Source organism: Hyla sarda, chromosome 1 (assembly GCF_029499605.1).
Source record: "Hyla sarda isolate aHylSar1 chromosome 1, aHylSar1.hap1, whole genome shotgun sequence".
NCBI lineage: Eukaryota > Metazoa > Chordata > Amphibia > Anura > Hylidae > Hyla > Hyla sarda.
The window spans coordinates 59,686,563-59,974,920 of record NC_079189.1 but is presented as its reverse complement, the minus strand read 5'-3'; the positions used below and the strand labels follow the sequence as shown (position 1 = coordinate 59,974,920).

At 44.0% G+C, this 288,358-nt stretch overlaps 3 protein-coding genes and 1 long non-coding RNA gene across 7 annotated transcripts; 2 read left to right on the top strand and 2 right to left on the bottom strand.

The window, feature by feature from the left end:
* Positions 1–91,529: 91,529 nt before the first annotated feature.
* Positions 91,530–113,303, bottom strand: LYAR (Ly1 antibody reactive). Of its 4 annotated transcripts, none has more exons than XM_056555137.1 (9): positions 113,168–113,303; positions 110,013–110,167; positions 107,078–107,192; positions 101,824–101,931; positions 99,148–99,231; positions 97,494–97,854; positions 95,224–95,295; positions 94,447–94,532; positions 91,530–92,252 (listed from the first exon to the last, which is right to left on the bottom strand). In XM_056555137.1, exons 2-9 carry the CDS (start codon positions 110,132–110,134, stop codon positions 92,118–92,120), a joined length of 1,083 nt encoding a protein of 360 aa, XP_056411112.1. In that variant the 5' UTR covers positions 110,135–110,167; positions 113,168–113,303; the 3' UTR covers positions 91,530–92,117. The 4 variants fall into 4 exon arrangements, with proteins under 4 accessions (XP_056411112.1, XP_056411113.1, XP_056411114.1 ...); XM_056555138.1 differs by lacking the exon at positions 113,168–113,303 and adding an exon at positions 113,133–113,153; XM_056555139.1 differs by lacking the exon at positions 113,168–113,303 and adding an exon at positions 113,066–113,087.
* Positions 113,257–141,802, top strand: ZBTB49 (zinc finger and BTB domain containing 49). The gene is made up of 8 exons (XM_056555136.1): positions 113,257–113,348; positions 118,254–118,427; positions 120,996–122,038; positions 128,820–128,866; positions 135,793–135,866; positions 138,119–138,201; positions 138,295–138,456; positions 140,815–141,802. Exons 2-8 carry the CDS (start codon positions 118,276–118,278, stop codon positions 141,462–141,464), a joined length of 2,211 nt encoding a protein of 736 aa, XP_056411111.1. The 5' UTR covers positions 113,257–113,348; positions 118,254–118,275; the 3' UTR covers positions 141,465–141,802.
* A 6,021-nt stretch (positions 141,803–147,823) lies between these two features.
* LOC130354439 (uncharacterized) lies at positions 147,824–242,579 on the bottom strand. The gene is made up of 3 exons (XR_008888445.1): positions 242,419–242,579; positions 241,339–241,440; positions 147,824–148,050 (listed from the first exon to the last, which is right to left on the bottom strand). It is a non-coding gene; the product is annotated as an uncharacterized LOC130354439 (long non-coding RNA).
* NSG1 (neuronal vesicle trafficking associated 1) lies at positions 197,011–283,808 on the top strand. The gene is made up of 5 exons (XM_056555135.1): positions 197,011–197,244; positions 197,613–197,763; positions 216,915–217,031; positions 248,255–248,365; positions 281,008–283,808. Exons 2-5 carry the CDS (start codon positions 197,635–197,637, stop codon positions 281,206–281,208), a joined length of 558 nt encoding a protein of 185 aa, XP_056411110.1. The 5' UTR covers positions 197,011–197,244; positions 197,613–197,634; the 3' UTR covers positions 281,209–283,808.
* Positions 283,809–288,358: the final 4,550 nt, after the last annotated feature.

The following is a 288,358-nucleotide window of genomic DNA, read 5'->3' as shown; positions in this document are numbered from 1 at the left end:
ATTTTTGGAGAATAATAACATCACCGGTTATGTATACTAGATTTATAGGGACAGAACGTTGATTCAGGGATTTGTTCTGACTGCCATATTTGGAGTCGGGAAGGAATTTTTACCTCTAGTATGAGGGTTTTTGCCTTCCTCTGGATCAACTCAGTAGGGACTCATTAGGGTTATAGGTGGAACTTGATGGACTCTGGTCTTTTTTCAACCTTATGAACTATGTTACTATGTTACATGTGCAGAATGGGGTAGTACAGATCACAAAATGGCTTTACACCCTGGACCACCCTCTTAGGGATCATCTCAAGCAGAGGAGCATGACAGGAAGCAGATAGACACTGACATAGACACCACAGTAGTCACTTCTCAGTGTACAGAGCTCTGTAAAGGACTTGCAGAAGCAAATTCCTGCTCAAAAATCTGCCTTGTCCGAGATAAGGCGATCAAGGTATATGCAATCTTAGATGACCAAAGCAACAGGTCTTTAGCTAAATCCACCTTCTTCGACACCTTCAACATCATAGGGCCCAGTTCTCCCTACTCCTTAAGAACATGTGTAGGTACCGTTGAGATGGCGGGAAGGAAGATAACTGGGTAAAAGGTAGAGTTCATAGATGGTCAGACCTGCTTGTTCCTGCCAACCATACTGGAGTGTAATCACATTCCTGACAACCGTCTGAGATACCTACACCAGAGGTAGCAGCACACCACATCCACCAAAGGCGTATAGCTCACCTGATACTGGAACTGGACCTGGCAGCCCCAATAGTCTTACTCCTTGTAAGATATATACAACGAGTTCACAAGGCTAGAAGACAGATTAACGACCCTGAAAACGCTCCATACGCCCAGGGACTTAACCTAGGATAGGTCATCATAGGAGACATCTGTCTAGGAGGAACATACAAGCCGACCTCAGTCAACATTATGCTCACCAACACACTTGAAAATGGACATCCTTCCCTATTCCAGCCATGTCAGAGTAGTTTCCTGATAAAAGAATTGCCACATAGTGCTGCCGTGCCTTGTCCTTACATGGATCCCTCCTGTGAAGAGCATGCCTGCGATTGGTGAGCAAGATCACTTAGGGTGCACAGTTTTCCACAGGACAAGAGAAGACAACAGGGTCGTAATGTCCATAGAAGACAGGCGGTTCTTGGATATCATGGATCAAGGAATAGTAAAAGTCAAGTCAAAAACCTGGGTCGCACCTTTACTGTTTAGACCCCAGAGACGATGCTTACCTAACAATAAGGAACTTGTGTACAATCGATTTATCTCCCTCAAACACAAAGTTCAGAGGAACCCAGAGACGAAAGAACATTTCTTTACCTTCATGGAAAGAATATTCCAGAACAACCATGCAGAGATGGCTCCCACGCTCCAAGATTCAGAAGAGTGTTGGTACTTACCCATATTTGGTGTGTATCAGCCTAAAAAACCAGGACAGATAAGAGTAGTATTCGCCAAGTGCAAAGGTGTCTTGCTAAATGATGTCTCACTGTCTGGCCCAGACCTCAACAACAGACTTCTGGAGGTACTTCTACACTTCCACAGAGATTCTGTAGCATTTATGGCTGACATACGACAGATGTTCCACTGCCTCCTTGTCAAGGAAGAACACAAAAACTACTTGAGCTTCTTCTGGTACCCCAACGACTCCAATGAAGACATTGTAGAATACCAAATGAGAGAACACATTTTCGGAAACAGTCCTGTCATGTTACACATGCATGGTTTTCCTTTTTATCTTGTGTGTCCCTTCTCTCTCCCCTTCATTCTGTTCTCAGTTTTGACTCCTCCCATCCCTTCACACTTGTCTTTATGCTTCATCCTTCATATCATCCTCATGTACCTGTTAGCTGCTAACAGCATGATCTTTTGACCTATCAATTTGTTCACCGGTGTATGATCTGCACAGTTTGGAATAAACTTCATCACAATCTACAAGTTGTCTTTTGGATCGAGTCACTGTCAGCCAATTCAACTAAGATTGGAGGTTACTGCTATCTCATCACAAACTGTAAATTGCAGAGATCAGACTTTCAATGCTTAGACTGGAGAGGCAGAACAAGTCCTTTCCCTGCAGTTAATATCTATAGTCTCAGACATTCAGCCCGAGAGGGTGAAGCAAAGTATGGGTCAGATATCAGATCCCTTGTGGAAAAAGACTTCTGTGTGGACGACTGTTTGAAATCTACACCCACGGATGAGACCGCAATCAGTCTCCTGAAAAAAAGCTCAAGAAATGCTCGCTCTATCTAATTTGAGGCTGCACAAAATCGCCTCCAACAGTCGTGAGTTAATGGAGGCCTTCTCACCCCAAGACCACTCAAATGGTCTAAAGGACTTGGATATTAGCACAGACTTCCTTCACATGCAGTGAAGCCTTGGTTTTCTCAGGGATTTAAAGGCAGACACATTCACCTTCCAAATCAGCATGGAAGGAAAACCCTTCACATGCAGAGGAGTCCTGTATAACGTAAACAGCTTATATGATCCTCTGGGATTCGTAGAGCCTGTTTCCATCCAAGGTAAAATGATGTTAAGAGACCGCAGAAACGGCTGCTTGCGATGATCTGCTTCCAATGGAGAAAAAAGACCTATGGACATGTTGGAGGAAGTCTCTCGAAGCTTTTCCAGCCTTAAGGTGGCACGTCCGTATGCTTCCGTGTCATCCACTGAAGTCAAGATGCTTCAGCCAAGGCAATTGCAGCCTTATCGTACCTAAAGACCATAGATGTCAAAGAACAATTCAGTCTTCTGTGATGCTTCAGTCAAGGCGATTGCAGCCTTAGCGTATCTAAAGACCATAGATGTCAAAGAACAATGCCATGGGGGTTTTGTTATGAGCCAGACCAAACTGGCGCCACTCCGCGAGCACACGATACCCAGACTTGATCTCTGCGCTGCTGTGCTTGCAGTGGAGTTGGCTGAATTTATAACTACAGGAATGAACCTGAACATCAAGGAAGTCGAGTTCTACACAGACAGCAAAGTAGTCCTAGGATATATTTACAATGAAACTAGATGCTTCTACGTCTATGTCAGCAATTGAGTGCTAAGGGTCAGGAGATCCACTTGTCCACACACCATAATCCTGCAGACCATGCGATTAGATCTGTCGTAGCAAGCCACCTTAAGGACACAACATGTTTATGGGTCCAACAACTATCGTAGTGAAGATACACCGGCACCAGTGTTAGGCTAGGGAATAGTGGAGCTGTATGAGTGGTGTTTGGTATTTGCCCTCTTGCACAAGTTATGGGTTTTATACAGTCTTTCAATACACAATAAAAGAGGAAGCAGAATAACGCAGCACTCACCACGTACTTATCATTCAACTGTCTTCTTTATTCGGTACTTTAAAATGCACAGGTAGGTACGACAGGAGAGCGGAGACCAAGTGTGCGGGGGGATGTGGGTGGCAACATACCATTGCGTGCTCTCAGCACTTCGTCAGGCCATATGTACCGTTCAACGTCTTGCAACATAAAATCTGACTCATTTGAATTGATAGACCTAGATGCCGATGAAGAAATCCGACCTGAAGTATCTGTTCTGCCTAGAAAATTTGAAAAGCATTTGCAATTTGCTTTCTGCCCGTCACTATATCTGAGAGTTCATTAGTGGGGTTATAGCACCATCTAGTGGTGTCAAGTTGTTTTACACCTTGTTTTTATTGTTATAAGAATTCGGCCTTGTGGGTGGTGCTATGCATTGTGGGTTGTTGCAAGGCATTCTGGGAAGAAAAAGGGGCAGTCCTTAGTCTCCTGGACACAATACCAGAGCTGCTCTACATGTCTCCCTTCTAAAACTCCACCATCTGTGTAACAGCATATCTGGTAAGTCACATACCTCTGTTACTAGGGCATTATGGATGTTAGAGCTGTTTAGATTTGTATTACTACTCAGGGAGTTAACTGTGTAGATGTTATACTGTTAGCTAGCCATGCAATCTTATGTATGGGCAGCAGTTTTGTCATGTGCTTCACTGTTATGTAATGTATGATACATGCAGTTGTTATACTTATACTTGTACTTATACATATTGAGGGAGATTTATCAAAACCTATGTATAAGAAGAGCAGTGCAGTTGCCCGTAACAACCAATCAGCTCACTTCTTTCATTTTTAAAGAGGCCTATGAAAAATGAAAGAAGTGATCTGATTGGTTGCTATGGGCAACTGCACTGCTCTTCCTCTATACAGGTTTTGATAAATCTCCCCCATTGTTTGCATTCTTATAGTTTTACCACTTATTACAACCTGTTGACCAATAAACCTGTTGAACTACAAAGATCAGTCCTCTTACTTGGAAGACAGGTATGGTTTATGCTGAATGTTAGACTGCCCACTGTGTGAACGTGTAAGAAGACAGAACAGGTATACATATATATATATATATATATATATATATATATATATATATATATATATATACCTGTTGTTTGTCTATTTCTTGTATGCAATTGATAAAGGAAGAAGCTGAAACACGTTTTGTGTTGTATAACCCATGTGAATGTAAATAAAATCCTGCCAGGACATCTTACTTTGTATCTATGTCCCTTATGACTTATGAATCTATAAGGCAGTCTCTTACAACTGGACAGAGATCACTGCCAACCATGAGTAAAGCACTCTACTGTGCACTTCTCCTGGTGATATCTAGAGATCAATCAGGGTCTAAACTATCAGAAATCCATGTACAGAAATGACAGCACTCACTGTCATGTTGGGCAGGGATAGAGTGCAGCCCTGAACTCGCCCCCTCCCTCTGTCCCTGCCTACTTGCATACCCGCCCTAGGAAGCAGGTCCCCCCCATATAAGTGATGGAAGTCAGTTGTCAAAACAATAAACTACAAAAAACTGACATAAGGTCGGAGAACAGCTAGAGGCGCACAAACTAAAAAAATTACCTAAACACGCACACACACAAATACGTAGTCAGAGGGCCGAGTCTAAGCCATGAGATAACGAAGTACAATAACAGAGTCTCAAAGAGTAGTCAGAAGCCGAGCCAAGAGTCACAGAACTAAAACAAACAATATAGTACAGAGAATGCTAGGTCAGTTACTAGAGCTATCACAAGCAGGGAATGAATGACAAAGGCCTCCTTAAATACACCTGAGTATCTAGCAGGAGGACTCTGATAGGCTGCAACTGAAACACACCCAGAAGCAAGTCCCAGCAACAAAGATAATCAAAAGCTCTCAGGGCAGATTAACCCTTCGGGTTCTTAAACTCACATCATGTGTCGAAAAATCGATCTCTCTTTATTGGAACCACATCGGCTACAGGTCATACACAGAGTTAGCGGACAAACTGGACAATGTCCGTTTTGCATGTCTGCAAAAAAATAAAAATCAACAAGCAGGACTGCACCATTTTTAGCATTATAAGGCTAGCATGGGCACACAGGACAGACTCCCTTCTGGCAGACATTTATAAAAAAAAAAGAAAAAAGCTCCAGCATCCAATCAGTGCTCTTTGTAATTTATTCTAGGAGCAAGTATGTGAAAAATAGCAGCAATGTTTCAACCCGTGAAGACAAGAGCTTGACAAAGACCCACACTTATCTTCACAGGTCGAAACATTGCTGCTATCTTTTATGTTCTTTTGGTTAAATAAATGCCTGTATGACATGTCGAAAGTTTCTAAAAGACAGCGACACTTAAAGGAAAACTGTCAGATATTTTCTCCCGCACTATCCACAGTACTGGTGGATAGTGCGGGAGACGCTGATTAAAACAAGCCCTTTGGCCGGGCGAATTCGGTTAAGGTAGGGCACGTTTTAATCAGCGTCTCCCGCACTATCCACCAGTACTATGGATAGTGCGGGAGAAAATATCTGACAGTTTTCCTTTAAAGCGTTACTGTCATTAGTAAGAAAATTTTAAAAAATGCTTGAAAAGTACCTGTCGCCAAATAAACTGTTCTCAACTACCTCAGGCTATGTTCCCTAACTACGCCTAACACCCTTACTGCCCCTAAAAACTATTTCAGAGCTTTAACACCTTAAGGATGGACACCTTCTAAAAAAAAAAAATTTGCACCTAAAAATCCATATGATGGCTTATTTTTTGCGCCACCAGTTTTACTTTGTAATGACATCAATAATTTTACCCCAAAATCTACGGCGAAACGGAAAAAAAAATCATTGTGCGATCTTTAACTTTTGGGGGCTTCCGTTTCTACGCAGTACATTTTTCGGTAAAATATATAGGTTTGATTTTGTATTACTTCTGAAAAAAATAATAACTACATGCAGGAAAATGTATACGTTTAAAATTGTCCTATTTTGACCCCTATAACTTTTTTATTTCTCCATGTACGGGGCGGTATGAGGGCTCATTTATTGCGCCATGATCTGACATATTTATCAGTACCATTTTTGTTTTGATTGGACTTTTTGATCGCTTTTTATTCATTTTTTTATGGTATAAAAAGTGACCAAAAATAAGCTATTTTGGATTTTGTATGCAATTTTTTCTGGGGATCGCCCTTAGCAACGGTTGACAAGTGCAGGACCTCCGCCCCAGCAAAGGTGCACAACTGCACTTGGGGTTGAGTTTTCCTGCTTTAACCATGTTCATGCAAATATAAGCCGTTATGTCTTTGCTTAGGGGTTATACAAATGCACCCTTTTATCTTGCTGGGTAGCATTAGGGTTTCACCTGTGAGGCCTGCTATAAATGAACCAACCAGGGTGGGGCTTGTAGCTTGTCTACTCCCTCCCATTGTATGTGTGCTTAGATTCACACTGGAGGTGACTGAGGAACAATCTGCAAGTTGGGCCTATGGCTGCCATAATTTGGTTCCTGGTTTTATTTATCTGGCCAGGTAGGTTAGTTGATAGGACCCGCACCATTTGAGAAACCTTGGTGTGGTGTGCGGGCTCAAATGTGTCCTTCATATAAGGATATACTGGCTAATGTCTCAATTTTACATCAGTTTTGAGGGTTAGCTAATGTCATTGTTCACCCTAACCACAGTTATGAAACCACATTGTGATCCATAGGTGCAGGAATTTTGGAATTTTTTTGCGCGTACTACATTGACCGTGCGGTTTAATTAACAATTTATTTTTATAGTTCCGGCATTTACGCACGCGATACCACATATGTTATTAGGGTAGGGGTTAAATCATTTTTATTAACTTTTTTTTTCACTTTTTTTGCAATGTTATAGTCCCATAGGGGACTATAACATGCAGTACATTGATTAAATACACTGATCACTGCCATTGCATTCAATGGCAGGGATCAGTGTTATCGGTGGTTGATTGCTCAAGCCTGGATTACAGGTAAAGCTCCCTTCTGCTGCGCCCTAGCTGATCGGGACATCACGATTTTACCGCGATGGTCCCGATCAGCCCGACTGAGCTGCCGGGAAGCTTTTAATTTCACTCAGCCCGATCGGCGATGTCCAGCATTAGCCACGGGTCCTGGTTGCTTATAGCAATCGGGACCCACCGGGTAGGATACGCGCTCACCAGCTCAGCGCGCGTCATACCTCAGGAGACGCTTATGGACGTTCATAAACGTCCATATGCGTTAAGGGGTTAACAAGCTGTGTTTCTTACCTTTCTTCTTGCTCGCATCCCAGCAGGAGAAAGTGGGCGTTTCCCAGCAGGCAAGACATCACTGAAGCCTCCTGAGGGACAACTTCCACCCTCACATTGTTGCAGCATTGTGATGAATAAAAGACCTCAAGCTATGTGCATGTTTCAGTCTGTGCAGATTTCAGTGAGGCTCTCCTTCAGCTGCAGCTTTCTGTGAGAATCTGTGGAACTTTCACTTTCTGTTCAGCTGACAACAATGCTCCGTGCAGAGAAACACTTCCTGAGTTCGGACTCCTGCCAGGCCGGGAGGAGACCAAGCTCACTGTATCAATTGTGGCAGGGAACAGAACAGAGCCACCTAGTGGCCATTTTTTTTATATTACATAAACATATTTATGTTGATAATTTTAAAAGCAAGTGAATGGGAAAGTGTCTGCTAATTACATAAGGAACACTATATTTAAAGTTTTATTTGGTGACAGGTACTCTTTAAATCAGTGTAGTAATGTGCCCTAAGACCTGTGTGCATAATAATATGCATGTGTTAATATGTAAAATACCTTTTGATCTATGTAAATCTGTAATCAGTCTTCTGAATTTCTCTCAGAGGCTGGGGGTGTTTCCCCTGGGGTACAAAGAAATGCTCTCCTCTCCCCTGTCATGAGGTCTGCACAAATATTTTTACGTGTGCAAAGCATATTGGCTGAATGCATACTCTATATAACTCTAATGCAGCCATGCATGCTCTATATAACTCTAATTCAGCCATGTGAAACTATATGGTGCAAGGACAGAAGAAAAACCTGCCAAAAACAAAGATTTTTACATTTTCACAGCTTTGTAACCAAAGTTCATGCTTTTTATAACCCTAAAGCAGCCATGGGGGACCTATATGGTGCACATACACAAGAAATAAGTTCATAAAATGACCAAAGAGAAACCATTTTGCATATGTGTAAGGCTAACTAGCCTATATTTGTAGGAGGGGCGTTAAGGCCTCAAATACCCAGGTGTGCTCTTCTACCGTAGGCATCCTGTCCCGTGGCACGTCTCTGGCTGCGTCTCCCCGTACTCTGCTCCTTTCCACCTGTGCGTCCTGAGGTCAGTGTGGGGTCTCGTTCGGCACTTCCTTCCTCTGCAAGCGCAGGGTCCAGGCGGCAGCGCAGACACGAGGCAAGCCTCCTCCTCATATTTTCAAGGTAAGCGATGGGTTGCGGGGGCTGGTACAGGGATAGTCTGCAGCATGTTTGTAGATGTGCTGTTATCTAGCGGCAAGTGGCCGGGAGCATTGTCATGTGCACAGCCACGTGCACAGCCATATGTGCCCAGCCCTGCGCTGTTTCACAGTCATGGGCAGCGGAATGTTTCAGTGCACACTATTCAAATTGATTCTACCCATACATGTATGTGACGTGGCTATTTACCTACACTCACTTTCGAAGTCTGTTTTTGCTGGCATACTAGCCCTGTTCCACATGTCATAAGAGCTAGCTGATTTTCAATGGTTATAAGTTGGGTTAATTAAAAAAAAAAAGCGGGGGGGGGGGGGGGCTATGGAAGGTGTAAAGATAATATATACCTACACATAGTAAGGGGTTTAGGTTTGCATTAGAGTGTCTGCTCCACATGTTCCCAGGGTGCTTTAAGGCACGCATCGGGTTGTAGGTAGCTGGCGATGTTTGATCTCGGCTAAGCTGCCTGTCTCACAGATTATCATGGAAGGTCAGTCTGTTTTTCTATACATTTTTCCACTTACTCATGAACCACTACTCAGTCAATCTTCAAAACAAGTTTATATCACCAGCTGTTACTTAATTCCATATTTTCTCTCTTCATACCAGTCATATGCTTATCTGGGTAATCATATCGCCCGGTTTGATAAGGTTTAAGTTTATCACTATCATTGCATATTCAGGGTTTGATTTCTCTACTTCTCGTCTCACTTAATTTTTTTTAAGTTTCAGTCTATCCTTACACTAAAGTAAGGCTTATCGGAAGAGGTATCACAACTGGTGTGGGTTCTTAGCATGACAGATTTATTACGCCAGTTTTCAGTTGTTACATCCAGTGCCACGCCTGGAACGGTAAGAGCATACACTGTTGCTTAGAATTTCTGTCACGTTTTACAGGTCAATTTCCGGTTATCACTATGCCTTTTTTATGGCAGGAATGTGGTCATAGCTACCGTATTTATCGGCGTATAGCACGCACTTTTTAGGCAAAAGTTTTTTAGCCTAAAGTCTACCTGCGTGTTATACGCCGATAAGCCGCTGCAGTTCAATGCTTTAAAGCGTTCGCTTTAAATCAATGAACTGCAGCGGCTTTGCAGGTGCAGAGACCTGCTGTCGCTGCTGGCTTCTCTGCCCCTGCCAGTCCTGAGGTCTAGAGCCCTGCTTCCGGCCCTTCTCTCCTCCTGGCTATCGGTGCCGCTGCCCACTCTCTCCCCCTGGCTATCGGTGCCGCTGCCCCATTGCCGGCGCCATTTCTCTCCCCCTGGCTATCGGCGCCGGCAATGGGGTGCCAGCACCGATAGTCAGGGGGAGAGAACGGGCAGCGGCGCAGATAGCCAGCTAGAGAGAAGCGGCGGCAGCAGGGCTCTAGACCCCAGGAAAGGCAGGGGGAGAGAAGCGGGCAGCGACGGCCTTTCTCCCCCTGCCTTTCCTGGGGGCTTCTGTGGGGTCAGAAGCAGTGTATCGGGGTATACGCATGCACACACACGCACCCTCATTTTACCAAGGATATTTGGGTAAAAAACTTTTTTTACCCAAATATCCTTGGTAAAATGAGGGTGTGTGTTATAGGCCGGTGCGTGGTATACCCCAATAAATACGGTATTTTGTTTATACATACATATTTCTCATATTTATTGTTTCTGTTCCTCAAAGGTTTCAAGTTTGTGAAATTGGTTCAGCTGGTTGTGGATCTATAGTCAGCATGAAATTGAATGTTTTCAGTGGTAACGTCTTGCAAGGTTAAGCAACAATGCTGTTAGCAATGGCACCTTTCATGCTTATTAGTATTAGCTACAACATCCCACCTTACCTTGTCTGTTAGATTCCGTGTAGTTCACTTAAGTTTTTTTCTATTTTCCTAGATTCATAACCGGTTGAATCAGTTGGTGGGTCTTTTTTCATCACCAGTGGTTATCACCTATAAAGTACCTGTCACGATATCAGGTCTTGTTATCATCTTACGTATTTTCATCAAAATTTCAAATAGCTGCATTAGCATTGTGGTTGTGGTGTTATAATATTCAGGTCTTCTATTTTTTGACTCTAGGTTATAAATAATTGAGGATTCAAGGCTCTCAAAGTCGTAGCCGATCAGTTGTTACTTTTAGTTGTCTTGCATTCAGCTTCCTACGCCACAAAGGGTAAGCTTTGGTGTTACGCAAAATTAGTACCTGACATGTCATCAGGTCTCGTGGATTTTTCTTTACGATACGTTGCTAATCTTTTTAGGTTTCCACAGTGGTCTTTCTACTTAATTTTTTCTGAAATACAACGGTTGTTCCCACGTTTTCTTTAAAAATCTCAAACAAGAATGTTGTCACATCGGCATGTAAGCAGAAGCGTTTTAGTGTTTGATCGCAGTTGTTTTGGTGGCGGCACGGTCATTCCTTATAGGTCTTCAGCTAAACAGATCTCACGGAGGCTTTTTTCATTATCTACACAGTTTCGGTTATCCATAGACTTCTTTGCCTACCCCTGCTCACCTTGTGGTTTCTTTATTGATGCGAGTAGGGTCTTCCATTGATTATTACTTTTGGTGTTGCAGGGAAATAGTACAGTTTTCTCACATGTTTCTTCGAAAGCTGATCACTTACTTCACTTTATCTCTCATGTTGGATCTCGTTCACTGTTTTAATTTTCATTTCAATTACAGTCTCATTTTGGACTATTGGTTAATTTATGTTGTCAGCATCTGGTCAGGCTGGAAAGATCCTTCTGCTCCTATATTTCTGTCGTCATCTACTCATCGGTGAGCTTTTCACTTGATTATAGGTTTTGCATTTTGTCTTTGCTCACAGGTCACTTCTTAACCCCTTAAGGACCAAGCCCATTTTGGCCTTAAGGACCAGAGCGTTTTTTGCAAATCTGACCACTGTCACTTTAAACATTAATAACTCTGGAATGCTTTTACTGATCATTCTGATTCCGAGATTGTTTTTTCGTGACATATTCTACTTTAACATAGTGGTAAAATTTTATGGTAACTTGCATCCTTTCTTGGTGAAAAATCGCAAAATTTGACGAAAAAATTGAAAATTTTGCATTTTTCTAACTTTGAAGCTCTCTGCTTGTAAGGAAAATGGATATTCAAAATAATTTTTTTTTTTTTTATTCACATATACAATATGTCTACTTTATGATTGCATCATAAAATTGACGAGTTTTTACTTTTGGAAGACACCAGAGGGCTTCAAAGTTCAGCAGCAATTTTCCTAATTTTCACAAAATTTTCAAACTCAATATTTTTCAGGGACCAGTTCAGGTTTGAAGTGGATTTGAAGGGTCTTCATATTAGAAATACCCCATAAATGACCCCATTATAAAAACTACACCCCCCAAAGTACTCAAAATGACATTCAGTAAGTGTGTTAACCCTTTAGGTGTTTCACAGGAATAGCAGCAAAGTGAAGGAGAAAATTCAAAATCTTCATTTTTTACACTCGCATGTTCTTGTAGACCCAATTTTTTAATGTTTGCAAGCGGTAAAAGGAGAACATTTTTACTTTTGTTTGTAGCCCAATTTCTCTCGAGTAAGCACATACCTCATATGTCTATGTTAATTGTTCGGCGGGCACAGTAGAGGGCTCAGAAGCGAAGGAGCGACAAGGGGATTTTGGAGAGTATGTTTTTCTGAAATGGTTTTTGGGGGGCATGTTGCATTTAGGAAGCCCCTATGGTGCCAGAACAGCTAAAACCGCCCACATGCCATACCATTTTGGAAACTAGACCCCTTGAGGAACGTAACAAGGAATTAAGTGAGCCTTAATACCCCACAGGGGTTTCACAACTTTTGCAAATGTAAAAAAAAATATATATATATATCTAAAATGCTTGGTTTCCCAAAAAATTGACATTTTTACAAAGGGTTAAATCAGAAAATACCCCCCAAAATTTGAAGCCCAATTTCTCCCGATTCAGAAAACACCCCATATGGGGGTGAAAAGTGCTCTGCTGGCGCACTACAGGTCCCAGAAGAGAAGGAGTCACATTTGGCTTTTTTGAAGCAAATTTTGCTCTGGGGGCATGCCTCATTTAGGAAGCCCCTATGGTGCCAGGACAGCAAAAAAAAAACACATGGCATACCATTTTGGAAACTAGACCCCTTGGGGAACGTAACAAGGGGTAAAGTGAACCTTAATACCCCACAGGGGTTTCACGACTTTTGCATATGTAAAAAAATATATATATTTTTTACCTAAAATGCTTGGTTTCTCAAAAATTTTACATTTTTGCAAAGGGTTAAAGCAGAAAATGCCCCCCAAAATTTGAAGCCCACTTTCTCCCGATTCAGAAAACACCCCATATGGGGGTGAAAAGTGCTCTGCTGGCGCACTACAGGTCTCAAAAGAGAAGGAGTCACATTTGGCTTTTTGGAAGCAAATTTTGCTCTGGGGGCATGCCACATTTAGGAAGCTCCTATGGTGCCAGGACAGCAAAAAAAAAATCACATGACATACCATTTTGGAAACTAGACCCCTTGGGGAACGTAACAAGGGGTAAAGTGAACCTTAATACCCCACAGGGGTTTCACGACTTTTGCATATGTAAAAAAAAATATATATTTTTTACCTAAAATGCTTGGTTTCTCAAAAATTTTTCATTTTTACAAAGGGTTAAAGCAGAAAATACCCCCCAAAATTTGAAGCCCAATTTCTCCCGATTCAGAAAACACCCCATATGGGGGTGAAAAGTGCTCTGCTGGCGCACTACAGGTCTCAGAAGAGAAGGAGTCACATTTGGCTTTTTGGAAGCAAATTTTGCTCTGGGGGCATGCCGCATTTAGGAAGCCCCTATAGTGCCAGGACAGCAAAAAAAAAAAAACACATGGCATACCATTTTGGAAACTAGAACCCTTGGGGAATGTAACAAGGGGTAAAGTGAACCTTAATACCCCACAGGGGTTTCACGACTTTGTCATATGTAAAAAAACTATATATATAATTTTACCTAAAAAAGCCCAATTTCTCCTGATTCAGAAAACACCCCATATGGGGGTGAAAAGTGCTCTGCTGGCGCACTACAGGTCTCAGAAGAGAAGGAGTCACATTTTGGCTTTTTGGAAGTGCTCTGGGGGCATGCCGCATTTAGGAAGACCCTATGGTGCCAGGACAGCAAAAAAAAAAAACACATGGCATACCATTTTGGAAACTAGACCCCTTGGGGAACGTAACAAGGGGTAAAGTGAACCTTAATACCCCACAGGTGTTTCACGACTTTTGCATATGTAAAAAATAAAATAAAAAAATCACTAAAATGCTTGTTTTTCCCCAAATTTTTCATTTTTACAAGGGGTTATAGCTGAAAAATTACCCCAAAATTTGTAGCCCCATTTCCCTTGAGCAAGGAAATAACCCATAAAAGCACGTAAAATGCTTTGCTGGTGAACTACAGGTCTCAGAAGGGAAGGAGCAAAATTTGGAGAGAGAATTTTTTGGGAGCATGTCGGATTTAGGAAGCCCCTATGGAGCCAGAACCCCGGGAACCTGCTGAGGTATTCATCTAGGGGTATAATGGAAATTTTTTAAATTTTGTTAAGGGGTTTAGCAAGATAGTGAAAATAAAACTATACCTGCCAAGGTATTCATCTAGGGGTATAATGGGAATTTTTAGTTTTATTAGGAGTTTGCCAATTAGATTTTTTTAAATAGTGTAGTGGAGAAAAAGGGGAAAATAAATGAATTGCTCACATGTCATTCCAAGGGTGCATTGGGTAGAGTTATCCAAAGTCATTCTAAAAATAATTAAAGGGGACAAAAATAGATATCATATGTTGTGTGATAGATTTTAAAACAGTCTTCAATGCACAGACCGGGTTTGTGGGGACATGTCTCACAGTGGTATATAGTGCATTTTCTAATGCCACGCTTGGAGCACACCCGACACCGCTTCTGTTGCCTACTCCCCGATTCTCTACGGGGAACTACCGCAGGAAAATGTTGCCCTGGAACTATTCTGTTCTCCGATCCTGTGGCTCTGCTTTCCTCCCCTTCCGGATCCCCAAACAGAAAGTCCTTAATAACATTTTCCTGGAATTGCAGGTATGTGCATGTATTTCCTGCACGTTTGTACACCACAAATTAATTTTACATGGTAATTTGGAAGAGGTGCAGTGCCAATTTTTTATACCAGGTCTTAGTTTTGCGTAGGGCAGTGTACGGCTGCAAGGCCTGATCTGACAGATCCACCCCTCCCATGAACTTATTATAGTCCTGGATACACACAGGTTTAGGGGCACTCTCTGTGGTACCACGGACTTGGACAGGGGTGGATCTGTCTGGGTGTAAGGTGGTTAGTACAAGAACATCACGCTTGTCCTGGTACTTCACAAGCATCATGTTGTCCTTGCACACAGCCTTGCTTTCCCCCTTCTTCAACTTTTGCCGTACAAAAATTTTAGGCAGATCCCTTTGATTTTGCCTGATGGTACCACAGGCCACAGTCCCCTTGGCAAACAGGCATTGTAGTAATGGGACGCTAGTGTAAAAATTATCAAGGTAGATGTTATACCCTTGATCTAGCAGGGGGTGAACTAGATCCCATACTATTTTTCCCATTGTTTTTAGTACGGGGGGACACTCTGGGGGCACTATTTTAGAGTCTTTCTCCTCATAGACTCTGAATTTGTGCGTATAGCCGGTTGCGCTCTCGCACAACTTATAAAGTTTTACCCCATACCTGGCCCGTTTGTTAGGCAGGTATTGCCTAAAGTGCAACCTTCCTTTGAAGTGCACAAGAGATTCGTCCACAGCAATCTCTTTTTCTGGGGTGTAAACTTCAGAAAATTTTTGATTTAAATAATTAACAAGGGGACGAATTTTACATATGCGATCAAAATTTGGATCACTGGGAGGTGGACAATTTTCATTATTAGCATAATGTAGAAATTTGAGGAGGGCTTCAAACCGAGCCCTTGACATGACCGACCGGTACAGTGGAGTATGGTAAAGCATATCATTACTCCAATAGGAGCGAATTGTGGGATTTTTAACTATGCCCATGTTAAACAAAAGGGCAAAAAAAATTTTGAGCTCTAGTGCATTGGTTGGCGTCCATTGATAAGGCCTAGCATGATATGCCTGTGGATTGGCCGCAATGAATTGCTCAGCATACCGGTTGGTTTCCTACACTATCAAATTAATCAGCTCTTCTGAAAAGAGCTGAAAAAAATCAGCTTCTTTCAACCCCGCGGTGTCAACACGAATGCCTGCAGTGGCCATAAACTCAGGCAAATTGGGTATAAAGTATGAAGCTGGAGCCCACTCAGAGATGGCACTAGGACCTGGCTCAATATTGGTACTAGGACTGGTACTAGGACCTGGCCTAGGGCGGTGGCGGGGAGGTTCCTTGTCAGAATCAGTGGAAGAGGAAGAAGAAGAGGGCAAATATAACAACTCTTCACCACTATCTGAACCAGAGGAAGATGCCAAGAAGGCATATGCCTCCTCAGTGCTGTACATGCGACGCCTTGACATATTGGATGACACTATAAGTGACTAAGTGTCTTTGATGTACAACACTAGAACAATATTTTTTTTGTATTTTTATATATTTTTTTACTTTTTTTATGACAACGGAAAAACTGAAACAAAAAGCGCCACTAGAAGTAAAAAAACAGCGGCGAACTGTCACTGCTGTCACTAATCAGTGACGCACCAGGAAAAAACGTAACAGGGTAGTATGGAGGTGTGCGAGGTGGTGATGGGATGAAAGGGTGACAGTCACTTCAGGGGCACTGACAGTATTTTATATTATTCTTCACTGTCACTGTTATGGTCAGTGACAGACTTCAATTTCGTCACAGATTACAGCTGATGAATGAATGAACGAATGAATGAACGAATGAATGAATGAATGAACGAATTAATGAATCAGCAGCAAGATAAGGGGCACTGATGGGCACTGAAACTTTATTACTGTACTGTACTGTATAATGTAACTATATTCAGTTACAGTTACAAGTTACAATCTTCACTGCAGCCTGTCAGATCACACAGGCTGCAGACTTCAGACAGGGAGGACAGCAATTGGAAGGGGCACTGCTGGGCACTACTGGAGACTGATGGGCACTGCTGGGCACTGATGGGCACTACTGGGGCACAGATTTATACAAGACTGTCACTGTTATATTCAGTGACAGTCACTAGGATCTTCACTGCAGCCTGTCAGATCGCACAGGCTGCAGATTTCAGACGGCGGCAGCAGCAGCAGGGTAAGGGGCACTACAGGGGGGGGGGGGGTTTCTTTTACTTTCACTTAAATTTTTAGCTTTTAGAAAAGCTTTTTAACACTCTTCTGTCTTCTGTCCTAACACTAACACCGGCTCCAATCGCTGTTCAGAACGAACTGAAAGCTTCGGAGCCGGTGTTAGTGTAACAAAGACGCTGATACACTGTGATTGGTCCACAGGGACCAATCACAGGGCTCTAATCCCAGGACCAATTACAGATGGTCCTGGGATGTCAAGCAGAACTTGTCTCCCGCCGTTGGGCACGGGATTTCTGCCTGTTAACCCGTGCGCTGCTGTGCAGCGCCGGGTTAACTGCATGTCATTTATAAACGCCGGGATGCGCGAACGCACTGCACAACCCGGCGTTTATATATGCCATTCTGTGGGAAGGGGTAAAAGGGGTATTCCAGGCAAAAACTTTTTTTTATATATCAACTGGCTCCGGAAAGTTAAACAGATTTGTAAACTACTTCTATTAAAAAATCTTAATCCTTCCAATAGTTATTAGCTTCTGAAGTTTTCTGTCTAACTGCTCAATGATGATGTCACGTCCCGGGAGCTGTGCATGATGGGAGAATATCCCTTGCATGATGGGAAAATATCCCCATAGGAACTGCACAACTCCCGGGACGTGAGTCATCAGAGAGCAGTTAGACAGAAAACAACAACTCAACTTCAGAAGCTAATAACTATTGGAAGGTTTAAGATTTTTTAATAGAAGTAATTTACAAATCTGTTTAACTTTCCGGAGCCAGTTGATATATAAAAAAAAAGTTTTTGCCTGGAATACCCTTTTAACTAGTGACTGAATGATAATTGCAGCTTAGGGGTCTTGCTAAAATTAGTAATCGATAGTTGCTCATTTAACCCCTTAAGGACCAGGCCCATTTTGGCCTTAAGGACCAGACCAATTTTATTTTTGCATTTTCGTTTTTTCCTCCTCACCTTCTAAAAATCATAACTCTTTTATATTTCCATCCACAGACCCATATGAGGACTTGTTTTTTTGCGTCACCAATTGTACTTTGTAATTACATCACTTATTTTACCATAAAATGTACGGCGCAACCAAACAAATATTATTTATGTGGGAAAATTGAAATGAAAACCGCAATTTAGCAAATTTTGGAAGGTTTTGTCTTCACTCTGTACACTTTCCAGTAAAAATGACATGTTTTCTTTATTCTGTGGGTCAATACGATTAAAATGATACCCATGTTATATGCTTTTCTATAATTCTACCGCTTAAAAAAATCTCAAAACATTTAAACCCTTAACGACGCAGGACGTATATTTGTGTCCTGCGCCGGCTCCCGCGATATGAAGCGGGATCGCGCCGTGATCCCGCATCATATTGCGTCGGTCCCAGCGCTCATCAACGGCCGGGACCCGCGGCTAATACCACACATCGCCGATCGCGGCGATGTGCGGTATTAACCCTTTAGAAGCTGCGGTCAAAGCTGACCACCGCTTCTAAAGTGAAAGTGACCCGGCTGCTCAGTCGGGCTGTTCGGGACCGCCGCGGTGAAATCGCGGCGTCCCGAACAGCTTACAGGACACCGGGAGGGCCCTTACCTGCCTCCTCGGTGTCCGATCGGTGAATGACTGCTCCGTGCCTGAGATCCAGGCAGGAGCAGTCAAGCGCTGATAACACTGATCACAGGCGTGTTAATACACGCCTGTGATCTGTGTAAGGGTGGGTTCACACTACGTTTTGTCCCATACGGGAGCGCATACGGCAGGAGGGAGCTAAAAGCTCGCGCTCCCGTATGTAACCGTATGCGCTCCCGTATGCCATTCACTTCAATGAGCCGACCGGAGTGAAACGTTCGGTCCGGTCGGCTCATTTTTGCGCCGTATGCGCTTTTACAACCGGACCTAAAACCGTGGTCAATACGTTTTTGCCATACTGTTTTCAATCCGTTTTTCTAAAGAAAACCGTATGGCAAAAAACGGATGGAACAGTATGGGAAAAAGTAAACCGTATGCGTTTTTAAACAGTATACTGTTTTTAAAAGTGCATACAGTTCTGTCAGTTTTTATTTTAAAAAAAAACCCATAAGTTTTAGAAAATTTTGTCCATTTTTAATGGGAGGGGTCTTGGGTGGGGACTTTAGGATTCAAATGCGCATGTGCAAAGTAAAAACGTATACGTTTTTCCCGTATGGAACCGTATACATGTGAATTTCCCATTGACGTCCATGTAAAAAAAAACGTATGCGGTTGCAGTACGGTTTTTAAACCGGAGACAAAATCGTGGTCAACCACGGTTTTGACTCCAGTTTAAAAACCGTACTGCAACCGCATAGGTTTTTTTTTTAACATGGACGTCAATGAGAAACGCACATGTATACGGTTCCATACGGGAAAAACGTATACGTTTTTACTTTGCACATGCGCATTTGAATCCTAAAGTCCCCACCCAAGATCCCTCCCATTAAAAATGGACAAAATTTTCTAAAACGTATGGGTTTTTTTTCAATAAAAACTGACTGAACTGTATGCACTTTTAAAAACAGTATACTGTTTAAAAACGCATATGGTTTGCTTTTTTCCATACTGTTCCATCCGTTTTTTTGCCATACGGTTTTCTTTAGAAAAACGGATTGAAAACAGTATGGCAAAAACGTAGTGTGAACCCAGCCTAAGGCTGGGTTCACACTACGTTTTGTCCCATACGGGAGCGCATACGGCAGGGGGGAGCTAAAACCTCGCGCTCCCGTATGTGACCGTATGCGCTCCCGTATGTCATTCATTTCAATGAGCCGACCGGAGTGAAACGTTCGGTCCGGTCGGCTCATTTTTGCGCCGTATGCGCTTTTACAACCGGACCTAAAACCGTGGTTGACCACAGTTTTAGGTCCGGTTGTAAAAGCGCATACGGCGCAAAAATGAGCCGACCGGACCGAACGTTTCACTCCGGTCGGCTCATACGGGATACGGGAGCGCATACGGTCACATACGGGAGCGCGAGGTTTTAGCTCCCCCCTGCCGTATGCGCTCCCGTATGGGACAAAACGTAGTGTGAACCCAGCCTAACACAGGTCTATAACACTGCAAAAAAAAAAAAAAGTAAAAAAAAAAGTGTTAACAAAGGTCATTTAACCCCTTCTCTAATAAAAGTTTGAATCACCCCCCCTTTCCCATAAAAAAAATAAAACAGTGTAAAAAAAAATAAAAATAAACATATGTTGTATCGCCGCGTGCGTAAATGTCCGAACTATAAAAATATATCATTAATTAAACCGCACGGTCAATGGCGTATGCGCAAAAAAATTCCAAATTCAAAAAAAGCGCATTTTTGGTCACTTTTTATACCATTAAAAAACTTATAAAAAGTGATCAAAAATTCTGATCAAAACAAAAATCATACCGATAAAAACTTCAGATCATGGCACAAAAAATGAGTCCTCATACCGCCCTGTACGTGGAAAAGTAAAAAAGTTATAGGGGTCAGAAGATGACATTTTTAAAGATATACATTTTCCTGCATGTAGATATGATTTTTTCCAGAAATGCGACAAAATCAAACCTATATAAGTAGGGTATCATTTTAACCGTATGGACCTACAGAATAATCATAAGGTGTAATTTTTACCGAAATATGCACTGCATAGAAATGGTAGCCCCCAAAAGTTACAAAATGGCGTTTTTTCTTCGATTTTGTCGCACAATGATTTTTTTTTCCATTTCGCCGTGCATTTTTGGATAAAATGACTAATGTCACTGCAAAGTAGAATTGGTGACGCAAAAAATAAGCCATAATATGGATTTTTAGGTGGAAAATTGAAAGGGTTATGATTTTTAAAAGGTAAGGAGGAAAAAACGAAAGTGCAAAAACTGAAAAACCCTGAGTCCTTAAGGGGTTAAACAAAATTAGTATGTTTGAAATTGGCCTATTTTGATCACCTATAACTTTCTAATTTTTCCGTATATGGGGTGGTATGAGGGCTCATTTTTTGCACCATGATCTGTAGTTTTTATCAGTACCACTTTTGCTTAGGTTTTACTTTTTATAAATTTTTTATTTTTTGGAATAAAATGTGACAAAAAAGCAGCAATTTTAGACTTTTTACATTTTTTTTACGTTTACGCCATTCACCATATGGGATAGTTAACAATATATTTTAATAGTTCAGACTTTTATGCACGCGGCGATACCAAATATGTGTATTTTTTTTTAACGCTTTTTTGCGGGTAAAATGGGAAAAACTGATGTTTTACTTTTTTTTTTTATGGGGGAGGGGATCTTTTAATTTTTTTTCCTTTTTTATTTTACATTTTTTTACTTTTTTTTACACTTTAATAGTCCCCATAAGGGACTATTTATAGCAATCATTTGATTGCTAATACCGTTCAGTGCTATGTATGGGACATGGCACTGATCAGTATTATCGGTGATCTTCTGCTCTGGTCTGCTCGATCTCAGACCTGAGCAGAAGACCCCGGGAGATAGCCAGAGCCAGGTGAGGGGACCTCCGGCTGCCATACTGGATGATCGGATCCCCGCGGCAGTGCTTCGGGATATCCGATCATCCATTCAAAGTACCGCACTGCCGCAGATGCAGTGATCTGTATTGATCGAGGCATCTGAGGGGTTAATGGCAGACATCCGCGTGATCGCATAGAGGATAACACCTCCATACTAGAGAATACGACTAGGATGTCAGAGAGTTGTAGTATACCTTCACTACATTCTTGGACTATTCCCAAATTTACCTTAGAATTATTGAAGAATGGTATCCCATTTCCGGGTACAGCCCGAAAAGCGGAATTATATAGACTATTAGTTTCTGAAACACCAGACCCTAGCCACGAGGATCTACCCAGCCAGACCATTCAGACTTCTCTTACCCAGTTACATTCTATGTTGAATAATATCACGAGTTCTATCACAGATATGCAGTCTAGGCTAGAATCGGGGGAAGCTAAAAACCGTGCTCCATCACCCGCGGTAGTTCCTGATACTCTGGTGGCTATTCTTTCAGGTACCTCCGTTGTTACCCCAACTGTCAACCCGGCACACTTTATTCCTCCTAATATGAAGAAAGATATTCTTGAAGGTAGGTATATCAACATTGCATCTCTGCTTATAGCTACGCAAGATCTAATGGAAAACAAAGTTATAGCATGTGGCGAAGTTTTGGTGGTGCTAAAAAACAGATGCAAGGCTGAACAAAAAACTTTCCATTACAGAGTTTGTCCTTGCTTTCAGCCTTTTCAGAGATATTATTTGCACTGCTCGTCCTGAAAGAAGGGAAGAGTTTGATCTATATTTGTATCATGTTACTGATTTAGCCCATAAATATCCGGGTACCGCTTTTTATGATTATCACAGGTCTTTTACGGCCAAAGCGGCCGCCGCTTTGGCCCAGTTTCAATATACTACAAATTAGTTGAATATTGACACCATATTGTTTTGTAGACACTTTGCTGGTCTTAAAGCTCAATTTGCCAATCCATATAGGTTAGTGTTAACAATCCCCCAGCGCGTCAGGCCCAAGGCTGACATCACAATGGCACATGCGCAGATGACCCTCACGATCAAGGACGAACTGCGCATGCGCCAATCACCGGAGCCGCACCCCGATTATAATCAGTCCCCGGAGCATGTTCGCTCCGGGTCTGATTACTGTCGATCACGGGGCCAGAGCGTTGTGACGTCACGGCTCTGCCCCGTTTGACGTCAGGCTCCGCCCCCCTCAATGCAAGCCTATGGGAGGGGGCACCCCTGAAATTTTTCAAGAAAATTAAGTATTTCTTACAGAAAAGGATTGCAGTAACACATGTTTTGCTATACACATGTTTATTCCCTTTGTGTGTATTGGAACTAAGCCAAAAAAGGGAGAAGAAAAAGCAAATTGGACATAATGTCAAACCAAACTCCAAAAATGGGCTGGACAAAATTATTTGCACCCTTAACTTAATATTTGGTTTCACACCCATTACACCCTTTTCTGGGTGCTTTTTCATGTATGTTTGGGGTCATTGTCCTGATAAGTGCTTTTTGATATGTTTTGGGGTCATTGTCCTGCTGGAAGACCCATTGGTAATCCTCAGATTTCATGATGCCTTGCACACATTCAAGGCACCCAGTGCCAGAGGCAGCAAAACAACCCCAAAACATCATTGAACCTCCACCATATTTCACTGTAGGGACTGTGTTCTTTTCATTGTAGGCCTCATTTCGTTTTCGGTAAACAGTAGAATCATGTGCTTTACCAAAAAGCTCTATCTTGATCTCATCTGTCCACAAGATGTTTTTCCAGAAGGATTTTGGCTTACTCAAGTTCATTTTGGCAAAATGTAGTCTTGCTTTTTTATGTCTCTGTGTCAGCAGTGGGGTCCTCCTGAGTCTCCTGCCATAGTGTTTCATTTCATTTAAATGGATAGTTCGCACTGACACTGATGCTTCCTGAGCCTGCAGGACAACCTGAATATCTTTGTAACTTGTTTGGGGCTGCTTATCCACCATCCGGACTATCCTGCGTTGACACCTTTTGAGCAGTTTTTCTCTTCTGTCCCCCCCCCCCCCCAGGGAGATTAGCTACAGTGCCATGGGTTGCAAACATCTTGATAGTGTTGTGAACTGTGGACAAAGGCAAATCTAGATCTCTGGAGATGGACTTGTAACCTTGAGAATATTGATATTTTTCCACAGTTTTGGTTTTCAAGTCATCAGACAATTCTCTTCTCCTCTTTCTGTTGTCCATGTCTAGTGTGGCACACACAGACACTCAATGCAAAGACTAAGTGAACTTCTCTCCTTTTTATCTGCTTTCATGTGGAATTTATATATTGCCCACACCTGTTACTTGCCCCAGGTGAGTTTAAAGGAGCATCACATGCTTGAAACAATCTTATTTTTCCACAATTTTTCAAGGGTGCCAATAATTTTGTCCAGCCCATTTTTGGAGTTTGGTGTGACATTATGTCCAATTTGCTTTTTTTCCTAACTTTTTTGGTTTAGTTCCAATACACACAAAGGGAATAAACATGTGTATAGCAAAACATGTGTTTCTGCAATCCTTTTCTGTGAGAAATACTTTATTTTCTTGAAAAGTTTCAGGGGTACCAACATTTACGGTCATGACTGTATATGGAGCTATATAAAAGCAATTGTATATCACAACACTTTTATTTATACACACGGTAATTTAACACTTTTATTTATCCTCATAGATAGCAATATATACCATGTGATATTCCTCCAAAGAATGAACGAATTGAATAAACAAGAGGATGAATTGCAGCGTCAGAGAGTTCAGCAGCTAAAATTCCACTGTGTGCACTGAGCTGCGGAATCCCATTAACAGTAGAATGCTGCAGCAGAATTTCAAAATGCAATTCCTTCCGGAAATTCTACAGTATATTGTAAACCCAGCCCCACGTTTTTGAAATACAGTTCCCGTACACGTTTTCAATTTGAAAACCGTATGGAAACGTATTGAAAACTTTATGCCAGACGATGCATCCGTTGTGTCCGTTTTGCATCTTGTACGGTTTTGTCTGTTTTTTCCCGTACCCAAAATCTTAGCCTAACACGGTTTTTGGTCCTGTTATTGAAACCGTATACGTTTTTTTAAAACATGGGAGTCAATGGGAACCGTACAGAACCGTATGTGCGTACGATTTCATCCGGTTTGCACCATACGGTTTTTGCACAGTTTTTTCTTAGAATTTCAATCAAAGAAGTGGTAACTTTATTCATAATAGAGTGAAAAGTTAAAAACGTATACGTTTTTTTTTCCTTAAAAAATGGATGCAACCGGACATCATTTTTCAAACCGTATACGGGTTAAAATTTGTACACATGTTTTGATACAGTTTAGTCCAGTTTTGAGGAATCCATTTTTCATCCAAAAACCTGATACGGGAACTGCATTGCAAAAACGTGGTGTGAACCCACCCTAAAAGAAAACAAGGAGAAGCACCATTTTTGCTTTTATTTGGTGCAGCACTTTCTCTCTCACTGTTGTATGTACACTTTGGGCAGCCATAAAAAGGGGTATTCTAGTCACTGGAAAAGATGCATGAATAGACCAGTCCTGACTGATGCTTGTCTGAGATCCTATTAGTTTTGTGTGTCTGCTCCGCTGCACTGTGAGAACTGCTTCATCTCTTTTCTCTGATGACACATCACTGATCACTGTTAATGTGCTATATACTGTATTTTTCTCCGTATAAGACGCACTTTTTCTTCCCCAAAACTGGGGGGGAAAAGTTGGTGCGTCTTATACGGCAAATACACATTAAAACCCTGTCCTATCGCGGCGGTCCCTGCGCCCATCAACGGCCGGGACCCGCGGGTAATACAGGACATCACCGATCGCGGTGATGCCCTGTATTAACCCTTCAGACACGGCGATCAAAGCTGACCGCCGCGTCTGAAACGAAAGTGACACTAACCTGGCTGCTCAGTCGGGCTCTTCGGGACCGCCGCGGTGAAACCGCGCCGTCACGAACAGCTTACAGGACACCAGGAGGGACCTTACCTGCCTCCTCGGTGTCTGCTCCGTTCCGGGATCCCCTGCATGGCCTGCGCTCTCCTTCGTCGCCATCCCGTCATCCAATAGGAGCGGCGTGCGTAGCGACGTGATGGCGGCAACAGAGAGCGAGGATACCGGCCAGCAGAGATGTTCTGGAGTGACGGGGACACCACGGGGACGCGGCGACAGCGATGGAGGGCGACATCCAAGGCAGCGGTGACGAGCGGTGATGGGTCCGGAGCGGCGGGGACACATGAGTACTACCTCCTATACCAGTGGTCTTCAACCTGCGGACCTCCAGTAGTTTTTGCCACATCTGAAGGTCCGCAGGTTGAAGATCACTGCCCTATACTTTACATTGTATTTGGTTCAGAATCTTTATTTTCTGGATTTTTATCCTTTAAAAATTGAGTGCGTCTTATATGACGAAAAATACGGTAAGCCTTGGCTTACAGCCTGCATATAGAGAGGAAGATGAACCAAACCCAATACAGCTCCTGAACAGCGACATGTCCTCACAGAGGGGACAGGGAGCAGTGTCTCAGAGACTGGTGAAGCCAAGAGGCTAACATTAGGAACTATACAGCATCCTTGTTATTGTGAGTGTAATAGGATCTCAGACAAACACTGGCTTTAGGGAACAGCATTCAGCAAGTAAGTACTTTTCTTTTTCAAGCTACATCTATTGATTCATGTTTCTAATTGGCCCAAATAGCCCCTTTAACCAGTTAAACTGGTATCTGGAGCCTTGTAAACCTCAAGCTTTAGTGAAAAATATGTTTTCTAATATGACATTTTCAATTGTTTATTGTCTATTGTGTTGTAAGACTGTTGTTAGTAAAAAGGAAACAATGTTTTATGTATAAAAGAGTTATATGACGTTGGAAATATGGTCTGTTATTTTCCCACAAACACCACTGCTCTTCCAGAAGAAAAAAAAATGTTTTCAAATTAACTGGTACCAGTAAAAATCTTTTAAAAGTTCTTTAAATTGTTTTTAAACTTTAAAACAATTCAAGCCTTACAGTACTTATCAGCTGCTGTATGTCCTGAAATAATTTACATAGCCTTTCCATTCAGACTCAGTGCTCTCTGCTGCCACCTCTGTCTGTGTCAGGAACTGTCCAGAGTAGGAGAGGAAAAACAAACCCTCAGAGCAAACCCCTCAGGCTCTGGTAAGTTATCAACATGGACAGAGGCCAGTCCAGCACTCGGACATCATCGGCGCTCCCATAGAAATTAATGGAGCGTGTGCCGTCTAGCAGTAGACGACACACGCTCCTCAATGAGTAAGACGGGGTCGGAGGTCCTGTTCCGGAGATCGTGGGGGGTCCCTGCAGTTGGACCCTTCGTGATCAGATACTTATCTACTATCCTGTGGATAGGGGATAAGTTCATTTTGGCTGTAGTATCCCTTTAATGACCAAGGCAAATTTTTAAAATCTGACATGTGTCCCCTTATTTGGTAATAACTTTGAAACGCTATTACTTATGAAAGCGATTCTAAGATTTTTTTTTTTTAATGACATATTGTACTTTATATTAGTGGCGAATATTGATTGATAAATTGATTGATAAAAATGAAAAATTAGCATTTTTCTAGATTTAAAATTTTCTGTTTGTACGACAAATAGTCATGCTACAACAAATACCGTATTTATCGGTGTATACCACGCACCGGCCTATAACACGCACCCTCATTTTACCAAGGATATTTGGGTAAAAAAAGTTTATGGGGCAGCAGCGCCGATAGCCAGGGGGAGAGAAGGGGCAGCGGCGCCGCTGCCCTGTTGCCTCCGTCATCCCCGGTTGTATAATTACCTGTTGCCGGGGTCAGGTCCGCGCTGCTTCAGGCCTCCGGTGTGCGTTCCATGCGTTGTTGCTATGCACTGCACGGCGCGGCGCAATGACGTCAATGATGTCATTGCGTCTCGCAGCGCATAGCAACGACGCAGGGGACGCACTCCGGAGGCCTGAAGCAGCACGGATTTGACCCCGGCAACAGGTAATTATACAACCAGGGATGGGGGAGGCAACGGGGCAGCGGCGCCGGCAATGGGTGCCGCTGCCCCTTCTCTCCCCCGTCTGTCGGCGCCGCTGCCCCATTGCCGGCGCCACTTCTCTCCCCCTGGCTGTCGGTGCCGGCAATGGGGCAGCGGCACCGATAGCCAAGGGGAGAGAACGGGCAGCGGCACTGATAGCCAGGGGGAGGGAAGGGCCGGCAGCAGGGCTCTAGACCCCAGGACAGGCAGGGGCAGAGAAGCCGGCAACGACGGCAGGTCTCAGCACCTGCAAAGCCACTGCAGTTCATTGATTTAAAGCGCCGGCTTTAAATCATTGAACTGCAGCGGCTTATCGGCATATAACACGCAGGTAGACTTTAGGCTAAAAATTTTTGCCTAAAAAGTGCATGTTATACGCCGATAAATACGGTAATTATTAATTCCCATCTACAATATGTCTACTTTATGTTAATATGTTCCTATTATTTGTTAAACATTCTTTAACTTTTTTAGAATGTCAGAAGGTTCATAAGTTTAGCAGCAATTTTCAATTGAAATTTCCAGATTTTCAAGAAAATTTTAAAATCTGATTTTTCAGGGAACAATTTAGTTCTGAAGTGGATTTGAGGGGCCTGTATGTAAGATACACCTATAAATCAACCCATTTTAAAAACTGAACCCCTAAAGTAGTCAGAATGACATTAAAAAAGTTTATTATCCCTTAAGATGTTTCACAGAAATGAAAGCAAAATAGAGGCGGAAATATAAAAAATTTCCTTTCTGTAACACAGTAGGTGTTAACAGAGAAATGCAACTAAATATTTATTATATTTATTCCCCTAATTCTGACGTATTTAGAAATATCCCATATGTGGCTTTTGTGCGCTATGTGGGTCACACACGTAGACATGCAGGAACACTGTATGGATTTTGGGGCCTCCTTTTAGTTAAGGATATTTTATTGCCTTCATATAAAGTTGCAGAGGCCTTGGGGTGCAAAAATATTTTTGAACGACTTGTTGACGCTTTCATTGGTACCTTTCTTGGGTACATGTGACACATTTTTTCTTTTATTTTTTTAAAGGTGGTATGAATAAAAAAAAATCTATTTGTTTTTTTATTAATTTATTTTAGGCCGTTCTCCATGCGGTATAAGTGACATGTTAACTTTACTCTGCAGGTTGGTACAATTACAGCAATACCAAATGTATATATATTTTTTATATTTGTATTACATTTATGCCATAAAACCTATTTTTGTTCTGAGAGCGGTAACTTTTTTATTTTTTGCGGGACATGTTTTTATAAATTCTTTTTATTAAACATTTTGCATATAAGGCACATATAATATAAGCACAGAAAAATGCATGGCACTACGCAGAGCACCGCATAAAACAAGTATCAGAAACAATCGTAACAATAACCAGAACCCGCCAAGATGAGCTGCCATGAGTTCCAAGTGGGTAAGAGTCCGGTCCATGTGCGACAGGGATAAATTTAACAGTATCCCACCATCCCCTTCCCCTAGAGAGCCCCATAAGAAGTCCGTTCCCATAATAGTGTGACCAGTCAGGTTCAAGTCCCCAGCCGGAACACGTATCCCATAGCAATTAAAAGCACAATGCAAGAAGGAGACGCTTCAGGAGGGAAACAGTAGGAACACAATAATCCGGGTTAACATGCTAAGTGGGAAGACGCAGGGCACCCAGGGTGCCTCCCAGGTTTTCTAGACTATACCACTCCGTCCAACGGAACGGGCGAACGAGTTCCTGTATTTCAGTTACGGAATAGTGTGTAACTATAAATGATTTCCACTTATCAAAAAACCTTTTTGTGCCTGTGTTTTTATGTCGTTCTGTAACTATCCTGTCTATTCCACAGTATAATTTTAATTGAGAGACCAAAAATGGTATGTCGGGAGGTGCAGGGGAAATCCATGAATGAAAAAGACATCTAAGCGCTACATGGAGTACTATGTGTACAATGACAGGCACCCTGGGTGACTCCACGCCCCCCCCCCCTCAGAATCAGGCGGCCTAGGCTGGTGGAAGAGGACAGCCTGAGGTGTCATAGGGATAGTAATACCCCAATGTGCGGTTATGTGTGCCAGGACCGAAGCCCAGTAGGTTTTAGTTGCCTCACATGTCCATACGCCATGCCAGAGGTTGGTTAGTGGATGTGAGCACTTTGGACAGGCTGTAATTCTATTCGGGAACGTGGGTGAGGGTAAAATATTGAACCCATATAAAGCTCTGTGGGCTAGCTTAAAATAGGTCTCCCGCCATCTTTCATTAATGATACATTTACGAACAGTTCGCCAGCCCTGGAGGATACATCCCGTGATATCCTCATCCGGTACCCAATTTCGCCAGGCATCAAACACAGTATCGGGGTGTACCTTGAGAAACCTGTCACGCAAGGCATGATACAGGAGAGTTATAGATGTCCTGTGTGTGTCTGGACCTATGATGCCGTCCAGGGCATGGGGATGGATTTCCTTACTGAGGTCACGTAATCGTGAGCGACAGAAGGAAATGACCTGATGGACAGCCAACGTGTGAGAGGGTAGTAAATCAAAGCGGTCCAAAATGGTTTGCGCCGAAGCCCATCCAGTACTCGCCGCGTCCATGAGATCCCCCACTCTAAGGAGGCCCCTATCACGCCACAGTAACAATTGGGAAACATACTATCCTTGGGAAATTCAGGATGATTAGACAGTGGCATGTGTTTAGAGAGAAGGAAGGGTAACAGAAGTCTTCACATGGGTGGGTAGAGATGAATAGGACGTATGAAGGAGAGCTACCAGATTCCAGGGAGAAGCCTGAGCCTGCTCTAACGGGATATTAGTGTAACATGATGTACCATGTAACCAGTCAATAACATATCTAAATAGACATACTAAATTATAGCCTCTGACGTTAGGGAATCCTAAACCCCCAACCAGCTTTCCCAACATCAATTTCTGAACAGCTATGCGAGGGCGGCGCCCCTGCCATATAAATGAGGTAAAGGCGGACTGCAAAGAGGTAACATCTGCGTGTTTTAATAACAGAGGGAGTGTTTGTAGGGGATACAATAGGCGTGCAAAACTGACCATTTTAATAAGGTGACAGCGACCCATAAAGGAGATAGGTAAGGCCCTCCACTTATGAAGTTCTGTACGAATTTTAGACAGAAGAGGGGGATAATTTAGAGAGTAAAGAGAATCTGGTGTTTTCCCTATCTTTATGCCCAGATACGTAATGGCTTGGTTGGAAACTGTGAGACCTAAGTGACTAATCTCAGGAAGCCAACGTGGAGGAGACCGTCCCAACGGAAGCAATTCAGTCTTCGCCACGTTGATTTTATATCCAGAAAAGGTCCCATAAGTGTGCAATGCTTGCAACACTCCTGGGAGGCCATCAACTGGATTACTGAGAAACAAGAGAACATCGTCAGCAAACATCGCCAGCTTAACCGACTCCGTTCCTACTGATATGCCTTCAAAAACAGAGGAGTGTAAAAGGTGTTGGGCTAACGGCTCAATGGCCAAATCAAATAAAAGTGGGGATAGCGGGCATCCCTGTCGAGTCCCCCTATACAGAGAGAAGGGGGCCGACAGAATACCAGGAGTATGAATACGTGCTTTCAGAGAGGAATACAGACTGGACAAAAAAGTTCGGAAGGCCCCCGTGATGCCGAATCTGTCCTGTACCATGTTCAGCCATGCCCAGTTAACTTTTTCTGCATCTAAAGCCAAAAGAGCCGGTCGGGCAGTTGAGGCCGACTGACCCTGAACAGAGTCTAACACCGAGAGAACCTTGCGAATGTTGGTTGTGGCAGAGCGGTTGCGGACAAAGCCCACCTGGTGAGGTCCCACAAGTCCCGGAAGAAATTGCGCCAGGCGATTGGCTAATATTTTAGTGAATAGCTTGATATCTTGGTCTATTAAAGAAATAGGTCTATAGGAGCTAGGATTTAGTGGATCTTTGCCTGGTTTCGGCAGCACCTTAACATATGCCATAGATGCTGTGTGTGGGAGAATACCCGTCTGTAGGAAGCCATTGAAGACGTCCACTAGACAGGGGGATGTTTGATCAACCAGGGACCTGTAGAACTCCCCAGGGTAACCGTCCGGTCCCAGAGCCTTACCATTATGGAGAGCCTTGATGGTATTACGCACCTCCATCTCGGTCACAGGGGCATTTAAGTCAGATCTCTGGTCATCAGACAGAGACGGAAGGGACAAGTTGTTTAAGAAGGCATTCGCAGCTGGGAAGTCAGTGGGTACGTCAGCATACAGTGTCTCATAAAAGCTAGACTGTATTGATGTTATACGATGAGGGTCCGTCTGTATCGCACCCGAACCGTCACGTAAGGCAGGAATAGTGTATGGCAAAGTACGTCCCCTCGCTAGGCGAGCTAGTAGTTTCCCTGTCTTATTCCCATGTCTAAATAGGTCAGTATCAAATTGCGAGCGATGTAGTCTCTCCTTTCTGTCCAGCCATAGCTCGAACGAGGTCCTCGCCTCATTCCATGTCAATCTATTAGAGTCCGTTGGTGAATCTAAGTAGCGGGTATAAGCAGTACGTAAGGTGTCGCTGGCCTGAGTATAGTTGTCGTGCTGTGCGACGTAGTGCGGCTACATGGGCTATCAGTTTGCCTCGTAAAACGGCTTTAGCTGTGTCCCAGTATAATTGCGGATTTGATCTATGTGAATGATTATCAGCGTCAAACTCCAGCCACCATGCCCTCATCTGGTCTAAGAAGGACTCATCCCTGGTCAGGAAGGAAGGGAAACGCCAGATGTAGTCCTGTCCCCTAGGGCATGAAGGCTGGAGCTCGAGTAACATGGGTGCATGGTCCGAAATCACCAGTTCTGTAATATCCACCCGGCAAACCCTGCGAGTGAGGGAGGAACTAAGGAGAAAATAATCAATTCTAGACCATGCCTGATGGACACTGGAGAAGTGCGTGAACTCTCTAGAATCAGGGTTCCTCATGCGCCATACATCCTGCAAGCCTGTTTCCTCCGTGAAAGTGGGCAAAACTTTGTCATGAGAACGAGGTAAATGAGTGCGTGGGGCAGAACTCTTCCTATCAACTAAGGGATCAAAGACAGAGTTAAGGTCACCACCCAGAACCCGACAGCTCTCCCGAACTCCCCTAAGCGTTTGAGATAAAGATTGGAAAAAAACAGAATTAGGGCCATTTGGGGCATAAACATTAGATATATGAAGGCGTTCTCCCAAGTGATCCACTAAAAGGTGTCATATCCTACCCTCTGCGTCAGCGGTGTGGGAGAGAAATTTAAAAGAAAAATGACTTGTGGATCAGTGTGAGAACACCCGCCCGTCCCTCCAAGGCTGGCGAACCATATATTGTGCCCACCCACTGTTGTTGCATCCTAAAGAAATCATCAAGTGCCAGATGTGTTTCTTGCAAGAGTACAATGTCAGGTTTAAGGCGTTTTAGGTGTCGTAGGATGAGGCGTCTTTTATGGGGGGGATTTAAGGCCTTTCACATTCCACGATATTATCGTGATCATTGGTCACGAGAGTGGGTGGTATAGCATGCCCGGAAGAGGAGGAAAAATGTGGTGCAACTAGTATCCAGGAAACGATATTCAGGAATAGCATGTGCTGGGACTGTATCTGTGTATGGACTATGGTCACAAAATGGAATAACAGGTTGATAGGGGCGGGAATGTGGTGCTACCAGAGGAGACATGAAGGCAGTATTGCAATGGTAAAGTAACCCATACATAACATTAATCAGTAGAACAAAACACATAAAAGGCAACCAAAAATAATCCCGTTCGGGTTCTACGTAGAGGCGGACCTCTCCCGAGACATGGGAAAGAGACTTCCTTTTTTCACCCATACAAATCAAGTAACCAGACCTAATCCTCCCTCCCCCCCCCCCCCCACCTCCGGCTAACTACTAGCTAGCAGGCCGTGGGAACATGTGAGGTGGCCCATCCCCAGACATTAGATGGTGTACCCTCTGCCTTCTAGGTGATTACAATACAGAAAATAATCCGAGGCCATAAACCTGAGCAAAAGAGTAAACACATTAATAACAGTGCATACGACCGTTCAAAGAGGAGAGGGGTCAGTCTGGAGATGGTGTACGATCATGGCTTTGTCGTCCTCCAGGAGATCTTTGCCTCTTTCTGCGGTCTCTGTGGGAAGAATTCCGATGATCTTGAGAGGAATTCGGTGAGCGTCGATCCAATATCGGGGAGCGGGAACGCATAGCTGTGTTGGAACGCCGTCTTGGAGTGCGCTGAGAAGAGGCTGGAGAAGAATCCAAAGCCGTTGCAGCAGCTGCTGGAGTGCTGAAGGTAGAAATAGTGCCGTCGTCTTCATATACTTTTAAAATCGCTGGATACTGTAGTTGAAATCTGCGATTTGCTTGATATAGGGATGTACATATAGAGCTGAAAGCTCGACGTCTCTTGGCCACTTCGACTGAAAAATCCTCGAACAGCAGAATCCTCATGCCCTGGATTGTCAGGGGTTGCGATCGCTTTCTGTAAGCCCTAAGCAAGTCCACTTTATCATTGAAGTCCAGCAATTTGAAGATTACTTGGCGTGGACGTTCTGCTTGAGCAGGAGGGACACCTTTCTGCCTTTCAGGAGCTGGGCCTATGCGATGAGCACGCTCCACACGTGGGACATGTTTTGAAGGGGATTATTTTATTATTATTTTATATATTTTTAAAAAATCAAAAAAAAATCACATTTTTGTACACATCACTTTTATTTTTACTGATAATACATATAATACAGTGCAGTACACATTTGTACTCCACTGTATTATGCCTATGCCTGTCAGTGTTACACTTTCAGGCATTGTATAGCAGATCAGACTCTACCTCAAGGTAGAGGCTGATCAGCTACCATTAGCATGACAACAGAGGTCACTGTCAGGCCTCTGGTTGCCATGGCAACCATCAGCACTCCGTTCTCACTTTGCAGGGCACCAATTAGGAACAAAGGGAGCTTCTTTGCTTCCTCCCTCTTTCACCTTGATCCTGCAGTCACACTGACCACATCTTTAGAGTTAACTGTCTGGATCGGAGTGCAGCACTGGGCTCCGCCGATGCGTCCCTCTTCAATCACTTCACTCAGTGAAGCGATCGGAGGTGGAGGGGAGGAGGAGACAGTGCTCTGGCTCCCATTCTCCAGGCGGCGCTGTGACAGTTAAAAAAAATCACTTGCAAGTACGTGACGATGCGCAAGTCAGTCAAATCCATCACGGACATGCAAGCGATCTTGCGGGAAGGGGTTAATATTGGCCCCAAAGGAGAGACAAAATAAATGCACTAATATATGAAGAACAGTGATCCCTTAAGATAGAATGGCCTCAGGTTACACTATTTTCCACCTATAGTGGTGTTTTCGTCTTCACACAGAGCTTCTGGCGGCCAGGTAGCCCTGTGTGCCAATCAAAATGCAGTGGCCCAACTTGGCCCCACTTTTGTAACCCTGAAAACCTGATCCCCAATAGATTTTTTCTACAGTTTAAGGCCACTAACTACATAATGAAGGTATGTGAGGCATGGGGACAATAAGGACTATGGGGGAGAATTATAAAGGTTGTCTTTGGCAAGTTATTTTATAGTATTTTTTTTTTGCTTTATTTTTTCCTTACGTGCACCAAATATAAAAAAAAATTTTTTTAAAGTTGCACGTTCCTTTATGAATTTGGCGTAAGCAAAAAAGCAATACATCACTTCAAAACACCATTTTGTATGATTCATCCTCCTCTCTGCGACTTTTCTACATAAAAATCTTTTTGTGCAACTTTTTAAAAGTGCTCTACAAAGGCAGTTTTGTAAGTCAGGCCTGACCTTGTTTAGGTTTGTGACTTTTTAGAGGGGTTTGTGACATTTTGTGTGACATTCGCAGTTTAGAAATATTTTACCACTAAAAGTTAAAAAAATTAAATTGCCTTAAGAAAGTGCACAATTTGCTTTACACTTGTAAACAACATAAAAGTGTTTAGGAGAAAAGTGCTTAGGCACACGTGACATTTTATGCTTCAAATGTAAGACAAAACATTTTTTTAAATAGCTTTATAAAAGTTTATGGGGAGACTTTGTGTTACGCTGAGCGCTCTGGGTCCCTGCTCCTCCCCGGAGCGCTCGCGGCGTTCGTCTCCTTGCAGCTCCCCGGTCAGACCTGCTGACCGGGAGCACTGCACTAGTGTCACCGGTGGGGATGCGATCCGCGTAGCGGGACGCGCCCACCCGCGGGTCGCATCCCAATCTCCTCACCTGCCCCGTCCTCTGTCTGCTCAGTCCCGGCACGCACGGCCACGCTCTCTAGGGCGCGTGCGCGCCGGCTCTCTGAGATTTAAAAGGCCAGTGCGCCATTGATTGGCGCCTGGCCCAATCAGTACCTGCACCTGTACCTTGCCTATTTAAACCCACTTCCCCTTCCTGTCCTGGCCGGATCTTGTTGCCTTGTGCCTAGTGAAAGCGTTCTTGTGTGTGTCCATTACCAGTGTTTCCTGACCTTCTGCCGTTGCCCTTGACTACGAACCTTTGCTGCCTGCCCTTACCTTCTGCTACGTCTGACCTCGCCTCTGTCTAGTCCTCCTGTACCACGCCAGTCTCAGCAGTCAGTGAGGTTGAGCCGCTATCGGTGGACACGACCTGGTTGCTACCGCCGCAACAAGGCCATCCCGCATTGCGGCGGGCTCTGGTGAAAACCAGTAGCAACTTAGAACCGGTCTTCCGGTACGGTCCACGCCAATCCCTCACTGACACAGAGGATCCACCACCAGCCTCCTGAATCCTGACACTTTGTCTAGGTTGATTTAATTGTGATAGCTGTATTGTAACATATTAATTAACTAAAGAAAAAGTTGGAGAAACATTCATGGCAGCAGAGGTTTCTTTTCATTGGTGTTGTATGTATTTGTCAGAAAAAAAAGTGGCAACCTTCATTGCATGACATTTTACAGGGGTATTCCCTCCTAAAGTCAAACCATGAAGCGTTTATTGAAATAAAAAAGATGGCCAGTACAAGTCAAAAAAAGGCAAAAACAGAAAGAGAAATAACAAAATACTGATACCATTACAGGTAGATAGAGACATAGAAATACAAAATATAGATAAAATACAGAATGAAGTATAAATACACTTGGTCTCTTCCCCCCTCCCATATATCAACAAAAAAAAAGGTATTGCATTGCTTCTAATAGTACTATACTGAGAATACAGTTCAGTATTGCAGCACACGTAGGTCCATTAAAGTGCAACTGTCACCTCCGTATGAGGCACAAAGGTATAGACACTAGCAGTTATGGCATAATAAGATGTATACTCATCTCCTGAATGTTTGTTAATTTTGACGATTTTGGAGAGGCCAGCCAAGTCGCAGTGACACACATCCTCTCTATCCTGAACTGCTCCTAGCCTGGAGCTCTGTACGTCCATCCTGCGGATGAGGGCGGGGGGAGGTGTGGCGCTGCAACGTTGATGCCAAAATTACTAAACAGCCTGGATATAAGTATTCAAACCTTGGGCAAAGTAGGTAAAAACATGGGGGGAGATTTATCAAACCTGTCCAGAGGAAAAGTTGCTGAGTTGCCCATAGCAACCAATCAGATCGCTTTTTTCATTTTTTTCTGAAAAATGAAAGAAGCAATCTGATTGGTTGCTATGGGCAACTCAGCAACCTCTCCTCTGGACAGGTTTTGATAAATCTCCCCCATGGTGTGTAAAATCTCATTATGCCCTACCTATTGGTGTGTGCACCTCCATACCTCATACGGAGGTGATAGTTGGTCCTGACCCAAGCAGCAATGTCATGTGCAAGGATCCTTAAGGTGCCCATACACCTTATACTACATTTGCCGACAGAAGAAGATATCTTAAAATAAACTGTATGTTATCCTAAATATGTATTTATTATTGTAATGTAATTAGTATATGAATCTTCCCACCTCTCACATTTACTATGTAAACCCCCCTGTTATCTAAGAGCACTTTTGATTGCCCATCTGGTTTTACAACTCTAAGCCAAAGCTATGGAATCACATTACTAGGATGTTCACAAAGCTGTTTTAGTGTGTAACAATGTTATTTTATTCATATATATAGCGCTAATGTACAGAGCAGTCCCGTCCTCATTGAGATTCAAAGTCTATCCTCCATTTTTAGTAGAGTGTGTGAGGAAATCCATCCACATATGGAGGGAACATACAAATGTTATGCAAATGTTGCCCTAGTTGGATTTGAACCATTTGATCATGAGCCATATCTCAAACCAATGAAAGTAAAGCTGTTCTTATGGACCTAACAAAGCTATGGATAATTGAAAGAAAAGATGGTCCCAGTAAGAGAAAACAATGGAAAAGATTATAAAACATCGTCAAGATTAAAATCCGCTTGGATTGTGCCAAAAGGTTTTAGTAGACTAAGGAAGACAGCAAAGTGTCAGGATAGAACACTCAAGAAATGTGAAGACACAAAACCGAACAAACCGAACACTGCCTAGTCTTATTACCAGGAGTAACCAATAGTGGAAAAAGAAGGTCTAAAAAGACACTTGCTCACCTGATGGTGTTGAACATAGAGCCCAACACCTTTTTTGCACTATGGATATAATACGTGGCTGCCTCTGACCCGTCCAGCAGAGGGATCAGCAATGCAGGAGTTTCTGATCACAGGACATCCAGGAGCGGAGAAGAGGAGAAACAGGGGTCTTTTTGAGGCACACAAATGATAGAGACTTGATGAAGAGAGCACTAGCTCTTGAAACGCGTTGTCATTTGTACCATTTTATTTAATAATACGTCTTTTATTTAATCGGTGTCTGAGGTTGCTTCGGGTCATCTGTATGTTTGTGCGCCTCAAAAAGATCCCTGTTTCTCCTCTTATCCGCTCCTGGATGTCCTGTGATCGGAAATGCCAGGATAGAATACTCAACACGCAATATAGTGTAACTTGCAGGTAGAAAATACTGAAGTAAACATTTGTCTGGTGCTGTTTTAATAATACAAATAAAGATGATGCCTCAAGGGATTAATCACATTTCCCCACTCAGTTATGATATATGGTTGCATGTTATGTAAGAGCAATAGACAATAAACAATAGGTTTAATGTCACATATTGCCACAGAGAGAGAAAAGAGTGTAACTTATTTTTTTTTTTTTTTAGGAAAGGAATATCAATTCAATGACATGACAAGAAAGCAGTCCTTAGCAGATCTTAAAGGGGTACTCCGGTGGAATTTATTTATTTTTTTTAAATCAACTGGTGCCAGAAAGTTAAAAAGATTTGTAAATTACTTCTATTAAGAAATCTTTACTTTTCCAGTACTTTTTAGCAGCTGTATGCTACAGAGGAAATAGTTTTCTTTTTTAATTTCTTTTTTGTCTCGTCCACAGTGCTCTCTGCTGACACCTGATGCCTATATCAGGAACTGTCCAGAGCAGGAGAAAATCCCCATAGCAAACCTATGCTGCTCTGGACAGTTCCTGATATGGGCATCAGGTGTCAGCAGAGAGCACTGTGGACAAGACAAAAAGAAATTCAAAAAGAAAACAATTTCCTCTGTAGCATACAGCTGCTAAAAAGTACTGGAAGGGTAAAGATTTTTTTTTATAGAAGTAATTTACACATCTGTTTAACTTTCTGGCAACAGTTGATTTAAAAAAAAAAATGTCTTCCCCCTTTAATCTAATAGAAAATTTATGGTGGAAATTAAAATATATTGGTACGTGACAAGGCTCAATGCAACAAAGCTGACCTGTCACCACTTTCAAGACAGTGGGATGCAGCTTGAATGCTGTTTATCATTTTTGAGGTCCATATCTTAAAGAATTCAGGTATCATATATGCCAGAGGAGGAGCAAAAAAGTACCAACTGTTACAACGCTAAGTGGTTGCTAAACTACAGAACCAGGCTTAACCTTGAGCAGTTGCCTTTCCTTAGTACTTAGATTCCCCCAGGACTTATGGTAATGCAAAATGGTGGGATGAATCAGCAGACGCACAGAAAATTAGACAAGCTTATATTAAATGTATTATATTATTATTATATTAAATAATACCAACATGAGACCGACTGAACAAGACATAGACAGCACATCTGGCATATTTGTGGCTATCCCATTTACCTCTGACTGCAATATATATCTGTATACATCAGTATATCCATCCAGTGTGGGAATTTCTGCTAAGCCCAGCTCACTCAGTGAGTGCAGCATTAGATTGTAAAATAAAATTGGCGAAATAAAAGATTTCTACGTCCCATATAGTCTTTATCTATACTTTATACGCTTTCTGTTTCAGAACAATCCACTACCTTATTTGAAAATTATTCTTGTTCCTCAAAGTCACTTAAGGCCAAATAAAAAGAAAAAAATATTAAAAAGTCGGAGAACAAAAAGATACAGAGCAATGTACGGCATGTAAAACGAGTCTAATTAGATATTCTACCGACTCCATTTAATAATAATATGCGGGCAATGTTAAACAGCGTGTAGTAAAACAGTTTATCAATAACCAAAGAATGTGATGGAGGTAACCCACTCCCCGAACACTTCTCAAGTCAGTGGTCTCAGGTGCATATCAAATCACAGAGCAACCTGACTTTGAACCTTTAGAAAGGAAAGAATAATTTTCAAGACGACTATTTGATACGGAGTGGGTTTCAGAGGGGCTAAGGATTCTGAAATGAATGTGAATGTAGCCCACTGTTCACAAGGCTCTGTGCAATTAACCCATTGACTGTCCCTTCTATTGCACATTGCCTTCTTGCTGTATGGTTACAAGCACATAGTCTGTGACTGTAAAACACTTTCTTTAAAGGATGTAAATACTTACAATAATATGGTGCCAATAGCAAGAAATTATTATAAAATATCAACTTTACTAAAATATTACATAAAACATAACAATCATTAAAAATGAGTCATACAAGCATGAAATGGTCAAATCATGTGCATATGTCTTAGACCCTATTCACACTGCAGTCATAAGCTCTGTTTGAAGCCTGCATTGTCTGGCACTTTTGAGAGCAAAAAGAGCATGGCACTATTCTTGCTAAAAAAAAAAAGTTAGACAACATGAGGGAACACCATCCAACCCCATTATAAGTCAATGGATTCTATTCTATTGGGCAAGGTTGGTATCAGTCATGAGACAGATAAAGCATCATGGTTTCTGTTATAAACATGAACAAAGCCTTATACCAGCTCATCCGCTTTTTCTGATACTTGTAGAAAAATTGTTTCATGGAGGATTTGCAAATATGGTACTTGGACCAATTTTTCAGTATGTTCATACTGATAAACTGACATAAAGATTTGTATATTTCTGCCACTTGAAGCATATCTATCTATGGAAAAAAACCTGAGTATTGATACCCTGAGTGATAATTACCATGAGCAGAGAGTGCAGCGAGCTTCTTTCTCTACTCAGTGTTTATCAGACCCGGATAGCCCTGTAGACTTACATCATGAGGCCATCCAGGTTAGGTGACATAGAGCCAGAAGATCGCACTAAGGACACACTTCTCTTGGATTGTTGTGGTGAATGGTTGGGGTCTCAACACTCAGACCACAACTACATTTCATGACAGTGCCAATTTAATGGGAACCTTTCATCACTTTCAGGCTGCCCAAAGCTTAAGTCAATGGGGTAGTCCCTGGTAGCTTTTGCCTGCCCCGCCAGCTTTGATTAATGGACCTCTCCTTATAAACAAACAGGGACAGATCTATCAATTAAGGCCGTGGATGACAACAATGACTGGTTCAGGCAGCATTAAAGTGATGACAAATTTATTTTAAGCCAAAATTTTAGTTTTGATAGAAAAGAAGCTGTACCGGGTGTATCTGCATTTGGTTCTGGCAAAATGATTAATTCCTCCTGTGTCCATCTGCTGCATCCTTTGTTGCTGTGACAATTCCCAGACCAATTGCGGGTATGGAAGACAACCCACTTACATCTGGCCTCGACGTTCTCAGATGGGCTATATAACCTTACCAAGTCTGTGACTCATTGCCTGTTTTAGACATGTTTATGTACACTAGCTCCAGTCCCGTGCTTTTCTATAAAGGAAATAAAAGAAAAAAAGTATTTGATCCCCTGATGATTTTGTACATGTGCCCACTGACAAATAAATGACCAGTCTATAATTAGAATGGTAGGGTTATTTAAACAATAAGAGACAGAGCAAGAAAAAATCCAGGAAAACGCATTTCAGATAAGTTATGAATTGATTTTCATTTAAGATTACTGAGATTTAGAGCACTCCCTTATTGGGAGCTTACACAGTTTGCATGGAGGAAAGCACACAAATGGTAGGTTGTAGTGGAAAATCACACAGGCTATGTACAAGTATAAAAAATATAGCTCACACAGCAAACTGTTGAGGCCATAGAAGAGAAACTAAATACATTTTTAATAAAGACCTATGGAGAATGTGTTTTGCCTTATTATAAGTAAAGAGCAAGAATAAAAAAATTGGGGTTTTCCATAGCCATTAAGGAGACATGCATTTAGAGATATCAAATTGACTTTTGCAAAATTGCACAGATGCATAGATCTTCTGTAGAAAAAGGTAACTCAACACTGCAACCTGCTATAACGGAAGGTTCGTATCATCACCAGCAAAGCTGTAGCAGCAAAAGCAGTAACTAGACATATACGTGTAAAACTAAAAAGAATATTCCCATCTGGACATGTATAGCATATGAACAGAATTGCGGTGCAACATTATATTCAACAGAAATATCTCCACCTCTTTGGGGGATTTAAATCAGACTCCAAATCAGGCCCCTATGAGAAAGTTGGTGCACAGAGAAGCCCTAAGAGAATTGTAAGGAGTATTGGAAACAACATCAACCTCAGGGACTTAACTAGAGTCTTGTGTGCCCCAGTGCAAATTCTCGGCCTTATCCCCCCTCCGATAATTACAGATGCCATTTTCTTTTATTGGAGTTGTTTATTTTCCATTTCTTCTTTATCTGGGCCATCATAAAGACTTCTCCAGGCTGCAACATTTCCAGGACAGACATTTTATGCTCCTTACGCCAGCACCATCCATACCTCTATACAAACTCCCCATGTGCATTGCCCCACAAAATAATAGTGCCCACTATGTGTCCCCATATAGAATGAGGCCCCTATATAATAGTAGGCTTAACATACTGCCCCCATATTGTTTAAGGCCCCATACGGCCTCATGAAAATAGAAAAAATCACTCACCTCTCCATTATTGCCCCACAACTCCTGACAATCTGCTCCCCATGGTTCCTCATCTCAGGGCTTCCAGCACATTGGAGTGTCATACAGAAATGCTATCCATGCCGACAGCTCCAGCTTAAGAGACAGGACTGTCGCCTGCGCAGTGAATCTTCAACTGTTTGTGCGTCTTAAAAGCTGTGCTCATCTGGGCCCCCTTAACCTGCAGGCCCACAACCGCGACCGATACTTTTCTGATCAACCCTTAGCATACATACTAGTTCAGTTGTAATACAATATTTGCTCATGAGAGTTGTTATATAGCTATATATACACTGCTCAAAAAAATAAAGGGAACACTAAGATAACACATCCTAGATCTAAATGAATGAACTAATCGTATGAAATACTTTCGTCTTTACATAGTTGAATGTGCGACAACAAAATCACAGAAATTATCAATGGGAATCAAATTTATCAACCCATGGAGGTCTGGATATGGAGTCACACTCAAAATTAAAGTGGAAAACCACATTACAGGCTGATCCAGCTTTGATGACATGTCCTTATAACAAGTCAAAATGAGGAACAGTAGTGTGTGTGGCCTCCACGTGCCCATATGACCTCCCTACAACACCTGGGCATGCTCCTGATGAGGTGGCGAGATGGTCTCCTGAGGGATGTCCTCCCGGACCTGGACTAAAGCATCCGCCAACTCCTGGACAGTTGGTGGATGGAGCGAGACATGATGTCCCAGATGTGCTCAATCTGATTCAGGTCTGGGGAACGGGCGGGCCAGTCCATAGCATCAATGCCTTCCTCTTACAGGAACTGCTGACACACTCCAGCCACATGAGGTCTAGCCACTCCAGCACATGGTCTCACAAGGGGTCTGAGGATCTCATCTCGGTACCTAATGGCAGTCAGGCTACCTCTGGCAAGCACATGCAGGGCTGTGCGGCCCCCCAAAGAAATGTCACCCCACACCATTACTGACCCACCGCCAAATCGGTTATGCTGGAGGATGTTGCAGGCAGCAGAACATTCTCCACAGCATCTCCAGACTCTGTCACATCTGTCACATGCTCAGTGTGAACCTGCTTTTATCTGTGAAGAGCACAGGATGCTAGTGGTGAATTTGCCAATCTTGGTGTTCTCTGGCAAAGGCCAAACGTCCTGCACGGTGTTGGGCTGTAAGCACAACCCCCACCTGTGGATGTCGGGACCTCATGCCACCCTCATGGAGTCTGTTTCTGACCGTCTGAGTGGACGCATGCACATTTGTGGCCTGCTGGAGGTCATTTTGCAGGGCTCCTCCTGCTCCTCCTTGCACAAAGTCTGAGGTAGCGGTCCTGCTGCTGGGTTGTTGCCCTCCTATGGCCTCCTCCACGTCTCCTGATGTACTGGCCTGTCTCCTGGTAGCGCCTCCATGCTCTGGACACTACGTTGGCAGACACAGCAAACCTTCTTGCCACAGCTCACATTGATGTGCCATCCTGGATGACCTGCACTACCTGAGCCACTTTTATGGGTTGTAGACTTCATCTCATGCTACCACTAGAGTGAAAGCACCGCCAGCATTAAAAAGTGACCAAAACATCAGCCAGGAAGCATAGTAACTGAGAAGTGGTCTGTGGTCACCACCTGCAGAACCACACCTTTATTGGGGGTGTCTTGCTAATTGCCTATAATTTCCACCTGTTGTCTGTTCCATTTGCACAACAGCATGTGAAATTGATTGTCAATCAGTGTTGCTTCCTGAGTGGACAGTGGGATTTCACAGAAGTGTCATTGACTTGGAGTTACATTGTGTTGTTTAAGTGTTCCCTTTATTTTTTTGAGCAATGTATGTATATGTCTATATATATATATATATTTTTTTTTTTTTTTTTTTTTTTTTGTCACATAGTAGCCCATATGGGGGAGATTTATCAAAACCTGTCCAGAGGAAAAGTTGCCCAGTTGCCCATAGCAACCAATCAGCTCGCTGGGCAACTTTTCCGTTGCACAGGTTTTGATAAATCTCCCCCTATGTGCCTTTTCTTTTGTAGGCACTGTCTGCTATAATATTATGGTTACTTTCATTATGTGGCAGGTGGCTCTGTGTAGGAAATGTAGAAAACAAGAATCCCAGCAGTTAAAACATCACAGTATGGAGACAAGGGACCCAACAAATCAGAAGATAATCCAGACTGTCTACACATACAACTCACACATACAACCCATGCAAACGAGAACATCCGCCATTCTCGTGTCCCCAGAGATGGGAATACCCCAATTTTGTCCAATGTACTTTAAAGGGTAACTATCTTTTTAAAATGATTTGTGGGGGGTCTGAGTGCTGAGAACTCACTGATCTCTAAAACAAATAGGGGACAGTGCTAGGCTAAGCATTGCCCCTGTTTGTTACTTATCACAGGGATTGACGGAAAACCAATAGAAGTTTTTGAAAGAGGCATGCACCTCTAAGAAAAGGGAAATTATGTTTTTTACAAACAATTATTAGAATAAGAAACTAGCTCTATCCCTCTTTCCTATAGGCTGTGTGAACCTGCACAGGGCTCCCCAATTGGCAGTCACCACAAAGTCAACAAATGGGAAGAGGAAACAGCCAGTGTCACGATGCCGGCTGGCAGGTAGTGGATCCTCTGTGCCAGAGAGGGATTGGCGTGGACCGTGCTAGTGGACCGGTTCTAAGCCACTACTGGTTTTCACCAGAGCCCGCCGCAAAGCGGGATGGTCTTGCTGCGGCGGTAGTGACCAGGTCGTATCCACTAGCAACGGCTCACCTCTCTGGCTGCTGAAGATAGGCGCGGTACAAGGGAGTAGACAGAAGCAAGGTCGGACGTAGCAGAAGGTCGGGGCAGGCAGCAAGGATCGTAGTCAGGGGCAACGGCAGAAGGTCTGGAAACACAGGCAAGGAACACACAAGGAACGCTTTCACTGGCACTAAGGCAACAAGATCCGGCAAGGGAGTGCAGGGGAAGTGAGGAGATATAGGGAAGTGCACAGGTGAACACACTAATTGGAACCACTGCGCCAATCAGCGGCGCAGTGGCCCTTTAAATCGCAGAGACCCGGCGCGCGCGCGCCCTAGGGAGCGGGGCCGCGCGCGCCGGGACAGAACAGACGGAGAGCGAGTCAGGTAGGGGAGCCGGGGTGCGCATCGCGAGCGGGCGCTACCCGCATCGCGAATCGCATCCCGGCTGGCAGCGGAATCGCAGCGCCCCGGGTCAGAGGACGTGACCGGAGCGCTGCCGCGGGGAGAGTGAAGCGAGCGCTCCGGGGAGGAGCGGGGACCCGGAGCGCTCGGCGTAACAGTACCCCCCCCCTTGGGTCTCCCCCTCTTCTTAGAGCCTGAGAACCTGAGGAGCAGACTTTTGTCTAGGATGTTGTCCTCAGGTTCCCAGGATCTCTCTTCAGGACCACAACCCTCCCAGTCCACTAAAAAAAAAATTTTCCCTCTGACCTTTTTGGCAGCTAAAATTTCTTTGACCGAGAAGATGTCCGAGGAGCCGGAAACAGGAGTGGGAGGAACAGATTTGGGAGAAAAACGGTTGAGGATGAGTGGTTTGAGAAGAGAGACGTGAAAGGCATTAGGGATACGAAGAGAGGGAGGAAGAAGAAGTTTATAAGAGACAGGATTAATTTGACACAAAATTTTGAAAGGACCAAGATAGCGTGGTCCCAACTTGTAGCTAGGGACACGGAAGCGGACATATTTAGCGGAGAGCCATACCTTGTCTCCAGGGGAAAAAACAGGGGGAGCTCTTCTTTTCTTATCCGCGAACTTCTTCATGCGTGATGAAGCCTGTAAGAGAGAATTTTGGGTCTCTCTCCATATGATGGAAAGGTCACGAGAAATTTCATCCACAGCGGGCAGACCAGAGGGCAAGGGAGTAGGAAGGGGGGGAAGAGGGTGACGGCCGTACACCACGAAAAATGGGGATTTGGAGGAAGACTCAGAGACCCTGAAGTTATACGAGAATTCGGCCCATGGGAGGAGATCTGCCCAGTCATCCTGGCGGGAGGAAACAAAATGTCGCAAATAATCACCCAAGATCTGGTTAATCCTTTCTACTTGTCCATTGGACTGGGGATGATATGCAGAAGAAAAATTTAATTTAATCTTGAGTTGTTTACAGAGAGCCCTCCAGAATTTAGACACGAATTGGACGCCTCTATCCGAGACAATCTGCGTAGGCAACCCGTGAAGACGAAAAATGTGTACAAAAAATTGTTTAGCCAACTGAGGCGCAGAAGGAAGACCAGGAAGAGGGATGAAATGTGCCATTTTGGAGAATCGATCAACGACCACCCAAATAACAGTGTTGCCACGGGAAGGGGGTAAATCAGTAATAAAATCCATACCAATCAGAGACCAAGGCTGTTCGGGGACAGGCAGAGGATGAAGAAAACCAGCGGGCTTCTGGCGAGGAGTCTTATCCCGGGCACAGATAGTGCAGGCTCGCACAAAGTCCACAACATCCGTCTCCAGAGTCGGCCACCAATAGAAGCGGGAGATGAGTTGCACAGATTTCTTGATACCCGCATGACCTGCGAGATGGGAGGAGTGACCCCATTTGAGGATTCCGAGGCGTTGGCGAGGAGAAACAAAGGTCTTTCCTGGAGGAGTCTGCCTGATGGAGGCAGGAGAAGTGGAGATCAGGCAGTCAGGTGGAATGATGTGTTGCGGAGAGAGTTCAACTTCTGAGGCATCCGAGGAACGAGAGAGAGCATCGGCCCTAATGTTCTTATCGGCAGGACGAAAGTGAATCTCAAAATTAAATCGGGCAAAGAACAGAGACCACCGGGCCTGGCGAGGATTCAGCCGTTGGGCAGACTGGAGGTAGGAGAGGTTCTTGTGGTCGGTGTAGATAATAACAGGAGAACTTGATCCCTCCAGCAGATGCCTCCATTCCTCAAGTGCTAATTTAATGGCTAGAAGCTCTCGATCCCCGATGGAGTAGTTCCTCTCCGCTGGAGAGAAGGTCCTAGAGAAAAAACCACAAGTGACAGCATGCCCGGAAGAATTTTTTTGTAGAAGAACAGCTCCAGCTCCCACTGAGGAGGCATCAACCTCCAATAGGAAGGGTTTGGAAGGGTCAGGTCTGGAGAGGACGGGAGCCGAAGAAAAGGCAGACTTGAGTCGTTTAAAGGCGTCTTCTGCTTGAGGAGGCCAGGACTTGGGATCAGCATTTTTTTTGGTTAAAGCCACGATAGGAGCCACAATGGTAGAAAAATGTGGAATAAATTGCCTGTAATAATTGGCGAACCCCAAAAAGCGTTGGATAGCACGGAGTCCGGAGGGGCGTGGCCAATCTAAGACGGCAGAGAGTTTGTCTGGATCCATCTGTAGTCCCTGGCCAGAGACCAAATATCCTAGAAAAGGAAGAGATTGGCATTCAAACAGACATTTCTCAATTTTGGCATAGAGTTGGTTGTCACGAAGTCTCTGAAGAACCATACGGACATGCTGGCGGTGTTCTTCTAGATTGGCAGAAAAAATTAGGATATCGTCCAGATATACAACAACACAGGAGTATAACAGATCACGAAAAATTTCATTGACAAAGTCTTGGAAGACGGCAGGGGCGTTGCACAGTCCAAAGGGCATGACCAGATACTCAAAGTGTCCATCTCTGGTGTTAAATGCCGTTTTCCACTCGTCCCCCTCTCTGATGCGGATGAGGTTATAGGCGCCTCTTAAGTCCAATTTAGTGAAGATGTGGGCACCTTGGAGGCGATCAAAGAGTTCAGAGATGAGGGGTAAGGGGTAGGGGTTCTTAACCGTGATTTTATTAAGACCGCGGTAGTCAATGCACGGACGTAGGGAGCCATCTTTTTTGGACACAAAGAAAAATCCGGCTCCGGCAGGAGAGGAGGATTTACGGATAAAGCCCTTTTTTAGATTCTCCTGGACGTATTCGGACATGGCAAGAGTCTCTGGGGCAGAGAGAGGATAAATTCTGCCCCGGGGTGGAGTAGTGCCCGGGAGGAGGTCGATAGGGCAATCATAAGGCCTGTGAGGAGGTAGAGTCTCAGCTTGTTTTTTGCAGAAAACATCCGCGAAGTCCATATAGGCCTTAGGGAGACCGGTTACTGGAGGAACCACAGAGTTACGGCAAGGGTTACTGGGAACCGGTTTTAGACAGTTCTTGGAACAAGAGGAACCCCAACACTTGATCTCCCCAGTGGACCAATCCAGGGTAGGGGAATGAAGTTGAAGCCAGGGAAGTCCAAGGAGAATTTCCGAGGTGCAATTGGGGAGGACCAAAAGTTCAATCCTCTCATGATGAGATCCGATGCTCATAAGAAGGGGCTCCGTGCGGAAACGTATGGTACAGTCCAATCTTTCATTATTTACACAATTGATGTAGAGGGGTCTGGCGAGACTGGTCACCGGGATGTTGAATTTGTTGACGAGAGAGGCCAAAATAAAATTTCCTGCAGATCCAGAGTCCAAGAAGGCCACTGTAGAGAAGGAGAAGGCAGAGGCAGACATCCGCACAGGCACAGTAAGACGTGGAGAAGCAGAGTAGACATCAAGGACTGTCTCACCTTTGTGCGGAGTCAGCGTACGTCTTTCCAGGCGGGGAGGACGGATAGGACAATCTCTCAGGAAGTGTTCGGTACTGGCACAGTACAGGCAGAGGTTCTCCATACGGCGTCGTGTCCTCTCTTGAGGTGTCAGGCGAGACCGGTCGACCTGCATAGCCTCCACGGCGGGAGGCACAGGAACAGATTGCAGGGGACCAGAGGAGAGAGGAGCCGAGGAGAAGAAACGCCTCGTGCGAACAGAGTCCATATCTTGGCGGAGTTCCTGACGCCTTTCGGAAAAACGCATGTCAATGCGAGTGGCTAGGTGAATAAGTTCATGTAGATTAGCAGGAATTTCTCGTGCGGCCAGAACATCTTTAATGTTGCTGGATAGGCCTTTTTTGAAGGTCGCGCAGAGGGCCTCATTATTCCAGGACAATTCTGAAGCAAGAGTACGGAATTGTACGGCATACTCGCCAACGGAAGAATTACCCTGGACCAGGTTCAACAGGGCAGTCTCAGCAGAAGAGGCTCGGGCAGGTTCCTCAAAGACACTTCGGATTTCCGAGAAGAAGGAGTGTACAGAGGCAGTGACGGGGTCATTGCGGTCCCAGAGCGGTGTGGCCCATGACAGGGCTTTTCCGGACAGAAGGCTGACTACGAAAGCCACCTTAGACCTTTCAGTGGGAAACAGGTCCGACATCATCTCCAGATGCAGGGAACATTGGGAAAGAAAGCCACGGCAAAACTTAGAGTCCCCATCAAATTTATCCGGCAAGGATAAGCGTATCCCAGGAGCGGCCACTCGCTGCGGAGGAGGTGCAGGAGCTGGCGGAGGAGATGACTGCTGAAGCTGTGGTAGTAACTGTTGTAGCATAACGGTCAGTTGAGACAGCTGTTGGCCTTGTTGCGCTATCTGTTGTGACTGCTGGGCGACCACCGTGGTGAGGTCAGCGACAACTGGCAGAGGAACTTCAGCGGGATCCATGGCCGGATCTACTGTCACGATGCCGGCTGGCAGGTAGTGGATCCTCTGTGCCAGAGAGGGATTGGCGTGGACCGTGCTAGTGGACCGGTTCTAAGCCACTACTGGTTTTCACCAGAGCCCGCCGCAAAGCGGGATGGTCTTGCTGCGGCGGTAGTGACCAGGTCGTATCCACTAGCAACGGCTCACCTCTCTGGCTGCTGAAGATAGGCGCGGTACAAGGGAGTAGACAGAAGCAAGGTCGGACGTAGCAGAAGGTCGGGGCAGGCAGCAAGGATCGTAGTCAGGGGCAACGGCAGAAGGTCTGGAAACACAGGCAAGGAACACACAAGGAACGCTTTCACTGGCACTAAGGCAACAAGATCCGGCAAGGGAGTGCAGGGGAAGTGAGGAGATATAGGGAAGTGCACAGGTGAACACACTAATTGGAACCACTGCGCCAATCAGCGGCGCAGTGGCCCTTTAAATCGCAGAGACCCGGCGCGCGCGCGCCCTAGGGAGCGGGGCCGCGCGCGCCGGGACAGAACAGACGGAGAGCGAGTCAGGTAGGGGAGCCGGGGTGCGCATCGCGAGCGGGCGCTACCCGCATCGCGAATCGCATCCCGGCTGGCAGCGGAATCGCAGCGCCCCGGGTCAGAGGACGTGACCGGAGCGCTGCCGTGGGGAGAGTGAAGCGAGCGCTCCGGGGAGGAGCGGGGACCCGGAGCGCTCGGCGTAACAGCCAGCTTATCATGTTATCTAGGGAAATGAATAACAAGTAATGGGCCCTACTGCCATTGGATAATTGGGTAACATGACTTATTGTGCCCACAACAGGGGCCCATATTTTGATTTTTTTCAAGGGGTCACCTTCTTCTTTATGCAAGCCTAAGGTCATAGTCATAGTAAAAATCTAGGCTAGCTTTTTAAAGAGAAACAGTTTCTTAGAGTCTGATCACATCTGATGAAGAAAACCAATGTTTTGCAAAATCTCACATATTCAACCCATGTAATTAACCAGTAAAGGGTATAATTTTAGGTACAATCTTCTATTTCCACTGAAGCCCTACACAGGACAACAGATAAATTAAGATGACTGTTGTAGAGTTATTAAAGCTTCACTCACAGAAAACAATAGTGCCACAGTGCTAGGACAAATGGCTTGTTGTTTCCGGTTGTCCCAGTTGCCATTTATGCACACTGCAACCTGTCATCTAGTTCAAATCGCTGTAGTTTTTAAGGGATTAGAAAAATTAGGACAATATGAAGTAAAAGAAAGTAATGGATGAGACAATGTGGATCGTATTTACTAGTGTTGTTTAAACCCAAAGTCTCTGTAATGTCAGTGGGAGCAGTACTGTGCTTCTGAAAGGGATACTTTAGGTTCCTGTTGGGTGTGTCTTACTCCCGTTCTCTCTTCTTCACAATCAGGACTGTTAGTGGGCTGTGTGCACTTGATGTGCTGGTCACTTAAAGCCCCTGCATGCATTCTAAAATCCATCTCCAGCCATTCATCTTCCAGAGTCAGCCATTTAGCACTGTCACTTGTTCCTCTCCCTTGCCTGAGCAGCATTAGGATTTACTCCATAGTGAGGGTTCCTGTATAGGGATTTTATTATCCTGTATATCTGACCTGTCCCTTCCTTCTTGACTCTACCTCTGGCTGACCCCTCTGTACCGTATTGACTCTCCTGTGCTTGACCTGGACAGTTGATCCTGAACTTGTGCCACCTGCCACAACCCATCAGTCTGTTCTTACAGGAGTAGTCCAGTGGTGAACAACTTATCCCCTATCCTAAGGATAGGGGATAAGTTGCAGATTGCGGGGGGTCCAACCGCTGGGGCCCTCCACGATCTCCTGTACGGGGCCCCGAAAGCCCGCAGGAAGGGGGCGTGTTGACCTCCGCACGAAGCGGTGGTCGACACGTCCACTCAATACAACCCTATGGCAGAGCCGGAGCGCTGCCTTCGGCAATCTCCGGCTCTGCCACAGCGATGTAATGAGGGGGCGTGTCGGCCGCCACTTCGTGCGGTGGTCGACACCCGCTATCTGGCCGGAGAGCCTGGCCCCCGTACAGAGAGATCGGAGGGAGCCCCAGCAGTCGGACCCCCCACGATCTCAAACTTATCCCCTAGCCTTCACCATTGGACTACCCCTTTAACTACTGCAGTCTTGACAACTGCCCACAACCTACACTTGCACCCTGACTGGCCTTTGCCTAAACTCTTGGTCCCATGTTGTGGCATTATTTGCGGGGAGAAAAATATCTTTTTGTCATAATCCTGGAAAACTTCTTTAAAACTATGGAACTCACTGATTTTATGTTGCTCCGTAGATGAGAGGTATAGGGTTATTCTCATTCAATAACTTTTGTCCTTCATTGGTCCTACTATGTTCTGACCCTATAATGGTACAGTAACTTGATGCTCATAGTTATGATTCTATCTCAAATTAAATTACATTCTTCTAAACTAATCACATTGTACTATGTATATGTCGTGCTCTGAAAAGCATTCAATTTTACATAACCTTCAATCCCATTATCTGTAAATCACATTTCCTTCATCAAGCTATGATTAATTTAACAGAACCATAAAAATGCATCAGAACGCAAAGCAGCTTACGAAAGATAATCTTCAGTCATCAGTGAAGATATCCTTCCATGTATTTAATAAAAATAAGATAATTTACTAATAACCCATCCTTCATGCTTTAGGACAAATGACAAGGGTCAGAAAGCCATAAGCAAATGCAATTAGTTAACGGGGAACAAATTGATTAACTTCTCATCAAGGATTAAATAATTGTAATAACATTTCATATAATTTCTTTTTGGATTGTGTACGTAGGAAAGAATGACAACATTGGGGACATCCCATCCTAAAAAGTAAAATATATTACTGGTGCCAGAAAGTTATACAGATTTGTAAATTACTTTTATGTTAAAATCTTAATCTTCTAGTACTGATCAGCTGCTGTATGCTCCAGAAGAAGTTGTGTAGTTCTTTCCACAGTGCTCTCTGCTGCCATCTCTGTCCATGTCAGGAACTGTCCAGAGCAGGAAGGGTTTTCTAAGGGCATTTTCTCATGCCCTGGACAGTTCCTGAAACAGACAGAGGCGCAGGCAAAGAGCACTGTGGTCAGACTGGAAAGAACTACACAACTTCCTGTGGAGCATACAGCAGCTGATAAGTACTCAAAAGGTCGAAAACTTTTTTTTTTATCAACTGGTGCCAGAAAGTTTAAACAGATTTGTAAATGACTTCTATTAAAAAAAAAAATCTTAATCCTTTCAGTTTTTAGCGGCTGTTGACTTTAGAGGAAATTCTTTTCTTTTGGATTTCTTTTCTGTAACAACCACAGTGCTCTCTGCTGACATCTCTGTCCATGTCAGGAACTGTCAAAAGTGGGAGGAAAATCCCCATGGCAAACATATGCTGCTCTGGACAGTTCCTAAAATGGACAGCAGAGAGCACTGTGGTCGTGACAGAAAAGAAATCCAAAAAGAAAAAAAATTCCTCTGTAATATACAGTCTTTACTAAGTACTGCAAAGATTAAGAATTTTTAATGGAAGTAATTTACAAATCTGTTTAACTTTCTGGCACCAGTTGATTTAAAAAAAATAATTTCCACCAGAGTACCCCTTTAAATACAAGTAACTTACAAATCTGTATAACTTTTCTGTTTTGTTATGGTTCAAAAATTTCAAAAAATTCCAATGGACAGAAACAAACGTAAAAAATAAAATTAATTTTAGTCCACATACACTGTCCCCATAGCACAGCATTCAGATCAGTGTAATCAGCGTTTTGCTTTTTTAGCCTACCTAACAAGTAGTGTTGAGCGGCATAGGCCATATTCGAATTCGCGAATATTCGCGAATATATGGACGAATATTCGTCATATATTCGCGAATATTCGCATATCCGTTATATCCTCGTTTTATTTTCGCATACGCGAAAGTTTGCATACGCGAAAATTAACTTGTGTGAAAATTTGCACATACAAAATTAGCATCCGCGGAAATTCGCATATGCGAAAAATAGTATATGCGAAAATTAGCATATGTTAATTTTCGCATATGCGAACTTTCGCACGACAGTGTCACACAGTAGTATTACAGCCTTCTTTACACCACACAAGCTGGAAGCAGAGAGGGATGATCACTGTGATGTGTACTGTGAAGAAAAAAAAAAAAAAAAAAAAAACGAATATTCGTAATTACGAATATATAGCGCTATATTCGCGAAATTCGCGAATTCGCGAATATGCGATATTCGCGAATAATATTCGAATTGCGAATATTCGCGAGCAACACTACTAACAAGGATAGAGAAACAGAGCACCATCAGAATGACACGTAGGCATGTATGGACCCTCTGGCTGTCATGCAGGCTGATTGGGACCCTGTTTCCCTGCAGAGGTCTTGTTCAGCAACCGATTTAGATGCCGCAATCAACTTACGGCATCTGAAGGGTTAAAGGGGTTATCCAGCAGGAGGGGGGATGCTTTTCAATATGCCCATTGTGTAAAAATAAAGTTTTATCAAAACCTATCCAGAGGGAAAAGTTTCTGAGTTGCCCATAGCAACCTATCAGATCGCAAAAAAGGGCAACTTTTCCTCTTGACAGATTTTGATAAATCTCCTTTAAAATGTTTTAAAAGTAGTAAAATAAAACCATTATAAATTGGGTATTGTTTTAATTGTATTGACCTACAGAATAAAGAGGATATGTAATTTTAACCATTACATGCACTGTGTAAACACAAAACACCCCAAAAGTTGCAGAATAGCTTTTTTTATTTCAATTTTGACCCACAAATAGATTTTTTTTTTTTTGTTAGCATTTCTACAGATTTTGTGGTCAAATGAGTGACAAATTGCTGTATAAAGCAAGCCCTCATATGTCCCTCTAGGTGGAAAACTAAAAGAATTATGGATTTTAAAAGGCAAGGAGGAAAAAAAACTAAATGCAAAAATGAAAATTGGCCAGCATCATTAAAGGGGTACTCCACAGTTGAACAGATTTGTAAATTACTTCTATTAAAAAATCTTAATCCTTACAATACTTATCAGCTGCTGTATGCTCCACAGGAAGTTCTTTTCATTTTGACTTTCCTTTCTGTCTGACCACAGTTCTCTCTGCTGACACCTCTGCCATGTCAGGAACTGTCCAGAGCAGGATAGGTTTTCTATGGGGATTTGCTCCTACTCTGGACAGTTCCTAAAAGGGACAAAGGTGTCAGCAGAAAGTACTGTGGTCAGACCGAAAGGAAATTCAAAAAGAAAATAACTTTTTCTGTAGAATACCGCAGCTGATAAGTACTGGAAGGATTAAGATTTTGAAATAGAAGTAATTTACAAATTTGTTTAACTTTCTGACACCAGTTGATTTAAAAAAAATAAATGATGTTTTTCAGAGGTGTACCCCTTTAACCCCTTAAGGACCAAGCCCATTTTGGCCTTAAGGACCAGAGCGTTTTTTGCACATCTGACCACTGTCACTTTAAACATTAATAACTCTGGAATGCTTTTAGTTATCATTCTGATTCCGAGATTGTTTTTTCGTGACATATTCTGCTTTAACATAGTAGTACATTTTTGTGGTAACTTGCATCCTTTCTTGGTGAAAAATCCCAAAATTTAATGAAAAATTAGAAAATTTTGCATTTTTTTTTAACTTTGAAGCTCTCTGCTTGTAAGGAAAATGTATATTACAGAAAAAAAATTTTTTGATTCACATATACAATATGTCTACTTTATGTTTGGAGAAAGAAGAAACGATGTCCAGTGCAGCCAAATGCTCGAATACTTGGTGCTTTATTTCAGACAAAACGACATACAGGAAGATAGCAGTGACGCGTTTCGATCGGCTAAGCGATCTTAATCAACCGCGGCCGGCAGACACAGGGGGGGGGGGTGAGCTGGATTTACACTTTGTACTTTATGTTTGCATCATAAAATTGATGAGTTTTTAATTTTGGAAAACATCAGAGGGCTTCAAAGTTCAGCAACAATTTTCCAATTTTTCACAAAATTTTCAAACTCGATATTTTTCAGGGACCAGTTCAGTTTTGAAGTGGATTTGAAGGGTCTTCATATTAGAAATACCCCATAAATGACCCCATTATAAAAACTTCACCCCCAAAGTATTCAAAATGACATTCAGTCAGTGTTTTAACCCTTTAGGTGTTTCACAGGAATAGCAGCAAAGTGAAGGAGAAAATTCAAAATCTTCATTTTTTACACTCACATGTTCTTGTAGACCCAATTTTTGAATTTTTGCAAGTGGTAAAAGGAGAAACTTGTGTTTGTAGACCAATTTCTCTTGAGTAAGGACATACCTCATATGTCTATGTAAAGTGTTCGGCGGGCGCAGTAGAGGGCTCAGAAGGGAAGGAGCGACAAGGGGATTTTGGAGAGAACAGTTTTCTGAAATGGTTTTTGGGGGGCATGTCACCTTTAGGAAGCCCCTAGGGTATCAAAACAGCAAAAAAAAAAAAACAAACACATGGCATACAATTTTGGAAACTAGACCCCTCGGGGAATGTAACATGGATAAAGTGAGCCTTAATACCCCACAGGTGTTTCATGACTTTTGCAAATGTAAAAAAATAAATAAATTGAAGCCCAATTTCTCCCGATTCAGAAAACACCCCACATGGGGGTGAAAAGTGCTCTGCTGGCGCACTACAGGTCTCAGAAGAGAAGGAGTCACATTTGGCTTTTTGGAAGCAAATTCTGCTCTGGGGGCATGCTGCATTTAGGAAGCCCCTATGGTGCCAGGACAGCAAAAAAAAAACACATGGCATACTATTTTGGAAACTAGACCCATCGGGGAACGTAACAAGGGGTTAAGTGAACCATTTATACCCCACAGGTGTTTCACGACTTTTGCATAAAATGCTTGTTTTCCCAAAAATTTTATATTTTTAAAAAGGGTAAAAGCAGAAAATACCCCCCAAAATTTGTAACACAATTTCTCCCGAGTACGGCGATACCCCATATGTGACCCTAAACTGTTGCCTTGAAATACAACAGGGCTCCAAAGTGAGAGCGCCATGCGCATTTGAGGCCTAAATTAGGGACTTGCATAGGGGTGGACATAGGGGTATTCTTCGCCAGTGATTCCCAAACAGGGTGCCTACAGCTGTTGTAAAACTCCCAGCATGCCTGGACAGTCAGTGGCTGTCTGGTAATACTGGGAGTAGTTGTTTTGCAACAGCTGGAGGCTCCGTTTTGGAAACAGTGGCGTACCAGACGTTTTTCATTTTTATTGGGGAGAGGAGCTGTGTAGGGGTATGTGTATATGTAGTGTTTTTTACTTTTTATTTTGTGTTAGTGTAGTGTTTTTAGGGTACAGTCGCACGGGTGGGGGTTCACAGTAGTTTCTCGCTGGCAGTTTGAGCTGTGGAAGAAAATTTGCCGCAGCTCAAACTTGCAGCCGGATACTTACTGTAAACCTCCGCCCATGTGAGTGTACCCTGTACATTCACATTAGGGGGGAACATCCAGCTGTTGCAAAACTACAACTCCCAGCATGCGCTGACAGACTGTACATGCTGAGAGTTTTAATTTTGCAACAGCTGTAGGCACACTGGTTATCACTGAGTTTGTGACCTAACTCAGTGTTTCACAACCAGTGTGCCTTCAGCTGTTTCAAAACTACAACTCTCAGCAGTCACCGACAGCCAACGGGCATGCTAGGAGTTGTAGTTATGCAACCAGCAGATGCACCACTACAACTCCCAGCATGCACTTTAGCTGTTTGTGCAAGCTAGGGGTTGTAGTTATACAACAGCTGAAGGTACACTTTTCCATAAAAAAATGTGCCTCCAGCTGTTGCAAAACTATAAGTCCCAGCATGCCCATAAGGGAATGCTGGGAGTTGTGGTGGTCTACCTCCTGCTGTTGCATAACTACAGCTCCCAGCATGCCCTTTTTGCATGCTGGGAGCTGTTGCTAAGCAACAGCAGGAGGCTGTCACTCAGCTCCAACTGCTGATCCACGCCGCAGCTGCAGGTCAGTCCCTCGCCGCCGCCACTCCTGGGGCCCCGATCCCAACAGGGACGCCGGGGATCGGGTCCCCAGCTGCCGGGGTCCTCTTCCCGCACGCGATCACGTCCTCCAGAAGAGGGGCGGAGCGGGAGTGACACCCGCAGCAGGTGCCCTGATTGGTTGGCCGGTAAACCGGCCGACGAATCAGGGCGATCGTGAGGTGGCACCAGTGCCACCTCACCCCTGCTGACTATGGCTGTTCGGGGCCATCAGAGACGGCCCCGATCAGCCAGTAATTCCGGGCCACTGGAGACCCAACTGACCCGGAATCCACGGCAGAACGCTGGGCTGAATTGTCCAGCGATCTGCGGCCATCACCGACATGGGGGGTCATCATGACCCCCCTGGGCGATATGCCGCGATGCCTGCTGAACGATTTCGGCAGGCATCCGACTCCGGTCCCCAACCGGCTAGCAGTGGGGACCGGATTTCCCACGGGCGTATGGATACGCCCTCTGTCCTTAAGGACTCGAAATGCAGGGTGTATCCATACGCCCTGTGTCCTGAAGAGGTTAAAGGGTTTAAAGTTACATTGTTGAAGACAACAGATAATTGCAATAGGCTTGTCAGTGAAAGAAAAAAAAAGAAGAGACTACTGTGGTACTGTGCAGAAGTAGCCAAAATAATAAAAAGAAACAAAAAGCTAGCATTTAGTAATTATAAAAAATCCCAGAGCAATGAAGATAATTTATAAGATTAGGCAGAAAGAGGCCAAGCAAGTTCTAAAAGCTTCTAAAATACAGGCAGAAGAGAAAGTAGCTCAGTCAGTAAAAAATGGGTATACGACATTTTTAAGATATATATATATGAAAAAAGTTAATTAAAACAAGGAATAACTAAATTAAACACAAAGGATGGTATGAAGAAGAGGCTAAAGGGCTAGCGGACTCACTGACCTCAATGAATACTTCTGCTCAGTTTCAACAGAAGAAAATGAAGGAACGGGCCTCATTTAGGGAGGAAGACTAATACAGTGGGGTAAAAAAAAAAGTATTTAGTCAGTCACCAATTGTACAAGTTATCACACTTAAAAAGATGAGAGGCCTGTAATTTTCATCATAGGTATACCTCAACTATGAGTGACAGAATGAGAAAAGAATCCCTAAAATCACATTGTCAGATTTTTAAAGAATGTATTTGCAAATTATGGTGGAAAATAAGTATTTGGTCAATAACAAAAGTTAATCTCAATACTTTGTTATATACCCTTTGTTGGCAATGATTGACAGAGGTCAAACATTTTCTGTAAGTCTTCACAAGGTTTTCACACACTGTTGCTGGTATTTTGGCCCATTCCTCAATGCAGATCTCCTCTAGAGCAGTGATGTTTTGGGGCTGTCGCTTGGCAACATGGACTTTCAACTCCCTCCAAAGGTTTTCTATGGGGTTGAGATCTGGAGACTGGCTAGGCCGTTCCAGAACCTTGAAATGCTTCTTAGGAAGCCACTCCTTCATTGCCCGGGCACATTGTGTTTGGGATTATTGTGATGCTGAAAAACCCAGCCACGTTTCATCTTCAATACCCTTGCTGATGGAAGGAGGTTTTCATTCAAAATCTGACAATACATGGCCCCATTCATTCTTTCCTTTACATGTATCAGTCGTCCTGGACCCTTTGCATAAAAACAGCCCCAAAGCATCATGTGTCCATCCACCATGCTTCACAGTAGATGTGGTGTTCTTTGGATGCACTCAACTCAGCATTCTTTCTCCTCCAAACACGACGAGTTGAGTTTTCACCAAAAAGTTCTACTTTGGTTTCATCTGACCATATGACATTCTCCCAATCCTCTTCTGGATCATCCAAATGCTCTCTAGCAAACTTCAGATGGGCCCGGACATGTACTGGCTTGAGCAGGGGGACACATCTGGCACTGCATGATTTGAGTCCCTGGCGGCGTAGTGTGCTACTGACAGTAGCCTTTGTTACTTTGGTCCCAGCTCTCTGCAAGTCATTCACTAGGTCCCACCATGTGGTTCTGGGATTTTTTCTCACTGTTATTGTGATCCTTTTGACACCACGGGGTGAGATCTTGAGTGAAGCCCCAGATTGAGAGAGATTATCAGTGGTCTGGTATGTCTTCCATTTTCTAATAATTGCTCCCACAGTTGATTTCTTCACACAAAGCTACTTGCCTATTGCAGATTCAGTCTTCCCAGCCTGGTGAAGGTCTACAAGTTTGTTTATGGTGTCCTTCGCTTTGGTCTTGGCCATTGTAGAGTTTGTAGAGTTTGGATCGTGACTTTTTGAGGTTGTGGACAGGTGTCTCTTATACTAAAAACAAGTTCTAAACAAGGTGCCATTAATAAGGGTAACGAGTGAAGGACAGAGGAGACTCTTAAAGAAGAAGTTACAGGTCTGTGAGAGCCAGAAATCTTGCTTGTTTGTAGGTGACCAAATACTTATTTTACCAAGGAATTTACCAATTAATTTATTAGAAATCCTACAATGTGAGTTCCTGTATTCTTTCCCCCCATTCTGTCTCTCATGGTTGAGGTATACCTATGATGAAAATTACAGGCTTCTCTCATCTTTTTAAGTGGGGGAACTAGCTGACTAAATACTTTTTTTCCCAGCTGTAAATCATTTCATGTATGCGTCTTTACTAGAGATGAGCAGATTTTTAAAAAGTACGCCTCGCCTGGCTCACCAAACTTTTGTTAAATGTTGGTTCTGGCCATACTAGTTTGTCGCGAACCAGCAATGAAATAAGTCCCTAAAGACATTTAACACTACCTAAGAGCTCCAAAGCCCTGTATAACATTGCTAGGGATGTATTCAACTAATTTTAAAGTGGTTTTGCAGTTATGGTGACATGAGGTAACCCATGGTAACTAACAGCTTGTTTATTGCACCCACAGATTATTTAAGCTTATTAACACTAAAATAAATATGCATAAAGTATCCCTGGTTGATAGTAGATGCCTGCCAGAGTTTAAAAGCACACGGAACTATCGGAAGATGGCATGGATTTTTCCAACCGTTCCAAAAATTATCCCTTTTTGGGAGTAGCAATAGGTTTTGAATCTGGCAAGTCGAGAAGATTGCATGGATTTTTCCAAGCGTTAAAATTATCCCTTTTTTGGAGTTGAAACAGGATTGGTGTCCCAAAATAGTAAAGAAAAATTAGCTTTTGTATAAAAAGCTGAAAAAAAATCATCCCTTTTTTGGGAGGATTTTCAAAATGTTTACAGGCCTGGATGGAAGCAGCAAAGCTAATGGCAGCCTAGAGGGACTGGTAGTACAAAAGAGTACCAGGAGATTGTACCTAGTAGTTGCCAATGTTCAGCAGGAGGTGGTGGTCTAGTGGTAGCCATAGGACAGCATGAGGTTTAAAATTTTAGGTCTTTTACATTTTCAAGGCCTGGTGAAGGTAGCAGCAGCAAGGGTTAGGCTGGACTAGTAAGCAAAGTAAAGCAGGAGGAAGTAGACATTTCCACTGCGCCATGAAACTGTAGACGAGGAGGACACCATTGACAGCTGGCTCACCTTCATATCGCCAGACTCTTTTTCCTCCTCCTGAGAAGATCTTGAATGAGTCAACCAGTTTACAAGGGCCATAATATCATGTAAAACCACACAAGCTCTGACAGACTGTAAAAACTTGGGATGGCTGACGTGTTATTACTACTACCACTCGCTGCTGTTGTTGCTACCTGTATTGGTCCTGGCACTACTACCAACATTCTTACTGGCAGAGGACATGGCAGGGATCTTCCGTCCTCTATCCTCTCCGACAATTTCTTTACAAGACATATTTAGATTGATCTTTTTGGGGTGGTTTTTCACTCACTTAATAGTCAACTTTAACTTTCAATGCTTTGAACTACGTTGTTAACTTACAAGCAGGTAAATACAATGTGTGTTTGATGAAACCAAAGATATTGAAGTACTTGTGCTTTACAGGGCTAATGTGCATTATTTGGAGGCACTTTTATAGCATGGTTAGCTTAAAAGCAGGTAAATAAAACACGGGTTTCATTAAATCAAGGATACCGAAGTATTGGTGCTTTACAGGGCTAATATGCGTTATATTAAGGCACTTTTATAGCAAAGTTAGCTTACAACCGGTTAATATACTGTATGTGTGCTTAAACCCCATTTTAAGGTGCTTTAAATGGCTACACTGCGATCACAGTGGTTTAAATACACATTGTTATCACAGCTTTGTTCAATTGTACAGACATTTGTATGTGCCTGAAATAAGGCTTGCTTGGGTTTATAGTCCTTGATGAGGCTTCTGAATGAAGGGACAAAAAAGAATGTTTCTGGGATTTTTGGAATGGACAGGAGGTCCCTGAGATCAGCCCACAGATGAAGGTTGTGCTATGGAATTGTATAGCCTAGGGATTGTGCTCACTGCTCAGCCAGCTGTGGAGGTTATTGTTTTATGATTGATAAGGTTTTCAGGATTGATTATGCAGTATCTCTGGCTCCTGTTGCTCAAACACATTTGTGTCTGCGTACTAGCAAAACCATTCACAGATTTTTTAAACCAATCACTGGTAACAGGAGTCGTCCCAGAGGTTTGGAAATTAGCAAATGTCATGCCCATTCATAAAAAAGGTAGTAGGGAGGAATCGGGCAACTATAGGCCAGTAAGTCTGACATCAATAGTGGGGAAATTAATAGAAACTCTACTAAAGGATAGGATTCTGGAACATCTGAAATCCCATGGATTTCAAGATGAGAAACAACATGGGTTTAAATCAGGGAGATCATGTCAAACTAATCTTTGATTTTTTTGATTGAGTGACCAAAATATAGAAGAAGGTGCAGTAGACATCGCTTATCTAGATTTTAGTAAGGCCTTTTACACTGTCCCACATAGAAAACTTATCAATAAACTGCAGTCTTTGAGCTTGGACTTGTGGAATGATTTAAGCAGTGACTAAGGGACAGACAACAGAGGGTTATAGTCACTAGAGTATGTTCAGAGCAAGGTCTTGTTACCAGCGGGTTACCTCAGGGGGTCTGTACTGGGACCCATTCTGTTAAATGTCTTTATTAGTGATATTGCACAAGGTCTTGATGGTAAAGTATTGGTGATGATTCAAAGATTGGTAGCAAGGTTGATGTTCCTGTAGGGATACACAAAATGGCAAATGATTTAGGTAAACTAGAAGAATGGTCAGATCTTTTGAAACTGAGATTTAATGTGGATAAGTGCAAGATAATGCACCTGGGGCGTAAAAACCGAAGGGCAGAGTATAACATTTGTGATACAGTTCTAACCTCATCTGAGTAAAGTTTGTAAATTTATGTCCACTAGGGGTCCCCTTACCATGCAAATCACAGTTGTCCCTACCGACTGTGGCAATTCTCTAGAAAGTGGAGGCGGGCTTAGCACTGTGCTATTTGCTTGTGGCCTGTCAATCACTGTGCAGAACGAGGCACAATGTGAGAGCTGTGGGCTCTGCTTTTACTGACAGAGTGGGGAAAGCAGACTGAGAGGCAGAGAGGCTGCCATCTCCTACACAGACAATCCTGCAGCCTCTCTTCTTAACTGGTAAAAGCATGTGGAGGTGAGGGGGGGAGAATCATTGGAGAAATGTACTGTAGCTGTCTTTGTGCAGCAGTGCTGAGTGTGTGTATGGCTGAACTGTGTGTGCAGTAGAGCTTAGTGTGTGTAGTTGAGCTTTGTGTGCAGTAGAGCTAAGTGTGCGTAGTTGAGCCGTGTGTGTTGTAGAGCTATGAGTGTGTATGGCTGAGCTGTATGTGTAGTGAGCTTCTGTACCCCCTTCTCTGTGTAGCTACTCAGGTACACAGAGAGGATAGTTGTAGGGAGGAGACTGCAGCTGATTGGCTACTGTTGTCAATCTAGCAACTGAGGGACAGAAAGTTTATAGCAGTGAGGGCAATAGTCACCACTTCCTGGGAATGCCGATAGAGTTTATGAGAACAGAGGATGCCTGTGCAGGAGAATGAGTGCTTACAGCAAAAAAAAAAAAAAGAAAAAGGAAAACCCTGAACATGATCAGATACCATTACCAAGTATGGCTGCAGTGTTTTTTTTTTTTTTTTTGGCTTAGTGATGACAGGTAGGCAGACAATGTCTTAAAGCTGCAGGAAATGCTAGCAGAATGCTTGGTGTATAGGGACAGGTATTATCAATAGAAAAGGGGAAGTGCTTATGGGTGTATAGGGAGAGGTATTAGCAGTGTAAAAGAAAGTTCTCATCAGTGTATAGGGAGAGGTATTAGCAGTGGAGACGGAAGTGCTCATGTGTGTATAGGGAGAGGTATTAGCAGTAGAGAGGGAAGTGATCATGGGTGTATAGGTAGTGGTATTAGCAGTGGAGAGGGAAGTGCTCATGGGTGTATAGGAAGAGGTATTAGCAGTAGAGAGGGAAGTGTTCATGGGTGTATAGGGAGATGTATTTGCAGTAGAGGGAAGTACTAATGCCGCTGTACAGAGCAATGGTGAGACCTCACTTGAAGTATTGTGCACAGTATTGGAGGCCGTATCTCCAGAAGGATATAGATACTTTGGAGAGAGTTCAGAGAAGAGCTACTAAACTAGTACGTGGATTGCAGGATAAAACCAGGTATGGTTAAAGAACCTTAAAGGACAAATCTCATGCTCGGATAGGGGATAAGTTTTAGATTGCGGGAGGTCCGAGTGTGGGGGGCCCCCTGAGATCTCCTGTTTTGAGCCCCGATGCGCTAGCACAGGAGTGCGTCATGACCCCCGCCCAAAGCGGAGGTCTCCACGCCCCCTCTATATAGTTCTATGGGAGAGCCGAACATTGCTCTCACATAGAACTATATGGAGGGGGCATGGTGACCTCTGCTTCAAGCGGGGGTCGTAACGGGGGCTCCAAACAGGAGATGACGGGGGGCCCCAGCGCTTAGACCCACCGTGATCTAAAACTTATGCCTATCCTTCCAATTTCGTTTTTGAGCATGAGACTTGTCCTTTAACATGTAAAACGAGACAGAGGGGATATGATAGAAACTTTTATATACATAAAGGAAAATAACACAGTAAATAAGAAGAGGAGATTTAAAAGAAAAAAAACTACCCCAAGAGAACATATTAAAGGGGAAAAGCTTTATGTGCTGGCTTACTTACGAGTATGCCCAAACTGGATAGCCTGCCCAACAGGACCATCCTGTGAAGCACGATGGAGATCCCTGACATGTCAAACATTTTTTTAAATGACAGGTACACTTAGGGTACGTTCACACATACAGGATCCTGCACAGATTTGAAACTAGGTTAGAAGCTGTGCTCAGTCATTTGTTTACATTGAAATCTGCAGCAGAAAATCCTGTGCATCAAATCCTACGCATCAAATTTGCGTACGTGTGAATGTATCCTTGGGGTGAGTTCACACGGGGGTATTTGTCAGCGGATCCGCAGCTGCAGATCCGCTGACAAAGGCCCCTAAAGTGCTGCCCTGTTTGTGCCTGCTAATAGCGGAAATCCGCCACTACCAGCAGACACACTGTGATGTGCGAGTCGCAGTGTATCCGCACATCCCGCACATCGCGGCGGCTCCCTGAGCTACACAGAGAGCGGCCGCGATGTGTGTGAGTACACTGCAGGGTAACTCGCACATCGCAGTGTGTCTGCTGGTAGCGGCGGATTGCCGCTATTAGCAGGCACAAAGAGGGCAGCACTTTAGGGGCCTTTGTCAGCGGATCCGCAGCTGCGGATCCGCTGACAAATACAGCTGTGTGAACACACCCTTAAACAGTAAGCTGGGGATCTATACACCATGCCTTGTTTCCTGTCCCTGCTCTACTTTTCACGGTGTCCAACGCTAATAGCGTAGGGTACCATGTAAACTACGCAAGGGAGTATGGACATCTGTCAAAGACATGTCCCTACTCCTTGCAAAGTTTTCTACTCTAATACTTATACAGGTTCTGAAGACAGCTTAAATGATTTCTATGGCTATATCATTATTAAACCATAGGGCACCAAAATAATGTGATCCATATAGAGCTGTTTTCTTTCTAGCTACTTATGTGTATCACTTTCCCACATGATTATATATGATGCATGTGTGCTGTCTGTGCTGAGAGAAGACACGTGGCCACCTTGTCTTCTTGTAGTCACATGATGTGCTCCCAGTTCTCAATGCATTCACAGTGAAAGCCAGGAGCGCACACTATACAGTGCATAGGACGGATGAACTTCCAGTATTTCATCCAAAACAGATCGTTGCTAAGGATGGCTTGGGCCCAGCAACCAGAAGTAGAGAACATTTGACTGGTATGGTGCCCCCTGGTGGCCAGACTAATATGGTTTATTTACCCATATAATGAAACATAGGGGGGATTTATCATTGTATGCAGACTATATTTTTGCTCTAAATTTATCTCTTAATGTTGTCGCTTTTTTTGCGACTTTTCAAGTAGACAATTTTCTCTTGCTTGTGTAGGTATGTCAAAATCAAGTTGTTTTTCTGCAGTGGATGAATTTTTCATGTGCGACTTTTAAATTTGGTGCGTTTTGTTGCAAAGTCCTCAATGTGTTGCAATTCTACACTAGCCTAGACCTGGCTAACAAAACTGGCTGTGGGTAGCCATTTCAGCACAATGAGTTAAAAAGTCACAAAATTTGTTGCAGCAGAGGGACCATACAGATTTTTTTTCTGCTTATATAGGGCAGCATAGGCTATTATCATAGAATATTGTAGAGGTTCTTGTGTATGCCTTGTGCATGCCTGTTTGAGCTGATATGGCAGGCAAGGGTTATGCTCCATTTTATGCTATGGATGTGCTGACAGCAGTATCTCTAAAAACAGAGACGCACGCTTTAAGCCTTTTTATAACTGAGCAGTTATGTATGCTATTATACTTATATTATATAATATTCTGTATATAAAATTGATGTAAATTAAAATATAGTTTCTTTTGCAATGATGTGTCTGTTACTACTTTGTATCCAAATGTATATCAATATTATTATTATGATCTTAGAGAAAATGTGTTAAATATCTTAATGAATCTAAATCTAGCAAATCCTTAAAAACAACATAATGATGAAACTAAGTAAAGCTCTGTGTTTTACATGATCATACAGGGGTTCACTTAGACCAATTAGATCACAGCTCACAGGGATTAAGCAGTTGTATACATTCTATTATTCTGTTTATAAAAATTTTAACAATTTAAAATATAGTTGCTATTGCAATGATGTGTCTATTACTATGCTCGATTCCAACTGTCATTAAAACTAATTTTTGCTATTGCACTCCTTATGGTAAATAAAATATCTTTCTAATGTACTTTGTTTAAAAAATGTTTTATTTGTGTTTTAAAAAAAAAAAAAAAAAAAAGCTGCCACTAGGTGTCTCCCTACTTGTCCAGAGCACATTTCCCCCATCTCTTGCACAGACTTTGGACTCTTACTGGCCTGGCAGACGTCCAAAATTGGGAAACGCAGTCTGGAGTGCTGAGGGGTGTGTGTGTGTGTGTGTAGCCTTAGCCAATCAAAGCTCATTTCACACTGAACTTCTCTGGGCTGTGTGTAGCAGAGTGAGGGAGGAAGTTCTTCCCTGTATGGCTTCAGTTGATGTCACAGCCTGCTGGAGAACGCCCCTTCCCCGTCTGTGAATCTGACTGAGACTGAGCAGAAAGCAATATCAAGGTAGAAAACTAAAAAAAAAAAAATTTAAAAAAATAAAGGCAGGGGGTGGTTTATCATGATGGGGGCAGTGAACTGGGAGGATTATAAATTTAAGAAGATCATGATAGGTACTATTTCAAATGTATGTCTTAAAATATTATTATAATGTTTATCATCTTTATTTAAAAGAAAAACAATGCTTCCTTTTGTTTAATAAACATCTTAAAGTATCTAAACCTAGTAAATCCTTATAAAACAACAAAATGATGAAACTACATAAAAGCTGTGTGTTTTGCTTGACATGATCATACATGTGTTCGCTTGTAATAAGACCACAGCTCACAGGGATTTTAAAGAAGGGCTAAAAGATATAGATAAGATTTTGTAACAACTTAACCAGCTCAGAGGAAATGTTCTCTGCTACAATGTCACGGAACCCACAGAAGTTTAGAATGTCGTATAAGGTGAACTTCCATGTAAGCACTAATGGGAAACACAATACTCTCTTCTTGACTGGCAGAGCAGAAAAAAGAACTTAAGGGGACTTATTCTTGTAATTTCTTGAATGCTTAATTGGATGAAGCAAGGGAGAAATGTTGAATATATTGATTGTGAGATCTGGTAACCTGTGGGTAGCGCTCAATGTATGGAACAATATGCCTTCTTTGCTTATCTTGCACCAAGTTTAATATTTGATCTCTAATTTCCTTTGTAGGGGAAGAGTGTTTCAGCTCAACAAGAGTCTGAATGAAATGATGCATTGCCTCTCTCCATTCACTGGTCATGGGATCCTGTCCCCCAGACATGTTGGGGTTTATACTCATTGTCCTGATGCTATGGGACTACAACTCCAGGTTACAGGATCATTTTCCTCGCAAGACAAAGAGTTAGAGTGTGACATCGTTTTCACAGAGTTCTCAGAAGTAAAATAAATTCAGGAACAAGAAATTGTTGTATGGGAGTGAGGTGGAGGGGGGAGAGTGCGGCAAGGAGGGGGCGGAAGAAAACTGGGCAGAAGGGACAGAGCTACAGAAGGAGGGCGGCAGAAGAAATGTAAGGATATAACAGAAAACTTTCATCCAACCAATTAACCCTTGTCATACTGCTATCCTCGCATTGTCAAAGTGTGTGTGTGTGGGGGGGGGGGGGGGTACCCCAATCATCAGTCAGGTCCCCCTCTGGTATGCCCCAACAGATCTTTGCATGCATAGGTTATAATATAACACAGTTAGTTATGGCATTTTAATAAAAACTAAAATAATAGAGGGAGAAAAAAAATCGTTATAAAATAATAGTAATAAAAAAGATATTCTATAAAAATAATAAAAACACACACATATATATATATATATATATATATATATATATATATATATATATATATAATACGATTAGAAAACATGAAAATAATATCTAAGCCCACTAGAGGGAGAAAAAAATATTGATAAGTAATAATACATTTTTTTAATTAAATAAAATCATATCATAAATTTTTTACAAGCAGACCTCACACAGTAAGGTCAACAGAAAAGTTAAGAGGGTTATGGTCCATAGAATCCACTCTATATGTTTTATGTCAACAGATCCTAATTGTTTCCTTTCCGATCGTATGGAGAAATCTCTTTTTCTTCCTTGGGTCATTCTATTGTGTTTGTGAAGGACATCACCGGTAGAAGGACATCATTTTCTCATAGTGATCATGGGAATAGGTGGAGGTCATTTCCTCATAAACAGTGGTCAATGGTGAAATCCAATGCCCCATCCCACCTTATTGTCCAGAGATTTGAAAAAAAAGATGGAGGCTGAGACACAGGTGCACCTATACACTATGGGTGGAATTTATCAATGCTTACGCCAGAAAACTGGTGTAAAAAAAGTCACACATTTTTCCACAACACTCTTAATTTTTCACAGCTAAGCAATTGCTCAACATTTGCAAAGATTTTTCACAAAAACCTATACAAAAACCATTGATACATTCCCTATATTTATTCTCTATCCCTAACAGTTAGCTACCTATACCCTCAATATATTGGTCATAGTCAGAGTTGTAGCTAGCTCCTTTTGTGCCCAAGGCAAGAACAGAAGATTTTATTTTTGTGGTGCAGCCCTATCAAATAATTTTTTTATATGTTGGCTATGTAAATTACAATACTGCTATATGTAGCAACTCACAAATGACATCTTTTCTGATTGGAGTCGTTCTTTTCTTCCCCATCTGGCCCAAGACATCATGATGATCACTTCCAAATAAAACTCTTCAGCACAGAACCTGCGACACAAACACATTAGGCTCTGCACTTTTCAAGCATTATCCTCCCCTTTTCTTCACAAATGCATCCAGTCCCTCCTAAACAAATGCCACCAGCCTCCTTTCAACACACAATGTTTCCAGCCTCACTCAAATGCCTCCAGCCCCCCACACACACTGCCTCCAGCCCCACCTCACAAAAACACACAATGCCTCCTGCCTTCCCCACATACAATGCCTGCAGCCTCCCACACACACACACACACACAAAATGCCTCCAGTCTCACCCAGACAAAAAGCCTCCAGACTGTCTTTTAAAGGTGTAGAGGAGTACAGGGGGTGTATAGGAGTGACAGAGGGGTGTACATGAGTGACGGGTGTAGAGAGGTGACAGAGGGGTGTACATGGGAGACATGGGTGTAGAGGGTTATACAGGGGTGATATAGGGGTGTACTTGGGTGACAGAGGAGTCTACAGGGGTGAAAAAGGGGTTATTAGGGGTGACAGAAGGGTGTAGAGGGGTGATAGTGGGGTAACAAGGGATGTAGAGGGGTGACAGAAGGGTGGGGGTGCAGTACCTGAAGCCAGTGGTGGATCCAGAGTATAGTCAGAGTATCTTGCAGAAAATAAGGCGTTGCTTAAAGAACCCAGAGGATACTGAGTATAAGCAGTGGTGATACTAGGGCTATCGTCACCTGGTGTGGTAGAGAATGTTGTCACCCCATACCCCCCCCCCCCCCCCAAAGTAATTTTTTAGCTTGTTGTGACAGGCGACAGTAGTGTAACGCATTGTGGAAAATTATTTACAGTATAATAATCAAATATACCAATTGCCACAGAATGGGACAGTGCTTAAGAAGTTTTTACCATGTAAAACTACAGCTCCCAGTATGACCTAAGTAGTGGTGTAAGGGGATGCTGGGAGTTGTAGTTTCATCCATCATAACTGTAGAACATACCAGTGACTATAGCATTGATGGGAGATAGTGAGGAAAATACACAATGATATCAGTGATTGCAGGCGACATCTTCTCTATAGTATTCCCTTATCTAATTCAGATGGTACATATTGTCGGGACTTATTCCAACAAAATCTTTTCTCTGCAGAACATAACGCCCAGATGACATTGGCTCCTCACTTTGTCAATTCTGATCATCTGTATGAAAACAATAATTATTAAAACCGTGCCAGACACTGTACCCTCTGAATATAATACTACCACACACTGTGCTTTCTGAATATAATACTACCACACACTGTGCTTTCTGAATATAATGTTACCATACACTGTGCCCTCTGAATATAATACTACCACACACTGCGTTCTCTAAATATAATACCACCACATCTCCTTCTCTGAATATAACACTATCACACACTGCACTCTCTGAATATAAACTTGCCGTAAAGTGCATTCTCTGACATTAATACCGTAACATATTGTGGCCCATAAAAGCCTTACCACCCCGGAAATTCCTTATAATATACACTATACCTCTGAAATGAAAAACACTCTGTGCCCCTCTTATATAGTAATGCCCTATCCTGTGCCCCACATATCAAATATAATAATGCCCCCTCCCCACATAACCCTGTGCCTCTCACATATAATGCCCCATCCCGTGCTTCTCACATATAATGCCACCTGTCCTGTGCCCCTCACAAAAAATGCTCCCTGTCCTATGCCCCTCACATCATATGCCCCCTGTGCTGTGCCTCTCACCTATAATGCCCCCTATCCTGTGCCCCCCCCCCCAAGTTTTAATAATGCCCCCTGTACCATAGTGCCCAAAAAACTATTCTACACCTTGTTGCAAATTATAATGCAAATTATATTTTTCTCATTTATCTAAATCATTTATGTAAATAACAGTCAGTATAATTCTCATGTTATCAACTATTAAGAGTACAATTTAAATTTTACTGAACAAACCTCCTAACGATAACAGTATATATATTTTTTTAAAACATAAGACTTACAATGCAGTGTTCCAAATTATTACACACAGTACGTTTCATAACACTTTATAGGTTGTAAAGAAGTGAAAATTGTCATTTGTTGTGTTTGCAGCATATTTACTGAAATAAAAAGATATTTCAATCAAACTTTTAACATTTTTACTTCTTGAACATTTTAACATAGGACCCCTTATTTGATAGCAGATTCACAAGTTTTGCATCCATAGAACTTGTGAGTTTTTTGGACAGTTTTTGCTTGAATTTGTTTGCAAGATGTCAGAGTAGCCTCCCAGAGCTGCTGTTTGGATGTAAACTGCCTCCCACCATCATAGATCTTTTGCTTGAGGATGCTCCAAAGGTTCTCAATAGGATTGAGGTCAGGGGAGGATGGAGGCCACACCATGACTTTCTCTCCTTTTAACCTCATAGCAGCCATTGATGCAGAGATTTCTTTGTATGCAATGCCATACATGAAGATGATTTTATTATGGAAAGCATAGTTCTATACCAGGAAGAAAGTGGCCAGTCAGAAACTCCACGTACTTTGCAGATGTCATCTTTCACCTTTGGGGACCCTAAAGGGGACGACCAGCTCTCTTCCCATGATTCCAGCCCAAAACATTACTCCACCACCACCTTGCTGACATCACAGCCTTGTTGGAACAGGGTGGCTGTCCACCAACCATCCACTACTCCATCCATCTGGACCATCCAGGGTTGCACGGCACTCATCAGTGAACAGGACTGTTTGAAAATTAGTCTTCATGTATGTTTCTGCCCACTGCAGCCGTTTCTGCTTGTGAGCATTGGTTAGAGGTGGCCGAATAGAAGGTTTATGCACAGTTGCAAGACTCTGGAAGACTCTACACCTTGATGTCCGTGGGACTCCAGAGGCACCAGCAGCTTCAAATATCTGTTTGCTGCTATGTAATGGTATTTTAGCAGCTTCTCTATTGATCCGATGCATGGATCTGGCAGAAACCTTCCCTTTTCCACTTATCTATATTAGGTACGTAGGCTTCTTTCCTCCACCCCCCTATCCCCATTCCACATTAGCTAGGTAGATCTTTAACCCCCCTCCTTTATTATTAGGTAGGTAGACAGCCCCCCCCCCTTTCCACCCTCCATATTAGGTAGGTAGCCTCCCACCCCTTAGATTATACAGGCAGGTATACATTTACACCACCACCCCCAATTTGCTGCACTGTTTGTAAAAAACAAAACAAAACAAAAAATGACCTTCAGCTGTTCTGTCCGGCGCAGTAGCGTCTGCATCATAGCCTAGGCAGTGTGATGACGTCACATCATTGCACTGCCCGTTCAATGGCCCATACGTTAGTCGGTGACTGAAGTGAGTGTCAGGGCCGGGAGCTTATAGCTCTCAGCTCCGCCACTCTGCAACTGTTACATCCAAAGTCCTGATAGTAGTGTGAGGTCCTTGTATGCTAGTGTAAGGCCAGTTCCTGTAGGCCAGTCCGGCCCTGTCCACTGTTGTCTATAGGACTGTCTCAGTCATAAGCAGTGTTGCTCGCTAATATTCGCAATTCGAATATTATTCGCGAATATCGCATATTCGCGAATATCGCGAATATAGCGCTATACATTCGTAATTACGAATATTCGTTTTTTTTTTTTTTTCTTCACAGTACACATCACAGTGATCACCCCTCTCTGCTTCCAGCTTGTGTGGTGTAAAGAAGGCTGTAATACTACTGTGTGAGACTGGCGTGCGAAAATTCGCATATACGAAAATTAACATATGCTACTTTTCGCATATGCGAATTTTCACATATGTTAATTTTCGCATACGCGTATTTTCGCATATGCGAAAATAAAACGAGAATATAACGAATATGCGAATATTCGCGAATATATGACGAATATTCGTCCATATATTCGCGAATATTCGCGAATTCGAATATGGCCTATGCCGCTCAACACTAGTCATAAGCACAGGGAGCAACAAGCGAAGTGCTCGGCCATGTGCTTCTCTCCCTGCTTGTTCTAGCAATCACAACACTTCAAATACCGGCAATCAAACACTTTGGACAGGTGATAAGTAGAGTTGAGTGAATCTACAGTAGAAACACAACGATTCAACTGTCGGGCTGGCAATATGGTCAGATTCAGACTGAAGACTATGGAGGCCTCTTGTGCCTATTTTATTTGAAAGGGGAAAAATAATACTAATATAATATTTCTCAAATAATGAGGAAATGCATACTATAACACTTCCATATAGTGTGAACATAATAATGTTATAATAGCATTGGTATGTACAGCACAAATAATGATAATAGAAGTTACTAAATAATACAAGAGCTGGTCCATCTTACAAGTTTTGGCCATAGTGGGGATTTATATCCAGACAGCAGAAGAAAGTATAGTAGGAAAGGAGTTAAATATGTAGCCAGTGGCGGCGGAGAGGGGAAGGGCGTTCGCTTTGGGTACAGATAATCCTACGTACAGTCATTGTTGGCAAATATCAAACACAGCATAAAAATAATAGATTCGCTTAGATGGATTATATACTCCTTACTAACCTATTTGTATTGTGTACTTCCTTATGAACCACATTGACAGTGACAGCTGCACCTAAAAGATGCACAATGTGTCTCCAGGAACTAAGAGGGTTAGTGTGTAATCCACCTGTCACTTGTTGGCCGAAAACTATTGACACAACAGTAATGTAATGTCACAAATGCTCAATAATCATGATTTATAGGTGAATATATGCTGTATATATGAGGTTATAACAAAACCCACAGTAAACTAGCAACATTAATGTGCTTATACTGGAGCGCTGGTAATACTCTGCTGATAAACATGCATCCCACTAACGGTTAAATATCATACTGACATAACAGATTTAATTGTGATACAGAATCTGGCATCACATATAAAATCTAATTGGATCGTTTATTTATTTATTCTAACTATACTCACTGGCCACTTTATAAGGTCCGCATGTTTAATTAGTTGATTGCACAAATAGCTAGTCAGCCAATCACATGGCACTAACTTAATGCATTTAGACATGGTCAAGACAACTTACTGAAGTTTAAACCAAGCATCAGAACGTGGACGACAGGGCAATTAAGTGACTTTGAACGTGGCATGGTTGTTGGTGCCAGATGGGCTGGTCTGAGTATTTCAGAAAGTGCTCATCTACTGGGATTGTTATGCACAACTATCTCTAGGGTTTACAGAGGATGGTCCGAAAAAGCAAAAATGTCAATGAAGCTGCTGTTGTGTGGATGAAAATGCCTTGCTGAAGTCAGAAGAGAATGGGCAAACTGGTTCAAGATGGCAGAAAAGCAACAGCATCTGGCATAACCACTCATTATAACGAAGGTATGTAAAATTCCATCTCTGAACGCACATCACATCACACCTTGGAGCAGACAGTATACAGCAGCAGAAGACCCACTGGGTGGCACTCCTGTCAGCTAAAAAAAACTAAACAAAAAAAACCTAAATTGGACAATGGAAGAATGTTGCCTGGTCTGATGAGTCTCAATTCCAGAGGTGACATTCAGACAACAGGGTTACAATTTGGAGTAGACAATATAAAAAAGCATAGAACTAATTTATGCAGGATAAAGTCAGCAACTGCCGAGCCGAGAAGTTTGTGACGAATTGAATCACTGTAACTTCGCTCATCTCTACTGCCTTGTATGAACAGTTCAGACTACACTGGTGGCGTAATGTTGTTAGGGACATTTTCTTGGCTCACTTTGGGCCCCTTGGTACCAATTGAGCGTTGTTTAAATGTGACAGCCTATCTGTGTATTGTTACTGACTGTGTATTCCTTTATGACCAGAGTGGACGCATCTTCTGATGGCTGCTTCCAACAGGATAATGCACCATGTCACAAAGCTCACATCATCTCATACATGACAATGAGGTCACCATACGCCATTGGCCTCCACAGGGTCACCAGATCTTAATCCAATAGATCACCTTTTGGATGTGGTGGAACAGGAGATTCTCATAATGGATGAGCAGCTGACAAATCTGCAGCAACGGTGGGAAGCCATCATGTCCATATGGAACAAAATCTCTGAGGACCAGCACCTTGTAGACAGCAAGCCACTGGCACTAGCTAGGTGTATCTAATAAAGTGGCCAGTGAGTGTACATACTGTATGTAGCAAAGCTGGACTCATGACTATGCCCTGTGATAACTTATAGCGAGTAACAGTGGTGTTACCAATACTAGCTACCTATACCCAACCAACAATGCTAACTTCCTGGCTACTTATACCTAGCCAACAATACTAGCTACTTGGCAACCTATAGCCAAACACCAAAACTACCTACCTGGCAACCTATGCCTAACCAACAATACTACCTACCTAACCAACAATTCTAGCTACCTGGCCACCTTTACCTAAACAATAATACTATCTACCTGATTACGTATACTTAACCAACATACTACCTACCTACATATCTGTACCTAACCAACAATACTAGCTACCTGGCCACCTTTAGCTAAACAATGATACACTGCTCAAAAAAAATAAAGGGAACACTAAGATAACACATCCTAGATCTGAATGAATGAACTAATTGTATGAAATACTTTCGTCTTTACATAGTTGAATGTATCAATGGAAATCAAATTTATCAACCCATGGAGGTCTGGATATGGAGTCACACTAAATATCAAAGTGAAAAACCACACTACAGGCTGATCCAACTTTTATATAAAGTGTGTGTGGCCTCCACGTGCCCGTATGACCTCCCTACAATGCCTGGGCATGCTCCTGATGAGGTGGCGGATGGTCTCCTGAGGGATGTCCTCCCAGACCTGGTCTAAAGCATTCGCCAACTCCTGGTCAGTCTGTGGTGCCACGTGGTGTTGGTGGATGGAGCGAGACATGATGTCCCAGATGTGCTCTATCGGATTCAGGTCTGGGGAACGGGCAGGCCAGTCCATAGCATCAATGCCTTCCTCTTGCAGGAACTGCTGACACACTCCAGCCACATGAGGTCTAGCATTGTCTTGCATTAGGAGGAACCCAGGGTCAACCGCACCAGCACATGGTCTCACAAGGGGTCTGAGGATCTCATCTCGGTACCTAATGGCAGTCAGGCTACCTCTGGCAGCCCCCCAAAGAAATGCCACCCCACACCATTACTGACCCACCGCCAAACAGGTCATGCTGGAGGATGTTGCAGGCAGTAGAACATTCTCCACAGCGTTTCCAGACTCTGTCACATGTGCTCAGTGTGAACCTGCTTTCATCTGTGAAGAGCACCAGTGGTGAATTTGCCAATCTTGGTGTTCTCTAGCAAATGCCAAACGTCCTGAACGGTGTTGGGCTGTAAGCACAACCCCACCTGTGGACGTTGGGCCCTCATGCCACCCTCATGGAGCCTGTTTCTGACCGTTTGAGTGGACACATGCACATTTGTGGCCTGCTGGAGGTCACTTTGCAGGGCTCTGGCAGTGCTCCTAGCACAAAGGCAGATGTAGCGGTCCTGCTGCTGGATGGTTGCCCTCCTCCACATCTCCTGATGTACTGGCCTGTCTCTTGGTAGCGCCTTTATGCTCTGGACACTACGCTGACACACAGCAAACCTTGCCACAGCTCGCATTGATGTGCCATCCTGGATGAGCTGCACTACCTGAGCCACTTGTGTGGGTTGAAGACTCCATCTCATGCTACCACTAGAGTGAAAGCACTGCCAGCATTCAAAAGTGACCAAATCATCAGCCAGGAAGCATAGGAACTGAGAAGTGGTCTGTGGTCACGACCTGCAGAACCACTCCTTTATTGGGGGTGTCTTGCTAATTGCCTATAATTTTCAGTTGTTGTCTGTCCCATTTGCACAACAGCATGTGAAATTGATTGTCAATCAGTGTTGCTTCCTGAGTGGACAGTGTGATTTCACAGAAGTGTGACTGACTTGGAGTTACATTGTGTTGTTTAAGTGTTCTTTATTTTTTTAGCAGTGTACCATCTACCTGGTTACCTATACCTAACCAACAATACTACCTACCTACCTATTATTAAACAACATACTACCTACCTATATACCTAACCAACAATACTACCTACCTATATACCTAATCAACAATACTAGCTACCTGGCCTCCTATACCTAAACAACAATACTAGATACCTGACTACCTATATCTAACCAACATTGCTATTTACCTGGCTAACTAACCAACATAGCTACCTACCCATCTACATAGCAACTTGCCTCGCTGCCTGGCTACCTAACTTCTCACCTATTTACCTACATACCTAGCTACCTATCTACATAGCTACGTACCTACCTATCTACATAGAACAGTGATTCCCAACCAGGGTTTTATTTTTTTTTATTTCCCTCCCAGGCGCCGCAGGGGGAAAGAAGTTTGTGTGCACTGTGCGTGTGTCCGTCCGTGCGTCCCACTCCCCCTTGCGGGCCAGTGAGTGCCCTGCCAGAGAAGGGAAGTATGCGGAAGCTGTGCCGGGCCTGTGTAGTGACCCGTGCCCCAGCGTCCCCCTCCCCCCAATGAATGAGTGCCCTGCCGGAGCCCTGAGTCGGGGCCCTGCCAGAGAGTGGAAGGACAGGGAAGAAAAATGGCTTGCTTAAAAGGTACTGTACCATGTTCACCCCCCCCCCAGTCTACCCCCTGTCACCCATGTTCACCCCCCCCCAGTCTACCCCCTGTCACCCATGTTCACCCCCCCCCCAGTCTACCCCCTGTCACCCATGTTCACCCCCCCCCCAGTCTACCCCCTGTCACCCATGTTCACCCCCCCCCCCAGTCTACCCCCTGTCACCCATGTTCACCCCCCCCCAGTCTACCCCCTGTCACCCATGTTCACCCCCCCCCCCCAGTCTACCCCGTCACCCATGTCCACCCCCCCCCCAGTCTACCCCGTCACCCATGTTCACCCCCCCCAGTCTACCCCCTGTCACCCATGTTCACCCCCCCCAGTCTACCCCCTGTCACCCATGTTCACCCCCCCCCCAGTCTACCCCCTGTCACCCATGTTCACCCCCCCCCCCAGTCTACCCCCTGTCACCCATGTTCACCCCCCCCCCCAGTCTACCCCCTGTCACCCATGTTCACCCCCCCCGTCTACCCCGTCACCCATGTTCACCCCCCCCCCAGTCTACCCCCTGTCACCCATGTTCACCCCCCCCCCCAGTCTACCCCCTGTCACCCATGTTCACCCCCCCCCCCAGTCTACCCCCTGTCACCCATGTTCACCCCCCCCCCAGTCTACCCCCTGTCACCCATGTTCACCCCCCCCCCAGTCTACCCCCTGTCACCCATGTTCACCCCCCCCCAGTCTACCCCCTGTCACCCATGTTCACCCCCCCCCCCAGTCTACCCCCTGTCACCCATGTTCACCCCCCCCCCCAGTCTACCCCCTGTCACCCATGTTCACCCCCCCCTGTCCACACCCCAGTCTACCTCCCCCATTCTACTCCGTCACCCATGTCCACTCCCCCCCCCCTATTCACCCCTCGGTCCCTTTGTCAATCCTCTTTTATCCCCCTTGTCCACCCTCCTGTCATCCCTATTTACCCCCATATCTCCTGTGTCCACCCTCCTGTCATCCATGTCTACCCCTCTGTCACCCCTGTCCATCCCCCTGTCACCCATGTTCACCCCCCCCCCCTGTCCACACCTCTGTCCACCCCCCCTATTCATCCCTGTCCACCCTTCCTTGTCACTCCTGTCCACACCTCTTAACCGCTTGTCATCCCTGTCCATCCCCGTGTCACCCATGTTCACTCCCCATTGTCCACCCCTCTGACCACATCCTTGTCACCAATGTTCACCCCTCTGTCCCTTTGTTACCCCTGTCAACACTGCTCTACACCCCCCATGTGCACTCCTCTGCCACCATGTACTCTTCTTCATCCCTCTGCCACCATGTACACTCTTCTACACCCATCTGTCACTGCATTTGGCACATCCCAGTATCACACGGTGTGGAGTGACCCTCTCTTCTATTAGCCATACTGAACTAGGACCACAAAAAAGCATTTCTCACTCTAAAGGATTTGATGTGTCAGTGTCGTACTCTGACAACCCATTGATTTCAATGTGCATTGTGCAATACTTAATTTTACCTGTTTTGGCGCTGCAAGGAAATAAAGGGGTATTCCTGCTTTATACATCTTATCCCCTATTCAAAGGATAGGGGATAAGATGTATGAACGTAGGGGTCTGGTCGCTGGGGACCCCGCAATCTCGGTGCAGCCCCCGGCATTCTGCGCCAGGCGCTGCCTCTGAGACGGGGACATTACGGCCACACACCCTCCATTCATGTCTAGGGGAGGGGTGTGGCCGCGACATCACGTCCCTGTCTCTGAGGCAGCGCCCGACCCAGAATGTCAGAGGCTGCACCGAGATCGCGGGGGTTCCCAGCGATTATACATCTAATCCCCTATCCTTTGGATAGGGGATAAAATATATAAAGCTGGAATACCTCTTTAAACACTTATTTTTACCTCTCCATCTCTAACAATTTGCAATGGTTTTATGAAACAATTACCTTTGTCTATTTTTTTTTTACTGTAGACAGATTCTTTTCAGCGATTATTTCTGGATTATTGTGACTTCATCATCACTAATCCTTTCTTAAGTGAAATAGACTGTTTATGACATTAAATAGTGCAGAGATTATAAGCAACGTACAATGTTCCTGTATCAAATTTAATTTAAAAGATTACAATATCTTAATAATAAATAAATAAATCCTCCAAACAATGGCCCTCCTCAGGAGACCTGGCTGAAGTCACGTTCACTACCAGGGTTGTATGGTAGAGCTGGTATATTGACATTGTACAAGCCAAATATTAAGTGTATGGTTGGGGGTTGGGGTTCTTTAGCTATTGCCAAACTAAAACTCCCATCATGCCCTGATAGCACAAGGCTCTCTTGGCATTATGGGATTTGTACTCAGAGCTTCACACTCGTGCTTGTGGCTGCAAACATTGCATGCCTACCCCTTTGAATGCAATAACCTTATCAAAAGCGGTCAGAGGTGTGCCATAAACTGCGTCCGAGGGCACGCCTTTAGAGGGCAAAACTCAACATAGTAGGATGAATAACCATTATAATAATTATCATAATTAATACCTCACACACTAGCCACCTCAATCCTTACATACCCTATGTTGGACAATATCTCGCAAAATAGAATTGCAACTATCAATTTAGTAACCACATGAGCGGATACCTAGTACTGAGTAGCTGTGTTAATCATGACCACTATGAAATAAATGGACAGTCACTGAAACCAGACCCGACTGACATACCAGCTTTTGTGCATTTTAACCAACTTACCTTTGTTAACACGGCAAAGGGAAACCATCAGATGCTTGACAGCCATATAACATAGTGCTATCCCAAGTCCCTGCCATTAAGAGGCAAAAAATAACTAAGATGATAAACCTGACAAATGACAGACCTTTGAAGATGACCTTGCAGTGCAAGTTCACCTGTAGATTAACCAAGACTCTTGTAACAGCTTAAATGCAGATGTGACCTGACTAAACACACTCAGTCATACCCTTAGCTGTGAGACCTGGAGACGTGTCAGTAATCATAACTAGAGATGAGCGAACTTACAGTAAATTCGATTCGTCACAAACTTCTCGGCTCGGCAGTTGATGACTTTTCCTGCATAAATTAGTTCAGCTTCCAGGTGCTCCGGTGGGCTGGAAAAGGTGGATACAGTCCTAGGAGACTCTTTCCTAGGAATGTATCCACCTTTTCCAGCCCACCGGAGCACCTGAAGGCTGAACTAATTTACGCAGGATAAGTCATCAACTGCCGAGCCGAGAAGTTTGTGACGAATCGAATTTACTGTAAGTTCGCTCATCTCTAATCATAACCTAGAAAGTGAATCCCCCCCCCTACAGATGTTGCAGGTACTACGAATATATAAGCTCCTATTGTCGAGTTATGCTTGAAACAACGTGTCAAGTAACGATAACCTGTGAGGTACATCCCCCTGCAAACGTGGCAGGCATAACGGTTAAACAACCACCTATAAGTCGGGAATGTTATTGCTCTGAAGACGTGTCAGTAACAACCTGTGTGGTGCCTCCACCTGCAGACGTGGCAGGCAAAATGGGTAAACAAGCACCTATGTGTCGTAGTGTTAATGCTCTGAAAACATGCCCGTAACAATAACGTGCATGGTGCCTCCCCCCAGCAGACGTGGCAGGTAGAACAGGTAAACAACCACCTATGTGTCATGATGTTATTGCTCTGAAGGTGTGTCAGTGAGAATAACCTGCGTGGTGTATCCTCCAGCAAACATGGCCGGCATAACGGGTAAACAACCACCTATGTGTCGTAGTGTTGCTGCTTGGAAAACGTGTCAGCAACAATAACCAATGTGGCGCCTCCCCCTGCATATGTGCCAGGCATAACGGGTAATACAGTGTTTCCCCGCAAATAGTACCTACACCGAAAATAGGCCCTAGCTGGATTATTGGGGTGGGCTGCAATATAAGCCCTACCCCAAAAATAAGACCTAGACCAGTGGTCTCCAACCTGCGGACCTCCAGATGTTGCAAATGTTTGCAACATCTGGAGGTCCGCAGGTTGAAGACCCCTGATCTAGACAATGCCCGATCTGCAAATATTAAAAAACTAACTTACCTTCGTCCTCCGTTCTCCCGTTGCTAAGGAACCGGCCTCCCTGTCCTCCGCTGTTCTCGCTGCGGTCCCGGGGATGGGAACGTCATAGATCCTTGAGTCTATCACCGGCCGCAGCGATGTCCTGCCTCGGCCGATGATAGGCTGAGCCCACTGTGATTTAAGGAGCCGGCCGGCTTCTTACATGACAATCGGCTCAGCCTATCATCGGCAGAGGCGGGACATCGCTGCGGCCGGTGATAGGCTGAAGGCTCTGTGACGTCCCAACACCAGGAAGCAGCAAGAACAGCGGAGGGACCATGAGGCCGGTGCCTTAGCAATGGGGGAACAGAGGACGAAGGTAAGTTAAAGTTTGCTTTTTAATATTTGCAGCCTGGGCACAGGAATAGATAAAGCGCAGCGGCTGACAATTATTTGGCAGGGGGGGAGAGAAGCTGCGCTCGCGGGTGACAAATGATTAGTCCCCCGATGTGGGGTGCAGCGCCGGGCTGATAAACCAGCGTGGGGGGGGGGGGGGGAGGGATGTTGGGGGGCAGAGCTGCGCCCATTACATGTTGATAATTGGGGGGGGGGGGGGTGTAAATACCGTGGAACCGCCATGTTGTTCAATGTGCATACCGTACTGTAAATAAATATGAGATCCGGTCCTATTTTCGTAGAAACACGGTACAACCACCTGTGTCGGGATGTCATTAATGTGAAACATGTCAGTAACCATAACCTACGTGGTGCCTCCCCCAGCAGACGTGTCAAGCACAACAGGTGAACCACCTATGTGTTGTGATGTCATTGCTCTATGTCATTCACAATAATATGTGCGGTGCATCTCCTGCCGATGTGGCAGACATGACGGGTACCCAACCATCTGTGTGTCACAGCCCAATAGCTGTGAACATGTGTCAATGAAAATAACTATGCAGCACACACAACCCCCCCCCCCCAGCCGTGTCAGCAACAATTACTAATTAGCACCTCCCCTGCAGACATGCTTTGTGCTCTGTGATGCCTAAAAGCATGGTAAGAAATGCTATGAACACCTGCCCCATATTTGATGCTGTAATGTACGTGGGGTAGACTAGGAAATACGCCCCAGATAAATAAAAACCTAAATAATTACTATAAACAAAGCATGAACATACAAGCTATGAACATATGCCCAGATACCTCCTACAAGCATAAGCACGAACAAGCTACAACCGTATGTGCAGAAATTATAACATAAACCCAGCACACCAACCTTATGGTCAGACCAAAAGCACAACTACTACTACAAAACAGTACGCAACAAAAAAGTGTTACCACTATTCCTTTGGATAGGGGATAAGATGTCTAAGCACCGGAGTACCCCTTTAAGGATTTAATTTTTACGTTTTCGTTTTTTCCTCCTCGCCTTCAAAAAATCATAACTCTTATATTTTCATCCACAGACTAGTATGAGGTATCATCACTCACTTTACCATAAAATGTATGGCACAACCAAAAAAAATACTATTTGTGTGGGGAAATTAAAAAGAAAAACGCAATTTAGCAAATTTTAGAAGGTTTCGTTTTCACGCCGTACAATGTACAGTAAAAATGACGTGTTTTTTTATTCTCTGGGTCAATAAGATTAAAATGATACCCATGATCATATACTTTTCTATTACTGTTGCGCTTAAAAAAAGAAAAATCGCAAACTGTTTAACCAAATTAGTACGTTTAAAATCCCTCTATTTTGAAGACCTATAACTTTTTCATTTTTCCGTATAAGCGGCGGTGTGAGGGCTCATTTTTTGTGCTGTACTTTTTATTGATACCATATTTGCTTATATAAACCTTTTAATACATTTTTATTAATTTATTTTGGAATAAAATGTTATAAAAAAGCAGCTATTTTGGACTTTTTTTTTACGTTCACTGTATGGTATCATTAACATTTTATTTGAATAGTTCGGATATTTATGCAAGCAGCGATACCAAATATGTATATAACTTTTTTTTTTTTTTTTTTTTTTTACACTTTTTGGGGGTGAAATAGGGAAAATGGGACAATTTTAAATTTTATTGGGGGAGGGAGTTTTTCATTATTTTTTTTCTTTTACACTTTAATTCCTTGGGGACGAAGGGCGTATGCATACGCCCTCGCGTCCCGTCACTTAAGGACGGAGGGCGTATCCATACGCCCTTGGCATTTCCGATCACTGACGCTCGCCGGGCGGTGATCGGACCGGGATGCCTGCTGATATCTATCAGCAGGCATCCCTTGGCAATGCCTAGGAGGGGTCCTGAGACCCCCCCATATCGGCGATCGCAGCAAATCGCAAGTCAATTCAGACCTGCGATTTGCCGCGATCTGGGCAAATCGGGTCACTGGTGACCCGATCTCCCGGAAAATAAGACTGATCGGAGCTGTCAGAGACAGCTCCGACCAGCCTAAAGGATAGGAGCGAGGTGGCAGTGTTGCCACCCCCTCCTATTCCGTGCCATTGGTCGGTCAGGCTGACCACCAATGGCAGGAGGGGGGTTAGAGTTAATTTCCCCCCGCTCTGCGCACCGATCGAAGTCGGTACAGAGTGGGGGGAACACGGGCGACGAGGGGGGGGGGGGGGGACATGGCCCGGCTTACCCGAACCTGCGGCGGCGGCATCCCGGAGCAGCTGGAGGAAAGTGCGGCTGAGAAGGATGCAGTGAAGATCGCGATAAGTGATCTTCACTGTGGCCTTCTAAAAGGCCAAAGGCTGTCTGGGCATGCTGGTAGTTGTAGTTTTGCAACATCTGGAGGGTCACAGTTTGGAGACCACTGTGTAGTGGTCTCTAAACTGTGGTCCTCCAGATGTTGCAAAACTACAACTCCCAGCATGCACTGACTGTCTGGGCATGCTGAGAGTTGTAGTTTTGCAACATCTGAAGTGGCACAGTTTGGAGACCACTATATGGTGGTCTCCAAACTGTAGCCCTCCAGATGTTGCAAAACTACAACTCTGCACTGACAGACCGTACACGCTGGGAGTTGTAGTCTTGCAACAACTGGAGGCACATGGGTTGGAATCACTGAGCTAGAGTCTGTTTTCTAACTCAGTGGTTCCCCACCAGTGTGCCTACAGCTGCTTTAAAACTACAACTCCCAGCATGTACGGTCTGTCAGTGCATTCTGGGAGTTGTCATTTTTCCACAGCTGAAGGTTTGAGGTGCCCCCCCCCCCCCCCCCCATGTGAATGTACAGGGTACATTCACACGGGCGGGTTTACAGTGGGTTTCCTTCAAGGAAACTTACTGTGAACCCCTGCCTGTGTAAATGTACCCTAAAAACACTACACTAACAAATAATAAAAAGTAAAACATTACACATACACCCCCTTACACGTCGCCCCCCCTCCCCCAATAAAAATGAAAAACGTCTCATACGGCAGTGTTTCCTAAACGGCGCCTGCAGCTGTGGCAAAACCACAACTCCCAGTGTTGCCGGACAGCCATAGACTGTCCTGGCAGGCTGGGAGTCTTGCAACAGCTGGAGGCACCCTGTGGGAGACACTGCTGTAGGGTTTTGGTGGAGACAAGCCCCATCCTTGTAACCGGGTCCACCCCTACTGCAAATTCCTTATTCAGAGCCCTGTCGTATTTCAAGGCAACAGTTTAGGGCCACATATGGGGTTATCTCCGTACTTGGGAGAAATTGCGTTACAAATTTTGGGGGGATTTTTCTCCCATTACCCTTTGTAGAAATGGTAAATTTGGGGAAAAAACCTGCACTTAAGTGAAATTTTTTTTTTTTTTCATTTACACATCCGAATTTAACGAAAAGTCGTCAAACACCTGTGGGGTGTTAAGGCTCACCAGATCCCTTGTTACGTGCCTTGAGGGGTGTAGTTTCCAAAATAGTATGCCATGTGTTTTTTTTGCTGTTCTGGCACCATAGGGGCTTCCTAAATGTGACATGCCCCCTAAAAACCATTTCAGCAAAACTCACTCTCCAAAATCCCATTGTCGCTCCTTCCCTTCTGAACCCTCTACTGCGCCCGCCGAACACTTGACATACACATGAGGTATTTCCATACTCGAGGGAAATTGGGTTACAAATTTTGGGGAGCTTTTTCTCCTTTTACCCCTTGTAAAATTTCAAAAACTGGGTCTACAAGAACATGCGAGTGTAAAAATAAGATTTTGAATTTTCTCCTTCACTTTGCCGCTATTCCTGTGAAATACCTAAAGGGTTAACACACTTACTGAATGTCATTTTGAATACTCTGAGGGGTGCAGTTTTTATAATGGGTCATTTATGGGGTATTTCTAATATGAAGGCCCTTCAAATCCACTTCAAAACTGAACTGGCCCCTAAAAAATTCAGATTTTGAAAATTTTGTGAAAAATTGGAAACTTGCTTCTGAACTTTGAAGCCCTCTGATGTCTTCCAAAAGTAAAAACATGTCAACTTTATGATGCAAACATAAAGAAGACATATTGTATTTGTGAATCAAAATATTATTTATTTAGAATGTTTGTTTTCCTTACAAGCAGAGAGCTTCAAAGTTAGAAAAATGCAAAATTTACAATTTTTTAATCAAATTTTGGAATTTTTCACCAAGAAATGATGCACGTATCGACAAAAATTTACCACTAACAAAGTAGAATATGTCACGAAAAAACAATCTCAGAATCAGAATGAAAAGTAAAAGTATCCCAGAGTTATTAATGCTTAAAGTGACAGTGGTCAGAATTGCAAAAAATGCTCCCGTCCTTAGGGTTATAATGGGCTCCGTCCCCAAGGAGTTAATAGTCCCCATAGGGGACTATTTATAGCAATCATTCGATTGCTAATACTGTTCAGTGCTATGCATATGATATCGCACTGATCAGTATTATTGGTCATCTTCTGCTCTGGTCTGCTCGATCTCAGACCAGAAGACCCGTGGAAGGCAGTGGAGACAGGTGAGGGGACCTCCGTCTGCCATTCTGGATGATCGGATTGCTGCGGCAGCACTGCGGGCGATCTGATCATCCATTTTAGTGACCACATTCCCGCAGGTGCCGTGATCTATATTGATCACGGCATCTGAGGGGTTAATGGGGGACATCCGTGCGATCGCGGATGTCCGCCATTACCGGCTGGTCCCTGGCTGCTATCAGCAGCCGGGACCTACGGCACATGACAAGAGCATCGCTCTGATGCTCGCGGTTATGTATAGGACGTCCTGGTGCATTGAGTACCAGCTCACCAGGACGTACCTTTACGTCCAGCGTCGTCCAGCCTGTAGGTGGAGGTAGCTGATCCTTATTAAAGGGGTTATCCACCATAAGGTGATTTTAGTACGTACCTGGCAGACAGTAAAGGTCATGCTTAGGAAGGATCTGTGCTTGTCTTGGGGCTAAATGGCTATGTCATGAGATTACCATAAAACTGTGGCTAGCTTTTTGTGAACTTGTATTTCCTGTTTGACTTATGTTTTTTGGCTACAAATCCCACAATGCCATTTTCCTCCCTCCCACACATCAGCCCCACCCATTGAAACAAAAGACCTGTGGTTTTCAATCAGGGTGCCTACAGCTGTTGCATTAGTTGCAGTTTGATCCCTCTCCCACCAAGCGATCCCTCCACCCATTGAAGCAGACAGGCTCCCTGTCATCAGATGACTAGTGAGTCAGGTCTCGGCCGCATTGCAAGCTGGGGAAAAATCTGAGACAACAGTCATTTTGTATGCTGGGAAAAATAAATAGTGGGGTGAAAAATCACAGAACAATTGTGAGAAAACCGTCACACACAGGTACAGACACTATATTATGAACTATACTAACTTTACAGCCCCTGTAGCATAGTCAAATAAAAAAAAAAAAATCCTGGAATACCCCTTTAATATTAAGGACACCCAAGAAATAAGCGAACTGTGACCTCTATTGGCTTCTAACGCAGTGTAGAAAAGTGCCAGATGAGTATACATAGTAGTTCAAAGCATAAGGACAACTCTGTATTGAAAAAGGGGAAAAAAAACAACAATAGAAACAAGGATTTTTTTTTATTAAAAACTGTTTGGTACATATGTACAACCAAGTACCACATTAAATGAGCTTCACCAGTTATTGCCTATAGGCAAGATCTGATCTGTGGGGGGGGGGGTTATCTCTCGGGGCTCCCATGATGAGCTGTTAAAGGGGTATTCCAGGCCAAAAATTTTTTTTATATATCAACTGGCTCCGGAAAGTTTTGTAAATTACTTCTATTAAAAAATCTTAATCCTTCCAATAGTTATTAGCTTCTGAAGTTGAGTTGTTGTTTTCTGTCTAACTGCTCTCTGATGACTCCCGGGAGCTGTGCAGTTCCTATGGGGAAATTCTCCCATCATGCACAGCTCCCGGGACGTGACATCATCATTGAGCAGTTAAGACAGAAAACTTCAGAAGCTAATAACTATTGGAAGGATTACGAATTATAAATCTGTTTAACTTTCTGGAGCCAGTTGATCTATATAAAAAAAGGTTTTGCCTGGAATACCCCTTTAAAATGCTACATACCCTTCATTGTTTATATAAGGTCTGTATTTCTAGTAGAGGATGGGCATGGTATTACAATCTTAAAGAACTAACATTTTAACTGTGCAAACAGCTTTGCAAAGAATATAAACCTTCATAAAATACTTTACATATTAAAGTACCGGTAGCCCAACAAGCTGAAACTGTAAACTCAACTAGTGATTATCAACACAGGTACATGATCAGGACTGTATCCAGAAAGTCAAATACAATTCGTTTTTTTATTCAGAAAAATCACTTACTAACCTGCCATACAAAATCTGCCATATAACTCTAGTAGTACTTAAAAGGGGTACTCCGCTGCTCAGCGTTTCAAACTGTTCCGAACGCTAGAGCTGTGACGTAATAACCCTGCCCCCTCATGACATAAAGCCCCACCCCCTTAATGCAAGTCTATGGGAGGGGGTGTGACAGCCGTAGATTTGCATTGAGGGGGTGAGGCGTGATGTCATGAGGGGGCTGGGCTATGGCGTCACGAGCTCCCGGCTCCGGCGTTCAGAACAGTTTGTTCGAAACGCTGAGCAGTGGAGTACCTCTTTAACACATAAAACTCCTACAAAGAACAACAGTAGATATAAATATTTTAAAAGGTGACAATGTCTATTATTAATTACTTCAATACACTAATTAAAAATACACAGAATGAGGAAATCGACCAAAGGAAATGGCAGTGTGAACAGGTGCAAAGAAACAGTGTTTAATGCATCAAAGGTTCAATCTGGCAAGTAGTTCTGTCTAAGTGCATTTAGGCACCACAGATTAAAGGGGTACTCCGACGCTTAGACATCTTATCCCCTATCCAAAGGAAAAGGGATAAGATGCCTGATCGCGAGGGTCCCGCCGCTGGGGACCCCCGTGATCTTGCACACAGCACCCCAGTTAAAATGAGTCCCCGCAGCATGCCGACTGCCCTGTGGTCGCCGGTAATCAGACCCGGAACAAAAATGCTCCGGGGACTGATTTTAACTGGGGTGCTGTGTGCAGATCACGGGGGACCCCAGTGGCGGGACCCCCGCGATCAGGCATCTTATCCCCTATCCTTTGGATAGGGGATAAGATGTCTAAGCGCCGGAGTACCCCTTTATTGTGTCACACTAAGCACCAACTATAGCAGTGTTTCCCAACCAGGGTGCCTGGAGCTGTTCCAAAACTACAACTTCCAGCAAGCTGTTGGGGGCATGCTGGGAGTTGTAGTTTTGCATCAGTTATAGGCACCCTGGTTGGAACACGCTGCACTATAGCAATATCACATGCAGAAAAAAACTAAAATATGTAGTTGTAAACAGTTTCTACACTTATGTATTGACCTTCAACCACATGGAAACCTAGAAATGCCGTACATGCCCAATGCCAGATATAGTGAATCCCCAACACATGCTTCAGGGTGGTTTCATTTGATCTACAGGTAAATGGTGCTGTGATCAGTGGGTTATCCTTTGGGGATTCGGTATATGCGACATTGGGCATAAACAGTTTTTCTATGGCAATACATACACAATTTTTTTTCTGCATATGAGATTGCTATAGTGAATACTAAGCCTGACACCTGCGTATTCCCTATATACACTTAGATATAACTGCTTGACAGATTAAATCCTTGATGCATTAAAGGGATACTCCGCTGCTCAGCGTTTGGAACAAACTGTTCCGAAAGCTGGAGCCTGTGTAGCCCCACCCCCTCAATGCAAGTCTATGGGAGGGGGTGTGGCGGCTGCCACACCCCCTCCCATGGACTTGCATTGAGGGGACGGGGCGTCATATCATGAGGGGGCGGGGCTATGACTTCACGAGCTCCCGGCGCCGGCTACAGCATTCGGAACAGTTTGTTCCAAATGCTAAGTAGTGGAGTACCCCTTTAAGTAAACACTGTGCTTCTTTGTAACTGTTCACTCTGCCATTTCCTTTGTATGGTCAATTCTCCTCATTCTGTTAATTTTTAACATTTTATTTAGTTTATCTAGTAAATTTGAGTATAGTCATTTGAGTATTTTGTTTATTGAATTTATAAAGACATTGTCACACTAATAAATGTTCTGTTCTTTGCAGAAGATATATAATGCATAGATAGACCAGTAAATACTATGTATATATTTTTTTAAATACAAAAACAGAGTAAAACCTTCTCATTAGAGATGAGCGTACTTACAGTAAATTTGATTCGTCACGAACTTCTCGGCTCGGCAGTTGATTCCTTTTCCTGCGTAAATTAGTTCAGCTTTCCGGTGCTCCAGTGGGCTGGAAAAGGTGGATACAGTCCTAGGAAAGAGTCTCCTAGGAATGTATCCACCTTTCCCAGCCCAACGGAGCACCGGAAAGCTGAACTAATTTATGCAGGAAAAGGCATCAACTGCCGAGCCGAGAAGTTCGTGACGAATCAAATTTACTGCAAGTTCGCTCATCTCTACTTCTCATACTCCTTCGGCCTCTTTCACATCAGCATCACGGAGCTCCATTATTGCTGTTGATAACTGGGCTGGGACAGAGTGGGTCACAATTGACATCAATGAATCCCGCAGGTCCTGTTCACTTTGAATGGGGTTCCCTTAGATGTCCTTTATTTTGCAAGACTTTAGCGGAGAAAAAAAAAACCAGACCTGCAGGATTCTTTTCTCCAATAAAGTTCAGTCATTTTAGCAAATTCAGCAAACGGAGCTCCGAACGCTCCTGTGAACATAGCCTTAGATGACTGGCGCAGGACTGGACAGAGAAAAAGGGTTTTTTCCCCGTAACTTATGCATCAACAATATCTTTGTAAGAAAAACTATTTAAATGGAAACCTTTTAAATTAAGGGGGGTGGGGACAATGTCAAAAAGTGTTAGGTAAGTATTGTATTTTTTTTGTTGGACTCACTTAAAACAGTATACAAAAGAGATTATGGTAGAACTATTTTTTAGTGAACAATAAATACATTTGCACTTATTTTACTAGCTTTACTCTTTCTTTTAATACTCGGAATGTTGGATTTTTATGTATTTTCTTGTTAAAGGTGGCAAGAAGCTCCTCCTCAGATTTGTGCTGCTCAGAGGAGATCACGTAATACTGTGCAATGACCTAAAAGACAATAACAAACAAAAATAGTTATGGTGGACCTGACTAATACAGTCTAAAAATGAACCTTCAATATATATGGCAGATGCACAGCTGCAATCAGTATTTTATATGGTAAATACTAGACTTTTTTTTTTTAACCTCTTAAGGACGTAGGGCGTACCTGTACGCCCTACACCCGGTCCCGAGTCTGTCCCGGCTGCTATTCAGAGCCGGGACCCTGGGCTAACAGCACGCGGCATAGATCGTTGTGCCGCGCGCTGTTAACCCTTCAGACGCGACGATCAAAGTTGACCGCCGCATCTGAAAGTGAAAGTTAATGCTTCCCGGCAGCTCAGTCAGGCTGATCGGGACATCGCGATAAAATCGCGATCAGCTAGGACGCAAGCGGAGGTCTCCTTACCTGTCTCCGCAGTGTCCGATTGGGGTTTGATTGCTCCAAGCCTGAGCAACAGGCTTGAGCAATCGAGCCCCTATCTCGCTGATCCATGCAAAGCTATGGCTTTGCAGGGATCAGCATAAGAGATCAGTGTGTGCAGTGCCATAGGTCCCTTTGGGAGCTATAGCACTGCAAAAAAAAAAAAAAAAAGTTAACAAAGGTCAATTAACCCCTTCCCTAATAAAAGTTTGAATCACCCCCCTTTTCCCATAAAAAAAACCCCAAAAAAACGTGTAAATAAAAATAAACATATGTGGTATCGCCGTGTGCGGAAATGTCCGAACTATAAAAATATATCATTAATTAAACCGCACGGTCAATGGCGTACGCGCAAAAAAATTCCAAAATCCAAAATAGCTTCTTTTTGGTCACTTTTTATATCATGAAAAAAAAAATGAATAAAAAGCGATCAAAAAGTCCGATCAATACAAAAATGGTACCGATAAAAACTTCAGAACACGGCGCAAAAAATGAGTCCTCATACCGCCCTGTACGCGGAAAAATTTAAAAAAGTTATAGGGGTTAGAAGATGAGAATTTTTAACACAAATTTTCCTGCATGTAGTTATGATTTTTTTCCGAAGTACGACAATATCCAACCTATATAAGTAGGGTATCATTTTAACCGTATGGACCTACAGAATAATGATAAGGTGTTATTTTTACCGAAAAATGTACTGCATAGAAACGGAAGCCCCCAAAAGTTACAAAATGAAATTTTTTCTTCAATTTTGTAGCACAATTAATTTTTTTTTTACATTTCACCGTGGATTTTTTGGTAAAATGACTAATGTCACTGCAAAGTAGAATAGGTGGCGCAAAAAATAAGCCATCATATGGAATTTTATGAGCAAAATTGAAAGCGTTATGATTTTTAGAAGTGATGAGGAAAAAACGAAAATGCAAAAACAGAAAAACCCTGCGTCCTTAAGGGGTTAATGTACATGCCCACCATAAGCTAAAGCTTTCCCAAAACTGATACCCCATCAAATAACGGTGAATACTTGTGTCATCATACATCTGAAAAACAGCAAAGTCGCCAGATTGGAAGCTGTGGGGGACCAGAGTAATTGAGCCATTTATTTCTCATCTTTACCAGCCCCCCCCCCCCCCCCAAGAAGCATATAAAAAGGTCTGAATCCTTTAAAAAAAAACTCTTTAATGACTGCAGTAAAAAGACAGTAAAGCTTTAATAGTAATTTATATTAACTTTTGAGATGTTGCCCAGGCTTGTCATATGTTGAAGAAGTTATCCAGGAATATAAAAACAGCTAATTTCTTTTAAAAACAGCACCATACTTGTTCTTAGGTTGTGTGTGGTATTTCATCTAGGCTTCCTTCACTTCAATTAAACTGGGCTGCAATACCACAATCTGAGAACAAGAGCAGTTTTTAAATAAGCTCTGTTGACCTAATCTTGGATAACCCCTTTAAGATCAGTCTGGGTCTCGGTGCTGGGACCCCATCCAATCATTAGGTTTTGATTAGAGCGCATTCTGAATGATTACAGGAGAAGTGCCCCAGAGACAAAAATGGACTATCAGCACTGAGACCATGACAGATGTCAAAAGTAAATTTAAATATTTAAATGACAGTAATGCTTAAAAGGCATTAATTAAGTAAGGACCCATACATGATCAGCAACTGTACATTCCAATATGCAGTTGTGTCTCTCTCTGTTCCCGCTGGCAGATTGGGAAGGGGGGGGGGGGGGGGGGGGGGACACATTAGGTGGTCAATATATAAGAGCATAGGTTACCTTCTTCCTCAGTTTCTTGATTGGCAGCTCATTGTCAGGAGCTTGTCTCAGCAATGCCTTGATTGTTCCCTTCCAGTTAAATTTACCTACAAATGTAAGGAGAGTTGTCAATTTTTTTTCTTTAACACAAAAATCAACAGGATAACAGTCCTAAATGTGTCCTCTCCCTTCAGACATCAGCTGGAAAAGTTGGGTCATGACCAAGGTAGTAGCATTTACAGCTCCCACTGAGGTTGCACACCAACTTTGTCCCAGTATTGGACATCACACCTACTTATTTATGTGCTGAAGCAGCACTGGGAGGATACGTTATTTCAGAGCTAGCCATACTGTGACAGTCAGGAAAATGTGGTGGCAGCCATATTGGTTGTCAGACAGACTTTCTAAGAAATAATAGCCTAATGGCAGCTCTTCTCCATTCAGAATAATACTGTCTGATAGCCCTACACCTTAGATTGCTATTGGCCTTAAACTTGTTGGACAGAGCTATTCTTGCTGACCTCCGAAATACACTCAATGCAGCCGAACATGCATGTGTTTTCAACAGAAAGATGGATGTAAGCCACTGACCGCAGATTATCTACTGTGTAAAGAAAATAAAAGATCAGGCAGGCTGAATTCCAATTGTCTGATCCTTCTTTTCTTCAGTCCTCTACTGTCGGGTAAGAATTGGTACACCACCATGCACAGATGACTGGCAGGTTTGGCCAACTTTCCCCTAAAGTGGGAGGCCACCCTTGGACTAGAATTGGTGGTTTGGATTTCAAGTTGCCTTACCTTTTTTACCGCTTTCCTCATCGACATTTTCATCTGCACCATTTTCGTCTGCCTGCTCTTCCTGTTCTTCCCCTTGAAATCAAATCAATATGGATTTCAGTAACAGATTAAAAGCAGACTTAACATTCTTGGTAACAAAGAAACACTTTCCCACAGGTAAACACATGGACCTCTGTATTGGGTAAAAAGTAGAGAAACAGGAACTGGAAACACGTTTGTGTATCTTAAAATACATGCTGAGAGTATAAGATAGACAACATTATGTTCCCAACTGCTGAGAGCTCACGCCGAATAAAGCCATGAGCTCTTAATGTAATGGATGTAAGTACAGTCCCCATGAATCCACAGGGGCCATTTAAATGTCCCTTTAGACGCCTCTGTCAGCTTAGACAGCGGCAATTTAAAGGGTTAATAGCCATCCGCATGCAGGCTATTTGTGGAAGCCTCAGCTACAGCAATCAGCTAAGGGCCGCCCTGGTATGGCACGGGCTCAAGTCTGGAGCCAGCACCATACACCCTTAAGGGCACAGTGACATGTGCACACATCACGGGTCGTTAAGGGGTTAATATAACTGTTGGCAACACGTTATCTAGCGTAAAATAAAGTTTCTTACCAGGTCCCGATGTCCTGCACCATATGGTAATGAGCAGCTAGTGGTCCTTGGGCCAACCGCCATCTTCATGTAGTCACAGAGGTCCAGGCTGTAATAACTCCCCTCTCGGCATGATTGACAACCTGGGCACCGCAGACATCACCCTCTGCACACAAATCTAATGCAGGCCTAGAAGGTGTGCTATCCCTGGGCATGAAGCAGCTTCTGGGATAGCCAGACTTCAGTGAGCAGAGCAATGATGTTGGTGGTGCCCGGGCTGTCAATCATGCCAAAGTGAGAGTTATTACAGCCCGGAGATCTGAGACTACATGAAGATGCTGCACGCTCCGAGGACTACTCGGGGCTAATTACCATACGGCGATGGACATTTTCAAACTTCATTGTTGGCATTTTAGAGGACACTCAGGAGGACAACAGGATCTGGTAAGAAACCTTATTTTACCCTATATAACGTGTTGCCAACAGTTAGATATATAGAGTAGAATAGAGAGTAAAATCTGGTGACAAGCTTCCTTTAATGATTAAAATACAGAGTCTCCTGTATATTATAATTTTAAATGTTACAGCTTAGAGCCAGGAAGAAGGTGGTGCACCTGCAGACAGACTGACGTTGTGTAATACAGCGGTAGACCGTATTGTCAGTCATAGATAATTTGTGGATCCAGTGAGGCAGGAACCCGTGAACTCAGTCATGAGCCATAATTATAAGGATTATTGTAGCCAGCAAGAATTGTAAAAGCTGGCCGTATTCAAGAAGAGAAGGCTGGATTTCAACATGGAAGATAAAGTGGTATATCAAGTTTAAAGGGGTACTCCGATTATGAAAAATGTATTCATGGAATAGGGGGTAAGTGTCTGATCCCAGGGGGCTCTGACCACTGGTAAACCCCCCGCAATCGCCTAAACAGGGTCTGGCATAACTCACCAGTCCGCTGCTTTTCCCCTGAGCAGGCTGTCACTGCTGCGCCTCCAAGAGTGGGGGGGCCAGTGTTCAGAGAAGAAGCAGTGGACAGTTAAGCAGTGCTCCATTAAAGGGGTACTCCGCTGCTCAACGTTTGGAACAAACTGTCCCGAATGCTGGAGTCGGCAGCTCGTGATGTCATAGCCCCGCCCCTCATGTCACACCCTGCGCCCTCAATGCAAGTCTATGGGAGTGAGTGTGACAGCCGTCACGCCCCCCTCCCATAGACTTGCATTGAGGGGGCGTGGTGTGACATCACGAGCTGCCGGCTCCAGCATTCGGGACAGTTTTTTCCAAACGCTGAGCAGCAGAGTATCCCTTTAATGAGATAGCGGAGGGTGTTGTTATTCCAGCAGTCACAAGCCCACGACTAAGACTGTGTGTCAGCTTTCACATGAATATCAACCAGTTAAAAATTGTTCCTGAACTGCTTGTATATACCGTAACTAGTTTGGAATGAACTAAAAAATAAAATATGAAAGCCTCCCTATTTAAAAGGGATTTTGCCAGGAGTCAAGCACCGAATACATATTTAAAGGGGTTTTCTGGCCTAAAATGACTAATGGCTTATCCACAGGATAGGCCATCAATAGTTGATCAGTGGGGTGATGGGGTGAATAAGCCATAAATAGTTTAGTTCGAAAAACATCTTTAAGACACACCCAGAAAAGTCCATCAAACCCCAATGCCTGTACCTTCAGAATCATTCTGCTTCTTTTTTACCCCTGAAGCTTCTTCCTCCTCCTCCTCCTCCTCGAAGGCCTCATCACCCTTATGTTTTTGATGTTTCTTTTTCTTCTTTCTTGTGGCCTCCTCATCACCTGTCTCGGGAATCTCATCCTCTTCCATTTTCCGCTTCTTTGCCTTCTTTTTTGTGCCGTTCTGCTCCTCTGAACTCAGATCTTTTTTCTCTTTCTTATTTTTTTTCTTCCTTTCCTCCTTCCGCTCCCGCTTGCTTTTTTTCTTCTCGCTTTCCTCTGTTGCTGAAGAAGACTCAGCTTTGCTCTCAGGTTCAGTTGTGTTAGAGGGTGCATTGTTATTAGTGTTGTCTTTTTCCTGCAAAATAAAGTTTAAAAAAAAAAAAAAAAAAGTTATAAAGTGGCCCAGGATAATGAGAACATGTTCACACACAATTTTCATGTTGCTTCTGTGCCTGAAGTCACATGAAATTTGCCTCATTAGTTTTAGTGGGAATTCTGCACTGTACTGTCAGGTACAGATTATATTCCTACTGCGTATCTGAAAACTAGGTATGAAGGAAAAAAGGAGGAGAAAAAAAACAACGGGTGCTCCCTGGGTAGTATTTCTTGGAAAATGGTTGATGCAAATGCCCGCCACCAACACCCAAGGTGACGTACTGACCTTGAATCAATGTGCACAGAGGTGGGTGGGGCCCCTGTAGTATGGTAGGGGGTATAAAAAAAGAGAGATTGCAACAGTCTGCTGCTCTCACCCCTTATTTTTCCGTATTCCCGAGGGAGACGGACAACAAAGGCAGTGTAGTGAGTACAAAAAGATGGGGTTTTTGAGAGCGCTACTGTGTTTCGACGGAAGTCAAATGAAACAGATAAGAGCCAGCACTAACTTTTATTGGAAAAAGAAGTCAAAGATAAAACAGGACCACGCGTTTTGGCGCACACTCGCGCCTTCCTCAGGTCCACAATCACAATTTTGAGTAGTCCTGGCCGGGATTCCGCAGGAATCCCGGCCAGGACTACATAAAATTGTGACTGTCGACCTGAGGAAGGCGCAAGTGTGCGCCGAAACGCGTGGTCCTGTTTTACCTTTGACTTCTTCCAATAAAAGTTAGTCCTGCGTAAGTGCTGGCTCTTATTTGTTTAATTTGACTCCTGTCGAAACACAGTAGCGCTCTCAAAAACCCCATCTTTTTGTACTCTCTACACTGTATCTGAAAACTGTCACATCTTGATGAATATTTCGGCCCCCGCAGAAAGAATTGACCTGTCAATTCTTTCTGTGAAATTCGCTCAGAAATGCATTGCAGTCTATATAGATGGGGCAGTTCAGAGCGGTCTTAGTGCCGGCATGTCCTGCCAGCACCCACTGTATGCCATGTGGACACAGATTTTTTTGAAAGAAATTTCACTAAATTACTTGCAGTGGTGGCTCCTATTACAGGACCAAGCTGGAATCCAATTAGCACTTTAGAATGACCCACTCTTTTTTGAAATGTTGGTAAAGTTAGACTGCATCAGCAGGGGCTGGATTTACAAATGTAGCAATGGGATAAAGATCTGGAGCCCAATACTTTTATCTGCACAGTGTAGGTCTGCTGTTCTAGTGCAACGAGCTTTGATAATTTGGTAATTGCAAAATGATTACACTTACATTACTAGAAGAGTCTTCAAAAATGTCCCACACTTCATCCTGCAGTGCTGGATCATTGACTTTTATACTGTTTCTTATCCAGTTCTACAAAAAAAAATGCAAGAAAGTAATGGCTAAGCAAGTAACTGCAGGGTGTGTCGATATTTAAGCTATCCAAATCTAGTCAAACTGTTTCTTAGTAATCTCTGTATCTGAAAAAGCTGGGTAGCCACTACTGATTGTACTGTATAAAATTCAACTGGACACAGGAGTGCCCCCTTTAAGTTGTCCTTTTCTTTCAAGTCATTACGTTGGTTCCTCAAATTACAATACAGTAAATAGAGCAGGGCTGTGACCAAGTAACCTCCTTTTTATTACTGTCACAATAGACAGGCTACAGGGTTGTCACCACTTTAGTGAACCCCAATAGTCTATAGGCAATTACCCATATGAAGTGAGATCTCTTATCTAGTCATTGTCTAGTTTTTAAAGAAGAATTCTATTTGTTTGTATATCTATGCAAGGGAAAACTGGACAACCAACATGGCTACCTATACAGCTGTTACAGACATTGTTATTTAGGTACCTAAAAGTAAAGCAGGCCAAACGGTGTACCTTTCGACAACAGCTAAAGCTAAGTTAACATTGCGTAAAGTTTCCCATTTTTGAATGCAACAAAAAGGCTGTCTTTTTTTGCAGACTACAGAAGAAAATGAGCATGAAAAATAAAATATGATGGTAAATTTTATGCAGGATATTGTAATTTAAGGAACCAATGTAAGCTTACAAGACAATGACGACTTAAAGGGGTATTCCAGTGTCCCCCAAAAATTCATATATCACTAGGGCTGTAGAGAAGGGGGGGGGGAACAAAAAATATATATAAAAAAATGTAAAAAAAACACACTTCCTGCTCTTGGTCCCCCTACAGCTTCAGTCCGATATCTTCTGGTCTCCCAATACTCAGCTTGTCGGTCTGCTTGTGAGATAAGTGGCCGATCCTGCCCTTACCTTCTGTCTCAGAAGCAAGCAGAAGAGACAGCACTGGGGGACTGGAAAGACTCGAACTACAAATTCAGCAGAATCTGGGTTTGCAATTATAGCTTCTTTTATGCTGCCCGAACTGCAGGCAGCATACAACTGGTACAGTATCACGATCCCAGGACATCACAAATGGCTAGGCGAGGCTCAGGCATTTCAGAGTAATCATAGTTTAAAATAGCTGCTTCCCGTCTAGCAGGCTTAAAGGGGTTATCCAACATAGGTTGCCTTTAGTAATGGACATGCTTACCAAGGATCTGTGCTTGTGTTGGTGGTAAATGGCCATGTCCTGTTTCCCCTCACACATTGCTGGATTGTTTTGGGGAACTGGCTACTTCCTGTTTCTGTGGCCTCCCTCCAGACCACAATCCCCAGGATCCCTTGTTTCAACGTGGGAGGTGACTTATTTCCCCTCCTCACATTCCGCCCCACCCATTGCAGCACAGCACAACCTGACACACAAGCTGTGGGTCTGTGTGATGACGAATACACACACGTGCCCCGGTAACATCACCAGGGGGCTGGCTTCACACACACAACAGACAAAGCAGCTAAGTACCCTTTCAGCACCTGACTTGTGATGTATTGTGTCGGGCCACACACCATGCTGGGAAAGGTCTAAGACAACACTCCTTATGTAATGAACTTATGGGAAAAAGAAACAAGAAGAAATTCCATACCAACCACAGGTAAATGAAGTTTATTAGTAACTAGACTTTCAAAAAAACAAAAATCGTGGAATACCCCTTTAAGTGTTGTGTCTCTCCCTACCTGTGTAAAGGGAGGTACACATTAGGGATCAATCGATTATTGGTTTGGCCGATATTATCGTCCGATGTTCACGATTTTGGACATTATCGGTATCAGCAATTATAATGCCCCGCCTCCCCAGCCAGAGACCACCACCGCTTCCCCATTTCCTCCCCCATCCCCAGTGTCCAGTGTTATAATTACCTGTTCCCGGGGTCCGCGCTACTTTTGGCTCCTGCGACGTCCTGCGGTGTCCTGCGCGCTGCGCAATGACGACCTAAAAGTGACGTCACCGTCAGTGCGCACAGTGACAGCTCAGGACGCTGCCGGAGCCAGGAGTAGCGCGGACCCCGGTAATTATAAAACCGGGGATGGGGGAGGAAATGGGGCAGCGGCGGTGGTGGTTGGACTAGGGAGTACCCAAGGACAGTCAGGGGGAGAGAAGCGGGTGGCGGTGGTCTCTGGCCCTGCAAAAGCTGCTGCTGTTCATTGATTTAAAGCGTCCGCTTTAAATCACTGATCTGCAGCGGCTTCTGCAGGGCCGGGGGGGGGGGGGGGGGGGGGGGGGGGGGGGGGGTGGTGGGTGGGTGTGGAATAGCCGATAACTTATAGCATTTTTCCTCTCATACTAACATATCTCCTATGGCAAACACCCTTCAAAGCAGAAGCAGCATTGAGGATATGATAGAGCAGTTCAAAACAGTGTTGTGAATAGAGCCCTGGGGTAAGAACTTTTAGCAGAGCCATCACCAGCTTCTCTGTCACTCTGCAGCTGCCCCCTTCTCCCCCTACAACATTCAAGGACCTTTTTTTTTTTGAGCAACATGTAACCTAATCCCTCAGTAAACTGATACAATGTTAAATGGTAAATCCATTACACCTTAGTATAACAGAAAGACAACTTACCTGGAATTTAGCCTTCTTCCTGGGAATGTTATCATATGTACTAATTTGATTTAAAATATTCCTTATACCGTTGCTGAGGTTTGGCTTTTTCATTGCTTCTTTAATCCTCTGGGAAAGAACAAGCATTAGTAATGTAGCCAGAAGACCAGAATAAAACATTGTGGAGGAGATATTCATGCCCATAATAACCAAATCACAGCTTAGATATAAATTTACCATAGCTCATATAGATATTAAAGCTGAGCTGTGATTGGTTGTTATTGGCAAAAAAAACTAAGATTTACAGTTTTTGATAAATAGATCAGTGTTTTCCAACCAGTGTGCCTCCAATTCTTGCAAAACTACAACTCCCAGCATGCTAGGAGTTGTAGTTCTGCAATAGCACACTGGTTGGAAAACACTGCTGTAGACTCATCAAGGACAGGGACACTGCCAGAGACAATTGGGGCTTTAACAAAACTAGTGTCAATAGAAAGAGTAGCTGTTACCCCTGGCAATTTTCAAGTGGTTTCAAATGGAAGAAGCAAGTCTGCAATACTATAGGACCCTGCTGTTCGAATTAATGGCCAACCATATAAAATGGTTGCACATGATAACCTAATGGCACCCCATAATCACATTGTAAGGGTGAAAACAATCAGGTGAAAGAGCGTGCCAATTGGCTCCAATGCTGCATATGCTATTGACCCTGGCATGTAGGCAGTTTAGCGGCCTTAAGATGTTCGAGTTATTTACCGCTATAATGTAAAGATAGACTGTGGAGCTTCAAGGGGTTAAAGGGGTACTCCCCAGGAAAACTTTTTTTAAATCAACTGGTGCCAGAAAGTTATACAGATTTGTAACTTACTTCTACTTAAAAATCTTAACCCTTCCAGTACTTAGCTGCTTTATGCTCCAAGGGAAGTTATTTTCTTTTTGAATTTCCTTTCTGTCTGACCAAAGTGCTCTCTACTGACACCTTTGTCCATGTCAGGAATTGTCCAGAACAGGAGAAAAAAAATAAAAGTTTTTCACCGGAGTACCCCTTTAAGATCTCTCCACAGGTGATCAATGGGATTTGGATCTGGACTCATTGCTGGCCACTTCAGAACTCCAGCGCTTTGTTGCCATCCATTTCTGGGTGCTTTTTGACAAATGTTTAGGGTCATTGTCCTGCTGGAAGACCCATGATCTTGGACACAAACCCAGTTTTCTGACACTGGGCTGTACATTGCGACCCAAAATCCATTGGTAATCCTCAGATTTCATGATTCCTTGCACACATTCAAGACACCCAGTGCCAGAGGCAGCAAAACAACCCAAAGCATCATTGAACCTCCACCATATTTCACTGTAGGTTCTGTGTTCTTTTCTTTGTTGGCCTCATTCCGTTTTTGGTAAACAGTAGAATCATGTGCTTTACCAAAATGCTCTATCTTGGTCTCATCTGTCCACATGACGCTTTCCCAGAAGGATTTTGGCTTACTCAAGTTCATTTTGGCAAAATTAAATCTTGCTTTTTTATGTCTCTGTGTCAGCGGTGTGGTCCTCCTGGGTCTCCTGCCATAGCGTTTCATTTCATTTAAATGTCGATAGTTTGCGCTGACACTGATGCTCCCTGAGCCTGCAGGACAGCTTGAATATCTTTGTAACTTGTTTGTGGCTGCTTATCCACCATCCGGACTATCCTGCATTGACACCTTTCATCAATTTTTCTCTTCCGTCCATGCCCAGGGAGATTAGCTACAGTGCCATGGGTTGCAAACTTCTTGATCTAGATCTCTGGAGATGGACTTGTAACCTTGAGATTGTTGATATTTTTCCACGATTTTGGTTCTCAAGTCCTCAGACAGTTCTCTTCTCCTCTTTCTGTTGTCCATGCTTAGTATGGCACACACAGACACACAATGCAAAGACTAAGTGAACTTCTCTCCTTTTTATCTGCTTTCAGGTATGATTTTTATATTGCTCACACCTGTTACGTGCCCCATGTGAGTTTAAGGGTGCGTTCCCACCTGGCATATATGCAGCGTATTTCACGATGCGCAAAATTTACGGCAGCAGCGGGAAATATGCTGCATATTGCTTGCTCACTATACACACAGGGCTTTCTGGCGGCAGCCCTATGTGGGCAGTGAGTTTTGGAGGCAGTAAATTTTGCACAGCGTGAAATACGCTGCATATACACTAGGTGGGAAAGCACCATAAAGGAGCATCATGCTTGAAACAATCTTATTTTTCCACAATTTTGAAAGGGTGCCAATAATTTTGTCCAGACCATTTTTGGAGTTTGGTGACATTATGTCCAATTTGCTTTTTTTTCCTCCCTTTTTTGGTTTAGATCCAATACACACAAAGGGAATAAACATGTGTATAGCAAAACATGTGTTACTGCAATCCTTTTATGTGAGAAATACTTAATTTTCTAGAAAAATTTCAGGGGTGCCAACATTTAAGGCCATGACTGTAAATGTACGTCCTGGTACCCTGGTACTTAACGCACCATAACGTACATTTACATCCTATACTTGACCCGAGCTCTGGAGCGGTGCTCGTGTCATGCGCAGCCAGTCCCGGTTGTCAGTAGGCAGGGACCAGCCGGTAATGGCGCACATCAGCGATCGCGCTGATGTGTGCCATTAACGCCTCTGATACCATGATCAATACAGATCACAGCATCTGCGGCAGTGCAGCACTTAATGTGGATGATCGGATTGCCCGCATCGCTGCCGCGGGGAACCGATCATCTGTAATGGAAGACGGAGGTCTGAGATCGAGCAGAAAATCGCCGATAATACTGATCAGTGCTATGCCCTGTGCATAGCACTGAACAGTATTAGCTATCAAATGATTGCTATTAACCCCTTCTCAACCCAGGACATAACGGTTGAGCCCGGCACCTAGCAACAGCCGGGACCCATGGCTAATAGTGCTCGGCACTGATCGCTGTGCCTCGCACTATTAACCCTTTAGACGCGATGTTCAAAGTTGATCGCCACGTCTAAAGTGAAAGCTAATCGGTGCCGGTTAGCTCAGTGGGCTATTCGGGACCGCCGCAGTGAAATCGCGGAGTCTTGAACAGCTGGAGGACACGAGGAGGGTCCTTACCTTCCTCCTCCGTGTCCAATCGCCAAATGACTGCTCAGTGCCTGAGATCCAGGCATGAGCAGTCGAGTGGCAGAATCATTGATCTATGTTATCCTATGAGATAACAATGATCAATGTAAAAGATGTGTGCAGTGTTATAGCCCCTTATGGGAGCTATAACATTGCAAAAAAAAAAATGAAAAAAAAAAAGTTAATAAAGATCATTTAACCCCTTCCGTAATAAAAGTTTTAATCACCCCCCTTTTCCCATTTAAAAAAAAAAACAAAAAAATAAACTGTGTAAATAAAAATAAACAAAAAAAGAAACAGAGGCCCCGAAAATGGGTTTCTTCTTCAATAGATTTTTGGGTAAAATGACTGATGTCATTACAAAGTAGAATTGGTGGTGCAAAAAATTAGCCATCATATGGATTTTTAGGTGCAAAATTGAAAGAGTTATGATTTTTTAAAGGTAAGGAGGAAAAAACGAAAGTGGAAAAACCCCGGGTCATGAAGGGGTTAATAGTCCCATATTGGGACAATTTAAGTGTATAAGCAAAACAAAAAATATGTTTAAAAATATGTACAAAAAGTAAAAAAATAAAAAAAGTTAGAAAAATCCCCTCCCCAATAAAAAAGTTAATTGTCAGTTTTTCCCATTTTACCCCCCAAAAAAGGGTTAAAAAAAATAAACATATTTGGTATCTCCGTAAATGTGCAAGTGTCTGAACTATCAAAATATGATATTTATCCTGTACGGTGAATGCCTTAATCCTAAAAAAAAATAAAAAAATAAAAAAGTCCAAAATTGCAGCTTTTTTTGTCACAAAAAAAAAAATAATAATAATTAAAAGGTTAATATATGCAAATAGGGTATCAAATAAAAAGTACAGATCACAGCGCAAAAAATGAGCCCTCATACCGCCGCTTATACGAAAAAATGAAAAAATTATAGGTGATCAAAATAGAGGGAATTTAAATGCACTTATTTTGTTAAATTTTTTTTTTTTGTAATCATGTAATCATGGGTATCATTTTATTCCTATTAACCCACGGAATAAATAAAATATGCAATTTTTACCGTGAATTGTACATCGTGGAAACGAAACCATCAAAAATTTGCAAAATTGTGGTTTTCTTTTAAATTTTCCCACATAAATACCTTATATTCCGGCATATAAGATGACTTTTCAACCCTGGAAAATGTTCCCAAAAGTCAGGGGTTGTCTTATACGCTGGGTGCTGCAGTCGGCTGATACTGCCAAATGCAGCACTCCCCCCCCCCCCCCCCCCCCCGTCACATTTGGGACATCCCTGTGTCCCGAAAGATCTTTTCGGGACACAAGGATGTCCCATTTAATGTCCCGATGTGGCCCCGTGTTAACTTTAAAAACGCAGGGGCCGCCGGGAGGTAACGCACGCAGGGAAATCACTGACGTCTCGTGCGTACGCCCATAGAAACAGCAGAATGGAGCAGCGAGGACGTGCGGGTACGGTAAGTTACCAGCATGTCATCTTCGGTGCTCTGACCTCCGGTCCCGGGACCTACTGCTATGGCCTAATGCTGACAACCTAATGTGGGGCAACTATGCTGACAACCTAATGGGGTAGTACCTAGAGGGGTAGTCTTATACGGCGAGTATATCCCAAACTCTATATTTTAACTGTAAAAGTTGGGGGTCGTCTTATATGCCGGAAGATGCGGTAGTATTTTTTTCATTTCGCCATACATTTTATGGTAAAGTGAGTGATGTCTTCAAAGGACAACTGGTCGTGCAAAAAACAAGCCCTCATACTAGTCTGCGGATGAAAATATAAGAGTTATGATTTTTAGAAGGCGAGGAGGAAAAAAGGAAAAAATTAAATTGGCTGCGTCCTTAAGGCCAAAATGGGCTGTGTCCTTAAGTGGTTAAGGAAAGTGTCCAGACCCCTGCTGATCACCATGAAGAGCAGCGAAAGACACATGCTGCCCTGCACTTCTCTCCTCGCTCCATGTCTGTGTGACCGAGAAGGCGCCATCGTCTTGGTTGCAAGACACAGGGTCAGGAGAGAACGCACTACAAAGTCAGTCCCCAACTGATGAAAACTTTTGATTCGTCTCTATGACAGATCAAAAGTTATTAAAATGACAGCGCCCATTTAATGCACACGTCCATTTCTACCATGAGGTCATAAGACTGACACTCACCTGGAGCCACTGCTGCTGCTTCGCATCCCCTTTAAAGCCTTTTGCTTCAAAGCCTTTGCCTCCATATTTCTCATCCTCTGTTATGCACTTCAGGTGGGTTTTATAGTCGTCCCCCCTGCATTACAGACAGAAACAGAAGGAACAACCATAAATGTTAGCATTTCTATTCTTAGGAAGCTACCTGACAAGTAAATAAAGGCAAATCATTTATTTATTTATTTATTATTTACGCGCAACTTAACTTTCACACAACTTTAGACAGGTCAGAGCCATAGAAATCTTATTACAGGGCTCATCAAGAGAAAATAAATGGTAATGTGTAATAAAATCTGTCACTAACCAAAATAGGTAAACAGAGAATGCAAAGGTATAGGAAAACATACTTTATTAAAGGAAATCTGTAGTGGAAATTTTTCATAATCTCCTGTGCCTGGGCTGCAAAAAAGTAACAAAAACTTTAACTCACCCTCCGACTTTCCCCCATTGTGCCAATACCTGTGTCCCAGTCCTCTGGTGCCGGTCTTCTTCCTGCTTCCTGGGGACAGTGACGTCACAGAGCCGTCAGCGTATCACAAGCCGCAGCGATGTCCCGCCTTGGCCGGTGATAGGCTGAGCACCCTCATGAAACGAGCCCGGGCAGCAGGGAGGCGGGAAACATATCAGATTGAGAGACCATAAAGAGACATTCACAAAGACCAATGCAATGTTGTTTGCACAGTACAATAAAGCCAAGTATACTCCGTAAGGCAGTGTAGTATATACCAAATAATCAATAATTACATAAGACCAAATGAAAATAAGTAACAAGGAAAGTGCTATTACCACGGAGAAATGCATAAACAGCCATTAAACAAGGTACAAGACACACCACACATTCCAAAATATGTTTCACCGCTGCTTTGTTCTGCTAATGGTATTTGTGCAGTGTGATGTGTCTTGTACATTCTTTAATGGCATTTTATGCATTTACCTATGGAAGTAGAGCTTTTCCTTTTGTCTTATTCCTTGATACAGTACTTATTTTCATTTGGTCTTATGTAATTATTAATTATTTAGGGTATATGCTACACTGCCTAAACATTTTTAGTGAATACTCATGGCTTTATTGTACTGTACTGTTGTGAATATGTCATTATTCCCCGTACAGGATAGGGGAGGAGTTATAGGTCCGACCACTGGGACCCCCCACGATCTATAGCTTATCCCCTATCCTTTAAGTATACAGTAAAGGGGAATTCCAGTATTTAACTTATCCCCCTATCCTCCAAAAGGAGGTCCAAGGCCATTTAGTGTGTGTGTGTATCCCAGGCAGGTTTACAGTCACTATGGATTTACCAACCACATCTGTCGGAAGATTGTTCCAGTTTCTACTACTCTTTCAATAAAACATATTCTAACATTGGACACTAGTAGACAGAACAAAACAACCTGTGACAATCACCAGTTTAATATGCCTTACATCATTATTTCATAGAAGAATTGAGCGCTACAATGGTATCGGTGATTGGTAGCGCCCAATGCTTCTATATAAAATAAAGACTTCTTTATGAGGTAATGTGGAACTCATCAGGTTAAAGAGGTAGTCCAGGAAATCTATTTTTTTTTTTTTTTTTTTTTTAAAGTATCCTACCCATGGAACCCCCAGTGATCTCACCTTCTTAGAAAAATGCACTTGATGGCCCGCACGGCCAATCACCTGAGGTGGGGCATCTCTGCAGCTGGTGACTGCCTGAGCGAGCCATCACTTGTGTTCGTCCAGGCAGGTGGGGTCTGCTTGGCTTAAGGAGGCGGAAGAAGCCGGGCCCCACACTGCAGACTGCGCGTGGGGGGGCAGTTCGACGTAGGTCCCATGGTTCAGACACTTGAAGTTCAGTTTCCTGGACTACCCCTTTACCTGGCGAGTGCTGCAAGCTGTTCTCTTCTGTCTGCTAGAGTACATTGAGGACTCCTTTCTCTGTTTGCCGGGAAGCACCACAAGAGTCTATGAGGGAGAGCTACCTGTAATTTCAAGCTGTGCCCAGAGCTGTCTTGCTTATATTCACAATGTTGATATATTCTAACATTGTTTCTGATCTTCTTTCATAACTAACCTAAGATTGTGCCCACTCATTGTAACAAGCACTGCATAGTCCAGAGAGCTCCTTTTAGCTCAGCCTGTGCCCAGAGGAAAAAAAAAGGGATCGGATCAAGAAATATCTGGACTTCGGGATGCCCTGTACCCACATGTCTAACAATATAAAGCATCTTGTAATCCGCAATCCAGCTGCTCTCATGATCTAGTTAATAATCATTTACAAAACATGAGAACTACTCTGCACTAGGGCCGCGACTAACAATTATTTTCATAATAGATTAGTTTGTTATTGTTCAGACTAATCGGATAAAAATAATCATAGCGACCAAGAAGATAATTTGTTTGATTAGAGAGGTAGTTAAGGGGGAGGGGATCGGACTGAAGGTCTCCTGTGTGTTTTAGATAAGAGATGCATTGTGTGTTAAGAGTTTGTGGTGTAGGCTAGATGCTGAGCTTTGCGCAGGCTGAGGGGAATAGCTATTTATTATATTTAAATATATATATATATGTTTCCTTGTAAGGGCTATACCCATCTCCCTGTTTCTTACCTGTGGCTAGATAGGAGGAGTAGCATACTCCCTGGATGTCCATCCTACGTGCCTCCAGCAGCCTATTTAGTGAAGAAGGGGCAGCACACACAATCTTCCACTTCCTACATCTTCACTCTGTGACTATTGAGAGTCTGGCCTTCAGCACAGAGCCTAACAACAGGGGATGATAGCTGCAGTAAGCAGAAGATCTTCCCTAAACAGGCTGCTGAGGACCACAGTTGCATATATACATAGAGATAAAAAGTGTATGTGAACTACTCGAACAACCGATTAATCGATTCGTTTTTTCAGCCCTGCTCTGCACACTTACAAGAAATCTTTACCACAATCGATACAGGACAGGCACTGACAGTTCCGGCAGAAGGAGATATGCTTCTCTACTTGTGCTTTCTTCAGGGACTCGCCACAGGCATTGCAGGTGAAAAATACCATGGTGGCCCTCAGACGTGTAGTGCAGCCTCTTATCTATAGAAGAGATTAGTTATTGAGAAATCATGTATCTACAGCAGATACAACTGACCTATCAGCGTCTTCCACTCTCATGCTACCTCCTCACCTCGCCCTCTCTCTATTGGAGACCCCCAAGGCTCTGTCCTGGGGCGCCTACTCTTCTCTATGTACACCCTAGGCCTGGAACAGATTATAGAATCCCATAGCTTTAAATGCCACATCTACACTGACAAGTCTGCTGCCTTGGGGTCACTTTCGACTTGGCACTGTCTTTTTAAACCAGACATCCAGACCCTTACCACTGACTGTCACCTTCACCTCAAAAAAATAAAAATAAAAACTCTCGAATCCACTCATTCCTCAACTAAACTTCTGGTACATGCCTTAACCATTTCCTGTTTGGACTACTGCAACAGCCTCATCTGCGGCCTTCATTTAAAAACATTTGCTCCCCTCCAATCCATCCTCAACTCTGCTGCTCAACTAATCCACCTTTTGCCTCGCTTCTCCCCTGTACCAATCCCCTCACTGGCTACCCGTTGCCCATCAAATTCAATTTAACCATGACATATAAGGCCATCTACAACCTGTCCCCTCCATAAATCTCTGACCTGATCTCTCGATACCGGCCCCAGAGGTAATCTCGGGTCATCTCAAGACCTCTGCCTGAGCTTCCCCCTGGTCCGCACTTCACATGACCATCTCCAAGACTTCTCCTGGGCTTCTCCATACACTGAAACTCACTACCCCGGGACATCCGGCTCTCATCCACCATCAAGACCTTCAAAAGCAACCTGAAGACCCTTCTATTCAAGCCAGCCTACAAGCTTCAATAATCCTGCTGCCAGTGCCCCATTAAAGGAGAACTCCAGACCATAAAAATTGTCCCCCATAGTTCCGGCAGTAAAAAAAATAAAGATGTACATACCTTCCTCCGCTCCCCCGGGGCCTTCGGTAACCGGCTCCGGTCTCCGCCGCAATCCACTTCTTTGTTGCCGGTGGTCGGATGAATCAGCCAATCACCAGCCGCAGCGCAGTCTGACTCGGCCAGCGATAGGCTGAGCGGCAGTGTGAAAACGCTTCAGGACAAAATTCTTCACTACACCGGCACCTGCGGCCGGGGCCGAAAACCTCACACTGCCGCTCAGCCTATCGCCGACCGAGTCGGACTGCGCTGCGGCTGGTGATTGGCCGATTCATCCAACCACCGGCAACCAGGAAGTGGATTGCGGCGGAGACCGGAGCCGGTTACCGGAGGCCCCTGGGGAGTGGAGGAAGGTATGTACATCTTCATTTTTTTACTGCCGGCACTATGGGGGACAATTTTTATGGTCTGGAGTTCTCCTTTAATGACTACTTTACCACCTCCCCTCCCTCCTCACCTAATGTTTCCTTCCCCTCTCCTTGTAGATTGTAAGCCTTTGTGGGTAGGGTAGGGTCTCTTCCAGCCCCCCTCCCCTCTAGACAGAGAATACCCGGGATAAATTGCAGAAGTGGTGGCCATACATTTCCAATGCAGCTGAGATTAAGAGTTACATTCAACGTTCCTAATGTAAAGCTAGCCACGCACAGAGGAATAAAGTGGTTATCCAGGAATAGAAAAAACAAACATAATTTCTTCCAAAATCATCATCATCACAAAAGTCCTCAAGTTGAGTGAGGTATAAAAACTTGGTTCAATTCACTTCAATAACATTGGGCTGCAGTACCACACCCAACCTAAGGACAGGGGGGTGCTGTTAATGAAGAAATCAGCTCTTTATTTTTAGTTCTGGCTAACCCCTTTATAGGGGAGGATTAAGAGAGGGGTCTAGTGAATGAGCATTTTAGTATATGTCAGTTTGAAGGGACTTTCCTAACAAAAATATTTATCAAAACCTGTGCAGAGGAACAGTGGTACAGTTGTCCATAGAAACCAATCAGATTGCTTTATTCATATTTAAAAAAAAAAATGAAAATTGAAGCAATCTGATTGGTTGCTATAGGCAACTGCACTACTTTGATAACACTCCCCTAATATCTACATCAGACCCATAGGGTTGAATGGAACAGCATCATGTGCTGAAACAGAGGACCCCTGGATCTCTATTGTCATGACAGATGGGTTACCCAGCGACCCGAAACTTTTACACTTTAAACACCAATTGAGCTTTGCCTATATGAATAAGTGCTGTACTCTGGTATCTCCGGCGCTCCCAAAGACAAGGAAGGGGGCGTATGCAGCGGAAAGAACCCGGACCTCATTGTAGAGATCGCAGGGGTGGAGGTCGCACCCCTATGATCAGACACATAGAAGCTATGGGGGGGAGGGGGGTCAAAACCTGCCCAGAGGAAAAGTTGCTGAGTTGCCCATAGCAACCAACCAGATCGCTTCTTTCATTCTTCATAGGCCTTTTCAAAGCGATCTGATTGGTTGCTATGGGCAATTCAGCAACTTTTCCTCTGGACGTGTTTTAATAAATCTCCCTAATGGGTTTTGGAGAGTGGTCTTCTAATTGTGGGCCTCCAGATGTTGCAAAACTACAAGTCCCAGCATGCACGAACAGCCAATTTGTACTTTTGCCATAGCTGGAGAGGTACAAGGTGAGAAGTATTGAGTTACATCAGTGGTTTCTAAAACGTGTGCCTCCAGCTGTTGCAAAACTACAACTCTCAGCATGCCCGGACAGCCGTTGGCTGTCCGGGCATGCTGAGAGTTGTAGTTTTGCAACAGCTGGAGGCACACGTTTTAGAAACCACTGACGTATCTCAATACTTCTCACCTTGTACCTCTCCAGCTATCGTTAGAGTATGGTTTCCCAACCAGGGTGCTTCCAACTGTTGCAAAACTACAACTCCCAGCATGCCCGGACACCCTAAAGACTTCATTCATGTGTGTATTCCACATAGGCTGCAGCATGAAATGTCCCTGACCCCCGTCACTGTATGCAATGGAGATAAAACCAGGAAGCATGCAGCGCACTGCCAGCCCTGTACCCACACACTGCACGGGCAGCACCAGCTCCCCACACTCACCTCCTGCCAACCACGTGCTCCCCCTCTGCAGCGGCCGCTGTTTACTGGATGACGTCACTTCCTGTACGCCTCAACCGAATCGAAACCGGCTTCGCTCTGGGGGCGGAAGTGACGTTCCTGTCGCGCTGAATTGACGTCATCCTAGGCAGAATTTGGTGACAGAAGACACAGAGTATATCAGGTAAGCCGGGGGAGGTGACCTGGTTAGTGTTGCTGTGTATTGTAAGGTCACCAGCCTTCCTATAGTAAACTATACTGTACAGCTAGCTATAGTCTAATGCTATATTATCAGGAGGGTAGGAAGTCTCTCTTTAACTACTCCTCCCAGCATGCTGTGCCAGGCTTTGTTCTGGGCTGGTTACATACTTAAAATACTAATAATATTAAAATGATAGAACTAAACCCACATCCAGCACCAGAACCATTATGGACACAGTCACATGACATTGCTGTACAATGTGGGGCACCACATTAGACAAAAGGGTTATCCATGATTAGAAAAACATGGCTGCTTTCTTATAAAATAAAAACAGCGCCACACTTATCTTCAGGTTGTCTGTAGTATTACGATTGTGCTCCATTCATCTCAATGGAACTGAACTGCAATACTGCACGCGACCTGAAGAAGATGGTGGCGCTGTTTCTGGGGAGAAAAAAACAGCTATATTGTTTTTCTTCTCTTAGATAACGCGCCTGATTGTAAACTAGAATATACACCAAAAATATATATGCACATATATTTATTCAATTTTATTAGTACATACAAAATGTATATAAAAAGGTCAATACATCGGCATAAAATGTGCCATGGCGTAGTCTCTAAAGTGTAAGGTCATGTTTACATGGCAGAATTTCTGCACAGAATTCTACGTGAAAATTCTGCAGTAAATTCTGCCCATTCACTTCAATGGAAATTATGCAGCAGAAATTCTGCTGTGTGGATGGGACAGTGGAATCCCATTGAAGTGTATTGGCTATAAATTCATGCAGAAAATTCTGGCGTGTGAACATAGCCTAAAAATTTTATATATTTTTTTTTTTTTTTTTATGAACTGGTGCCAGGAAGTTAAACAGATTTGTAAATTACTTCTGTTAAAAAAATCTTAATCCTTCCAGTATTTATTAGCAGCTGTATACTACAGAGGAAATTATTTTCTTTTTGGATTTCTTTTCTGTCTTTCCACAGTGCTCTCTGCTGACACCTCTGTCCGTGTCAGGAACTGTCCAGAGCAGGATAGGTTTGCTATGGGGATTTTCCCTGCTCTGGACAATTTCTGACATGGACAGAGGTGTCAGCAGAGAGCACTGTGGACAGACAGAAAAGAAATCCAAAAAGATAAGAATTTACTCTGTAACATACAGCTGCTAATAAGTACTGAAAGGATTAAACATTTTTAATAGAAGTAATTTACAAATCTGTTTAACTTTCTGGAGCCAGTTGACTTAAAAAGACCAAAAAAAAAAATGTTTTCCACCGGCGTACCTCTTTTAATTTACACATGTCTGTAAGTATGGAGTTCTCTATTTGGTGCAGCTTTTGAGTGCTTCTTTACGCTTTTAGTAGTTTATTTTCACTTGTAATACGTATTTGACCAACCTACAGCATTGTGTTTGATCTACCTGGAACAGTGTTTCCCAACCAGGGGGTCTCCAGCTGTTGCAAAACTACAACTCTCAGCATACCCGGACAGCCAAAGGCAACAGCTGGAGGCACCCTGGTTCGAAAATACTGATTTGGCGTCTCCTTTCTCACAGTATATGACTAGGATTTTTGCACTTTAGAGACTACACCATAGCATGTTCTCTGCTTGCCTTTATATGCCTATGTATTATCCTTTTAGGTCACACAGTGTATTTTCAGGAATATTTCATTTGTAAAAATGTGAGCACAAAATCGTGGACATATTGCGTTGGTTGTCTATTCACATTCGCACATTCACAAGTGTCTGATTGTGGTGGGTCCAACCACTACGCCCCACCTGCAAATGTCGGCCTACTCGGTCAATCACCTGTTGCAGCCATGTCCCGCCTTCATGAGTGGGCTATCACTTGTCTCCATCTGGGAAGGTGGGGGCCAGAGTGCACCAAGGATGTGTAAGTAGGCAGAGCCCCGTAAAGGAAATTGCGGGGGTCCCATCGGTCGGACCCCCCCGTGATCAGACATCTATCATCTATCCTGTGATAAGGCAAAGGTGTCTGATAAGTTCAATTCCCTGGACTATCCTTTTAAAGGAGTAGTCCAGTCCTGAAAAACTTATCCCCTACCCTTAGGTACCACCTGCGATCTCTTGTATGGGGCCCCGGCTCTCTGGCCAGATAGCGTGTGTCGGCTACCACACGAAGTGGCAGCCAACACGCCCCCTCAATACAGCGCTATGGCAGAGAGAGTGCCATAGCGCTGTGAGAGTGCCGAAGGCAGCACTCCGGCTCTGCCATAGAGTTGTATTGAGGGGGCGTGTCAGCCACCGCTTCGTGCGGTGATCGACACTCCACCTTCCTGTGCGCTGTCGGGTCCCTGTACGGGAGATCGTGGGGGGTCCCAACAGTCGACCCCCCCTGTGATCTGAAACTTATTCCCTATTCTTAGGATAGTGGATACGTTTTTTCATGACTGGAATACTCTTTTAGGGTGCATTCCCACATGGCATATTTGCTGCTGCGTATTTTATTTTCCTGTTGGAGTCAATGGGTAGGAAAATACGCAGCAGCAAATACGCAGCAAAATACGCCAAGTGGGAATGCACCCTTAATGTAAAGGGTTGGCAAAAACCTAGGCGCCAGGACACAATTCTCAGTCACCATGGCGACCTGGCATCTAGGGTATGTCGAGCCCTAAACTAGGCAAAAGTAATATTGATATTGATTCTTTGTAACTCGATGTATTTGTCAATAAAAGTTTAAAAACTTATAAAAATCCTTATTATTGTACTTCAGTAACTATAGAAACATCTGACTAAAACAGTGGTCTCATACTGTGGACCTCCAGATGTTGCAAAACTTCCCCTCACAGCATGCCCGGACAGCCGTTGGCTGTCCGGGCATGCTGTGAGGGCAAGTTTTGCAACATCTGTAGGGCCATAGTTTGAGACCACTGGACTAAAAGATCTAGAACACGGAAGCAGTAAGCTTTGTGGATAACTAGTGGTCAGGACTGTGTAGTCCATGTCTTGTGATGACTTTGCTCTGTTATTTCCTATGTGGAGATCAGCTGATTCTCTGTAGCTTTTCATTACAGAGGAGATTATGGTTATTCCTGTGTATGTAATTGTAGCAGACGTTCCCATTTCCCCCGGCACAGTCTCCTCTAATTCTCTACGTCACAATGTACGCAGCCGCTCTCTGTACTCGGGGACTGAATGAAATCTGTATAGTAGATGTCTGTGTTCAAATATACGGAAATATCTGCTCTGTGTTATTATGTGATAGTGGTTATTGTACAATAATAAGGTGGGGGGCTGGACCTGATCAGAAGCCAGGGAGGGGGGGAGTGCATAGAGGAAGCAGCATACTTTTCTGTTTAGGGTAAGGCTGCGTTCACACGGCCGTCTAGACCTGTACCGTTCTTCTCCCGTCAAAAAAAAAAAAAAAAAAAAGGACAATAACGGATGCAAATGGATGTTATCCATTTGTATCCGTTATTGTTCAGTTAATAAACAAAAAAAAATTTTTTTGATTCTGAGCATGCTCAGAAGTAAAAACGGATCAAAAAACGGATAGACAAAAGGGATGCAAACAGATGACATTAAAGGCTCGTCCGTTTTCCATAGACTTCAATGTTAAATTTACTGTAGCCGTTTTTTCTTCGTTTTTTTTGACGGAAGAAAAAAATACTGCATGTGCTGTTTTTTTCTGCTGTCAAAAAAACCGAAATGAGTGCAGACGGTTACAAACGGATGTGTTCTCTGATGACACTTGTCTCGGGAACTGTTGAGAGTAGAAGCAAATCCCCATAGCAAATCTCTACTCTGTGCAGTTCCCAAGAGAAGCAGAGATGTCAGCAGAGAGCACTGTTGCCAGACAGAAAAGAGCAACTCAACTTCAGCAGCTGATAATTAATGGAAGGATTAAGATTTTTTAATAGAAGTGATTTACAAATCTGTTTAACTTTCTGGAGCCAGTTGATATGAAAAAAATAGTTTTCCATCGGATTACCCCTTTAAGTTGAGTGGACTGAGGTTGTCAACTAGTGACTAAGTTCTGTTTCTGAGCATATACTGTTAGGGCCCATAAGAACAGTATAAAAATGAGAAATACATGGAACGCAATCATGTGTAGTAGACCATGTTCAGTCTATTGAACGCAATGGTTACTTTTTGGTATACGTCGACTTAACCTTTCTACTTCCTTACCAATGTATATCCGGGATGTAGTGCACTTTTTATATGTGAACATACCCTAGCAATAAAGAGGCATAGTTACATCATAGGCAGGAATACTTTAACACAAAATTACCTATATTTACTTTATGCAGTGTTAACTGTCTATGAAGCTCACGTCATAGATGGTGAGTGATGGCTGCTATCAGGAGCTGATACTCACAGTCAATGGCGGACATCAGTAATCACGTTGATGGTCACCATTGACTTTTTAGATGCCCTGATCAATGCCGAGTACGGCATCTAAAGGATGAAATTACAGTTGCATTGTGGCCGGGGTTTGGGAGCTAAAATGGCATCCGGATCATTGCTTTGTAAGTACAGGGTACTACAGGCAGCTAATCCCCGATAGCACTGATCAATGCTATGCTATCAAACAATTGCTTGTAATATTCCTCTTTGGGGACTTAAAAAAGTATGAATAGGTAATATAAAAATGTTTATTAAAATAAAAACCTACCTATCTTCTATCTTCCATAATAAAAGTTTAATCCCTAAAGGAAATAGGGTGTAAGTGTACGCCCTGCGCCTGCTCTCACTCTATAAATCATGTTTAGAAGCTGAGCTCACTTCATAGCCAGTTTGCTCTCCGGGCATGCTGGGTGCTGTAGTTTTGCAACAGCTGGAGGTCCACAGTTTGGATAACACTGACCTAAGGTACAAAATACAAACCTGGAAATACTTACATGACTTTTTCTTCTCATTTCTAGAGTATTGAAATGGTTATACAGAATGGAGCCAGCTGCGAGTCACAGTTGTCACCTTCTCCAGCAGCTTCATGAGCAGCGTATCCAAGGACTGCTGTGTGACTGCATGCTGGTGGTGAAAGGCGTCTGCTTCAAGGCTCACAAGAATGTGCTTGCTGCTTTCAGCCAGTATTTTCGGTAAGATATAATTCTGCGGCCAAAATGGTAAATAGTATCCAGTTTGTAGAAAAATGTCTGCATATATTATTATTTTTTTTTCTTCTTTAGCGCAAAGAGGGGCACGGAGATACCACAGCTCCTACATCTGACCTAAATTGGGTTTACACAGTTTTTTCCCCTACATTTAAAAGGTTATCCAGAAATAGATAATTCTTCTAAAAAAAACAGCACCACACCCATCCTCAAGTTGTGTGGTGTATTACAAAGTGGCTCCATTCACTTTATTGAAACTGAACTGCAATACCACACACAACCTGAGGACAGGTGCGGTGCTGTGTTTAAAAAAAAGAAGTTAGCTCTGTTTTTCTTCAAAGTGGTTTCAAAGGTCAGACAGAGGGGACAAAAGAATGCCCTGGCTGGTAAATGTAACGACAACCATTTTCTTATATCGGTCCAGTGTTTAAAGCTGGACCAACTGCAAAGACCCCTGCAATCTTCAGAATGAGGTCCTGGCTCTCCCTGTATATGAAGGGGTGGGGTCGTCACGCACCACCAAGGGATACACAAGTGCTGTACTCTTGTATCTCTGGCGCATAGGTAATCTGGCTTTGCACAAACATTTGCAACTTTTTTACACCTGAAAGCAGGCATAAAAGTATGATACATTTCCCAGATAGTGTATTGTCTTATTTCCTTAAGGGGTTATCCAGCTATCGAAAAAACAGAGCTAATTTCTTCCAAAAACAGCACCACACCTGTCCTCAACTTGGTGTGTGAAAACTTGGCTTCAATGAAACTGAGCTGCAATACCACGCACAACCTGAGGACAGGAGCGGTGCTGTTTCTGAAATAAATTAGTTGGATTTGTTTTTTAACCCCTTAAGGACTCAGCCCATTTGGACCTTAAGGACTCAGACAATTTAATTTTTACGCTTTCCTTTTTTCCTCCTCCCCTTCAAAAAATCATAGCTCTTTTATATTTTCATCCACAGACTAGTATGAGGGCTTGTTTTTTGCGCGACCAGTTGTCCATTGTAATGCCATCGCACACTTTATCATAAAATGTATGGCGCAACCAAAAAAAATACTATTTGTGTGGGGAAATTAAAAAGATAACCGCAATTTTGCAAAATTTGAAAGGTTTTGTTTTCACGCCGTACAATTTATGGTAAAAATGACATGTGTTCTTTATTCTGTGGGTCAATACGATTAAAATGATACCCATGATTATAACTTTTCTATTACTGTTGCGCTTAAAAAAAATCGCAAACTTTTTAACCAAATTAGTACGTTTAAAATCCCCCTATTTTGAAGACCTATAACTTTTTCATTTTTTCCGTTTAAGCGGTGGTATGAGGGCTCATTTTTTGCGTTGTGATCTGTGCTTTTTATTAATACCATATTTGCTTATACAAAACTTCTATTACATTTTTTTTTTTTTTGGAATAAAATGTTATAAAAAAGCAGCTATTTTGGACTTTTTCTTTTTTTTTTACGTTCACGCCATTCACCGTACGGGATCATTTACATTTTATTTTAATAGTTCGGATATTTACACACGCGGCGATACCAAATATCTGTATAAAATAATTTTTGTACACTTTTTGGGGGTGAAATAGGGAAAATGGGACAATTTATGTTTTTATTGGGGGAGGGGGTTTTTCACATTTTTTTTACTTTATTTTTTTACTTTTTTTACTTTTATTTTTACACTCTCATAGTCCCCATAGGGGACTATTTATAGCAACCATTCGATTGCTAATCCTGTTCAGTGCTATGTATAGGACATAGCACTGATCAGGGTTATCGGTCATCTTCTGCTCTGGTCTGCGGGAAGGCAGATCAGAGCAGAAGACTCCCGGAAGGCAGCGGAGGCAGGTGAGGGGACCTCCGTCTGCCATGCAGGATGATTGGATCGCCGCGGCAGCGCTGCGGGCGATCCGATTATCCTGTTAAGTGACCGCGATGTTGCAGATGCCGTGATCTGTATTGATAACAGCATCTGAGGGGTTAATGGCGGACATCTGCGGGATCGTGGGTGTCCGCCATTACCGGCAGGTCCCTGGCTGCGATCCACAGCCGGGACCTGCCGTGCATGATGCCGGCATCGCTCCGATGCCCACGGTTATGCTCAGGACGTAAATGTACGTCCTGGTGCGTTAAGTACCATATCACCAGGACGTACATTTACGTCCTGCATCGTTAAGGGGTTAAAGCCTCGATAACTACCTTAATATACATATATACACATATATATATATATATATATATATATATATATATATATGTGTGTGTATATATATATATATATATATGTGTGTGTGTGTGTATATATATATATATATATATGTGTGTGTGTGTGTGTGTGTATATATATATATATATATATGTGTGTGTGTGTATATGTATATGTGTGTGTATATATATATATATATATATAATGTGTATAGTATATATTGGCGTATTGGGCTGGGACCTGGCAATCCTGTGAGGTTTATTAACAACCTTCTTATTGTTCCATGTTATCTAGAGATCTTACGTCAGACATTGCCTTCACATTCTCTTTCTGTTCTCTTTCTCTGACAGATCTCTCTTTCAGAACTCTTCAAACCAGAAAAATGACGTCTTTCATTTAAACATTAAGAACATTGGCGGTATAGGTCAGATTTTGGACTTCATGTATACCTCTCACCTGGACCTAAACAATGATAACATTCAAGTTATGTTGGACATTGCACAATGTCTTCAGGTCCAAAACGTCTTAAACCTGTGTTACAGCTTCTTAAAGCTGACCACAAATGTCGATCCTGTCCCTTCCATGCCATGTAACAGTTCTCTACCTCTCCAGGGCACTTATACCACATTTAATAATCCGATTTCCAATGATCATCTTAACACATCGCTCCTGGAGGAGCCCATAACAGATGAGAGACCACCACAGGCCGATAAAGGGAACACTTCTTCTAGTGACGTATCCAAGAACGTGCCGGCTTCCTTCAACCCCAGTAACAAGGAGAGTCATTTAAAGCAGTTCGGGCAACCTTATAAGTTACGGGATTTTTACAGTAAACTATTTTACAAGGAGACGGCAGACAAAGCGGCAGAACAGCTGACAGCATCGAGTGTCTGTACAGAGCCCAGCATTGAACCTCAGCCTTGGACCTTAAATAACTCTGAGTCTATCCTGGCCCCATCTGACTCCTTACCCCTTGAACCCTTACCCGCCTTCTCACAAACATTTGTTACTTCCCAGGATCCAGAGACGTCCTCATTACAGTTCCCTCAAGAGATGCGTCTGAAGAAAGCTATTCACTTAAAGAAGTTAAACTTTCTCAGGTCTCAGAAGGCGGCAGAGGAATCTTCTGAACCGATAGGGGTCCTACACAAAGCTGTAGAGGAGACCACCTTCCCAAATGTGGAGCTGGAGAGTACGGAGAAGAACTTTTTAGAAAAAGAAGCAGACGAGGAAATGCTGGACACCGTGGAACAAAATATTGAGGCAGAAAGAGAGGAAAGTCCTAACCTGGAAGATCAGAGTGCTCCTGCCCCCAAGCATTGCTCCTGTAATGTGTGCGGGAAGAGGTTCAAGCACCCCAGTAATCTCGAGCTGCACAAACGTTCTCATACAGGTATAGTGAGGTAATGGTTGCTCAGATCACCTTACTGAGTGTGTCTCATGAAGTGCCCTGGATATTTCATATATGAAGTTGAACATATCCACAATGTATTAAAGGGTACCTCTCATCAAAAAAAACTTTTGATATATTATAGATTAACCCCTTCAGGACGGAGCCCATTTTGGCCTTAAGGACCGGAGCGTTTTTTGCACATCTGACCACTGTCACTTTAAACATTAATAACTCTGGAATGCTTTTAGTTATCATTCTGATTCCGAGATTGTTTTTTCGGGACATATTCTACTTTAACATAGTGGTAAATTTTTGTCGATACTTGCATCATTTCTTGGTGAAAAATCCGTAAATTTGATGAAAAATTTGAAAATTTTGCATTTTTCTAACTTTGAAGCTCTCTGCTTGTAAGGAAAATGGATATTACGAATACATTTTTTTTTGGTTCACATATACAATATGTCTACTTTATGTTTGCATCATAAAATTGATGTGTTTTTACTTTTGGAAGGCACCAGAGGGCTTCAACGGTCAGCAGCAATTTTCCGATTTTTCACAAAATTTTCAAACTCAGTATTTTTCAGGGACCAGTTCAGGTTTGAAGTGGGTTTGAAGGGTCTTCATATTGGAAATACCCCATAAATGACCCCATTATAAAAACTACACCCCCAAACGTATTCAAAATGACATTCAGTCAGCGTTTTAACCCTTTAGGTGTTTCACAGGAATAGAAGCAAAGTGAAGGAGAAAATTCACAATCTTCATTTTTTACACTCACATGTTCTTGCAGACCCAATTTTTGAATTTTTACAAGGGGTAAAAGGACAAAATTTTTACTTGTATTTGTAGCCCAATTTCTCTCGAGTAAGCACATACCTCATATGTCTATGTAAAGTGTTCGGCGGGCGCAGTAGAGGGCTCAGAAGGGAAGGAGCGACAAGGGGATTTTGGAGAGTACGTTTTTCTGAAATGGTTTTTGGGGGGCATGTTACCTTTAGGAAGCCCTTATGGTGCCAGAACAGCAAAAAAAAAAACCACATGGCATACCATTTTGGAAACTAGACCCCTCGGGGAATGTAACATGGGATAAAGTGAACCTTAATACCCCACAGGTGTTTCACGACTTTTGCAAATGTAAAAAAAAAAAATAATTTTTTACCTAAAATGCTTGTTTTCCCAAAAATTTTTTATTTTTAAAAAGGGTAATAGCAGAAAATACCCCTAAAAATTTGAAGCCCAATTTCTCCCGATTCAGAGAACACCCCATATGGGGGTGAAAAGTGCTCTGCTGGCGCACTACAGGTCTCGGAAGAGAAGGAGTCACATTTGGCTTTTTGAACGCAAATTTTTCTCTGGGGGCATGCCGCATTTAGGAAGCCCCTATGGTGCCAGGACAGCAAAAAAAAACCCACATGGCATACCATTTTGGAAACTAGACCCCTCGGGGAACGTAACAAGGGGTTAAGTGAACCTTTATACCCCACAGGTGTTTCACGACTTTTGCATATGTAAAAAAAAAAAAATTTTTTTTACCTAAAATGCTTGTTTTCCCAAAAATTTTACATTTTTAAAAAGGGTAAAAGCAGAAAATACCCCCCAAAATTTGTAACACAATTTCTCCCGAGTACGGCGATACCCCATATGTGACCCTAAACTGTTGCCTTGAAATACGACAGGGCTCCAAAGTGAGAGCGCCATGCGCATTTGAGGCCTAAATTAGGGACTTGCATAGGGGTGGACATAGGGGTATTCTACGCCAGTGATTCCCAAACAGGGTACCTCCAGCTGTTGCAAAACTCCCAGCATGCCTGGACAGTCAACGGCTGTCCGACAATACTGGGAGTTGTTTTGCAACAGCTGGAGGCTCCGTTCTGGAAACAGTGGCGTACCAGACGTTTTTCATTTTTATTGGGGAGGGGAGGGGGGCTGTGTAGGGGTATGTGTATATGTAGTGTTTTTTACTTTTTATTTTATTTTTTGTGTTAGTGTAATGTAGTGTTTTTAGGGTACAGTCGCACGGGCGGGGGGTTCACAGTAGTTTCTCGCTGGCAATTTGAGCTGCAGCAGAAAGTTTGCGGCAGCTCAAATTTGCAGCCAGATACTTACTGTAATCCTCCGCCCATGTGAGTGTACCCTGTACGTTCACATTGGGGGGAACATCCAGCTGTTGCATAACTACAACTCCCAGCATGCCCGTTGGCTGTCGGTGACTGCTGAGAGTTGCAGTTTTGCAACAGCTGTAGGCACACTGGTTATGTATCACTGAGTTTGTGACCTAACTCAGTGTTTCACAACCAGTGTGCCTCCAGCTGTTGCAAAACTACAACTCCCAGCATGTACGGTGCATGGTGTACGGTGACTGCTGAGAGTTGTAGTTTGCAACAGCTGGAGGCACACCGGTCGTGAAACACTGAGTTAGGTAAAAAAAAACTCTGAGTTTCACAACCAGTGTGCCTTCAGCTGTTGCAAAACTACAACTCTCAGCAGTCACCGACAGCCAACGGGCATGCTGGGAGTTGTAGTTATGCAACCAGCAGATGCACCACTACAACTCCCAGCATGCACTTTAGCTGTTTGTGCAAGCTGGGAGTTGTAGTTACACAACAGCTGAAGGTACACTTTTCCATAGAAAGAATGTGCCTCCAGCTGTTGCAAAACCATAAGTCCCAGCATGCCCATAAGGGAATGCTGGGAGTTGTGGTGGTCTGCCTCCTGCTGTTGCATAACTACAGCTCCCAGCATGCCCTTTTTGCATGCTGGGATCTGTTGCTAAGCAACAGCAGGAGGCTGTCACTCACCTCCAACGATCCTCGCCGCACAGGTCAGTCCCTCGTCGTCTCCGCCGCCGCCGCCGCTCCTGGGGCCCCGATCCCAACAGGGGCGCCGGGGATCGGGGTCCCCAGCACCCGGGGTGCACGTCCCGCACCCGCTCACGTCCTCCGGAAGAGGGGCGGAGCGGGTGCGGGAGTGACACCCGCAGCAGGCGCCCTGATTGGTCGGCCGGTAATCCGGCCGACGAATCAGGGCGATCGTGAGGTGGCACCAGTGCCACCTCACCCCTGCAGGCTCTGGCTGTTCTGAGCCGTCAGAGACGGCCCCGAACAGCCAGTAATTCCGGGTCACCGGGTCACTGGAGACCCGATTGACCCGGAATCGCCGCAGATCGCTGGACTGAATTGTCCAGCGATCTGCGGCGATCGCCGACATGGGGGGACATAATGACCCCCCTGGGCGATATGCCGGGATGCCTGCTGAACGATTTCAGCAGGCATCCGGCTCCGGTCCCCAACCGGCTAGCGGTGGGGGCCGGAATTCCCACGGGCGTATGGATACGCCCTCGGTCCTTAAGGACTCGGCATGCAGGGCGTATCCATACGCCCTATGTCCTGAAGAGGTTAATGTATGCAGAATAACTTTACAATTGCATGTTATTAAAAAATATGCTTCTTTCTATTTAATTTTCCACTTTGAAGAAATGACCACTAGGAGTCTCCCTACCAGTCCTGGCAGCAAGCATTTCAGACTCATGCTGGAGTCCTAAACACTACGAGCTGCCAGTCTGCTTTGTTCACAAGGGAGAACACTCAGAGCTGCCAGCCTGCTTTGTTCACAGCTTGTTATATATATATATCCCTCATCATAGGTATAGGGTGCCGAGGGTCTCACTGTAATAATTTAGTTTCACTCTATGCAAAACATAGTACACAAATAAAGAAGTTGAGCAATTGCTACTGATCAAACAATAATTTTTATTAACAAATTATTTTAAAACACACATAAATATATTTTGTGAACTAATTAGTGGGTAAATAGATAAGAATATCCAAGAAGAAGATGGGACAGGCCAATATTACCACATGATATAGCAAAACAATGTATAGAGAACCGGGTTAGCAGCAATAGAACATATGGGTCATGGTTAGTATTTTATTCCTATAGGGTGAATATGGCTCGTTCTATTTGCACAACTCTCTATCTAAAGTGCATAAAGTATGCCATGCACTGCAAATAACTCGCCCATCTTTGGATCCTGCCACCACCGCCCCAACGTACGTTTCGTCTGCTTGATAGGTCTGCTATCCCTCGGGTAGAATATAGAATATTTGACACAGTCCTGACCTCAGTATCTGAGGAAAGGGATTTAGGAGTAATTATTTCAGAAGGTAGGCAGACAATGGCAGGCAAAAAGGTAGGCAGACAGTGTAATAGAGCAGCAGGAAATGCTAGCAGAATGCTTGGATGTATAGGGAGAGGTATAAGCAGTAGAAAGAGAGAAGTGCTCATGCCGCTGTACAGAACACTGGTGAGGCCTCACTTGGAGTATTGTTGGCAGTACTGGAGGCCGTATCTCCAGAAGGATATAGATACTCTAGAGAGAGTTCAGAGATACTAAACTAGTACATGGATTGCAGGATAAAACTTACCAACAACGTAAATGTACGTCCTGGTGAGCTGGTACTTAATGCACCAGGACATACATTTACGCCCTATACATTATCGTGAGCATCGGAGCGATGCTCGGGTCATGCGGCAGTTCCCGGCTGCTGATAGAGGCCAGGGACCTGCCGGTAATGGCCAACATCCGCGATCACACGGATGTCTGCCATTAACCCCTCAGATGCCGTAATCAATACAGATCACGGCATCTGCAGCACTGCGGTCACTAAAATGGATGATTGGATCACCCGCAGCGCTACCGCAGAGATCCGATCATCCAGAACGGCAGACGGAGGTTCCCTCACCTGCCTCTGCTGCCTTCCACGGGTCTTCTGCTCTGGTCTGAGATCGAGCAGACCAGAGCAGAAGATGACCGATAACACTGATCAGTGCTATGCCCTATACATAGCACTGAACAGTGTTAGCAATCGAATGATTGCTATAAATAGTCCCCTATGGAGACTATTAAAGTGTAAAAAGGAAAGTAAGAAAAAATTGAAAATCCCCTCCCCCAATAAAAATTTTAATTGTCCCATTTTCACCATTTCATCCCCCAAAAATGTAAAAAAAAAAATAAATTATAATTTATTAAACATATTTGGTATTGCCGCGTGTGTAAATATTCGAACTATAAAAATATCATGTTAATGATACCATACAGTGAATGGCCTTAACGTAAAATAAAAAAGTCCAAAATTGCTGCTTTCTTTTACATTTTATTCCAAAAAAAATATTAAAAGTTTAATGGTATCAATAAAAAGTACAGATCACAGCGCAAAAAAATGAGCCCTCATACTGCCGCTTATACGGAAAATTGAAAAAGTTATAGGCCTTCAAAATAGGGGGATTTTAAACGTACTAATTTGGTTAAAAAGTTTGCGATTTTTTTTTTTTTAAGCGCAACAGTAATAGAAAAGTATATTATCATGGGTATCATTTTAATCGTATTCACCAAAAGAATGAAGAACACATGTCATTTTTACCGTAAATTGTACGGCGTGAAAACTAAACCTTCTACGGCCCTTTTCCCCCTATAGGCATAAAATACTAACCATGACCCATATGTTCTATTGCTGCTAACCCGGTTCTCTTTGCTATATCATGTGGTAATATTGGCCTGTCCCATCTTCTTCTCAGATATTCTTATCTATTTACCCACTTATTAGTTCACAAAATATATGTATGTGTGTTTTTAAATGATTTGTTAATAAAAATTCTTGTTTGATCAGTAGCAATTGGTCAATTTCTTTATTTGTGTACATATCCACAATGTTAGGGTTTTCCCGATACAATTTACAGACCCATAAAGCAATTCCTTTTTGGGTTGTTTTTTCATGGACGTCTATGAAAAAGTCATATTGGGTCCTGAAATGTTCGAACTAGCTCCTAAAGTCTACTGCACATCTCTACTGTATGGTGAGCTTATATATAGGGTTGTCTCCTGAAAGTCAACCCCTGTCAATACTTCCTTGGACATAAAAAAAAAAGGAGTCTTACACTTGGGAGTTCCCTTTAAAAGCCACTGTATAGGAGTGCCCCTAATTTTGGTGGGTTTGACTTGTCCTTGTATTATATGACTGCTGCAAGGAAAAGGTCCAGCTGGCTGTACATTGGCTGGCAAAGACAGCTGTTTTCCATGGGTGCCAAGAGTGACACCCACAGTGATCAGTTGTTTGCTATGGCACCTACATTTTGAAGGGCATCAGTCACATACATTGACATAAAGCTGCCCACATAGCCTAGCAGGGGTTAGTGTCCCCATACCAAACACACCTTTTTATGCAAGTGTCTGAGGTGTGGCCAGTGGTCTTCTGTGCGGCCACATTTTGGAAGGATGAGACAACGCTTTTAAAGGGGTACTCCACTGGACAGCATTTTCCAAACGCTGTTTTCACATTGTAGGTGTTGGCCACGTCCCTTGTGACATCTAGGCCATGCCCCCTCATTGCAAGTCAATGGGAGGGAGCGTGACGGCCGTCACGCCCCCTCCCATAGACTTGCATTGAGGGGGCGTGGCTGTGATGTCACGAGGGGCATGGCCGACCCCCGTAGCGCGAAAACAGTGCTTGGAACACTTACTTGCTTGCCAGTGGAGTACCCCGTTAAGTTCTCATTGTGCTTAATATTTTCACATTTTGGTTTTTACTTCTTGGTTATCAATTATAAATAATATGTTTATTTTGAACATCGATCTGCATGAGAAGATCAGTGTATGGCTGCAGTTCTTTATTTAGTTTATGGTCCTGGTTTCTCTTCATCCGAAGACACAGTACATTATTTCTCCTCACTGATCATGAGAAGACAGCTGTACCGGATAACTAATAATTGATCTGTTTTCTTATAGGTGAGAAGCCCTTTGAATGTAGTGTCTGTGGAAAGCACTTCTCGCAGGTGAGACATTCACTTGTTTTCATCCAGAAATTTAGAATAACAGTAGGATGGCACACAGAGCAAATACAACGTATTTTATTCAACAGGAAATATGCTGTGTTTGTGCTATGAGCAGACACACAGGGAGAGATGTATCAAAACCTGTCCAGAGGAAAAGTTGCTGAGTTGCCCATAGCAACCAATCAGATAGCTTCTTTCATTTTTCACAGGCAAAAATGAAAGAAGCGATCTGATTGGTTGCAATGGGCAACTCAGCAACCTTTCCTCTCAACAGGTTTTGATACATCTCCCCCACAGGCCCTTTCCAGGCAGTGTGCACATACTCTCTTATTGGTGTAAAGGAGGTGATAAGTAGAAGAAAAGTTTCTGTATCCCACCACTGGGATCACTGGAGGCTACACAGCTTGAGAGATGATAGTAAGGGTATGTTTAAAGGGGTACTCTGGTGCTAAAAATCTTATCCCCTATCAAAAGGATAGGGGATCAGATGTTAGATCGCGGGGATCCCGCCGATGTGGATCCCTGCGATCTCTTCTGCAGCACCCCCATTTTTCAGCTGCACAGAGCGAGGATTGCTCTGTGGCTGATGACAGGCGGTGCAGGGGACAAAGTATTGTGACGTCACGGCTCCGCCCCTCGTGATGTCACTCCCCGCCCCCTCAATGCAAGTCTATAGACTTGCATTGAGGGGGCGGGGCGTAACGAGTGAGGGGAGCCGTGACGTCACGATACTCCGTCCCCTGCACCGCCTGTCATCAGCCACAGAGCGATCCTCACTCTGTGCAGCTGAAAACTGGGGTGCTGCAGGAGAGATGGCGGAGTTCTCCGCGATCTAACATTTTATCCTCTATCCTTTTGATAGGGGATAAGATGTTTAGCGCCGGAGTACCCCTCTAAACTTAGGAATTTCCTCAGCTGATCCGTGCCAAACAGAATTGGCATTTATTTTGCGTGGAATTTGCTGCTAAAATAACCCCTGAAATTCAAAATACCATAGACTAATGGGTTTTTCAAGGCAAATTTCACGGAAACAATGAAACATAGAATGTGTCGGCAGATAAGAACCATTTCACCCAGCTAATCTTCCCAATATTCTGAATACTATGAATAGTCCCTGGCCCCATCTTGTATGAAGGATAGCCTTACGCCTATTCCATACATGCCTAAATTCTTCTACTGTATCTGCAGCTACCACTTCTACAGTAAGGCTATTCCATGGATCCACTACTCTCTCAGTAAAGTAATACTTCTTTCAGAGGAATCAAGTTTCATGTCAGAAGTTCCGCTACAGCATTTCAGATGTGTGCACTGAGCAGCAGTCTCCCATCAACGTCAGGCTGCTGCAAGGGGAGAGCGCTCAAAATTTCCTTTTTGAGTAGGGTTACACATGCCGTATTTTTCTGAATATTTTCTGCTGCTGATTTTGCTATCCATTGATTTAGTGCAGGGGTCTCAAACTGTGGCCCTCCAGATGTTGCAAAACTTCAACTCCCAGCAATGCACCGCCATTCCAAAACTCATCTGGCAATAAAATCAGCGCAGTGTTTGCGGTAGGGAGTTTCATGGCATGGGTTTCTGTAGCCCAACAGCTTCTTGCCAGCCTTACATCACCAAGCACAATGCCAAGTGTCAGATGGAGAGGTGAAAATACGCAACCACTGGGCTCTGGAGCAGGGGAAACGTGTTATGTGGAGTAATGAATCTCGCTTTTCTATCTGGCGTCTGATAGACAAGTCTCGGTTTGGTGAATGCCAAGAGAACAATACCTACCAGACTGCATTGTGCCAGCTGTAACATTTTGTAAAGGAGGGGTAATGATATTGTGGAAGCTGTATGCTTCCAACTTTTTGGGAACAGTTTGAGTTCGGTTCTGTGCCCAGTGCACAAAGCAAGGTCCATAAAGGCATGAAAGGTGTGAAAGAACCTGACCTCAACCCTATAAAACACCTTTGGGGGTGAACCAGACTGTAAATTGTGATCCAGGCCTCTGGTCTTTAACCTCACAAATGCTCTTCTGGATGAATAGACAAACAATTTCTCAGACACTCCAAAATCTTTTAGAAAGTCTTCCAAGAGTAGTGGAAGCTGCTATACCTGCAAAGGGGAGACAACTCCATCCTTAAAGCTCCTGTACTCTCATTAACAAATCATTTGCCTTTACATTCATTTCACACACTGCTGACATGGAAGGTTGGATTTCATATCTTCAGCTGGAACATAATGGAGAGGCTCTGAGTCTCTATAATATCTATGCACCTAATGGGGAAAACACGTCGTTTTTTAGGGATCTCACGGCTAGAATACAGTCTGACTTCACCGTGGGTAAGCTGATAGGGGGTGATTTTAATTCTGTACTAGACCCCTTAGTAGACAGGTAAAGTCCTCTTTCTAAAGTCACTCCTATTAGAGCACGTGATTGTAAACTCCCCCCTTCCTAGAACAATTGGGCCTACAGGACGCATGGCGGTCCTCTAACCCGGATGATCGGCATTTCACCCATTTCTGTAATGCCCATGGATTGTGGTTTAGAATTGACAATTTTTTTGTCAGTTTGAAAATCACTAATCGAGTGCGCTCCGTGGACATTGGAGATCTGGCGCTCTCGGATCATGCCCTTTTGACCCTTCAGTTTTAACCCTCCTACCCTAGTGACCAGGACATACTCTGACATTTTCCTTCTTTCTTGGTGAAAGAAGACGACTTTGTGGACTTACTCAGGGCCTGGTGGTTGGAATTTGTTGCCCATAACGAGCCTCATCAATCTAATCCTATTCTATGCTGGGAAGGCGGTCCTCATGGGCCGTCTGATGGCCCGTGCCGCTGCTCTCAAACGTACATCTCTGGCTAAAAATAAGGCTGCCAGTACCCGTTTACGTGATGCATATGCCCTTTTCCTCGCCATAAGGAGGAGTGGAAAACCTTTAGGGCTCAGTTTGAGCTCTGGTTTGATCGCAGGGAGCCCTTGGGCCGCTCTCAGTTTGAGGTTGACCTTTTCTGTCATGGTTACTCATGGCACGCTTGGCAAAAGGAAAATGCCCACATAGCAGCGTTGAAGGATCCCTCTGATGCAGTCCAGACTGATCCCCACCTCATAAACAAGCTCTTAGCGAATTTTTACACTAACCTATATAACTGTTCTCCCTCTGACCTATCTGCCGGTGAGGCCTTCCTTCGGGGACTGGATCTCCCTTCACTGACAGATGCTCAGAGGGATGAACTTAATGCCCCAGTGATGGAGGAGGAAATTCAAGGCATAATTAAAAATCTTCACAATGGCAAAGTTCCTGGTCCTGATGGCTATTCGGGTGAATTCTTTAAATCTCTCCTGCCACAACATGTCCACATTGCTAGTAGATGTATTTCGCGAGTTCATGGTATCTGGCTCGGTCATAAAAGAGGCCTCTCTTGCCTATATTAAAGTATTACCTAAACTGGGCAAAGACTCTAAAGAACCAAGTTCATACCATCCTATTTCTTTAATTAATCAGGATGTTAAGATACTGTCTAAAATCCTAGCTGACCAAAGTCATTTGCAAATCTGTTTAACTTTCTGGCACCAGTTGAATGAAAACATTTGTTTTTCACCGGAGTACCCCTGTAAATTGTGATGCATCATTTGATGCAATTCAGATTGATAATTTCAATGTATTTGTTTAAATATGTACATTAAATTCTCTTTATGATAGTTCACAGCTGGTGGATCTTTGTCACTGCATTGTATCTGATTTAAATTGGCACTGTCAGATTCAAAAACTTTTTATATGTTAGCAAAACATTAACCTTTCCAATATAATTCAAAATATGTTATTTCCACTCCTCTGAGCTCTCTCCTGTCTGATAGCACTCCTCTGTGCTTCTCTCCTGTCTGATAGTACTCCTCTGTGCTCTCTCCTGTCTGATAGTACTCCTCTGTGCTCTCTCCTGTCTGATAGTACTCCTCTGTGCTTCTCTCCTGTCTGATAGTACTCCTCTGTGCTCTCTCCTGTCTGATAGGACTCCTCTGTGCTCTCATTTGTCTGATAGGACTCCTCTGTGCTCTTTCCTGTATGATAGCACTCCTCTTTGCTCTCTCCTGTCTGATAGTACTCCTCTGTGCTCTCTCCTGTCTTATAGCACTCCTGTTCTCTCTCCTGTCTGATAGTACTCCTCTGTGCTCTCTCCTGTCTGATAGCACTCCTCTGTGCTCTCTCCTGTCTGATAGCACTCCTCTGTGCTTTCTCCTGTCTGATAGGACTCCTCTGTGCTCTCTCCTGTCTGATAGCACTCCTCTGTGCTCTCTCCTGTCTGATAGCACTCCTCTGTGCTCTCTCCTGTCTGATAGTACTCCTCTGTGCTCTCTTCTGTCTGATAGCACTCCTCTGTGCTCACTCATGTCTGATAGGACTCCTCTGTGCTCTCTTCTGTCTGATAGCACTCCTCTGTGCTCACTCCTGTCTGATAGTACTCCTCTGTGCTCTCTCCTGTCTGATAGCACTCCTCTGTGCTCACTCCTGTGTGATAGTACTCCTCTGTGCTCTTTCCTGTCAGATAGGACTCCTCTGTGCTCTCTCCTGTCTGATAGTACTCCTCTGGGCTCTCTCCTGTCTGATAGCACTCCTCTGTGCTCTCTCCTGTCTGATAGGACTCATCTGCGCTCTCTCTCCTGTCTAATAGGACTCCTCTGTGCTCTCTCCTGTCTGATACTACTCCTCTGGGCTCTCTCCTGTCTGATAGTACTCCTCTGGGCTCACTTCTGTCTGATAATACTCCTCTGTGCTCTCTCCTGTACGATAGCACTCCTCTGTGCTCTCTCCTGTCTGATAGGACTCCTCTGTGCTCTCATTTGTATGATAGGACTCTTCTTAGCTCTCTCCTGTCTGATAGGACTCTTCTTAGCTCTCTCCTGTCTGATAGGACTCCTCTGTGCTCTCTCCTGTCTGATAGTACTTCTCTGTGCTCTCTCCTGTCTGATAGGACTCCTCTGTGCTCTTTCCTGTCTTATAGGACTCCTCTGTGCTCTCTCCTGTCTGATAGGACTCCTCTGTGCTCTCTCCTGTCTGATCGGACTCCTCTGTGCTCTCTTCTTTCTTATAGGACTCCTCTGTGCTCTCTCCTGTCTGATAGGACTCCTCTGTGCTCTCTCCTGTCTTATAGGACTCCTCTGTGCTCTCCTGTCTTATAGTACTCCCCTGTGCTCCCTCCTGTATGATAGAACTCCTCTGTGCTCTCTCCTGTACGATAGCACTGCTCTGTGCTCTCTCCTGTACGATAGCACTCCTCTGTGCTCTCTCCTGTCTGATAGGACTCCTCTGTGCTCTCTCCTGTACGATAGCACTCCTCTGTGCTCTCTTCTGTGCTCTCTCCTGTCTGATAGTACTTCTCTGTGCTCTCTCCTGTCTGATAGGACTCCTCTGTGCTCTCTCCTGTCTGATCGGACTCCTCTGTGCTCTCTCCTTTCTTATAGGACTCCTCTGTGCTCTCTCCTGTCTGATAGGACTCCTCTGTGCTCTCTCCTTTCTGATAGTACCCCTCTGTGCTCTCTCCTGTCTGATAGTACTCCTCTGTGCTCTCTCCTGTCTGATAATACTCCTCTGTGCTCTCTCCTGTACGATAGGACTCCTCTGTGCTCTCTTCTGTCTGATAGGACTCCTCTGTGCTCTTTCCTGTCTTATAGGACTCCTCTGTGCTCTCTCCTGTACGATAGCACTCCTCTGTGCTCTCTCCTGTCTGATAGTACTTCTCTGTGCTCTCTCCTGTCTGATAGGACTCCTCTGTGCTCTCTCCTGTCTGATCGGACTCCTCTGTGCTTTCTCCTTTCTTATAGGACTCCTCTGTGCTCTCTCCTGTCTGATAGGACTCCTCTGTGCTCTCTCCTTTCTGATAGTACCCCTCTGTGCTCTCTCCTGTCTGATAATACTCCTCTTTGCTCTCTCCTATCTGATAGCACTCCTCTGTGCTCTCTCCTGTCTGATAGTACTCCTCTGTGCTCTCTCCTTTCTGATAGTACCCCTCTGTGCTCTCTCCTGTCTGATAGTACTCCTCTGTGCTCTCTCCTGTCTGATAATACTCCTCTGTGCTCTCTCCTGTACGATAGGACTCCTCTGTGCTCTCTCCTGTCTGATAGAACTCCTCTGTGCTCTTTCCTGTCTTATAGGACTCCTATGTGCTCTTTCCTGTCTTATAGGACTCCTCTGTGCTCTCTCCTGTCTGATAGTACTCCTCTGTGCTCTCTCCTGTCTGATAGTACTCCTCTGTGCTCTCTCCTGTCTGATAGTACTCCTCTTTTCTCTCTCCTTTCTGATAGGACTCCTCTGTGCTCTCTCTTGTCTGTTAGGACTCCTCTGTGCTCTCTCTTGTCTGTTAGGACTCCTCTGTGCTCTCTCCTGTCTGATAGTAGTCCTCTGTGCTCTCTCCTGTCTGATAGTACTCCTCTGTGCTCTCTCCTGTCTGATAGTACTCCTCTGTGCTCTCTCCTGTCTGATAGTACTCCTCTGTGCTATCTCCTGTCTGATAGGACTCCTCTGTGCTCTCTCCTGTCTGATAGTACTCCTCAATGCTCTCTCCTGTCTGATAGGACTCCTGTGCTTTCTCCTCTCTGATTGTACTCCTCTGTGCTCTCTCCTGTCCTATTAGACAGGAGAGAGTACAGAGAAGTGCTAGTCCACCCTCATTTACTGGACATTGTCCATGCCTGTGTTTCAGTTTGGACAAAGCCATGATTTTATAAGCCATGATTTCTATAAAAATGTTTATTTCCTTATGAAGTATTTTAGAAAGGTAAACGTTTTGCCAAGATATACCACATAAAAAATAGTTTTTGTATCTGACTGTACCCATCTAATGTAGAAGTATTGTGCTAATAACTTTCTTTCCACCAGGGGGAGTGTGTCAATCACTTTAAAGTAACTTCTCAGGAATATGGCTTTTTACATTGTCTTCTGTTTCAGGCTGGCAACCTGCAGACCCACTTACGACGGCACTCAGGTGAAAAGCCTTATATATGTGAGATTTGTGGTAAGAGGTATGTTATCATCATGTGTTTTTTCCCGTTCTGATTTTTTTAAATTAACAGTTATGAAATTAAACATTCAAGTATACATCTGTAAACCTTCTGTAAGAAATATTGGCAAAAACATTAGAAATAGTCTGAAATGTCATGACTTAACAGGCCTGTGGCCCCTTTCTTTTAATTTTTTTGTTTAAGTAAATATTGCCTGTAAAAATCACAATTATGAAGCATAATTTCTTAGGTCCTGTTCACACTACAGAATTTTCGCTTAATTCTGCTTGAGCAAAGAATTGATGGAATTGATATTTTTTAATGAGCAACTGGTAACACCAATCTATCAATTTAGTCATACATTTAAAGGAGGAATAACAGAGGAATTGTACAGCATAGAGAAAAAAGATGCTTCAGAATTTTAATTTCAAGAATTTACTAAAACGGACATGTCAGGAGAGTCCAGAGGTCCTCTTTAAAAGGGTACTTGGGTGTAGGACAAGTGTCTGATCGCGGGAAGGGGGGTCCAACTGGTGGTGCCCCCCCGCAATCTCCTGCATGGCACCTCGCTCCATGCACGGATTACTGTCGGCCACCGCATGAAGTACCATGTATCTCTATGGGAGAGGTGGAGATACAGCGTTTGTGTATGTCTGCCTTTTTCATAGCAATACATGGAGGGGCATGTCAGCCACCATTTTGTGTAGTGATCAACAGTAATCCGTACATGGAGCGGAGGTCGCTCAGTGCATGGAGAGAGCTGGGGTGCCGCTCAGAAGATTTAGGGGGGTTCCTGTGGCCCGTGCAATCAGACACTTATTCCCTATCCTGTGGATAATGTACAAGATGCCCTGCACCTGATTACCCCTTTTAAAGGGCACTGCCACATAAAAAAACTACTTTTTTTTTCCTGTCTGGGTCTGAGTGTTCAGTCCCCAACCAATCACTAGAACAAGCAGGGATAAGTCTGCATTCTCTCCCATCTCATTCCAACAGAATGAGACAAACTTATAATGTAAGTCTATGAGGTTGTCTCGGTTGCCAGCACACTAATGTTAAGAAGAAATCTGTGAAATGTCTTTAGTCTAGCAACCAGGAATCTGTTAAGGCTTCACACCACAGAATGATGACTGATTCAGACAGCACTAGGTCCACTCGAATATCCCCTATCACCATCAACAGCAATGCATTTCTAAAGATCAGCAGAAAGAATGAACAGGTTCATTCTGCCGGCAGAGAATAAAATTCCACAGTGTGCATGGTGCAGCAGAAATCAATAAGAAGCTGCTGCACCTGAATTTCCGAGGGGAATTCTGCTTGAAAATTCCATAGTGTGAACCTAAAGGTCTGAAATGTTCCAAATGGAACCATATGTTATTTAATAGTAGAAAATGGGGGTTGGCAAATTGACAGAATTTATCTTGGGTTTATGCATAGCATTCAGCCTGCAGCTCTGTCCCTATCCACTTTTAGGGCATGTGCACATGGGCCTAATCCATGCCAGTGCCCCCTGCTGTGCAGAAAAGAGGTGACATGTTATTTCTTTTCTGTGCAGTTCCCTGTTAAAGTCAATATGTTTGGGGTTTTTAAAAGCGACACAGCGTGGTATACAACACGAAAAACAGTGAGGATCAGTGCCAAAAACATCCATTTATTAATGGGGTACTCCCATGGAAAACGTTTTATTTATTTTTTATCAACTGGTGTCAGAAAGTTAAACAGATTTGTAAATGACTTATATTAAAAAAGCTCAATTTTTCCAGTACTTTTTAGGGGTTATATACTACAGAAGAAATGCTTTTCTTTTTGGATTTCTCTGATGTCACGACCACAGTGCTCTCTGCTGACCTCTGCTGTCCATTTTTGGAACTGTCCAGAGCAGGAGAAAATCCCCATAGCAAACATATGCTGCTCTGGACAGTTCCTTAAATGGACAGCAGAGGTCAGCAGAGAGCACTGTGGTCATGACATCAGACAAATCCAAAAAGAAAAGAATTTCCTCTGTAGTATACAGCCCCTAAAATGTATTGGAAGGATTAAGATTTTTTTTAATAGAAGTAATTTACAAATCTGTTTAACTTTCTGGCATCAGTTGATTTACAAAAACAAGTTTTCCACGGGAGTACCCCTTTAATTGGTGCAGTTATAGGTAATGGATTGTCACACAACAATCATTGATTTTCGTGTCATCATCTTAGCTGATAACTTTGCACTGTACTTTATTTATATTTACAAACTGTTGATATATACTCCATTTTTGTGTATTGTTCCAGATTTGCCGTTTCTGGCGACGTCCAGCGGCATATTGTCATTCACACAGGAGAGAAGCCTCACTTATGTGACATCTGTGGACGAGGTAAATATTGATAAATAAATGTTTTATGAGGAAAAAAAAAAATTCGATACCATTTTACAAACAAGTTCTGAGACTGCAGTACATCCCTACCAGGTTTTAGTAACATCAGCAACTTAAAGGAACACGAGAAGACACATGCAGCTGATAAATTCTACACCTGCGATGACTGCGGCAAATCATTCAACATGCCCCGGAAGCTAATAAAGCACAGGATTCGGCACACCGGAGAGAGACCATACAGCTGCCTGACGTGTGGTAAGGAACAGGGTTTTAAAGGGGTACTCCGCTGCTCAGCGTTTGGAACAAACTGTTCCAAACGCTGGAGCCGGCATCGGGATCGGGATGACGTCATAGACCCGCCCCCCTCATGACATCACACCCCACCCCCTCAATGCAAGTCTATGGGAGGGGGCGTGACGGCTGTCACGCCCCCTCCCATAGACTTGCATTGAGGGGGCGGGGTGTGACGTCATGAGGGGCATGGCTATGACACCACGAGCTCCCGACTCCAGCGTTCGGAACAGTTTGTTCCAAACGCTGAGCAGCAGAGTACCCCTTTAATGCTGAAAACTACCACTAGTAGCCAGAATAGAGGGAGAGTGCTGAAAAAAATGGCCTAGGACTTGCCAATGGGGTAGGACAATGTAAATGTTGATAAGTAGGGGCCTGATAAACACAGGGCTAAGGGCAAGGATAAGACTGGTGACCAGTATGTGGGCGGTAATAAATTCACTGGTCTCCTCCGTTTCTGGCAGTTTAGCCCGTTACATTCCGTGGTCAGGTCATGATCGTGGCATGTAACAGAACCGCGGGGCTCTGTTATTTCTTCGGCAGCCTAGCGATACTCGCCGGGTGCTGATGGGTTTCCATTGCAGCTGGAGGTTTTATGAAAGCTCAGCACAGCTGGATACATTGCTTGTCAGCATAATACAGTAGAAGTGCAGTGTATTATAGACGATCTGAAGATCACATGTAAAAGTTTACTAGTGGGTCTAGTTAAAAAAATTAAATGTTTAATAATATAATAAAACCCCAACATCCTAAAAAAATGCATAAATTCCCCATGAAAAATACATTTTTGTATAAAACATAAAAAAAAACAACTAAAAAAAGATACATATTTGGTATCGCCACATCCGTAATGACTTTAACTATAAAAATATATACGTATTTATCCCTCATGGTGAATGATATAACAAAAAAAGCAAAAATGACAGTAATTGTGCCTCCAAAAAATGAAGACGATGGAAAAAGCTAAAACCCCACATTTGAAAAAAAAAATCCAACACACCGTGTTAAAATGCCAGGTTCTTGCGATGTTAAAGAATGAGACATAGATAAATCATGTTAAAACTTTGTCCACCTTTTAAAAACAAACTGAAATCTTTGAGGGGAAAAAAGTAAAACAACAAAACACTATATCCTAGTTGCATAAGTGTGCACACCCTTTAAGGGGGTACTCCGGTGATCTGGTGCTTGGAGCTGGAGGCAGTGATCGTGATGTCACACCACACCCCCTCCATTCATGTTCATGGGAGGTGGTGAGACATGAATGGAAGGGGCGTAGTCGTGACGTTACGACCACTACTGCAGGAAGCCAGCATTTGTTTAGAATGTCGGGTACTGCAGGAGATCGCAGGGGTCCCTTTGAATAGGGGATAAGATGTCTAGCAGCAGAGTACCCCTTTAAAAGGGTACTCCACTGGCCAGCGTGGAACTAAATGTTCCGAACGCTGTTTTTCGCACTGCGGAGGTCGGACACTCCCCCTTGTGAAATCACTGTCACTCCCCCCTCAATGCAAGTCTATGGGAGGGGGCGTGACAGCTGTCAAACTCCCTCCCATAGACTTGCATTGAGGGGGCGTGGTCGTGACATGAGGGGGGCATGGCCGAACTCTGCAGTGCAAAAACATTGTTTGGAACATTATATTCCACGCTGGCCAGTGGAGTACCCTTTGAACTAATACTTTGTTGAAGAACATTTTGATTTTATTACAGCGATCAAGCAATCAGTCTTTTTTGGTAGGAGTCTATTAGCATGGTTCATCTTGAGGTGACAATATTTGCCCACTCTTCCTTGAAAGAGCGCTCCAAACCTGTCAGATTTTGAGGACAACTCCTGTGCACAGCCCTCTTCAGATGACCACACATATGTTCTATTGGATAAAGGTCTGGGCCCTGGCTAGACCATGCCGACACGCCCCTTCCCATAGACATAAATGGAGGGGGTGTGGGGTGATGTCATGAGGGAGCATGGCCGCGATGTCACAATCTTTGCCGCAGGACCCCGATGTTTATTTAGAATGCCGGGGGCTGCAGGAGATCGTGGAGGTCCCCAGCAGCGGCCCCTCGCGATCAGACATCTTACCCCCTATCCTTTGGATAGAGGATAAGATGTCTAGCAGCAGAGTACCCTTTAAAGGCCCAAATTGGTTTGGTCACTAAGTAGTTAAAGGGTCTGTCCATTATTACACAAACAATCCCTCACCTCTCCACTGGATGTGTTCAGTATTGCACCGTATAAATGTTGGAAATGTATTGTATGTATTCTACCCTTCTGCCATCTTTTCACAGCAGAAATAACATTCACTCTCTGTATTTATTCTTTAATAGGGAAAAAGTTTGCAGGGTCAGGAGATCTGCGCAGGCATGTGAGATCCCATACGGGGGAGAAGCCATACACCTGTGATGTGTGTAACAAAAGTTTCTCTCGCTCTGCTGTCCTTAGACGCCATAAAAATATGCATTGTAAGCCTACAGAAGACGGGCAGATCACTCCTGAAGAGTTCCCAAATACTGCAGAATCTTCAGAGAAATCCCAGAATTCTGCTCCATTGACTCCTAACATTCCAGATGCTTTCATGCAAGAGCAAGGGCCTTCAGTGGAAAATGCCCAAAGTGACTACAGGGGAAACAGTGACAACTATTGCAGATTGCAGACCGTGATTCAGCAAGATGAACTTACAGCACAGGAGAAGAGAAACGCTGAGTGCACAAAGGTGCCGAAGCCTCACTCAGCAGAAACAGCGAACACCTATACATTTACAGAGGTGGAGGTGACGGTCACAGAAGAGAGTTTACACTCGGATATATCAATGATACGCTCCTCTTTAGTCACTTTGGAGAATAACTGTAATGAACCTGTGAATAACCGAGCATCTTCTAATGGATACAGAGGCTCCGACGGCCCCTTCTTTTCTAGTATGAGCCTTTGGGGACTCGCTATGAAGACCCTGCAAAACGAGAATGACCTGGATCAGTGATTCCTACCCCTTATTCGATTGCTATGGACTACTCCACTCCATACACATGTCTAAGTTATTAAATAATAATACAGATGTTAGAGGGGTAGTCCAGGAAACTGAACTTATGAGACACCTCTCCAGCTGTCACCTGCGCTCGTTCAGGAAGATGGGGGCCGGAGCCCACCAAGAACACATAAGTAGAAGGGGCCCTATACCGGACATGGCGGGGGTTCCCAGCGGATAGACCCCGCGAGCTGTGATTAGGGAATAAGTGTCTAATAACTTCAGTTCCTAGGGGTACTCCAGTGAAAAACATTATTTTTAAACCATCTGGCTCCAGAAAGTTATACAGATTTGTAAATTACTTCTATTAAAAAATCTTAATCCTTCCAGTACTTATGAGCTGCTGTATACTACACAGGAAGCTCTTTTCCTTTAGAATTTATTTTCTGTCTGACCACAGTGCTCTCTGCTGACACCTTATACCGTGTCAGGAACTGTCCAGAGCAGGATAGGTTTGCTATGGGGATTTGCTACTCCTCTGCACAGTTCCTGACATGGACAGAGGTATCAGCAGAGAGCACTGTGGTCAGACTGGAAAGAAATTAAAAAAGAAAAGAACTTCCGGTAGAGCACACAGCTGTTGATAAGTAGTAGAAGGATTAATATTTTTCAATAGAAGTAATTTACAAATCTGTTTAACTTTCTGGCACCAGTTGATAGAAATTTTTTTTTCCACTGGAGTACCCCTTTAAGGAGTGAGATGGACACATTCACACTGTCCTGTCATTTCTCATTGTTTCACTTTAGCTAGGCAATGGTCATTGCCCGTGCCACCTTCTCAAGCATAATCTTAAATTGGTTGTGTGGAACCATAGAGTATAACATCAATGTGTGATCGATGTAGGTCTCTTTACTCATTGTGGTCGGATGTGCACCCTTCAGATGTTGATGTTAGAGGTATATTTCCTGTCTTCGATCCTACACGATCCTATTTACGAGGTGCACCTCTTAAAAGTGCCCATACTCCTTTAGTAGTTGTTGGCGAAACGTCTGACAGCTGTCTCCTCTGATCTTTCCATGACCAAATGTTCATGTGTTCTCAATGGAGAGAGGAGGGGTAAACTGCTGCCAGACAGCTCTGACAGCAGCTTATCTCTCTGAAAATATAGGGGTGGGGCAGTTCAAATCCAAAATGTCTGACTTTTCTTCCCCCAAGATTCATCTATTGGGGCGACCCCCATACTCTTCAAATAGACAGCTAGTTCCACTGAAGTCGATGGGTTCAGCTGATTTTATACTAATGTGTATCTGGACCTTAAGACTGTTAAAGTTACTATTAGATGTGGTAACTAGTACATAATTGGTAATGCCCTTTTATTTCTGGTCAGAGTTTTTGTAACCCCCAAAAAATAACACTTAAAGGGGTATTCCAGGAAAAAACTTATATATATATATCAACTGGCTCCAGAAAGTTAAACAAGTTTGTAAATTACTTCTATTAAAAAATCTTAATCCTTTCAGTACTTATGAGCTTCTGAAGTTAAGGTTGTTCTTTTCTGTCTCAGTGCTCTCTGATGACACCTGTCTCGGAAAACGCCCAGTTTAGAAGATGTTTGCTATGGGGATTTGCTTCTAAACTGGGCGTTTCCCGAGACACGTGTCATCAGAGAGGACTTAGACAGAAAAGAACAACCTTAACTTCAGAAGCTCATAAGTTCTGAAAGGATTAAGATTTTTTAATAGAAGTAATTTACAAATCTGTTTAACTTTCTGGAGCCAGTTTATATATAAAAAATACGTTTTTCCCTGGATAACCCCTTTAAAGCTGAATCTTTCTAAGATCCAACAGTTTTATAAAAGCAATATTTTTCTACTTTTAATAAATGTTCAATATGTATTTTGGTTGTTTTATTCTGTGGCAATATGCTCACCTATTTTATTATAATATGTACTAGGAGATTGGTAGGATGAGTTTGTTTTCTATTTTATTTTACAATATTTTGAACTGGTTTAAAAAGATTTTATTTTGTAATATATATTTTTTTATACTAGATCATACATCAAAGGTAATCCTGCACTCACCGCCCAGGTACTGTGTGTTCAGTTCATCTCAGGAGTTTGACATCCGACTGGCAGGTGTGCTTGGCGTGGGGCGCTCTGGAGGCGACTGCCGGCGGTTTCACGCAAGAAGCGCATTATTGCGTGAAACCGCCAGAAGAAGCGCATTATTGCGTGAAACCGCCGGCAGTGGCCTCCAGAGCGCCCCACGCCAAGCACACCTGCCAGTCGGATGTCAAACTCCTGAGATGAACTGAACACACAGTGCCTGTGTACTGGCTCCAGAAAGTTAAACAGATTTGTAAATTACTTCTATTAAAAAATATTAATCCTTTCAGTACTTATGAGCTTCTGAAGTTAAGGTTGTTGTTTTTCTGTCTAAGTCCTCTCTGATGACACCTGTCTCAGGAAACGCCCAGTTTAGAAGCAAATCCCCATAGCAAACCTCTTCTAAACTGGGCATTTCCCGAGACAGGTGTCATCAGAGAGGATTTAGACAGAAAAGAACAACCTTAACTTCAGAAGCTCATAAGTACTGAAAGGATTAAGACTTTTTTTTTAATAGAAGTAATTTACAAATCTGTTTAACTTTCTGGAGCCAGTTGATATATATAAACAATTTCTGGAATACCCCTTTAATTAGGGATTTATGTCCAGGAAAACTAGTGGTGCCACTCTGACTTCTTCTTATACAGCGTATTTTTTTTATGAGTTAAAGCAATATGCTTGCACTATGACTATCACTATGTAAGAATTGTGACAGTAGCGTGATCCAGGACCAACATTTTTAACAAAACACAAACAAGATTGCCAGTGAATCCTTTTAAAGTGGTTGTCAAGTGGAATAAATCATTTTTTACAGGGGTCTTCTCCCTGAGGGTCTTCATTCACTCATGAAATCCCATCAGCAACTTGTACTGCGGAGGCACCACTGTGGGAACCAGAGGAAGCTCTCTTCCTCCGACTTAAAGGGGTACTCCACTGGAAACCTTTATTTTTTAATCAGCTGGTGCCAGAAAGGTAAACAGATTTGTTAATTACTTCTATTAAAAAAACCTTAATCCTTCCAGTACTTATCAGCTGCTGTATGATCCACAGGAAGTTTTTTTTCTTTTTTGAATTTCCTTTCTGTCTGACCACAGTGCTCTCTGCTGACACCTCTCTCCATTTTAGGAACTATTCAGAATAGGAGCAAATCCCCATAGAAAACCTATCCTACTCTGGACAGTTCCTAAAATGGACAGAGGTGTCAGACAGAAAGGAAATTCAAAAAGAAAAGAACTTCCTGTGGATCATACAGCAGCTGATAAGTACTGGAAGGATTAAGATTTTTTTTTTTTTAATATAAGTAATTTACAAACCTGTTTAACTTTTTGTCACCAGTTGATTTGAAAAAAATGTTTTCCAGCAGAGTACCCCTTTAAAGGGGTGTTACGGCTTTATACATCTTATCCCCTATTCAAAGGAAAGGGGATAAGATGTATGATCACAGGGGTCCCGCCACTGGGAACCCCCCCCCCCCCCCCCCCGATCTCAGTGCAGCCCTCGGCATTCTGTGCCACTATATAAGATGGGATAAGATGTATAAAGCCGGAATGTCCCTTTAACCCCTCAGATGCCATGTTAATTGTGACCATGGCATCCGAGCAATTAAGTGGCTGGAATTGAAGTTTTTTCCAATCCCTATTACAGTAAAGTGTCAGCGTTAATATACAGCTGACACCTGCTGCTGTTAGAGCAGAAGCAGCTCCCTACTACGCCATTGACTTTCATTTACACTGGGTTGTGCGATTTGTATTGCTGCAGTGTCATAAATGTACTTTTAATGGTGCCAAGGTTGGGTTGTATGAGATAAAACAAAGCTGCTTTCTTCTACAAAAATAAATCGCACTTATGTACAGTATAGGCAATGAGTGGTATTGCAAACCCAGCCCCATTTGTAGATGAGCTTTAATACTGAACACAACCCATAGACAAGTATGGCGCCAACGCCACATTTGTCTCATCTCATCCGTCCCCTTTAAATGATTTCAGATGTGTAGGATGAGTGCAGGTAATAAACAATTGCTAAGCATCCTACACCACAGAGGGACTCGGTATAAGTATAAAAGCCTCTATTGCAATTACCGCAGACGTTTTCGATAACGTATTCGTTAATGAATGCAGCCAGGTGTTCTCCATAAAATAAGCCACCCATCGCTTCACATAGCGCAGTTCTCCTTAAACCGTCTGACTTGGACATTCATTAAACATTCCCATCAGGCACAGCCTGGAATTAAGCATATATCATTGCCTCATTTACAAGCAATTTACATACTGAGAGTTTTGTGCTTTATTTTTTGCGTGTACCTGAAGGAAGAAAAATGATTGATGGCTTTAGTGCCGAAAATTGTCTGGCTGCACTCTCCTGTATGGAGAACAGCTTTCTGGCTCATCATATGAAGCCTCCCATCCAGGAATGTCACCATTTATAATTTCACGTTTTTAGGTTTTGGCATTTTTTTTCTTCTATCTTTCCTTTGTTGCTCCAAAATGCTCAACCTATATGTCATGTATCAGAACCGGTTTCACTGGGAGAGTTTATGGTGTTTTTGATGTTTTTGTTTTTGTTTGTTTTCTTCCTTTCTTTTGTAATATATGTAACATACTACACCGTTTTGGTCAGATTTACTAATCCTGTCTAAGGGTAAAGTATTGTTACATAGGTATTGATGATCTAAAGGTTGGCCATAGTTTATGGCCAACCTCTAGATCATCGATACCTATGTATCCTGTCTATGGGTAAGTTCACACGAGCGGATCACCAGCGCGTATTATGCTGCAGATCCGCCGCTGAAGGACCGCTGTATGCTGCCTTTACAGGTGCCTGCTCGGAGCGGCAGTACGCCGCTACTAGCAGACTCACTGAAAGAGCACCTATTATCAACTAAACTTTCCCTAATCCCCCTCCCCATCTGTCCCTGTCTCTATCTACCCTAGCGTTCATTTTACTTAAAATACCTTTTTATGTTCATCTTTGGTAGCTTAGAGAGGACTGTCTGAGAAGGGAGGAAGTGGGCGGGGCTCGGCAGGCGTGACATCATCTGAAGCCTTGCCGGGCCGCTTCTGCCCTTCTTCCTGTATGCTGCGCTCCCTCTCGGGAGCGCGCATACAGGCGGAGTGCAGGGACAGTGTGAGGTGGATTTTTCAAACCCATGCAAAAGTCGGACCGCGGTCCGACTTTTGCATGGGTTTGAAAAATCCACCTTGCACCGGGTCTCCTTGTCAGCGGGAGGAGCCTGAGACGCCGCTGGCCAGCAGAGTCAGGAGCACGCCTGGCAGGGATGCGCGCACAGCGTTCGCTCCCGCCTGTCTGCTTCACAGACGGGCGCTGCACTGAGTATCAGATTTCAGACTCAGCCACCAGGCCGGCGTGAGTCCGAAATCACCAAAAAAGGGACTCCTAGGGAGACCCCTAGTGGCCAAAAGTTTAAACACAAAAAACATAGAAGAATACATTTTTTTTTTTTATAGAACCCTATTAGTAAATTGTTTTATATATAATAAACTATAAAATATAAAAAAAAACATTTTGATAAGAGGTACTCTTTAAGCGATGTGCGAGTCGCTTCGCATGCGCGGTGTACTCGCACACATCACGGCCACTCCCCCTGCTCTATGAGCTAGGCCGAGAGCTGCTGCTGCGATGTGTGAGCAAATCACACATCGCAGTGTGTCTCCTCGTAGCGGCGTATTGCCACTCTGAGCAGGCAGCATACAGCGGTCCTTCAGCGGCGGATCCGCAGCATAGTATGCACTGGGGATCCGCTCGTGTGAACGTACCCTAACATTTAGACTTACACCAGATAATCTGAAGAAGGACTCTGTATGATAAATTTGGTAGAGACCAATCAGGTTACTGCTTTAATTTTTAAGAGGCCTTTTCAAAAATTAAAGAAACGATCTGGTTGCTATGGGTAACTTAGCAACTTTTCATCTTGACAGTTTTTGATAAATCTCCCCCTTTTGAACCCATTGTACAAGCCTACTTGCCACTTTACAGCCACCTGATTAAAGTGTGTCCCTAACTTGAAATGACGTGGTATGTGGTGGCGACCACCATCGCCACAACCCCATAGGAGGAATGACCCGGTGGTCTGGCAGCCCCGCTACCTCCCAGCTCTGTGCCATGCCACCCCAGAGACACAATGGCCACCACATAAACCCAAACCACGAGCTTCTGTGCTGGATGTCCATGAGGTCAGACAGGTGAGTAAATGTTTTTTTCTTCTATTATGGCATCTGGACCACTTAATAATTTTTGCAAAGGGTGGATAACCAATTTAATGGCTGATGCTGAAGATAGGCCATCAATATCAGATTGGTGGGGGCCTGATTCCCGACACCCCCTCTGGACTGCAGAGCTGTGGAGCTTGTGCCGGTGCTGCAGCCTTCTACCAGACATGGCTCTGTACATTGTGGCTGTACCTTGTATTGCAGCCTTTCCCTTTTCACTTGAATGAATATTTTTGGGGGTATTTATGTCTATCCAATGAATATGTATCTGAAAAACAAAACCAACTGGTATCAAAATATATAAAGAAATGAGTCAGTTTAGAATTTTGGACCTAAAACATAATAAAAGGTGAAGTCATTTTAACACTTATCTTTTTAGCTAGGGCCACAATAGAGCTGTGCTTAACCCTGGTGGATCCAGAAGAAGTAAAAAAAAGAAAACCATTATGACATTATACCTAAAGAGGGCCCTTCTGTTAGTTTTCTCCTGCCTATACTTTACCTTACTTCCACCCATCCAGCATCTCCCTACTTGCCATTTTAGTTTTTTGCTAGATATTCATGGATAAACAGTGATAGATTCATCCAAACCACACTGATTTCTTCAATTAATTTGAATTACTATTATTAAAGGAGTACTCCGGCAAAAAAAAAAAAACCTTATCCCCTTTCCACAGGATAGGGGATAAGTAGCTTATCTTTGTCAGGAGCACGTATCGTCTACCAATAGACTGCACACGCTCCATTCATTCCTATAGGAGCACGTGCCTGCTGAATGGAGCACGTGCCTGCTGTAGCACATGCTCCTCACTGAATTCTGGGGTCCCATCCCGGTGATCGCGCGGGGGGGGGGGGGGGCCCAGCGGTCAGATGCCCACAATCAGCTTAACAGGGGATAAGTTTTAGATCGCGGGGGGTCTGAGTCCTGGGGCCCCCCATAATCTCCTGTTTAGAGACCCGACTCTCTTATATAGTGGTGCGTCACAACCCCCGCCCGAAGCAGGGGCCTCCACGCCCCCTCTTTATAGTTCTATGGGAGAGCCGAAGATTTCATTAGAGGTACAGGTACGCCCTGCGTTCTTAAGAGGTTAAAGGGGTACTCGACTGGAAAACGTTTTATTTATTTATTTATTTTTTCAATCAACTGATGCCAGAAAGTTAAACAGATTTGTAAATTACTTCTATTTAAAAATCTTAATCCTTCCAGTACTTATCAACTGCTGTATACTACAGAGGAAGTTCTTTTCTTTTTGAATTTCTTTTCTGTCTGACCACAGTGCTCTCTGCTGACACCTCTGTCCGTGTCAGGAACTGTGCAGAGTAAGATAGGTTTGCTATGCGGATTTGTTCCTACTCTGGACAGTTCCTAACATGGACAGAGGTGTCCGCAGAGAGCACTGTGGTCAGACAGAAAGGAAATTCAAAAAGAAAAGAACTTCCTTTGGAGCATACAGCAGTGGATTAATACTGGAGGGATTAAGATTTTTAAATAGAAGTAATTTACAAATCTGTTTAACTTTCTGGCATCAATTGATTTGAAAAATAAAAATGTTTTCCAGCAGAGTACCCCTTTAAATTCATATTTTTTGCTCTTTCTGTGGGAAAGTAGGGTGTAATTTGCTGTATGTTCTTGAGCGGCGCAGAGGGTGCACATACTTCTCCGGGGAGCAGACCTATTAGTGCGGTGAAGAAGCCATCTCTAAGGAAGGCTGATGACTGAGGCGCTGGGAGCTGAGGTGGATGCACAATACAAGCAGAAGCAATTAGCAGGAAATCACATGCCAGCCATGCCACCAGCTGGCACTGAGGCTTTGTTTTCACACTCTGCTGTCTATGATTGGTGTGGTGTGCCCACTTGTAATTCACTCCTGTGTCTGGTAGCTCAGCACTGTCTATGTGCAGATCCATCACACTGTCCAGAAATACAATACTGTGAGATGAATCGGTAATTTGTCTGTTATCATTGCACAATTACATTTATTAATACAGCTCTCCTCTACGTATCTAGAGTAATGTACAAGTATGGGGGCATGTACACCCTGGTTGTGGCTCTACAGCTCCCCATAATACAGCACTATAATCTATCAAAGTACAGGTGAAAGGTATGTATGTCACAGAGGGAGACTGTCACCGAAACATGTCAAAATAGGACAATAGCAGGGGGCATGTAAAACTGAAGGTCACCTGTACATTATCCCTTCTCTATTGCTCTACCTTTTGCATTGTTCATGTCCTTTGTCATTACTGTATTACCCCTGTACTGTGACATCACTGTGTATATTACCCCTGTACTGTGACATCACTGTGTATATTATCCCTGTCCTGTGACATCACTGTTTATTATCCCTGTACTGTGACATCACTGTGTATATTATCCCTGTACTATGACATCACTGCATTATCCCTGTACTGTGACATCACTGTGTATATTATCCCTGTACTGTGAGATCACTGTGTATATTATCCCTGTACTGTGACATCACTGTGTATTATCCCTGTACTGTGGCATCACTGTGTGTATTATCCCTGCACTGTGACATCACTGTGTATTATCCCTGCACTGTGACATCACTGTGTATATTATCCCTGTACTGTGACATCACTGTGTATTATCCCTGTACTGTGACATCACTGTGTGTATTATCCATGTACTGTGACATCACTGTGTATTTTCCCTGTACTGTGACATCACTGTGTGTATTATCCCTGTACTGTGACATCACTGTGTGTATTATCCCTGTACTGTGACAACACTGTGTATTATCCCTGTACTGTGACATCACTGTGTATATTATCGCTGTACTGTGACATCACTGTGTGTATTATCCCTGTACTGTGACATCACTGTGTATATTATCCATGTACTGTGACATCACTGTGTATATTATCCCTGTACTGTGACATCACTGTGTATTATCCCTGTACTGTGACATCACTGTGTATTATCCCTGTACTGTGGCATCACTTTGTGTATTATCCCTGCACTGTGACATCACTGTGTATATTATCCCTGTACTGTGACATCACTGTGTATGTTATCCCTGTACTGTGACATCACTGTGTGTATTATCCCTGCACTGTGACATCACTGTGTATATTATCGCTGTACTGTGACATCACTGTGTATTATCCCTGTACTATGACATCACTGTGTATTATCCCTGTATTGTGACAACACTGTGTATATTATCCCTGTAGAGTGACATCACTGTGTGTATTATCCGTGTAGTGTGACATCACTGTGTATTATCCCTGTACTGTGACATCACTGTGTATTATCCCTGTACTGTGACATCACTGTGTGCATTATCCCTGTACTGTGACATCACTGTGTATATTATCCCTGTACTGTGACATGACTGTGTGCATTATCCCTGCACTGTGACATCACTGTGTATATTATCGCTGTACTGTGACATCACTGTGTATTATCCCTGTACTATGACATCACTGTGTATTATCCCTGTATTGTGACAACACTGTGTATATTATCCCTGTAGAGTGACATCACTGTGTGTATTATCCGTGTAGTGTGACATCACTGTGTATTATCCCTGTACTGTGACATCACTGTGTATTATCCCTGTACTGTGACATCACTGTGTGCATTATCCCTGTACTGTGACATCACTGTGTATATTATCCCTGTACTGTGACATGACTGTGTGCATTATCCCTGTACTGTGACTTAACTATGTGCATTATCCCAGCATTGTGACATCGTTGTTAATTATCCCTATAATGTAACATCACTATATAAATAATCCTTATACTGTAACATCACTGTGTATATTATTAGTGTTGAGCGGCATAGGCCATATTCGAATTGGCAATATTTTGCGAATATATGGACGAATATTCGTCATATATTCGCTAAATTTGCATATTCGCGTTTTATTTTCGCATATGTGAAAATTTGCATATGTGAAAATTTGCATATGCACAGATTAGCATATACTAAAATTTGCATATGCGCAAATTAGCACGCCAGTCTCACACAGTAGTATTAGAGCCTTCTTTACACCACACAAGCTGGAAGCAGAGAGGGATGATCACTGTGATGTGTACTTCACTGTGTATATCATGCCCATACTGTGACATCACTGTGTGTATTATCCCTGTACTGTGACATCACTGTGTGTATTATTCTTGTACTGTGACATCACTGTGTGTATTATCCTTGTACTGTGACATCACTGTGTGTATTATCCTTGTACTGTGACATCACTGTGTACATTATCCCTGTACTGTGATGTGTATATCATGCCCATACTGTGACATCAATATATCCAGTACTTTTTATCTTAGTACTGTGACATAACTGTGAGCATTTTCATGGACCATGAATAACATTGACATTCCTCTGTAGATTCTCATACACCTTGTGTTGTGCCCTCTTTACTACTTCTTTGCTTATAAAGACAGTGACTCTTCAATGCTACAATCCAGGGCACTAAGTCTAAGGAACCCTTTTATTCTTCCTGAAGCGATCCTCTATCTTATATCGCTAGAATATGCCATTGTGGTGGCCCAGTACAGAAGTGGCTCTTCTGTACAATCTATGGTACTTTTCAGGTGAACTCAGTCCTAGTCCCCTGGCCCCACACTCCTCAGGACTCTAGTTATCTTATTGTTCATACAAATGGTTAATGTATTTGCTTTAGATGTATAAGCCTTTAAGGCCTGCGCTCCCAGCGTCTGGAACATTGAGTTCCGTGTTCACGCCCACCCCCTCGTGATGTCATGGACTTCCCCCTCAATCAAAGTCTATGGGAAGGGGGCGTGTCAGCCATCACTCCCCCTCCCATAGACTTGCATTGAGGGGGCGGGATGTGATGTCACATGAGTGGGCGTGACTTCACGAGGGGGTGGGCGTGAACACGGAAGCCCGCACACTGCGTTCGGAACTCAATGTTCCGGATGGTGGGTAGCGGCGTAACCCTTTAAGACATGTAACCAGGGAAGGTGTCAGGTGACTTGTGTGGTGACACATAGCAGTACAGATAAGTTCTGAGAGTGTCTGGTGTCCTGAAGAGACCCAAGGCCTACCCACGCAGCCACGCTTCCACCAACCAAGTGCCCCTTCAGGTGAACGTCAAAGCCTGGTAAAGTACAGGGGTAAAGTCTAGTCAAGTCAGTCCAATCTGCTAAAGTCATCGTGGGTCTGCAGTAATCACCACAAGTCCCAGCAAGCCTGCAAGTCTCCTAAGTTACTGGTCATCTCTTCCATCTGTCTGCCTCAGTAAAGCTGCCATTGTTCCATAACTTTGCATCTGAGTGATTATTTTCCCTGCGCCTAGCCCAGGAACCAGCGGCCATACCTCAGGTGGTGTAGAGGATAACCATGCCCAGGCGTCACGAACACAAGGGGTTAATGCCATCTGCCCCTAGGGTAATAACATCTGCCCTTCCAACGCACCCTCACCACAACTTTTGGCATCCTATGAACAGGATACGGGTGTGCACCTTATGCAAGAAGTACCCCTCCCAGTCTGACCTGTGTCCCGTATTGCAGAGAAAAACACACGAGTGTGTGACAGAAATTGCGCCAGAAAATGTACGGGACTTTATCAGTGAAACTTGTATGTTGCAAGGCGCTTGTTACGCCGAGCGCTCCGGGTTCCCGCTCCTCCCCGGAGCGCTCGCTTCACCTCCTCCGCTGCAGCGCTCCGGTCACGTCCTCTGACCCGGGGCGCTGCGATCCTGCTGCTAGCCGGGATGCGATTCGCGATGCGGGTAGCGCCCGCTCGCGATGCGCACCCCGGCTCTCCTACCTGACTCGCTCCCCGTCTGTTCTGTCCCGGCGCGCGCGGCCCCGCTCCCTAGGGCGCGCGCGCGCCGGGTCTCTGCGATATAAAGGGCCACTGCGCCGCTGATTGGCGCAGTGGTTCCAATTAGAGTTATCACCTGTGCACTCCCTATATTACCTCACTTCCCTTGCACTCCCTTGCCGGATCTTGTTGCCTTAGTGCCAGTGAAAGCGTTCCTTGTGTGTTCCTTGCCAGTGTTTCCAGACCTTCTGCCGTTGCCCTTGACTACGATCCTTGCTGCCTGCCCCGACCTTCTGCTACGTCCGACCTTGCTTCTGCCTACTCCCTTGTACCGCGCCTATCTTCAGCAGCCAGAGAGGTGAGCCGTTGCTAGTGGATACGACCTGGTCACTACCGCCGCAGCAAGACCATCCCGCTTTGCGGCGGGCTCTGGTGAAAACCAGTAGTGGCTTAGAACCGGTCCACTAGCACGGTCCACGCCAATCCCTCTCTGGCACAGAGGGTCCACTACCTGCCAGCCGGCATCGTGACAGTAGATCCGGCCATGGATCCCGCTGAAGTTCCTCTGCCAGTTGTCGCTGACCTCACCACGGTGGTCGCCCAGCAGTCACAACAGATTGCGCAACAAGGCCAACAGCTGTCTCAACTGACCGTTTTGCTACAACAGTTGCTACCACAGCTTCAGCAGTCATCTCCTCCGCCAGCTCCTGCACCTCCTCCGCAGCGAGTGGCCGCTCCTGGGATACGCTTATCCTTGCCGGATAAGTTTGATGGGGACTCTAAGTTTTGCCGTGGCTTCCTTTCCCAATGTTCCCTGCATCTGGAGATGATGTCGGACCTGTTTCCCACTGAAAGGTCTAAGGTGGCTTTCGTAGTCAGTCTTCTGTCCGGAAAAGCCCTGTCATGGGCCACACCGCTCTGGGACCGCAATGACCCCGTCACTGCCTCTGTACACTCCTTCTTCTCGGAAATCCGAAGTGTCTTTGAGGAACCTGCCCGAGCCTCTTCTGCTGAGACTGCCCTGTTGAACCTGGTCCAGGGTAATTCTTCCGTTGGCGAGTATGCCGTACAATTCCGTACACTTGCTTCAGAATTGTCCTGGAATAATGAGGCCCTCTGCGCGACCTTCAAAAAAGGCCTATCCAGCAACATTAAAGATGTTCTGGCCGCACGAGAAATTCCTGCTAATCTACATGAACTTATTCACCTAGCCACTCGCATTGACATGCGTTTTTCTGAAAGGCGTCAGGAACTCCGCCAAGATATGGACTCTGTTCGCACGAGGCGTTTCGTCTCCTCGGCTCCTCTCTCCTCTGGTCCCCTGCAATCTGTTCCTGTGCCTCCCGCCGTGGAGGCTATGCAGGTCGACCGGTCTCGCCTGACACCTCAAGAGAGGACACGACGCCGTATGGAGAACCTCTGCCTGTACTGTGCTAGTACCGAACACTTCCTGAGGGATTGTCCTATCCGTCCTCCCCGCCTGGAAAGACGTACGCTGACTCCGCACAAAGGTGAGACAGTCCTTGATGTCTACTCTGCTTCTCCACGTCTTACTGTGCCTGTGCGGATGTCTGCTTCTGCCTTCTCCTTCTCTACAGTGGCCTTCTTGGACTCTGGTTCTGCAGGAAATTTTATTTTGGCCTCTCTCGTCAACAGGTTCAACATCCCAGTGACCAGTCTCGCCAGACCCCTCTACATCAATTGTGTAAATAATGAAAGATTGGACTGTACCATACGTTTCCGCACGGAGCCCCTTCTTATGAGCATCGGATCTCATCATGAGAGGATTGAACTTTTGGTCCTCCCCAATTGCACCTCGGAGATTCTCCTTGGACTTCCCTGGCTTCAACTTCATTCCCCAACCCTGGATTGGTCCACTGGGGAGATCAAGAGTTGGGGGTCCTCTTGTTCCAAGAACTGTCTAAAACCGGTTCCCAGTAACCCTTGCCGTAACTCTGTGGTTCCTCCAGTAACCGGTCTCCCTAAGGCCTATATGGACTTCGCGGATGTTTTCTGCAAAAAACAAGCTGAGACTCTACCTCCTCACAGGCCTTATGATTGCCCTATCGACCTCCTCCCGGGTACTACTCCACCCCGGGGCAGAATTTATCCTCTCTCTGCCCCAGAGACTCTTGCCATGTCCGAATACGTCCAGGAGAATCTAAAAAGGGGCTTTATCCGTAAATCCTCCTCTCCTGCCGGAGCCGGATTTTTCTTTGTCTCCAAAAAAGATGGCTCCCTACGTCCTTGCATTGACTACCGCGGTCTTAATAAAATCACGGTTAAGAACCGCTACCCCTTACCCCTCATCTCTGAACTCTTTGATCGCCTCCAAGGTGCCCACATCTTCACTAAATTGGACTTAAGAGGCGCCTATAACCTCATCCGCATCAGAGAGGGGGACGAGTGGAAAACGGCATTTAACACCAGAGATGGACACTTTGAGTATCTGGTCATGCCCTTTGGACTGTGCAATGCCCCTGCCGTCTTCCAAGACTTTGTCAATGAAATTTTTCGTGATTTATTATACTCCTGTGTTGTGGTATATCTGGACGATATCCTAATTTTTTCTGCCAATCTAGAGGAACACCGCCGGCATGTCCGTATGGTTCTTCAGAGACTTCGTGACAACCAACTCTATGCCAAAATTGAGAAATGTCTGTTTGAATGCCAATCTCTTCCTTTTCTAGGATATTTGGTCTCTGGCCAGGGACTACAGATGGATCCAGACAAACTCTCTGCCGTCTTAAATTGGCCACGCCCCTCCGGACTCCGTGCTATCCAACGCTTTTTGGGGTTCGCCAATTATTACAGGCAATTTATTCCACATTTTTCTACCATTGTGGCTCCTATCGTGGCTTTAACCAAGAAAAATGCTGATCCCAAGTCCTGGCCTCCTCAAGCAGAAGACTCCTTTAAACAACTCAAGTCTGCCTTTTCTTCGGCTCCCGTGCTCTCCAGACCTGACCCTTCCAAACCCTTCCTATTGGAGGTTGATGCCTCCTCAGTAGGAGCTGGAGCTGTTCTTCTACAAAAAAATCCTTCCGGGCATGCTGTCACTTGTGGTTTTTTCTCTAGGACCTTCTCTCCAGCGGAGAGGAACTACTCCATCGGGGATCGAGAGCTTCTAGCCATTAAATTAGCACTTGAGGAATGGAGGCATCTGCTGGAGGGATCAAGATTTCCTGTTATTATCTACACCGACCACAAGAACCTCTCCTACCTCCAGTCTGCCCAACGGCTGAATCCTCGCCAGGCCCGGTGGTCTCTGTTCTTTGCCCGATTTAATTTTGAGATTCACTTTCGTCCTGCCGATAAGAACATTAGAGCCGATGCTCTCTCTCGTTCCTCGGATGCCTCAGAAGTTGATCTCCCTCCGCAACACATCATTCCACCTGACTGCCTGATCTCCACTTCTCCTGCCTCCATCAGACAGACCCCTCCAGGAAAGACCTTTGTTTCTCCACGCCAACGCCTCGGAATCCTCAAATGGGGTCACTCCTCCCATCTCGCAGGTCATGCGGGCATCAAGAAATCTGTGCAACTCATCTCCCGCTTCTATTGGTGGCCGACTCTGGAGACGGATGTTGGGGACTTTGTGCGAGCCTGCACTATCTGTGCCCGGGATAAGACTCCTCGCCAGAAGCCCGCTGGTTTTCTTCATCCTCTGCCTGTCCCCGAACAGCCTTGGTCTCTGATTGGTATGGATTTTATTACTGATTTACCCCCTTCCCGTGGCAACACCGTTATTTGGGTGGTCGTTGATCGATTCTCCAAAATGGCACATTTCATTCCTCTTCCTGGTCTTCCTTCTGCGCCTCAGTTGGCTAAACAATTTTTTGTACACATTTTTCGTCTTCACGGGTTGCCTACGCAGATTGTCTCGGATAGAGGGGTCCAATTCGTGTCTAAATTCTGGAGAGCTCTCTGTAAACAACTCAAGATTAAATTAAATTTTTCCTCTGCATATCATCCCCAGTCCAATGGACAAGTAGAAAGAATTAACCAGATCCTGGGTGATTATTTGCGACATTTTGTTTCCTCCCGCCAGGATGACTGGGCAGATCTCCTTCCATGGGCCGAATTCTCGTATAACTTCAGGGTCTCTGAATCTTCCTCCAAATCCCCATTTTTCGTGGTGTACGGCCGTCACCCTCTTCCCCCCCTCCCTACCCCCTTGCCCTCTGGTCTGCCCGCTGTGGATGAAATTTCTCGTGACCTTTCCATTATATGGAGAGAGACCCAAAATTCTCTCTTACAGGCTTCTTCACGCATGAAGAGGTTCGCGGATAAGAAAAGAAGAGCTCCCCCCGTTTTTTCCCCTGGAGACAAGGTATGGCTCTCCGCTAAATATGTCCGCTTCCGTGTCCCTAGCTACAAGTTGGGACCACGCTATCTTGGTCCTTTCAAAATTCTGTGTCAAATTAATCCTGTCTCTTATAAACTTCTTCTTCCTCCTTCTCTTCGTATCCCTAATGCCTTTCACGTCTCTCTTCTCAAACCACTCATCCTCAACCGTTTTTCTCCCAAATCTGTTCCTCCCACTCCCGTTTCCGGCTCCTCGGACGTCTTCTCGGTCAAGGAGATTTTGGCTGCCAAAAAGGTCAGAGGAAAAAATTTTTTTTTAGTAGACTGGGAGGGTTGTGGTCCTGAAGAGAGATCCTGGGAACCTGAGGACAACATCCTTGACAAAAGTCTGCTCCTCAGGTTCTCAGGCTCCAAGAAGAGGGGGAGACCCAAGGGGGGGGGTACTGTTACGCCGAGCGCTCCGGGTTCCCGCTCCTCCCCGGAGCGCTCGCTTCACCTCCTCCGCTGCAGCGCTCCGGTCACGTCCTCTGACCCGGGGCGCTGCGATCCTGCTGCTAGCCGGGATGCGATTCGCGATGCGGGTAGCGCCCGCTCGCGATGCGCACCCCGGCTCTCCTACCTGACTCGCTCCCCGTCTGTTCTGTCCCGGCGCGCGCGGCCCCGCTCCCTAGGGCGCGCGCGCGCCGGGTCTCTGCGATATAAAGGGCCACTGCGCCGCTGATTGGCGCAGTGGTTCCAATTAGAGTTATCACCTGTGCACTCCCTATATTACCTCACTTCCCTTGCACTCCCTTGCCGGATCTTGTTGCCTTAGTGCCAGTGAAAGCGTTCCTTGTGTGTTCCTTGCCAGTGTTTCCAGACCTTCTGCCGTTGCCCTTGACTACGATCCTTGCTGCCTGCCCCGACCTTCTGCTACGTCCGACCTTGCTTCTGCCTACTCCCTTGTACCGCGCCTATCTTCAGCAGCCAGAGAGGTGAGCCGTTGCTAGTGGATACGACCTGGTCACTACCGCCGCAGCAAGACCATCCCGCTTTGCGGCGGGCTCTGGTGAAAACCAGTAGTGGCTTAGAACCGGTCCACTAGCACGGTCCACGCCAATCCCTCTCTGGCACAGAGGGTCCACTACCTGCCAGCCGGCATCGTGACAGCGCTTGTGAAATAGATGGGGAGGTAAAGAAACGTTTACTGTCTGCCATTGTAAACCGTATAAAAGTCGTGCAGCCCAGTGTAAAGTTTGTACCTGAAAGAGTTAATCTGGTCCAGTGATTCCCGCGTGCACGAGTGGTCGCAGCTCCACCCATGTCAGTCCCCAGCGGTGACGCCTCTTCAATTCAGCGAGGAGAAACCAAAAGGACCGCCCTGTGTTGCACAGGGGAAGATTTTCCTGACCGGACCCAAGCAGGAAGTTCCCTGGGCGCAGCCATCTTGGAAGTTCCGGCTGCTGCAGCTATGCCCGGCTGAAGCTCCCCAAGTCAGCGCTGCACTGCAAGTTCTGCAAGCATCACTAATCATCATGATAGAATCTCCGGTGCCACAATCTGTTATCCCGGTATTGTCCGCAAGTCTGGTTGTTAAGACTTCTGTCACCCGCAAAATAGAGGGGGAGTGTCTGCTGTTGTCACCCCATCATCCAAACCGGAGCCGCTGCAGCACCTCATGAGCTCTCTTTATGCGACAGCGCACTCAAAATTCCACAAGATGTCTGAATCCAGCACCACAGATCAACCTAGCGTCAGTGCCTCTCCATCTCCAGCAGCAAGCCTGCCACCTGGTCCACAAGCTAGTGTCCTGGCTCCTGCAAGCATCAACAACCCTGGTGTTCCAGCGACAGCACCGGTATTCATGGGGAATCCTGTCCTTCCTTCCTACAATGGAGACCCCTTCACCCTGAGGGATTTCAAAGAGAGAATCCAGAGCTTGTTTATCTTTTACTCTTTCCCTCCTTACCAACAGGAGCAACTGCTCACGGGACAACTCCAGGGACCGGCACTAGAGGAAGTCCGCACCTGGCCAGCATCTGAGAAGGCGACTGTAGAGCAGATCTTTGAAGGACTGTACCAGGTATTTGAGTCACACTCTCCATCAGAGGTACGTCTCTGGCTACATGAAAGGCGACAGAAGGCAGGTGAGACCTTGAGAGCATATGCTGTAGCCCTACAGAATGGCTTAGAGACTGTCCAGAAGTTAGATGGTATAACTCCCGAGCAGGGCAACAGAGTGTTAATGGACAGATTTATTGATGGAGCCCATAAGAAGTGGGAGAAGGCCCAATTGAGAATGTTAGCAGTCCAAAATCCCAACATATAATATCCTGCTTTTAAAAGACTGGCTATCCAAGTCATTGAATATATGACTGAGTTAGAGGAAGTTTGTACTCCCCTTATGCCTGCTCAAGAACCACTAGGGGCAACAGCCAGGCCTATACCATCACCGTCCCCTGCTCCCGCCCCAGTGCAACCTACTCTGCCAGCCACCACAGTCTTGGATCTACAGAATGTTAGGCAGGACATTGAGCAATTGACTAAAGCTGTTAAGGAGCTTGCCGCCCGGCCTGTTCCACCCGACCGTGAACCGTCCTTACCTAGAAAACCTGCTCCCCGCAATCCCAGTTACTGTAATCCTCCACCAAATAGGTATTCGGGGACTCAGAGACCTTTTTTGCTCCTATTGTAACAAGCCTGGCCATTGGAAAATGCAGTACTGGGATTTAAACGGATTCACCCTAGGGTTGAGGACCGGCCCTCAGAAAAACAGTCATCAGGTCCAACCCTTGAACAACCTAAATCAGGACTCTCACTTTATGTCGCCTCCTGCCCCTTGTAACAGTTATTGTGTAAGGTGTACCTTTAGATGCATTAATAGATCCAGGGTCACAAGTGTCTACCATATCTAAATGTATTTTCTATCAGCATTGGGATGCTAGTCTATTGTGTGAGCCTGATGATGTTAATTTCAGAGTAGTTGTGAGGAATGGACAACCAGTCCCCAGACATGGATACTGGGAGCCAACCATTCAAATGGATGAACATGTACTTACAGTGCAGGAAGTGATTGTAACTAATGTAACAGATAAGGGATCTGCTGAATTTATATTGGGGATGAATATTATGAGGAATTGTTTTACTGAGATTCTAGATGCCTTGTATGCCTCTCTTCCCCATATGCCCCCTTCAGACCAGCAGGCTGTGCAGCACCACCTGAAAGTTCTACAAGCGGAACAGAAGTTTGCCAGCAAGCAAGGCGAGATCTGCAGGGTACGAAATGATATAAGGACGGTGACCTTTTAACCCAACACTGAAACCATCATACGGTGCTGTGCACGTCTCGGAGTCAAGAATCGGGATTATCAGGCCCTGCTGGAACCTTTACAGCTAGAAGATCATCCATTAGTCTGAGCTACGAGAAGTCTTGTCACCGTCTCAAACGGAAGGGTCCCAGTACGGTTAGTGAACCTGTCTGATTCTGCTACTGTTTTACCCAAATACACTCCAGTGGCTCAGTTGTATCTCCTAGAGTAGAAAGACATTGTGACTGTACATTTAGTGGCCCGATAGCGTGCAGCTCAAGTCACTGGTGGATCCAGTACTAATCCCCTGGTAGGAGCAACTCCAGGTTGGGGACGCTACTACCCCATGGGACCAAGTCAATGGAGTCACCAATGTCACCAAGAGGTATCATGAAGCTCACAGACTTCAGAAAAATTTCAATGATCCAGCACCGTATCCTCACAGGCGACAGCCTGCCTATCAAAGAGAGGCACCGTCCGGTCGCGACTGTCAAGAAGATGCTAGCCGACATGAAGGAGGCGGACGTCATTCAAGGAAGTCAGAGTCCCTTGGCAGCGCCCCTCGTCCTAGTCAAGAAGAAAGATGGAACTCTCCGCTTCTGTGTCGACTACGGGAAACTGAACAATGTCACACATAAGGACGCTTATCCTCTGCCAAGAATTGAGGCGTTCCTTACAGCTCTTGTGTCTGCTGCTTACTTCTCTACCCTGGACTGAACCAGCAGGTACTGGCAAGTGCCCATGGCCTCGGAGGATCAGGAGAAGACCGCCTTTGTGACACCCATGGGGTTGTTCAAATTCAAAAGTATGCCGCTTAGGCTCTGCAATGCCCCTGCTACGTTCCAGCGTCTGATGGAAAGGTGCCTGGGACATCTGAATTTCCAAAGTGTCTTGTTATACCTGGACGATGTCATTGTGTACTCCAAGTCTTACCAGGAAAACCTCAGTCATCTGTCAGATGTCTTTCAAGTCCTGATCAAACATGGGCTGAAGATCAAACCATTGAAATGTCACTTGCTCAAACCACAAGTCCATTACCTTGGCCATGTTGTCAGCGCAGAGGGAGTCCAGCCAAATCCTGAAAAGGTGGATGATGTCAAGATCTGGCCTACACCGTGCACGGTGAAGGATGTCAGGAGCTTCCTGGGATTCGCCGGCTACTAACGCCGTTTCATCCAACACTTCGCCCAAATTGCAGAACCCCTTACAGCTCTCCTATGGGGGATGGCGAAGGAGAATTACAATGAAAGGCTACCTGTTGATTGGTCCGAAGAGCAAGAGACAGCATTCCAAGCTGCTGAGGAAGTAACCCATCTTGGCATATCCAGACTACAGTCAGCCATTCCAGCAATATACTGATGCCAGTTTTGAAGGTCTGGGAGCTGTTCTGTCCCAAGTTCAGGATGGACAAGAGAGTGATTGGCCAGTCATAATCTGCGAGGAGCAGAGAAGAACAATGCCAATTACAGTTTGTTCAAATTGGAACCTCCTTCTAGTATGGGCCGTGAAAGAAAAATTCAATGATTATTTGGCTGCCATGCCATTTACTGTCTACACGGATAATAATCCTTTGGCCCACTTGAACACCGCCCTTGAACACTGCCCTTGAACAGTGATGGGCTTCAAGATTAGCCAATTACAGCTTCACTGTCAAGTACAGAAGCGGCAAGTCAAACGTCAATGCCGATGTACTGTCTCGGATGACACCCAGGGAAGAGCCACCTGTCAAAGATGGGTGGGAAGACGTGGAGATGCCCCCATTTTACCAACAGTTTGTGAACCAGAATGTCACTATCACCCTCGTGGACAGTGAACCCAGGTCCGAAAAGGTTAAAGAAGACCTTTATACCTAAAAGACTCTCCAAGATGAAAGTCGAGTTATGGGGGATCTGTTGGATTACCTTCTGGCGAAAAAGGTACCAACCCGTCTATGCCAGGCCCATTGTGACTACGAGCTGAAGCGTCTGTGGTGACAGAGGAAGCGACTGTTTCTGCACAAAGGACTGTTGTACCAAAATTCTTTGGATCCGGTCTCTGGTGATCGACTTCATCAGATTCTGATTCCCCAAATGGTTCCCTGATGGTCCTTAACACATATCATGACCAGTTGGGACACTTTGGAGTCCACAAGACAGAAGCCACTGTCCGGCGAAGGTTCTACTGGATTGGAATGCGGAGTGACCTTGAGAAATGGTGCAGTGAATGTTCTGTCTGTAACGTCCCCAAGAATGTGTGCAAGGACGCAATAGCACCCCTCCACTCCATACAGAGTGACGGACCCAACCAGCTGGTCGCGCTAGACCATGTGAAATTGTCTCCTACCCGGTCTGGGTATACTTATGCTCTCACCATGGTGAATCACTACTCCAAGTGGGTTGTCGTTGTCCCCGTCAAAGATCTCACAGCCAAGACGGCGGCCCAGATGTTCTACTCTAAGTGGGTGCAAATCCTTGGATGTCCTGAGTCTGTCTTAACTGACCATGAAATGACCTTTGAGGCCCAACTAGTTCAAGAACTCTGTCAATTCCATGACTGCAAGAAACTCAAAACCACCACTTATCACCTTCAAGGAAATGGGCTCTGTGAGCGGATCAATCCAGTCTTCATCCATATGCTGCGAGCAGCCTCTGTGTCATGAAAAGAAGAATGGCCCAGGCTACTACCTGAGCTGCTGGAGATTTACAACAATACTGTGCACTGTTCCACTGGCTATACTCCTTTCTACTTGATGATGGGACGACATGGGCAACTGCCTAAATATCAGACGTTCAGGTTGCAAGCCCCGATTAATAATTCTCCTCTACTTGAGTGAGTTTCTGATCACCAAAGGAGGATTCAAGAAGCCAAAGAGATTGTCAGTGAAAAAATGGATGAGGCCCGACAAAGGCAATAGGACGACTATAACCATCATGCCATAGCCAAGCCACTGCAGGTGGGGGACAAAGTCTGGTTAAGAAAATCCCCGAGAACAGACAAGTTGGATTCCATCTGGGAGACAGAGCCCAATGCAGTAACTGCTATTCCTTACCCTGAGTCTGATGTCTATGAAGTCCAGAAGCCTGGGTACGAGCCACAGGTCGTCCACCGAAACCATATTAAAATCTGTCTAAAGGAAGATCTTCCAGTGGATACATCCATCCATGGACTTTCCTATGTTCTCACCCAGTCAGCCAGCATTTATCTGTCTATTTCCAGCACCAGGTCTGGCCCCTCCAGCTTTAGTTAGTGCACCGGCACCTGTTCTATCTCCTCTGGCTCCAGTTAATGCACCCGCTCCCAGGGTCCCAGAAATAGTTCCAGACTCTCCAGTTCATGCACCAGCACTTCCTGCTCAATCAATCCCCGATCAAGTTCAGGTTCCAGTAATTGTGGAAGAAGTACCTGCAGAGTTTCCAGAGGTCCCTCCGGTTCCTGATTCTTCAGAGGTGGTGCTGCGCAGGTCTCAGTGGTTCAATGGCAAAAGGGGGTTCCCCCCAAAACTCGTCTGGCTATCAGCTATCACCCAGAAATCCACTTTGCCGTTTCTAACTCTTGACAAGAATTAATTCCCCATTCTCAAGCGCTGGAGTGCCCTGCTCAGTGGACCACCATTCACTGAGTAACCGCCACAGCACGAGGAAGTGGCCGCAGCGAGTGATCTGCATATCCCCGCTCCCACGATCCCACATCCCCGCTGCTGTCAACTCATCCATCCAGGGCCGGACGCAGCTCTGAGCCACCTGCCACCACAGACCTACGTGCCAGGATATCCACAACAAAGACGGAACAAACACCTAAGGAGACCGCAGGTATTTCCATCAGGCCGGGTGCGCTGTGAGCACCAGTACCCGTGCCAATCTGCACAACGCTGTATTTCATCGTATTCATTCCTTACGCATTAGACTTCTACAAACCACAATTGTATTTACAGCGCTGCTACTACTTTTTTACTATATTTTTATTATACATCATTTTACAAGTGATTCTAACTTTTTCCTTGTCAAAGACTGGACCATCATTTTTTATGTTGCATTATGCTATACTGCTTTTAACCTATAGACAGTGGTCCCTCAAGTTACAATATTAATTGGTTCCAGGACGACCATTGTATGTTGAAACCATTGTATGTTGAGACCAGAACACTATGGAAACCTGGTAATTGGTTCTAAAGGCACCAAAATGTCATCCAAAAATAGGAAAAAGTGAGAATGAAAGAAAAATAAGTAGATAACTAATATAGATAAAGCAAGTTCTTATATATAAAAGTAAGAAAGATCTGCTGGGAGCTGTAATCACGGTCTATGTCCGTGTTTCCTAAGCAGGGAGCCTCCATCTGTTGCAAAACTACAACTCCCAGCATGCCCGGACAGCCAAAGGCTGTCCGGGCATGATGGGAGTTGTAGTTTTGCAACAGATGGAGGCACCCTGCTTGGGAAACACTGGTCTATATAGAGGACAGGAGCTTCTTCAGGGTCCTGAACAGTACACAGTGTCCTAAAAAAGTAACATGGAGTCTCCCTCACCTGGTGTCCAAAGGAGCAGGTAACCCTGGTACAGGTAAAGTGTACAGAAGAACATACAATACCTCCCTGTACTGTAGGGGGCGCTACCAGACATCAGTCAGTGCATACGCTTCAGGAATACAGAGGTTTTACCAGTGAAATGCCCATTCTGATTGGTCAGTTCTTCCGGCCATTGACATGTTTCACAGATCTGGACTGTCTGTAGCATTGTACGTTGAGTCTGGTTTCAACTTACAATGGTCCAGAAAAGACCATTGTATGTTGAAACTATTGTATGTTGAGGCCATTGTAAGTTGAGTGATCACTGTATATCATTATCTCTGTAGCAAGGGCCCTGCTCAGAGACTGGATTTTATTACTGACTATATTGGCAATATATTTGAATAAAACACATTATATTTAGATACCAGCCACATCTCCCATCTCATTTTTTTCCCCACAGACACACGCTAGCACAAAATACTAACTGTGCCTAGAGGTCTGAATTTCTCAATTATATTACCAGTTTCTTTTGGCACTACGGGTAAAGTGTATCTCAGCACCTCGGCCCAGTTAAACCGTACATTTATAGTGTGCAGCTCCCCATCCACCTTTTAATTCACTGTTTAATACTTTGTGATGACATAAATAGGGTATTTTAATGATAATGTTGACTACATTCCATAATGTTGACTACATTCCTTTTAATACACTGAAGCTTGAGGCAAGTGATTCGGAAGAGACATTTACGTGACTGCGCCAAACTTTTCCGCTAGATCCGAATGACATTAGCGAAACAATAGAAGATATGAAACCCCACAAGTCTATTAAAAAAGCAGCGTTGGTTGTTTTCATGTTTGGTACGGATCACTGAGAAGATCAGCCTTTGCAGTGTACACTCATTTTGAGATTCGGATGAAATCTATCACTACACACAGTCGCGTCTCCACTGGAGGTGTCAAAGTTGAAAGACGCTACAATTACGGTTGTCACCGCAGACTCATGAGTTCTTCTTGTGCTTTCTTTTCTCAGCCGTCTGTAGATAAAACAGAATGTAGAGTGAGGAATAACTTGTAGCAGCTAATGGCGCAGAGCTTTATGCTACATGAAATACTTGGAGATATTCAGGATGTTCTCAGCTTTAATCACAAAGGGATTTTGTCATGGGGACCAAAACACATAGAACTCTCTGGGGGGCAGGAAATGCAAATAGCTGCCGCCCCAGTGCTGCATTATTATCAGGCAATGGCTTAAATCACTTACATTGTAAGCAGATTTTTATTTTATTTTTTAGAAGATCCCACCTGATCCCAACAGTTAGTGCAGAGGTCAGGATATGAGGATGAGATAAGAGTACGAGAAATGAGGATGGTATATGGGGATCGGCAGGGACGTACACAGACCTTTTGGAGGGCAGGACTGAACTGTAATGTGGTGATCTGGGTGAGGCAATGGTGTCACAGGGTCTGGTGGTATTAACCCTTACTTGTCGTGACGCCAGGGTGAGGTTTGCTTAGTATTAGAGGTCCTGCCGCCAACCGGCCCACAAACGGCAGGGATAATTAACGGAATGTCCACAGCAGATTTTATGAGATAACTGGAAACTTTTCCTCTAGGACAGGCTTTGATAAATCTCCCCCAATGGGCGCTGTTGATGCGCAGTCACAGGGAGCTGATCAGTTGCCATAGCAGCCCAAGGTCTTCTCTAGGCCTCTGCCGTGACAGATCTACCATTACAGCCTGCCGTAAAGTGCTGAGTTAACAGATCAATACAATACATATGTATTACATTGATCTCTAGAACAAATCCAATGGTTGCTTACAAAAGCTCATTACATTAAAAGAGTAAAAACTCTGATTGTGAAGCCAGATATGTTCCTGAATGTGCACATTGTCTGGTTTTGTGAGTATTTATGGTCTAATCTATGTATACCCCATGGTGATAGTAAAACAGAACTGATAGTAATTCTCTCCATATCTGCCTTTACTAGATACCAAACCAAATGTGGGATCAATAAAAGTAATTTTCCAAACCTCGAATGAATCCAAAAGACAATTCTGTGTTAAAGGGGTACTTCGCAGGGAAAAAAAACATTTTTTAATCAACTGGGGCCAGAAAGATTGTAAGATTTTTAAATTACTTCTATTAAAAAAAATCTTAATCCTTCCAGTACTTATCAGCTGCTGTATACTACAGAGGAAGTTTTCTTCTTTTTGAATTTCTTTTTGTCTGACCACAGTGCTCTCTACTGACACCTCTGTCAATTTTAGGAACTGTCCAGAGTAGGAACAAATCCTCATAGCAAACCTATCCTGCTCAGGACAGTTGCTGACATGGACAGAGGTGTCAGCAGAGAGCACTGTGGTCAGACAGAAAGTAAATTCAAAAAGAAAAGAACTTTCTGTGGAGAATACAGTAGCTGATAAGTACTGGAAGGGTTAACATTTTAAAATAGACGTGATTTACAAATCTGTTTAACTTTCTGGCATCAGTTGATTTAAAAAAAACAGTTTTCCAGCGGAGTACCCCTTTAACATACAATGCTTTCGGAAAGTCTTGATACTGTCACATCCAGGGTAGAGATCAGTGCAGACTGGGACTCCCCCCCCCCTCAACAACTGACCCTACTTGCTTAGATAATCTACCCTAAACAGCAGCCTCCAACTGGGTGACTGACCCTATGCTGTTCTAAACAGCGGCCCCCAACTGGGCGACTGACCCTATGCTGGAATAAGTCAAGGGGCCCAGTCACCATCTTTTTGAAAAAAATAACTTTTATTAGGATTTATTAAAACCTTTAGAAAACACACCATATAAAAATCTACTATTTGCTTCAGTGGGTCTACCAGCAATCTGCAAATTTGCTAATATCGCAGATTTTCTGCGGACCCATTGAAGTGAATGGTAACAAAACTCGCAACTGATTTCCCTCAGATAATAACTCGCGTTATCAAGGTGTAAACGTACCCTAAAGTGGTTAAACGGCACCACACCTGTCCTCACACTGTGTGTGGTATTACAACTCAACTCCATTCACTTCAATGAAACTGAGCTGCAATACAACACACAACCTAAGGACAAGAGTGGCGCTGTTTCTGGAAAAGGAAGCAATGTTTTCCTAATACAGGATAACCCTTGCCGATCTTAACTCTTCAATGTGTCTAGACAAGTGAAACACTCGATACTCGTTATCTGGATACATTCTACAGTACGACAACCTCTATAACACAGCAGTTTGTAGACGGGTACTGGGACGATGCAATACAAGAGGGAAGCCTCAGAAATAACCTGGCAGGACCCAGCCTGAGTATGTTATGTTATCTCCCCCAGCTGCCCGCATTATTGGGTTAGCCATTCTTCTTCTATTGTGTGTTGCTTTCTGCTTCCATCAATATAGTATGTTGTGAGTGGATGATGGGGGAGGGGGCATACAAATCCATTTGACGTCTCTGCTATGCCAGCTGAATGCACAAGTAGCTCAGACAGGTTTCCAATGCTGCACACTGCTGGTGTTATGGGGATTTAACACCTGGCATGCTGGGGGCCTCTGAGGCATTCACCCCCCCCCCCCCCCCCCCCCCTACCCCTGCCTTAACAGCGGCTGGTCTGATTCTGGTTGGAAATGATATGGTTCTTGTGAGAAAATGTCTTCCAGCATGCTGCAGAATGGAAGTGACATGTTGAGTACTGTAACATGACAGCACCATATGAATACAACATATGTGCTGCTTAGCGCCATAGCAGCTGCCCTGTCATGGATGCACAATGTTCTCCCAATGCAGATGCATGGTAAATGACGTCCTCCTCCTATGGCATATACACGTTGTTATATCTCAGTGCATCACAGTGGCAAGTGACAAGTATACAACTTATTCATCCAGATACCTGTGGGCCCTCATGTTTGCTGGGTGCTGACACCCTGAGTATTGTAGCAAACATTTCCAATGGTGGAAGAAAGGCGCCCATACCACATAGAGGCCCGTACAAATGTCATGTGGCCCCTGGAAATAGGGGAGAACCTGTGCAAGACTCACCGCTATACAGAAACTGCACTGCTCAAATAAATAAAGGGAACGCTTAAACAACACAATGTAACTCCAAGTCAATCACACTTCTGTGAAATCACACTGTCCACTCAGGAAGCAACACTGATTGACAATCAATTTCACATGCTGTTGTGCAAATGGAACAGACAACATGTGGAAATTATAGGCAATTAGCAAGACACCCTCAATAAAGGAGTGGTTCTGCAGGTAGTGACCACAGACCACTTCTCAGTTCCTATGCTTCCTAGCTGATGTTTTTGTCACTTTTGAATGCTGGCGGTGCTTTCACTCTAGTGGTAGCATGAGACGGAGTCTACAACCTACACAAGTGGCTCAGGTAGTGCAGCTCATCCAGGATGGCACATTAATGCGAGCTGTGGCAAGATGGTTTGCTGTGTCTGTCAGCGTAGTGTCCAGAGCATGGAGGCGCTACCAGGAGACAGGCCAGTACATCAGGAGACGTGGAGGAGACCAAGGAGGGCAACAACCCAGCAGCAGGACTGCAACCTCCGCCTTTGTGCAAGGAGGAGCAGAAGGAACACTGCCAGAGCCCTGCAAAATGACCTCCAGCAGGACACAAATGTGCGTGTGTCCACTCAAACGGTCAGAAACAGACTCCATGAGGGTGGCATGAGGGCCCAACATCCACAGGTGGGGGTTGTGCTTACAGCCCAACACCGTGCAGGGTGTTTGGCATTTGCCAGAGAATATCAAGATTGGCAAATTTGCCACTGGCGCCCTGTGCTCTTCACAGATGAAAGCAGGTTCAGACTGAGCACATGTGACAGATGTGACAGAGTCTGTAGACGCCGTGGACAATGTTCTGCTGCCTGCAACAACCTCCAGCATGACTTTGAGGGGCCACACAGCCCTCCATGTGCTTTGCAGAGGTAGCCTGACTGCCATTAGGTACCGAGATGAGATCCTCAGACCAGTGGCGTAGCGTGGGTTGTCAGCACCCGGGACAAGGCAAGTAATTTGCTCCCCTAACCCGTGGATTTTAGCACTCGAGTCTCTTCCACTAGATTAGTTAAAGAAAACCTTACCCCCTAAGCACATGTATTGTTTGTTATGAAAATACTGATGTAATTAAAGTAAAATGCATCTAAATACAAGTTTATTTTCAAACACTTTATTGAGTGCGAACATGCATTACACATTCTCCACATTTTCAGCAGGTCTATGAATACAAATCTACAAATGTAGTAACCGAGCATGGGCCATGCTATTATATGTCGTCTCACAACTATCGTAAACGACAAAAAATATCAAAAACAAAAACTAAACATCAAAATGGAACCAAACCCTGGAGATGATCCAAGGCACATGACTTTGGGTATTATAAGTAAGCGGCAAATGTCAGGGGGGGCATTATATGTGCATTATATGGGCACATGACAGGGGGCCCCTGTCATGTGCCCCCACATATATTGCCCCCTGACATGTGCCCCTCACATATAATGCCCCCCTGTCATGTGCCCCCACATATAATGCCCCCCTGACATGTGACCCTGACTTATAATGTCCCCTGTCCTGTGCCCCTCACATATAATGCCCCATGTCCTGTGCCCCTCACATATAATGCCCCCCTGACATGTGCCCCCACATATAATGCCCCCCTGACATGTGCCCCTTACTCATCATTTGCCCCTCTCACTTATAATTTGCTCCCCCCTCCCCTTTCTCACGCCCGTCACCTTTCTCCCACGCTGCGGGTGCTCCATTCCTGTAGTCAGTGAGAACCGCGGGGACGTGATCTCCGGGCGCCGGCACGATGATGTCATGTCATCGCGCCTGCCTGCCGTGATTGGCTCTCACTGACTGCAGGAATGGAGCAGCCGCGGCATGTGATAGCAAGGTGATGGGTGTGAGAAAGGGGTGGTGGAGCGGGACAGCTCCCGCTCCACCATGCGATAGTTCAGGAAGGGGGGCAACAATCTCGTGGGGGGGGGGGCAATTGCCCCGTTGCCCCCCCCCCATGGATCCGCCACTGCCTCCACAGTGGGCGGCGACCCGGCGGCTCGGATCGGATTCGCACAGCCAGCACTGCAGAGAGAGTGAGTGAGCCAGGCAGGGGCAGAGAGCTGCGAGTGCGAGCGCCCCCCCCAGATGTTGCGCCCGGTGCGGCCGCCCCCCCCCCCTGCACCCCCCACGTTACGCCTCTGCCTCAGACCCCTTGTGAGACCATATGCTGGTGCGGTCAGTCCTGGGTTCCTCCTAATGCAAGACAGTGCTAGACCTCATGTGGCTGGAGTGTGTCAGCAGTTACTGCAAGAGGAAGGCATTGATGCTATGGACTGGCCCGCTCGTTCCCCAGACCTGAATCCGATTGAGCACATCTGGGACATCATGTCTCGCTCCATCCACCAATGCCACATTGCACCACAGACTGTCCAGGAGTTGGCGGATGCTTTAGTCCACCTCATCAGGAGCATGCCCAGGCATTGTGGGGAGGTCATACGGGCATGTGGAGGCCACACACACTACTGAGCCTCATTTTGACTTGTTATAAGGACATTACATCAAAGTTGGATCAGCCTGTAGTGTGGTTTTCCACTTTGATTTTGAGTGTAACTCCATATCCAGACCTCCATGGGTTGATAAATTTGATTTCCATTGAAAATTTTTGTGTGATTTTGTTGTCAGCGCATTCAACTATGTAAAGACAAAAGTATTTCATACGATTAGTTCTTTCATTCAGATCTAGGATGTGTTATCTTAGTGTTCCCTTGATTTTTTTGAGCAGCGTATATTGACTGCAAACAAGAATGTCGAGAACTGGTATATGACCCAATTTTGTTTGCCATAAGTCAGTATTTCCCAACCAGGGTACCTCCAGCTGTTGCAAAACTACAAATGCCAGCTGGGTGCTGTAGTTTTGCAACAGCTGGAGGCACCATGGTTGGGAAACACTGGCCTGTGGCCCTTGGAAAAAGGGGACTGATTCCTGGGTGCTCTCATCCATTTTGACACTGAGTGGGAAGAACCGGTGCAGGACTCACCACTATACAGAAACTACACAGACTGCAAACAAGGAGGTCGAGAACTGGTTAAAATCTGATAGAGATAGGGAAACTAACTTAGCACTATAATGTTTTTTTTTTTTATTATGAGGCTCTCTTCTTCTTTGTACACTAGTAGCAAGCACTTTAGTATACATATGGCTGGATTTTCCCTTTATCTTTCCCCTTACCACACATTAAAGGTAAATCTGCTTGGTGAAAGCGCTGGGGCTATTATCAGCTGCTGGAGTTTAGTTGTTCTTTTCTTTCTGACCACAGTGCTCTCTTTCTAGAGAAGGAGCAAATCCCCATAGCAAACTTCTCCTGCTCTGGACAGTTCCTGAGACAGACAGAGGTGTCAGCAGAGAGCACTGTGGTCAGACAGAAAAGAACAACACCATTTTTTTTTAATAGAAGTAATTTACAAAACTGTTTAACTTTCTGGAGCCAGTTCATATGAAAAAAAATTGTTTTTGACCGAAATACCCCTTTAGGATCTATTAAAGAGAATCTCTTATGATCTTGTAAAATTTTATAATCCTCCCAGTTCACTGTCCCCATCATGATAAACCACCCCCTGCCTTTATTTTTTTTATTATTTTTTTGTTTTCTATCTTGATTTTGCTCTGTATTTTCTGCTCAGTCTCAGTAAGATTCATAGACTGGGAAGGGGCGTTCTCCAGCAGGCTGTGACATCATCTGAAGCCATACAGGGGAGAACTTCCTCCCTCACTCTGCTGCACACATTCCAGAGCAGTTCAGTGTGTGAGATGAGCTATGATTGGCTAAGGCTGCACACACACCCCTCAGCACTCCAGACTGCATTTTCTGATTTTGGACTTCTGCCAGGCCAGCAGGAGTCCAATGTCTGTGCAAGAGATGGGGGAAATGTGCTCTGGACAAGTAGGGAGACACCTAGTTGCAGCTTTTTTTTATACATAAATAAATCATAGAAAACTTATTTTTTTTATTTTTATTTTTTTAAACAAAGTACATTAAAATGTATTTTTATTTACCATAAGGAGTGCAATAGCAAAAAATAGTTTTAATGAGAGTGCCAATTTAAGACTCTGCCTTGGTGCCCATGGTGTCCAAAATAGTACAGCATGTAGCGTTATTCTGTCCTGTCCACTGGCTCCAGAAAGTTAAACAGATTTGTAAATAACTTCTATTAAAAAATTCCAATAATTATCAGCTACTCAAGTTGAGTTGTTCTTTTCTGTCTGGCAACAGTGCTCTCTGCTGACATCTCTGCTTGTCTCGGGAACAGCACAGAGTAGAAGAGGTTTGCTATGGGGATTTGCTTCTACTCTGGATAGTTCCCAAGGCAGGTGTCATCAGAGAGCACTTAGACAGAAAAGAACTACTCAACTTCAGCAGCTCATAAGTACTGCAAGGATTAAGATTTTTTTAATAGAAGTAATTTACAAATCTGTTTAACTTTCTGGAGCCAGTTGATATATAAAAGGTTTTTTTTCCTGGATAACCCCTTTAATTGTCTTAGATGCTGGTAAGACAGCTCCAGGACACATTGGACTAGAATATTAAAATTTTGATAGTTTGGCCTCTGATTTGTTAATATAATTTTAACATTTCATCAAAACTCAATGGCCACATTGTACCCTCCTCAACACTGAAAGAAAGGACAGGATTGCCGGACGTGTTAATAATAGGAAAATGATAAGAAGGCAAACTAAATAATCAAAACATCTTGTTTTATTCAGCATGGAGTATGAGCACTAGTGTTGAGCGGCATAGGTCATGTTCGAATTTGCCATATTTTGCGAATATATGGACAAATATTTGTCATATATTCGCTAAATTCGCATATTCGTAATATTTGTGTTTTATTTTCGCATATGCGAAAATGCGTGTATGCGAAAATTAGCATATGTGAAATTTAGCATATACAAAAATTAGCATAAGCAGAAATTCGCATATGCAAAAATTAGCACACCAGTCTCACACAGTAGTATTAGAGCCTTCTTTACACCACACAAGCTGGAAGCAGAGAGGGGTGATCACTGTGATGTTTACTGTGGAAAAAAAACACACAAAAAAAAAACGGATATTCGTAATTACGAATATATAGTGCTATATTCGCGAATATTCACAAATTCGCGAATATGCGATATTCGCTAATATGCGATATTCGTGAATAAAATTCACATTGCGAATATTCGCGAGCAACACTAATGAGCACCACACAAAGAAATACATGCAACACCTTGGCAGGGCATAAATGAGATTATTAATGGTTGTCTGAGGAATGTTCTGCCACGCTGAATGCACTTGGGCATGCAAATCATCGAGATCCACTGATGGCAGCTCCTTTTGGAATTGCCAATGACGTCCCAGATGTGCCTGATGGGAGACAAGTGTGGAGATGCTCCAGACCATGGTAGAATGTATAGGCCAGTGGTCTCCAAACTGCGCTCCTCCAGATGTTGCAAAACTACAACTCCCAGCATGCCCGGACAGCCGTTGGCTGTCCGAGCATGCTGGGAGTTGTAGTTTTGCAACATCTGGAGGGCCGCAGTTTGGAGACCACTGGTATAGGCCATGCAGGCTGCTTGCAGTAGCATGGGGAACATCAGGTTGTTGTCCTGGGACTCTTTGGAGAAATGGCCATAACACTGATTCCACAACCAAATCAATGAAATGCCAAGTTGTTAGAGTAACTGGAATGAAGACGAGAGGGGTCTTTATGCCACCCCACATCGTAATGTCAGGAGTAGAAAGGGTGTGACCTTTCCTTGTGAAGGCCTCTTCATGTCATTGCCCATGTGGTCTCTAGACTAATCTCAGGCTATCATTGCATCTGAGACAAAAGCAGGACCCACTGAAGAGGATAGACCTTCATTATTGCCTGTTGCCATCTTGCTATGCACCATGATGGCCTTTAGAGGTTAATGCAACACCTGTAATTGGACGTCTGGCTTGTAGCTCAATGACGGCCAAGCTCCTTCTCATGGTGCATGTAGATGCCCTAGGCTTGGTATGCGAAGTTCTTAAAGGGGTACTCCCGTGGAAAACTTTTTTTTAAATGAACTGGTGCTAGAAAGTTAGAGGAGATGTCCGGTGCTCACTTTTCTTATTTTATCCGTTCCGGGCTGCAAAAAAAGAAAATAAGCTTTCTCTTACCTGCCTAGGCTCCCCCGGTGCTTCAGTACAGGTGTTCGGTCCCCGGGCTGTATTCTTCTTACTTCCTGTTAGCCCGGCACGTCACATGGAGCTTCAACCTATCACCGGCCGCAGCGATGTCCCGCCTCGGCCAGTGATAGGCTGAAGCTCTGTGTGACATGCTGGGCTAACAGGAAGTAAGAAGAATACAGCCCGGGGACTGAACGCCTGTACCGGAGCTCCGGGGGAGCCTAGGCAGGTAAGAGAAAGCTTATTTTCTTTTTTTGCAGCCCGGAACGGATACAATAAGAAAAGTGAGCACCGGACATGTCCTTTAAACAGGTTTGTAAATCACTTCTATTAAAAAATCTTAATCCTTCCAGTACTTTTTAGGGGCTGTATACTACAGAGGAAATGTTATATTTTTAGATTTCTCTCACATCATGACCACAGTGCTCTCTGCTGAGCTCTGCTGTCCATTTTAGGAACTGTCCAGAGCAGCATATGTTTGCTATTGGGATTTTCTCCTGCAAAGATCCTTTTTCAGATCCTGAAAAGGACAGCAGAGGTCAGCAGAGAGCACCGTGGTCATGACATCAGAGAAATCTAAAAAGATAAGCATTTCCTCTGTAGTATACAGCCCCTAAAAAGTACTGGAGGGATTAAGATTTTTTAATAGAAGTAATTTACAAATCTGTTTAACTTTCTGGCACCAGTTGATTTAAAAAAAAAAGTTTTCCACGGTAATACCCCTTTAATGTATCCCTTTGCGCCATTCTTCTAATCTAGCAATACATTCACGCAGAGGTTCACCTCTGTGCACCTCTTATTATCATTACAGTTCCTTGTTGGTCTCCAAACTACTGGGACACACAGCAGTGGACAGCACTGACCTACATGGATAGTGATCTACATGGATAGTGATCTACTGGGTAGTCATCTACATGGATAGTGATCTACTGGGTAGTGATCTACTGGGTAGTGATCTACTGGGTAGTGATCTACTGGATAAATCACGTTCTCAGGAGATATCGCACAATCATACTGTGATGATGTCACATAAACTAGTCATGTGACGCGGCTGTAAGTCACTGGTCTCACCGGGCTCCTCCTACATGCATCACATGTGACTAATGAGGCAGAGATTGGCTGCAAAATCAAATTGTACAGACTTCAAATTTTATGAGATTTGCTGTTACTACTTTTGTGTTAAAACTGATTCACAAGTGTAACATAAAAGTTAGAAATAATCTTTGCTATAGTTATTTAAATCCCAAATGACACCAAATTGAACAAAACAACACAGACAAAACATCTTCCTCACTTGGAGTGCTTTTACTGCATTAACAGCTTTGACAACCAGACAGAAAATGTGTGAAGACTTTAGATTGACAGATTGGTATCAAACAACAATCGTCAGGAATTTGCATTCTGAGTCTTGAAACTGTGGGATTATTTGTGCGTCCCTCTTAATACGAAGAAGAGGGGTGACACTTGTTTTCTTTTCATTATTTTTGATATATTTATTATTTTGTTTTTATAGTTATCAGCCACTCGGTTCTCATTCCTGTTGCGGTCGTGTTAGAGAGAGGGTTATATACTAATGTGGTGTCGGGAGAGTAACGGTGACTGGGGTGTTGCAGTGGTAGTGTAGGGTCTGGTGGTATTAACCCTTGAATGTTGTGACGCCAGGGTGCGGTTTACTCAATAGTAATGTTCCTACCGCCAACCGTCCCACAAACGGCAGGGAAAAATAATGGAATGTCCACAGCAGATTTCAGGAATAAACTGAAGAAACTTTACTTGCAGCTTTTATGCAACGGTATTGAACATAACAGTCTCTTAAGAGGGAACCGGGATACAGGTTCCTCACAGGTTTGCTGGGACTTGGAAGCAATGAGCTTTTGATGCTAGCCACTGTGCTACTAATTTAGAATATTTCAGCTGGTAGTAGTCACACAGGATTTGGTAGATAGAGCTTGGAGTACCTCACGTTTAGTGGCTGCAGGTTCTTAGGCTTTGGCCTAGTTGAATTGAATTGATGCTGATGAGATTTGTGCTGCTTGATAGTCCGGCAGGAAGAGAGGTGAGCAAGAGAGTGAATTGATTGACTACAGCGCTTTATATAATAAGGGGCTGGACTAAGCTCTTTGGTCAGCAAACCTGTAAGTTATGAACCCAGTGAACTCTGGGTACATCACATGACCTCTAAGGTCCTTGAACATTTTATACATTACAACTGTGTATCACGTGACTACTAAGGTCCTATCATACATAGGGTACATAAGGTACATATATCTTCTATACATTAAATATATATATATATATATATATATATATATATATATATATATATATACATTAAATAACACATTTATACGAAGCGACCAAGGGGAAGCCCTGCAGGAGAACCCTACATGAATGGAGGGACTCCAGCTGAGGGGACTTTAGACAAGGGACAGGACAAAGTCCTGTACCGGGACACCACATCTAAGTTAACATGTTAATATTTGGTACCTCAAGATTTTTTGTTACATAAGATATGATCATCTTCCTAGGTAAATGGCTAGATTTTAGGAGTATGTTCTTTTGCAATACTATTATACTGGTTTGTGGCAGTGTTTTGTTGTATTTTTGGTCTAACATTAAAGGGGTACTCCAGCCCTAACACATCTTATCCCCTATCCAAAGGATAGGGGATAAGATGTATGATTGCGGGGGTCCCGCCGCTGGGGACCCACGCAATCTATCATTGCGCACCCACCTTTGTGAGCTCTCCGCAGCGCTGAAGGCTCTGTGTGTGTGTAGCATGACGACCATAGGGCCAGAGTATCGTGATGTCACAACTCCGCCCCGTGTGACGTCACACTCCGCCCCTCAATGCAACTCTATGGGCTGGAGCTTGACATCACATGGGGGCGGAGTCGGGAAGTCACGATACTCCGGCCCCGTGGTCATCACACTACACACTCGGTGCCTTCAGCGCTGGGGAGAGCTCACAAATGTGAGTGCGCAATGACAGATTGCGGGGGTCCCCAATGGTGGGACCTCTGCGATCATACAACTTATCTCCTATCCTTTGGATAGGGGAAAGGATGTATTACGGCCGGAGTACCCCTTTAATGCGGCACATTGATCAGGGTATGACGGCTGCATTGTACTGCACCTAAGTATGACACAATACTTTCCCAAGGGCTGCAGTGTGGTGCTCTCAGACATTGCACAACATTGCATGACATGTAACCTTTACTGTTCATGTTTATAGAGACACATAGGATCACTTTGTTGGTGCATTTGGGATTTGTTGTTGTGCATCGCTGCTACAACAATAGTCACTCGTGAGCTCAGTGGTGGGGGGGAAGGCATGGTGGGCGAACGCTGTCCTGTCATCTCACTGTCATTGGTAACGCATGTGTCTGCACATTTAGCATCATTCTTTACTCACCTTTGCTTCTTACCTACAGACTACATCTAGACACACGGTATGAGATACAAATTTGTGGTGCCCATGAGGAGGATGGGAGTAGTAGTGCAGGGCCAGCTACGGGAAGTAGTACACCTTTTATGTCACGGTAGCTTAGTGGTCTACCTTAACCCTGTATGTCCTCCTGTGGTCTCTGCAAAATCTAGAATTGGGGGTCTGCACAATAAAGGTAGTCCTTGAGCTCAGGGTATACTGTGTTGTGGTGTCTGGGTGCTCGTGTGGCTGTGATGGTACGGGCGAATGATTAAGTCCAGATACGTGGGTAAACGTGGAAACAGGAATGAACTTTAATGCAATATACAAGCATCATGGGGTAGTGTTAAGTTTACACAGGTTGAGCTTCAGTGTATGAGACATAGGCACAACCTCCTCTAGTAGCTTACCTAGTAGAAGTAACATAGTAAATCTCTGATAACACTAGGCACTTTAAAGGGGTACTTTGCTGCCACAGCTTTAGGAACATTTTGTTCCGAATGCTTGGAGCAGGTGGTGGGGGTCATGACGTCACGGCCATGCCCCTTATGCCATCATCACGCCTCCTCAATGCAAGTCTATGGGAGGGTACGTGACGGTCATCATGCCCCTTCCCATAGACTTGCATTGAGGCGGGGTGACTGTGACACCATGACCCCTGTAGCCTGCACCCAGCGTTCTAAATGAATGCCGGGTGCTGCACAGAGATCGTGAGGGTCCCAGCGGCAGGACACCCCCCCCCCCCCCCCCCGATAAGACATCTTATTCTCCTACTCTTTGGATAGAGGATAAGATGTCTAGGGGCGGAGTACCTCTTTAAGTGTTGCTTTTTAGGTATACACAGTCCAGTTGAGGTTAACCCTACTGAGTGTGATCATTACACATCTTGACACACTGTGCTACATACTTAGAAGATGGTTAGTTGTGTTTTGACTCCCTATAACAGGTCATAAGGCGAAAAACATTTAACTTGTAAGATACATTGCAAAGACTCCCGCCAAAAGCCCACCACAGTCCAGTGGTAGCAGAAGAGCCCTTGCACAGCTTCTATCTCTTCTGTTGAAACATGAATGTAGAAACAGCTACCTCTTCAGCATCATCTAAGGACATTTTTTAGTTAAAACACCTCCAAAATGCCACACAGTGCCGTGACCAACCCAGAAGTGACTCAACTTGGTTTTGCAACTTAAACTGGATTTACTGACACAGCCAGGACTAGAACTTCTTATGCTCTACTCAGCAGCAGCAGATGAAAGCTGAGAGAGACACACTTCACTTCCCAAGGCAAGACTAACTAGCTTAGACTGGTTCCAGCCCTTTTGTGAGAGGGGGTTGGGCTTAGTGAATTCCCTCAAAACATTTTCAAGGCTTCTGGGCAGAGGCCTTTCTGAGGGGAGGTTATATGACTCAATTCTCTTACACAGTTAGGGTATGTTCACACTACATATTTTGCGCAGAATTCCATGTGCTGAATTGCGCATTGGAATTCCGCGTTGTGAACTCCTAACATTAGTGTAAATGGGTCTTCCGTGGACCCCTTCACACTCCGGAATTTCAGCGGCAGACAATACCGCCGCTGAAATTGATCCGAAGTATTTCGTCGGCGGCTGCCAGATGGAATCTCCACTCGTGGAATTCTGCGAGCGGAGATTCCGTTCAACATACGTAGTCTGAACATACCCTAAGACAGTGTTATAAACACATTGTGGGCTATTGGTGAACTACACGTTTGGATAGATTTAGTTTGGCCAGAACCTTACATTATCCACAAGCGGTATCAGTACCATTTGCCCTACCTAATACCTAAGTGTATGCACGTGTGAAGCAGCGTAAAAGCAATACAATACAGTAGAAATTTTTCTTTTTGGCTCACCATGCCAAAATGAAATTTTAAAGGGGTACTCCGGTGGAAAACTTTTTTTTTTAATAAACTGATGCCAGAAAGTTAAACAGATTTGTAAATTACTTCTAATAAAAAATCTTAATCCTTCCAGTACTTATTAGCGGCTGTATACTACAGAGGAAATTCTGTTCTTTTTGGATTTCTTTTCTGTCTCGACCACAGTGCTCTCTGCTGACACCTCTGTCCATGTCAGGAACTGTCCGGATCAGGAGAAAATCCCCATAGCAAACCTCCCTCTCCTGCTCACAGAGGTGTCAGCAGAGAGCACTGTGGTCATGACCAAAAAGAAATCCAAAAAGAAAATAATTTCCTTTGTAGTATACAGCCACTAATAAGTTCTGGAAGGATTAAGAATTTTTAATAAAAGTAATTTACAAATCTGAAAGAAGGACTTGGAGTGGCTCTATGTTCAGAATGTAACCAATAGCAACCCGGGCTACCCAACAGTAACACCTATACCCAAGGTGAAATAAAAAATAGTACTATTTACAAGAGAGAATTGGGGCTCAGGGTAAAGGATGTATGGACACAATTGGCTTGTTATATTAAATGTTGGTATTTATTAGATTATCAAATGATAAAAAATCTATTTATTTCAATTATAAAACGTGGTAAGTACCATAACCCACAGGGCCCTTGTAGAGCCACGGCACTCCCTACAAATTCATATAATTTATATAGCTGCTGAAGAAAAGTCTGAGTATAGACTTGAAACGCGTCCAGCCCCCCAAAGACTACCATTGAGACCATCCCTACTAATCCTTTGTGAGCCCCACAAACATTGGTGTCCTACCTGGTCAGTTGCCAGTCACGTACGCGCTCCTTGAAGCCACGAGGACGCGGCCGCTATTCAGAGCACAAGTGCTGGAGCTACAATACCTGGAGCCCATCGCCAGCCACGGCACTACTATCATAGGAGATGGCGGAGTCTTCCAGTAGTGCCCTCTCCCGCAGTGAGAGACTCAACGGGGTTTTTTGCAGCCAAGTATCCAGGAGAGACTGCAGGAGGGATCGCAGCACCCCCAAAGAGCAACAGCATCCTGACAAACATCAGTCCCGGGGCGGTGAGCATAACTGTATCACTTTACCGCTCACAACTGTAATCATTATCTGCCAAACCACTCACACTGTTGCTACTAACTGTTACAATTGTTATAATTGCCGGCAACTATTTAGCAACTTTTCCACTAAGTGACATATATCCACAACAGCGCTGCTGTTACACCGAGCGCTCCGGGTCTCTGCTCCTCCCCGGAGCGCTCACGGCGTTCTCCTCTCTGCAGCACCCCGGTCAGACCCGCTGACCGGGAGCGCTGCACTGACACTGCCGGCGGGGATGCAATCCGCATAGCGGGACGCGCCCGCTCGCGGGTCGCATCCCAATCTACTCACCTGTCCCATTCCCTGGCTGTCACGTCCTGGCGCGCGCGCGCGCCAGCTCTCTAAGATTTAAAGGGCCAGTGCACCACTAATTGGTGCCTGGCCCAATCAGTGTAATTAGCTCCCATCTGCTCCTTGCCTATAAAACCTCACTTCCCCTTCCCAGCATTGCCGGATCTTGTTGCCTTGTGCCAGTGAAAGCGTTTTTGTGTTTGCCTTACCAGTGTTACCAGACCTTCTGCCGTTGCCCTTGACTACGAACCTTGCCGCCTGCCTTGACCTTCTGCTACGTCTGACCTCGCCTCTGTCTAGTCCTCCTGTCCCACGCCACTCTAAGCAGTCAGTGAGGTTGAGCCGTTACCGGTGGACACGACCTGGTTGCTACCGCCGCAGCAAGACCATCCCGCTTTGCGGCGGGATCTGGTGAATACCAGTAGCAACTTAGACCCGGTCCACCAGTACGGTCCACGCCAATCCCTCTCTGACACAGAGGATCCACCTCCAGCCTGCCGAATCCTAACAGCTGCAGGACATTGATGTACTTTATGAACTGGATACTGACCCATGAAGCTATTCACTAAAAGACTTATTCAATTTTGGACAATTTGCTATACATTTTAACTCCACTGGTTGCTATTAGTTACCATCATGCAAAGGGGGTCTCAATTTTAAAGAGGACGATCTGTTGTAATTGAATTTTTTTAGTTATTTTATACATTTTGATTGGTCTCAGTAGGATTATCATGCTTTATTAACATATATATATATATATATATATATATATATATATATATATATAGCATTATTGTATATCTATTTTATCCACTACTTAATTATTTGTAGGGAGTGCCGTGGCTCTACAAGGGCCCTGTGGGTTACGATACTTACCATGTTTTATAATTTAAATAAATAGATTTTTTATCATTTGATAATCTAATAAATACCAACATTTTATATAACAAGCCAATTGTGTCCATACATCCTTTACCCTGAGCCCCAATTCTCTCTTGTAACTAATTTACAAATCTGTTTAAGTTTCTGGCACCAATTGATTTAAAAAAGAAAAGTTTTCCACCGGAGTACCCCTTTAACTGACAGGTCACATTCTACAGCCGAATTACCACAGCAGCCTGTAGATCGGTACTAGGACACTGCCAATGTATTTTTATACAATTAATGCTGCATTAATTGAAATCATTTATAGTAGTATGAAACTGTCACTAAGACCCTGTTCACACTTGCTCATGGTCATGACAAATCCCATTACCTTATAATAGAGCCACCGTGGTTTCTGTTATTGTACTGCATAGAATAGTTATGTATACTTTGCCATTCTAGGCCATCAAAGAGCAACTGAAAGAACTAAAGGCTCTGTTCACATTAGCACCAATGCTTTCATTTATAATGGAGCCATGACAGCTATGACAGGTGCATTTTCAAGAAAATTCCGACAGATCCTGATCATTTATAATGGAGTCTGTCAAGTTTCCATCAAGCTTCTGGCATTTTTGATGGGCATGAATAGCACAGCAGACTACTCTATTCTTGTGATCAAAAATACAGGAACCCCTGATAGAAAGTGAATTACGTCAGTGTGAGCAGAGGTTGGCGGTACAAGAGATAGAAATAAAGAAAATCACAATGCCCCCAAGTCCAATTCCTTATAAACAGTGCCAAATTTGCTGCAACTCCATGTTCTCACACTAGGTCCCACACACCCCGCAGACCATGTCTGCCATAGCCCAAACCTTTTCATTATATTGTGTACAGAACTCAATATAGTGAAACCACCCATTAAAAAGTGGTCTTCAAAGGGGTCAATGTTCTTAAAGGAGATATCTCATGGAATAAAATGTATTTTCTAGATAGTGGATAGATAGTTTTAGATCGTGGGGGGTCCGTGTCCTGGGGCCCCCCGCGTTCTCCTGTATTGAGCTTTGGCTCTCCCTTGGAGCGGCACATCACGACCCCCGCTCAGAGAGGAAGCCGCCACACCCCCTCCAGATATCTCTATGGGAAAGCCATTCAGTTATCTTCGGCTCTCCCATAAAGATATATGGAGGGGGCGTGGTGGCCCCCGCTTCGGGTGAGCTGGGGCTCCATACAGGAAATCGCGGGAGATCTCAGTGCTCAGACCTCCCACAATCTAAAATGTATTCCCTATCCTGAGGATAGGGGATAAGTTTTATTCCATGAGACTAGTCTTCTAATCCCTTAAAGGGTAGCTCCCACCATCCATTTTTTTTTTTTCTGTCCCTGCCTATTGCTCATCTCTCCCTAACCCCCTCCCTGCCTTTACATTTTTTTTTTTTAACTATATTAAAATCCCTTTTTCTCTGCCTGGTAGTGTGCTCACTACCAGGCAGACTTCCCCAGCAGGCACCACGTCACTGATGCCTGCTGGGGCCGGCACTTCCGCCCTTAGCTCACTATACAGGGTGCCTCCAGCTGTTTCACCACTACAACTACAACTCCCAGCTTGCCCTGACATCTACTGGCTGTCAGGGCATTCTGGGAGTTGTAGTGGTGAAACAGCTGTAGGCACCCTGTGGTGAAAACAATAACTTTGTTTAACCAGCGCAGCAGTGCTACTTCGGGAGCAGCAGCAGCGGCGGCGGCGCTCTCCCGAACCCCGCTCCCCCCCCCCCCCCATGCCTCTAGTGCTGAGCGACGGCGCTCCCCCGAACCCCGCTTCCCCCACCCCATTCCTCCAGTGGTGAGACTTACCGGAGGATCAATGAGCTGCCTCCGGACAGGGTAACGGCCTCCTGACAGGGTAACGGGGGCAGGCGGGGCCGCGCGCGAGGCCAGTGGAGCTGGCCAATGCGTGCAGCCCCAGCTATCAGCGTGCTCGCTCTCGCCTGTTTGATTGAAAAGCGGGTGCGAGCACCGCAGTGACTGGATTTCGACTCATTGTCAGGCTTAAATGAGTCGAAATCCAGTAGTGACGTCACTGCAGAATGCATTCGGCCACTAGGAGGGCGACCCCTAGTGGCCGAATTTAAAAGTGATTTTAAACTTGTTTAAAATCACTTTTTTTTTAATTAAAGTATATTAGAGATATGTTGTAGTACTTAAGCACTACAACATATCAATTTTTAGATTTCATGACTGTGCCCATTTAAGGACCATTTTTTGCACATCTGACCACTGTCACTTTAAGCATTAATAACTCTGGGATGCTTTTACTTATGAATTTGATTCCGATATTGTTTTTTTTCGTGACATATTCTACTTTAACATAGTGGTAAATTTTTGCCGATACTTGCAAAATTTCTTGGGGAAAAATTCAAAAATGTCATGAAAAAATAGAAAAGTTTGCATTTTTCTAACTTTGAAGCTCTCTGTTTGTAAGGAAAATAGACATTCCAAATAAATTAGATATTGATTCACATATACAATATGTCTACTTTATGTTTGCATCATAAAGTTGACATGTTTTTACTTTTGGAAGACATCAGAGGGCTTCAAAGTTCAGCTGCAATTTTCCAATTTTCAAAAAACTTTTCACGAAATGTTCAAAATCTTCATTTTTCAGGGACCAGTTCAGTTTTGAAGTGGATTTTAAGGGCCTTCATATTAGAAATACCCCACAAATGACCCCATTATAAAAACTGCACCCCTCAAAGTATACAAAATGATATTCAAAATGTTTGTTAACCCTTTAGGTGTTTCACAGGAATAGCAGCAAAGTGAAGGAGAAAATTCAAAATCTTCATTTTTTACACTCACATGTTCTTGTAGACCCAGTTTTTGAATTTTTACAAGGTGTAAAAGGAGAGAAATCCCCCCAAAATGTGTAACCCAATTTCTTTTGAGTAAGGAAATACCTCATATGTTTACGTAAAGTATTCAGCGGGCGCAGTAGAGGGCTCAGAAGAGAAGGAGCGACAATAAGATTTTGGAGAGTGAGTTTTTCTGAAATGGTTTATGGGGGGCATGTCACATTTAGGAAGCCCCTATGGTGCCAGAACAGCAAAAGAACACACATGGCATACTATTTTGGAAACTACACCCCTCAAGGAAAGTAACAAGGGGTACAGTGAGCCTTAATACCCCACAGGTATTTGATGACTTTTCGTAAAATTTGGATGTGGAAATAATTTTAATTTTTTCACTAAAATGCTGGTTTTCCCCCAAATGTTACATTTTTACAAGGGGTAATAGGAGAAAATGTCTCCCCAAAAATTGAATCCCCATCTCTTCTGAGTATGGAAATACCCCATGTGTGGACGTCAAGTGCACTGCGGGTGAACTACAATGCTCAGAAGAGAAAGAGTCACATTTGGCTTTTGGAAAGCAAATTTTGCTGAAATGGTTTTTGGGGGGCATGTCCCATTTAGGAAGCCCCTATAGTGTCAAACTACACCCCTCAAGGAATGCAACAAGGAGTACAGTGAGCCTTAACACCCAACAGGTGATTGACAAATTTCTGCTAAAGTTGGACGTGAAAATGAAAAATACATTTTTTTCACTAAAATGCTGGTGTTACCCTAAACTTTTCATTTTCACAAGGGGTAATGGAGGAGATTTATCAAAACCTGTGCAGAGGAAAAGTTGACCAGTTGCCCATAGCAACCAATCTGATTGGTTGCTATGGGCAACTGTGCAACTTTTCCTCACAACAGGTTTTGATAAATCTCCCCCAATGACTCCAAACACTTGTAACCCCATTTCTTCTGAGCACGGAAATACCCCATATGTGGATGTAGAGTGCTATGCGGGCAAACTACAATGCTCAGAAGAGAAGGAGTCACATTTACAAATTTAGCTGAAATGGGGGGGGGGGGGGGGGCATGTCGCATTTAGGAAGCCCCTATGGTGCCAGAACAGCAAAAATATATATTTATAATGATAAATGTTCATTAAAGTAGGATGTGAAAAGGAAAAATTAGATTTTTTACACTAAAATGCTGGGGTTACCCAAATTTTTCATTTTCACAAGTGGTAACAGGAGAAAATGCCCCCCACAGTTTGTAGATACATTTCTTTGGAGTAAAGACATACCTCATATTTGGATGAAAACAGCTCTGCGAGTGCTCAACAGGTCTCGGAAGAGAAAGAGTGCAGTCAGGGGCCTGGAGCATTTACATAGCTGCCTATGGAGCGGGGCCCCCGCTCAAGGAGCATTACGTGGGGTACACTGAGCTAATATATGTCACGATTCGGCTGGCTGGAGGTGGATCCTCTGTGCCAGAGAGGGATTGGCGTGGACCGTGTCGGTGGACCGGTTCTAAGTTGCTACTGGTATTCACCAGAGCCCGCCGCAAAGCGGGGTGGTCTTGCAGCGGCGGTAGCAACCAGGTCGTATCCACCGGCAACGGCTCAACCTCTCTGACTGCTGAGATAAGCGCGGTACAAGGGAGTAGACAAGAGCAAGGTCGGATGTAGCAGAAGGTCAGGGCAGGCAGCAAGGATCATAGTCAGGGGCAACGGCAGGAGGTCTGGAACACAGGCTAGGAACACACAAGGAAACGCTTTCACTGGCACAATGGCAACAATATCCAGCGAGGGAGTGCAGGGGAAGTGAGGTATAAGAAGGGAGTGCACAGGTGAGGAAACTGATTAGGCCTGCTGCGCCAATCAGTGGCGCAGTGGTCCTTTAAATCGCAGAGACCCGGCGCGCGCGCGCCCTAAGGAGCGGGGCCGCGCGCGCCGGGACAACACAGACGGGGAACGGGTCAGTTACGGGAGTCGGGATGCGCATCGCGAGCGGGACGCGTCGCGAATCGCATCCTGGCTGGGAGTAATATCGCAGCGCGCCCGGTCAGCAGGTCTGACCGGGGCGCTGCGAATAAGAGGACGCTGCAAGCGCTCCAGGGAGGAGCGGGGACCCGGAGCGCTCGGGGTAACAGTACCCCCCCCCTTGGGTCTCCCCCTCTTCTTGGAGCCTGAGAACCTGAGGATAAGACTTTTGTCTAGGATGTTGTCCTCAGGTTCCCAAGATCTCTCCTCTGGGCCACAATTCTCCCAATCAACCAAGAAGAATTTTTTACCTCTGACTGTCTTGGATGCTAGAATCTCCTTCACCGAGAAGACGTCAGACGAACCGGAAACAGGAGTGGGAGAAACAACTTTGGGAGAGAAGCGGTTAAGGATGAGTAGTTTAAGGAGAGAGACATGGAAGGCATTGGGAATACGGAGAGAAGGAGGAAGAAGGAGTTTGTAAGAGACAGGGTTGATCTGGCACAAGATTTTGAAAGGACCAAGATAGCGTGGTCCCAGTTTATAACTGGGGACACGAAAGCGGACATACTTAGCGGAGAGCCATACCTTGTCTCCGGGAGCAAAAATGGGGGGGAGTTCTTCTTTTTTTATCAGCAAATTTTTTCATCCGGGATGAAGCCTGTAAAAGAGAATTTTGGGTTTCTTTCCATATGGTGGAAAGATCTCGAGTCACTTCATCAACAGCGGGCAAACCAGAGGGCATGGGAGTGGGGAGGGGAGGAAGAGGGTGACGGCCGTACACCACGAAAAATGGGGATTTAGCAGAAGATTCGGAGACTCTGAAGTTGTATGAGAATTCGGCCCATGGTAGAAGATCTGCCCAGTCATCCTGGCGGGAGGAAACAAAATGTCGTAAATAGTCACCCAGGACCTGATTAAGTCTTTCTACTTGCCCATTGGATTGGGGATGATAAGAAGAAGAGAAGTTTAATTTGATCTTGAGCTGCTTACAGAGGGCCCTCCAGAATTTAGACACAAATTGAAAGCCTCTATCCGAGACGATATGCGTGGGCAACCCGTGAAGGCGTAAAATGTGTGTAAAAAATTGCTTTGCCAACTGAGGCGCTGAAGGAAGGCCTGGAAGAGGGATAAAATGTGCCATCTTGGAAAATCGATCAACGACCACCCAAACAACTGTGTTGCCACGGGATAAGGGCAAGTCAGTAATAAAGTCCATACCAATCTGTGACCAAGGTTGTTCAGGAACAGGCAGAGGATGAAGGAGACCAGCAGGCTTCTGGCGAGGAGTCTTATCCCGGGCACAGACAGTACAGGCCCGCACGAAATCAACAACATCAGTCTCCAGAGTAGGCCACCAATAAAATCGAGAGATCCCGGCGTGCGCGCGCCCTAAGGAGCGGGGCCGCGCGTGCCGGGACAACACAGACGGGGAACGGGTCAGGTACGGGAGCCGGGATGCGCATCGCGAGCGGGCGCGTCCCGCGTCGCGAATCGCATCCTGGCTGGGATTAATATCGCAGCACGCCCGGTCAGCAGGTCTGACCGGGGCGCTGCGAATGAGAGGACGCTGCGAGCGCTCCGGGGAGGAGCGGGGACCCGGAGCGCTCGGCGTAACAATATAGTTGGGTACAGTGGGCCGTAAAATGATTAAATAGGTTATGTTCCCAGAATGATGACCCATAGCATTGTCAAAACTAAAAAAATATGCCCACCCCAAACCCTATGCTCTGAATCATCATTCTGGGAATGTGATGTGTGTGGCCGTCCCTAACCTGTTGCCTTAAAAGCGCAAGCCGCTCAAGTGGAGAGAGCACTGCGCATTTGAGGCAACACAAAAATCTAAATATATAGGGAAAATGTTTTTAATGCAGAGGCCCGGATGATTGGGGCAAGTGTCACGTTGAGTGGAGGTGTCCTTCCGTATCCCCCTCCTGTTACACACTTTGCATTTTTTCTGGAATCGTCCCTTCTTTTCAGTGTGGGGACCTCACCTGGAAAGTGTTGGTCGGGGACGATCCTGGCACCTATAACTTCAGTTCCTTGGGAACTCCGGCCTGCTCTTTCCCGGTCGCCAAAGATCCGGACCTTTAGGACTTCTTCTTGGAACTGGAGGAATGTTCCTGTTTTGCCAGTGTACTGGGACAGTACAAAAGAATTGTACATGGCAACCTGTACCAAGTAGACTGCAACTCTTTTGTACCGTACGCATGTTTTGCATATGGCATTGTATGGCTTAAGGACTTGATCAGAGAGATCAACTACCCCCATATACTGATTGTGGTCCAGAATACAATCAGGGCCGTTTGAAGGAATTTGGGGGCCCCAAGCAAAATGGACATGGAGGCCTCCCCCCCTTGATGTTCACGCACGTCACGCTCTAGGGCCGGCATCAGGATGTAGTATCGTTGACCCTTGGATTCTGGGAGCGCAACGTGAGCAAACGTCGATACGAGGCCCCCACATTAAGTGCAGCACAGTTCCCCCCACATTAGGTGCAGCACAGTCCCCCCCCACATTAGGTGCACCACAGTTCCCCCCACATTAGGTGCAGCACAGTTCCCCTCCACATTAGGTGCAGCACAGTTCCCCCCACATTAGGTGCAGCAGCATTCCCCCCACATTAGGTCCAGCAGAGTTCCCCCTACATTAGGTGCAGCAGAGTTCCCCCACATTAGGTGCAGCAGAGTTCCCCCCCACATTAGGTGCAGCAGAGTTCCCCCCCATATTAGGTGCAGCAGAGTTCCCCCTCACATTAGGTGCAGCAGAGTTCCCCCCCACATTAGGTGCAGCAGAGTTCCCCCCACATTAGGTGCAGTAGAGTTCTCCCCACATTAGGTGCAGCAAAGTTCCCCCCACATTAGGTGCAGCAGAGTTCCCCCCACATTAGGTGCAGCAGAGTTCCCCCACATTAGGTGCAGCAGAGTTCCCCCCACATTAGGTGCAGCAGAGTTCTCCCCACATTAGGTGCAGCAGAGTTCTCCCCACATTAGGTAGGAAGTGTTCCTCCCACATTAGGTGCAGCAGAGTTCTCCCCACATTAGGTGCAGCAGAGTTCTCCCCACATTAGGTGCAGCAGAGTTCTCCCCACATTAGGTAGGCAGTGTTCCCCCCACATTAGGTAGGCAGTGTTCCCCCACATTAGCTGCAGCATAGTTCTCCCCACATTAGGCTGGCAGTGTTCCCCCACATTAGGCAGGCAGTATTCCCCCACATTAGGCAGGCAGTTTTCCTCCACATTAGGCAGGCAGTGTTCCCCCACATTAGGCTGGCAGTGTTCCCCCACATTAGGCTGGCAGTGTTCCCCCACATTAGGCAGGTAGTGTTCCCCCACATTAGGCTGGCAGTGTTACCCCCACATTAGGTAGGCAGTGTTCCCCACAGACATACAGCCTTCAGCCATATACAGTGTATGGCTGGAGGCTGTATGCCTGTGTACTGCCTCACCTCAGTGCTCCGACCACCGCTCCTCCAGTATGGCCATAGCATTAGTTCCCGAGAGTGGAGAAGCGGTGGTCGGAGCACCAAAGATGACGTCCCGCTGGTCACTTACCAAGCTGACCAGCGCATGTCTTCCTCCTCCTCAATGCTCTGGTCTTCTGCGCCTCTGTTGCTATGGGCGCATGCACGGGATGTCAGTGACGTCCCGGCGTGTGCGCTCTCTCCCGGCGTCCCCTGCGTTTTTAAACTCAACACGGGGCCGCAGAGAGTTAATGGGGGCATCCCTCTGTCCCGAAAACATCTTTCGGGACACAGGGATGTCCTTAATAGTGATGAGGGGAATTGCCCTGTTGCTACAGGACGGGCAAGCACCGGCTCTGCTCGGGGCCCCCCAGCCAGCTCAGGGCCCCAAGCAATTGCTTGGTTTGCCTGTCCTGTAGTGATGGGCCTGAATACAATCGGGCTTGAGGACCGTTGTTGTGGTACCTCGCACAGGGACAGGTGAGCTGCCGTTACCATGAATTGTGGTTAGCATAAGGACATCTCTCTTATCCTTATACCTGACCAGCAACAGGTTTTCATGGGTAAGGGCACGGGACTCACACCGGGGAATAGGTGTCTGGAATAAATTTAGAGGGAGGCCTCTCTGCTTCTTCCGCACGGTCCCACAAGTGGACGTGGATCTGGTGGCGAGGAATGTGAACAGGGGGATGCTGGCATAAAAGTTGTACATGTGGTAACCCTTATCCAGCAATGGGTGCACAAAGTCCCAAACGATTTTCCCGCTAACAGTGGGGGGGGGGGGGGGGGGACTTTCTGGGGGTTTAATACAGGAATCTTGTCCCTCATATACTCTAAACGTGTAAGTGTACCCGGAGGCACTCTCACAAAGTTTGTAGAGTTTCACACCATACTGTGCCCACTTTGAGGGAATTCACTGGAGTAAGATGAGTCTCCCCTTAAAACTGATAAGAGACTCATCTACCAAGAGCTCCCTGAAGGGTACGTAGGCCTCCAAAAATATGGCCCCAAAGTGATCTATGACCAGCCTCACTTTGTAAAGCTGGTGATAGGCCAAATCCCCTTGGTGGGGGGGGGGGATGCCGCATTATCCGTGTAATGCAGGCATTTCCGAATGGCCTTGAACCGCCTCCGTGTCATGACCATACTGTAAAGCAGGGTTTGGTAGAAGACGTCCCCGTGCCAGTACTTCCTGACACTTGGTTTTTTGACTAGGCCCATATGCAGCACAAGGCTCCAAAATGTACTCATTTTGGCTGCATTAACGGCGTACCATTCATTTGGCATAGCCAAAAACTAATCAGGGTGGTAGGCAATGAACTGTTGGGCGTACAAGTTTGTTTGCTCCAAAAAGTGTTGTCAACTATGTCAATCTGGATTCCTGAGTCGCCAACAAACCCAGGCATCCATGGCTGATATTCCTCTGGGGGGCTCCAGACAGGTTAACCGGAAGGGAGCTCCAGTACATTTGTCTGGGGGGTCGAACTCCTATTACAAGCAGCATGGCCACTAGTACTAGTGTCGGCCACTGAGTCACTATCATGGGGGGGTGGCCTTGCCTAGCGGCGACTCTGCCGCCGTGCAGGGGTCTCATCATCAGCGCTAGATGATGAGGAGGACAAGGAAGAACACAGAAAAGTAGGATCTTCCTCGTCCTCAGTGGCAGATTCGGTGTCGGAGGCAAGTAAAGCATATGCCTCCTCCACAGAATATGCCCTGCGGGCCATCACTTGTTTTTTCTATGGTGGCGGGGAGGGGGGGGGATCGGGGGAAGTGTGTATGAGTGTGTCCTTGGGTGCAAACTATACAATGGTGTGTGATTATAAGTCACACATCATTATATTATAATATAAAAAAAAAACGCTGTGGCCCAAAAAAAAAGGGTGGCAAATCACAGTGCCCTGAACCCCTAATAGGGCCCGGTTCACACTAAGAAATGGCTTGTGGACACTTGGGGACAATTGGGAAATCAGTTTTTTTTTTTTTTTTAACTCATTCACCTACCTTTCCCTCACTTTAGCACTAAGGGAGGCAGGAGGCCACTTTCTCTGTCCTGAGGGGCACAGATCTTGGCAGAGGGGGGGGGGGGGTCTTGGCAGAGGGGGGGGGGGGGTCCCTGGCTTCTTTTCTCAGCTCTGCCTGCTGACTGAGATCGGTGGGCGAGCAGAGCTGAGAGAAGGGGATATTAACGATCATCCGACCAATAGCAGCGCTCCTGGGGAGGTGACGGGATCACCACCTCCCCCTAGTTACAGGAGGGGATTGGCGATGTATAGTACACCGCCGATCACCTTCTATTTCCGAATCATCGGGTCACACATGACCCGTATAATCGGAATCGCCGCAGATCGCCAGTGTGATTTCACCGGCGATCTGCGGCATAGGGGGGTCTCAGGACCCCCCAGGCATTGTCATGGGATGCCTGCTGAACGATTTCAGCAGGCATCTCAGTCCAGTCCCTGCCCGGTGAGTGGCATGGACCGGAATTCCCACGGGCTTACAGGTACACCCTGGGTGTTCCAGGGCATCAGGGCGTACCTGTACGGCCTTGGACCCTAAGAGGTTAAAGAAAATGCATATATGGTGAAACTGGAAATTTTTCATAGATCTTAATAAGGGGGTGGTCTTCTCTAATAGATGGACTTTTGAAGAGGTTTTACTGTAATTAAGATGAGTTTAAAGTGTACCTGTCAAATCCCACAAAAAGAAAAATGAATATGTTACTCAATACCTTATCCTGACCATGTCAATCTAATTTTTATGCCTCTATCACCTATATTTATTATTATTTTTTTAAATCCCTTTTTTCATCAACTCACAGTGTTAGAAATCCTCTCAGGGGAAGGATGTGTGTCCCTCCCTTGTGGTGATGGGAGGTGATTGGTGTGTCCATCAGTCATCTCTTGTCTATGACTGATGGACAAGCCTGATGCTGCCGCAGGACTGCTAAGTGTCCCAGTCGGTATGGGGACCTCTATTGGTGGGATTTTCAGAAGCCATTTTTTTTTATTAAATATAAAAAAAACAACCATATTACAAAAGGTCTTCAATTTTCATTGGAAACAACAATTTTAGACCTGACAGTGCAGATTTAAATATATATTTTAGTCTATCTCTGGAGCTCTTATCAGAGATTTTCTCATGCTGCACTTGAAAGACCCCACAGTATTCCACAGATTTTTGCTATTATTGTAATGTTTCACCGTGATATTAGAATATTTCTAGTTTAAAGCATACCTCTGATGACGGGGTAACTTTGGTGCCCGGAACGATCGCGTTCAGGAGACCGATTTGCCAGTAGTCCCATGCAAGTCTATGAGGCTTCCAGCAAACCTTCCTCTTGATTGCGATAGTCTCAGGGCAACTCTCAGGCTCCAAAGTTGCCACGGAATGTAAACAGATTTGCTGCTGCTGGAACAATCATCAGGTATGCTGGAAGTGTCTGTAAATGTATATTTTATAGTAGTAACCAAAGAAACTTCTTTGAGAAGACCACCATGGTCTTTTATGGGGGTGATCTTCTCAAAGCTAATAGATGCAATGCAAAATGGATGGTGGACTAAAAATCAGTAACACAAAGTAGGGGATATATCATTGTAAATATTCCAGTTTTGGCATACAAAAGTTGCTCATTTATGTCATATGCTCATTTCCAGAAAACATAGGTTTTGGCTCTATTATGTTGGATACACCTCTTTTCAAAAAGTGGGCTGGGCTATACAGAAAAGAGGGTGGTGCCACCACGGCCAGACCCTATGTGGTCTTCTCAAGGGGGTAGTCTTTTGGAGAGGTTTTACTGTAAATCATGGTCTCCTACCCTGTAATTGTAACCTGAACCTACAGCCTCACACACATGGCTTATTTGGATAGCAACAACATATTCCTTAGCACCGTACAGAGCTTATCTTCACCCAGAGTGTTCCGAATGGAATTTACTACCTAAATTCCAAATTAACCTATCAGTATTCTTGTGGACATAGGAAGGAAACCCAAAAGTTGGTGCTTCTTATATGGCAAATACACATTAAAACCCTGTCCTATCGCGGCGGTCCCTGCGGCCATCAACGGCCGGGACCCGCGGCTAATACAGAACATCACTGACCGCGGTGATGCCCTGTATTAACCCTTCAGATGTGGCGATCAAAGCTGACCGCCGCATTTGAAGCGAAAGTGACAATAACCCGGCTGCTCACTCGGGCTGTTCGGGACCGCCACGGTGAAACCGCGGTGTCCCGAACAGCTTACAGGACACCGGGAGGGACCTTACCTGCCTCCTCGGTGTCTGCTCCATGCCGGGATCCCCTGCATGGCCGGCGCTCTCCTTCGCGTGGCTATGGTCGCGCGGCGTGCATAGCAACGTGATGGCAGCGACGGAGAGCGAGGATATTGGGCAGCAGAGATGTTCCGGACCGACGGGGACATCCCGGGGATGCGGCGACAGCGATGGAGGGCGACATCCAGGGCAGCGGTGACGGGTCCGGAGCGGCGGGACACGTGAGTATTACCTCCTATACCAGTGGTCTTCAACCTGCAGACCTCCAGCAGTTGCAAAACTACAACTCCTGGCATGCCCGGACAGCCAACGGCTGTCCGGCCATGCTTGGAGTTGTAGTTTTGCAACATCTGGAGGTCCGCAGGTTGAAGGTTCAGAATCTTTTTTTTCTAGATTTTCATCCTTTAAAATTGGGTGCGTCTTATATGCCGAAGCGTCTTATATGGCGAAAAATATGAAAACCCATGACCCTTGGTCCGATTTGAACGCAGGACCTCATTGCTGCCCTTCGGATCTTTATTTTATAATGCCTACTATGGGTCCATTCTGTAGCTTCACATGCCTCCAATTTTCCATAGAGGCACATAGAGGCTACACTGCTGTGTGCATGGCCCCCTAAGTGAGTAATCCAATATGAGCCACAGTGACAACTAACAAAGAGGATGCACTAAAATATTTTCAAATAACATATCTGCAAATGATTTATTATTTCGCCAAAAAAATAAAAAATCATTAGGCCTATGTCCAACTTTCATCATACAATGAAAATATGTGCACTGTTTTCCCTTTACCTCCATTTACCCTACACCTCATCCTATTGATTTCCCTCCTCATACAGTTTTAGCACCAGCATAAGACAACCTCTTTTCATTGACCGCAGTAGATCAGGGTAAACCGTGATTGATTCTTCCACAAACACACAATATTAAAAGCCCCGAGCTCAGGCACAACCTGGGTAGAAGGTGCTGTGGTGGGGATGGGATGATGGTTTGCACCAGTTACAAGGGAGGGACGGGAGGAGGAGGGGAGGAGGAGTTGATGGTGGCCTCCAGGGGGCTTCTTTGTGTTGGATTCAGCAGCAGCCTCTAAGCTGCAAACCCATGGGTCCATGCAAATCTAGCTATCAGTAAGTGTCAAACCCAGCAGCACCCTGTCTCCAGCTCTGCTCTCCTCTGCAGCTGCCCAACCAAAGACCCTCCATAAGCAAGGAGTCCCCCACGACTAGTGCCCACCCTACAGAAGACAAAGGTGACCAGCAGGTATCGCACCTCATCCTTCCCGTGGTAAGTAAAGAATCTTGTTATCCGCTTGATCAATAGGAAATGTCTTGTGTCATGCATTAGGCCATCACTTGCAATCTGTCCTAATGATAAAAAGGTTTTGCATTATTAAACAGAAGCAATCTGCATTATTTCCTGATGGGGATGATGGTCAGGGAGGGATTGCTTCTTGCGCAGGAGCCAAGTAGGGGTAGCGTTATCCTCCTCGAAGATGTGGAAGCAGCCCCCCCCCCCCCTTCTTCTTTTGAGTTACTGCTATTGTTCAGCATCTGGGGGCTCCTCATTACTGTAATTCATTGTACTCATCCCTAGTGGCAGCAGAAGGTGGAGTTGCCCTCACTGAGACTTTCTGCTTTGATTCTGCTTTGCAGGGACGCTGAGTGGTTCAACAGAATGGTGAAGCTGGGCAATAATTTTAGTGAAAAGGGGACAAAGCCTCCTATCTGCGAAGATGGATTTGACACCATCCCATTGATGACCCCTCTGGATGTCAATCAGCTACAGTTCCCACCCCCAGACAAGGTACGTACAAAGGTGGGGGCATCACACAAAGGTGGGCACCAGCCCATCCGTCCTAATTATGCATAGGCTGGTAGACAATGGGCAATCGGCTTTTCGGGCTGATTCTTAGTATAGGATATTTTTAGCCTTCTCCCATATTGTTTCATCTTGCATCGTACTATTAGATGCAAATATATCCTATCATAAATAAAACAGATACATGTTACCTCATGTCAGCGTATGATAATATGTCGTCATCATTTGTGCTATTTTTATCATTAATACAATGACTATTGAATCCCAGCTTTCTGCAGACCCTGAATGACAGACATCTGCATTAATATGCCATGTTACATTCCTTATTTCTTTATATCTCCACTGACGTGTCATTGTTCACTGTAGTTGTGGCATTCTATTCGTGCTTGGATGCCAATGATGAACATATACTACACATTGCTATATGAGGGGCTGCTGTAGGACATCGGCTATATTTCTTTATTGTGAATGCTATATGATATTATTATTATTTTTTTATTATTATTATTATTATTGTTGTTGGAGTTATTGCTATTATTGTTGTAGTTAGTATTATTACTACTGTTGTTGTTTTTGTTGTTATTATTATTATCATCATTATTGTTATTATTATTCATTTTATTATGCATTCTATATAATTATAAAGTCCCCTGAATTTTAAACTTTCCATACCATACGTATGTATTGCATGGCTGGATATAAAACCTATATTGTTATGAAAACATCAAAATTCAGGGGTCTATAATTATAACAAAATAGGTTATTTTGTTGTTTCCATAAGAGAATAGGTTTTACTACCAGTGATGTGATATATATATACACACATATACACACACATGTATGTATGTATATATATATATATATATATATATATATATATATATACACTTTAATTTGCATATATCTATATGCACATACATTTATTTCTCTCTCTCTCTCTGTATATATATATATATATATATATATATATATAAATAACATTTGTTGTAACATCCTATATACGGTAATTCTTCTATCTATTTTTGTTGTTGGAGGGACACTAAACCTTATGGTTTTCTGCATAGTTGAATATCCTCTACCATTCCCTGTTATCAGCCATATTATGCTATAGGGTTCTTCAATGAGATCAGTGACAGGAAGTCCAGAATAATCCCTGCCCCCACCCCAATGATCACGGCTGATATTAGCATTTTGTGGTATAACGCTGCCTTTTTATAAGCAGCTTTAGGATTAGTGGCCCTTTAGTGCTGTGTGTAGTGTCGGTCGTGGCACGTCTATCTCTGTTGCACCGTGATAATAGTATTAATAATATATAGTCACAGGGATCATGCAGTTGGATTGCAGTACTGGACCAGTCAGCGTCCTTACGTGTAAACCTGGTGATGTCACCCTGTGGTCGATCCACAGATATGACAGAGCAGGTTTACCAGCAGAACTATTTATGAACGCCAGATAGCTTATCGTGATAATGACGGAGTAGGCTCTGCTGCATTGACAAGATGAGCTCTGCTACATCTGTGGAATACAGTCAGTCACTGCTGGAAGGAAATACTGCTGTTCAAATGGTGGTAGCGATGATGACATTTATCGACTTATGTATGTTGTCATCAAATGATATTACATTTCGGTATAACACGTGATGAGATGACGGTGTTTTTCCCAGCTGTTGCAAAACTACAACTTCCAGCATGCCCGGACAGCTGCAGGCTGTCCGGGCATGCTGGGTGTTGTAGTATTGCAACCACTGGAGGCACTCGATTAGCCACCGCTGCATAAGGAAATGTAGTGTTACTGAAATACAGCCAGGTCTAACACATTTAGACACACTAGGGGAGAGTTATCAAAACCTGTGCAGAGGAAAAGTTGACCAGTTGCCCATAGCAACCAATCAGATCGCTTCTTTCATTTTCAAAAAAGGCCTTTGAAAAATGAAAGAAGCGATCTGATTGGTTGCTATGGGCAACTGGTCAATTTTCCCTGTGCACAGGCTTTGGTAAATCTCCCCCACTCTCTGTGTTTGGCTCTCTGCTCTCTCTCATAGTTGATGGTCCCAAGATGGCCCCCCTTCCTATAAGACATCCATAGAGAATTTCTGTATAAATCACCACGATATGTAGGCCTGGGTCCTATAAATAGTCCACAGGAAAGTTTCCACAGCGCAAAACTGCAGTTAAAGGGGTATTCCGGGCAAAAACATCTTATCCCCTATCGAAAGGATAGGGGATAAGATGTGTGATCGTGGGGGGGGAGGGGGGAGGGGGCCCCCGCTGGGACCCCACGCGATCTCCCAGCAGCACCCGCATTCTATGTGTAGCTGCATCTGCAGTTTCGGAAACTGCCGGGCTTCCGAGACGGGGATGTGACGCCACACCCCCTCCATTCATGTCTATGGGAGGGGGCGTTGCGGCCGTTACGCCCCCTTCCATGGAAATTAATGGAGGGGGCGTGACGTCGCCTCCCCGTCTCGAAAGCCCGGCGGTTTCCGAAACTGCAGACGCAGCTACGCATAGAATGCGGGTGCTGCAGGGAGATCGCGAGGGGTCCCAGCCGCGGGCCCCCCGTGATCAGACATCTTATCCCCTATTCTTTCCATAGGGGATAAGATGTTTTTGCCCGGAAAACCCCTTTAATCTTCGGTGACATTTTTTTTTCTGGGTAACATGGATTTTGCCGTAAATTCACTACGGAATTTCACCCCTTCTGCACTTCAAAGTCAGTGGTGAAAATCCGTAACAAATCTGCACAATCTGCGGAGCGCCCAATTATAAAACAGTAAAAATTTCAGTCCAGTCCAGCTTCCCGATAGGTAAATCTTTACAAGTCTCGCGCACATTCTAAGTGCTAACTACTGCAATCTGCTGCCGGTTACCTGAACAAATCATCAGGGGAAATACACAACTTTTTCTGTTTGAATTCACCCTTAAAGGGGTACTCTGGAGCGGAAAAAAATTTCAGATTAACTGGTGCTAGAAAGTTATACAGATTTGTAAATTACTTCTATTCAAAAATGTTAAGCCTTTCAGGACTTACCAGCTGCTGTATGCTACAAAGGAAGTTGTGTAGTTCTTTCCAGTCTGACCATAGTGCTCTCTGCTGCCACCTCTGTCCATGTCAGGAACTGTCCAGAGCAGTACTAAATCCCCATAGCAAACCTTTCCTGCTCTGGACAGTTCCTGACACGGACAGAGGTGGCATCAGAGTGCACTGTGGTCAGACTGGAAAGAACTACACAACTTCCTCTGTAGTATACAGCAGCTGAGAAGTAATTTACAAATCTGTTTAACTTTCTGCCACCAGTTAATTTGAAAACACAAAAAAAACTAAAAGCCATGAGTTGTCCTCTTGTATTCAGCAGTTTCCGAGGTATCTTGTTCTAATAGACGTTTAATTTCTGAACCAATGGCAGCCATTGCAGCGCCAGCATTAAGGCCACCTCCATATCTCCTACAGCTGGCAGAACCTTGTAAAATAGGAGGCGTAGGATAAACAGAGCTATAAAGAGGTTGTCTCCTGATCCTATTAAAGGGGTACTCTGGTGGAAAAACATTTTTTTTATTTTTTATGAACTGGTGCCAGATAGTTAAACAGATTTGTAAATGACTTCTATTAAAAATGCTTTACCCTTCCAGTACTTTTTAGCAGCTGTATGCTACAGAGGGAATTCTATTGTTTTTGAATTTCTTTTTTGTCTTGTTCACAGTGCTCTCTGATGACACCTCTGTCCGTGTCAGGAACTGTTCAGAGCAGCATAGGTTTGCTATGGGGAGTTTCTCCTGCTCTGGACAGTTCCTGATACGGGCATCAGGTGTCAGCAGAGAGCACTGTGGACAAGGCAAACATAAATTAAAAAAGAAAAGAATTTCCTCTGTAGCATACAGCTGCTAAAAAGTACTGGAAGGTAAAATCTGTAAATGCCTGCCATGCACCTTCCATAATACTGAAGTCTTCTTATTTGGCAAAGGGCCTTTGGTGTCCTCAGAGGCCAGGGCGCAGGTATGATTGTTACTACACTATCTCCTACATCTTTCCCTTGGGTCTTTGTGTAGAGGACCCAGCTTTCCCATGTATGACATGATCAGCTATATGAAGGCCTGACATGCAATGCTACATTTGTCCTTTCCCAAATGGCCAGCCACAGCATGCCCTGACATCACAGCTGACTGCTTGGGTATTGGGAAGCCAGATTGGTGGTTACAAGGTCATCTGGCCAGCTTCTACTTACAATGGAGGTTTCACGATGAGACAGCTGTTGCCCAGAAAGTATTGTGTAGGCCTGGCTTTACAAAACCAGTAGGTCCATGGCAAATCTGCATCAAATTCCACATGTAATACTTACATAGATTTGTCTGCCCCATAAATGATGTCATATGTGAGTTCATGCTCAGGGCTGTGGTTTGTCACAGTTGTGTCATGGTTTCCCCATTCAAAGTCAATAAGAATTGCAGCATTAAAAATCACATGTAAAACCTATGGTGGTTCGACATGCTTTTCCATAGAAACTATTTCCATAGAGACTATGCATTTTACAACTGCTTATTTTAATTCATAAAACTGCATTTTTGCAGGGTTTTGTCTTCTAAAAACAAAGAGGCAGAATAACTAATCCATTGTTATTCTTAGTATATATGTGTACCAGCTGTAGCATAGACTTTTACCAACTATCAGTTGGCTTATTTTGCTCCAATGCTCTATGCCAGGGGCGGCTCCACCATTAGGCAAGTAAGGTGGCTGCCTATGGTCTCGCATTTGTGGGGGCCTTGAGCCATTTAACTCGCCTCTATAAGAAATTAAGGAGTGGTGATGCATACAAATGTATGCATCACCATTCAGTGTTGTACAGGAGCAGGGAACAAGAATCCCTGCTCCTGTACTTTACCACAGCTCCACAGTGCTTACCATGATGCAAGCCATGCACGGTGACGTCATCTCAATGCGCATGGCCTGCAGTAGAAGTCCTGCACCACAGAGCACTGTACTGCAGTCAAGGGTGCACTTACAAAGGAGGAACAGAAAGAAGGGGAAGCAGGAGACAGGGGGGCATATTAAAGGGAGCAGGGCCACTAAGGGGAAAGACGAGGATTCAGATTAAGGGGGATAGGAGGAGTCTGTAATGGGGGTGAGGAGAATTCTATAAGGAGGGAGAGGAGAACAAGTATTTAAGAGGGACAAGAGGAGAAGAGGGCTTACAAAAAAGGGGTTGCAAAAAGAGGTTAAAAACAATGCAGAATCGTAAATCTGAACCCGCTGTATTTACCCGCTCTGTGACTTGGCACCAGTAATACCTGTGTGGTAGCCTGGGGTTGTAGGGTATATGGGGTGTAGCTGTGCGGTTACTAAAGGGTGCTTGCTTAACCCTTTCTATTCGTGATGCCAGGGTGTGGGCTATTCTCTGTATACTTGTCCTACCGCCACCCATCCCAAGAGCGATAGGGAGATAGGAAATAATTGATTGTCCACAACCGGAGATTTGCAGAAACTTATCGGAACTTTTACTGAAGATTTTATGCAATAATGAACAGGAACAGGAACAGTCCATATAACAAAGTCTATTAGAGCTTGACAAGTGGTTGGGACCTTGTGAGTCTATTGAACTTAGGAAGGTAATTGTTGTTCCAGTGATCACGCTAGCTTTAGCGGGGATTGAGATTTTAACTCACGGTTTAGTTTCAGGCTGAGGCCGGCAGGTGTCTGGCTTAGCTTGTCTTTGTAAGTTGCGCAGATCCGTCCTAATAGTCCGACATCTACGAGAGCAGCAACCCAAGAGAGCGATCATTGGCTGCAGCTCCCTTATATGGGCAGGAGCTGGACTTAAGCCCACTGGTCCATAACAACTGTCAATCTTCTGTACAAAGAGTTATGGGTAAACATGTGACCCAAGGACCTCCAAAGGTCCTCCAACATACCTACCATAGAGGAAGCAACATGAGTCACATGACCGAAGGTCCTGTGACCGCATCAAGGTAGTTAACATTTATATACATTTTATACATATAACACATCAAATTTAAAGGTAAAGAGGCGACTGGGGACTTACTCAGCAGGCGGACCCCATCCCTTACTAGAAACTCTGACTTTGGGGACCACCACACAAGGTACAGTATACCATACGGTACTGGGACACCACACCTGTATCCAGTACTTTGCCATGGCCCGGATGCTGCCAACACACGCTACGTTGTAACATCTCGTCAGTGAGGGCCTCATGTTTGAGTTTCAGCTAAGGCCTCACAAAGTCTAGAGGGGTTTTCAAACTGTGGCCCTCCAGATGTTGCAAAACTACAACTCCCAGCATGCCCGGACAGCCGTTGGCTGTCCGGGCATGCTGGGAGTTTTAGTTTTGCAACATCTACAGGGCCACAGTTTGGAGACCACTATTCTACAAAGCCATGCCCCTTACTACAAAGCCTTGCCCCTTTTCTGGCATTATATTTTGGGGCATTTTACAACAAAATCTAGTGTAAATGCATTTTGTTGCACGATGATGCACCCAGGATATGTTTTCCAAATTTACAATTGGTATTGTAGCGTGCAGTATATACTGTACATAGATACATTCCCATTCATACACAGAGTTAAAAAAAATGCTATAAACCATCCATTGCGTGGAGCTGTCCTGTAGTCAATGGTCCGTGCGGTGGGATTAATGGGCCTTTTGTTGCCTGGAGCCTAATTTACCTGAACCGAGCTAACAGCGAGAAATGAACAATATCCGTCACTCACCCGGCTCCTTATAGACAGCGAAACCTGATTACAAATCAATACCGGCTCCTGAACGCACTTCACTTCTGGCATATGACCGATGACTGCGTTAAAGGTGCCATGTCCATGCCCACACCCCAATGGCATTGATCAAAAATTTATCATTTATAATTTTAGTCTCAAATATCAAACTTGGTTTATGGCTCCACTGCCCAATCATGATTCAGGAAATATACACAAGGAAAATATGCTATATATATTTATATATATATATATATATATATATATATATATATATATATATATATATAGCAACAGAATATATATATATATATATATATATATATATATATATATATATTGCTGCTCATTACACTCAGCTTTTTCTGATATGTTACCTGAAACAACAGTTATGCTTCAACAAAAATAGGAACATCTTTCAGTACATGGAAAAAATAGTCTACAATCCAGTAGGGCATGAGGGAAATTATTAATTTCTGCCACCACTAGAGGAAGCAGAACATACTGTATTTGAAATATATACAAAAACGGAATAAGGTGCCGTAAAACTTAGCTTTTAATTATAAACACGATAAATTTTCAGCCAATATCATTAAAAACATAGAAACATAGAATGTGTCGGCAGATAAGAACCATTTGGCCCATCTAGTCTGCCCAATAATCTGAATACTATGAATAGTCCTTGGCCCTATCTTATATGAAGGATAGCCTTATGCTTATCTCTATCTTATATGAAGGATAGCCTTATGCTTATCTCTATCTTATATGAAGGATAGCCTTACGCCTATCCAATGCATGCTTAAACTACTTCACTGTATTTGCAGCGACCACTTCTGCAGGAAGGCTATTCCATGCATCCACTACTCTCTCAGTAAAGTAATACTTCCTGATATTACTGCAGAAACCTTTGCCCCTCTAATTTAAAACTATTTCCTCTTGTTGTAGTTTTTCTTCTTTTAAATATGCTCTCCTCCTTTACCGTGTTGATTCCCTTTATGTATTTAAAAGTCTCTATCATATCCCCTCTGTCTCTTCTTTCTTCTATACATGTTAAGGTCCTTTAACCTTTCCTGGTAAGTTTTGTCCTGCAATCCATGTACTAGTTTAGTAGCTCTTCTCTGAACTCTCTCTAGAGCATCTATATCCTTCTGGAGATACGGCCTCCAGTATTGCGCACAGTACTCCAAGTGAGGTCTCACCAGTGTTCTGTACATGAGCACTTCTCTCTTTCTACTGCTTATACCTCTCCCTATACATCCAAGCATTCTGCTAGCGTTTCCTGCTGCTCTATTACACTGTCTGCCTACCTTTAAGTCTTCTGAAATAATTACTCCTAAATCCCTTTCTTCATATACTGAGGTCAGGACTGCTAGATATCACAAATGAAAAAGTGAGAAAAAAAATGGTACAAATGACCAAATCCAAATAATAATAATAATAATGGTAAAAGTTCAAATGCATCCTGCCATCTACTGTAGATTTAGTCACCAATGCTAGATAGCAAATTCAAAATGGCATATATCACTTGATCCATTATAATACCTTAATATAGGTTATAGACTATAGAAAATACAGTAGGAAAATAACCCCAAACCAATCTACCAATACATTTCTGTTTCGGCCTCAGTGGCTGAACAGGCCGAACCTCTTCAGGGGTTTACATAAATCGTAAAGGGTATATCACAATAAAGCAGTATAGAATAATTAATTTGATCAATACCGAACAACTAAGCAGATCATGGACAAATGAGGAGGTGAGCATATGGCATAATATTCCCAAATAGATATGATAACCTGTATTGGACAATTGCCAACAATAGGGAAAGACCTTCTCCTCAATCCATTCACAAATCCGCACTGGAGTTATCAGCTATGGACAAAAGACAGTGGGGAGATTGTGGCCTATCACATGCTACTAAGTTGTGGTGTACACGAAAGGCTCAATCCTGCAGTGACAGGAGGCGCATCCCCGGCACAGGAGCTATATTGGTCTATGGGAAACCATTATCTTTTCCATGTACATGCTGTATTTGAAATATACGTGAATTAAAGGGGTTATCCAGGATTAGAAAAACAAAGCGGATTAGGTAAAAAAAAAACAGCACCATACCTGTCCTTAAATTGTGTGTGGTATTGAATCTCAGTTCCACTGAAGTGAATGGAGCCAAGTTGTAATACAACACACAACCTGAGGACAGGAATGGTGCTGTTTTTGAAAGAAATTAGTTCCGTTTTTCTATTTCTGGATAACTCCTATAATAATATTTCAATCAATAAGGCACTATAATTACATGCGAACACACCCTTAGCAATGTGCTGGCTTACGTAAGCATCATAAAAATAATTATAAATCAGATTTTGCAGAATGGTCACATGTAGACTACGAGAGGTAGCATTAGGCAGAATTGGAATAAAATCAGATGTAATGCCCATTATAGCTCTCCCCCTCTTTACCCTGACTGCAACTCCAAAAACAGCTTTGTATGTAACTTGTCAATACATCTGAGCACCGAGATCTAGGTATCAGTACCCCGTAATTGTTCCAAATTGCAGACTCTCCATAATCCCCACAATGATCCACCCTCCCTCCTTCCACCCATACTTCCTCTGCTTCTCTCTACTTCACTGACAGGAATATATATATATGAGCAGCCGCTCAAATGTAGTTATCTCTTCCTGCGCCAATGTCCACAGTCAGCGATCAGCACTGGAGAATTCCATCTGGTAGAAATAAACTATGATTGATCTCCACTATCAGAGCAGGTGTGTGGTGTTTTAGGGGCAGAGCCAAGACTCGCTCACTGACTTGTAGATACTTGTTGTGTGGCAATATATTAAAGGAGTTCCCTACTTGTAGTTATGGATAACATAGTGTTAAGAAATGTCATCAATATGTGATCAGTGTGGGTCCAGTTGCTGCCAGTCCCTAGCATTAAGGTGATTATAGAGCACAGTGCCTACTGGAGATCCCTCAATTGCTGATATTTCCTGTTTACTGATTTGCTTAATAGACTGGGACAGCACCAGCAGAGTCATCTCATTATCATTATAAGGCAAGTGATTTAATTACAGCATTGTGGTACTTCTGGGGGCCTAGAAAAACTAGAATGGCAATGGAGCACATATATTTAAGACAGCTGTTGGCTGAAAGCTTGTTTGGCCTACAGTAATTTCCCAGACTCTCTCATGTACATGTTCAGCTAATGTATACAGTCCTTTAAAACTTTACTCAGAGGTAAGAGCCTGTATACAATTGCCCTGTCACTCTCTGATCTTAGGGAATGGGGGCTATATTCTATGACTTCTGTGGGTGCCATATAGCTAGGGTTAGTAGTCCCTTGGTAGCAATGAATGATTATGTCACGTGGCAGGGTTGTCTGACTATCCTGATGAATACCCTGTGAGCCCTAGCAACACTTTTGTTAATGGGAGTCTTACACTAGATCTGAAGTCCTTGAATCCAGGGTACACGTGGTATAGTATCTAGGGGTGTACATGTGGTGTTAAGTGCAGTAATGAAGGATACAGACACTTGAGTAACTTGCTTGCAAATAAAGATGACATCTGTGCTTTGTCTCTGTTATAAATCCAAGTAATAAGTCACTTTTAGCACAAGGTTGCAAAGATACAGCTTTACAGCTTTTATATATATATATATATATATATATATATATACATATATACATATATACACAATGATCCCTCAACTTATGATGGTAATTCGATGAACCATCGTTACTTGAATCCATCATATGTTAAGAGATCCGTTCAATAATAATATACAAAGTTATAGTCACGTGTCCCCGCCGCTCCGGACTGTCACCGCTGCCCTGGATCGTCGCTCTCCGTCGCCATCATCACGTCGCTGCGCACGCCGCACCTATTGGATGACGGGACGGCGTGCGCGGCTATGTGATGATGACAAAGGGGAGTGATGGCCATGCAGCGGAGCATGAAAAGGACGGTCCGGAACTTCGGGGACAGGTGAGTGACACTCACCGGAGCACACGGGCACGTTAAACGGCTATCCGGCGGCAACTGAAGCAGTCTGCGCTACCGGATAGCTGTTTATGTGATGGCCCCGACATATAAAATCATCGTATGTTGATGCTGACTTCAACATACGATGGCCTTAGAGAGGCCATCGTATGTTGAAATGATCATGTATGTTGGGGCCATAGGGGAATCACTGTATATATATATATATATATATATGTATATATATATATATATATATATATATCCATAAATTAGGAAGAAAACAGGGTCAGCTCACCACCTTGTAGTTTCAAGTCCAAGTAAGGTGAAGTGGATAATTATCTGGGAGAACAGGGTAGATGCACCTGAGGCGAGTCTCAGTGTAGATACCTTAAAGGGGAACTCCAGTGTAAACAAGTGGAAAACAAATGTTTTCAAATTAACTGGTGCCAAAGAGTTAAACAGATTTGTTAATTAAGCTGCTGTATGCCACAGAGAAAATTGTGCAGTTCTTTCCAGTCTGACCACAGTGCTCTCTGCTGACACCTCTGTCCCTGTCAGGAACTGTCCAGATTAGAAGCAAATCCCCATAGCAAACCTCTCCTGCTCTGGACAGTTCCTGACACGAACAGAGGAGTCAGCAGAGAGCACTGTGGTCAGACTGAAAAGAACTGCACAATTTTCTCTGTAGTATATCTGTAGCATACAGCAGCTGATAAGTACTGGAAGGGTTAAGATTTTTTAATAGAAGTCATTTACAAATCTGTTTAACTTTCTGGCACCAGATGATTGGAAAAAAAAATTTCCAACAGAGTTCCCCTTTAAAGGGGGAATAACAGAGGTTTTGCAACCCCCCGGGTTGAAAATAAAAATGTTTAAAAGAAACGTGTTAAAAGTGGCAGAAAATTAATCAAAAGAAAAGGATCATAAAACCACAAATTAAATACAAATGGCGTTTTTTTTATTTGTGGTTTAATGATCTTTTTCTTTTGTTCCATTTTTAGGTTTAGGGAGACCTCCTATAATAATATAATAATAATCAGGTGACTGACAACAACTGCTATCATTACTTCGACAGACCACAGAGTGACAGGGCAATTGTATACAGGCTCTTACCTCTGAGTAAAGTTTTAAGGTACTGTATACATTAGCTAAACATGTACATGAGCGAGTCTGGGAAATTACTGTAGGCCAAACAAGCTTTCAGACAACAGCTGTCCTAAATATATGTGCTCCATTGCCATTCTACTTTTTCTAGGCCCCCAGAAGTACCACAATGCTGTAATTAAATCACTTGCCCTATAATGATAATGAGATGACTCTGCTGGTGCTGTCCCAGTCTACTAAGCAAATCAGTAAACAGGAAATATCAGCAATTGAGGGATCTCCAGTAGGCACTGTGCTCTATAATCACCTTAATGCTAGGGACTGGCAGCAACTGGACCCACACTGATCACATATTGATGACATTTCTTAACACTATGTTATCCATAACTACAAGTAGGGAACTCCTTTAATATATTGCCACACAACAAGTATCTACAAGTCAGTGAGCGAGTCTTGGCTCTGCCCCCAAAACACCACACACCTGCTCTGATAGTGGAGATCAATCATAGTTTATTTCTACCAGATGGAATTCTCCAGTGCTGATCACTGACTGTGGACATTGGCGCAGGAAGAGATAACTACATTTGAGCGGCTGCTCATATATATATTCCTGTCAGTGAAGTAGAGAGAAGCAGAACAATTTGGAACAATTACGGGGTACTGATAGAGATATACCTAGATCTCGGTGCTCAGATGTATTGACAAGTTACATACAAAGTTGTTTTTGGAGTTGCAGTCAGGGTAAAGAGGGGGAGAGCTATAATGGGCATTACATCTGATTTTATTCCATTCTGCAAAATCTGATTTATAATTATTTTTATGATGCTTACGTAAACCCGCACATTGCTAAGGGTGTGTTCGCATGTAATTATAGTGCCTTATTGATTGAAATATTATTATAGGAGTTATCCAGAAATAGAAAAACGGAACTAATTTCTTTCAAAAACAGCACCACTCCTGTCCTCAGGTTGTGTGTTGTATTACAACTTGGCTCCATTCACTTCAGTGGAACTGAGATTCATTACCACACACAATTTAAGGACAGGTATGGTGCTGTTTTTTGACCTAATCCGCTTTGTTTTTCTAATCCTGGATAACCCCTTTAATTCACGTATATTTCAAATACAGCATGTATATGGAAAAGATAATGGTTTCCCATAGACCAATATAGCTCATGTGCCGGGGATGCGCCTCCTGTCACTGCAGGATTGAGCCTTTCGTGTACACCACAACTTAGCAGCATGTGATAGGCCTACTGTCTTTTGTCCATAGCTGATTACAGTGCTGTTACATCTGGTAACTCACAGGTGACTTCTTTTCTGATTGGAGTCGTTCACTTTTCTTTTTAATTTCCATCCAGCTCAGACAACCATGATGATTTCTTTCAGCAACGACTTGTCTCTGCAGAACCTGCTGAAAAAAAAAACCATTTTATTCTCCGCACTTTTACAAGACCTACATTGCCCCACACAGTAGAGATGGTAGATTAATGGGTTTGGGAAGAGTAAGTAGGTCTTCCTCTTTAGATAGTTAGGTAGTTCCAGTAGGTAAATAGGTCCCTTTCTGTAGTTTACCCCATTAAGTAGCGGCCCCAAGTAGGTTGACCCCCCCTAGATAGCTGCCCCCTGTAGGCAGAGCCCGTACAGATAGTTGCCCTCTGTAGGTAGACCCCCTGGAAATACTTGCCTCCTGTAGGGAGATTCCCTGGAGCGAGTTTCCTCCTGGAGGCAGAATCCCCTAGGTAATTGCCCCCTCTGTATATAGTTGCCCCTTGTAGATAGTTGCCCCCCTTTATATAGTTGCCCTCTTGTAGATAGTTGCCCACCTTTATATAGTTGCCCTCTTGTAGATAGTTGCCCACCCTCCTTAATAGGTAGCAGCCCCTAATAGATCACCCTCTAGATTTATCAAAAGAAAACAAAAAAAAAACAACTAACTGGCCTGGTTGCTTGGTTCCATGTAGTCCACAGTATGCCCGCTCCTCATCTCTCCTTCCTCTCCGGCACATGATTGGGTCACTTGTGCTCCAAATTGTAAGGGAATAGAGCGAGCTCTTGACTAATGCAATCAGTTGTCACAGGAGAGAATGACAGAGCGAGGAGCCAATCAATGGCTCTTCGCTCTGTCAAAGCTTGGAGCCGCAAAAGCAAGACAGCGGCAGCCTAAAGCGTGCTGGCGGGTGGGGGTCCCAGAGAGGCATGCATGGGTACTGAAATCCTGCAATATATCAGGCCCATACACCCTTTTTAGACAGTGTAGCTGGGAGTGTGTTTGTGGGAGTGCTGCTTTATGGCAGCTGCAATGAATGGAAGTTAATGGACAGAAACTAAAACAGTCACTAGGGAGCCAAAAGCAGACCTTATATATGACATGTACCTGGGGGTTAGGATATGCTAAGGTCATGCTGCTTACCCTCACCCCAGGCTGAAAATATACGTGAATCAAGATTCTCTTTTATGGAAGTGATGTTTTAGCAATTCCCTAAGTAGCTTTGCCCTGATGCTTTACATTAATATGGAGAGGATAAGGAGTCAAATTATTGTATTTATTGGCATATAACATGCACTGAGGTATAACACGCACCCCCATTTTAACAGGGAAATTTAAGTTAAAAAAAAATAATATATGTAAGATAAATGACAGACTAAATGCCATTGTGGTGTCGGGGTGTGAAGTGAGGTGGATGTGGCAGATGTTGTAGCCCAGGGGCAGATTGTGTTAACCCCTAAATGTTCGTGACGCCAGGGTGTGGTATTAACCGAGAACCACCCGAACGGTAGAACCGCTAGTCCTAGTTAGGCAGGGCAAATAAGAGTCCAAGGCCTGGTCAGGGTTAACGGTAGCATTACTGAGGTAAACAGATGGTACAGTCTTTACAGCTAGGCCAGGATCCAAGAGACATGACCAGTAACACAGGGGACCTCAACTTGCTGGGACTTGCAGTGACTTTGACAGACTTTATGACAGCCATACTGGCTATAATAGACTTGACTTGACTGAAGATAGTGACAGCAGACAGAGACGACTTGACTTACTTACTTGTGGCTGTAATTTAGGCTTGAGGCCTCCAGATGTGCCCGACACTGGCTCTGAGACGTCTGGACTGGACTTGACCTCAGCAGAAAGTGTGGTGGAAGAGAGAGATTGTAGTACCTCCCCCTCTTATAAAGGGGGGCTGAGCAAGGAGCCCATAGGCTAGCCGCGGATCACCTGGTCACCTGGTGCTCTCTGGGTAACAAAACTGTGACTTAACATATGACAAATATTATCATGTGACAAATAACCATGTGACTATATCAAAGGTCCTTTACACTTTATGTACAACTAATTACATTATGGGGAACACTGCAGGTGAGCCCTGAGGATGTATAGGGACTCAAGATGATAGGACTGTAGAATGATATCCTGTACTGGGACATCACACCATATCATCCCCCCAACTTTGATTTCCCCTGCACCTCAGTTTGGTCCACCCCCCGATGCTGTGCAGCAGAGACAGCAGAGGATGTCACTCTCCTGCTTCACTGACCGCGCAACCCGCAAGACCCGCCACCTGACCTGGTATGCCAGAGCATGGCGAGGTAAGGAAGATAAAAAAACAAAACAATAAAAGCAGGGGGAAAAGGGAGGCAAGGAAAATGAAAAATAAAAAGCAGAGCGGGGAGAAGTCTGAACCCGCAGGAGCCGCCGCTGGTCACTGATTTAAAGTGGCAACGGCCGGGCTGCTAATCCTTAACAAGCAGCTGCTGCCACTTTAAATCAGTGACCAGAAGATTTATCGAGTGAATAACACATTGCCTTGAAATTAAGTTTTAAAAGTGCGTGTTATACGCCGATAAATACGGTAGCTACAGAAGATATTATACAGATTTATGGTAATGATTCAGGTCCCCTATGTTAATAACACACTTAATGCCATTAATCCCCTTACAATTTAGGGCATGCAGAACATTATTGGGAAGTATTGCTTAGCAAGGGATTATGTATTCATATCACCCTCCTGCTGAGCTACAAATCAATTACATGATAATTCTGCCACGCTATATGATATTTTTTTATTTATTTATTTTTTAATTTAAACAAATCTATTTTTGACAAATATCAAACGACTTCTAGGTGTTGGAGAAAGAGACGAGAAGTAGAGCCCTGCGTAGGACTGTTTTTTTTTTTATCTATTTATTTTAAATCCTGCTTCCGGTAAATTTCTGTCCATTCCCACAGGGTGTTTTCTCCACTATCGCCCGCTCCCACAATATCTTTGTCCAATCCGGCCCGCTCCCGCCAACATTGTACATTTCTGTAGTACAGAAACTAGGGTGCAATGCTCTGCACCTACCCCCATGTGTATAACAGGGGTGTAGGAGGGCTCAATGGGTAATGACAGGAGTGACAGAGAGGAGGACAAGTGACAGGGGGGACTGGGGTACCTGAAGCTGAGCTGTGGTTCCGGAGCAGCATCCCCTTCCGGGCAGGTGCGAGCGTGGATCCCCTTCCCGGGCTGCACCTCAATCATGGCGCCGGAGGCTGTGTGCGCACACACTCTCAATACGTACACAGACTTCCCTTCTCCCCTGCAGTGTTGTGAGTCACAGGCGGGAGATGTAAAAATAGTTTTATTTTTTTTGTCGGCCCTTGGCATCTTTCCCTTTTTGCCAGCACCACGGCTGCAGCAGTGCGGGATTTGCTGGACCCGCAGGCATAGCGCCTGACCGCCTGCTCCCGCCCGCAGCAGCCTCCTGACTGCCTGCACGTTTTGGGTCGGGTCCTGCGGGATCTCAATGCAGGGCTCTAGTGAAATTCTTATGTGAGTGACATGCGTCTATGGCAGCGCTGAATATAACGTTGCGTGTGAAAGAGGGTTTCAGAGTGTGCGATAAATTGAGCTCAATGAAGAAGTGTCATGTCTGGATTGATGGCCTTCACTGTAATATGATGGCTCCGTAATAGACAAGCGAATTCCTGCACAGAAAACCCTCTGCCTGGTGATTGGGTTTAAACAGGTGTAGAATTCATCTCCATTTGTGCCAGTCACTAACATGGCATCAGTACATCAAATACACTGGCTGGAAATGCTCTTGGCCTTGTCCATCTAATGCAGTGTTTTCCAACCAGGGTGCCTCCAGCTGTTGCAAAACTACAACTCCCAGCATACCTGGAAAGCCAACGGCTGGGGATAAGATGTCTGATCGCTGGGGGGCAGGGCACCCCAGTAATCCAGTGCATGGAGCAAACTCTGCTTCGTGCCGGATGACCACAGCCGTCACGCCTCCTCCATTCATGTCTATAGGAGGAGGCGTGACAGCTATGTACTAGCCATCATGCCCCCTCCCATAGACATGAATGGAGGCGGCGTGGCGTGGCATCATGAACATGGAAGCTCCAAGCTTCCGTGTTTAGAACACCACAGCGCCGGCTCTGAGATTGTGGCGGGTCTCAGCGGTCGGACCCCCCGTGATCAGACATCGTATCCTCTATCTTGGGATAGGGGATGAGATATCTTGGGGCAAAGTACCCCTTTAAGGCTGTGGTTATGCTAACTACCCCACAGTTATACCACTATTTTCCAAATATTTTACCACAATTTTTTCCAAATTTTCTATATATAATTTTCAAAATTGGGATTTTGGAAAATAGTGGTATAATCGTGGTGCAATTAGTGGCAGTACCGCTAACTAAACACCCCGTGTGAACACAGCCTTGGGGCCTGTTGCGGTATTCCTCTTGCAGCAGAGTCCCTTTGTTTTCAATGGGATTCTGTCGCTCTGTGCACATTGCGGAATCATCGAAGCAGAATTCTGCTGGCGGAATGAGACAGCGCACGTCTGCCCAGCCCTACCGCTGCAAGCAGACATTCTGCCGGCTGAATGTCCGCAGAGTTTAACAGGCCCTAATTGAGGTTTAAAAGGTGCATTCACCAGCAACTTTATTTTGTCCATTTGGTAACATGTCCTTACTGGTTGGAGCCATTGGTGATGTAGTGGTTTCCAAACTTGATCTTGGGGCTTCAACATTATCTGGAGTTTCCAAAGCCTTTTCTCGCACAGTCACTTTTAATAGAATGGGAAAAGAATCTCTATAATTTTTCTTTTTTTTTTTTTTTTTTTGGAAAGTGTAGCCTGCACATCAGGTGCGCAGTTTTGTGCATTAAATGTAATAATTGCGTGAAACAAGTAGCTGGAATTATTACAAGGCTTATGCCTCATAGTAAAATCTGTGCAGAATACATACCACGTGTTGCACCAAAACACTGCAGATTATGAATTTCCCCCATTGAGTTTTATGCAATCTTGTAGACTGCAGCTGTCACTAACCAATCTGTAGTGCTACAAAACGTTGCAGTGCAGCCCTCGAGGGGTTATTCTAGGTTCAGATACTCTAAGGCAGTAGTCTTCAACCTGCGGACCTCCAGATGTTGCAAAACTACAACTCCCAGCATGCCCGGACAGCCGTTGGCTGTCCGGGCATGCTGGGAATTGTAGTTTTGCAACATCTGGAGGTCCTCAGGTTGAAGACCACTGCTCTAAGGCCATTTTGTATTTTGATTAAAGGGGTATTCCAGGAGAAAAACTTTTTTTTTTTATATATCAACTGGTTCCAGAAAGTTAAACAGATTTGTAAATTACTTCTATAAAAAAAAAAAATCTTAATCCTTTCAGTATTTATGAGCTTCTGAAGTTGAGTTGTTCTTTTTGAGTGCTCTCTGATGACACCTGTCTCGGCAAACGCCCAGTTTAGAAGAGGTTTGCTATGGGGATTTGCTTCTAAACTGGGCGGTTCCTGAGACACGTGTCATCAGAGAGAACTTAGACAGAAAAGAACAACCTTAACTTCAGAAGCTCATAAGTACTGAAAGGATTAAGATTTTTTTTTTAATAGAAGTAATTTACAAATCTACTATAACAAAAGAGATTGGGAATGCACTCACCCATGTCTGATGTCACCGATGAAGGAATCAAACCGGCATCTCAGCGGTGTCCAGGCTTCTAGCTCGGGAGAGCAGCGGCGTGTGGGGGAGTCACCAGACGCTGATTTTGCGGATTCTGGCATCGAGTGTGTGATTGGCGGTGCCGATGTACTCTCTCTTGGATTTTATAATTTACAAATCTGTTTAACTTTCTGGAGCCAGTTGATATATAAAAAAAAGTTTTTTTTCCTGGATAACCCCTTTAAATTGTTATAAATGTGTAGTCAGAGAATTCCCACCCATGAATTTACAGCCCATAGAGAATCTATAGCCCATGTAACAATACAAAACTTTCCACCTTTCAGCGTTGTATGACTTGTGATTAACATTTGTGTAATAACTTATTTTTTCTTTATTTTTTTTCAAGGTTGTGGTGAAAACAAAGACTGAGTATGAACGTGATCACAAGAAAGGGAAATTCCGTTCTCCGAAAATTGCTGAATTTACAATCAGTATCAGTGAAGGAGTATCTGAAAGATTCAAGGTAACCAATGCATATAAATATATATATATATATATATATATATATATATATATATATATATACCCTTCCATTATATGAATTCTATTCGGGCCTAAGGAGTGGTCCCTGGTAGAGATGATCGAACTTACAGTAAATTTGATTCGTCACGGACTTCTCGGCTCGGCAGTTGATGTCTTTTCCTGCATAAATTAGTTCAGCTTTCCGGTGCTCCGGTGGGCTGGAAAAGGTGGATACAGTCCTAGGAAAGAGTCTCCTAGGACTGTATCCACCTTTTCCAGCCCACCGGAGCACCTGAAAGCTGAACTAATTTATGCAGGATAAGTCATCAACTGCCGAGCCGAGAAGTTTGTGACGAATCGAATTTACTGTAAGTTTGCTCATCTCTAATCCCTGGCTCAAAAAGCTGTGATCATCCTGTGCTTTGAAACGCTCTGGTGTCTGGTAGATTGTATGTGGGACAAAAAGGTTTGGGAAGTAAATACAAAAAGATTCTGTTCCTCTTTTATTCCTCCATAAAATAATGAATAAATTGACAATTGGGTGAGTTATTTCCTTTGTCAAACTGCATGCCACTACACAGTCTGACACTGTTCTATCAGGACGGGCAGTGCCAGGCTGTGTAGGAACACACCTTTCTGACAAGGAGGGGTAGTAACAATTTATTTATACATTTTCAGGAGGCATAATACACTAGAACACAGTTCCAAGTATATCCCGGCGTATAAGACGACTTTTTAACCCCGAATTTTCTTCTGAAAAGTCGGGGGTCGTCTTATATGCCGGGTATTGAGGTCCGGGATAGGAAAACTTCTGATTATCTGCCCAGGCGGGCTCCCGTGTGTGGCTGCAGGTGGGGGCCGGCCAGAGCAAGTAAAAACTAATACTGTATACTAAAAACCAGGGGGCCTCCAGCTGTTGTGAAACTACAACTCCCAGCATGGCAAAGGCTGTCCGGGCATGCTGGGAGTTGTAGTTTTACAACAGCTGGAGGCCCCCTGGTTTTCAGTATACAGTATTAGTTTTTACTTGCTCTGGCTGGCCTCCGCCTGCAGCCACACACGGGAGCCCGCCTGGGCAGATAATCATAGGTATTCCTATGCCGGACATCCCTGTGTCCCGAAAAATCTTTTCGGGACATAAGGATGTCCGCCGGTCACTTATCATTCCCCGGCGGCAAGTGTCCTCCTGCGATCCTCCTTCGGTCCTCCTGCGGTCCGGTCCTCCGTCTCTATGGTTGTACGCACGGGACGTCAGTGACGTCAAGTGCCTACAACCATAGAGGCAGAGGAGCGCAGGACTAGGAGGACCGCAGGAGGACGCACGCCGACCGGGGCCTGGTGAGCGACCGGCCGTGCTATCTTAAGTGATCCGGTCACCTCTCCCCGGTCCCGGCACCTACTGCTATGGTCCATAGGCCATAGCAGTAGATGGTGACCGGGGCCGGAGGAGCGGTGATCGGAACACTGTGGGGGCAGACCAGTACAGACATACAGCCTGCAGCCATACACTGTATATGGCTGGAAGCTGTATGTCTGTTGGGGGGAGCTGCCTACTATTGTGGGGGAACTGCTGACCTAATGTGGGGGGAGCTGCCTACAAATGTGGGGGGAGCTGCCTACAAATGTTGGGGGAGCTGCCTACAAATGTGGGGGGAGCTGCCTACAAATGTGGGGGGAGCTGCCTACTATTGTGGGGGAACTGCCTACTATTGTGGGGGAAATGCTGACCTAATTTGGGGGAATTGCCTACAAATGTGGGGGGAGCTGCCTACTATTGTGGGGGAACTGCTGACCTAATGTGGGGGGAGCTGCCTACAAATGTTGGGGGAGCTGCCTACAAATGTGGGGGGAGCTGCCTACAAATGTGGGGGGAGCTGCCTACTATTGTGGGGGAACTGTGTCACGATGCCGGCTGGCAGGTAGTGGACCCTCTGTGCCAGAGAGGGATTGGCGTGGACCGTGCTAGTGGACCGGTTCTAAGCCACTACTGGTTTTCACCAGAGCCCGCCGCAAAGCGGGATGGTCTTGCTGCGGCGGTAGTGACCAGGTCGTATCCACTAGCAACGGCTCACCTCTCTGGCTGCTGAAGATAGGCGCGGTACAAGGGAGTAGGCAGAAGCAAGGTCGGACGTAGCAGAAGGTCGGGGCAGGCAGCAAGGATCGTAGTCAGGGGCAACGGCAGAAGGTCTGGAAACACTGGCAAGGAACACACAAGGAACGCTTTCACTGGCACTAAGGCAACAAGATCCGGCAAGGGAGTGCAAGGGAAGTGAGGTAATATAGGGAAGTGCACAGGTGAAAACCCTAATTGGAACCACTGCGCCAATCAGCGGCGCAGTGGCCCTTTAAATCGCAGAGACCCGGCGCGCGCGCGCCCTAGGGAGCGGGGCCGCGCGCGCCGGGACAGAACAGACGGGGAGCGAGTCAGGTAGGGGAGCCGGGGTGCGCATCGCGAGCGGGCGCTACCCGCATCGCGAATCGCATCCCGGCTGGCAGCAGGATCGCAGCGCCCCGGGTCAGAGGACGTGACCGGAGCGCTGCAGCGGAGGGAGTGAAGCGAGCGCTCCGGGGAGGAGCGGGGACCCGGAGCGCTCGGCGTAACAGTACCCCCCCCCTTGGGTCTCCCCCTCTTCTTGGAGCCTGAGAACCTGAGGAGCAGACTTTTGTCAAGGATGTTGTCCTCAGGTTCCCAGGATCTCTCTTCAGGACCACAACCCTCCCAGTCTACTAAAAAAAAATTTTTCCCTCTGACCTTTTTGGCAGCCAAAATTTCCTTGACCGAGAAGACGTCCGAGGAGCCGGAAACAGGAGTGGGAGGAACAGATTTGGGAGAAAAACGGTTGAGGATGAGTGGTTTGAGAAGAGAGACGTGAAAGGCATTAGGGATACGAAGAGAAGGAGGAAGAAGAAGTTTATAAGAGACAGGATTAATTTGACACAAAATTTTGAAAGGACCAAGATAGCGTGGTCCCAACTTGTAGCTAGGGACACGGAAGCGGACATATTTAGCGGAGAGCCATACCTTGTCTCCAGGGGAAAAAACGGGGGGAGCTCTTCTTTTCTTATCCGCGAACCTCTTCATGCGTGAAGAAGCCTGTAAGAGAGAATTTTGGGTCTCTCTCCATATAATGGAAAGGTCACGAGAAATTTCATCCACAGCGGGCAGACCAGAGGGCAAGGGGGTAGGGAGGGGGGGAAGAGGGTGACGGCCGTACACCACGAAAAATGGGGATTTGGAGGAAGATTCAGAGACCCTGAAGTTATACGAGAATTCGGCCCATGGAAGGAGATCTGCCCAGTCATCCTGGCGGGAGGAAACAAAATGTCGCAAATAATCACCCAGGATCTGGTTAATTCTTTCTACTTGTCCATTGGACTGGGGATGATATGCAGAGGAAAAATTTAATTTAATCTTGAGTTGTTTACAGAGAGCTCTCCAGAATTTAGACACGAATTGGACCCCTCTATCCGAGACAATCTGCGTAGGCAACCCGTGAAGACGAAAAATGTGTACAAAAAATTGTTTAGCCAACTGAGGCGCAGAAGGAAGACCAGGAAGAGGGATGAAATGTGCCATTTTGGAGAATCGATCAACGACCACCCAAATAACGGTGTTGCCACGGGAAGGGGGTAAATCAGTAATAAAATCCATACCAATCAGAGACCAAGGCTGTTCGGGGACAGGCAGAGGATGAAGAAAACCAGCGGGCTTCTGGCGAGGAGTCTTATCCCGGGCACAGATAGTGCAGGCTCGCACAAAGTCCCCAACATCCGTCTCCAGAGTCGGCCACCAATAGAAGCGGGAGATGAGTTGCACAGATTTCTTGATGCCCGCATGACCTGCGAGATGGGAGGAGTGACCCCATTTGAGGATTCCGAGGCGTTGGCGTGGAGAAACAAAGGTCTTTCCTGGAGGAGTCTGCCTGATGGAGGCAGGAGAAGTGGAGATCAGGCAGTCAGGTGGAATGATGTGTTGCGGAGGGAGATCAACTTCTGAGGCATCCGAGGAACGAGAGAGAGCATCGGCCCTAATGTTCTTATCGGCAGGACGAAAGTGAATCTCAAAATTAAATCGGGCAAAGAACAGAGACCACCGGGCCTGGCGAGGATTCAGCCGTTGGGCCGACTGGAGGTAGGAGAGGTTCTTGTGGTCGGTGTAGATAATAACAGGAAATCTTGATCCCTCCAGCAGATGCCTCCATTCCTCAAGTGCTAATTTAATGGCTAGAAGCTCTCGATCCCCGATGGAGTAGTTCCTCTCCGCTGGAGAGAAGGTCCTAGAGAAAAAACCACAAGTGACAGCATGCCCGGAAGAATTTTTTTGTAGAAGAACAGCTCCAGCTCCTACTGAGGAGGCATCAACCTCCAATAGGAAGGGTTTGGAAGGGTCAGGTCTGGAGAGCACGGGAGCCGAAGAAAAGGCAGACTTGAGTCGTTTAAAGGAGTCTTCTGCTTGAGGAGGCCAGGACTTGGGATCAGCATTTTTTTTGGTTAAAGCCACGATAGGAGCCACAATGGTAGAAAAATGTGGAATAAATTGCCTGTAATAATTGGCGAACCCCAAAAAGCGTTGGATAGCACGGAGTCCGGAGGGGCGTGGCCAATTTAAGACGGCAGAGAGTTTGTCTGGATCCATCTGTAGTCCCTGGCCAGAGACCAAATATCCTAGAAAAGGAAGAGATTGGCATTCAAACAGACATTTCTCAATTTTGGCATAGAGTTGGTTGTCACGAAGTCTCTGAAGAACCATACGGACATGCTGGCGGTGTTCTTCTAGATTGGCAGAAAAAATTAGGATATCGTCCAGATATACCACAACACAGGAGTATAACAGATCACGAAAAATTTCATTGACAAAGTCTTGGAAGACGGCAGGGGCATTGCACAGTCCAAAGGGCATGACCAGATACTCAAAGTGTCCATCTCTGGTGTTAAATGCCGTTTTCCACTCGTCCCCCTCTCTGATGCGGATGAGGTTATAGGCGCCTCTTAAGTCCAATTTAGTGAAGATGTGGGCACCTTGGAGGCGATCAAAGAGTTCAGAGATGAGGGGTAAGGGGTAGCGGTTCTTAACCGTGATTTTATTAAGACCGCGGTAGTCAATGCAAGGACGTAGGGAGCCATCTTTTTTGGACACAAAGAAAAATCCGGCTCCGGCAGGAGAGGAGGATTTACGGATAAAGCCCTTTTTTAGATTCTCCTGGACGTATTCGGACATGGCAAGAGTCTCTGGGGCAGAGAGAGGATAAATTCTGCCCCGGGGTGGAGTAGTACCCGGGAGGAGGTCGATAGGGCAATCATAAGGCCTGTGAGGAGGTAGAGTCTCAGCTTGTTTTTTGCAGAAAACATCCGCGAAGTCCATATAGGCCTTAGGGAGACCGGTTACTGGAGGAACCACAGAGTTACGGCAAGGGTTACTGGGAACCGGTTTTAGACAGTTCTTGGAACAAGAGGACCCCCAACTCTTGATCTCCCCAGTGGACCAATCCAGGGTTGGGGAATGAAGTTGAAGCCAGGGAAGTCCAAGGAGAATCTCCGAGGTGCAATTGGGAAGGACCAAAAGTTCAATCCTCTCATGATGAGATCCGATGCTCATAAGAAGGGGCTCCGTGCGGAAACGTATGGTACAGTCCAATCTTTCATTATTTACACAATTGATGTAGAGGGGTCTGGCGAGACTGGTCACTGGGATGTTGAACCTGTTGACGAGAGAGGCCAAAATAAAATTTCCTGCAGATCCAGAGTCCAAGAAGGCCACTGTAGAGAAGGAGAAGGCAGAGGCAGACATCCGCACAGGCACAGTAAGACGTGGAGAAGCAGAGTAGACATCAAGGACTGTCTCACCTTTGTGCGGAGTCAGCGTACGTCTTTCCAGGCGGGGAGGACGGATAGGACAATCCCTCAGGAAGTGTTCGGTACTAGCACAGTACAGGCAGAGGTTCTCCATACGGCGTCGTGTCCTCTCTTGAGGTGTCAGGCGAGACCGGTCGACCTGCATAGCCTCCACGGCGGGAGGCACAGGAACAGATTGCAGGGGACCAGAGGAGAGAGGAGCCGAGGAGACGAAACGCCTCGTGCGAACAGAGTCCATATCTTGGCGGAGTTCCTGACGCCTTTCAGAAAAACGCATGTCAATGCGAGTGGCTAGGTGAATAAGTTCATGTAGATTAGCAGGAATTTCTCGTGCGGCCAGAACATCTTTAATGTTGCTGGATAGGCCTTTTTTGAAGGTCGCGCAGAGGGCCTCATTATTCCAGGACAATTCTGAAGCAAGTGTACGGAATTGTACGGCATACTCGCCAACGGAAGAATTACCCTGGACCAGGTTCAACAGGGCAGTCTCAGCAGAAGAGGCTCGGGCAGGTTCCTCAAAGACACTTCGGATTTCCGAGAAGAAGGAGTGTACAGAGGCAGTGACGGGGTCATTGCGGTCCCAGAGCGGTGTGGCCCATGACAGGGCTTTTCCGGACAGAAGACTGACTACGAAAGCCACCTTAGACCTTTCAGTGGGAAACAGGTCCGACATCATCTCCAGATGCAGGGAACATTGGGAAAGAAAGCCACGGCAAAACTTAGAGTCCCCATCAAATTTATCCGGCAAGGATAAGCGTATCCCAGGAGCTGCGGAGGAGGTGCAGGAGCTGGCGGAGGAGATGACTGCTGAAGCTGTGGTAGCAACTGTTGTAGCATAACGGTCAGTTGAGACAGCTGTTGGCCTTGTTGCGCTATCTGTTGTGACTGCTGGGCGACCACCGTGGTGAGGTCAGCGACAACTGGCAGAGGAACTTCAGCGGGATCCATGGCCGGATCTACTGTCACGATGCCGGCTGGCAGGTAGTGGACCCTCTGTGCCAGAGAGGGATTGGCGTGGACCGTGCTAGTGGACCGGTTCTAAGCCACTACTGGTTTTCACCAGAGCCCGCCGCAAAGCGGGATGGTCTTGCTGCGGCGGTAGTGACCAGGTCGTATCCACTAGCAACGGCTCACCTCTCTGGCTGCTGAAGATAGGCGCGGTACAAGGGAGTAGGCAGAAGCAAGGTCGGACGTAGCAGAAGGTCGGGGCAGGCAGCAAGGATCGTAGTCAGGGGCAACGGCAGAAGGTCTGGAAACACTGGCAAGGAACACACAAGGAACGCTTTCACTGGCACTAAGGCAACAAGATCCGGCAAGGGAGTGCAAGGGAAGTGAGGTAATATAGGGAAGTGCACAGGTGAAAACCCTAATTGGAACCACTGCGCCAATCAGCGGCGCAGTGGCCCTTTAAATCGCAGAGACCCGGCGCGCGCGCGCCCTAGGGAGCGGGGCCGCGCGCGCCGGGACAGAACAGACGGGGAGCGAGTCAGGTAGGGGAGCCGGGGTGCGCATCGCGAGCGGGCGCTACCCGCATCGCGAATCGCATCCCGGCTGGCAGCAGGATCGCAGCGCCCCGGGTCAGAGGACGTGACCGGAGCGCTGCAGCGGAGGGAGTGAAGCGAGCGCTCCGGGGAGGAGCGGGGACCCGGAGCGCTCGGCGTAACAAACTGCCTACTATTGTGGGGGAAATGCTGACCTAATTTGGGGGAATTGCCTACAAATGTGGGGGGAGCTGCCTACTATTGTGGGGGAACTGCTGACCTAATGTGGGGGGAGCTGCCTACAAATGTGGGGGGAGCTGCCTACAAATGTGGGGGGAGCTGCCTACTATTGTTGGGGGAGCTGCCTACAAATGTGGGGGGAGCTGCCTACTATTGTGGGGGAACTGCCTACTATTGTGGGGGAAATGCTGACCTAATGTGGGGGAATTGCCTACAAATGTGGGGGGGAGCTGCCTACTATTGTGGGGGAACTGCTCACCTAATGTGGGGGAGCTGCCTACAAATGTGGGGAGAGCTGCCTACAAATGTGGGGGAGCTGCCTTCTAATGTGGGGGAACTGCTGACCTAATGTGGGGTAACTGCTGACCTAATGTGGGGTAACTCCCGACCTATTGTGGGGGAGCTGCCTACAATTGTGGGGGAACTATACTGCCTACCTAATGTGGGGGGGAACTACAAGATACCGTACATCACGGTAGGAGGGGTAGTCTTATATGGCGAGTATATCCCAAACTCTATATTTTAACTGTAAAAGTTGGGAGTCGTCTTATACGCCAAGTCGTCTTATACGCCGGCATATACGGTATATCACAGAATTGTTATTTTATAGAAATTAGATTACTAAAAAAAATGTCAGGATCGCTGGCCATAGACATAGAAAATTAAGCATAAATGCTCTAATCCTACAGCAAAGTAATACAGTGCTACAATAGTATTCCCTGGGCAGATGTTATTCCCCCATCCTCCAGCCTGTACATATATATTGTGTGACAGTGACATGAATGGTGGTCGGGGAGTGGTATATTTCTCCCAGGTTCCTGTCATATGTAGCAACCTGGTCCCTTCAGGTTTTTGCAGTAGCCCAGATCAGCACAGGTACTGAAGTCAGCTCGTCACTGGCTCACATTTGAACTGTGTCACTGTCTCAGACTGCTGTTTACTGCCATTTGCCTATCTCTACCAAGCTAAACCCCCACAATATATATACTGCTGTTTGGAAATGTTGTTTCCCTCAGTATGCAGGTCAGCTGGATAGCATATGAACATATACGTCAGCCCTGTAAATAAGACCATTCGTAGCATTACCTAATAGGCTTTTCCAGGAAAATTACATTTTTGATCTGAGGCCTCTGGACATTTGTTCTGATTTCTGTCCGTACATTTGTAAGGACTGGCACTTCTTGTGTTAGCTGGGTAATGACTATCTATAGAGATTTTTATTTGAAGGTCCCCTTAATCTACGGCTTATCCCATCTGGGTTTTAAGTGCATTCACTAAAATCTATTGTTCCTTGTTATCAACTAACACCTAAGTGGGTTTCTGATTATCGACAAGTTATATTCAGATGGTGGTATACATGCAGTAAGAGTCGTCACTTATTATGTAGTGTCTAAAGCTGAATTGCCTCTGTAAGCTATCATATATGCAGTCACATTACCATGCTGGTGCATATCTTCTGCTTGTGTGACATTCCATGCACGGAACTTTGTGGTTTTCTACCCTCTCCATGATGTCCAGGACAGGACATCATACATCACATGCCTCTAATCTTCAGTGCCCACTAACTCTTCCTTCTCCTTCCCTGCCTGTGGAGGAATTGTGTTTCACACGCTGGGCATCAGGTAATGCAGCCAGTCAGGAAGCTACTAAATTGCAGGACAGACAGACATGCCAGCATTGTTTGTAATACAAAGACATAAAGGGACATGCAGTAGCTTTACACGGAGCCAATGACTGCCAGAAACCAAAGAAATCAAGGGTGACAGCATTATCTGTAATACAGGAACATAAAGGGACGTGCCGTAGCTGTACATAGAGGCAATGACTGTGAGAAGGAAAAGAAATCATAGTAAATCATCTCACCAACATCTAACTCAAAACAAAGAACAGATCCAGACTAGATAGTGAAAAATAATTATTTCTGGAATCATCTTGTGGCCATTCAGACAAATATAGGTAGTTTTGCGTTATGGATTGCGCCCCCTGAAGGAATAAGGGCAGATACAGAAGAGGAGCACTATGGCTGTTCTACTGTATATTGAACAGACACAAAGCCCCAGCTTTATATATTGCTGGTTTATATATAGTAAAGATGGTAATAAATGTTCATTAAAAAATAAGTAAACTCATGTACTGAGTAAAACTGTAAAATTCCAATATTCTAGCATGTTCTAAACCACTGAGGTGCTGATTCATTTTAGGACTTCAGCAATTCAGGTACATACAGTACAGGGTGGGCCATTTATATGGAGACACCTTAATAAAATGGGAATGGTTGGTGATATTAACTTCCTGTTTGTGGCACATTAGTATATGTGAGGGGGGAAAGTTTTCAAGATGGGTGGTGACCATGGTGGCCATTTTGAATCCAACTTTAGTTTTTTCAATAGGAAGAGGGTCATGTGACACATCAAACTTATTGGGAATTCCACAAGAAAAACAATGTTGTGCTTGGTTTTAACATAACTTTATTCTTTCATGAGTTATTTACAAGTTTCTGACCACTTATAAAATGTGTTCAATGTGCTGCCCATAGTGTTGGATTGTCAATGCAACCCTCTTCTCCCACTCTTCACACACTGATAGCAACACCGCAGGAGAAATGCTAGCACAGGCTTCCAGTATCCGTATACACTGCTATATACTACTATATACACCGCAGGAGAAATGCTAGCACAGGCTTCCAGTATCCGTAGTTTCAGGTGCTGCAGAATGGGCAAAACAAAAATTGGAACAGGACCCTCAGTTTACGCAGAAGATTTTGTTCTGTGATGAGGCAAACTTTTATGTGAATGGTGAAGTTAACAAACAAAACCACCGCTATTGGTCTGACACTAACCCACATTGGATAGATCCCCCCAAGACTGTTGGAACACAAAAATTGATGGTGCGGTGTGGTATATGGGGTACAAAGATAGTGGGGCCATTCTTCATCAATGGAAACCTCAAGGCCACTGGATATGCGAAATTGCTACATGATGAAGTGTTTCCCTCTTCATGCACTGAAGCTGGCACGTTCCCTGAGTTTTTCCAGCAAGATGGTGCACCACCACATTATGGGTGTAAGGTCTGAGCATTCCTAGATGAACAGTTTCCTGGAAAGTGGATTGGTCGTCGTGGGCCAGTTGAATGGCCCCCAAGGTGTCCCGATCTGACCCCCTTAGACTTTTATCTTTGGAGTCATCTGAAGGCAATTGTCTATGATGTGAAAATACGAGATGTGCAGCTCCTGAAACTACGGATACTGGAAGCCTGTGCTAACATTTCTCCTGCAGTGTTGCTATCAGTGTGTGAAGAGTGGGAGAAGAGGGTTGCATTGACAATCCAACACAATGGGCAGCACTTTGAACACATTTTATAAGTGGTCAGAAACTTGTAAATAACTCATGAAAGAATAAAGTTATGTTAAAACCAAGCACATCATTGTTTTTCTTGTGAAATTCCCATTAAGTCTGATGTGTCACATGACCCTCTTCCTATTGAAAAAACTGTTGAAAAAAGTTGGATTCAAAATGGCCGACTTCAAAATGGCCGCTATGGTCACCACCCATCTTGAAAAGTTTCCCCCCTCACATATACTAATGTGCCACAAACAGGAAGTTAATATCACCAACCATTCCCATTTTATTAAGGTGTATCCATATAAATGGCCCACCCTGTAGATTGGATGGAGGGAGAGATTTTCTCCATGTTTTACCAGAGATGATAGCATTGGGATTAATGGCCATCTGACAGCTATCATGGTAAACTTTAAAGGCCGAAGGTGGTTGGACACAGGGGCTTAACTATAGGGGGTGCAGAAGAAACAGTTGCATTGGGGTCCTGGTGCCTAAGGGGGCCCCAAGGCACAACTGCCCTATGAGAGACCAGTATTATAAATGCAAATCCAAATAATCAAGAAGAAAGTACAGGCAACTCACCACGTTGTAGTATCTTCGTGTTTATTACTGGGACATGCAGGTAAAGCGGCTCCACGCCACACCGGGACGATCTGTTGAAGTTCCTGAAAGGAAAGAAACAGCTGTCATCGGTTAACGCACTAGTGTTCGGCATCCCGGTGTGGCGTGGAGCCGCTTTACCTGCATGTCCCAGTAATAAACACGAAGATACTACAACGTGGTGAGTTGCCTGTACTTTCTTCTTGATTATTTGGATTTGCATTCATCCTATCACTATCGCAGTACATGAGCACCACCACATGAAGATACGCTGCTAGAGTACGCACACAGACTGTTTAAGGGAGAATATATAGAGGGAGAGCAGTGCCAGCACTTCAATCTCTGTTGTGAAGTCTTGTGAGTATTATAAATGCCACATGCATGGGGCCCTGTTGCAGATAAAGCATTGGGGCCCAAAAGCTACACGTTTTGCCTCTGCTTGGCCCGCAAGAGAGTTTGTCCTACCATTCACATCTCCATATTTTCTGTCTGCTGCTCCCTCCCTTCATCCTTTTACTGCTTTTCTTTAACCCCTTGCTGCAAAACGCTATTTATAAACGGCGCTGCGGCATGGCAGGGTTATGAAGCGAGCTCAGGAGCTGAGCTCACCTCATACCCACACGGTCCCGGCTGCTATCAGCAGCCAGGACCTGTGGCTAATGCTGGTTATCGACGTTCAGTCAGGTGTCTGTCATTAACTCTTAAACTTTGATCGCTGCGTGAAAGCTTCCTGGCAACTCAGTCGAGCTGATCATCACCCTCGCAGTGAAAACGATCAGCTAGGATGCATCAGGAGGGTGCCGTACCTGCCTCATGCGCATCTGATCGGCGATTGATTGCTCCAAGCCTGAAATTCAGGCTTGAGCAATCGACCATCGATAACAGTGATCAATGCAATGCAATGGCATTGATCAGTGTATTGAATCAATGTACTGCATGTTATAGTCCCCTATGGGGGCTATAACATTGCAAAAAAAGTGGGGGAAAAAAGTTAATAAAGATGATCTAACCCCTTCTGTAATAAAAGTCTGAATCACCCACTTTTTCCCATTAAAAAAAAACCAGTGTAAATAAAAATAAACATATGTGGTATTACCGCGTAAATGTCTGAACTATAAAAAATATATCATTAATTAAACTGCACGGTCAATGGCGTACGCGCCAAAAAATTCCAAATCCAAAATAGTGTATTTTTGGTCACTTTTAATACCATAAAAAAAAATAACTAAAAAGTGATCAAAGTATCCGATCAAAACAAAAAAGGTACCAATAAAAACTTCAGATTACGGTGCAAAAAATTTGCCCTCATACCACCCCATATGTGGAAAAATAAAAACTTATAGGGGTCAGAAGATGACAATTTTAAACATATTAATTTTCCTGCATGTAGTTATGATTTTTTCCAGAAGTACGACAAAATCTAACCTATACAAGTAGGGTATCATTTTAATCGTATGGACCTACAGAATAAAGATAAGGTGTCATTTTTACAAAAATTTTTCTTCAATTTTCTCGCACAGGTAAAATGACTGATGTCATTACAAAGTAGAGTTGGTGTTGAAAAAAAAATAAGCCATCATATGGATTTTTAGGTGCAAAATTGAAAGAGTTATGATTTTAAAAGGTAAGGAGGAAAAAATGAAAGTGCAAAAACAGAAAAAAGCTTGGTCCTTAAGGGGTTAATATCCAGCCATTTATGTGGCGTAGGTCTTTGATCCTTCTTTAGGTCCAGGAGCTGGGAGCACCTACGATCCCCTGGGAGCACCTGCAACTCCCTGATGAAGATACCTTTAATTTTCTGTCCTTACTTCTTCATTTGCATAATGTTCATATTTCAGGCACCAAATGATGCATTACAGTGATAATAAAGAGAAATAATACAATGTACCAAATAGCTTATCTGCTGGGATTTGTCAGATCACCGTTTGGCTCTAATGATGTTCTTAGTTTGAACATTTGCCCATTGTTGTCTCTCTGGGATTATTCGACATCCTGTGTTGCTATGATGTGCTGCTAGGTAACCGCAGCATCACACGGAGGTATTGTAAGATTTTATTTCTCGGGAGCCGACAGGCTCAGTCGTGTGCTGATTCCTATCAGACTCATAAATTAAGATGGATGAAGTTATTTGCCAGAAATTCAATGATTTGCAAATTAATTCCCTATCTATCCGTCATTTGGATCACTGTGTACCTGCGCTTGTCGAAGTAATTGAACTGATTCTTCCAATGAATGAATTAGACCTGTAGATGAGCCGGGGAATATGGAAGATAGAGTGACCCATCTCTACTGATAAGCAGAAAGGCTATCAGTGTGCCCATGGGTGTGCCAAAAGGTGTGCCCATGTAAATGACATCTTTGTCTGGCCCTTTTTTGCAAACTGGAGATAGAATATGGCACTCTCTGAAGGGACGGTGCACAAGTAGGATCCCACTCCTTTAATCAATAGAACATAACAACTTGGCACTCGTTTGAGTGTTATGAATTTTATTTCCTTTGCAATCCATTAAACAGATAACGTTTCGGTCAACCTGTGACCTTCCTCAGATCCAGATTGCTGCGGAGGTATGCATAGAAAGATGGCCTTACGCTGTGTGTAGAGGTCATAGGATGCGACCTGTGGTCGTTGGGATGTCAGCGACATCCCAACGACCACAGGTTGCATCCTATGACCTTTACGTAGGAAGGTCACAGGTAGGAAGGTCACAGGTCAGTGTAGGAAGGTCACAGGTTGACCGAAATGTTATCTGTTTCATAACACTGAAACGAGTGCCAAGTTATGTTCCCACCACCAAGGGCACCCCAAACACCAGCAGTGAGGACTCAATGTGACCCGTGGAACTACAGATACCATCCTACCCAAGTGCAACCCATTCACTTCACTGGCCCATGAAGTGTCAGAAGTCTGATGAAAGCCCTCCAGACACTATGATCTCCGTGTCCCAGATGATGACAACTAGGAGACTACAACCCTCAGCATTCCACAGCACCCTCCTGCACTTCCACAGTTGTCACATCTGCACTTCCCCTGGGCTGTGTTTAATTAGGTTCCCCAGTTTCCCATACAACATGGTAATATACTATATAGAAATATGTTTGTAGAGCTAGCTACACATTACACTATATAGAGAGGTGGCCCAAATGATCATGGCACCCCACATCCTTCCTGCCAGTAGGAACCAGTGTTATCCATGCACCTCTATTGGTTACCCGCAGCCATCCTATGGTCAACCCTGACCAACTTTTATGACTCCCCTTGCCCATCTAGCTCGGACCTGCTGAAGAGCCTGTGAACCCCAACTGACAAGCAACCCTGTAAACTTGTGGTTAATTTGTCCATCAAACCAATAATGGGAAGTGCCTAAAACATAATTTTTAACTATGATAAGCTAAAACAGTAATTCTTTAGTAATATCAGTATTACTAAAGTACCCCTTGTGTCAGGTTCTGATCCAGGGGTACCAGACTAAGTAAGATGAGATGTATCGTGTGTCTGTTAAGGACAATCAAAGATTGATAATGTTAGTGAACTATTTTAAAAACATGTCCTCAAGAGCAGGGGGTAACAGTATGCAAACCCCCGAACATGTGCAAGATCTGATAGATTTAATTCTCCCTCCACGCTCCCAACACATTTTGATTGATGGGTAACCACAACCTCATCAGGGGATATTTAGCAGTAAATACCATGGGGAGTTAGGGAAGACTGGTGTGTGTGCAGAATCACTCTATAAACTTACACCCCTGCCATACTTAGAAAGAAGAAACCAAAGGCAGTCTAGTACATGTAGTACCATAGAGACACTGTTTCCTACTATCACATCATCCTCACAGTCAAATATACCTGACCCAAGGGGTGATCATTTATTGATACTCACAGTATTGAGGATTATTGTTTTAGCTTATATTAAAAGTTGAGCTTTAGGTACTAATAATTGGTTTGATTTATAAGAAGCGGGGAACTATTTCTAATTGGTGGAGAGCCCCCTTATAATAGTGTATTTTGGTATAAATACTTTATGTGCGTGTTACTTGACAATCCCGTCCTAACACAAATCCAATACAGTGATCCCTCAACTTACAATGGCCTCAACATACAATAGTTTCAACATACAATGATCTTTTCTGGACCGTTGTAAGTTGAAACCAGACTCAACATACAATACTATGGACAGTCCAGATCTGTGAAACATGTCAATGGCCGGAAGATCTGACCAATCAGAATGGGCATTTACTGGTAAAACCCCTGTATTACTGAAGTGTATGCACTGACTGATGTCTGGTAGCGCCCCCTACAGTACAGGAGGTATTACATGTTCTATACACTTTACCTGTGCTCCTTTGGACACCAGGTAAGGGCGACTCCATGTTACTTTTTTAGGACATTGCATGTACTGTACAGGACCCTGAAGAAGCTCCTGTCCTCTACATAGACCAGTGTTTCCCAAGCAGGGTGCCCTCAGCTGTTGCAAAACTACAACTCCCAGCATGCCCGGACAGCCTTTGGCTGTCCGGGCATGCTGGGAGTTGTAGTTTTGCAACAGCTGGAGGCTTTCTGTTTGGGAAACACTGACATAGACAGTAATTTACAGCTCCCAGCAGATCTTTCTTACTTTTATATGTAAGGATTTGCTTTATCTATATTATTTATCTACTTATTTTTCTCTAATTCTCACTTTTTCCTATTTTTTGGATGACATTTTGGTGCCTTTAGAACCAATTACCAGGTTTCCATAGAGTTCTGGTCTCAACATACAATGGTTTCAACTAGAGATGAGCGAACTTACAGTAAATTCGATTCGTCACGAACTTCTCGGCTCGGCAGTTGAGGACTTTTCCTGCATAAATTAGTTCAGCTTTCAGGTGCTCTGGTGGGCTGAAAAAGGTGGATACAGTCCTAGGAGACTCTTTCCTAGGATTGTATCCACCTTTTCCAGCCCACCGGAGCACCTGAAGGCTGAACTAATTTACGCAGGATAAGACATCAACTGCCGAGCCGAGAAGTTCGTGACAAATCGAATTTACTGTAAGTTCGCACATCTCTAGTTTCAACATACAATGGTCGTCCTGGAACCAATTATTTTTGTAACTTGACGGACCACTGTATATATATATATATATATATATATATATATATATATATATATATATAATAGCGTTTGAGGTTGGTAGTTTGTTTACTTGTAAGAAAAAGATCTGCCAGCTGCTAGGAAGCATTGTGCAGCTGCCGAACCCATGTAAATCGATTCTCCCATAGAATTCTTTCAGCTGGTATATGTGGCAAACCAGTGTCTCGGGCAGATAGTCATCCATCTCTACTCATAACTATAAGCTAGAGAGTTCACAATTCTCCAATGAGTCTAGAACCTGAGTCCTGTGAAAATAAAGAGTGAGTATGGAACAGTCAGCTGCTAGATCTGATGGTATCCATTGTCATAATCCCTTCTCCCAGCTGAGGAGAGCATGAATAATAGATGGAGCTTCATAAATATGGTAATTAAAAGGGGTGTCGTCTGGCGCTACCTCCTGGGTCCTCCGTAATTGAGAATCATCATGCTCGCTGATGTTGATTTCAAGAGACCTGAACGATGTTTTTGTTACTAAGGCAAATATTGAGTGTAATTAAATGATGCATTCAGCATTAACTACATGTGTGTATTGTTAGAGGCTTGTGATAACCCAACCGGGCCTGAATGTGTGCCGCTAAAATGTCACCAGGATAGCAGGACGTGCAGCATTCTACATGCCTCTGAGCTAAAATTCAGTCCTTGGGAGCTGATCATTGGGGCTGGGGTGGGGATTGCTTTTTCACATACTTATCTAAAGACATGGAATACAGTTGTATAGTAAGAACCTGAAGAGGCTGTCATTTTGTTAGTAATTTAGAGTGCTTAGGGCTTGAGATAGCCCTTGAGTTGAAACCAGGGTCTGCTGGTCATGGGGGCTGACCTACAGATGTGTAATCCTCTAGATTAGTTAAAAGAGAAGTATAAGGCAGAAATACCTCTCCCTATGCAAAGGATATGGGATTAGTTTTAGATCGTCGGATCCATCCGCTCGGACCACCTGCGATGTAAAACTTATCCCCTATCCTTTTGGATAGGGGATATGTTTTTCTGGATGACATATCTTCTTCTTTGTACATAGCAATCAAAGGGTATCTACATATAAGCTAACACAATGCATACAATTAGTGATAGAGTGTCACCAAATCCTGTTGTTGTGAAAGCTGGTAATACCAGGTATCCTACAATATACTGAGTTTACAGATGAGTAAGGACATATCTGTATAGTATCCCAGGTAAACATATTCTGTGCTTGTCAAGACAACGGTGTGGTGAACTGCATTCTCACATCAGAAGCACAACAAGGGGGCAGAGTATGAAGTTGCCTGGGGCATCATTAGGAAGGTGGCACAAATTATGGATTCAAAAACTTCAGGGTGTGAGGGAAGCATTTTATCTCACCTCTTCTCCATCTGTCAAGGTTGTCTTGCTCCCGGCTTCCACATGTCAGTGTGGTGAGGGTGTGATCAGGGCAGATGTTATTACCCCAGGGGCAGATGACATTAACCCCTTTTGTTCATGACGCATGGGCATGGTTTAACCTCTTCACCACCCTAAGGTATACCGCTGGATCCAGGGCTAGGCACGGGGTAAATAATGACTCCGACGCCAAGTTATGGAACAACGGCAGCTTTACTGAGATAGACAGGTGTAAAAGTCTTTACAGCTTAGCCAGGCCAAGGAGGTGACCAGTGACTTCAGAGACTTTAGGGCTTGCTGGGACTTGTAGTGGACATGGATAATTTGATGCAGGGCCACGCTGACTTGACACAGATTGACCTTGACTGACTTGACTGGGACTGACTAGACAGAGACAGACATCACCCCGTATGTAGCTTACCAGGTTTTGACATTCACCTGTGGGGTAGTGGAGTTGTGGATGCGTGGCTGTGTGGTAGGCTTTGGGCCTCCTCAGGACACCACATACTCTCTCGGGACTTGACTGTACTGAATCTCAGCAAAGACTTAAAGAGACTGAACTAGCTCCACCCAGGGTTTATATGGGGGAGACTCTGGAGGAGTCCCATAGGTCACCCTGTAGGTCACATGGTCACTGGTACCTTCCTTGGTTACAACACTTAACAACATTACTTAAAAGGTATATGACAAGTTATATACGTTACAATAGATAACACAGGTGGTAGTTAACTACTTCGGGAACACAGACAAAAGGGGGCCCAAAATAGAGTCCACCTGACAGGGCAGCAATGGTACAGGGGTGAAACTCCTGTACTGGGCCACCACATTAGACACTGTTATGGGGTATGTGTTTCAGATACTACTGTGAGAGGAAGAATCATTTGTCTATGTCAACAGTGGGTAAAGGGAATGTGTGGTAAACACTTATGAAAGGTACCTGTGAAAGACAGTGCTAGGAGGAGCATGTGTGCCAAACAATCCTATTAGGTCTATGTATTACATAAAGGGGGACAACTACTAAGCAAAATATGCTTCAGATTTCTGGCTTGAATGCACTTGTTTAGGTTAATTCTTTGCGCTTCCAGGAAGCGGGATACTAAATATTGTCCAGATAGTAGAGAGTCTAGAGTCCACCCGGCTCCATGTTGATCCCATATGTTGGCGATGAAGTTTCTCTGAGGGCTCGTTTCTCTACACTTTTTGGTCTTGTCCAACCCTCTCCTACTTTTGGGATGGAGTCTCTACTGCTATTTGCCAAATTCTTGGGTTGACAAAGCCATTGACACCTGCTCTTTTCCTACTGCATCACTGTGAGATCTCTACGAATGTTTACAATTGTTTCCTGCTCTGGTTCCAAGTCATGGCTGCTAGTGCCTGTATTCCTCTTCTCTGGAAGCAGCCTGTGGCTCCGTCCTTATTGCTTTGGGTGTCCAAAGTGAACGACTTTATGCAAATGAAAGACCTGAACTCATCTCTGTCTGCATCTTATAAGTTTTACTGCCCATGGTCTTCTTAGGTGCAACTCCTAATATGCTGATATCCTGAACTCTCAGTCTCCTCTGTGATAGTACCTGTGTCTGTTCTCACTCTGGAGTGTCCTAAATTCTCAATGCCTTGTGTTCTGCCTGGCCCTCCACTATGTGAAGGGGTCCCTTTTCCCCCCTTTACCCTACACATCTTCAGTCTCCTTCTGCCTTGCCTCCCTCCCCCCTTTCGGTTTCCACTCTCCTTTCCCCTGCCTATCCCAATATCTACTCTTTCATTCCTTTGCCTTCCCTGTTTTTCCTGTCCTTGTGTTACCCCTTTGCTGCATCTATCTTCTCCTGTAGTGTCTACAACTATCTACAAAAACCAAGTGAGCAACAGCTAAAATGTTTTTGTGAAAGAAATATAGGTGCTAGACATATAATTATATATACAAAATCAGGATTAGGTACTGAGTAACATATGATATATTTTTGTACGATAAGACAGGTACTCTTCTCACTCTTTTCACTTCTTGTGAAAGGTTGTGACCCCAATAGTTGAGGGTGTGACCTCTTTCTTGAACCCTTTCATAAATAAAGATAAAAGAAAAGGAATTCTGGCTTTGTTTGTACCAAGTAACTGGCATATATGCCATGCACCAAGTTTATTATGTGTGCTAGACACATTTTATGATTCACTAGACAGTTTAAAAAAAAGGGTCTTAAAAAAGGGACATAGCTTAATAAAGTTGTTAAATGAGCCACATTTATTAACTAAAGTCACCATTATAAAAAATAGTGGTGTAAAGTGAGTAAGGCTGCATTCACACCACGTTTTTTATATATGGGTGCCGGATCCTGCGAGGGGAGGGGCAAACAGGGCGCTCCCGTACCCCAGCCGGATCAGCCCGTGACTCCATTTACTTTAATGAGCCGACCGGAGTCAAACGGTGACTCCGGTCGGCTCAGTTTTGACCCGTATGCGGTTTTGGACTGGACCTAAAATCGTAGTATACTACGGCTGGGGTACGGGAGCGCCCGGTTTGCCCCTCCTCCCGCCGGGTCCGGCACCAGTATGTAAAAAACGTGGTGTGAATGCAGCCTGAGCTAAGAGCGTTTAGCATGTCTAGCAAGATGTGCCACAGTTATAATACAGCATGTACCGGTAATACATAAGTAACAAAAATGGCATTGTTGCTTCCTGTCTTGTTTAGTTCCATGATGTCTCAATAAAGGACAGTAATAATCTGCCCCTTAGTGTATGTGTTACAGACAGTGTAAAGAAGGAGAATATATGGCAGACACTTGTAAAAGCTAGTGGGGGAGATTTATCAAAACCTGTCCAGAGGAAAAGTTGCTGAGTTGCCCATAGCAACCAATCAGATCGCTTCTTTCATTTTGCAGAGGCCTTTTCAAAAATGAAAGAAGTGATCTGATTGGTTGCTATGGGCAACTCAGCAACTTTTCCTCTGGACAGGTTTTGATAAATCTCCCCCAGTGTTTGTAGGGACAGTGTGGACATCATGACACAGTGGTGTCCCTCGCTCAGGATGCCCCTCTATCAGCAGATAAGAGACAGCCAGGGACTGCCTAGAACAGCTCCGACTCTAGAAGGAGTTCAGAAATACTTGGTTGCCCATAGTTATATATATATTGATTGCAATGCCTGTCCAGTGCCACTAGATGGCACTGTAACTGGAAGGCCCATAAATTGTATCTTTGTTCTCATATATGTAGACTTGTTGGGCGAGATTTATCAAAACCTGTGCAAAGGAAAAGTTGTCCAGTTTCCCATAGCAACCAATCAGATTGCTTCTTTCACTTTGCAAAGGCCTTTTTATAAATGAAAGAAGCAATCTGATTGGTTGCTATGGGCAACTTTTCCTCTGGACAGGTTTTGATAAATTTCCCCCGTTGTTCTCAATTTTGGTTGACCAGTAAAAGGACTCATCCCCTCCTCGTCACCAATTGTTATGTCTAGTAATTTATTAGAATTGAAGACGACAACAATGGTAGAGTAGAATCCCCCAGTAGGGGACACTCACGGGGAATTAAAAAAAAAGTGTCCGCTATTGAGAGATGTCCCCTATTGGAAAAAAGGCCCATAAATCTTTCTAAATGATGGAATACTGTCCTGTACTCAATCCAGAGTGTAATTACCTATAAAACATGATAAAAAGCAATATAACAGTAGAATCTCAGTGTCATTTAATCACCCCTTATCCCTCCCCTGTATCATTTCATTCCCCCTTTATACCATGTGCCACCTTATTCCCCATTTCCTTGTGCCAAATTATCCCCCCCCCCCCACTACCCCCTGTGCCGCATTATTTCCTCTTGATCCCCCTGTGCCATTTCATTCCCCCTTTATTACCCTTTGTGTAAATTCATCACCCCCCACTTTATAAGGTGGCACAGGGGGTGGTAAAGAGGGGATGATGAATTTACACAGATGGTAATAAAGGAGGGAATGAAATAGCAAGGGGGATCAAGAGGAAGTGGTATGGCACAGTGGTTAATAAAGGGGGATCATTTGGCACAGGGGAAATAAAGTGGCAAGAGGGGGATCAGGAAGTAGGGGGGTAAATGATGTGGCCGGCGTATGTACAGAAGTAGGAGACCACTGTTTAAACAGCGGTCTTCTGCTTCTGTGCTGGGGCTTCTGCAGGGGGTGCAGTGGTGGCCTGGGCCCCCTGGGACCCTTACTGGTGCATTGGCTGTACCCCCTGACAGCGGCCCTGTGTACAAGGTAGGGCTGGCACATAAGCCTGTTTGTCCCCTATTGAGAGTGTTTTGTCCCCTTTTGGGAGTGTTTTGTCCCCTTTTGGGAGTGTTTTGTCCCCTAATGGGAGTGTTTTGTCCCCTATTGTCCCCTTTTGGGTGTGTCCGCATCCGCTATTCTGAGTGTCCCCTATTCGTAGGGTACAAATACATTAAGTCTTATCGGACTCTACTAGGGAATTAACCTGTCCAGAACAAAGGGCGTACAGGTACGCCCTCGGACCCTGGTACTTAAGGACCAAGGGCGTACCTGCACGCCCTGGTCCCATTAACAAGGTTTAAACTGTTCTCACCAGCAGAGAACGGGTTAAACCCGGTGGGTCCCGATGCCCGGCATTAACCCTTTAGACGCCACGATCAGTTGATTGCGGCATCTAAAATGAAAGTGAAACTGTCCCGACAGCTCAGCGAAGCTGATCGGGACTATCGTGACAAAATCCTGATGTCCCGATCAGCTTACCAGACGAGGAGAGGGTCCTCATGTGCCTCTTCGTCGTCCGTTCGGTGATCTGCTGCTCCAAGCCTGACCTATAACACTGCACACACTGATCTCCTATGCTGATCACTGGCGTGTATTAACACGCCTGTGATCAGTATTATCGGCGCTTGACTGCTCCTGCCTGGATCTCAGGCACGGAGCAGTCATTCGCCGATCGGACACCGAGGAGGCAGGTAAGGGCCCTCCCGGTGTCCGATCAGCTGTTCGGGACGCCGCGATTTCACCTCGGCGGTCCCGAACAGCCCGACTGAGCAGCCGGGTCACTTTCAGTTTCACTTTAGAAGCGGCGGTCAGCTTTGACCGCCGCTTCTAAAGGGTTAATACCGCACATCGCCGCGATCTGCGATGTGTGGTATTAGCCGCGGGTCCCGGCCATCGATTAGCGCCGGGACCGACGCGATATGATGCGGGATCGCGGCGCGATCCCGCTTCATATTGCGGGAGCCGGCGCAGGACGTAAATATACGTCCTGCGTCGTTAAGGGGTTAAAGGGGTACTCCGCTGCTCAGCTTTCTGAAAAAAATGTGACGTCGTGCCCTGCCCCCTTAATGCAGTTCTATGGGAGGAGGCGTTGCGGTCGTCATGCCCCCTCCCATAGACTTGCATTGAGGGGGCGGGGCGTGACGTCACAAGGATAGGGGGTTAAAATTGCCCTATTTTGACCACCTATAACTTTCAAATTTTTCCGTATACCACTGTATAAGGGCTCATTCTTTGCACCGCAATCTGTAGTTTTAATCAGTACGACTTTTGTGTATATGTGACTTTTAATTTGTTTTTTATTTAAAAATTTTTTTTTGAATATAATGTGATAAAAAAGCTGCAATTTTGAGCTTTTTTTCTTTACATTTTTAAGTCGTTCACTGTACAGGATCATTTACATTATATTTTGATAGTTCAGACATATACACAAGTGGCGATACCAAACATGTCTATGAATTTTTTTTTTTTTTGGGGGGGTGGTAAAATGGGAAAAAGGAGCCATTCAATTCTTTATTGGGGAAGGGCTTTTTCACATTTTTAAAAAACTTTTTTTAAACTATTTTTATCACACTATTTTTATCACACTTTTTATGCTGGAAAGCAGACCACATAAGAAGACGCTGAGAGAATGGACGGAGGCAGCTGAGGGGACCTCCCTGCGCCATCTTGGATGATCGGATCTCCGCAGCTCAATACTGCCGGCGATCCCATCATCCATTCAAAGTGCCGCATTGCCGCAGATGCCAATTGCAGCAGCCGGGGCCTGCTGTGCATGATGCGAGTACCGTTCCGTCATGTATAGGACGTAAATGTGTGTCCTGGTGCCTTAAGCACCAGGGCATCAGGATGTACATTTACGTCCTATGTCGTTAAGGGGCTAAGGAAGAGATCCCCGGCACAAGTGATTAGGAGTACCAGTTAAATGACCTACTAGACGTGTTACTTTTGCCCATAATGGTTCTGTCCTGTGCAGGTCTAAAATATCTTTAAAATAACCAGTTCCCATCCTTACGTCTCCAATAATTGGAAGGCATCGATGGGTTAATTCTGTTCATCCTTAGAGGAAGCCAACAAGACAATACCTTATAGCCCGTTTCCTCCCTACTGACAGCTGATTGAAGAGATGAAATGCATATATGATGTCGCTGAGCTGGCGTCAATGAGAATTCTTGTTCCTATGTTCTCTGAAAAGAAGAATCAATATGTGAAGTAATTATTCGTCTATAAATAAAAGAGGGAGTGGTTATTTTTTTCTCTCTTGTTCCTTGATTCAGTTACCATATCCTAAAAGGAAACAGTACCTTCCTTTTGATAACCGCATGTCTAGTCAACCAAATAGGGGACCCCCAGGAATTGTTTCCTCCAAAAATCCAAGCTGTTCCTAAACTTTTTATTAACAGGATCTACTACTCCAAATCTACTAAAAATCAGTAGACCCCAAAACTGGGAATATTAAAATTGCATAGCTACTGTACCACAGGGCAAGTCTATTGAACTCCCAGCAGTTCCGCACATGGCTTTCTTCAGAGTTGCTGGGAGTTTGGACTTTTATCCTGCTGCTGCAATGAAATGAGAAGAGTAGGTTTTTGAACACACTTGAAACATACCTGGAATAAAAATATATAGGGGAAGATTTATCAAAACCTGTCCAGAGGAAAAGTTGCCCAGTTGCCCATAGCAACCAATCAGATCGCTTCTTTCATTTTTAACAAGGCCTCTGTAAAATGAAAGTAGCGATCTGATTGGTTGCTATGGGCAACTGGGCAACTTTTCCTCTGGACAGGTTTTGATAAATCTCCCCCACCTAAGATAAAAAATAGAATAATAAGTGAATACTGGATGACAGCATCTTCTAGGTTTTGAAGCATAGGCTTTATTGTTATGTTTCTTTTTACAGTGGTCCCTCAAGTAGAGCTGGGCGGTATGACCAAATATGTGTATCACGGTATTTTTGTAACTTATGGCGGTTCCACGGTATATAACGGTATTTCTTTCACCCCCCCACCCCAAATCATGTGACCCGTGAGCGCTCTTCTGCTCCCCCCCCCCCAAATCATGTTACCTGCCAGCGCTGTTCTGCTCCCCCCCCCCCAAATCATGTTACCCGCCAGCGCTGTTCTGCTCCCCCCAATTAATGATCAGCCCAGAGGGGTACTACTCACATATGTCACCCGCAAACACTGCCCTCCTCCCCTTTGTTGGGGGCCGCCGGTGCTGGAACTCACTGTACGCCAGTGGTCTCCAACCTGCGGACCTCCAGATGTTGCAAAACTACAACTCCCAGCATGCCCGGACAGCCGTTGGACAGCCGGCTTCTTACATGACAGTGGGCTCAGCCTCTCTCTGGCCGGGGGGTGACATCACTCCGGCCGGTGATAGGCTGACGGCTGTCTGACGTTCCAGTCCCCAGCGTAAGGCCGACGTAGGTAAGTTGAAGTTTATTTTCTTTATCTTTTGCAGCCCAGCATAGGGATACAGCGTACAGCAGTGGTCTCAAACCTGCGGACCTCCAGCTGTTGCAAAACTAGAACTCCCAGCATGCCCGGACAGCCGTTGGCTGTCCAGGCATGCTGGGAGTTGTAGTTTTGCAACATCTGGAGGTCCGCAGGTTGGAGACCACTGGCGTACAGTGAGTTCCAGCGCTGGCGGCCCCCAACAAAGAGGAGGAGGGCAGTGTTTGTGGGTGACATATGTGAGTAGTACCCCGCTGGGCTGATAATTAATTGGTGGGGGAGCAGAACAGTGCTCGCAGATAACATGATTTGGTGGGGGGGAGCAGAACAGCGCTGGCGGGTCACATGATTTGGTGGGGGAAGTAGAACAGCGCTGGCGGGTCCCGTATGATTAGTTCCCCGCTGGGCATTAGTTTGCGCTGGGCTGATAATTCATTCCCAAGGGGGAGGGGCCAAACCGGTATTGCGGTATGGGGGAAAATTCATATCGTGCAGCCCAAAAATTTCGGTATTCGTTATGAACCGGTACACCGCCCAGCCCTACCATCAAGTTACAATATTCATTGGTTCTTGGACGACCAATGTAAGTTAAAAATATTGTATCTTGAGACCAGAATTTTATGGAAAACTGGTAATTGATTCTAATGCCCCCAAAATGTAAACCAAAAATAGCAAAAACATGGACATTAAAGGGAATCTGGAGGGGGAGTGAGGAAGTCGTGTTACCACTGATAAGTAATAAAATAATTTATTAATAAAATAGATGCAAATAACGAGGAGGGTGGGGTAGTCCGCAGGGCCCTTGTGGATACTATCCCAGTCCAACTAATGCTATAGTTACTACATATGCTTAATAAAATATTATGTACAGTAGTAATAAGAAAATTCAAACAAACAATGGTAAATGATGAAATAATGCTAAAATCAGTCCATGAAAAATGTCCCGCTAAGCCAATGCATCTAATACCGCTAAAGACTCGATACTTATAATCCAATATGGGTCCAGTAGGAGAAATGGTTAATAATAAGGTGCTCTCACCGTTGCATCTTATTATGTGACCACAGTCTATATACTAGCTACATAGTAGCCACAATTAACTATTTCTCCTACTGGATCTATGTTGTATTATGAGTATCGAGTCTTTAGATGCATTGGCTTAGATGTTGGACATTTTTCATGGACTAATTTTAGCATTATTTCATCATTTACCATTGTTTGTGTGAATTTTCTCATTACTACTGTACATAATATTTTATTAAGCATATGTAGTAACTATAGCATTAGTTGGACTGGGATAGTATCCGCAAGGGCTCTGCGGACTACCCCACCCTACACGTTATTTGCATCTATTTTATTAATAAATAGTTTTATTGCTTATCAGTGGTAACACGACTTCCTCACTCCCCTTCCCCCAATCCTTCCATCCATAACATCCCACTAGGGAGTGCTTAAAGGGGTTATCCAGGAAAAAACTTTTAATATATATATATGTATGTCAACTGGCTCCAGAAAGTTAAACAGATTTGTAAATTACTTCTATTAAAAAATCTTAATTCTTTCAGTACTTATGAGCTGATGAAGTTGAGTTGTTCTTTTCTGTCTAAGTGCTCTCTGATGACACCTGTCTTGGGAACCGCCCAGTATAGAAGCAAATCCCCATAGCAAACCTCTTCTACTCTGTGCAGTTCCCCAGACAAGCAGAGATGTCAGCAGAGAGTACTGTTGCCAGACAGAAAACAACAACTCAACTTCAGCAGCTCATAATTATTGGAAGCATTAAGATTTTTTAATAGAAGTCATTTACAAATCTGTTTAACTTTCTGGAGCCAGTTGATATTAAAAAAATGTTTTTTTCCTGGAATACCCCTTTAAGGACTGTATCCCCTTGCTTTAAATTCTTTACAGAACCCTCTAGGCACTTTGGGTATTAAGTGCCCCACAGTTAATCTCAGCACCCCCCCCCCCCCCCTTTAGCCTTAGTGAGCTGCACTTTCTTTTTCTGGTTTTGCACATTAAAGGGAATCTGTCATCAGCATTACCCACACTAACCTATTGGTATAGGCTTGTAGTGCGGGTGACAATGGTACTTACCGTTTGCTGATCTGTGCCACCGATCCTGCGTTATTCTTCTTTTTCTGGTTATGTAAATTAAATAGCTTGGTCCACGCGGTGCGTTTCCAAGACCCGAAAGCTCTATTTGAGTCTGTTATACACGGAATAAAAATTTGCCAGATTTGTTTCCAAGTTCATAAATGAAGGTAAAAGCTTGTGACAAAGTCAGATGAAGCTGGAGATGTATAATGAAGCTACAATCTGTATTGCCTGGCACATCTATTGATACAGAGCCTCAGCCCAAAACAGGGGGAAAAATGATAATATATTTCCCGCCCTAGTTCCAAGGAAATATCATATTGCAATAACAATTCATATCATACATACTATACCATACATACTCTCTCAAAATTTGTGGCTTAAAAAATTGCAGCCATTAACAAGTGCTAATATTACTTATATCTATGTAAATGTCACCGGAGATTCTTAGAACTAGACATATCTGAGTTCATGGGGGGGGGGGGGGGGAGACTTTTTGGTCTGTTCAGCATTTAGCAAGGGTAAGAATTAATGTGTGTCCACAGTAATGAACTGACTGGTCCTTACAGAGTTAAATCTGATTGTTTATTGTGTATGGCTGGTATGGGGTATCAAAAGCTGGACTATGGCAGCAGCCGCTGACACAAGCTCTTTAAAGGAGTTGTGCCACCAGCAACACCTATTCCCTATCCACAGGGATGAGGAATTAGTGTGTGATTGATCAGGTGAAACTTTGGGACCCCAAGAGATATGTAGAATGGGGGTCTCAAGTCTCCTGTTGGAAAAAGAGTGTTGGTCATGTGCACTCCATTCACTGTCTATAGCACTATAAATTCAGTGCTTGGCTAGCTTTGGTAGTTCCACAGAGTGAAAGGAGCAGCAGTGCACAGCTCTGACCAGTGCTCAGTGAACAGAAAACAGGATCTAGCATCTTACGAGATCTTTCTGTCTGAGCACTTAAAGGGTACCTCTCATCAAAAAAACTTTTGATATATTAAAGATTAATGTATGCAGAATAACTTTACAATTGCATGTTATTAAAAATATGCTTCTTTCTATTTAACTTTCCACTTTGAAGAAATGACCACTAGGGGTCTCCCTACCAGTCCTGGCAGCAAGCATTTCAGACTCATGCTGGAGTCCTAAACACTACGAGCTGCCAGTCTGCTTTGTTCACAAAGAAGAACACTCAGAGCTGCCAGCCTGCTTTGTTCACAGCCTGTTTGGCTGTGAACAAAGCAGGCTGGCAGCTCTGAGTGTTTAGGACTCCAGCATGAGTCAGAAATGCTTGCTGACAGGACTGATCGGGAAAAATACCATAGAAAAAAGCATATTTTTAATTAACATGCTATTGGAAAGTTATTCAACATTCATTAATCTAAAATATATCAAAAGTTTATTTGATGAGAGGTACCCTTTAAGTATGCACGCTACCATGCTAGGAAGTAAGGCAAACACAGTATAATGCCATCTTGCCCATCTCACTGAGTAGCAAGATTGTCAGAGGGCATGCCGATCCCCATACCTCTGAAAAGGGTGGTGGGCAATCACTATTCTATAAAATATATCTGTACATGCCTGTATCTCACTTTTTGTGTTAAAGAAAGACCACAGGTCCTCTTTAACACAAAGGTCTACCTACGTTTTCTCCCTGCCCTGTAGATGTTTACACAGTGTCCTTAATAAAAGACATGTGGAGTACAGCTGTGTGTATTATTAGTTTAGTTACAATGTGGTTTTCCATAACTTTGACTTAAATAACAATTTTATTAGTAGCCAATGCAGAAATCTGGCTCATGCCAAAGGGTTCACTTACTTTTTCCTGCAACTCTACTGTTTGTTTCCTTCTCCTCAATCCCCACAGCAGCTTCAGGAGAATGAGAAAAAAAATAAAAATAAAAAAACAAACCCCGACTTCCATTGATCAGCGATTATATGTAGTTAACGTTCATGCATGCCATCACACGTCCCATTATACAATAATAAGTGTTAATAGGAAAACAGATATAAAGCAAAGTAATTGCTTGTCGTAAATACATTCATTTTATAGGCAGCACAAGTTTACATAATTAGAACCAGCTCTTCCTATTAATGACAATATGTAATATCTACCGTTATTTACAAGCGGAATGGGAAATTTTTATAGCCAAAAGAACAAATGTGTTTAACTGTGTGGACTGTAACAATGATACATTATTTGGGACCCTGTAGATTTGGTGTATGCACCAGGAAAATGATTTCAGATTTACCAGACTTCTATGGACCTGACGTATGCTTATACAGTGTATGCGTATGCCAAAATAGATTAGTGTATATTTCTTGTATTGTACTATCCTTTTTTTTCAATTATCTTTTTATTTTTTAAAGAATTTCCAACAATAACAACAAAACCACAGGTATATGACACCTTCAAGGCTGTTACATAAGGGTGTGTTCACACTACAAAATCTCTTTCTTGGAGATTCCATTATACTAATCTAGCATTGGTGTAAATAGGTCTTCTGTTGATCCATTCAAACTGCAGAATTTCAATGGCAGAGAACTTCACTGCGGAAATTTACCCGCCAGAAAAATGGACATGTTCATTATTTTGGCAGAATTAGGCACGGACTGCAGGTCCATATGGTCCTTGTGCTGATAATTTTCAGCATCAGCTGCTCTAACGGAATGTCGACCCTGGATATCTTCAGATGGAAGTTCTGTAATGTGAACATATTCAAAAGGGAAAAGCAGAAAAGTTTAAAGGAGTATTGTGGCATGGGACAATTTGTGGTCGGGTTACATGTAGGGTGAGTAGAGTACCACTTGCATGAATAATTAGGCCTGGGGTGTGTCTGGGTGGCTGTGAAGGGTATCCAAAAGAAGGGGGATACCCTGAGAGTGACTGTAGAAAATAAAGGGGTGGGAGGGTGGGGACATCTTGCATGCTGACGACAGCACCTGTGTGGATCAGGTAGGTATATAAAGACCAGACTCCTCTCACAAATTAGGTTAACTAACCTCCACTTATCCCCTACCCGACTGCTGGAACCCTCCCTGATCTCCCATATGGCGCCCTGGCTCTCTCCATGAACGAAGCTGTGTCGACCACGGCACGAAGTGGTGGCTGACATGCCCTCTCCATGCATCTCTATGGGAGAGACAGAGATACACGAGTACTGTATAGAGATACATGTAGGGGGTGTGTTGACTACAGCATAGTGCAGGCGTCGACAGTCTCCTTGCACAGAGCAGAAATTGCTCCATGTGCGAGGAGAGCTGGGTGCCTGGCAGGAGATCGCAGGGGGCAGATATAGTTATTAAAAGGGGGTATTGTACATGCTTCAACAAAATCTGTCCTGAGCAGTATTTTTTATTTTCTTTATAAGGTTATTATATGTATATAGTGTTCCAGACAAGACAAGTAAGAGAGAAGAGCTTCACAAATCTGTCTTTTTTTCTTTTTATTTACAGGTCACCGTCCTTGTTCTCTTCGCCTTGGCGTTCCTGGCGTGCGTGGTATTCCTAGTAGTCTACAAGGTGTACAAGTACGATCACGCCTGTCCTGAGGGATTTGTGCTTAAGGTAAGACAAGCAAGAACAGCCTCTTCTTATGTCAACATCAAGCAGAACGTATGTGTAGAACAAAAGCAAAATATCAAAGTGTAGGAGAAATATTTGCTCTCCCGTAGATAAATCTCATTGCTCTTCTGTCTCTTCAGGATTGCTGGCACTTTCTTAGGCAATGTAAGCATGGCTCTATTTACAACAGAAGTAAATGGCTAAGGGAAGCTTATCAATATCCTTGGGGTGGACATATCATGGTCAACCTGTGTATAAAGGAACCTTTTCTAAAGAATTACATAGTTTATTGTTACCAGATGTAAGACAGTGACAGAAATGATCATCAAGAGTCGCTATTCTTTCCCAAGGTTTGAGAAAGCGTACCGTATTTATCGGGGTATACCAAGCACTGGCCTATAACACGCACCCTCATTTTTCCAAGGAAAGTTTGGTAAAGTTTTATTACCAAAATATCCTTGGAAAAATGAGGGTGCGTGTGTGTGCAGTTGTTACCTCGATAAACTGTTTCTGGCGGCTTCTGCAGTTCAATGATTTAAAGCAAGCGCATTAAATCATTGAGTTGCAGTGGCTTCTGTGGGGCCAGAGTGCCACTGCTCTATTTCCTCCCCGTCCCCGGTTTTCTAGTTAAATATCCCGCCGCCGCCACGGCCCAATTGCCTCCACGTCCCCGGTTTTATAGTTAAATATCCCGCCACTGCCCAATTCCCTCCCCATCCCTGGTTTTATAGTTATATGTGCCCTGGGGACTGCGGTCCTTCATTCTACGGTGGCCTTCTGAGCTATCACTGTGCGCCGCGCACTGACTGACGAGTGACGTTGTGTTGAGGACGTCACTTGTCATTGCGCAGCGCACAGTGACAGATCAGGAGGCCATCGGAGCATGAAGGACCGCAGTCCCCAGGGCACATATAACTATAAAACCGGGGACGGGGAGGGAATTGGGCCGCGACGGCAGCGGGATATTTAACTATAAAACCGGGGTTCGGGAGGGAATTGGGCAGTGGCGGCGGCAGGACATGTAACTGTAAAACTGGGGACGGGGAAGGAATCTGGCAGTGGCAGTGGGACTCTGGCCAGGCAGAAGCTGCTGCAGTTCAATGATTTAAAGAGCCCGCTTTAAATCATTGTACTGCAGCGGCTTTTGCGGGGTCACAAACAGTCTATTGGCGTATAACACGCAGATAGACTTTAGACTAAACATTTTTGCATAAAAAATGCTTGTTATATGCCGATAAATACGGTATATCCCATCCAGGAAAAGCTTGGTTAGATATGGGAAATCCAGGAAATAGGTCAAATCCCTGGCAAGACTTAGCTTGCTAGGTATTTTGGTAAATCCTGTTATCAGGCCTGAATTTTTATCGGGTGAAAGGTAGGTTTGGTAATAGGTTCTTTTATCCCCTTCCTGGGCAAGTCAAGATTTTCAGGTTGGCCCAAAGTCAGCATAGGTGCTGAGGCGGATGAATACTGGCCTTACAAAAGGTGCAGGAGCTCGTATACTGTTCTTAGATAGGGGCATCGTTGCTGTATGTGTCCACCACTGCAGAATCCGGAACTCGGTGGTATAACTTGTAAAGGGCAATGATTTCCAAACTATTTTAACACTCGCAATACACTTAATACGTGCTGACCATAGAACACCAGGCGTTTTGTTTAGCAAAACATTAAAGGAGTACTCCGCCCCTAGACATCTTATCCCCTATCCTTTGGATAGGGAATAAGATGTCTAGGTGCGGAGTACGCCTTTAAGCCCTGTAGCATAGGTTCATCTTGATTGCTTGGTGTCAAGAATCGTCTAGAATGAGTGTTGTGCAAGTCCAGAGATCATAAGGTAACCTGCAAGTCTGTGTGACCTCACAGTGTTCCCTTTATGACATCAACCAGTGGTCATAAAGTAACATGTCTCAGTCCATGTGACCTCACAGTGCTCCCTCTAGGACAGGGGTGTCAAACTCAAATTCATCGGGGGCCGCATCAGCAGTTTGGTCACCCTCAAAGGGCCGGTTGTATCTGTAGGACCCCTCCCACCCCCCCCCCCCCCCACATACCGTATATGCCGGTGTATAAGACAAACCCCAACTTTTACAGTTAAAATGTAGAGTTTGGGATATACTCGCCATATAAGGCTACCCCTCCTACCGCAATGTACAGTACCTTGTAGTTCCCCCCCACATTAGTAGACAGCATGTTCCCCCACATTAGGTTGGCAGTATAGTTCCCCCCACATTAGGTAGGCAGCATGTTTCCCCACATTAGTTGGCAGCATGTTCCCCCACATTAGGTTGGCAGTATAGTTCCCCCCACATTAGGTTGGCAGTATAGTTCCCCCCACATTAGGTTGGCAGTATAGTTCCCCCCACATTAGGTTGGCAGCATGTTCCCCCACATTAGGTTGGCAGTATAGTTCCCCCCACATTCGGTAGGCAGCATGTTTCCCCACATTAGTTGCCAGCATGTTCCCTCATATTAGTTGGCAGTATAGTTCCCCCCACATTAGGTTGGCAGCACCCCCCCCCCTCCCTCCCCACAGACATACAGCCTCCAGCCATATACAGTGTATGGCTGGAGGCTGTATGTCTGTGTGCTGCCCCCACTGTGATCCGGTCACCGCTCCTCTGGCCCGGGGTCAAATCTACTGCTATGGCCTATGGACCATAGCAGTAGGTGCCAGGACCGGTCAAGCGGTGACCGGAACGCTGAAGAAGATAACGCGCTGCCGGTCACTTACCAGGGCCTGCGCGCGTCCTCCTGCGATGATCCTGCCGTCCTCCTGTTCCTCCCGCGTCTCTATGGTTGTACGCATGGGACGTCACTGACGTACAACCATAGAGGCGGAGGACCAGGAGGAGAAGAGACAGAGGGGATATGATGGAGACTTTTAAATACATAATCAAGGGAATCAACACGGTATAGGTGGAGAGCATATTTAAAAGAAGAAAAACTACTACAAGAAAACATAGTTTTATATAAGAGGGGCAAAGGTTTCTGCAGTAATATCAGGAAGTATTACTTTACTGAGAGAGTAGTGGATGCATGGAATAGCCTTCCTGCAGAAGTGGTCGCTGCAAATACAGTGAAGGAGTTTAAACATGCATGGGATAAGCATAAGGCTATCCTTCATATAAGATAGGGTCAGGGACTATTCATAGGATTCAGATTATTGGGCAGACTAGATGGGCCAAATGCTTCTTATCTGCTGACACATTCTATGTTTCTATGACATTGTTCTCCTTCAGTAGCATCACCAAACAATGACAGACTAACCTGTGTGACCTCATTGCACTCCCACCAACCCTCAGAAACCAAGCTCCTACATAGAAGCCAGCTACAATTTATGCATTTATGAATATTTTATAATGTTTAGGAGAAGAAAGCGAGAACAGAGCTCCACACGATCGTCTTGGCAAAAACATAAAACAGTAAAATCTCAGCTTTAAAAAAAAGTACATGCTCCATTTGATCTTTTTCTTTTGAGATTACATGGGAACGGATTTGGGAAATAGTTCATAACTAGACACAAAATTGGCATGTCACTAGGGAGTAGCTATTATGGGGCATATGTAGGTGTAGATGTTGGTAATTGGCATTACCCAGGTCAGTGTTTCTCAACCAGTGTGCCTCCAGCGGTTGCAAAAACTACAACTCCTAGCATGCCCGGCAGGGGCATAGCTAGAAACCACAGGGCCCCAATGCAAAAAATTGCTCTGGGCCCCCCTACCCCCCCTGCGCCAGGGCCGAACTGGGACAAAAATAGGCCCGGGCATTTTAGAATAAGGAGCCCACTGATCACCTTGGTTCAAGTTGCTCTCCAGCTATTGCTAAGCTACAACTCCCATCATGTCTGGAGAATCTAAGGCATTATGGGAGTTGTAGTTTTGCAACAGTTGGAGAGCCACAGATTGGGGCTCAGTTTCACTTATCACTGCAGAACTTACAAGTGACTACAGCTCTGATGGGACAGTCAGGAGAATACACAATGATATCAGTGACCTGAGAAGAGGGATATCTACTCTTTGCAGAGTCTGAAGCCCAGACATCATTGGTTTCTCTCTTTATCGGCAGATCCACAAACTCTATATCAAAACAATAATCATTATAATGCTGCCAAATACTATACCCTCTGAATGTAATACTGCCACATGCTATACCCTTTGAATATAATAATGATACACACTGTGCCCCATGAATACTGCCAGAAACTGTACCATCTAAATATAATACCATACTGTACCTTCTGAATATAATACTGCCACACACTGTACCCTCTAAATATAACTCTGCCACACAATCTGACACCGCGGTTAGTACAGTTCGGTGGTTAAGTTTTTTTTATTTATTGCAGATTTTTTTCTTAACACACATCAATTACCGTAAAACCGCCCTTGCAGCCCAACAGGGGTTAGTTTCCCCATGCTAACCATACTTTTTTTTATGTAATGTTGTGGCTTTATTCTGTAAAAACATAAGGTTTTTGCAGCATTGCATGGTGTCAGAGAGGCGCAGACAGTGATCCTCTGTGCATTGAGCCTGTCACAACCACTGCCTGTACACTGTAATCCTCATTGGTGGCACGAACCCCTGCTAGGCTGCGAGGACCGTTTTATAGAGTTAAAGAGGTATTCCGCTCATCAGCGGCCGTAACATTTAGTTCCTAATGCTGGGAGCTGGCTTCTGTGGTCACCCCGCCACCTCGTGTCATCACGCCCCGCCCCCTCAATGCAAGTCTATGGGAGGGGACGTGATGGCCGTCATGCCCCCTTCCCATAGACATGCATTAAGGGGGCGGGGCATAACGAGTGGGCGAGGTGACCGCGGAAGCCTGCACCCAGCATGCGGAAAAAATTGTGACAGATGCATTTTAAGGGCCTATTCTCATGGCGGAATTTTGCTAGTGGAATTCCACCTCAAATGAAAGTCCATTGTATGGGATTCCGCACTCCTGTTGACGTTCAAGAAATTCCGCTGTGCGAATAGGCCCTTAGAGCTCGCCCCCTTTCCAGCATACTGCCACTGCCCCAACCAGGAGATCCCGAGGGGGCCCCAGTGCTCGGACCCCCCCCCCCCGCGATCTATAACTTATCCCCTATCCTTCGGATAGGGGATAAGTTATATTGCACTAAAGATGTCCTTTAAAAGAAGTATGTGCTGGCAGTGATGGCCCGAGCTGTCAGCCGGACTTGCTGCTGTAGCACTTAGTACAGTGGCAGGGCCCGGTCGCACTTGCGACCATTGTGACCTCTGTAGCTACACCACTGATGCCCAGACAGCCTTCAGCTGTCCGGGCATGCTGGGAGTTGTAGTTTTGCAACAGCTGGAGGCACACTGGTTGGATAACACTGACCTAGGTGCTTCATTTAGGTCATTTGAGAATCCCTGCAGACTAACCCCTTCCTTACCGTATGGCTCATCATCCATGCAAACATCTACGCCCTTGGCCTGTTTTGCATACACATTCTTCTGTTCTACATTTTGATACAATAAAAAGATAAAGATAATTTGTAGCAGCGGAAAATATTTGTTAAAATGTACGTGAATATTTGTTAAACTGTACGTGAAGGACACCCTTTCTGCTAGGCCACACCCCCTTGTGTGAGCACCAGCAAAAAAGTGAAATCATTGCACAACATCTGCAGCTACTGCAGAAATTGTGCGATTATAGTGCTAAACAGACAAGCAAAAAGTGCATAGTGCAATATTATTATTTATATGTATATACCAGGGGCGTAGCTATAGAGGTAGCAGTCGAACCTGGGCCCTGGTGCCTAAGGGGGCCCCAAAGCACAACTGCCCCTAAGAGACCAGTTTTATATTTGGCATATGGGGCCCTGTTGCAGATTTTGCATAGGGGCCCAAATGCTACAAGCTACGCCTCTGGTATATACAGTGGGTGAAATAAGTATGGGACACATGACCATTTTTCTCACTAAATATTGTTTCTTTGAGACAACAGAACCGCCTAATTTCAGGTCTTTTTGAAGCTCTCCACAAGTGTCCTTGGCTCTTGGACAACTATTCTCAGGAGCACCTGGTCGAGGCAAATTTATGGTGAAATTATTGACTTTCCCTTCTGTATTAGGGTCCCAACAGTGATCATTGGAACATTAAAGGAAAACGGTCATCCATTCACCCGCACTATAACCCTATACACCAGGTTATAGTGCGGGTGAACAGGAGACCGATGCGGGGTCTCAGACTGCTATACCTACCTGCAGTCCGGAGCCCAGCTCCTCCGAAGGTCCTCCTCTTTCAGCGCTGACTTGTGCTCTGGAGGCGGGCCCTCTGGCTGGATTTAAATATTCATAAGCATTGGCTCAGTAGGCACAAGCGCTCACGTGACCAGCACTTAGGAATATTTAAATAAGAACCTTAGAAATGTGGTGTGGCAATTAGGTTTTGAAGGTCTTGAGACAGCTCTTTGCTTTTCCCCATCCTGAAATGTGTCTTGTGTGACACCTTGGCATTGAAACCTTTTTGTAGCCATCATTTGCGACTGAACCAGCTGATTTTAATTTGCACTGAGAAGGGACTGGATTTCTTTTCAATTACTGATAGATTTCAGCTGTTGTCTTGGCTTTCCATGCTTTTTTGCACCTCCCTTTCTTCATGTGTTCATTGCTTTTTTTCCTGTGTCAGTTCTAATTATTATACATAACTTAATTTCAGAGTTTTTGCTCTCTTTATATGTAAGAATTACTTGGGTTGCTACCAACATCTGGTGAAAATGTTATGTGAAAAGCACCTTTGAAAATATATCTAGTGAGAAAAATGGTGGCGTGTTCAATACTTATTTTACCATCTGTATATACACCAATATATACCATAACATATGAATGCAAACACTAACAGTATAAGCTGCCTTGAAAATGTAACTTGTGGTAAATTAATGTTAGTATCCACAGACAAAAAGGGAACAAAAATAAAGTGGCAAGTGAAAAATGTAAACGTTACAAACCCCTCCACCTCACCTCCCAACGCATTTCGTTATTCTTTTTCTGGATGGGTTTATAGGCGGCCAATAAAAATAAAATACAGTGGCGCCACACTTACCGGGTGCTACCTGCCATAACCGAGGACATATATCCCAGAAAAAATCTAAATATTACTACAACCTTGTTAGAAAGGTGAATATGAAGAAACTAATGTGAATTAATATGTGAAAAGGAAGTGACAATTAAAAAAAAGTGTGTGTGTGACATAAATGTAAAAAAAATAAAACCTAAGTGTACTACATAGAAAAGTGTGAAGAGGTATGTGTGAAACATAAGCCTGGGGCGGAAAATTTGTGAAAAAAAAAAAAAAGAAAAGTAAGGTGACAGGTGATGTTTGTATGAATAAAAAAAATAGTAGGCGTCTAAGCCACCTAAGTATATAATTGACTTGAGGGTGGACGTAGGAGAGCGGCATATGAGTCAGATCCAGCGACCTGTATATTTATATAGCCTTTCAGTAGTGACCTTATTATTTTTATCCAGTACGTCAAGTGGAATATTGGATGGCAGTGGCAGATCTGCATTTTCTGCCTATTGGTAATACCACTTGCTTGCAGGACCAGGATTAAGACAAACACATTAACCCCTTAAGGACTTAGGGTTTTTCCGTTTTTGCATGTTAACTTTTTCCTCATCACCATCTAAAAATCATAACGTTTTCAATTATGCAATTTTGCACTTAAAATTCTGTAGGTCCATACGGATAAATTGATACCCTACTTTCAATATTGGTTTGAAATCATAACTACATGCAGTAAAATTTATACATTTAAAATAGTCATCTTCTGACCCCTATAACTTTTTTTTATTTTTCCACGTACGGGCCGGTATGTTTGCGCAGTGATCTGAAGTTTTTATCGGTTCCATTTTTATATTGATCGGACTTTTTGATCGCTTTTTGTTCATTTTTTCATGATATAAAAAGTGACCAAAAATATGCTATTTTGGACTTTGGAATTTTTTTGGCGCGTACGCCATTGACCGTGCGGTTTAATTAACAATATATTTTTATAGTTCGGACATTTCTGCAAGCGGCGATACCACATATGTTTGTTTTTATTTACACAGTTTTCTTTTAATAAGAAAAGGGGGGTGATTCTTACTTTTATTAGGGAAGGGGTTAAATGATCTTTATTAAAGGGGTAGTCCAGTGGAAAAAAAAACTTATCACCTATCCTAAGGATAGGAGATAAGTTTCAGATCGCGGGGGGTCTGACCACTGGGGCCCCCCGTGATCTCCTGATCACTGGGGCCCCACGTGATTTTTTTTTTTTAGCAAAATGGAGAGTTAGTCGGATTTTTTCAAATCTGGCGCAAATTCTGGCGCAACATCTGGCACAGACAGAATTTCTGGTGCAATGCGACAGAATCTGGTGCACAACCCGACAAAACATGTCGGGTTTGCAATAGTAAATGAGGGCCAATGTAGTAAAAATTCAATGTGAGAAAAGACTTCAAATCTTCATGAAACACTTCAATTATGATGATATAATATATATGCAATATATGGCAATATTTTTCTAAAAATAAAAAAAAACTCATCAAAACCTGCACATAATGTGCAATGATCACAACTTACTTAGGAGTCTAATGAGTTCACCTAGCTAAACTCCAGCACCAACAGCCTAATTAGGTGAACAGGTGCAATGATCAAACACCACACCCTCAGCCACAGGTCTTATGGGAAATGTAGACATTACAGAACTATGTCCGTGATGAATTTACACCCAAAATGGAGCCTATCCAATGCCTGCAACATCATATAAAACAGGTAAGCACAAGGCATACACAAGAACCTCTACATTATTCTCTAATAATAGCCTATGATGCTCTATATAAACAAAAACATATATATTTCCCAAAGTGCTTCTTTAGTTAAAAATCTAGCTAAGTTTATTATTTTATTCATAAACAATTGAAAGTGCTTCTGGTTGTTTAATATTATACAAACATCGCATCTTTTTTCCCCAAAACAGCACCACACCTGCCCATAGGTTTTGTCTGGTATTGCAGCTCAACTCTATTAAAGAGAATAGAGCTGAACTGCATTACAACCCACAACCTGAGGACAGGTGTGGTGCTATTTTTCAATGTATTTCTTATCCTGGACAAGAACAAGCATAGGAGATAATAGGGGTCGACAGCCGTAACCAGGCAGTGAGGTGTAGGACCGGGTGCTTGCTTGGCAGCAGATGTAGGAAGATGACATTATTGCATCAGACTTGTCTTTGAAGTGGTTGGCAATATCGTAAGCTGTGATGGGGTTAGCGGGTGAGGAGCTTTCTGACTGAAGTCCCATCGATCCCCCGCTTGGTATAATGCGCCCAGTAATTGCCCTTTCCTGACTCTGCGTCCTGGACCTCGTGCACTTAACATTAGAAAACATTGATGTCACTCTGTATTTGTTGACCTGTAAAGCTTCGATCTGAAAGTGTATTCTTCAAGTTTCAAAAGTTCTTTGTGTTCTGCGGCAAGACTAATATGACTACCCCAGGTGGGATTGTATTGTGAGTTATTCGGTCGGGAAGAAAGGAAACCTCAAGAGCACATTTTATTATGTGGAGAATAACACAGCGTGTTCTAGAAATTAGCTCAAAGCCATGTCTAAATTATACCTGGATATGAAAACGATATCACGATGTGCAGGACTCTCCACTAATAAAGAAATCTGCCTTCATCCCAGTAATTAAATCAGATGGATTCTGGAAGAAAAGAAACATTTTCTATTCAGGGAAAAGGAAAAAAAAAATAATGAAACAGCAGAGTCCATGGCGAACATGCACAAGGAGGCTGCGGCTGCTCCAGGAAACCTACATCCATATCAGAAGAGTGATTTTATGATTATATATATACACGGTGACAATTTTAGGACATCGTCAGTCGTCAGCCATAACTCCGTCCTCCGTTAGGTGAAAGGGCGTCCCGCCTCCTCCCTCGGACCAATCGCTGTCAGTCGTCAGCCGCAACTCCGTCCTCCGTCAGGTGAAAAGGCGTCCCGCCTCCTCCCTCAAACCAATCACCCTCATCCTTCAGCCACAACTCCCTCCTCCCTCATCCGAAACTCCCTCGTCCAAAACGCCGTCATGCCTCAGACGATTCTCCCTCAGATGCAACTTCCTGCCGCATAGCAGAGCCGACGCTGCACAGCATGTATAGCAGAGTCGAAACTGTGAAAGTTGCACGTGTATACAACAGACACTACATGTGCTACAGAGTCTGTATAGCAGAGCCGACACTGAATAGCGTGTACAGCAGAACCCATATATAGCAGAGAGCTGACACTGACTCGGCTCTGCTACACGGCAGGAAAGTTTTTTGTCTGAGGGATGATGGCGTTTCGGATGAGAGACTTTAGGATGACAAAGGAGGGAGAAGGGAGTTGAGGCTGACGCCTGACTATACACACAGTGATCCCTCAACATACAATGGTAATTAGATCCGAATGAACCATTGTTACTTGAATTTATCGTATGTTGAGGGATCAGTGCAAAGTTATACTCACGTGTCCCCGCAGCTCCGGACTGTCACTGCTGCCCTCACCATCATCATGTCGACGCGCACGCCGCACCTGTTGGATGACGGGGCGGCGTGCGTGGCGACGTGATGACGACGAAGGAGAGCGACGGCCATGCAGCAGGGCATGAAGAGGACGGTTTGGAGCAGTGGGGACAGATGAGTGACACTGACAGGGGCACATGGGGAACACTAAACGGCTATCCGACAGCAGCTGAAGCAGTCTGCGCTGCCAGACAGCAGTTTATGTGCTGGCCCTGACATACAAAAGCATCATATGTTGATGCTGCTTTCAACATGTGAAATGTTCGTAAGTCGGGGCCATCATAAGTCGGGGGGTCACTGTCTATATCTATAGCTCATCATATCTTAATTGATTCAGAATAATACTAGAACAATGAATACTAAATGCATAAATAACTCATGATCCACCATTTTGTTCTTAATTCATAAAGTATTTGTCAATGATTACTGGCCCCCATGTAAGTAAGGGTATACATACTGCAGAGCTTTTGCTATGGGGCCCATGTTTAAGGAATGCTACAGCTCAGATTGGCTCCATCTAACCTTTTGTGGGGTGTAAAGTTCCCCATACATTAGACATGTGTCTAATTTTGGCAGGACAAGACCATTATTTATTGTGTATGGGGATCTACCAAAGCCCCCCATTCCATTAGATGATGTACAGTAATGGGAGAGAAGTATCCAGCACGTTGGAATTCGGTTGCCTGATCCTTTATGATCTTCGAGAGCTAAGCCACTGTCTGAAGAGTCTGGCCTTGAATTACCCTCTCTTACTCCATTCAGACGCCATGAACTCTGAGCCAACTAAGGGGTGGTAACATACTACAAAGTGGGGTAACACCACAATTTATAGGGCCTGAATCGCCCTTTTGGATTAAGAATACTCTATTTCCCAAGGACTCATACAAACCTGGAGCTGACTCTGGCATTAGATCTTTGGTAAATTTGGGAAAGTCTTGGCTAAACTGGCAAAATGGAGATCCAACAGGATTCATTTTTCCAATGTGAACCTTTTCTCTAGAGATAAGTATTGCCAGACTTTATTTTACCTACACAATGAACAAGTTGTAAATACAATAACATGGAATTGCTTAAAAGCACTAAACGGGATGTAAAGGTTTTATATTCTGTCGCATCTCCACCGACCAGGGCCCCTGAAAAGGGTCTTCTCTTGTAGTATCTGCAGCATGGATGCAATCTGCATTGCAGTCATTCATTTGCAGTATAAACTAACCCTCTCCTTTCTTTCCATCATTGCCTTGGGCAGGAATAGGAATAAGATCTTCTGCCTGGGAGACAGAAATAAGAATTTGTTGCCTAGAATGGTCTCCATTGAGTGCTGGCTGTATCCATCATGCACACATGGATATAGGGTGAAGATGCACCGTTGAACTAAATCCGCAGTTACTTATAAATTTACATACTCTATGAGTCATATACTGGAATTCCTGATAGCAAAGTTCATGTTAAATACAGTAATTGACTCTCATTTAATATATCACATAGACGGATTCAATTAAGAAAATCCATAGTCGGAACAAGCTCCTGGCAAATGTTAATCTACAGGTCACAGCGCCGAGTGCTGAGCATGTTAATGATGCTGTATGTACAGTGGTGCAGTATGGACGCTTATTTAACACACAGTAGAAGGTGTCACTGCAAAGCTATGCCGTGGGTATGTGTAGAAATGGTGATAGAATAAATACATTCTGCACTATGTGATGGTTATTATTGTCTGGTAACATGCTTGGTCCCTGAGCACGAAGAATGAAGGTTGCTTTCACACTGTATTTGCAGTAATACATATATTAAATATATCCATAGGTTAAAGTTCACCCAAAAAAAGGCCAACACAAGGCCCCCTTGGCCTCCATCGAGCTGGTATAGGTCAATATACTTTTTTTGCTACATGGAATAACATAGCAGAATGCATTATTTCATGTAGCGGCATCCAGAAAAAAACAAAACGTATACTGCACAGTATAGAACTTTCTTTTATAATAGGAGTCTATCGGTGATGGATGCCACTGTCCAGTGCTAACCATTGGAGGTATAAATCAGAAGTATATGTTAAGAGGATTGTGAATATAGCCCTAATCTTTGGTCTGTATTAAATATAGATAAGTGGCTTAGCCATAGAGACACATAGGAGCTGTGTACACAAAATTGGAGGGGTGTTTAATATTTTTTTTATCGATTTGCAATGTAGTTTTCGATGTATTGTGATAATACAAGAATTTTGGTTGCTACGGTGGATACAGTCTAAATGATTGCCCATTGAGGGTCAACCACATCCTTCCATCTTCACATACATACATGCTACAATGCTGACGCCTGACCAGTCTGTCATAAGATGTCACCCTGACTGGTCAAAGCCCTCTCTGAACTAGCCAACTAGGTCTACCCTATAGACTTTTTTAGAAAGAGACTCGCCTAATGGCCATACATTCTGGATAGCTGTGGAACAAAAGTTTGTTTGGCCAACAGCTGTCAATCTCAATACCCCCATACAAATGCACACTAAGCTCTTTCTGGTTGTCCATGTGTCCACTGCCAGACACCTCCGGTGGCGGCTTACCTTCCCCAGAAAAAAGCATAGGGCTTGCTGAAATCCAACATGCTTGCCAGTTCTCTGCCCCAACACACTAGATTTGGTTATTGACTAGATGCTCTTTAATTATGAAAATAAATCCATTAACCATCGGCTTTTTGTCCAGTTGTTGTGTTTTTTTTCTTGAAGCGACAGATGGACTATAATAATACATGATTGCTCTCTTCAGGGCAAGATCACACAGGTTGCCATATGAAAATAGTTATTAAGGGGGCAACCATTTATTTTCGCAATAAAATCATATCACGATGATGAAGCAGATAACATGTTCGTCTTTTCTTTGCTTCTGTGACTGACTCGTGAATGGACAAATGATTAGTGATGGGTTAATAATATAAGTGCTATGTTTAGATTTGGTCAGAGGCTCCATTTGGGGCATCCATTGCAGATTCTGTTTAATGCAGTAAAACGGAGAAGGACGACACATTGCACAACGGAAACCAACAGATCCCATTAACTTTCATGGGGTTTCTGTCTGGTGTCCCCAGAACAAAGCTCTAGACTAAATTCTATTGTATCAACTCTTGGGTGTAAGAAGTATTCATTGGAATTTTCCTACTAATGACATTTATATTGGAGTTGCCACCTCTCCATCTGTCATGTGATTAGAATAACCGCACAGATGCTCAGCACGGCTCCAGTCATACTCATCTTCACAGCCATCATGTGATTAGAAGGATTTTTAGGATTAGTGATCTGTAGGTATTCCAATGATCACAGGGGCATGACTTACTGATAAATGGGGTTTGCTTAGGGCTCGTGGACATTAACTTCAGTCCCCGTTAATTCATTCCCGTTCTCAAATTCGTTCAAGCCTTTTGCAAATGGCTGTAATTAGATCCCATTGATGTCAATGGGATTTATTTACAGTCCTTTGTCACCAGTTTGGTTCCTATTAGATTAGATTAGAAACAGATATATTAAATTTAACATTGAAGTCTATGGCAAACAAATGAGTTTGTAATGTCATCTGTTTGCATCCGTTATTACTTCTGAGCATGCTCAGAAGAGGTGTGAGCAACCAATAAAGGATACAAATGGATAAAAACTGATTCAACAGGATGCCACTTAATGGCATTCCTTTGCATCAGTTTGCATCCATCTGTTAGTATGGTCCGTTTAGCAGCAATGACGGGAGAATAGCAGGATGGCCATGTGAACCTAGCCTAAGTTGGAAGGCATTTGTAAATAGATGGTATAAAGCTAGACAAAAGTGTCTTAAATGGTCACCAAGTTTTAACCCCTTAACGACCACTGACTTAAATGTATGTCCTGGTTTGGCTGTACTTTGCGCACCAGGACGTACATTTACGTCCTGTGTATGACCACGAGCATCGGAGCGGTGCTCGCGTCATACACCACAAGTTCCCGCCGGTAATGGCCGACATCCGTGATCACTCGGATGTCTACCATTAACCCCTCAGATGCCGTGATCAGTACAGATCACGACATCTGCGGCAATGCGCATGTTAAAATAGATGATTGGATCGCCCACAGCGCCTGTCGCGGGGATCCGATCATCTGTAATGGCGGACGGAGGTCCTCTCACCTGCCTCCTTCCGTCTCCCGCTCTGGTCTAAGATCGAGCAGACCAGAGCAGGGGATAGCCGATAATACTGATCAGTGCTATGTCCAAATGCAGCTTTTTTTTGTCCCATTTTATTCCCCAAAAAATGTATAAAAATTTTTCTAAAAGTTTTATATATGCAAATCAATAAAAAGTACAGATGACGGAGCAAAAAATGAGTCCTCATACCTCCCTATATACGGAAAAAAAGTGATAGGTGGTCATTATAGGGCGATTTTAGATTACTGATTTTGTACAAAAAGTGTTTTAGATTTTTTTTTTTTAAGCGGTACAAAAATATAAAAGTATCTAGCCATGGGTATCATTTTAATCATATTGACCCACAGAATAAAGAACACATGTCATTTTTACCGTAAAGTGTACAGTGTGAAAACGAAAACCTCCAAAATGTGCAAAACTGTGGTTTTCATAAAAAAAAAATTTTTTGGGGTTTGTCATACATTTTATGGTAAAACAAGCCCTTATATGGGTCATTAGATGGAAATATAAAAGAGTTATGGATTTTAGAAGGTGAGGAGGAAAAAATGAAAACGCAAAAATAAAATTGGCCTGGTCCTTACAGTTAAAATGGGCTTGGTCCTTAAGGGGTTAAACAAACATTTGATATGTTTTAGACGCATGACAACAATTTTAATCAGTAGGGGTTTGGATATTTAGATTTCAACCAATGTCTAGAATGAGCCAGGAGAAGTCCACATTAAGTAAAATGTCTCCCTTCTCTGTGCTACTCTACCGAGACGTTCTTATAATGTAAGTATGGCGGACCTTCTAAAGTCACATGGAGAGAGTGGGCAGAAGAAGTGCTCAGATGCTTGCTTCTCCCAGTTAGTTGTAACAATCAATAGTGGTTCTGAACACCCAGACTCTGACTGATCAAAAGTTGTTTGAACACCAAGGTACCCTTTGAAAAGTCATGTACCCTGTCATTTGTGAAAAAAACTTTTGACATGGCACAAGTTGTGATTGGTGGGGATGTTCAGACCTCCACTGATCATAAGAACCACCTGGGAGAAGCCCTCAGCCGAGCATGTATCTCCCTGGCTTACTGCTCTTCCTGCCTTGCAACAGGATACGGATGCTACAGTAAATCTATGGAACCCATCTCCCACAGCGAGATAGAGAGAGCAGCAAGACGCAGAGTAAAGCTCTCAGCTGTGTGCTTCTCCTGGTGTGTTCAAACAATTAGTGGGGTTCTCAACACCTAGACCCCAACCAATCAAAACTTTTGATATGTTAAAAGTTTCTTCAAATTACAGGGATGCTTTAAAGGGGTACTCGGCCCCTAGACATCTTATCCCTTATCAAATGGATAGGGGATAAGATGTCTGATCGCTGGGGTCCTGCCACTTGGGACCCCCGTGATCTCAGCTGCAGCACACCAGACATCCGGTGCACAAAGCCAACTTCGCTCCATGCTGGATGACTGGCGATGCGGGGTGGAGGCTTGTGATGTCATGGTCACATCCCCCTCAATGCAAGTCCATGGGAGGGGGCATGATGAATGTCATGCCCCCTCCCATAGACTTGCATTGAGGGGGCGTAGCCATGACGTCACGAGCCTCCGACGCTGCACCCGACGCTCTAAATTACTCCGGGTGCAGCAGGGAGATCCCTGCCACTGGGGACCCCCGCGATCAGACATCTTATCCCCTATGCAAATGGGAGAAGTACCCCCTTTAAGATGTACTAACTTTATCAAACAGAATGAGCTACCGTAATAAATGCACCCCATCTTCAGACTGCCTAAGTATTAGACAGCATTAGTATATCTGCCCCAAAGTATATCAGAAAGCTGCAGATTATTCGCTCACCACAATCCAGATTCATTACATAAAACCGGAGAGCCCCTGTGAAGCATGAAAGCTAGTGAAGTGTGCACAGAGCAGTGCGGCTGTTGTCCCTCATTGTGTTACTTGAGAGCGAGCACTGCAGACATTGCATCAGGATTCAGCGCGCGCGTTGCTCAGTTTAATCAGCAGTATGGCACTGCGGGCAACTCGGCTCCGTCAGATGGCCCTAAGAGCACATGATAATCCCATTGGTCTTCAATGAGGGAAAGAAACGTATATATCTAGGATAAAGCAGACATTTAATCATACACATTCAGACAAAGCCTCGTGGCTGCTCCATGTCCCTCCATCAATCGACAGATAATTAACTGCAGCAACATCTCTTCATATTGCCAAAAAATATTTATGACTTCTCGTCGCTCATGTGAAAAAAAAAAAAAAGGAAAAACTCTGTGAAGTCAAAAGCATTTGAATTCGGAAATCTGAAGAAGACGGCTGGTGGAATATTCTGCTCACGGGCTGACAATTGTTGCCTCTTCAGTAATTAGATCCCAAGAGTTTAGATACGCAGCTACAGCAGGCTTAGGTTTACGGCATTGAGTGACAGGGCGGGAGATCATAGCTGCAGAGCCACGATTAAAGTGCAGAGATCACAGGGTGGATGCCTGCGCATTATGGCATTATCTAAATAGAGGTATAATTATTAGTAACTGTAGCCCCTGAACATGGAGGCGGAGTGCAGCGAGGGCAGATACTTCAAGGGCAACATCAAGGCCGAAGAACAATAGCATCCACAATTCTTTTCATGATATTTTCTGGATTCAGACCACTAAGCTAGCAGTATAACATATATCGCCTATAAGCTCCTAGACCCTTTGCACAATCAGTAATCTGGACCCCATTACCTATAAGGCCATGAAGGCTACATTGAAATTCTTTGTAGCGCTACTGATTGATTTTACCTGTTGGGGGACAGATGCAGTCTAGTTGCAAACAACTATTTAGGGGAAATTTATCATTTTTTGCACCAACAGAGTGGCAAAACTGTGTTTTTTCCCCCCACAAATTCCATTTTTTGTGCACATTTTTTTGCACATTCTTTGTGCATAAATTGTGCAATTTTGGCCCTCTTTTGCTAGTTCTGCACCTGCTATAGCTATACTTCTGTAGCTGTGAAGGCTACCACATGGAACAGGAGATTAACTGGCCATAAGGAGTCCTGCATTGTATTCATTTTTAAATAGCCACTGTCATCTTAACAAGCTTTGCATAGATCAATTGTACAAGTGAATATAAGAAACTTTCTAATATATCTTATTAGACAAAAATGCTTCTTTCTCCTGTTATCCAGCTTCTTCCCTGTGAGACTGTATTCCACTCTGAAAATCAGCACCGCTTTTCCCTGTGTCTGTAAGGCAAGCAATACAAGTTTATGAAGAGTGGAGAAGGAAGTTTTGTTCATGAGTTGTGGGAAAACTGCAAATTATAGATAAAGCCTGCAGAGCAGAAATCTGCTGAAAAATACCATTTATGGGTAGGGTCATGTGAAACGAATCTGCAGTGTATTTTACGCTGTGGATCCTCCGATGACCGACCCTACAGTGTGTCTCCAGCTGTGCCTGCCTGCTTGCAGCTACACCCTCTGCTCCCTGAGCTAGGCCAAGAACAGCCAAGATGTGAGTGAGTACACCGCGCATGTGTGTCTGCTATTATCGGCTGATGGCCGCTACAAGCACTGTAGGGTCCTTCATCAGCGGATCCGCAGAGTAGAATGTGCTGCGTAACAATTCAGTGTGACCATACATATCCTTGAAGTTATAAAATTGCCAGAAATAGTGCTGCTCCGCATGTTTACACATAGGACAGCATATCCTGAAAAATCAAAGGCAGTTTTGTTTTAAAAAGATAAGTTACTGCAAAGAATTTCTGGCACCGCTTTTCTTAGGCTAAAAACAACAGAATCAAATAGGAAATAAACAACTACTTAAAAGGGATGTTTATTTATTTAGTTATTTAGGGATTAGGCTGGATTAAAAAAAAAAGCCATTACTTACCTGTCTGATTCCCCATTAGGACCATTCTGATGCTGACCGAATCCTACTGATCCCCACTTTTTGACCTGTCTAGACAAACAGTCTGTCCCGGAGTCAAGGGTGTATGTACCATAGTGGCAGAGCATGCAGCTGCTATAGGGTCCTTGGAGAGATGGAGCTTCATCCTGTTTAATTCTATTTCTTTTTCTATTGGTAATAAAACTGTGCAGAACTCTTCCCTCCAGGGAACTGCACTGTCAGCAAATTAATAAAAAAGGGTATTAACAAATAGGTCATAGAAAGTAATATACACCAGGCCTTTCTGTCCTGGGGCAAAATCAGATGCTACAGTGGGCCAAAAAAATATTTAGTCAGCCACCAATTGTGCAAGTTCTCCCACTTAATTTTCATCATAGGTATACCTCAACTATGAGAGACAGAATGAGAAAAAAATCCATAAAATCATATTGTCTAATTTTTAAAGAATCTTTTTGCAAATTATGGTGGAAAATAAGTATTTGGTCAATAACAAATTCATCTCAATACTTTGTTATATACGCTTTGTTTGCAATTACAGAGGTCAAACATTTTCTGTAAGTCTTCACAAGGTTTTCACATACTCTTGCTGGTATTTTGACCCATTCCTTCATGCAGATCTCCTCTAGAGCAGTGATGTTTTGGAGCTGTCGCTGGGCAACAGTTTTTTAACTCCCTCCATAGGTTTCCTATGGGGTTGAGATCTGGAGACTGGCTAGGCCACTCCAGGACCTTGAAATTCTTCTTACAAAGCCACTCCTTCGTTGCTCGGGCAGTGTGTTTGGGATCACTGTCATGCTGAAAGACCCAGCCACGTTTCATCCTCAATGCCCTTGCTCATGGAAGGAGGTTTTCATTCATAATCTCACTATACATGGCCTCATTCATGAAGTTTCCACCCCCATGCTTCACAGTAGCTATGGTGTTCTTTGGATGCAAATCAGCATTCTTTCTCCTCCAAACACGACGAGTTGAGTTTTTACCAAAAAGTTCTACTTTGGTTTCATCAGACCATATGACATTCTCCCAATCCTCTTCTGGATCATCCAAATGCTCTCTTGAAAACTTCAGACAGGCCCAGACATGTACTGACTTAAACAGGGGGACACGTCTGGCACTGCATGATTTCAGTCCCTGTCGGTGTAGTGTGCTACTGACGGTAGCCTTTGTTACTTTGGTTCCAGCTCTCTGCAGGTCATTCACTAGGTCTCCCCGTGTGGTTCTGGGATTTTTGCTCACCGTTCTAGTGATCATTTTCACACCACGGGGTGAGACCTTGCGAGGAGCCCCAGATTGAGGGAGATTATAAGTGGTCTTGTATGTCTTCCATTTTATAATAATTGCTCCCACAGTTGATTTCTTCACACCAAGCTGCTTGCCTATTGCAGATTCAGTCTTCTCAGCCTGGTGCAGGGCTACAATTTTGTTTCTAGTGTCCTTCGACAGCTCTTTGGTCTTGGCCATAGTGGAGTTTGGAGTGTGACTGTTTGAGGTTGTGGACAGGTGTCTTTTATACTGATAACAAGTTCAAACAGGGGCCATTAATACAGGTAACGAGTGGAGGACAGAGAAGACTCTTAAAGAAGTTACAGGTCCGTGAGAGCCAGAAATCTTGCTTGTTTGTAGGTGACCAAATACTTATTTTCCAACATAATTTGCAAATAAATGCTGTAAAAATCAGACAATGTGATTTTATGGATTTTTTCTCATTATGTCTCTCATAGTTGAGGTATACCTATAATGAAAATTACAGGCCTCTCATCTGGGAGATGAGTGGGAGAACTTGCACAATTGGTGGCTGACTAAATACTTTTTTGCTCCACTGTATATTAGGAGGTCCATTTGGATAATTGCTATGGGCCCCTTTATTCTATTAGCAAAGTATAGTTGACACAGCTCACCCTTGTGCCCTCACCATGACGCGGACAGGACCGGACCCCAGTCCAACAAAAGTAGCAGAAATGAAGACAAAGTCCAGCGTGGCAATTCAAGCAATGCTCGACACTTTATTCAGCAATCAGCCAACATGGAAGACAGGTGACGCGTTTCGGCAACAGTACGTAGTCGACTAAGGCTACGTACTGTGGCCGAAATGCGTCACCTGTCTCCCATGTTGGCTGATTGCTGAATAAAGTGTTGAGCATTGCTTGAATTGCCACGCTGGACTTTCTCTTTATTTCTGCTCCCTTTATTCTATGTATGATGATAGATATTCTATGTATAGTCAGGCATTTGTTAAAATACTATTAACCAAGCCCTTAGAAAAATAAATAATTCTTCCCACAAGAGGACATTCAAGTCCCTGACAGCACCTAAAAATATGGAATCCTTAATAACTGAATGTAGGCAGATTGCTTTATATCCCATTTCTATAACAGTTTAGTCATAAAGATTTCCCCTAGTAAGAAATTAACAAAATTACCCAGTATTTAGTCTTTTCTAGAAACCATCATAGTTTACATGCTGTATAATTACGGTACAAGACTAAAAGGTGATGAGTAACAAATTATCTTTCAATATGTTATATTAATTAATATATATATATATATATATATATATATATACACATATATGAATACATATTTTTTTTTTACTTAAAATCCAATCACTGCCTAAAAGGTTTGCAAATAGTCTTGATTAAAAATATCCTACTGGTTTGTGTTCACCGCATGTGAAATCAAATATCTCCATGGTAACAGACTAGACTACCAGCAGACCCCGTGTATTCTGCTTTCAGCCATTTGACCCCAATTTCTTGTTAATGTGCATGTCAGGTGCATTAAGATTCTGGTGACATCATTTCTTGTCCTGATTTGTCAGGTGCATTATTCTTATTATGTAGACCACATAAAATGTAAGGTTTATTTCACCCCACCCAAAAGTGTGTGTTTTGTCATAAAAAAAAAAAAAAAAAATCAACTTTCATTCATGGTCTGAGTGCTGATACCCCCACCGATCAGGAGAACAAGCTGGGATAAGCAACATGCATTACTCCCAGGCAATTTTTGTCTTGCTGCTCCATTATAAGTCTATGGGGCAGTAAATCCAAAATGGCTAAGAGTCAGGAAGTAAAGTGCACTACCGCATGTTATTCCCCACTCATTCTCCTGATCGGTGAGAGACTTAGCACTAAGACCCTAACCGAAACCTGTAACAAGCCAAAAAGACACTTCAAATGTTTCTGTTTTGGTAATTTAGTAAGTGTGATCTAGTTAGACACAGAAACTGCCTCTTTGTACCAGTTTCACGTGACACGTCAAAGCCTACAGAAACAGCAATACTGGCACTGTCCATATAAATTACACAGCATTGCTTCTGTCTTCTCTCCTGGGTGCTAAACAGTGTCAGGTAGCCAGTCTAAATTGGCATCGTAAAGAAGTAATGACATAGATTAAAAGGGAAAGTATCGTTTAGAAGTATCGCCCAGATTTTTTTTTTTATATGTTTTATTAGATACTGAAAACATTTTTCTAACATTTCAATTTTTTTTTTTTGTAATGTATTTTCTGTAAATGATTTTGTGACAGCCATCTTTCCTAAGCTACACTGTTTACATAAACAGCTTTGGCTGTTTTCGGCTTTCCAACCACCCCCCACAGATTTAAACAGGCAAGATGGACCAAGGAGCCCTCGATCTTAAGATAGACCAGGGTACCCCATAGGATTTAAATACTGTGAGAGATTTGCATAGCACATTGAACTTTAGATCATTGAAGGTATTGATGATTACTTAGGGGCTCCACATCTTCTACACATCACGCAGTGATCCCCAGGTAGTAGCACAAAGAACACAAGGAGCCTCCAAGGAGGTGGCGGACATCAGGAGGCGCTGGACACACTCGGAGGGTAGAAACAACTTTAATCACCCATCATGCAACGCGTTTCACAGATAATCTGCTTCATCAGGATGCCTGATGAAGCAGATTATCTGTGAAACACGTTGCATGATGGGTGATTAAAGTTGTTTCTACCCTCCGAGTGTGTCCAGCGCCTCCTGATGTCCGCCACCTCCTTGGAGGCTCCTTGTGTTCTTTGTGCATCTATCTGAAGGTGGACCCGGCTGCCGGCATACTTACACACAAGTTTTTTTCCATTGTTACACTTGGCTAGTGTAACAATCTGGGTGAGCATTGTAATTACCTCTGTTCACCCTGGTTTTTAGTGGTAATGCGCTAGGTAGCGCCCTCTCTATTCCTTTGCCCCAGGTAGTAGGGCAGGGTCAGCTGGTACTTTTATATCACAAAGGCTGGAGTGGACAGTTGAACCCTAAGTGCCATTTTTTCAATGTAAAAGGAGAGAGACTGCACCATAGATGTTAGTCCTTGTCCCTGGGGCACTTTCTAGCTAATAATGTTCTAACTTGTGGTAAATGGCCTTTGATGGTATATGTGCAGTTAATAAGACACTAGGACTTGGGGTGCTGTATCGAAGTAGGTAACTTTACTCAACTTCATCCACAGAGTGGAAGCACAAAGCTTAAAGTTTCAACAACAGTACCTGTAATGCCAAATGGTAGATGGCAGTGAAGGAGTTAATCCATGTGAGTCAGATGAGCAGTTCCTGAGATTTTAGATTCCATGAGAGGACTTGAGGAAATACAGCATGTTGGTTTCCAGCAGCAGATTATCTGGCCTAACCAGAGGTCCACCAAGACACAGACAACTAAGGGGCCCTTAAAATTGCTATCCACTCTGACTAGTAGGAATTAGTAGGAAGTAGTATGTCCCTTATGCCATGGAATGTCCATACACAAGATGTCTTGAAAAAGTCAACAAGACAGTCAGTCCTGGTCCTTTGTGATCTCCATGTAACTCCAACTTTATACTTGTGACAGCAACTCTTGTAGGCTAAAAAACCATGAGGTCAGAAACAGATTGGTTTACATAGAAGGCTAATTATACTAGCCCCACCTTTATAACGGATCATTCTAGAAGGTTAAACTAAAGCAATGCTTTCCACCACAGATAGCAGCAGAGAGCAGAAAATGTGATTAATTCCTGTGTACTGTTTGCCAATACTTGGTAATAGGCAATGGTTTGTCAACTGCATATATATGTATAGGATTTAATACTCATCATCCTTATAATCACACATCTCCTATATTCCTCCTAATAGCCTTAAAGTATCTTATACATTAGTTATGTAATTAGGCAGAAGTACATTATACTGAATGGCTGCAGGACAGGTCACTTATCCCATTGTATGTGGGGTCCCAGGGCGGCTGTTGTACGGTAAAACAGTGGGTGCCATGCAATGTATCTGGAAGGACGTCTGGCAACATGTGATATTTCCAGCCTTTATCCACTTGTAAATGCTTCTTACACTCCAATCCATCATTGTCAGCAGAGACGTCTTCACAGTGGGCAGCCCGATTAATCACATTTCTCAAGGTAATGAAGCATATGTGTGCAGCCTGTTATCCAGGACACTGGAAGATACTGATAGCAATTGGTTCTACAGAATATGTCAAAAAAATAGACACCATTGCTTATCAGCCTCGCGGACAAAGACATGAACCCAGACGTCTAGAAATATTAAAGTGGTTGTCACCCACCAGGACCTGTTGACAGAGAAATGGCAAATATTCCTGACACATGGGCTGATGTTTCTCTGATGCTCCTAGCGGTTCCACTGCTGATAGACGTAGATATATAAGTCTAACAGGCGGGCTGGTTCTATGACAATGACCTGCAGGCACAGGAACCTTCCTTCTAATTATTGCCTCCTATAGTTTGTTTTTTCTTGTGCTGCACTAATTCTCTTGCTACTTTTTTCTCATGTTAGCAATAATGTTTCCTCTTAGGCCATGTTCACATGATGGAATTTCCTAGCAGATTTGGCGGAAAAGTTATGATCGGAAATTCTGTTGCAGCAGAATCCCATTGTTTTCAGTGGGATTCTGCCACACCGTGCACACTACAGAATTTACATGGAAATACCAATTCCGGCCTATCCCGAAAGAATTGACCTGTAAATTCACTCATAAATGCATTGCAGTCTACAGAGACGGCATGTTCTGCTAGAACCCACGATTTGCAAAATGTCTGCCCAAGTTTTCTGCAAATATTTACGTAGGTGGTCAGATGATCTTGCGATACATAGACAATATTCCCTTTAAATTTATTTATTTATTATTTTTTTTGCTAAATTTAAGAGAGCAGTGGAAAATTCCACTAAGAAATACATGAAAGGGAAGGCAAGGTAAAATAAAACAACATCACTCCATAGACATCAATTCTATGATAATACAAAGTATAGTGCAGACAAAATAATAACTACCAAACTATCAAATGAATTACAAGTAAAGGAATCTCAGTGTGAGCTTCAGTAGGAGCGAAACTGTCGTTGGGGTATTCATATACCTGGGTAAGGCTCCTTTACTTATTTACGTAATCCATTTGATAGTTTGGTGGTGATTTCTATATACATTTACATGTGTTTTTAGTATATTTGTTGTATATTTTTCAATAAAGTATTTTTTGCATAATATTTGGTACTGTAGAGTAAGGATTAGATATCTTACCTATTTTTGGTGGATAAAGTTTAAGATAGGTCATATATATCAGATTGGTGGGGTGGCGACACCTGGCAACCCCACCATTCAGTTTTGTGCTAGAGCTTTGGGGCTGTCATGCACAGCGAAACAGAGCATAAGGCTAACAGCTCCATACATTGCGTAGTGGCCATTCTGGGTTACTGCAACTCAGTTCTCATTCACTTTAATGGGAACTAAACTGCAGTATCCCAGCCTGGCCACTAAACAATGAACAGAGCTGTTTGCTTCCTGCTCTGTTTCACTATGTACGGTGGCGCCACAACTCTGGCAAAAAGCTGATCCCTGGTGGTGCTGAGTTTTGGCACCACACCAATCTGATATTGATGACCTATGTTCATGATACAATATCAATACATTTTACCCTAAAAATACCTTTAAGCTGGGCCAACAAAAAAACTTACTACGAGACAATTGTACATCTGTAGAGCAAACAAAAAAAGTTGACCTGGAACATTTTCCAACATAAGAAGCAACAAACTCTTACATCTGCATTTCTCTTTACTGTTAACAATTGGAAAAATTAATTGTAAAGTGAAGGTCAATCCCTACTGCAGAATGTCAGATATAACCCAAAGTTTTCCCACTAACAGTACCATCTGTGCCTTAGGTAATAGGGCCATTGGTGCAGAGTCACATAGCGTAGTGTTTTAATGATTCACTGCATGAGACACAGTGGTGCTACACCCCGGTGTTAGGGTCTTCCCACACAAGAGCTGAGAGGCAAGGACGAGAAAGCCAGGAGTGATAGTTTGGGTTTGTACATGTAAGTGCCTACAGTCATTGAGTAGACGAGAGGTCATGGGGAGAGTTGGTGGTTACTGGGACCTGGAATGGTTTGGGTTTGTGGGCCTACTGTGAACAAGAAGTAGTAGCAGCAGTCTTATAGGAACTTATCATTGCATAAAGGATCAGGGAGCAAGCACTTTTACCTAGAGAAAGAGTAAAAAGACACAGGAGATCCATAGAGCTGTCAAAAGACTATACCCCGACAACTTTTTCAGCAGCCACATTCAAGTAGAAGGCACACCTGTAACCAAGACTGCTCCTTATATACTTTTACTAACATGTTCAGCCAATCACATATGAAATGCAGAACATATATTGGCATCTCCAAACTTATCATTGGGGTGGTTTTGCATTGCCGAATTTACAATTTTTTAATGACTGATGGCTGAAATATTGTAAAAAGACTGACGGCAATTGGCTGGAGTGCGGTGTCTGATCAGTTTAATAGCCCTGTTAAGAGTACAGCTGCTTGGCAGAGACTCATTTCTGTACAGTTAACAAGAGACAGATAGATATTGAGTATCTCCATTTCTACTGAAGTGAAGCTGCATTAATCTCATCTTGTTTGCCAGGAAGACTTCTCAGCATCTATGTTAGTCCTCACTACTTCCCCTTTAGTATGGTGAGAAAATGTGAGGGAACAGCGCAAAAACAACATAGGTTCCCACAAGGTCAACACCAAATCTTAAAGCCACATTGATCTGAAAGTAAGCTAGACATATATTTATCTTAACCTACAGTCCACAAAAAGGTTATGAAAAAAACTAAGAGATTAAGACAGAAAATGTAAAAAAATTAATAAATAAAATAAAAAGTGCTCATGTAAGAACTTGATAAAAAATAAATAAAAAGATTGCATGCAGCACTTTTTGTTCTGGCTAAACCATGCCGGATGGCCCATAAGTCCGGTGCTGTGCTCCATTCCAGCCTATGGGGCAATGGATAGGATATCAGATGCAAAAGATCCAGCTTCAACATGCCTTCTGTTCCCCAACATCATCTGTCTGGCTGAGCAAAGGGTCTCCATACACATTATATCACTGTTTCCCAACCAGGGTGCCTCCATCTATTGCACTACAACTCCCAGCATGCCCAGACAGCTGTTGGGGACACACTGGTTGAGAAAAACACTGCATTAGATGATTGGCCGGTCCCACCAAAATCGGTGGGTTCTTCCTACACAAGTCCAATGTGTATGGGGGCCTTTACTTCACTACACACACAAAAAAAAGAGTTTGCAGATAGTGCTTTTTGATCTGGTGAAACCATGCCGGATGGCCTATTGGTCCGGTGCTGTGCTCCGTTTTAGCCTATGGGGCAATGGATCGAATGTCAGATGCAAAAGATTCAGCTTATTGCTTCTGTGTTCCTATACGTGACAGCCCCGAGATGCCGGACAGACGCGAACCCTGTCTTATGGGATATCCCAAAGACATAGAAAAGAACAGAACACAAAAAACTGTGTTGGAAATGAGACAATCTTGTTCTCTTTTTGTAAGACATAATTTGCCAACCAGACCCTAAGTACCGGCAGCCAAAGTAGACAAGGAAGCAATAATAAGAACAAAAACCCCCTCTGGAAATCTATAGATCGGACATTTTAGAATTTAGTGGCAAAAAATATATATATTTGTTAAAACACAAGATTTTTCTAGATGACAAGAAAAAGTTTGGAGGGGGTAATATCAATTATTTGATGAGTTATCCTGCAAAGCTACAGATCGTTGATCAATAGCGAAAGGTTCTTATTTGAGTCACCAAGTGCTGTCTAAAGGAGTACTCCAATAGAAAACATTTTTATAAATCAACTGGTGCCAGAAAGTTAAACAGATTTGTAAATTACTTCTATTTAAAAATCTTAACCCTTCCAGTACTTAGCTGCTGTGTGCTACAGATGAAGTTCTATTCTTTTTGAATTTCTTTTCAGTCTGACCACAGTGCTCTCTGCTGACACCTCTGTTCATGTCAGGAACTGTCCAGTGCAGGAACAAATCCCCATAGCAAACCTCTCCTGCTCTAAACAATTCCTGACATGGACAGAGGTGTCAGCAGAGAGCACTGTGGTCAGACAGAAAAGAAATTCAAAAAGAATAGAACTTCCTCTGTAGCACACAGCAGCTGATAAGTACTGGAAGGATTAAGATTTTTAAATAGAAGTAATTTACATATGTGTTTGACTTTCCGGAACCAGTTGATTTAAAAAAATAAAAAACTTTTTCCACTGGAGTACCCCTTTAAGACTAGATTTAGTCAAAGAACACCAAAGGGAACTTGTAAACGTTTCTCCTGTTTCATCTCCCTCTGATTTTACTCCTTTCTTTTTCACTAACACTGGCTGGTGCTTAAGAGATCCCAGGATCATGCTAAAAAACCAAGGTGAGAGGGACACGGCTGTGGGGATGAGGAGAAAAGTAAGGTTTTTTTTCTAATTAAAATTTTTTGTTCAATATATAACGGGTATTATAGTACCTATGTTAAATGTTTAGGGTGGCAATTTAAATTTCCAGAGGGCTAGGTGAGAAGTTAAAAAGATAGAACAGATACTAAAAGGCTATGTTCACATGGATATAAAATGTGCTTGGCGGACATTCTGCACATTTGAAAAATCAGGCGGCTGACAGGACGGGTCGGAAATTAGTGGACAAGTCTATTCTTTCTTCGGATGCCAGAATCTGAATTTCCTCACCAGAAACATCTGATGTGGAAATTTGAGTGCATAAGAGTGCAGCAGAATCTCATTACAATCAATGGGACTTTGCTGCAGTGTAATGTTCCGCCTGTGTGAACCCGGCCATAGTCTCCTTACTACTCAAAGGAAATTTAAAGGGGTATTCCAGGAAAAAACTGGATATATATATTATATATATAAATCAACTGGCTCCAGAAAGTTAAACAGATTTGTAAATTACTTCTATTAAAAAATCTTAATCCTTTCAGTACTTATGAGCTTCTGAAGTTAAGGTTGTTCTTTTCTGTCTAAATCCTCTCTGATGACACCTGTCTCGGGAATCACCCAGTTTAGAAGCAAATCCCCATAGCAAACCTCTTCTGAACCGGGCGTTTCCTGAGACAGGTATCATCAGAGGATTTAGACAGAAAAGAACAACCTTAACTTCAGAAGCTCATAAGTACTGAAAGGATTAAGATTTTTTAATATAAGTAATTAACAAATCTGTTTAACTTTCTGGAGCCAGTTGATATATATAAAAAAAGTTTTTTCCTGGAATACCCCTTTAATCTTGCATAAATGGATCGCATACAAGTTCCACTTGACTTAAGCTGGTCATAGACATAAAAAAAAGCGCTTGTTCAGCTGACAACTATCACCCCCATCCAGCTATGCACATGAACACTCGGCCCATGCTTGTGTTTAGAACAAAAGAATGGGGCAGTTGAAATTAAACCTGCCCGATCCTTCTGTCCCCCGAAATCATCTCTTGGGAACAGCCTGGTCCTCCATAGCTGCTGTGTGCATTGACACATTGACTATTGTATTAATGTGCATTATGGGAATTGTGTAGACCTACTATAAAGCAAGTAGAAAGACATTTGTGGCCCCAGTCATTTGAAGGAGATATTTTGTGTATAAAACCTTATCCCCTATCCAGAGAAGAGGGGGTAAGTTTTAGATTGCGGGGGTTAACATGGGAGAACTGGGTCTCCGTACAGGAGATTGCGGGGGTCCCAACAGTCTGACTCCTCTGCGATCTAAAACGTATCCACTATCCGCAGCATATCTGAGCATCAGATGTCTACAGATGTTTATGTATAATGTCATAAAGCAATTGGTTTGGGGAGATTTTGCAATATCAAGGTCATAGGGTGGCAAAGAATTTCCTTTTCTAGAGATCTACCTTTGGCATAATAATTATTGAAATATCTAGTAGCTCTATGTACGTATAGTGTTGCCTGCTCACCTTTTTCTACAAATGTAGTGCCTGATATCATGGGCGTGATGGTACGGCCCTCATACCCTGGCCATGGGCAAGTACAATCCAGACAACTGTATATCTGGATGTGATACTAACTCATTAAATACTGTACTATTGTCCTAACATCATGGCACCCAATAATACCAACAGATACTTAGCCAGTGTATAGTTTCTGATGAGCTCTGGAGAGATACTGCCCTATAAATGCCAGCAATGCCCCACAGCATAAAGTATTGATGACTATTATTACTCGTATTGCCTTCATATGAGACTACAAGGAGGCTCCTGAGCAGACACGGAGGCATCAGACCGCGGCCGCCCCAGCGTAGAAAACTAATTAGTTCAGCTATTTTAGGTTGATGTCAGAACGTTCTGTTCTAATTAAACTTATTTTAACAATACAAGGTTAACTACATGTGGAACGTCGACCCAGTGTTACCTGCACAGCAGCGCATTATTTCACATTTTTCATCATTACACAAATCAATAACCAGGAAATTCTATTTAATGCTTCCTATTTATTATCATTTTTTTTCTTTAAAGTGAATGTCCACCATTTCCCTTTTAGGTCCAACAGTCTCATAAAGACGTCCACAGCGGGGCCTATATGATACAGCAGGACACAACCCTTTCTAAAGTTTTCAATAGAGAATATCCCTCTATGCTGGAATTCTTATATTTTTTGGCTGCCTCAAAGTAAACAAGGAGTCCCCCACTACCTTATATGACCTACATGAACAATTGGGAAAAATTTAACATTGCTCTTGTGCCAAGATTTGGGCATTATTTGCACGGTGTCTGCAGCTCTTAGCAGCAAATACAGCTGACAGATTCCCTTTAAAAGGGTACTCCGGTGGTTCCAGAAAGTTATACAGATCTGTAAATGACTTCTTTCTAAAAATCTTTAACTCTTCCAGAGCTTAGCTGCTGTATGCTCCATAGAAAGTTGCGTAGTTTTTTCCAGTCTGACCATCATGCTCTCTGCTGACACGTCTGTCCATATCAGGAACTGTCAGGAGCAGACAGAGGTGGCAGCAGAGAGCACTGTGGTCAGAACAGAAAGAACTTCCTCTGGAGCATACAGCATCTGACAAGTACTGAAAGGGTTAAGATTATCTAAAAGTAATTTACAAATCTTTATAGCGTTCTGGTACCAGTTGATTAGAATTTTTTTTCCACCTGAGTACCCCTTTAATAATTTGAACATGTGCTCATTCTTGACCAAGGAATCCATGTGGTGGTTCCAATCAGTGACTGACAGCTATCTCCGTGTATAAACATTGGGTGGGGTTGCTAATTACCTATTTAGACCACCCTCTGGACTCCTAAGCCCAGAATGAACAGAGGTCCTCTGCCAGCCTCGGATTCCTGGTCCCTCTGAACACCAAAGTGGGTCACCACTGTGATAAATGATTGGATGCAATGGCCACATGTCTCATGTTGATAGGGACCAGGAAAAAAAGATCAGTGATGGACCGACATGGACAGGACATTACAATATGGTGGCACATTAGTCCCAAACAGAAAAACTAGCGTACAAAGATCAATAGAAACAGTACTTCATTGACATAAATGCAAAAACAATACACAAGATCAAAGGATAAAATCACATAAAATGGAAAGTGCTATTTGTGGAATCGGACAAAAATGGGGCTCTGCACATGATTAGATGGCATGTAGTACATGTATTAAAGGCATGCCATAACACTTACTAACATTAACACTTATAAACCAAATTAGTACCATAACAACAGCATTAATAAAGGGCATCAAGGTGGTATGTAAACCAGCCTACACTAAGTACCAATATATAGCAGCAACAATAATAAGGTGCACCCAAATATGGAAATTACTCAGTACTTAAAGGGAGAGAGATACAGATGTATAAATAAACATAAGAAGCCTTGGAGCGAAACGTTGGGTGTTGGATGCCTGCACGCTGTACTTTGTTGCCACCACTTGGTAATCATTATGTCATATATGTTTATTTATACATCTGTATCTCTCTCCCTTTAAGTACTAAGTAGTTTACATATTTGTATGCGCCTTATTATTGTTGCTGCTATATATTGGTACTTAGTGTAGGTTGGTTTACATATCACCTTGATGCACTTTATTAATGCTGCTGTTATGGTACTCCTTTTGTTTATAAGGGAGTAGTAAGTGTTATGGCATGCCTTTAATACATGTACTACATGCCATCTAATCATGTGCAGAGCCCCATTTTTGTCAGATTCCTTTAATAGCACTTTCCATTTTATGTGATTTTATCCTTTGGTCTTGTGTATTGTTTTTGCATTTATGTCAATAAAGTACTGTTTCTATTGATCTTTGTACACTAGTCTTTCTGTTTGGGAGTAATTCATCTTGGCATAGATCAGTTACGCATGGGAATATTTTTGTTTCTAAGTGACACATTAGGTATCGCTGGGAACAAAGGTGAACACAAGGGAGATAGGAGAAATCAAATATGGTGGTTCTGTATCATGCTGGAGTTCAGTACTAAGAAAAAAGTCTTGTATTTTGTGTGAGGTGTTTAGGTAGTTCTTGTAGGCAGTAAACCTGGGATACGCCATATGTGGGGAAATAAAGGTGTCTTAACAGCATGACCACGGGGACCGCAAAGCTAAGTTTAGACTGAGGTGGTGTTCTTGCTGACAAAATATCCTTTCATCCTTTCTTTGAAGTTAAACCACAGACGTAGAAGCTGAATGAAGTAAGGTATTGCGGTAGACCTTTGTAGACCTGAAGACCACCGATTAACTTTTTATTATCTATTTGCAGAGCAATCGATGCATCCCTGCAGCTCTCGACAACTACTACACTGAACAGGATACCAGCGCCCAAGGGAAGTTCTACACAGTCATAAATCACTACAACCTGGCCAAGCAAACCATCACACGCTCCGTATCCCCATGGATGACTGTTCTGTCAGAAGAGAAGCTCTCCGAACAAGAGACAGAAGCCTCCCAGAAGTCAGCTTAGCTGTACCCATACATTGGCTGTCAATGTCAAGAGAACTCAAAAGGAACTTTAAAATAAAAAAACAACAAAAAACATCTAAAATTAACTGCTCTGCCTCTATGGCAATAAAGTGGTTAAGATTCATTTAGAAATTACTTGTATTTATGTTTAAGCAAAGCACGCTTCTGTATATGGTATTGCTGTGCATACATAACTGTACAGATCATAAATGGATATCCATCAACAGCAAATCAGACATAGACAAACGATTAACTTCCCAACAGCGAAGCTTGCTCAATAATTTTTTTTCTTTATGGTTTTTCGATTTTATGTGGATGATTTGGTTGGGACAGAGGTGTCCTTAGATAGAGTATCAATTTGTAGGATAGTTTAGTTGCAACAGAATAAAAAAAAAAATTTGTCACAAGTTTAGATGAAAAAATTAAACATGATTACCGATAGGACCGTAGCAATCGTGTGTAGGTCAAGGTTGACTTAAAAAGACAATCCCAACTGTGTCAAGGTCATTGTCAACTTCATAAGAACAGCTCAGTAGTGTAAAGGTTGCCCAACTAAGATTATACCAATTAAGTCTAAGTAAAGGTTAAGGTTGAGTAGGTGAGAACATACCATAGCTGACTTTGTACGATTATACCAATTGTTGATCGATTATACCAATTCTTGATCAAGGTTGACAAGATAAGACCATACCAATTTTGTCTAGGTCAAAGTTGACTTAATACGAACACACAATTGTGTTAAGAGTAAATGTTGGCAAGCCACGACCATCTCAGTTATGTTTAGATCAACTACAAATGACCATCTCAATTGTGACAAGTTTGACTTGATATGACCATCTCAGTTGTGTTTAGATCAATTACATATGACCAACTCTATTATTAATAGGTTGGCTAGATATGACCTTACAGATTGTGTGTAGGTTGTCAAGATATAACCAATCCAGTTGGTCAAGATTGCCTACATAGGACCATGCCAATTGTGTCTAGGTTACGGTTGACTGGATGCGATTGTGCCTATTGTGTTGAGATCCAGATTGGCTAAATAATATAATACCAATCATATCTAGGTCAAGGCTAACTATCTGATTGTTTGCTTAAAGTGGAACCTCCTTATGCTGGCCTCCTCCAGACAAAGTACACTTATTTTTAGAAACATAACCAATGGATATTTTTATTTTGTATAGAGATGCATCACTCTCTAAATATTCATGGCTGCAGGAGTAGGAATCCCAATCCTTTAAACATGGAAGCAGCGACTACAGGTGGCAACACCATATACCATTCAACACGGCTATATGCCAACTTCATTTCTTATACCTCTGCAGCAATCCGGTCTAATGAAGGTCCAATGTGGCCCGAAACATCATAATTTTTGGGATTGCAAATAAAGTTACCTTGATTAATTTCAAAAGTGGTGTGCTAAGTTTTATCTACACAATGGATATTTTTCTTTCTCACATCTCAATAAGAGTTATAACCTAGAAAATTAATCCGCCTTATCATTTTTGCCATTATGTCAGCTCACAGATCGGTTGGTGACTTAAAAGGATTTTTTTTCCCCCCAGAAGCAATATCTATTTCTGGGAAATAACTTGGTATTGACATTGAACAAGAGGCTCGAAAGCTCAGTTTATAGTTATGGGCATTTTCGTTTTCACACATCTTTCCACTTTATCAAATGACAGATATAGTAGATGCCAAGTGAGGCTATGAGTGAATTGGTCTAAACCTGTCAATGTAATCTTTCTTACTGGATAATGTTCTGCATTTGCAAAAATAATACACAAATGCATACTTGGAATGTAAAATTCTGGATATTTTTTGGATGTTTTTATACTTGAGTTCTGTGAAGTAGCAGGAAATTTCTTATGTCAGTTGTGGTTGTAATTCTAGATGATAAAAGCTGTGTTGCTGGTTATGGTTTCAGTAAATGATTTCAATGATCATTAAGAGTTTCGAGACTTCATGTGTGGATGAAAGGCAAGAAATCAAGTGCAAATAAAAATGGGCATCAAATTTACCATAGTACTTGGACCCAATTTTAAAGTAAAAGATCATCTTTTAGCATAATGTGGTTTTTAGGTTTATCATTCCGTACAGATTCATTTCTTAATATACTGAAAAAGTTCCTTTTTTTTTAAACACGCTTTCTGCCTGCAGCCACGACTGAGGGAGGGAGAGCTTATTGTATATTGTTTTATTATGGAGTCTAGAGATGAGCGAAGTCACAGTGATTCGATTTGTCATGGACTTCTCGGCTCGGCAGTTGATGACTTATCCTGCATAAATTAGTTCAGCTTTCAGGTGCTCCCGTGGGCTGGAAAAGGTGGATACAGTCCTAGGAGAGAGTTTTCTAGGACTGTATCCACATTTTCCAGCCCACCGGAGCACCTGAACTAATTTATGCAGGCTAAAGTCAGCAACCGCCAAGCCAGTTATAAAATTAAATCTTCCCCCTAGTGGCGGCCATCCAGAAACATGTTTATTATTAAACTTCATGGCTAAGGATTTAGAAGTTGGCAAAAAAAATGTTTTTGACCAATATACAGATAGTTGAAGAAATTGGCGCAGACACTTGTACCCATTGTAGTTAAAACAAAAGATATGGCGTTTAATGATGGGCATTTACTTTACGCCTTGAATGGGTTGTACAGCACCAAAATTGTGGCATACAGGCTCAGGCTTGAATAAAAAGGGAATAATGAATCCATAAAAAAAAACATACTCACCTTCCCGATGTCCCTACTCCCAGCACTTCCTGCTTATCTTCCAACAGTGACTCCCCTTTGCCAGTAATTGGCTGAGGGGGGCTTCCTGCAAGTCCATAAGTAAGCAAGAAATGCTGCTCTGCCAGGACACAGACATGTTGGGTGGGGGATTGGGGCAAGTGAGTCTTTTTCCTGAGCCTGTACACAAGTGTGTGGTGTTGGGCAACCCTGTTAAAGTTATTATAATACAAACAATCTTAGCATCTTAGAACAAGTATATTTCTCATTATTTTAATGAAGTCCATTGTAAGTCCTATTTATGTTAGAACATCCCTAGGAGCAGAGTTAGGTCTTTGAGAGACCAGCATTGTTCACTGCAATTTTGGGCTGTGACCTCAAAGAGGTTACAATGAAAATATATTTCCTGGCAAAAGCTGAAAAACATTACAAAAAAGATTTAGGAATATTTTAAAGAGGGTATGTTTTTTTGCTTTTGTTTACTAAAGACTGGTCTTTTTAAGGTGGTCTCGAGCTGAAGTGGGTTGGGGTAAGGCTGGGTTGACACTATGATTGTGCCTTCTGAAGAACATACAGTATATGTCAAGCACAGATGGCATGAGCCTCATATACTTTAATGGCCTAAATGTGGCATGGTTTGCTGCACATTAGGTTGCAAATACAACCACATGTAACAACTGGAAAATGACCCCAACATAGTCACCAGCTGACTAGGTTACAGACCACTAAAGTGTATAGGGCCAATGCCTGTCTATGCTCAGATACGCAAGCATCTCAAATTTAGACAGGATGCTTACATATACGTGCCACATATGGCACAACTGTAGTGTGAATGCACCCCAAGATGTGATGTATTATTAAAGGGGTACTCTGTTGCTTAGCGTTTGGAACAAACTTTTCCGAATGCTGGAGCCGGGAGCTTGTAACATCATAGCCCCGCCCCCTCATGACGTCACACCCGCCCCTCACTGCAAGTCACGCCCCCTCCCATAGACTTGCATTGAGGGGGTGGGGCGTGACACCATGAGGGGCAGGGCTATGACGTCACAAGCTCCAGACGCCGGTTCCAGCGTTTGGAACAGTTTGTTCCAAATGCTGAGCAACGGAGTACCCCTTTAAGAATATATGTTGCACCTGTGGCTGTCACTGCATCACACATTTAAAACTATGCCAGCTATGAGCTAAGGGAGATGTTACCTAAAATTTACACCAATTATAGCTAATCCATTAGGCCTCAAGAAGCTATGCCCCTTCCGCAGGGCCAAGCTCGTGTTTAAAAGGGGTATTCCAGGCCAAAACTTTTTTATATATATCAACTGGCTCTGGAAAGTTAAACAGATTTGTAAATTACTTCTATTAAAAAATCTTAATCCTTCCAATAGTTATTAGCTTCTGAAGTTGAGTTGTTGTTTTCTGTCTAACCGCTCTCTGATGACTCACGTCCCGGAAGCTGTGCAGTTCCTATGGGGATATTCTCCCATCATGCACAGCTCCCGGGACGTGACATCATCATTGAGCAGTTAGACAGAAAACTTCAGAAGCTAATAACTATTGGAAGGATTAAGATTTTTTATTAGAAGTAATTTACAAATCTGTTGAACTTTCCGGAGCCAGTTGATATATATATATATATAAATAAAAAAGGTTTTGCCTGGAATACCCCTTTAAGAAATTGCTGCGAGCGGTGTAAGAGTGGCATTCTATTTGAGCAAAAATTTTACTTTTGTTTGCCACAATACGGGTGTAAGTGCCGTGATAAATGTGTTTTGCTCTAATTTGTTGTTGTAGGGATGACAGTATATTGATTTTACAAAATATATGGTTGCAGAGCACACAATCTATGTCAAATGGACATAAATTGTATTGCCACCGAAATAGTCATTTTTGGAACAATGCTGACGTAATAAAGATCTCAACCATTGTTCTTTACATTTTCTTAATGTTGGGATATTTGCGTTCTTTGATTTAAATGCTCGGAAATTGCTCAGAATTCTGCTTTATTTGTCCTTTAGTAAACAGAATTATAGTGAATTACTGGTTTCAGATTGTTACCATTCTGCACATTTACACCCGGTCATAGATTGATTCTCAGCACCAACAAGAAATAAGAATTGTAAATATTCACGTAAATGAAAGAACACTGTATCACATATAGATTCTACACTATAGAATATTAGATGTTAACACTGGGGGAGTGCGACTGACATATGCGCAGTAATAATACTGGACGTCATATATAGAGTGAACTACGCAGTCAAGTTGGCCACACATTGACAGCCGATTCATTGTCAAGGGCAAGACCGCCAATTCTTCACCACACATTTTTTATAAATGAATCTTATTTTCATAACGACAAAAACACAGCCAACTCTGATAAAAATGATCAAAATGTGCCCAATGGCGCCTTCATTCTACAGCTTCATCTGTGCTCATTTTTTCTTAAAAACAGGCCTGGATGTAAATCCTGGGGTACTTATGCTCTGATCTTGGCCACTCGGAGTACTGTTTGAAAGGAGAATCTGATCAGTCCTTTTTACTGGCAAGGGTCTGCCAATGTAAATATGTAGAGTAGCGAGTTGTTCTTTGTTATAATAACCTATGCCAATACATTTCTGTGCCTATATGATCTCTTTAGCTATTAGTGAACTGAAACCGTTTTGCATATTGCTTCAACCCACAAAAAATTCTGCATTCATTCTGTGTGAAAAGTCTGTGCTGTGGGCCATTCAATAGAGTTTAAAGGCCTATGGATTGTATAGTGGTAAAATAAGGCATATGGGTAATATAATGGTGATTGGGAGCCTATTCATTAGATAATGGTAATTTGAGGACTATGGGTAATACAATGGTACTTGGAAACCTATAGGTCATACAATGATGATTGGAGGCCTATGGATAAGACCATGGTAATTGGGAGGTCTATAGGTTATACAATGATGATTGGAGGCCTATGAATCATGCAATAGGGATTGGGGGCCTATGGGTTAAACCAAGGTGATCAGAGGCCTATAGGTCATGCAGTGGTGATTGGGGGCCTAAGGGTGAACTAAGGTGATTGGAGGTCTATGGGTCATACAGTGGTGATTGAAGGTCTATTGGTCACACAACATTGATTGGGGGCCTATGGGTCATAAAACTGTAAGTTGGGGCATGAACCCCCCCCACCATATATACACTCCAATAAATTTTATAAAGACAAAAACTAACATTTTTGAAATGTAACACCAACATTTTTTAAAATAATGGACTAAGCTAGGTTCCACCTTTTAAAGCGAGATTCCATGAGTAATTTGGTAGAATGGTACACAGCAAATTCATGCAAAAACATTCATATTTAAACATAAGGCTAATGTCTCTTTCTGCATAAGTATATAAATACACTAAGTGCGCTCTTCTATAGTTGTTCTAGGTAGAACACAACACTGACATCTCGCATGGTTACACTTCACTGGCAGCACAACCAACACCATTCACATAAAGCCCCCCCCCCCCCCCCCCCCGACACTAGTCTCCGACCTGTCTATTGATGACAAATAGTACTTGAGGGACTTTAAATGTTTGCCATTACTTTACTCTCATGCTGACTGAATGTTTTATTTTTCTCTCTTTTGCCGGTGAACACTTTGATTGTTCCATTCTTTATTATTAAATAAAATGTGAAAAATACTGTTGCCCTCTTTTTTCTGTGGAGTACAGCATGTTAATCATATGATGTAAACAGTAGTTTACCATTTATCGGGTATGATAATTGATCTCTGTTCAGGTTCATATTCTTGTCACTATGGGTAAAGACATAGCAATGAACGATAAAAACAAGCAAATACAATAAACATAAGCTTACAGACTGACACATTGGTATTGAGAAATAGAGGTCCTTCCCATGAGGATCCAGAATTCATTAAGAAAAAAAGAAATAAAGGACAGAGATAGGAGGTGATGGTAGATGCTTATATGGCACCAGTGTTACTGTAGGCTTTTGGAAAAGATGGGCTTTCAGGTTGCTTTTGAAGGTAGAAAGAGTCTAATATATCAAGGCAGCAAATTGTGGACTACGGTGGCAAACAATTTCCTGGTGCCAGAAAGTTAAATAGATTTGAAAATTACTTCTATTAAAAAAAACTTGATTTTTCCAGTACTGATCAGCTGCTGTATACTACAGAGGAAGTTGTGTTGTTGTTTTCAGTCTGACCACAGTGCTCTCTGCTGACACCTCTGTCCATGTCAGGAACTGCCGGTTTGCTATGGGTATTCGCTTCTACTCTGGCCAGTTCCTGTCATGGACAGAGGTGTCAGCAGAGAGCACTGTGGTCAGACAGAAAAGAACAACTCAACTTCCTCTGTAGCATACAGCAGCTGATAAGTACTGAAAGGATTAAAGGGGTTATCCACCATAAGGTGATTTTAGTACGTACCTGGCAGACAGTA

Coding starts and splice junctions, on each gene's coding strand:
- LYAR (XM_056555137.1), bottom strand. CDS start 110,134: ATGGTATTTTTCACCTGCAATGCCTGTGGCGAGTCCCTGAAGAAAGCA. Junction 107,193..110,012: donor GATTGTGGTAAAGATTTCTT/GTAAGTGTGCAG, acceptor TCTGTAATGCAG/GGGGGACGACTATAAAACCC. Junction 97,855..99,147: donor TTGAAGACTCTTCTAGTAAT/GTAAGTGTAATC, acceptor TTTATTTTGCAG/GAAAAAGACAACACTAATAA.
- NSG1 (XM_056555135.1), top strand. CDS start 197,635: ATGGTGAAGCTGGGCAATAATTTTAGTGAAAAGGGGACAAAGCCTCCT. Junction 197,764..216,914: donor AGTTCCCACCCCCAGACAAG/GTACGTACAAAG, acceptor TTTTTTTTCAAG/GTTGTGGTGAAAACAAAGAC. Junction 248,366..281,007: donor CTGAGGGATTTGTGCTTAAG/GTAAGACAAGCA, acceptor ATCTATTTGCAG/AGCAATCGATGCATCCCTGC.
- ZBTB49 (XM_056555136.1), top strand. CDS start 118,276: ATGGAGCCAGCTGCGAGTCACAGTTGTCACCTTCTCCAGCAGCTTCAT. Junction 118,428..120,995: donor GCTTTCAGCCAGTATTTTCG/GTAAGATATAAT, acceptor TTTCTCTGACAG/ATCTCTCTTTCAGAACTCTT. Junction 135,867..138,118: donor TGTGAGATTTGTGGTAAGAG/GTATGTTATCAT, acceptor GTATTGTTCCAG/ATTTGCCGTTTCTGGCGACG.